The 288,358-nt window shown below is 41.2% G+C and overlaps 5 protein-coding genes and 1 pseudogene across 17 annotated transcripts; 2 read left to right on the forward strand and 4 right to left on the reverse strand.

The window, feature by feature from the left end:
• Positions 1-36,858: 36,858 nt before the first annotated feature.
• UTP18 (UTP18 small subunit processome component) lies at positions 36,859-71,630 on the reverse strand. 4 transcript variants are annotated; one of them, XM_045182119.2, is made up of 14 exons: positions 71,129-71,630; positions 69,361-69,473; positions 66,759-66,857; positions 64,250-64,317; positions 58,636-58,724; positions 56,967-57,092; positions 56,693-56,867; positions 55,696-55,773; positions 52,373-52,473; positions 51,834-51,924; positions 49,143-49,266; positions 43,298-43,472; positions 38,454-38,596; positions 36,859-37,113 (listed from the first exon to the last, which is right to left on the reverse strand). In XM_045182119.2, the coding sequence occupies exons 1-14, from the start codon at positions 71,513-71,515 to the stop codon at positions 37,089-37,091; spliced, it is 1,794 nt and encodes a 597-aa protein (XP_045038054.2). In that variant the 5' UTR covers positions 71,516-71,630; the 3' UTR covers positions 36,859-37,088. The 4 variants fall into 4 exon arrangements, with proteins under 4 accessions (XP_045038054.2, XP_045038055.2, XP_071075462.1 ...); XM_071219361.1 differs by lacking the exon at positions 36,859-37,113 and adding an exon at positions 37,190-37,588; XM_045182120.2 differs by lacking the exon at positions 55,696-55,773.
• Positions 71,631-71,694: 64 nt separating this feature from the next.
• On the forward strand, positions 71,695-138,498 carry MBTD1 (mbt domain containing 1). Of its 7 annotated transcripts, XM_045182115.2 has the most exons (19): positions 71,967-72,224; positions 72,874-72,937; positions 76,694-76,791; positions 86,753-86,856; positions 97,592-97,793; positions 102,133-102,272; positions 103,559-103,673; positions 104,698-104,780; positions 113,598-113,715; positions 118,713-118,847; positions 119,126-119,214; positions 119,407-119,641; positions 120,247-120,302; positions 120,642-120,746; positions 124,785-124,932; positions 125,813-125,895; positions 126,289-126,523; positions 127,024-127,101; positions 135,313-138,498. In XM_045182115.2, the coding sequence occupies exons 5-19, from the start codon at positions 97,640-97,642 to the stop codon at positions 135,429-135,431; spliced, it is 1,893 nt and encodes a 630-aa protein (XP_045038050.1). In that variant the 5' UTR covers positions 71,967-72,224; positions 72,874-72,937; positions 76,694-76,791; positions 86,753-86,856; positions 97,592-97,639; the 3' UTR covers positions 135,432-138,498. The 7 variants fall into 7 exon arrangements, with proteins under 7 accessions (XP_024428656.1, XP_045038052.1, XP_045038050.1 ...); XM_024572888.3 differs by lacking the exons at positions 71,967-72,224; positions 86,753-86,856 and adding an exon at positions 71,695-71,940; XM_024572887.3 differs by lacking the exon at positions 86,753-86,856.
• Positions 81,655-84,327, reverse strand: LOC112316190 (large ribosomal subunit protein uL6 pseudogene; annotated as a pseudogene).
• Positions 138,499-142,897: 4,399 nt separating the features above from the next.
• On the reverse strand, positions 142,898-147,189 carry LOC112316313 (nucleoside diphosphate kinase B). The gene is made up of 5 exons (XM_024573140.4): positions 147,032-147,189; positions 146,544-146,673; positions 145,246-145,347; positions 143,930-144,042; positions 142,898-143,155 (listed from the first exon to the last, which is right to left on the reverse strand). Exons 2-5 carry the CDS (start codon positions 146,667-146,669, stop codon positions 143,038-143,040), a joined length of 459 nt encoding a protein of 152 aa, XP_024428908.1. The 5' UTR covers positions 146,670-146,673; positions 147,032-147,189; the 3' UTR covers positions 142,898-143,037.
• Positions 147,190-149,325: 2,136 nt separating this feature from the next.
• On the reverse strand, positions 149,326-155,327 carry LOC112316314 (nucleoside diphosphate kinase A 2). The gene is made up of 5 exons (XM_024573141.3): positions 155,176-155,327; positions 153,593-153,722; positions 151,033-151,134; positions 150,364-150,476; positions 149,326-149,639 (listed from the first exon to the last, which is right to left on the reverse strand). Exons 2-5 carry the CDS (start codon positions 153,716-153,718, stop codon positions 149,522-149,524), a joined length of 459 nt encoding a protein of 152 aa, XP_024428909.2. The 5' UTR covers positions 153,719-153,722; positions 155,176-155,327; the 3' UTR covers positions 149,326-149,521.
• A 21,890-nt stretch (positions 155,328-177,217) lies between these two features.
• SPAG9 (sperm associated antigen 9) lies at positions 177,218-288,208 on the forward strand. Of its 4 annotated transcripts, XM_053930493.2 has the most exons (30): positions 177,218-177,697; positions 204,517-204,637; positions 218,623-218,693; positions 225,395-225,489; positions 230,773-230,923; positions 245,166-245,373; positions 245,941-246,040; positions 248,221-248,342; positions 255,081-255,138; positions 256,055-256,207; positions 256,709-256,760; positions 258,945-259,075; positions 260,921-260,977; positions 262,033-262,206; positions 263,238-263,367; positions 264,097-264,186; positions 264,417-264,584; positions 265,027-265,198; positions 265,487-265,705; positions 265,991-266,186; positions 267,504-267,629; positions 268,872-268,952; positions 269,631-269,698; positions 272,106-272,254; positions 273,275-273,446; positions 274,439-274,552; positions 275,828-275,866; positions 276,782-276,958; positions 279,731-279,880; positions 284,519-288,208. In XM_053930493.2, exons 1-30 carry the CDS (start codon positions 177,395-177,397, stop codon positions 284,632-284,634), a joined length of 3,963 nt encoding a protein of 1,320 aa, XP_053786468.1. In that variant the 5' UTR covers positions 177,218-177,394; the 3' UTR covers positions 284,635-288,208. The 4 variants fall into 4 exon arrangements, with proteins under 4 accessions (XP_053786468.1, XP_053786469.1, XP_053786470.1 ...); XM_053930494.2 differs by lacking the exon at positions 275,828-275,866 and having other exon boundaries at positions 177,219-177,697; XM_053930495.1 differs by lacking the exons at positions 177,218-177,697; positions 204,517-204,637; positions 218,623-218,693; positions 225,395-225,489 and adding an exon at positions 225,962-226,350.
• Positions 288,209-288,358: the final 150 nt, after the last annotated feature.

Genomic DNA, 288,358 nt, shown 5'->3' on the forward strand with positions numbered 1-288,358 from the left:
GTCGTTTTGACATCCTTTTCTCAAAGCCCCTTCCTCCCCCTGTGGTGGGGAAGCGTCTCTGCAGTTGGGAAACGACACACAAACGTTCTTTCTGGGAGGCTTCAGACAGCCCCATCATTGTGCTGTGTCTGCCATCTAGTGGCGGAAAGAGAGGAGGCCAGGACATGTCCCTGATAGGCCCCAAGAGGACCTGTAGAACAGCCTCCAAAAAGCACCAGAAGGTGATGGTCAGGATCAAAGTTCTTTCCTCCCACTGCCTCTCAAAGCCCCTTCTTTTGCCTGGCAAAACAAAAACAAAAACAAAACAACCGAAAAAAACCTGTTTCGCCTCCTGCCAGTCATGTGCTTTGGGGATTACCTGCAATTAGCTCTTTTAATTTACTTTATTATTATGAAAATGATAGGTGCACATCATTTAAAAATTAAAACACTACTGAAGACTTTAATGAAGACAGTCACAGGTGACCCCGAATTCATGACTCAGAACAGCCAGTGTTGGTAGGGAGAAAAGTCGCTGCGGCCTCGCCCCAGGCCACCCACAAGCAGAGAAGCGGTGTGGCTCCCAGCCCTGCGAGGCTCGGGCTTCAGCGCCAGGCTGCAGGGGTTCCGGCTGGCTCTGCCTCTTCCTCGGGGAAGTTACTAAACCTCTGCGTATTTACTTTGCTCGTTTAAAAACAGGGAGAACAGTGGCATCTCCCTCAGTGTCACTGTGTGGGCTCCTCTCTGAAATACTCGGCACAGTGCCCGGCACAGTGTCCGGCCCATGGAAAACCTTCACGGTCAGCCATTAGTATAATGGACGGATGAACAAGCAAATAGCAAGATGCATTTTTTAGGCGAAGGATCATTAACTATGCATATTTGTACATAAAAAAATAGAACTACCATATGATCCAGGAATTCCACTTTGGGGTATTCATCCAAAGAAAATGGAGATAGCCAAAATATGGAAACCTCCTGTGTGTCCATCCGCAGATGAACGGATAAAGAAAATGTAACATACATGCTATACAATGCAGTATTATTCAGCCATAACAAGGAGGAAGTCTTTCCTTTTGTACAACACGGATAGATCTTGAAAGGCATTATGCTAAAGTGAAATGAGTCAAACAAAGAAAAACAAATACTGTGTGGCCTCACTTAGATGTGGAATCTAAAACAAACCAAGCTCATCAACACAGAGAATACAGATGTACAGTTGTGGAGGGGTTAGAAATGGGAGAAAGGGGCTCAAAATGTATAAACTTCCAGTCATAAACTAAGTAAGTCGTGGGACTATCAGGCACAGCGTGGTGACCGTAGTTAATACTGTATTGCGTATTTGAAGGTTGCTCAGAATAGATCTTAAAGGTTCTCAACACACACACACACACACACACATGCAAAAAAGTTACTATGCTAGTGCAGATATTAACTGGACTTATTGTTGTGATCATTTCACAATGTATATAAATATCGAATCATTGTGTTGTATACCTGAAACTAATATAATGTTACATGCCAATAATACTTCAATATTTTTTTTAAAGTATGGGCCATGAAAAGAAATGGGGTCACGAATCCGTAATTGGAAAGACTAGGAACTGAGTTGCTAAATCCTCCTGGGTCCTCAGGAGATTCCACCGGTGTTCAGTCCCCTGCTGCCAGCATGCCCCCAGGGATGCTGCCCCAAACAGCCAGAGTTCCTGCTTAAGCAGTTCCCACTCAGGAGGGACAAGGAATGCTAATCACCAACCAGGGAGAAGCTGAATTAGAAGAGAAAGCCCGTCCTGCTGCCAGCACAAAGCTGTGAGTTCCCCGAGGACAGATGCTGGCTCTCCCCGACACTGCGTTATACCAGCCCCTCTTTCTGCACCTAGCTGGTCATGGATGCTCTGTATTGGAAGAATAAGTGACTGGCAGGTGGGCCTGGAAGTCCAGGCCTGAAGAGCCACTGCCAGGAGATGCCCCACCCTCAGAAGTCACTCTGGCAGAATTCCTGCTTCCCACCTACAGATGGGGTCCATGGGTGCAGAGCTCCCACCAATGATAGCAGTAGGCACCTTGCACACACCTGTCACTTCATCCTCTGGGTTAAATACTATTTGTTCCATTTTGCAGTTAGGTAAACTGAGAGTGAAGAAGACAAAGAGACTAACCTGGAGGCACACAGCGAGTCAGTAGCTGAGCCAGGACTTAAATTCACGACCCACGACATCTGACCGCAAAGCTCTTTCCATGATCCTGTTTTTATAGCAAAAGGAAAGTAATAATCAATGCATTTGCTTGTTATTGCCAAAAAACTCCAGAAAGTTTCTACATCTGGGACCACAGCCCGCATTCAGTCTAGCCAAGGAATCCCAGAGACCATTGGAAATTTGCTTTTTACTCCTCAAATCTTTGAACAAGCCTGAGTGAAACCTGGGCCACCTAGAATCAATCCGGCGAAATTGGGGTGGTGGCTTGGTTTGTTGGCTCATTTCAAAGAGGTCACTATAACTTCTTCAAAGGGTCATATGAAAAGTTATTTATCACAGATCACCCAGGAAAATGATGGGTGCAGGAGCGATCTCTCCCTCCGGTCTTTCTCTACAATCCACGGCCAACACAGCCACTGTCTCAGCCCGTTCAGGCTGCTGCAGCAGAGCACCATGGGCTGAGTGCCTTATAAACAACAGGAACTTATTTCCCACAGTTCTGGATCCTATCACTAAAGAGTGGCACATGAGGCCCCTCCTCTGAATACACTCGTCCCTTTATTCAGGCTGAACCCTCTACCCGGAAATCCTTTTCCCTTTTTCACATCAAGAATGTCTTGAGAAACACCAAAGGTCATGAAAAAAAAGAGAACAAAATCATTATCCCTAGAAACCTCTCTCTGAGACCCTCAGGTAAAATTAACCACTCCCTCCTTTGTGGCCTCATCTCCCTCAGGGGCACCTAGCGGGTGCTCATACAAGGTTTGCTGATTGTTCAGGAGAGAGAATAACCAGTGGTGTGACATGAACCTTCACTGAATAACGCTCTAGTCCAGAAGCAAGTCTCTCTGTGCCCACACATTACTCTGTCCCGGGCTTTCAAAGCCACTGAAGAGCATGAAAGAAATCCAGGGTCATCCCTGACCATGACAGGCTTCTTGGTACTGAACATCCTCAGCACCCTCAGCCACTGCCCAGTGCTTGATGCAGCTTGGGTGTCCTCCCAGCCCAAGTGGAACGTGCCCTGGCTCTGACCGCCACAGACCCCACAGTCTGTGGGCAAGGGGGACAGGCCAGGTGATGCAGGGCTGTCTGGTGGGGCCAGCATGCTTTCCAGCTCTTCAACTTCCCATCTCAAACTCGAAGGATGAACTCAGAACTTCCAAAGCAGGAAGGAAAAGCCCTGAGAACAGCCACAGGGATGGAAGAAAAGCTCCTAGGGGTCTTTTCCCTTACCTTGGGAACTGCTACCTGAGAATGAGGCAAGTAAAGCTATGTCCAATTCCCCTTGGGAGGGTCCCATCACCCTATGAAAAAGGAGGCTGATGGGTTGGACACATGCTCTCCACAATGGCCAGCCAAGGGAAGGACATTCCCTCTTGCCAGGACAGGGGCACATACCCTAGGGCAAATAATCTTCTTCCATTCCTACCTCCCCTTCTCCAGTGAGTGGAAGGCCATGCCCATGGTGAGGCACTGGGATGGGGGAGGAAGCATTCCAAGAATGTGTCCACAGATTTGGCACATTTGGGCAATCATAAGAGCAAATCTAGATCTCTTGGTGTGGTAGCTTTGCTTTGCAAACAGACATTGGATTTGGAGTCAGGAAACCTGGGTTCAAGTCCCAATCCAGCCACTTACCGGCCATGGGCCCTTATGTAAGACACTCCCCATCTGGGCCTCAGTTTGCTCGGGAGCATGAGAGGTTGAACTAAGAGCTACCTCCATGGCCTCTTCCAGCTCCAGCTCCAGAGTCCTCAATGGTCACAGCAGGGAAAAGGAGAGGAGTTATTCGTGAGGCTCCTGCTCAGCTTAGCTGGTCCCCGGATGTAGTAAATGAATGACAGACTGTCTGTGTTTCCATTTACTCTACCCAAAGTGTGCCTGCACTTCGGCTAAGGAAGGAGATTCCTGATCTTCATCTTCGTTTCCTACAAGAAAGATATGCACAAAATAGCCCACAGAAGGTCAGGGGAGACTTGGAGACCATGTGGGCAACAGGCAAGGAAGATGAAGCCGTGGGAGGCGGAGGCAGAGCTGGGAGTGCAGCCCAGGACCATGGGGGTCACTGCAGGCGTTCTGGGTCACCCTGTCCTCCGACCCAGACTTCCCAGAACCGCTGGGGCTAGAATGGAGCTAGCGGCACTCGTGTGGCAAGCACCGAGCATGAACATGGAAATTGGTCATCCTAGGATTCCAGCTACATTACAGCCTGATTATTTGCATGATCTAGGCAATGGCAGTTTTAAATATTTGGAGTTAATGAAACAATTTTTCTGTCTTATAAGAAAGTCAGCATCGTGCAATGGTTCATTTCGTGGATCTAAAGAAAGCAATGGACCTGTCCCTCAAACCGCAAACACCCAACTTTGCAACAATTCCAGAGCGTTCCCAAACCCCATGAAACCTGCAACTAATCCACTAGGTATTCTTGGACCCCAGATTAAGAACTCCTGGAGGGGGGAAAAAGCCCCCAAACTCAAATCTTGGCTCCACCTTGAGCCAGCTCCCAAATCCCTGAGCCTCCGTTTCCTCAACTATAATTGAGGTAGCACCCTCTAGCTCACAGGGTAGTTGTGGGGTTAAAGGAGATGGGCAGTCTTGTAATACAGGGCTGCCATGGGGTCTGCCATCAGTAGTAATAGCTACAGAGACTGGCCCTGTCCCGCGCACTGTATCGGCACTATCTCGACAGTCCCAGGAGACAGGTACCGTTATTATCCCTGTTTCACGGACGAGGAAGCTGAGATACAGAGAGGTTAGGAATCTGCCTAAGATGGCACAGCTTCCAAATGACAAGGCCATACAATCCGTGGTCCTAACTACTACACCATATGTTCCCATCAAATGACAGTTTAATTTACTCCAGAAGTGTGGTTTAAAAAATAAATCAAAAGCCAAGAAGGGGAAAGAAGCATAGAAAGAAACAGACCTTCTGAGGAATGAGTTGACCCAAAGACCCCTTTGCAATACCTGCCCAGTCTGCCCTTTTCCTGGGGCAGAGGCAGAAAAGCAATGTCCTGAGCCTGGGCAGCTGACGACCTAAGGTCACTCTCACCCAGGTTCCGGCAGACTCACGCCTTGAGGGTACATGTGTACATGTGCGGGCACCGTCCTAATGCTTTCCAAAAATCATCCCATCCGATTCCCATGATCCCTATGAGATCCATACTACCACTAGCCCCATTTTACAGATGAGAGAATTGAAACACAGGTCTAAAATCTCCCCTTAAATCTCCCCTAAGACTGTGAGCTAGGAAGAGGCTGAGCTGGGCAGGTTGACCTGAGGCCAAAGCTCTTTACTGCTGCTCTAAACTACTTCCCACTACCAGGATCAGCAGATGGTTTTAGCACAATACAAAGGTTAAGATCTGAGACTCTGGGGTCAAATCCAGATAAAAAGGTAGGGGTGGGGGTGTTAGAGAGAATAAATAAGCATAATCTATATAGAGCCCCCTGGAGCAGACTCTACCTACCCAGTGTGAACTGCTTGATGGGGGTGGGGGCACAGGAGGGGGACAGGCACTCGGCAGAAAAGTCATCCAAAGGTGAGAGTAGGGGAAGGGAGGTGATGAATGTGAGAGTACAGGGTTAGTGGATGAGGCAGGAGATACTGTAAAAGAGGAAATGGGGGTCTGAGCTCCAGCCAGAAAATTACATTTGGAGTTCCAGGGCCCCTGGGAAAATTCGGAGTCCTTCAGCTCAGCACCTGAAGGTCTGGTGTAAACACCTGCAGGGCATAGGAACTCTTGCCCCATCCCCTCTGGCTGGGTGACCCAGACCTTGTTCCTTGGCTGTGAATTAGGCCTAGAGATGAGCAGCAACAAGTCAGTGGTGTGAGATGAAGACTTTCCAAAGGAAGAAAGACATGCATTCTTATGCCCCTCGCCTTTCTTTAAAATGCTGGTTCTTAACATCGGCCACACATGGAATCAGCTGAGGAACTTTTACAAAGTACCAGAACTCTCTAGGGATGGGACGTGATGATTGGCTTGTCGAATTCACCAGGGGTCCGAATGTGCAGCCAGGACTGAGAATGCAAACTTGATTCATCACCCACCACGTCTCACCTAGGACGAACTCTGAGATCCCCACTACTCAAAGTGTGGCCCGTGGAACCTGGGCACAAGCATCACCTGGCAGCTTGTTAGAAATGCAGGAACACAGCTCCCATCCAGGACCTTTTGGGACTGAATCTGCATTTTAACAAGATCCCCGGATGGTATATGTTCACAGTAAAGTTTGAGAATCACCAGTTTTCGACTTCACCTTTTACTACCATTTTCATCTGGACAGCCAGCAGCTTAGCTATTCAACTTACCACTTCCCTCAGCCCAAGACAGGAACCAACAGGTAGTGCAGGAGCTCCCAAGTGTTAGCATGCTTCGGAAGCATCTGGGCAGCTCACTAGAAATACAGATTCCCTAGGTGCAGGTGTGTATAACAAGCACTTCCTGCCCCAGGTGCTTCTGATCCATGTGGTCCAGAGGCTACAAGTGGAAATGCTGTTACAGCGGAGAGCACATGGGCATTGGAACCAGATGAATTTCACCCAAAATTCTTTTCTTTTAATTTTTATTTATTGATTTCAGAGATAAGGAGGAAGGGAGAGACAGACAGAGAAACATCAACGTGTTGTTGTTCCATGTATTTATGCATTCATTGGTTGATTCTTGTATGTGCCCTGACTGGGCATCAAACCTGCAACCTTGACGTATCAGGATGATGCTCTAACCGGCTGACTACCTGGCCAGGGCTTCACCCCAAATTCTGATGCTGCCACTTACCATACATATGCATTTACAGGAATCACAAGCTTCTCTGAGCCTGTTTTCTCATCTATAAAAACCAGGCTCTCATTTATGGTAATGTTTCACATTAAATTGTGCTCCTCAAAAAATATATTGAAGTCCAAACCCCCAGTACCAGAAAATGTTGACCTTATTCAGTAATAGGGTCATTTCGGATGTAAGTAGCCAAAATGAGGTCCTGCTGGAATAGGATGGGCCCTTAATCCAGTATGACTGGTGTCCTTACAAGAAAAAACACAGGAGGGGAGAATGCCGTGTGGCCAACAAAGCAGAGATTGGAGTGATGCAGCTGTGAGCCAAGGACCGCCAAGGATTGCCCCAGGCCACTCACAGGGAGAAAGAGGCAAGGCAGGGTTCTCCCCTACAGGTTTCAGAGACTGTGGCTCTGCGACACCTTGATTTCTGTCGTTTTAAGCCCCCACCCTCCCCCACCCCACTTTGGTGCTTTGTTACAGCAGCCTGGAGAAACAAATACAAGTGAGATTCAACGATTAGGACCCTCACAAGTGAGGATTCCTACAAATAGCAGGTATCAATAAAGGTGGGGTCCCATCTCCTATACCCCGATTTCTGACCTTCTAAGTCCTTTGTCAGCAGTCAGGCACGACAGCATTACAGCTGCCCATTCCTTCAAGGAGCTCAGGGCCCACCGTGAAGGGGCAGGGACAGTTCCTCGCAGGGTGATCCATAAAGAAACTCCAAGTCTTTGTGCCAGGAGCAGCCAGACAACAGTTCTCAACCCAGAGTAATGTGATCAAAGGAGACAGCTGCGAAGGTGACAACTGTCAGCTGCCCAGAAGGAAGCCTTCACCCGGAGCGGCCGCCACCTCCTTCCCACACCCGCCAAAGCAAAACACAAAGGCTGGTGGAAGAGAGCTGGTCGCACTTGGAAAAGAATTTCTGAAAAGTCATAAAATCTTAAAAGGAAATTTGGGCAATGCCAACTGGATCGGGCAAAGAGAAAAGACTTTGGGGCAGGGCTATTTGAATATGAAAAGCAGAACATGGCTCTGAGAGTGAGTGAAGAATCCAAGGCCTTCGGGCGGAATGGGGACTCAAAACCTGGGTCCCTACCTGCACCCCTGCGTTCATTTCAGCGTTATTCACAAAAGCCAAGATATGGGGGCAACCTGAGTGCCTGTCCATGGGTGAATGGTAAGAAAAGGTGATTTTATGCACATACACACGCAATGAATTCCATTCCGCAGAAGGAAATCCTGCCATTTGCAACCACAGGGAGAGACCTCAAGGGCGTTAGGCTGAGTGGAATGAGCCAGAGAGAGAAAGACCAAAACTGACCTCATTTGTGTAAGGGCTCTGAGACCGCCCAACTCACGGAGACGAGGCTGGGATAGCGGTCACCAGCAGCCCAGGGCGAAGGCTGGGAGCTGTAGGTCAAAGGGTCTAAACTTCCGGTTTTAGGATAAGTAAGTTCTGAGGCTCCAATGTACAGCATGATGATTATATTTAATAATATTTTATTATTGGGTTGGCCAAAAACTTCGTGTGGGGTTTTTTTTTCTGTAAAATAAAAGACACATTTTTCATTTTCACCAATAACTTTATTAATGTGGATATTTTGAGTATGTCACCTGTCTCCCCCATGGTATGACATTGATTGTTCTCAATGTTTGTCTCGATTTGATCACTATCAACTTCAACTGGTCTGCCCAACCGTGGAGCATCGTCATCCAGCAAGAAATCTCCAGCACGAAACTCCGCAAACCACTTTTGACACATTCGATCACCTTCTCCATACACTGCACAAATATGATTTTGCATTTCAGGTGTGTTTTTACCCCTCTTGAAATAATAAAGCATAATATACCAAAAATGTTGCATCTTTTCTTCCATCTTCGGTATTAAAATGGCTACACAAAAATCCACCAATTTTGATAATTTTTTTAAATGCACGCTGATATGGGAGCTGTCACAATACAATCTAATGAAATTGTTCCAAATGAAGTTAAAGACAACTAAGTGCTATTAGAGCTATCTTATGGGAAAAAACAAATGAACTTTTTGGCCAACCCAATATATATACCTGAAAGTGGCTAAGAGAGTAGATCTTAACTGTTCTCACCATTTTTTTTTACAAAAAGAAAGGTCATTATGCGATGTGATGGAGGCGTTAGGCAAGGTTACAGTGCTGGTCACAGTGCAACAGAGGTGCATCAACAGCACACCTTCAACTTACAAAATGTCCTATGTCAGTTATTGTAAGGTTGTATCTCAATAATCTGGACAAAGTATTTCTTATTGACACTATTATAAGATGTCCCCATTTTTGCTCCCTTTGCCCACTTCCACCAAGCCCCTAGGGTGCTGGCGCTTGTCCTGCCCACTTCTCCCAGGGCCCTGAAGAGCATCTCAGGCCCTTCTCATTCCCAAGCTCCTATCCCAGAGTCAGGAGCGTATGAAAACCCGGGACGGGCTGATCGAGAATGAGCAATGGCTCCCATCCCCTTTCCTGGGGTTCGGGGTGCAAGACCCAGAGGCCTGTCTGGAGGGTAGTCGAGAGGGAGCCATGAGCAGCAGCATCAGAACATCTCTTGCCCTTAACCCTCTCATTTCCAGATCCTTGGGTGCCTGCCCTGCTATTTCTTCATCCTTACAAACCTGCCCTCTAGATGTGGCACCTAAAACCCCAATTAACATAAGTCTGATTTTCCTTCTTCTCCATCTCCCACACAGACGAAAAAACAACAACTGAGAGGAAGAAAAGAGGAGCTATAAATTCAGGCCAGGTTTGAGACGAACTGAATTTCCCCTCTTTCTTTGAACAGTCTTTGCTTTCTGTGACGATGGGGAAGCATGCGTGGTACACAACGGTCATCCCTCACCAAGCATCTTTATTTTCTCTAATTCAGAGCCACGGCATGTGTGGAGGGGAGGGTGGGTAGTTAGATGAACGGTTCATCAATGGGTGGATGAATCAGTAGGCAGAGAATTCTGTAAGGAGAGGGACAGAGGCAGAGAGAATCAGCTTTAACAGTCAGCCAGCAGGGCCAGCGTTGCATGGGACAATCACTGTCTCTCTCAAAATGCCAGGAAGAAGGATGTGGCATCCAGGAGCCCGCGAGGGTGTACATGGAAAATTGCCAAAAGAAACAGCAACAGCAAAAAAAAAAAAAAAGAAGAAGTCACCTAGCTACAGAAGGGAAAACAGAATCATATGAACCTCAGTAAGTAGAAAGATAAGAGGAAAGAGAAATGAAAAACCTCTATCTACCACCAAGTTCAAAGTCAAGTTCAAACCAATCAGTAAAACTCCTGAGAAGAGCCTGCTGCTGCAAGAAATCTTGCTGAAGTCACCAAGTCCTTCTTCTGCCTCACCTTCCCTGGAGCAGCGGTTCACCTCAGCCGGGATCCCATGGGCCCATCCCTGAGCCTTGCAGAAATACTCTTTAAAATTAAAGGATCACTTGGGCAAGTCCCTTCTTTTCTTGTTTACTGGTACACAACCAAAAGGGAGGCTAAGCTGCAACTGTCAGGTCCAGTGGCCCCACCCTCAGTCTAGGAGCTCCACGTGGTACCCAAATCATCAGATTTTTCCCTACAGCCGAGAGGTTCTCTGCAGCCCGGATTAGAATGCCCAGGAAGTCAGAGCCACAGCAGCTGCCATTTCTGCACAGGCAGGCAGTGGGGGAGGAACTGGCAGAGGAAGGAACGGTCTGTTTTGAGTAGGGATAGCAGGGAGGCCACATGAATGGGGTGGGTGGGACACACAAATGTCTTAGCACTGGCAACTCTGTTCTTCCCGCTGGCACCTGTGCGCCCTTATGAGCAAGTTCTCACCTCATTCTCTGACCTTCCTCTCCTCACCTACAAAAAGGGATAATGGTGCCTTTCTCCTAATGGTGTTCCAGGATTAAAGGCCTGCCCCACAATCAATGAAAGCTGTCATCATGGACATTGGGCCCTGCCCGGGTACTGCCTCTGCGCCCCTGCCCTGCACCCCAGTTTTAGCCCTGCCCAGGCTGAGGCTCTGACCCCACGTGCAGACTCTGTGCCTCCCTCACTCTCCAGGAAGGCAGCCCCAGATTGAGAAGGCAGGTTCAGCACCAAGTCTTCCTTCGGGCTATCCCACCCTCGTGGGGTGGCCCCAGCGTCAGAGGTGGACCTTGACCCTGGCGTGCACCTCCAATGCCTTGTTTTCATGAATTACTCAGCGGTCCCGCTGAATGTTTACAGAGCCCCGCTAGCTCAGGTCCCTCCTCACACAGGCATCCTGCTTGGCTCCTGCCTGCCTCTCGCAGTCCCTCTCCCAGAGTTGGGAGCCCCTGTTCAGTGGCAGATGCTCTGCAGAATCCTACCATTGGACTCCACCCCCTTCAACCCCCATCACTTCACTGCAGCCCTGTCCCTGCTTCCCGCTGCCTGCCAGCGCTTACCAGACACCTTCCTGCCAAGTCTCTGCCTCTGCAGAGTGGGGCTTACTGGAATAGACACAGACTGTAGAATCAACTGCACTGCACATCTACTGTGTGACCTTAGGCAAGTTCCTTAACCGCTCTGAACCCCTTCTATAAAATGAGGATAATAGCAGCTTCCCCAAGGCGTGGAGGAAATTCAAGGGGCGGTGTGCACCCTGGGCCTGCCGCAGTGTCTGGCACTTCAGAGTGCTCCCTAAAGGCCAGCCCCCTCCCTTCTGCCTCCTCCTGCCCCAGATGGCCTGTAACTAGTGGTGGGGAGCTACATCCAGAGATATGCCAGTGGTCATTAAAACAAATTTGTCACTTGATTCTATAGCCAGGTGGCACATGACAGCCATTAATTTTTCACATGAAAAATGGCTCTGCTAATTGAAAACCATCAAAAAGATTGAGGTATACACAAATGTTCAGCTCTGTTTATTTTTTCTAATTTACTTCTCGGCACTCAGTAAGAACTTAATGACTCTCATTTGTGGCTTCCTCCCTATTTATGGATATGAGTGGTGTTCTAGATGTATACACTGAGAGCGTTCAGCCTGGGCTGCACGGCCAGTGGGGATCAATCACAGCGCCCAAGTGAATTCCAGATTCCTCAGAAGCTTAGCTGATACACCGCTGTTCAGTAGGAAACCCCCTCAGCAGCTGGATTCTGTTTGCCTTTTCTTGGCACAGACTTTTTTGTCTTGAAATTCTTTTTATTCTTTCGTTGGGTATTAAATAAAGATAGGTAACATATATTGAGCAACTACTCGGTGCCTGGCACTTACTATGCACTTTAAGTGGGTTGTCTCATCTTGTGCCCATCATAACACCATGAGGAAGGTATCGTTATTATCCCTGTTCCAAGAGGGATGAGGGAACTGAGATGTAGGGGGAGATTAGAACTCAGACAGCCAGTCCTCTGTGGTCCAGAGCCCATTTTTTATCATTGTGTCTATATGGCTGTACTCTCTTTTCAACAACAGAGAGCTACTGGTGAGCTCTGCTTATTTGAGGAGAGAGATGTGGAGGAAGGAGCACTGAGGCAAGAGTCAGAAGACCAGAGTTCAAGTCCCACATCTGCCAAGAGCCCCCATGACCTTGCACAAGCTCCTTACCCTTTTTTTTCTAAGTTTAAGTTTATGGGATAGAGCTGAAGCCAGAACACTGATGCCAACCTTCTTCCTCCCCAGATGACCAGCCACCAACAACACACAAGAGGAATTAGAGTACCAGATTCATTAGTGGCCACCTTTGCACCCAATTGCCCCCACAAGAAGAGCCCTCTGACAAATATGCAAGGGCAAACACAAATGGACCCAGGCCAAGGTGGAGGCCCCCTGTACCCTCCCCAAATTCAGACCTAGAACCACAGGACAGGACCATGAGGCTGTCCCACCTGGTCGGGCATGGGGTGAGAACACAGCTCTTTGAGTCCTGGGGCAAAGGCAGAGGGGAGACACCCAAAACCCTGCTCACCCACAAAGCATGACTAAACCACTCCTCTGATTTGGAGGAAGAGAAGCAAATCAGAGGCCAGAGAGAGGACCCAAGCTTACAACACAGCACTTCCTTGAGCAGAGAGGTGCAATGGCAAAAGTTCCCTCCTTTACTGGCCAAGGTCGGAGCCTGGGGAAAGGTGGAAAAAGAGCCCCCTAATTGTCCCCACCTGTAAAGGAAGGGGCTGGACCACAGAGACAGGAGGTGATGTGGATGAACTCAAGTGACAGAGGCAGCCATGGGAAGTGAATGGCTTCAGGGGGTTTGATGTACCTGAGTGTAGACTGGAGCTGCAGTGGGGGAGGGGCTGAAGTTTCTGGTTTGGAGGGACAGAGGATGATGCTCTAGGGGTAAGAAGCCCACCTCACTCATTTCCGAATCTCCCACACCCAGCATGGTGGAGCCTAGCTCAGGGTCAATCTCAATGTCTGTTGAAGGAATAAGAGCGTGAATAGAAGGGCTGTGGTTTCGGCACCATCCTGAGACAAGAGGCTCCCAGGCTGCTCTGAGACTTGGTTCATAGGCCTTATGGTCTGCAGGATGTGAGCTCCTGCCATGCCCGTTCACTTTGACTCCAGTCGCATAATTAACAGCCAAGGCGGCAGCAATCTCTACCATAGTGTTTGTGGAGAGATCACAGACATGGAAATAAGTCACTCGGGATCAGCGTGTTACAGCTCAATCACTTTGTAATCATAGGCCTCAGGGCTTGAAAGGTATTGGGAATTTAGCCTGGAACTCTGGGCTCCTGACTCCTGCTCCAGGGCTCTTTCCTCCCACCAGGGGGGCAGGAGTGGGGGCTGCTGTGGGGGCAAAGCAACACACAGCACAGGGCTCCTGTGAGGACCCCGGCACAGGCGGCGGTAAGGTCTCTGCATAGGAACTGGGTTTATCGCCCACTCCTAGCCTATAAGCACCAAATCATCACCATCCTCTTTTGGAGTTCAACCGCAAATGCAAGCACACACAGAAATAGTATGCGTAAGCTATCTCTTGATCTTTCTTTATTTTTTCCAAACTTTAATGAGAAATAAATACTTGACAAATATAATTGTATGTATCTAAAATATAAATAATGATGGTTTGATAGACACATACATTGAAAAATGATTACTAAGATCAAGATCACTAACACATCTCGATCTTATGTTGACAACTGGACTGAGGAATTCATGCAGCTCAGAAGTAGCTGAGCCCCAAAAGATATGGTCCCAGATCCCCCCTGGGTGGAGGGTAGGAAAAAGCTTTTGCAAGGAGGTGATTTTAAGCTGAGTCCTGAAAAATCAGTTAGCAGGAGTTAGCTTGGAGCTTATTCTCTAGCCGGAGAAGAGAGAGCATCTCCGAGTCTTAAAGTGAGAGCCCATGGTGTTGCCATTTGCTTCGCAAAACCCCATTTACATGAATGGAAAGAGAACCTCTCATTCCAGAACAATGATCTTGGGTCACGTCCATCTAAGGGAGCTCAAGACAAGAAAGAAACTCATTACATTTCCTGGTAGTATATTCCCTCCTCCTATTGAGTGTGTGTGTGTGTGTGTGTGTGTGTGTGTCAGAGAGAGAGAGAGAAGGAGGAGTAGGAGAAGGAACAGGAAAAGGAGAGAAAAGAGGAGAGAGGGAGGGAAGGGAAAAAATAAGAGGGGAGATTTAATCCTTCCCCTTCCCAACATTCCAAAATCCTATTCTGCAGATCACTAATCATAAGAAATACTCCATAAAAAATAGAGCTCTGAGAACAAATAAATCTGAAGAACACCACATGCTATATCATATCTTAACCTTCACAATTCACACGGCTTTTTAACAATTGAAAGACCTTGAGGAGTCCCACAGTAAAAAACCTGGGTTCTCCAAACTCACTGGACTATTTTTACATTGCAATACCTATTTAATATTCCCCAGAACCTACATCAGGGAAGGACGGCCATAAATTAATTTCAACAGCCACATGGGAAGTGCCGGCTCCGACATCAGCCCGCGAGGACCGAATGCTCTTTAATAGAACAGTCTATTGCTACAAGTTCCCTATGCAGCCCCATGAGCATTGCAAAGGCCCTGGTCAAGCCCCAGGCTTAAGGCTCCCATTCCCAGGATGAGGGGCATGCAGAATGAAGCACACACTCACGGTTTGATCCCTGGGAGGAAGGCGGAGGAAGCATGACTGGGGCTGGCTTAACAGAGATTTACTTCCCCAGCATCCTTTGGAATGGATATCCTGCATGATTGAGCCGGGCTTTGTTCAATTCTCAAAGCAATTTGCCTGGAGTGAGAAAAGAGTGCTTAGTAAAGCAAGTTGGTCAGTCCTGGATGATTACTTCTTATTCCAAAACAATTACTATCAAGGTAAAATGGCTTGTGTTGCTGTACAAAAATATGACTCTCTCCAAACAGTAACACATGAATTCCCAACCAGAGCCATCAAGGCCATGGCCAAAAGCAGGCCAGCCATGGGGAAGGTGGTTTTGCCCTGTCAAACAGTACTGGTTGCAAACAATTAAAACAGAAAAGGGAGGGCTAACTGAGAGGAGGGGGTGGGGAGTGATGGGGTGCCTTGGACGAGTACCTACCTAGCAGTCTGAGCCCATCCTTAAAGAGAACACCAGGAAGATGGCGACACCCATCTAGGCACCCTCTTCTTTCACCTGGACCCCCAGTTCCACTGAACCTCCTAAAAGTATAGTGCTAACCAGCAGTCCTCAGCTTTGGCACTACTCACATCGGGGGTCAGGTAATTCTTTGTTGTGGGGCTGCCCTGTAGGATGTTCAGCAGCATCCCTGACCTCTACCCACTAGATGCAAGTCCCAAACCCTGCCCTCCCTTAAGTTGTGACAACCCAAACTATCTCCAGACATTGCAAAAAGTCCTTGGGGTGTAGGAAGTGGAGCAAAATGACTCCTGCTTGATAACCACTGGACTAAGGCAGAATGGGCATGGAGAAGAGGTTCCCCAGGCCCCTGGACCCAGTACATCTCCAAGAGAAAACTGCTCAGGACTGCCCTCTCCCAGAGAGCAAAGAGGAATGTATTCAGAAGCTGTTACTGTCTCCCTTTTCTGGGCAATGGTGGGGTGGGGGGAGGGGACCAGAAATGGCCTGAGCCTGTGCACATGCTGCCCAGTGGCGGACATCAAAGCAACGTGCCCGCTGTGCAGAGGACAGCCAACATGGGGGACAGAAGCCGGCAGACGTCAGGGAGCCTTCCTGACAAGCCAAGGAAACCATTCTAGGCTTCTAGGCAGCCTCCCCACTTCCCCTGCCGGCTCCCGATAATTCCTTTGCTGTTTGAAGGAAGGTGACTTTCGAAAGGTGCCTTATAGGACTCAGAGGCACCACCAGAAAGACCTTAAGAACTCTTCCTCATTGTTCCTCCAGTGGCAACCAACAGGTGATGTTGCTGTATTTAGGGGACCTGGGTCCATTTCCCACAATTTATGAATAACCTTCTGCTCATCTCCACCCTCGGGATGAAGGCCTTGGCCTGGAGCTGTATGCTGTGGTATAGTCTCCCACACTAACACCTGCTCAAGGCTGCTTCACTTCCCTGGGCCCCGGTTTTCCCTCCACTATAAAATGAAGACAATAGCAATACCCACCTCACTGGGTTGTTTCGAAGTTCAGGCAGGATAGTGTTTACAGAAGTACTTTGCAAATGCACAGCACTGGGCAGAGGTTGGTTGTTTTTATTAACTCAAGAAGAATCATGCAAGTTGCAAAGCGAATCAACTTTAATTCGCTAAAAGTAGTTGCCGTTGCAGACACTTGCAGAGGAGAAGATGAGGAAGACCTGCTTTGAATTAGTGATGAAGAGCAGCTAAGGTGGGAAAAAACTAGGACAGTGGTTTTAAGATTTTAAGAGTGAATATTAAAACACCTCAAACTCTCAGGGACATTGAAAAAAAATAGCATTGCTCTTCCAAGTGATCCTTTCTGTGTCTTTTTCCCCTGTTCATTAGACCTTTATTGTCTTTTCCTCCCATTCACCTCATTTCCATTGCTGCTCAGGCCCCTCAGGTACTGTTAATCGTCATGGCCAGCCTCATCCAGAGCCCCTGTGAAGCATTTAACTGCTCATGGCACCGTACCAGCCACTGTGCCGAGAAAATTGCTTATTATTGGTGTAGGAGGGAGAGAGAGAGAGAGAGACTGAGGAAGAGGAGGAGGAAGTGAACAGATGGGGAAATTCTGCCTTGACCTCTCTGGGGTTTTACATCTCAGACTGGACAAACAAACCTGGAAGTGGAAAGGGGAAGTCACGTTGATTGGGGACCTGGACATGTCCCGTGCTTCACATTGAACCTTTCCTCTAATCCTTGCAGTATTCCTGAGGAAGGCAGCCTTTCCCAAAGCGCATCCCACACTATGCAAGTCAATTTCTTGATTCATTCGTTCAAACAATGGTCACTGTGTGTTCTCTTTGCCAGACACCGGTCTTGGGAATAATAAAAGCAAATGTTTACCCAGTGCCTGCCATTTGCCAGACACTTTCTTCTCTATGTTAATTCACTTCATCACAACTTTATGTCATTCCAACCATACAGAGGGGAACATGAAGGCACGGTGTAAGCCATTGCCCAAAATCGCAACTCCTGGGCCAAGCCGACTCTCATGTGGCCCCGATGACCCCTGCCTCCCGATATTCTAGCCTTTGCGTAGTCTCTCCCCTCGAGTGTGGGCTGGCCAAGTGACTGAAGGGACTGCTTCTTACCAAGGGAATATGTCAAAAGTGACCAAAAGTGACAGGCTGACACTTCTGTGATCAGGCTATGCAAGACTGTGATTTCCGGCCTGCAAGCGGACGTGCTCCCTTGCTGGATTTGAGGATGCGGGCTGCCGCACTGGAAAGGCCCACATAGCAGGAAACTGAGGGCGGCCTTCAGCCAACAGCCCACAGGGAACTTAGTCCTGCCGACAACCTCACGGGCTTGGAAGCACATCCTTCCGCAGCAGAGACTTCAGCTGAGCGCCCGACCCTGACAGATGCTTTGACTGCAGCCTGGGGAGACACTGAAGCAGGGACCCAGCTAAGCTTTCCTGGGCTCCTGACCCACAGGAACCGTGACATAACAAATGTATGTTGTCCTCAGTTACAATAAGTCTCTGAAGTCACACACGAAGGTGCTGAGCCTGGGCAGCAGACATGAACAAGCCTGAAGAAAGCATCACTCAGCTGATTACTGTGCACTGCTTGAACCCCAGGCCGCCAGCCAACAGCAGCTCCACGCCCGGAAGCACCAGTGCCCAGGTGAGGGCACCGGCACCTCAGGAAAGAGGGAAGCCTCACTCCCGGAGGCCACCACAGCAAAGTGACTGTGGTGAGAAAGGATGGGTGAAAAGGCGTGGCCTAGTGAGCATGTGACAGGTGCGTTCTGGGACCTGTGTCTAACACAGGCAATGACAACTTTCCCACGTGCCTTGCTTTGCCTGGTCCAATGGGTCCTGAGGCCCTGTAAGAGCTGCCTAGCAGTGACTCAAAGATCTGCTGTCCTCTTAGGCTCATTGACCATCTAGAATCCTCTCCTGTTTGAGGGAGCTTAGCCTTATTCCCCCTGATTAGCTTCCCTTCCCAACAGACAGCCTGTCGTGCTGACAAACTGTGGAAGCAGACATCTCAGTTAATATTCTGCCGGGCTACGCCCAGGTTCCCATTTCCCTCCGAGTGTGTGTGTGTGTGTGTGTGTTTTAAGATTCAATCACCCCTAGATGGACAAATAACCATAAATCACTTCATCAATTCACAAAAGAATGTGGAAGAGGGAATCAGCATGTAATGAATTCACTCCCCCTAACTCTGCACCAGGTACACTCGCTTATGTAAGTAAGGCTCAGCCTGAGAGCTGGGCCCTCCCCCACCTGACTTCCCTTGTTTACAGATGAAGAAAGGGAGGCTCGGAGAGGTTAAGCCACCTGTGCAGGACCACACAGCATGTCCATGGCCGAGCCAGGATCTCACCTTTGCTGCAAAGCTTACACTCATCCTCTGCACCGCTGCTTTCTAAAGGAGGGACAAAGGAAAGGGGAAGGAAGTGAACCCTCGTGGGTCCCAAATGCAGGCACAGCGTCTGTGCTGCCTACTTTCCCCATTCGATGCTTACAGCCGCACTGCAAGGCAGATCCTATTACACTCACTTCACAGACGAGAATGAGAATGAGCGATTGCTGGGAGATCAGCGGCAGTCTGAAGCTTGCGGTGCCTGACTCCTGGGATCTTTGCACCTCACCATCAGCACTCACAGACACGCTCTGGCCCTCTTGCCCCCTACCCCCATCTCCCTGCTCTCCTCCAATTTCACCCACCTGACTCCTGACACACCGACTCCAGGGAGATAAGAACCAGGGACAGGAGCTAGACTGGTCACTGGGGCGCCAACACACAGAGGGAGGCTGGGAGGGGTGAGTGTTTGTCTCCACCGCTGGTGGTGAGAAGTGATGGATGGGTTCCCGGCTGCAGCTGAGAATGCTTTTCACTTTTGGAGCAGCACATACACACTGGATGAAAAAGGGAGTGGGGCTGAGGAAAAAGCACGTCTTTGTTACCTCCGTCTTAGTAATTGTGGTCACTTAGTTAGCTTCAGTGGTCCCACGTGTAAAGTGTGGTCAACTCAACCCACTGTCCTCGAAGGCGATTAACCCCGGGCAGAGGTGCACGTGTCGGGAGAGGGGTTATTTTGGGGGAAAGCGGCACAGTGAGACAAGTGCCTTTGGTCCAAAGCCAAAATCATCGAGCACTACGTGGCCGAAGGACATCCACTTTAGACGGTACAAGCTCATCTTACACACCTGCCTTTCCTACTCCCCTCTCCCTTCTCTCTGTTCTAAAAGGTCCACAAACGATGTTATTATAATCTCTAGCCTGTTTATTTTTGCCTAGACAGGAACCAATTTGCTTTCATTTTTGTCCGATTACATGATGTGATTCCCAGTTTCAGTTCTCTATGTCTATTTAGGGAAGCATCTTTACAATGATGAAACATGTTTCTAAGTAAGTGTTTCAAAACGAGCCTTCATTTTCCTACAGGAGGCAAGAGGTCTGAGCCTAGTGCCGCGTCCTGGTCTGTTTTCCCTTTGATACGTGCACAGCAGGCTGCCTTGAGTCATGGCTCCCTGTCACATCCGCCATCCACTTATTTGTTAATCCCCTCATTCACTAAAATGTATTCGTTATGTAGGTATTTATTAAACAATCACCAAGTCACAGACTGTGTTGGTTGCTTGGGAAACATGGTCAGGGATGAGCAAAAAATAGACCCTGTCCTTCTCCTTGTACAATTCAAAGTCTAGTGGAGAAAAAAATAAATCATATGCAAATATATATGTGTATATATAAAATTTAAAATCCTGATAAAGAACAGTACATGATACCTTAAGATCAGCTAACACAAGGGCCTCACCTGGATGAAGAAAGTGATGTTTGATACGAGATCTGAAGATGGGGTCGGTGTGGGGGCTCCAGGACAGTTAGACTTGCATTTCGAGAAGACGCCTGGATACAGTACAGAGAACAGGATGGAAGCAGTGACAGGAAGAGAAGCTACACTCTCCAGAGAATAAGAGGAGAGCAGATAGAAGGCTATCACAGAACTCCAGGAAAAAGGTGATGGTGGCCACACGGTGGAGAGCGATGAACGGATTCATGAGCTATTACAGCAACAGGACTGACCAGAGGGTGAAACAAAGAGGGGCCAGGATTCATTCTTGGCTTTGGATCTAGAGAAGTGGCTGGTTAGTGCTGCCATTCATTGAGCTCCCCACCTACCGTGTGCCCAGCACAGTGCCCAATGCCATGACAGCTCTGGTCTCCCGATTTCCTCTGTGGCCCTGCCAGACAAAGCCCAGTTCCATAATCTCTCTGACAAACCCCACCAAGCCTTCGGTCCATGTGAATGCTGAAATGACTCCTGACTGCGCTCCCGGCCTGGCCAGAGTGAATCCTCTCTGTCCCAGAAAATGCCAGGCCCCATTCTAGATTCAGCGGTAAACAAACAAACAAAGCTTATGCACTGCATGAAGGTGGGCTTTCCCTCCCACGCCAACCCACAGCCTCACTTGCAGCCTCTGTCCCTGTTTCTTATCTCCCTGCAGTCAGTGTGTCAGGAGCCCGGTGGGTGAAATCAGACTGGATTGTGACCTGGCTCTTAGCATCCCTTCCAGCCCACTTTCCAGCAGCCTCTCACGCATGGCCCACAGCCCCCATGGCAGCCGCTCATCCAGGGCCTGCATCTGGTGACTGAAGCTGGCTCTGCAGGCGCTAGTCTCGGTGCACCCTGAGGCCAGAACGCTGTTCTCCCACCAGCTCTTTCCATCATCCCTGCAAGTCGGGCTCTTTAACTACAGCTTAAGAGAGCAATTAAAATCCCAGTGACAAAGAGCATGAGTGCATCCATTTTGGGTTGTTTTGTTTTGGGGGGAGAACATTAAATGGGTGAGAAGGTGAAAATTACCTACATGATTCAAGATTACCAGAAAGCAAGAATAAAAGTGTTTAGATTTTTCTGTGAAGTTGCCACTAAAAAGATAGAGGTCAATTTTCTCATGAAGAAATATTTACCAAGTTGTGGAGAAGAAACCAAGCTTGAGTTGCCACTTAGCTGGTTTAAGTCAGTGATATCGGAGAGGTTAGTCTTTCTGAATTTGGTTTCTTTCTCCTCTAAAATAGAAAAGACCATCCATCCAACAGAACCATTATGAAGGTCCGCATGGGGTCATGGTGACTGCCGAGCACTGCACACCGGGGGTCCTAGGACTGCCGGCAGGTCTGCAGGCTCATTGCAAAGCCTTTATCCTCATGTCTACCTTCTCCAACACTCTCCCTCTGCCCTCTGTTCACAGGGCGCTGTGGTCAGCAGGTGACTCCCCAGAGGCCCGGTGGACACCGTCTCTTCTCTCTTATCCCAAGGGAGTGATGAATTCCAGTCCCAGAATGTCAGCCCAGTGGGCACTCTCCCTGGCAAGAACCCCCCTCAACCCTGACCATTCATTCATTCATTCAGTAAATATTTAATCAATATCAATTTTGTGGTGGCCACTGTTTGGGTGCTGGGGGTATAAAAGTTAAAAAAAAAAAAAAAAAGAAGACAGCATCCCCTGACAAGCTCATGGCAGGTGGCTCAGGCGGGTGGTGGGCAGGAATAGCTAAGTTAACAAAGTATCCTAGGGTAACATGTGAAGCCTGCTCAAGAGAGAATGGCAATGGGGGACCATAGGGAGCGGGTAGATTTAACCAGAAGGAGTCCAAGAGGTTCACAGAAAAAAGGAAGTTTGAGGAGGACACGGGGCAAAGGCAGTCAACCTGTGGTCTCCATGGGGATGGTGAGCAGCACAGAGATGTCAAGGACAGGAGGGCTTTCTCCAGGGAAAAGGAACCACATTGGAAAACAGAAAGAGAGCACACCCTTCCCTTTAGCTCCTCTCTGGGTTCATCTCTGTCAGGTCAGAGAATTTGTCACCACGGAGGAACCAAACATTCTCGGATTGGAGAGTGAGACAACTCACTCATGCGTGTTCTTTTACAAGCAAGGTGTGATAAAACCGGTGACCTGGTAAGAGCCTCCAATGGGTTGTGTTTTTTTCCCCTTTTTACCTGAAATAGACAAACCTGATCTACCCCACCTACGATGAGAAATTAGACAGCCACAGCCCCTGAGCTAAGCGGCTTTGGGGAAAGTAAATATTTTTTGTAATAATCACGTACCATGCAATAATCAAGAGACAAAGAAATTAGCAAACTCTTCAAGCGACATTCAAAACCCCATCCCTGACATTTACCTGAAAATATTTAATACCTTCGAGGCAAATCACCGAAGTGGCTGAACAACCTTGACTGCAATGTTTAAGGATGCCGATAAGCCCTAAAACCCATATGGGACCATTCCTGGCTGGAGATGAAACAGCGTGTTTTGTTTCTGAGGTTGTGAGTGCTTCACTATGTTTAACAATATCAGTTATCGATAAAGTACGCATCCATGTCTGAACTCAATTTCTCTCTCTCTGTCACTCTGGGTGTCTGGAAATCTGTCTGGACAGGGTCGGCGAACCTTTTCTGTAACAGTCCAGAGAGTAACTATTTTAGGCTCTGCCGGCCACACTGTCATTGTCACGACTGCTCTGTCACAGCGGCACAAAGGCAGCCGCAGACAATCCGTAAATGAATGAGCGGGTCTGTGTGGCAACAGAACCTTATTTATAGACACCAAAATTAGAATTGTATGCAATGATGTTTATGTGTCACGAAACAGTACTTTCTTCTTTGATTTTTTTAAGCCATTTAAAAATGTGAAAACCCTTCTTTGATTGCAGCCGTCCAGAAACAGGCAGCAGGGTGGAGCCAGCCCGCCCGCTATAGCTTGTCCATCTCTGCTTTTGATTGAACCAGGTTATGCTGGAGCAGCGCAAAGAACATAAACTTTTCCTTTCACCTGGGCAGCCAAGCAAGAGCCTTAACCTCCCCGGGTCTCCATTTCTTCTCTCCAAAATGAAGATAATCAGAAGGTCTTGGTGAGAATCAAAGGAGGAGATGTATACAGACAGAAGTTCCAGAAGAATCCAGAAGGGTTTAGCTCAGGAGGGATTTGACTGCTGCATACACGCTGGTTCTCATTCGTTCCCCTATTTTCTGCCTTTCTGCCTGGGTTTTTTGTTTATCGCTCTTTCTTTGTATTTAATCTTCCCACATACGACTAATTCAATAATGAAGCCTGAGGATAGATTTGCTCCTGATGAGGAGAAAACCAGCCCCCTCCCTTGACTGGAGCCCTCCCAGGCTGACCCTTGACCTCTTGATGTTGGTACCTGAGCTGGTCCCTGGAGGACCAGAAGACTGACCCAGCTACTCCTGAATATCAGGGAGAGACTAATGAAGCCACAATTGATGAGTCAAGCTGGATGCCATCTCCCTGTGAAAGCATCATATTAGAGAGGGGAGGCCTCTTTGAGAGGATTTACAGTAGGGGCGAATGTCCGTGGCAACCACATGAGTGCATCTCATCTGTCTTAGCAGGACTGCCGCCCACTCCTCCCCTCCCTCAGACTCCCCAAGGTTTGCAATGACCACAGACACCAATCACAAGAACCACACGTCAGAGCCTCCTCCGCCAAGCTCAGCACATCCCACAGGCTGGACGGGGGTGGAGAGGCATCTCTGCCCACCATGGAAAGAAAATGAATAATGAAGCCCAGGAATCACCAAAAAAAGATTCTTCCCAGCTGTGAAAATATCCAGAAGTTATTTTAAAAGAGCATCTGTTGCTTCTTGAGAAATGGGATCAGACATCCACCTGTATCAAATGCTTTATATGAGATCTTGAGAATATCCCAGGAAGTCTGCTTCCACTGGCCAGGACCCAAAAGTTGAACAGGAACCACAGGAAGAGTTGAGATGCCCCAAAGGCGATGCAGCTTTAGAGTGAGGAGTCAGTGTCGAAATCTCTGCCACTTAGTGGCTTGCGACTCTGAACTCACCTCTCAGAAAGAGCCCACAGGTGTTCACTAGAAAACACGGAGGGTCCATCTGAAACCAGCAGCTGAAACGGGGAAGAGCGTGGTCCTCTCCAGTACTGGGTGACTGTAAGGGAGCTGAGTAAACACCGAGGGCTCACTTCTAGGATCGGGCCCCGCGCCCGGGAGAAGATGCACACCAGAAAGGCAAGTCCATAGAACAACATCAACCTATGACTGCTTCAAATCAAGCTCAAACACATTTTTTTTCTTTTTTTTTTTTTTCAACTATGCTGGCATTCTGGTACAGTTAACAACAGTGTTGGCATGAACCAGGCCCAGAATGCCAACCAGCGACTGGCTGCTGTTCTCCCAGCAGTGGAACACTTGCCTGGGTACAGGGCAATCTAGGCAGTTGCCTACAGCTGGGGCACTCAAACACATTTTTAAAATTACAAGACATAAAAGAACATAATAAATCAGAATTAGGAAAACTTAGTTCTGTCATCACAGAACTCAGGAAAGAATGGAAAATAAAAGAAAAAATAATTTCAGAAATAAAGACTAGGCTAGAAGGAGCACAAGATCAAATAATGACAACATGTTTCTTGAGGGAAATAAAAGGGGAAAAACAGGGGGAAAAATAAAACTCAAAGAAATGAAGAAAGATGAGAAGTATTCAAGAGAAAATGACAAATATTGAAAATAAGCAAAAAAGATCATACATACCGATAATGGAATCCCTAAAGCAGAAAACCAAAATAACGCAAAAGAACAGATACTAAAAACTACAATTCAAGAGAATTTTCCTGAAATAGGATTTGAAATTTCATTTGAAAGAGCAGAACTTATACCTGAGAAGACTGACCCAGAATGACCAGCACCAAGAAATTCTACTAAATACTGGACATTTAAAGAAAAAGAAAAAGCCTTTAACTGTCTGGAATGAAAGCATATGACTTAATAAGGGAAAGAAATTCAAATTATCATCAGACTTTTTAACAGCAACACTTTATGCCAAAAGGAAATGGAGTAACGTATTTAAGATGCTCAAGGAAAGAAGGTATCAGCCAAAGATTTCCTATCTAGTAAAACTGACCTTCAAGTGTAAAAAGCGGTTGGCTCGAAACTTAGCAGTTTCCCAGGTGACATTTGAAACCAGCGCCTCCTACACAGAGGACAAGGAGAAAAAACTCCAGGATGCTAGGTGGCCAGTTTAATAAGCAGTGGAACTTACCAATGAGGCTTGTCTTGGGCACCATAGGATGGGTCGATCACCACATCTGCCCTCCAGAATCTTCAAAGTTTAATAGAGGCTTTACCTGGGGGTTCACATATTCATCTTCGATGTTCTCAACAACACCTGTCTCTCAAGGCTGCATCTTTGGAGCAGCTTCTAGCGCAGAGAAGGCAAGTGGAAGGCACCTTCCAAACACAGGAGAGGGACAGGGAGCCTCTGATTGCCTGGGTCCAGCTCACAGGTCAACCAGTGGTCACGTCCTCCCAATGACGTCCTCCAACAAGGCACAGACAAACATTATCAACATGCAATAGATCCCCCACACCACTTCCAGTTCTGTCTCCTGAAGAGGTCTAGAAACAATAACCAACCTCAGTAGCTATGAGCATCACTAAGTCAGAGTATGTGGTCTTGAAATATGATTTCTCACTCCAAGAATCCAGGACTCCTCAGAGAAATGGCTGGTGGCCGGTGTGGTGCCGGAAACGTGCAAGATGAGCCTGAAACATTTTGTCCTACCAATAGCGAGGAAGCTCACAAAAAAACCCACATCACTGGTGTCATATCAAAAGGACTCGGGACCCAAGCTGAAGAAGCTTCCACTGGCCAAAGATGGGACGAGTTGAGCTTCAATGATAATAATTGCAATAGATTAAAACCCATCAAGTAAATGTAAATCCATAGGTTTGTAATGATATTAAAAAAAAAAAGATTGGTCACCCTCAGAGGATGATAGGAATCCCACTTGTCATCTTGAAAACTGGTAAGTAAAGAGAAATAACCCAGCATTCATCCTGCCTTTGACTGTACCACCGGGTAGCCAAATGATAAATGAGGGTGTCTCTTTATAAGAGCATTCCGACTAATAAATGAAAAAAAATTACATTTTGCAGCCCCATAAAAAGAAAAACCACCAGACATTATGTCCCTCTTATGGTCGTATCTAAGACTTACCTATAGTCACACCTAAGATAATTTCTTGCATGAGAAATTATCCTTTGTAGAAAGTACAATAGTGTAAAAACTCATTAGTACCTTTCAGTGATATTAGATATGTGTATTGCAATACCTGTTATGAGAATTAAATGATTCTGTAATTTCCAAAGGCATAAATTTATGATAGGTCTTATTTCAAATTGGAGGGACTGAAGGTAATCCCACTCAAAAGACCACCCAGCTGAAGGCTCAGGGCACCCACCGTGTGAATGAATGTTGCAGCCACTGAGTGCCCTTCCTCTCCCTCCTGAGACAGCCCTGGGCCTGGCAGCCTCTGAGCCACAGGGAGAGCTCTGGCCTGTGGGCTTCTGGAGACTAGCACCAGGAAGAATTCTGGCAGGTGGAGGAGCAGCAGGAAGGAGAGAGAAGTCACAGACACGAAAGTCGACCAGGCAGATAGATTCCCAGGGGAAATACCACTCTTTCCAGAGGCCACGCTGAGCATGGAAGGAGCACTGGACTCAGAGTCAGGACGCTTCGGGTTCTGACTGCCATTTACTGGGTTTGTGACCTCAGATCAAGTCATTTAACATTTCTGAACTCAGCCTTCCCAGGAGTATAAAAGGGCTAATAAGACCTGCCCTGCCTACCTCCCAAGGCTGCTGCAGGGTCCGATGAGAAAATAACAACAGCTGGCATCTAGTGAACGTTTGCCATGCTCCAGGAATGGGCCATGTGCTTTACATGCTGTAGTGCCTCTTAATTCTCCATCAGCCCTCTGGAGTAGCCTCTGTCCCTCTTTTACAGGTGAAGAAACCGAGACTTGGAGAGCATAAATAACTTGTCCAAATTAGGGCTGGCATTTAAAAGCGAGCTGATCAACTCTGGGTTCTGTGCTCTTAACGACGATGCTGGACTGCCTCTTGGAGCACGACGCTAAAAGGACTTCGCGTCCTTAAAACTGTACAACAGAAGATTCACAGTAGGTACCACTTGGCACCTACAAGGCAACGTCTCCACAAGCAAAGCAGAAGGGATGCTTCAAGGACATCTCCAAGCAGAGAATGAAGGATGCAGGGAGACTCAGGGATATACACCCTCCAAACCCTCAAGATAGGACAGACTGGTAACTAGCAGGAGAGGGCACTGTATCCTCTCTCCCCTGGCCCGAGAGACGGTCAGAGATGCTCCGTGGAGAGGAAGGAGTTCCTGGGAGTTTCCAGGGTTTCAGGCGGCAGTCTGCCTCTGGCAGAGGAGCTAAGAGGAGCTGAGGGCACAGCCTCAAGGTTCTTTGTCACCCTTCTGGCGATTAGAGACGGTGAGCCACCCTGAGGGTCCCCACAGTGAGTGGAGAGCATGCAGTACTGTAGTTGAAGGAGCATTGAAGTGCAAGTCAGGACATTCGGGTTCAAGTGTCAAGGCCCGGATTTCAAGTCCAGCTCTAACATTAGCAAGTTGTGTGGCCTTGGACAAATCACTCCACTAGCGGGACCAGATGACCTACAAGTTTCCTACCAACCATGATTCCTATGGCTCTACCTCCTCCACGGGGACAGCGGAAGGGACTCAGCACTTACGAAGTGCCCACTATGTGCAATGTACTGTCAGAGGCTTTTAAAAATAATATTAGTAGTAACATAACATATATCAAGAGCTTAGTCTGTGCTGGACCCAGTGCTAACATGCCTTGTAAATATTAGGATGAGAAAAGTTACCCAAAACTTGGAAACAAGACAAAAAGCCCTTTCGAAGTCATATTAGAGGACTGCCTAAGAAGAAAAAGTCACTGCATCCTTTTCTTTCACCAGACTGAGAGGGGGCAGGGGAGGGATGGGTAGGAGCCAATGAAGAGAAGAGAGAGGCCCCCTGCAGACCCAGAGCCTCACAGAGGACCCAGGGTTCCAAATAAAGAGAAGCACCTAGAGATGCACAGGGAGTTTTCACAATAGGTTGGGGAATTCCACACAGCGGGGTGGAGGACAGGCCTTGGGGAGAACAAGGGAGAGGTGGCAGGAGGGCCTAGGATGAAATACTTCTCCTGGCTAACTCCTACTCAGTCTTCTGGACTCAACTTAACCACGGCTTCCTCAGGGAGCCTTCCAGAACACTTTGGACCAGGTCAAGTTTCCCCACTCCACGTTCCCAGAGCACTCTGCCCTTCCCCTCAGTCACACAGGTTGAGTTGTGGAATGTGCGACTTTGCCTCCCTGAGGGGAGGGACTGTATCCCTTCCTGAGCGCTGGGAATCCAGCGTGAACAGCGTAGTGTCTGACACACACGGGCACTCAGCTGATATCCTTGGGCTGGATGGGATGGAATGCGTGGGTGGACGGATGGAGGGATGGGTGGGTAGATGGGTGATTTGAAAATCCAGATGAGGGCAACAGGAGGATGATGTTACATTTAAGGAAGAAGGCAAGAGTTTTTGAGAAAACAGAATCATATAAAAATAACATATCATCTCACTGGAATTTCTGGGAATTTTATTTCATTTTACTATATAAAGGCCATATGTGCTTTCTGAAGGGAAACCAGAACCTACAACAAGGGAATTTTATCACCGCTTTAGCTGGCAATGAGAAAATGCATTTGCTGGCTGACTCAAAGTTTCACAGTTTATTTTCAACTCATCATCTATTTTAAAAACTACTAACTTGAGTTTTGCCTCTGGCTACCTACAGTTCATCTTTCCTGATGCCTCAGCATTCCTTCTTAAGCTCTTCTTCACAATTAACCTCCAAAATAGTCCCAATTCCAAATATTCTCACCTGCTGTCTGCATAAATCATCGAAATACCTCAGAAGTCTGTAATTTCTTTTTTTTAAAGATTTTATTTATTTATTTTTGGACAGAGGGGATAGGAGGGAGAAAGAGAGGGAGAGAAATAGCGATGTGAGAGAGAAACACTGATCAGTTGCCTCTTGCCCACTCCCAACCAGGGACCAAACCTGCCACCCAGGCATGTGCCCTGACTGGGAATCAAACCTGTGACCTTTCAGTTTGCAGAACCATGCTCAACCTACTGAGCCACACCAGTCAGGGCAGAAGTCTGTCATTTATACATTCATATCGTACTTCCAAGACAGTTTCTCATACTACAAAGAGTCACAAAAATCCCCAGTCAACCCATGTGTCTTGATGTGGGATTCAGAAAATGTGCTTAGTCATTGTTATGCCTTATTTACCCTTTGTTTTCTCTGTTATCAAGTCAGATGTCTTTAAGCTCATAAAATTATGTATCTCATACATGGAACAAGCATTAAACTAGATGCTGGAGATACAAAGATGAATAAAATACCAGCAAGAGAAGAATCTGTTAGCAAATACTGTCAAGAGTGGGAAGCCGGGGGTGGAGGTGGTGATGGGGAGACTGCTTTCCCCGGGGAGCGAGTACTAACTTCTCCTCTGGAAAATGGGACTCGTGTGATTTTTGTTGCCCTCTTCTCAATGGCAGGAATAAAAACCAGAGCATAACCAACTAAAAATAATAGATATCATTTTTCACTCATTAAGTTATAAACAGTAATATCTAGTGGTGAAATTTTGTCACTGCTTAGTTATCATAGCCTCTTTGGAGAACAATATTTACCAAACTTTTTCATGTGTTTGTCTGGTAATTCTCCTTCCAGGTATCTCCCCTGAGAACTACACATGTGTGCAAAGAGACCCGCGTAAGTAAGTTAATGGCGGCATTCTTTGTAATAGAGGAAACCGCCCCACTGTTCCTCAGTCAGAGAGACCATGCAGTAGTTACAGAGAACGAAATGAATCCTTACGTACTGCCATATCTGCTGGATAACTGGAACTAACTGAAAATACTGAGGTGGGGACTATTACAATTTCAATCCGTCGCTGTTAAAACATAAGACAAAAAAATTGTAGTGTGTGTATGTACCTGTAGTGAGCAAAGTTGCTTTTTTTTTTTCTCCCAACAGGCACTCCCTACTCCCCCTTCCTCCTTACAAACAGAATGGCCAGAGTTTTTTCTCAAGCAACAGCCAGGTAGCTATGTGCTTAGGGCCAGCAGGCCCCTGGGATGAAGCGTGACTGGTTTTAGGAAAAATCGGTTCTTTTTGCTAAGGAAACGTGAGGCAAAGTCTGCAGGGTGACTTCCAGGACCACTTTCTCCTTTGATCAAAAGGTAAAGCCTCACCAGGAAAGGAGCTGTTTTCTCCCCGTCCCCTTTCTTCCAGCTTGGAATGCTCTCATGTTGTGTGAAGACGTAGGGCTTGAGGTGCAGCAGCTGTTTTGTAGCCATGAGACAGTGGCAAAGTGAACCACAGACACACCGACCAGAGATGGGTATTGCTGAGCCACCAAATGGATTCTGAAGCCAGTCAACCACCTCTAGAATTCGTAAACAATAAATGTCCTTATGATTTAAGCCACTATTTTTAAGGTTCTGTTTCTTGCATCTAAACACATAATTGATTCAATAACAACAACAAAAAACCTACTAGCAAGATATACATCAAACTGTTAATAGAGGTTCCCACAGGGAGGGAGGGAAAAGACTTTCACTTTTTGAAAAAATATATTTTTCCCAAAAATATATTTGATTACTGCTGAGGCCAAAAATTGCAGGGGTGGGGGGTTGGGACAGGGAACACAGCTCAATTTCAGGAACCATGCATGGCCTATGTTTTGAGTTCTAATTTGCTCTGTACTTCCTCAGGCCCTGGTTCATGTAACTTCTTCCCACTTTACTGTGTGTTTTGGAAAGCCACTTCAAATCTTACACAGAACGACTTTATAAACAAAGAAATGCAACAAAGGGTATAAATCGGTAACAGAAGTCCTCCTCGGTCTTGCTAGATGTGCATAGTTCGAAAGGCACAAAAAGAAAAGGCAAGAAGGAAGCATCAGCAAAAACAAGGGCATGGGGGGGGAAATAGCTGGCTTATTCAGGGAAACTTCAAATAGCTCACTATTTCTGAACGTAAGGTGAGTGAGAAAGGTGCAGAGAGGGGAAGAGGCAGAAATAACGGGCCTCTCTGCCAAACGCAAGAGCGTGAATATCATCCTGTACCTGACCGGGGTCTTGATGATGATAATAACACCAGCGACTAACATTCACTGAGAGCTTGCTCTGGGCCAGGTGCTGTTCTGAACCTGATAACTAGTCCTACAAGGCACGTCTATTTTTATGCTCTTTCCATACATGGGGAAACTGAAGAGTTTGGGAGAGATGAACTGCTGGAGGATTTTAAGCAAGAATATTATGCTGAGATTTGAATTTTTAAAACACATCTCTACATACTCAAATATTTGCAGATCAAACGAGGTACATCTTGGCTTGAATTCAGAATCACCTGAGAGCTTGCAGGTAGGGATACAGATAAACCCTCCCAGGAGCTGAGTGTTGTTGAAGCTGGCGAGGCAGCCAGTTTATTATACTAGCCTCTCTTCTTTTGTGTGTTTACATTTTCCATATACATGGTTTAAGAAATCTCTGGCTGCAACAGGAAGTTTCAATGGAAAATGTGAAGTAGGAAATAATGAGACCAGTTAGGGGATTAACAGGCGAGAGGTGATGAAAACTGGGGAAATGGTAGAGCAGGGGAAAAAAAAAAGGATTTGTTGAAAGAAAAAAACAACTGCTTGGTAACTAGTCTTTGTGGTGGGGGTTAGGGGTAGAGAATAACCTCAGGTTTAAAGTCAGTCTTAGGTACCTGGGGTAGGGAACTAGGTTAACGGAGGGGCTGTTAACGTTATAGGGAATGCAGAGAACCCTTGAGTGTATACCCCCAATATAAACATATTTGTTCATAAATTACCTATATGATCTACGGTAGAAGTGCATTAGAAAACAAAAAATACTTTGGCACAGCATGCAAGCTCTGTTTCCTGTCCACAATCTGATGGGCTGTAATATGTTAAGAGTATGCACGTCCCGTGTTACCTGTAACAGCCAACATATGGAAGCAACCCAAGCGCCCATCAACAGATGAATGAGTAAAAATGCCGTGGTACATGTCTACAATGGAGTATTACGTGACTATAAAAAAGAATAAAATCTTACTATTTGCTGACAGCATGGTGGACCTAGAGGGTATTATGCTAAGTGAATTAAGTCAGTCAGAGAAAGACGAGCACCATCTGATTTCACCTATATGTGGAATCTAAAGAACTAAATGAACAAACAAAATTGAAACAGACTCACAGACAGGTTGCCAGAGGAGAGGGAAGTTGGGGGACCGAGTGAAAAAAGTACAAGTTGGTGGTGATGGAAGGACACTTGACTTGGGGTGGTGAACACAACACAATGTACACAAAACGAGTTACAGAATTGTACACCTGAAACCCATATAGCTTTATTAACCAATGCCACCCCAATAAATTCAATTTAAAAATGTCTTGTAATAAAAAATTTTAAAAGTACAAATTGGTAGTTGTAAAACAGTCACAGGGCTGTGAAGTACAGCATGAGAAATGTAGCCAATAACATTGTAGTAACTACGTATGGTGCCGGGCGGGTACCAGAAATATTGGAGGAAACACTCTGTAAAGTATATGATTATCTAACCACTATGCTGTGTATCGGGAATACAGAATAACACTGAATGTAAACTGTAACTGAAAAATAACATTTAAAAGGGTATGCACACCCTCCTTTGAAGACCACTCATCTGAGTGAGGATGACGGCTTTAAGATCAGATGTCCAACCTCTCGGAACCTTGACTTACTCCCCTATGAAAACAAAGTATTACTTTCCTTACAGAGAACAATGAGAATTTTTTGAGATGACATGTACACCCTGAAGTCAGCACAAGGAGGGCACCAGGGGCTCAGAAATGCTGCTCTGACCCCACCTCCTCCCTTCTCCCCACGCCTCTGCCAGCTCCCATCTCCTCCGGGTAACAGAACGGATCCTGCTTTTTGTCATTACACATGATTTTTGTGTCATGAATTTGGAGACAGATTTAAGTGAGATCCCAAGAAACTGAGGGGCTGACTGGAGGTATAAGCAAGCACTTCATTTTCATGGGCATCTGCCTGCCTCCACCCCATTGCTAAGCTCAAGTGTAAACACTGCCGCTGGTCGCCTGGTTCTGTGCAGGCTTAGAAAGGGTTATAGAGCCTCACCAGAAACGCACACGCCGTAAGGCAAGAGAGGGCCCACCTGTAATTTGTTCGAATGGAAGAAAGTCCCACAGACTAGTAATTCCTGTTCAATATGAGTGGGAATGGGAGGAGATGAGTGGGATACACCAGACTTCGACTTGTCGATTCATCACTCCAAATAAACCCAAGCACATCCTGTGGGCCTCTGGCTGGCAACGTGTCTCCTCGCAGCTCAAGATAACCCCTCCCTCAGAACACAGAGACGAGCTACACTCATGGTACCTTAGCCAACTGAGAATTGCGTGAACAAGCTCGCGACTGTGGCCGTCATCTCCTGGAAGAGTTAACTTGGCGCTGGTTACAGAGAGAGGCAGAAAGAACCTGACTCAGATTCCCAACTTCCCCCGAGAGTGAAAACACTGAAAGATAAGAACCAGGATTGGTAGCATCTGTAGAACAAACAGCACATTTACCTGTCTTGGGGATTAGAACCAGGAATTCTTTACTCTGCCCCTAGAAGGGTCTAAAAAATGACCCAGAGACATTAGAGTTAAAACTTAAACTCTGCTCCCATCATTTTCTCTGGAATGAAACTGCCTGTAAATCTTTCAGCCTCTGAAAACCATATGCAAAATAAGCACATATAAGGCTTGGCGTCCGTTTCTGAAACAATGGTCTAGCAGAAGCTAAAGGCAAGGTGTTAAAACAAAACAAAACAAAAAAAAACCCTACAAAAAGCTTTCTTCCCTCAATTACTCTCACGATCCAATGCTGCCCTCTAGCAACTGGAGAGAAATAACACAAGCCAACTGGAGTGGAGAACCTGAAACGTTTAGCATTAGAGCTCTTTATGTGGAAGACGTTGATACAAGAGCAGGGGACAGAGGAATGGTCTCCACCATCGTACAATAGCCCATCTAAACAGAAATGTCCTTTTAGAAAGATGCCGGGGTGTGTTAACACAACCCACCAGCACAACAGGGCTGCTCTAGGTCATTGCCGACAGACCTGGAAGGGCCGTACGAACACTGGAGACAGCCCCCACTGACCAGTTGTTTGAACACAGTTAAGTGGGATCTATTACTTCTCTGGGCAGAGCCGTTTTTTGTCACTGGAAAACTTCTTCCTCTCACCTGACTTTTCCATGTTTTAGCAAGGAGGTGGGGTGAAAGCTTAGAACAATTCGATATATCTCATAATCAATACTTCATAAATACATGGTATAGTGTCAGTTTTTCCTATGAAATGTAGGGACTAGTCCAAAGCAAGGTTATCATACAATTAAAGAATTATGGAATCAACTGTCAACACTGGAACTTAAAGGAAACATTTAAGTTGCAGTAAGGAATATTTCCAGGAAGGGGAGTGGCTAATTGATGCAGATGCCGGCCCGGGAATCTCTGTGTTGTGGCTAAGATGAGACAAATTCACACTGACTACAGAGTCCCGTGGAGGAAAAAGGAGGGCACAGCCACTCTCTCAACACCCAGACCCTTGCCTTGACAGGCTTTTATTGCTTTTTTGGGCACATTACATTGAGGATGATCATTTACTATGCACAGGTTTGCTTTAGGCGGTTACAGAAAACAAAGGAGAGGATGTTGCTGATTACATCAAAAAGGAAGGATATTTGCAAATGTAAAGGGAAAAGTGGTTGAACTGGTTACACTCATCCTTGAGAGGTTTAGCATAGATTTTAGGAAGTTACTTTAAAGATGTGCAGTAAACATTCAGGGTGGGGGAGTTTTAGCAAAAGCAAGCCTCAATAGTGGCCTAGGTATAATGCAGGCCTGATTCCCCACGGGAGAACCTATCCGTGCGTGTGGGTCCTGTGTGCTGGACCTTGCTCCCCACTGGCCTTTCTGAGTGGGAGCTGGGCCCACGCCACGCAGAACGGTCTCCTACAGCTAATAATCAGTAGGTCAAGTGTAATGGGTTTTGAGTGCCTCCTCTCCCACAATCACAACCATTTGAAGTACCGAGACCAGAACAGTCCTTGCATTTCCACAATCACTTTTCCAGGAAGTCTTGGAAGTTCAAAATTCATTCTATGAGATCTCATTGCTTTCATGTCAGGCCAGTCAGAGCCTCTGTTAGTTGTTACCCTGAAACACGGAGAGATCTAAGGGAAAGGGGGCAACATTAATCAGGGTTAACTGTGAAATATGAAAACACCTGCCTATGTTAATTCTGGCGACAGACAGGTGTTCTCAATCTCTCATGTTTGGTGTTAAATCATCCAAGTTAGTGTGTCTGAGTGTAGGTGGGGAGGGAAGAACCAGACTTTTATTTTCAAACAAAAGTTGCCATGTGTTTATTAAAACATTTCTATTAACTTAAATATGCACAGCTGGCTCAAAACTCATTATCCACATATCACACGTTCTGGAAAGTTTCTGAGAAGATCTATCAGGACGGGCTCCTCCTGTGACTCAACTGAGCCTGAGGAAAGAACAGGAGAAGTTACACTTGATTTCTGACTGCTAACCAACAAACACGCACCACAATGTAACTCTGGAAGGCAGGATGGCCAGACTGCTTCCCTCTCCTGGCTCATGTTTTGCTTAACATTCTTCTGCTTTGAAAAATTCTTTTCTCTATTTAAATCTACATGCTCTCCCAGAGTCTCCCAACATTTGTGAATCTCAAAGACCAAATCAGTCCATTGTGATGAACAGGGGCAGCTGCAAAGCTCAACCTCCGAACTATCACCAGCTCTGACTCAGTTCAAAGACCAAGCCACGGGAGAAGGAGCCATGTCCTACGCTTTACAACTAATGATCAGACATTAACTAGCTACAGGGCAAGCCACTTACAGTCTCTCAAGAAACATATACAAAATAAGAGGATCTGAGCTCATGAAAGCTTTAATTATACAGGAAGAGACTTTCCCACTGTTCACTCTATTCGCCTTTGTGGATTAAATGTCCAGTAATTCCAATACTAAGGAGTGGAACTCCGAAGAAAAGATCCAGATTGCTGTGGTTTGGAGTAAGAAATTCCCAAGGAAGCCCTGGCTGGTGTGGCTCAGTGGATTTGAGTACCGGTCTGTGAGCCCAAAGGTCGCCGATTCAATTCCCCATCAGGGCACATGCCTGGGTTGCAGGCCAGGTCTCCAGTTGGGGGTGTGTGAGAGGTAACCAATCAATATCTCTCCCCCTCTCCCTTCTTCTCTCTCTAAAAATAAATAAATAAGTCTAAAAAAGTTTTTACTAAAGTTTTTAAAATTTTTATTGTTATTCAATTACAGTTGCATGCCTTTTCTCCCCCTCCCTCCCCCACTCCACCCTCCCCCTTGATTTTGTCCATGTGTTCTTTATAGTAAAGTTTTTACTAAAAAGAAATTCCCAAGGAAGATTCAAGTCCAACCGGGCTCTTCCTGATCTACTTCCATCCCACTCCTCTAACTGAAATGGAGATCGGCTACTGCAGTCCCTCCTCTGCCACGGACAGCAACGGTGTGACCGTAAAAACGGAAGCAGCATTTAAAAGGATTTTCTTACTTCAAATAATCTCTTCAGAAGTCTGAGTAATGGTGCAACCTGAAAAAGTAAAGGACAAATAATCCAAGCAAGTTTGCGATGACCCAGAGTATTGTCGATCAGATCACAGCACGGTACTTGGAACACCGTACTTGGGGGAGGGGCGGGGGGTGGGGGATGCAATCACCATCATTCTTCCCAGGCGTGCTAGGTTAAGACTGCTCAGTCTGACATTCTGAAGGATCCTAATGCTAATGCCTCAGATTTTAGGTGAAGGCGTTAAGCTTGCCCCAAAGCATCACATTGGGGTCCATGAAACACGTGGTCAGCCATACCCACTAGAAATCAGTCCAAACTACTTGGTAGAAACTCTCACTAGAGATCAATACTCTGGTGAAGAGTCCAGTGCCCTCTGGCTTACTTAATGAAAAGAAAAATCCAGTTATAATAAACGGAGCTTTGGAAGAGACTTTCAAAGCGTAATAAGACTGCATTCTGTTATAATTTCCAAACTGAAAGAATCGCCGAAAATGATCTGAAATGAGAATGATGGAACATATCAATCTTCCAGGTATATAACCAATTTTCCTTTCCAAGTAAACAGAACCTGAAACCATATTACTGTTTGCTATACTCTCTTTTCTCAACTATATCCTCAAAATCAATTTACATGCCTCCTTTTCTTCACTCCAGATTTCATTTTATGTTGAAAGCAGGCCTTCCCTGAAGCATACAAACATAACCACAGCTTCTATGCAGCGTTCGCTACCAACACAAGGGAGCAAGGGGAGGGGGCTGTGATTTAAGCCACAGGTTTCTGGCTCCTTGGTTCTCCCTCAAGAGCCACCTGTCACCTGTATCTTCTGGCAACAATGCAATTAGATTTCACTTGTTCCTTGCTTTATAGCTAAGAATACTGAGTGCAGCAAAGAACCCAGGCAGAGCATAACTTTTGGATATCTTTGTGGTTAACAGCCTTACTTATAGCTTACAGCTGCAGGGAAAGAAACATTTTTTTTTAACCTAATGGAGTAAATAGTGAATTGCCAAATCAACAAAGGTTAATCTAAATAAAAGACACCAAGAAAGTGGCAATATTATTGAAGTGGCTACTTTTCCTCAGTTTGACATTCTTAAAATACAGCTCTAAAAAAAAAAAAATTCCCCAGGTGAATTTTCCGCTAGTGACATTTTATGGTAGAAAAATGCACATTTTGTTAGGTGAGATGTCAGGCTCTATACTCCACAATTTATTCATTAATAACTTATCATTGTAATTGATTAATGAATGAACAAATTGTACGTAACTGGAAAATCAGGAAATGTAACAACAGCACCTCTTCACGTTTTCAAAAGAAGATGACAGGTATTTCTGACTTTTAAACATAAATAATACCTACCTATACATCAGGGCCTTGCCCTTTTCATTGCCTAAAGCAAAATATCCACTTCTTGGAGAAAAATCCATGGTATGAACAAGAGAAATATTCTTCTTTTTCATGACTGGGAAGTTTGAAAATACCGTACAGGAAGGAAGGTGAACCTGCAAGAAATAATAAAAAGCTTTAAATTGCAACAACTGGGAACTCAACTTTCTTAAACTTCAATCTTCATTCTACCTTTTAGCTGGGACAGAAAGTACATTTTGATTATAGTACATGTTAATGTAGCAAAATATTCCAAAATTAACATTTGATTTTCAGCGTGCTATTAACTGAGAGGAAAGGAAGAGAAAAAAGTGTTTTCTTGATGTTTCTAATGCAGCATCTAGCATGATGCCTGGGAGATTCAAATGTTTGCTGAATGAATGAACTCAAGTGAAAAGTCAACAGCAATACCCATTAAGGCTCTGACTTAATGACCACAGTAAATACTAAAATTTGTCACAGGGAACAGATATTTTAAACATTACAAAGAGTCTGATTTTATGCAACTGGAGCCTAGGCAGAGTCGTGTGAAGTATTCCAATGGCATATAATTTCCTTTTCCCACTTTACTTGTCAACTGTGTGACACATTCTCAAGGAGGACTGAATTATGAAAACCTAGTTTTTCAAGTGAAACTGTGTTCTGATTTAGAGCCAAAAGCTCCCCTCAAGGCCAGGCCAAAGCATAGAGGGACAGTCTTCTCCTCCAAGGAAGTCCACTTCTGGGACAAATGAGTCAGAGTCCAAGCTAGGTGAGACAGGTCCTCACCCAATCTGTAGGTAAATAAGGCCAAGCACAGAAGCTGTTACCTTGACAGAGGGGGATTTTAACAACTCTTTTTCAAATGTTCTCTAGCTCTTTCACGGAATACAGCACCCTCATGTTCAAATACATAGAGTTTTCATTCAGCTCCTTAGCTTGCTAATCTGCCCTCCCCCCATTTTTAGATGAGGCTTTAAACCATCCAATCAAGATGATTTTCATAGAGAAGTACCATTAACGTATGTACCTATCTATTAAACAGGTTTCACAGGCAGTCACTTACTAGGTCCTACTCCCTGACATGTATTTATTAACCAGTGTGTCAAGAAAGTATAAAGTTTAGAGTGAGTCCCCATGCCATTTTCAGCTATTCTCAACTTCTCCAGAAGACAGGTTTCTCACGGCACAGCGTAGCATCAATGCAAAGGCATTAATGATGACGGGAAGTGGTCTTGACCCATTCACGCTAGGAAGCTGGAAGTACCCAATTTGATCTTGACTTTTAAACTTCTAAACCACCACCCTGAACAGATTCTTTGAAAAATTTAAGTAAAAAGCAGACTAGCATTTTAGGAGAGAAACCACAATAAGAATATTGCAAAGTGTATTTACACTTAGTTTGGGAATGCAGAAATCCTAAGTTTTTGACAAGTGGTTTGGCTCCTTGTTTTGCTTGAGTTATTAGAAGTTTGCATCCTCCAAGCATGCACCAACTCGGAACAGGTGATCCAAGGCATCATGGGAACGGACCATGGGAAATAACCATTTGCTGCAGGTGCCAAGAACAGAACTGTCCCATGATTACGTCTGTTCCCACCTTACCTGTAGCCTGACACTCTTAAGCCGTGCCCACAAATTTGCTCAGTAACTTTTCTGTCATGACTTGGAAGAGTGGGGAGCTGTTTTTCTGACTCTTCCAAGAACAGAATATACCAGAACCAACCTTTCGACTTGAATGACTCCTTAAAGACAGTATTATACCACCCTTTTCATTTTCTGAAATTGGAAAAAACATCCTAATTTGGATTCATGTAACTTTATACTCAAGTCAGTTGTGTATTACACCAGGGAACTCCCTACAGGGCAAGAACTGGGGCACAAGACACACAGCACTTTTTTTAAAGCCTATTTTTAACAGAAGGTAGCTGTGTTTTCTGTAGCTGAATAAACAGAAGACCAGAAAGACTGTGGTAAATACACACACTTACGAAGTTTACAATGTAAACCGTGTCCCCTCGGATGTGCTTTCATACAAAAAACACCCTCTCACACCCACACAAAGTGGCCATGCTTTCCCACTGTGTTCTTCCTAGTGGAGAATGAACACCAATTTATCGACAACTCATTTTCCTATTTTATCTCCTCTACTGACTTGGCTATTGGGGGCAAAAAAAACCCGTTTACCATGTCCTCCTACACGACCCAACTATGTCTGTGTGCCAAGTCCCCAGTGTGATCTCCGCTGCATCAGACGTCTGCCCGCAGACCAACACCACCTCGTTAGAAAGGGACTGTGCTATAACCTCTCTTTACAGCCGTTGCATTAAAAGCTGTAACTGAACAATTAAGAAAAAGGCCCATAAAAACCAAACGTCTTTACCTGAGAAAGCTCCCTTTACCTTCAACCACATTTCTGTCATTACATTTAAGGGCCCAGGTATCAAAATTCAACAAGTAAAAGCTCACTCGTCCTTAACGTAATGGGTAAGAAGTTCTACAACTTTCTAATACGTCCAACGTTACAGTTGTACTAACAGTTTAACCTTGGGGTCCCTTACTGGTGCCCTGGCTTAGATTTGTGTTTCCTGTGCCGTGCGGGGGGCAACGGCGCTGTCTGGATCACCGTGAGAGATTGCACTTAACGGGCCGACACTGTCTCGCCCAGGTGTTCCGACGCTGCCGTGCCTGGGTGCTTTCCATTAGACGTCATGGCTGTCTAAGGTTTAAAAAATGGGATGTGGCTGTTACTAATGAATTCCTTGTGTGATTTTGCCACAATAAAAAACCATTAATGCCGGCATGATTACTGAAGCAAACTAGGCAGAACTACGAGGTGTCCTGCAGAATAATTATGTCGACATGAAACAGATCCCATGGTTTTATAAAGCAATTTACTACCATGAAAATGATAAAACATTAGTATGTACTAGTCCACCACTCCCATTAGAATGGAGATTTTTTTAATTTTAATTTTATTGTTGCTCGAGAATGGAGATTTTAAACCTGACTTGAACTAGAACTTTCCTGTTTATCAAATGAGGCATTCAACAGAGAGGCAACAGAACAATGCTGTAATTTTCAAATACTTTATTCCAGCAGAACCCCCCCACCCCCCAGAGAAGATGTCCTGCAGCGTGCCAATACGCATCGGACGACAGTGAAGCTGCTCCCTGCGCTACAGGTGGGGGCTCAGCCTCCTCCTGTCACACTCGCCACCTCAAGTCCTGTACACATTCCAGGGCTTTGAGGAATTCAAGAGAAACACAACTAAAGTGCTAGAAAAAAACATGGAATCTACTAGAAGCACAGTTCTGCCCTTTATTAGCTATTGACTTTGGGTAAGTTAATTATCTGGCAACTGTTATTTGACTCAAAGGTTTTTGTTTGTAATTTCTGTAAACTATACACTATTATACAGTGCAGATGAAGTATGCAAGACTCTGCTGAGTGAAAGAAAAAACAGTAGCTCCTGTGAAGTGCTTACAACCTGGTGGCAAACACACAACAGCAGCACAATGCCATCTCTAATTCCAAGTTCTCTGCCATCTTATAAAACTGGTGCCGAGAGCAAATAACTGTTAAGTGAATGGAGAAACTGACTCTGCCTAAAGGGCAAGGAACTTCACAGAGATGCAGCGACATCTAAACTGAGCTGAGATTGGGCAGAAGAGTTAACACAGGCCTGAGGCTGCTAATCCTTAGGAGAGCCTACTGACAAGGGTGGCCCTTGGATGGTGTCTGGGAAACTGAATGGTAAACAGTCCCCTCCACCGATTTGAAACTTCCTCTAAATGACAAGGACGGCTCACTGTGCCTAAACCATGTATACAACGTGGTCTACCCTAAACACCTGCGTGTACTTCCGGGAGCCCGGATTTTTGGTGCGTGCTGGGCAGAGGGTACCTGTATGATCGACCCCTGATAACAATATTGGCACTGAGGCCCTAAATGAACTTCTTTAGCACATGTCGTCACATCTCACTGGAGGAATTACCCACGTCCTATGATTCCACTAGGAGGGGACTTTGCCCCACGCTGATTTTGCACTGTATCCTTTCCGTGAAATAATCTTTAAGCATAAATACAACCATATATGAGTCCTGAGTCCTCCTACAAAATCATCAAACTTGGGAGGGATCCTGGGGAATCCTGGCACAGAGGTATATTCACAAGTACTATTCTAGCTACTTAAATTGCAATCCTCTTACACAATTTATTTTCAAGCACAATTTATTTTCAAAATCTAGGACTTGCCTCCATTCCATTAAAACAGGCCTTAAAAAGGTCTTTTCCTCTGGGAAAAAACTGTAGAGGAACGAAGTGTTTGCCTTAAACAAATTCCTTAATAATATATCGAAAAAAGGAAACCTCTGAAATGAAGAATAGCCACTTAAGAAATGTTAATATAAGAGCACAGCTTTCCCAAAAGAACTGACATCATACAAATTTGGTGGCTATTGTGCATCTTTTATACAACCAGACCTGAAAGCTACACTACTAGTAATTTCTACTAGTCAAAAGAAGCTACCGTATTTTGGGGACTATAAAGACCCACCCTCCCCCCCATTTGGGAGAAAAATGGGCGTGTGTCTTATAGTCCAAATGTATCTTACCTGGGTTGCTGGGGGGGGTGGGGGGGGTGGGGAACGGTTTTCTTTTTTCCTGTTTTCTTCCTCTAAAACCTAGGTATTTCTTATGGTCTGGTATGTCTTATAGTCCAAAAAATATGGTACTTTTAAAAATAATCCAACACTCTTCCTTCCCTGTTATCTTTGCATGTTTCTTAACTTTTAATATGTTACCAATGATAAAAGGAAAGGGTAAAGAAATATTACCAATCTGACTGCTTCCTTCATTTTCTCTGAAGCAATTGCCAAGATTTCTGTGGTAGGATTGAAGGCCAGAGAAGAAACACCTGTAACCAAGTTCATTATAGCTTTTATCGGTTTTGGGTTTGTTTCTTGGAGACAAGAATCTTGACTGTATATGTTCACCACTCCACAATTAGAACTGCAAAGAGAAAAGGGAATACCATGGATTAAAAACAAGCCTATTTGAACATCTTGCCCCACCAGCTCCCTCCTCGTCAGCCTGTCTAAGCAGTCGTGCCCGCAGCTGCTGATCGCTCTTCCTCCAGGGACCAGGGAGGCAATGAGGCTCTGCAGGGGCCCCAGAGTCCTTGTGACTGATTCTGCCACTACCCTCGGGGAGCAGACCAGGCTCACAGTGCCTGCCGCACCCCGAGTTCCTCAGGGGAGGGCCCCCCAAGGCAGTGTTGCTGGTGACCACATGTCCAATGATCCCCGCACCCACGAGAGGCCAGCCTGTGCTGCATATGGAGAAAGGACTGGGAACCTAGGGGTGGCCTGGCCTACAGGCTTGGCTCTCCAGGCGGGCCTCCCTGCACCACTCCTCGTGGGCTTCATTTCTGAGGTACATGGCATGTCCACATGCAGCCTCAGTTTCCAATTTGGCTCCTTGCCCCTTGGAAAGGGATTTCCGAGGCCCGGGGTTCTTGGTCCGTTGTTTTCACCGACCCCTAAAGAGGCCCAGAAAGCTCTGCCCTTTTGTGGAGACAACAGCAGTTAAGGAAGTGCACAAGCGAAACTGGACAAGTGGGGTATGATGAGGAACTCGATGTTGGAATACAGTGATCTGGAGCAAAGGAAGTAAAAGTCAGGCACTGGCATTTTATAAAACATTTACAGACGCCAGCCCTGCTCAGCGAGCCGCAAGTGTCTGACTCACCACATACGACCTGCCATTCGAACGCAGCAGTTCTCCACACGGGGTCCCTCTAGGTCCACTGAGAGAACGGCTTTCCCCACTATGTTCGGCATCCACTAGATGAAACAACCCCACTTGTTCATAAACCGGAAGCCTTGGAGATCATGCTACGAATCCATGGTTCTTCCTATAACGAGGACTGTACTTTCCAACAGCTTGGAACTTCCATTCATTTTTCCGAATCCTACCCTGACCCTCAAAATGCCCAGCTCTAGTGCCAGGATCTCCAAAAACAACTTTCCCAGATGTTCCTTTGTAACAGTCTTCCCCATTCCCTAGACTCTTAAAAAGCACTGTCTGAAACAAGCTGCAGCCCATGATGCGCTGCCCTGTAAACAGAGATACAGGTGTGCACGCCCTCGCCACGGGATCGAGACCTGTAAGGTGATGATGCACTGTCCTTCCATCTCGCCACCCCTTGTTCATGCTCAGTAAGTGTTTTTGTGAGTAAGAAAACCAAAGCACAACACATCACTGAATAGAACCGGTTTTTCTTGCATTTTGAACCATACCTGCCCTGAAGATGCTGCAGATGAAGTAAAAACCCACTTTTTATGTTTGCGAGTACTAAAATTAAAGGACTATTAATTCCAGGCCCTAAATCATAATAAATTTCATGCTTTTATATAGCCCTGAATTATCCAGTATTCTTTTGAAATAAAATCAAAATATTTGGGGGGTGGGCAGTGTGGAAAGAAGACAGAACTGGGACCCAGACAACCTGTGTTCCGGATCCAGCTCTGCCAATAACCAGTTTAATGAGTAACAACCAATGAACAAAACTGAAATTGCACCCACTGACCTCAGTTTCCTTAGCAATACAATGACTAAATTAAGAAAAAGTCTGTTGTGCTGCCCAATACGGGAGCCACTAGACACAGGTAGCTGCTGAACACTTAAAATGTGACTAGTGTCAACGGTAACTGAATAAAAATTTTATATCAGTACACTGGAACAAGAATAAAATCTTGAGTAAAACTAAAAGTAAGTGACTAGCGTCACTAAGAAACTAAATTTGTTATTATAATTAATTCAAATTTAAACAGCCATACGTGGCCAGCGGACATGCACCGTAGGATTAAGCTAAAACACCATCCAGAAACTAGAAATAGATATACAAACAAATGGAGCAGTAACAGGAAAAGGACGATCGTGATGAGAATAAACTAATACTGAAAATATCCTAGAGTACAAAGATGAAAGAGAAACTTTTTGTTAGCTTTAAGTTACAGAAGACTAGCTTCCATTCTCCAAATCCAGTTATTGAAATCACAAAAATCCTGAAGCAGTCCTACGTTAAGCATTTAAAACCCAGAATTAAGTAGGAAAAACAGAAACCCTAGGTACTTCCAGAGATTTAAAAGGATAAAAAACAAAGCTACATAAAAGCTGGCGCACAGAATGATTGACGTTGACTCTCCATAGGGATTATGTGGACGGCACAAAAACGTCACACTGGAGACACGCTGGACTCTGTGCTTTCTCTGCTTCCTACAAACTTAACTTACAAAACTCCTACTAACTGCACCATTTATACATTTAAACACACAAACACCCAGAGGTGTACCTTACAAAACATAGCAGGGTGGTCAAGAGAGCAGGCTTTGGAGCCAGACTAACGGGGCTGTACTCTTGGCTTTACCACTTACTGTTTGGATGACCTCAACCAAGTCACTTAACTCACAGAGCCTCAGCTTCCCCACCTGTAGAGTGGAGATAATAATACCTATACTACGGAGGAGGACATGAGGCTGAAGTTAGTTTATATACAAAAATATATATATGCACACAGATACACATGTAGAGTTAATATACGAGGTCTGTCCAGAAGGTATCCAGCCATGTAATATGAAAAATAGAGACATGTATTGAAGAAGATACAAGATACAAGAAACATTGTATATAGGACAATGGCGCTTCAGTCCCCTTCAAAGTAGGCACCTTGGGACCTCACACAGTTCTCCCAGCCACGAGCTGTCCCTGTTGTATCTTCCTGAATCTCAATGATGGTCTGAAATCGCTTCCCTTTCAAAGGTGATTTCAGTTTTGGGAAAAGACAGAAGTCGCAGGGTGCCAGATCTGGGCTAGAGGGGGGCTGAATCACGTGAGTGATTTGATGTTTCACCAAAAAACTCTGCACAAGATGTGATGCATGAGCAGGCACATTGGTGTGATGAAGCTGCCAACCACCAGCTGCCCATAGCTGCAGCCTTCTCAATCATCCAAATAGTTTCCCCGCAGGAATGTTCAAGCTTAACGCAAAATTTGACGCAGATTTGTCACTCTACTCGCTCAGTCATTTTGAATGTGACGGCCACACAGTACACGCGCTCACTCAACAGCATCTACCACTCCCACTGACCAGTACAGTGAAGTTGTAACTGTTCACGCAGGCACATTCCAGCCCATTCTCCTTGGCTGCCAGGTTACATGGAGGCTGTAACCATTCTCGTCGTATTAACAATGGCTGGATTTTTTCCGGACAGACCACCTATATAATATGTATTTTAAATGTACACATGTACATATATGGTCATACATGAAAAAGCCCTGACCAGGGTGGATCAGTCGGCTGAGCGCCATCCCGCAAAGCAAGAGGTCACCGGTTCACCTCCCGGTCGGGGCACATGCGTGTGCTGCATGTTCAATCCCCAGTCTGGGCGCACACAAGAGACACCTGACTGATGTTTCCCTCCCTCTCCTCCTCCCTCCCTCCCCCCCGCTCTACAAATAAGTAAACAAAATCTTCAAATAATTAAAAAGAACAGTCCTTGGCACATAGTAAATGCTGGGGAAAATTTTGCTATTGATATTATAAACATTTTTACTGTAGCAATTCTTCAAAACACAATCTGAAACTACTTAGGCGGAAATCATAGTAAAAAGATTAACTTGTGTATTTTTAAGAAGCTGATGAAGGTTAACGTCAACAAATCTCTAATCACTGGAGAGAACTTTGATTTGAAATATAAAAACCTTACATAGATTTAATATCTACATTATTAACATAAAATGTGTGTATGTTAAATATACAAAATTGAAAAATAATTTGGCATTGACCTGAGGAAGTAAGACTACAGAGCTCAAGACCCCACTCCGCCAGTGTTTTCACCTGTGTGCGACAGCACTGGCAACCCTAGGTTAACTACAGCCGCGGAAGATGACAATGCAAAATGAGAAGAGTTCTCTATTGACAACATCCTCAGTCTCCCCATTTCCCTGTCGGAGCAACACTGCAAACAGAAAGCACCCACTTTATGTCACAACACTGAATGGGAAGAAGTTCTGAAATCAAAGGAGTAGTGAGTTCCCAGTAGCAGCAGACAAGACACAGGGGTTTCACACACCAGTACTAGTGGGGCGGGGGGGAGAAAGGAGGGGTGAGGGAGCCAACACCCCGCCAGCCAGGTGGGTTCAGTCAGGCCTCTGGCTCCTCCACCTCCAGTAACTGTTTCCACCTCCCTGATAACATCCGAAATTCCTTTAACAAGTGTTAAGGCCTTTCTTTACAGGTTTAACAAAAATATCTCATAATGTTCTTTAACTAAACACATCAAAATTTAATTACACTCAAGGCAATTAAAATCAAGTGAATTTAAACTACTACTATCAGAGCCTTTCCTATTTGGGCCCTTCAAAGAGGATTAATAAAAGTGATACAAAATAGAGAGGCAAGGATCAGAAAAAGACTGATTTCACAAATTTAAGTAAAGGTCATTTTGTGAAGTTATTCTTTCCCCACATAGAGGCCAAAGCAGTTCTGCTTGAAAGTAGCTATAATTAGTTTAAACACCAGTCTTCATCTGAAAGGAGCTCTCTTCCCAGGAAGTCCTCCTAATTGTGACTCACTGCCTCAGTGCACACAACTCTGGCCAACACTGGGCTCAAGCTGCCAAGTCCCTCCCTACAGTCTGGCACAGGTGTGGTGACTACAGGTAACACAGGAAAGGGCGGGGCCTTAACCAGGACACTCCCACACCAAGTTACCAGCTACCGCCCTACCGCCTGTGGCAGATCACACGATGCTGCCCTGTCCCCCAAGCCCTACAATTTTCCAATGCGTTAGGGATGTTTCCCCATTGTCCACCTCAAAGGTAGGAGCAAAGTGAAGAAAAAATGGTGAGTACGCTACGCTTCTGGAGAGCAAGACCCACTTGTCCCCCGACATAGGGATGATGTGACTGAAATCTCTTTACGGATCCATTGTGTTTAGTCTAAGATAAAGTCATAAAAATCCACTTCTGAAAGTTCTAAAATCCCAGGTGCTGATTAGCGGCTTGGTAGGTATGAATTACAGGTAAGCATCTAATGCCTCCTCCTCCCACCATGCATCTTTAGAATCAAGCAGGGGAATGAAACCATCTTTCCTCCTGAGTAACAACCATTTTTTCCCCTGTGATCCCACAATAACAAATCCTAGATAAAATTTTCAAAATTTCTACAACACTAACAAACAGTATTTACAAGGAACATGTGTTTGGTTTATACCACCCAGCCAGATGAAGGCAGCAACGCTTTTAAGTATCTTTAAGACTTAAAGTAGAATAAGCCAAAGCTTGACTTATTCTACTTCCTAATCAATGGCAAGTAGCTAAAATAGTAACAGGAAAACTTGATGTGATCAAATGGGTATTGCAAATATAAGAAAAAATAGAATGATGTATGTAAGGCACTTTGATATTTCCTCTGCTAAAGAGCTGATAAGCCACCAATAATATTAGTCATTGTATTAAGATGACAAAATGTAAAGGACGTGGGTTTACCAATTTCCTATTACTGAATAGTTTATAAGCAGAACTGTTGATACTTAAGCACCATCTAGCCTATCGATTCTTTAGTATTTTCTTATTAGTACAATGTGATTAAGAGTTACAAGAACCTCTCTTTGCTTACCCACAAGCCACATACTGCCCATTCCTAGATGTTGCAATGCTCAGTCCATACAAGCTACCTTCATCGACAAATCTGTTCAGGCACTTCCTAGAGTTCACATCCCAAACGTAAACTTCTCCATCTGCTGAATGAAAGAGACAAAAAGAGTTTGGTTAATTTTGCTTTAAACTTGAAAGTCAAGTGGACTGACCATTCTTAGTCCCTTTTGAAGAGTACAAGAGACTACGAATAAAGACCTACTATAAATACCCTAGATCTACAAAACTGGCCTAAAACTATTTCTTACTACATCCCCATTTATAGAAAACTGCATCCTCAATTAGTTATTAATAAATAGTATCTTAGAGTGAAAGTCACAAACTCTTCACCTGAGTTGAGCTTTTAGAAAAAGCTTCTACATTTCACTCAGATTACTACAGCAAATTTGGGGAGGAAAAAAAAAAACCCCACTGGCATTGGTCTTCCAACATCCGTCAATAGGTATTAGAGCACTTAATATAAACACGTAGGTGATTTAGATATCAAACTGATGATGGAGGAGAGGAAGTGAAGAATCAACTGGTCCAGACCACAAGGAATTTATAATTTAATTAAAGCACTGTGCACAATTTATCGACTAACAAATTAATTTAAATAGTACGAAATGCTAAATATGAGTAAGTGCAGTTTTGAGAAGGCAGAATTTGTACAAGAAAGAATATTAAATCTGAAGAGACCACAAATATTTTCCTAACAGCAATGGCCATCTGATCGCCAAAGCAGCCCTCGCCTGTTTTCTCGCTCCGGCAGCACTGGCTACTGCTGCTCACCCTCTTCTCCACGCCCGCCACAGATTCGTTTCCCTAACGGCCCTACACGCAGCACAAAGGAGGCTCCTCTCTCACCTGTTCGGCTCTGCCTTTCCTGCGGATATTGCTCTGAAGTTCGCTGTTCTGTGTACTCCTATCCTCCCTGTGGGAACTCAACAAGTCTTACTGCTTCAACTATTTCCTTAACAAGTGAAATTTCCCAGGCTGGCATAAGGGTTCAGGTTAGGCAGCAATGAAACGTAATTGGAAAAGTTTAACAGGGTCATTTTTCAAAAACTTTATGTTTGTCTGCAGGGTAATGGTACAATAAAGGAAGGTGTTTAAAGACTAGCTAGCAATAGACTAGCTAATAGAAAATGGGAAGAGATCAAGGGCAGGAAGGACATCTACAAGGCAAGTCCATTTAATGGTCATAAGTGGATGATGACTTAAGGCAAAAGAGGTAACGATGAATCCATGAGAAAAATGAAAAAACTGGTAAAACTGAAAAGATAAAAGGGAAATAAATTCTTTTTGCAACTCTCCTTCTATCTCAAAACATTCTTTGTATGTAACAATATGAATGATACGCCAATCACATAAACTACTTTCAGAAGAAGAAAAGGAAGACAAAAAGAGAATGGGGGAGAAAAACAAGCAAAATATAGGCAACCCTTACCTACCAGGGTTTGACTTTTGACTGCTCCTTCCTTGCTTTTAGGACCTTTCTTACAGTAAATCCGACCTTCCCCATGGGGACTGAATTTGTAAATGTTTTACATCTGCCTCTGATCCATACACCAAATTTCACTACTCCTGCTGATCCTCTACCTCTTCTCCCCAGTTCGGACTCTTCCGGGGTCCAAGGGCCATTTCATTAGGATTATTACTCCGAACCAGTATTTATTCCTTACCTCTCAGAAGACCTAGCATGTTATAGGGAGTATAGATACTGCTGACCTTCTTGTATTGGTTGGTTAAAAAACACAAATGTAAATAACTCAGCTTTATGAATGTTTGATGACAGGCCCAAACCAGAACAGAAATTAATGTTAAAGTTAATCCTTTCTTAAAAAGTTAATCACATTTAAAACTTTTTAAAAAATGTTCGTGGTGTATTATCAAAGGCTCCCTGCTGAGGTGGACTGCAAGACACCACTCACGGGCAGAACCTCTCTAACACCCCCACTACCAAACCACAGGGACTACTACACTGAGCCTGTGAGAGCCCTCAATGTCCTCTCGGAAAGGGAGCGAAAGCTGCAGACGACGCTGGGAAATCAGAAAGGCAGAAGAGCAGGAAAGCACAAGACGACAGACCGCCAGGGATCACAGAGAGCTGGCCAACACTACCACAGGTGCTTTCCCCCCGGGGGAGCCTCCCCCAGGCTCCTCACCAGTGCCTTTCTCTCCCAAATTCCACGGGCCCTTCTTTTGCCTCTGCACCTTGTCTCCTTCTTCTACAGCTCGCTGCTTCTACTTCTGTGACTTTCTAAGTAAACTTTCTCTTATAGTTAAAAAAAAAAAAGTACTGCAGAAATATCAGGGAAGATGAGATCTGAGTTGCTTTTGGTCAACAATAAAGAAAATTCCAAACAGTTTCCAAGTCAGAAGGATCTAAAAGGGGCAATGATTCTATGTAACTTTCAGAAAGAAAGGCAGTCTCAGAATAACTCATCTTTTAAACAAGCATCTACTTTCCATCTTGTCCCCAAACATCTTAGCTGAGTAATGGTAAATGAGAAGGCCAATGGCAACAAGAACAAAAAATGCACGCTAAAAATAACACTGATTTGCTTACTAAAACATCTAAAATCAAACATTTTATTAAATTTGAAATGTGAACACATTTAAAGCTTCAGAGAAGCTTCTGATCTGGTATCATGTCATTAGCTTAACTTACCGGAAGAGGCGTACACTTTCTTACTATCTGAAGAGAATGTCGATGCTGCGATCCTTCCATTGATTTTCATGCTGCTAATCAATTCTTTAGTCTAAAAGAGTAATAAATATTACCTATCAAATTGTTTTAGGAGGATAACAGAAGGATAACACTGTGTGGAATAGAAGCAACCTAGTTCTCCATTTCATAGCCCCTACTCAACACTGTTTTTTCCCTGTACTCCGAAATTTTCCCCCAAGTGCCCTACGGTTCAAGACCACCCCTACACTAATGTCTCATCCTACACAGGGGTGTCAAACTCATTTTCACTGGGGGCCACATCCGCCTCACAGCTGCCTTCAAAGAGCCAAATGTAATTTTAGGACTGTATAAATATAACTACTCCTTAACAGTTAAGTGAGAGCTTGGCACTGCCAGCCAGCAGGTAGAAATGAGGTGCCGGGCCAGATAAAGCAAGGTGGAGGGCTGGATTTGGCCCGTGGGCCTTGTGTTTGCCACGTGGGTCCTATAGGAACAAGCAACAACTAATAATGCTTCACCTTCATTGACAGCAAATGAAAATATCCAGCAACGCCATTTATGAGCAAGAAGGACCCATCTGGGGAGACTTCGAAGCTCCTTACTATCTTCTCTTTCAAACCTAGGGAAAGTGAATCAAATAAAGATTAACATGATGTTCAATAATGCTATTTTTCACTGAGTGCCTCGAATTAAACAAAACCTAGGCTAAGATACTGAGTAAATCTTACCCCATGCATTGAGTATGACCCAAGTATAAGGTCACTACAATGCTTAGCAAACTTTTCTTTTTCTGTCTTGGTTACATTCACCATTTTAAGCACAGGCCAGAGACTCAGCTTTCTAAACAGTCAACCTATCAACCAATTTTTCAAATGTAAGCCGTAATACCCATAATAAACTAAAAGGATAAATTATAGCGTTGTCACAAATTTCACTACCAGAGGGAAAATACACTGACATTAGAGAGACAGCCAAAAACGTAATTACATACAGAAACTGGTTGCTGGCCACCTACTAAACACGCCATGATGAACTGGGATGAACTCGCATGATTAGAGAGTCTAATCTTTAACTTCAGGATACAAAAAGAAAAAAAAAAAAATACAAGCTGTCCGTGTATTCAAGAGCAGCTTAGCTTCTCAAGATGGGACTCATGTAGCAAAGTCGAATGAGCTGGGTATATAAACCAGAGTCACTCTACGTATTTACAAAGGGGCATGTCCCTTTCCCATGCCTGAAAGGTTCATACTGACTATACAGGAGACTCCTGACATCAGATTGCCTAGAAAGCCAAGTTACTCATCAAAAAGTTGCCCAATAGAAAGGATACAGAAAGAAAGGGGTAACTGGCTACCTCCAGGGAAGAGAATAGGTAGCCAGAGAAACAAAGCAGAAGAGACTTCTCACTATCCACCCATTTCCAAGTATTGGATTTTTGTACCATGTGAACAGACTGCCTAGTCAAACAAAAAAAAATTTAAGTCACTAAGTTAAAACAGTGATCAGAGAGAAGGAATTAAGAATCTAGTGAAGAACCCATACGCCGCTACAGGAAAATGCCGGTTAAGCCTCCTACAGACCATCTGCCTCCTACAAACAGGCTTTGCCCCAATGGCTCCCACTGCTACCAACTGGGCCTCCCATCCCAGTCTCACCCCCCGAGATGGCAGCCTGGGTTCCTTGACTAGAATCAATCTAAGCACATTATTTGTAATCACCGGGGTAACGTTTGCTGATGACCCGTCTTCTTCATGACGATTCTATTCCTATTAAGTAATTTCCTTAAGAATTTCCCAATTCTGGGCAAACTGTACTGACTGCAGTATACCGAAACAGCTCCAAATATAAGGAGACTATCATTACGTGATGAAGCAGGGAAGGGAGGCTAGTGGTAGCACAGTGTGAGGCTACAGCTGGACCCACCTGCAGACTAATCCTGATGGCACAGTACCAGGTAGTGGGAACAGGAGAGAAGACGAAAAGTGTTCACCTTGAAGCCTACAGCTGGGCACCACTGTGGCCTTGGAGGGATACACACTACACAGGTACCAACACGGGAACAGTGAACGAAGTCCCCTCATACTGTGCAGGACCACGATGAACACAGAGCCAGTGTGGCAGCCAGCAGAGGCAAAGTGCCAGAGGGTTCCTTACCCAGGCAGCCCACTGCTCTCTCCGCCTGCAGGTGGCTGAAGACTCGTGCTTTTGGCCTGACTAACCTGTTATCTAGGGGCAGTTCAGGAGAGGGGTTGTCTTCAAGAAGGAGACAGAATTCCAACAAATAAGGACACATAGTTGTTACGTTAGCAATTAACTGGAAAAATAAGAAAGGTAAGCATATTTTCATCCAGAGCTTACAGTGTATTATAATAGTTACATGTACATATATATATATAATTTTGCTTTTAACCCCACAAAAAATAGTGATAACAAAAGCTAGCAATGGTATTATAATTGCTTTTTTACAAATGTGGGACCTTTCAAAATAAGTCAAATAAAATTTATAATGTGGCCTAGAAAGAAGATACGAAGTTTTAAAGATGTCAAGTATAAATCTTTTTATAGATATGTGAGATTTTTAGGTCAACTGCTGACAACTGGTAAAAAAAGGAATGGCAAATTTAATTAGAACCAAATTCCACAGCACAGTAAGTAGATTTGTGGTAGGCGGTTAGACAGATGGGAACAGACCAAGGACGACAGGCCAGGTACCGAAAGTCCCCACAGCACAATGCCCCAGGTGCCTAGCAATGGGCAAAATAAGAAAACAGGAACCCTGCTCCCAGGTAACCTTTGCTCCTCCCAGGTAACCTTTGCTCCTCCCGTACCATATAGCCGGTCCTGCAGTTTAGACCCCGACCTTTCATATTGCTAGTCCTGTGGCTCCCACCCTCCTCTGACCTTTCCTCTCCTGGCAGGTCACCAGTCAAGCAGTAGACCCCCTTGGAGAAGGAACAAGGGGCCGAAGAATGGCCTCATTCAACTCCCCTGTGGGCCCTTGCACAACCACACCCTTAAGCATCAACTCCCAGAGAGAACATCTAGGCTTCAGTCTCGTTTCAACTCCAGGTGCAGAAAAGCAGCAAAAACCAGACAACTGACCCCATCAGGACCAGCTTTACTGACTGTTGACTCCTGATGCTGACCAATCAGTGGAGACCATGACCCTGACAGGGCATACCTGGAAATCTGATGAATATTCTATCAAGATCCTCCCCTGAGGCCTCCAAATAAATACCCTCCCTACGGAGGACCCAGTGGGGCTCTCTCTCCCAGGAAGCTTGCCAAGCCTTTCTCACCCCAAGCACATTCGGGACCTTTCTCCTAAGCTCCAAGGGCTCTTCTTTTCCTCTGTGACTTGTTTCCTGGGCCCATTCCTTGTACAGCTTATTTCTTCTGCCTCTGTGTCTTTCTAAATAAGCTTTCTCTAGTAGTTTGAATCTTGGCTCTGAATTCTTTCTTAGCCACAACTCAAGTACCAAGTTTGCTGACCAAGGTCCGTCTGACTCCATTGGCCTAAAACCTGATACCATTCTCGCCATCAACAGATGGTGATCAATCAACACATACGCGACATGTTATTACCAACAGTGGCAACAGTTAACATTCACTGAGCATTTCCCGTGTGGCAGGTGCCAAGTTAGGGGCTTTAAAAATTCTCTTTTAATATTTTTGCCCCGTGAGTCTAAAAAGAGAGAAAAGTAAGGCTCAGAAAGTACCTTACCATGATGTCTGTAATCAAAATGGTAGCTACGCGGCCAGCTCATTTGATTCGCAAATGGTCAGATTCCAGAGTCTGCGCTCGTAACCTGGGGCTCTTAACCTCTTTTGTGCCACTCACCCTGGGGCAATTTGGTGAAGCACACGGTCCCCTTCTCAAAGTGACAGTTGTTCAAACCATTCGCAACTGAAGGAGATGCTAAATTTCAATCAGAGATTAGTGAAAATAAAGATGCAATATTTTTGCCATCCAACTCCACAGGCCCCTTCATTCTATCCAGAGAATTCTGAGAGTCCTTGGATGCCACAGTATGAACCCTGGGCTATGAAGCCCAACAATGAAGGAACAAATGTACCATTTGAATCAGTTCTGTCACCTTCATTTTTCAAATCTGTGAACATATAAGGCTTACATAATACTAACTAGTCAGCAATTTCCCCCCTTATTCTAGAGTCCTTAATTAGTGTTACTTACAGTGTTTTATAATGATGAGACTCAGAATAGTGTTCAACAGCCTAACACCACGAAAACGCATTTTTCGTTACTATTATTACTATCATCATTATTACCAAGCTATGCTTATTGAGGAAAGTAAAGGGAAAATATTGGGAGTAAAAGATAAATGACGTGTCTTAGAAGCCAGTGACTGGATACAAAACCCTCCATACCTACACTAACTATATCTTGGCCAACCCCCAGGTTGCTTTTCCCAAGAGGATACAAAGAAGAGCTAAAGCCCACCAGTTCTGATTAGTGGAATATGTAAAAATAGTAACTACTACACAGTGTTTTCTGTTTCAATATGGGGAGATGGTTTTAAGGATTTTCAACTCAAAGGAAGTTTCATGGACCCGCAGCATCAGCATCACCTGAAAGGTTGTTAGAAATGCAGAATCAGTCCCTATCCCAGACCTACTGAATCAGAGTCTGCAAGAGCATGTGAGATTGAGCTCCCTGGCATATGCTGTCAATTTGGCTCAAATAAACCCTTATAAAAATTCTCTTTAAAAAATCCTATGGGGAGGAAAATAAGTGGCTATAAACAATGTTAAGTAAGCTCAGCTGTGTGGGCTGGGGAGCGGGGACTGATCAGCTATGTGTTCAACAAAAACCTTACCTCTCACTTGATGTACAGGAATTAACTTCCCAGCCAACATGTCGTAGACATAAAGCACCTTGCTATGGGTACTTGTGGCTAAAACCTCTTCTCCATTAGCACTAAAACGAGCCTTAAAGATCGGAAACTTTTCCAAATAGATGCTCTGAATTTTAGGATTTGTTTTTCCATCGACCTATAAGGAAATACAAAACATTCCTTTGGGTTATTTCCGCAGGCGCTGAATCTTGGCAGTGAACACTTTCAGCACGAGTCTTCATGTAAAAACGCATACCTGGAAGAGTGAGACGGAGTTATCGAGCGCCGCGACCATCACCACCTGCGCGCTGGGATGGAACTGCACAGACGAGATCCGGGTGGCGCTCGGACGTTCGGCGTTAGCATGCTGGCAGTGCTTCATCTGTGGAAAAATAAAGCTGGAGTTGGATCGATTCAAAGGGGTTAACGTGATTTTCTTTAGCGCATGAAGGAAAAACATACAGTGGTTTATTTACAGAAGAAAACCCACTGACATAGTACTGCTGCCAACTAGCAAGTCATTTTACTATACAATAATCCACTTGCACCATCTCTCAAGTGAGGGAATTAAACTATTAAGGTCTTGAAGCCCCAGGATACAGTCATTTCCCCAAAAAACACCCTATTTGGGTTAGGAGACTTTGACTTCCAGGGAAATTTTACTTAAAACTCCTACTCTGGCATCTCTACATTCACGGCACAAAGTAAGAAGCACTATGTGGCTGCCCCCACGGTTCTACGATTAGTACAAATTTCTTATGTTCTCTGGGGCACACGGTTGTCAGTTCAAAGTAATGACAATCTCATGCATCATTCAAAGTATTTTCTGTTATTTGTTTTTATAGGGATTTTCCTATGCATTAAAAATTCAATTATATAAAAAACAAAGTATTATACATACACTTTCTTTACAACCACTGAAGTTGAATTTTTATGGTGACTAGATTTTAAATGAAGATAGAGTCACCCTATGAAGTGCTCAATGAATTGTCTTCTTCAAGTAGGGGGAGTCAGAATCCCTCTGTCTACTAGTAATCTATCATAACTGGGTCCCTCTCCCCATCTAAATACACGTGCCACCATTTTATAATGGGGAAACTTATCCATGTCAGAGAGAGACCTGTTCATTGGACAGATCTTTAACCGAAGCACTATGCTGGCTAGGCACCTGGTTACTGCAATGAACAAGCTAGACACAGTGATGACTGAGAAAGTAGTGCTGGCCATGTCAGATAGGATGGACAGGAGAGACCGTTCTAAGGTGTCATTTGAGCAGAAAGTTAATAATGAGTTGGCCATTAGTAGTGCTTAAAGAACAGACAGGCAGCAAGAAGAACAAGAGCAAAGGTACTGAGGCAAGAAAGGACTCAGTTCATTCAAGAAACAGAAAGGCCTACATGGCGTGGGTAGGAAATATGGAGGAAAAGGTCAAAGATGAAGTTTTAGATGTAGGCAGAAGCCAGATTATGAAGGACATCTGGACTATAAGAAATTTAGAAGTTTTCAAAATGCAATGAAAACTGACATGACCTGATGCTTTATTTTTAAAATATCCCTCTGGCTACTATATGGAGAATAGTTTAGGAGAAAGTGAAGTACAAGTGCGGAGACTAGCCACAAAGCTACTGCAGTAAACAGAGTGGCAGGTGACAGCAGTATGAACTAGGCTGGAGCCAACAGAAATAAAGAAGTGCAAAAGCAGAAATTAAATACGATTCCTAAAAGATTCCTGGGGACATAATTTAACTTAATTTTCCAGATCATTTTTGTAAAGGATGAAAAACCAGCATCATATTTACCAAGGCAAAAACGATAGCAAACACATTCAATCCCACAGATGAAAGGCATCCATACATTAGTAACTGGGAAGCATACCGAATTATGGGGGTAATTAGCTGGACAGGCCCAACTTCGCTGAGTCTCACCTTTAAAACTCCTTTCGGAAGAGAAGCTGATGTGGATATGAAATTCCCAGTCCTTTGCAACAAATCATCTTCATCCTCTTCGCTTTCATCTAAGTCAAACAAACCCACAAGGCTGAGCTTTAGAAACAATGAGATGACCGTTACCTACTTCAAAGGTCTAGAGTCGAAACTTCAACTCCCGTCCCAGCCTCCCAGCCTCAACTAATTTATTTAAGTTGCAACTGGTAAAAGTAAAGCAGCAAAATAATTTTGGAATAGAGGAAAAAGATGACACAGAGCTCAATATATATGGTTAAAATCAAAGCTTGGCTCTGCAGTGAAAGACACACTCACAGACAGTAACTAAAACAAGATGAAAAGAAGTTGAGATTAAGTCAGCATTTAATTTAAAAAGAACTCACCACTAAGTTCTTTGGTAATAGGGTGAACAGCAGATCTAGCTTAACCACTCGCGTGAAAAAGAACGAGAACTTTAGGCTGACAGAAATACCAATGTCAGCAAGCTGTGTACCTGAACTTCAAAGAGAGCTAATAGGGATGCTTTTCCCCAGGGATGACTGATTCTTCCAGGAAAGAAAGCTGAGAAGCTGAGCAGAGTTTTAAAAACATTCCCGGGGTCAAGGGGTGGGGAAGGAACCACTCTAAAAGCCTTGTAAGGTTCTCAAGGGGGGGGTCTGGTAAACCATCAGGCTTTGGGTTGGGGACACAAAAGGCAACACCTAGGATTAGGGTGAAACCAAAGAATTATAAGAAAACCTTACAGGAGCTGAAACCCTGCTTTCAGTCCCGTCACCACCTCTCACTGCAATAAGCAGCTGAGACTGCTAGTGCCCCTTGCCCAGCCACCCCGCCAAAAATACAGCAGACCCTTGAACAATGCCCATTTGAACTGCACAGGTCAACTGAAAAAAAACCCACGTATAAGTGGACCCACGCAGTTTAAACCTGCCTTTCCAGAGTCAACTGTATACAAATTCGCTGGACAAAGATATCATTGTCTTAGGCCTCTAATCAATACTTTTTTCAAAAACAATGTCCAGAACTAGGTCAAGATAAGGTAACATGACTAAAAACCTGAGGAAAAACACACAATCCTCACAGGAGATCTAGATAATGGAGTTGCCAGATGTAATATTTAATATTTTCATAATAATGAAAGACAAGATTCAGAATTGAGCCACAGAAATTAACTAACATCCCAAAGGATTTTCTTAACAGTACATCAAAATTAGTTTGAGAATTAGTGGTCTGGAAAATAGATCCGGAGAAAAATACCCAGACTAAAGTACAGAAAGCAAAAAAGATTAAAAATAAAGAGAAAAACACAGAATATGTTGAAAATAAAAACATTTAATATACATGTAATTAGTAGACTAGAACATAATCATTTGAAGAGATAATAGTTAAGAATCTCCAAAACTTAGAAAAGATATCAAGCCAGATTCAAAAGTACCATAAAGACCAAGCAGAACACAAAGCAAGCTGAAAAGATTGGGCAAGGAGGTGGGGAGGGATAAAGTGAAGCAGCAACAATAAAACAATCCATAATATTAAGGAATTACGGTTGATTTTTGAGATACATGATGGTAGCGCTGTAGTTACATTTAAAGGGGGGGGGTACTCTCATTTAAAGACACTCAGTGAAGTATTTATAGATAAAAACAAAAAGTTGGAAGTAAATGTGGAACTGGGTTCTAGTCACCACAAGAGGAAGTCAATTTTATCTTTTCTAACTATACTCTTCTCATCTGTAAAATGCAGGAATTAGACCAGTATACCCCAGAGGGTAGCAGAGTGGCTAACTGTTGACCTAACCCATTTCCTTTTTATCCTGGGCACAAAGTCAAACTACACTTCCTTGTATCCCATGCAATTAGTATGGCCTCATGATTGACTGAGCTCTGGCCAATAAAATGTAGGTGAAAGTATCACGTATTGACACCACTCCCGGGACGGGCCAATAAAAACCTCCCTCGGGCGAGCCTCTCTCCCTGCCCCCTATAAGCCACCTGGATGTATCTTGGGCAACTGTGAAAGCCACAGCCTGAAGGTGACAGAACCTCTATGAACTTGGGTCCCTGAAGTAGATAATCACCTTTTCACCACCCCAATTTTACAGAAAAAAACAACTTCTGAATTAAGCCACCAGGACCAGGGAGGCTTTCCGTGTCAACAGCTAGTGGAACTATGTCTATAATTACGTGGATCTAATATTTTGTGATTCTATGGATGCAAAATTCTAAAACTGATAACCCCAGAGGGCACACTGGTTACCAAGGGTAAAGGAATTATGTCACGTAAAAAAAAGGTTAAACGACAAGGTATATTTAACATATTAAATAAAAAAACAAATGAGATTTCTCAAATAAAAAAATTTGTATATGAAAGAGAGGTAAAATGATAAAAGGTAGGACTACTGGAGTGTAAGGAGGTAAATTTCAAAATAAAAAAATTGTAACAACTTGTTCTTAAAAAAAGAGAAGGGGAAGATGGAGGCAGAGGTAGACACGCTTCGCCTCCTTGTGCAACCAGAGAGAATAATAACTACTTCTCAAAACAAGTAACAACCAGAACCATCGAAAAATCGAGCTGTATGGAAGTCCAACAACCAAGGATTTAAAGAAGCCACATTCATCCAGACGGGTAGGAGGGGTGGAGTTGCAGAGACAGGCGGAGAGTCCCATATTCAAACGGTGGATAAAAATCGGGAGGGATATTTTGGGAGCAAGCGATCCCACCCCCAGGCCAGACTGCACAGCCCAGGGTTACAGCCCCAGGAAGATAAATCCCCATACCTCCTGACTATAAAAACCAGTGGGGTTTGGGGAGGCAGAAGAAACTGCCCAATTTTCAAGATTTTGTAAAAAGGGCCCGCACAGAGTTAGAATATACACAAACCCACCCACTCTGGGATTCACCACAAGGGCAAGAGCAGGAAGGGCTCCAGTCGCAGGCAGGAAGTGGGTAAGGTGGCAACAGGCGACCACCAGGCAAACCTCCAGAAGCCAGACAACAGCACTGTCCCCTCTCAGAGCCCACCCCCAACACAGAGACACAAAACAGTGAAGCCGATTGCCCCGCCCTGGTGATTACCTAAGGCTCCGCCCCACACAATTTACAGGTACCTTTTCTGTAATAGGCCTCGTTACCAAGACAAGGAGTCAAAGCAGCTCTAACACACAGGAGCAAACACAGGGAGGCAGCCAAATTGAGGAGACAAAGAAATATGGCCCAAATGAAAGAACAGAACAAAACCCCAGAAAAAGAACTAAATGAAAGAAAGACAACCAACCTATCAGAAGCAGAGTTCAAAACACTGGTGATCAGGATGCTCAAAGCACTCCTGGACTACAGCAACAACATAAAAAAGACCCAGGAAGAAATGAAGGTTACACTAAGTGAAATAAAGAAAAATCTATAGGGAACCATCACTGATGGGGAGGAAGCAGGATTCAAATCAACAATTTGGAACATAAGGAAGAAATAAGCATTCAACTAGAACAGCAGAAGAAAAAAAGTCAAAAAAACCCAAGGACACTATAAGGACCCTCTGGGACACCTCCAAACATACCAACATCTGAATCATAGGGGTGCCAGAAGAAGAAGAGGAAGAGCAACAAGTTGAAAACTTGTTTGAAAAAATAATGAAAGAAAACATCTCTAATTTGGAAAACGAAATAGACATACAAGTCCAGGAAGCACAGAGAGTCCCAAAGAAGCTGGGCCCAAAGAGAACCAAGACACATCATAATTAAAGTGCCCATGGTTAAAGAGAAAGAGAGAATCTTAAAAACAGCAAGAGAAAAGCAGATAGTTATCTATAAAGAAGTTCCCATAAGACTGGCAGCTGATTTCTCAAAAGAAACTTTGCAGGCAAGAAGGGACTGGCAAGAAGTATTCAAAGTGATGAAAAGTAAGAACCTACAAGCTAGATTATTAAATCTAGCAAAGCTCTCATTTAGAATGGATGGGCAGATGAAGGGCTTCCCAGACAAGGTAAAGCTAAAGGAATTCATCATCACCAAACCATTATTACATGAAATGTTAAAGGGGCTTATTTAAGAAAAAGAAGAACAAAACTATGAAGATTAAAAGGGCAACAAATTCACAACTATCAACAACTGACTAAAAAAAAACAAAGCAGACAGGCAGAACAGGAACAGAATCATAGGTATGGAGATGATTTGGAAGGTTATCAGCTGGGAGGAGGGAAGGAGAGAATGGGGGAAAAGGTGCAGGGAATCAGAAGCATAATTGATAGGTACAAAATAGACAGGGGGGTGTTAAGAATAGTATAGGAAATGGAGAAACCAAAAAAAAAAAAAACTTCTATGTACCACCCATGGTCATGAACTAAGGCAGTGGGGGGATTGCTGGAGGGAAGTGGGTACCAGATGTAGAGAGTAAAAGGGGGAAAATCTGGGACAACTATAGTAGCATAATCAATAAGATTATTTAAAAAAAAAGAAAATGGGAAGAAAGAGTACAGCAGTATATGACATAGTTAAGCAGAGGCTAAATGATCACCTAACAGATGTTGTAGAAAAAGTTCTTTTCATAAATAAAGTCAGGCTACAACACTAACATTCCTTCAAACCCTGTAAGTTACCTGGCTGGAAACCAGAAGGTAAACTTCTATTTAATAACAGGTTGAGTTTTCCAATAGCAGTACATGAAACAACTAGCTCTTATGTACGGGATCCCTATACTTGAATACCGTGAGGACGAACAAGGATGGGGGGAACAGAGGGAGAGATGGTGGTGGTAATCCAACAAACTCACCAGATATTAAGGATGCTAAGGAAGGAATTCCTGAATTGGGGGAGGACATATTCTGGACTCCCTAAAGATCAAAGGTCAACTCCAAGCCTAAAATTTGTAACTCCAAGAACATATATCAGATCTTGGCTAAACCAGTCACAGTTGTATCTAAACTCAAGGATCTAAAAAGCAGAAAATAGGGCCCTGGCCAGGCAGCTCAGTTGACTGGAGCATCGTCCCATACCCCAAAGGCTGTGGGTCTACTCCCTGCTCTGGGGGCGTACAGGAGGCGACCAATCAATATTTTTCTCTCACATCAATGTTTCTCTATCTCAAATCAATAAAACATATCCTCAAATGAGGAAAAGTAATAATAACAACAAAAAGCAGAAAATAGTTATCGTGCCAGCCAAACCTAAAACCTGGAGTTGAAAAATGAGTTTTTATAAAGTGACTAATCATCTGGGCCCGACCCGACATGTGCTCCTTAGGAAGCTAACCCACTTCCTAGGTCAGCTGCCAGTATCTGCAGGGGGGAATCTGAACCGAGAGGTAACAGTGCTACTCATTTTCCCTTAATCCCATGCCATAATGCAACAAAGTTCTGTTGAGAAAAAGAAATCATAAAACCCATCCATTATTGTCCTTGCAGTGGAGAATATGCTGCTAAGTAAGGCTTACATTATTGTAAAAAGGCTTCCCTCAGAGAAATGGTAGACTTCAAAACCAGACATTTAAAAAAAAAAAAAAAATGTGAAACACCAGGTTTAGTAAGACTCATGAGAAAGCTCAAATAACGACAGAACAGGAACAGAACTTATTTACTAACTTAAACAGAGGTATCAATACTCACCGTCTGAAGATGTCTTCCGCTTACTATTCTCTACCCAGGCAGGAACTCCCCCCATAGCATGCTGGAATCTAAGCAAAAACAGGGACAATTTGTATGGTAACCACTGTATGTCCATAGAGCTTGATACATGTAAAAGAATATAGATTCGCTCATCCTTGAGAACATGCACAGATTCTCTTCCAAAGAAGTTATTGTCTTTAAGAACAGAAGGTCCACTCACCCAAAATAGTTCCAACATGCTTACTTTGGACACTTTCATGAACCTCTAACCACCTAAATAACTCCTGGATACAGGGCACCTGGATACACAGTTGTTAATTTTTTATATTTAGTTACATGGTTGTCTTATTTGTTCATTTCAACACATCCCCGATCCTGGGACTAAGTAAACAAGTCTCTGGCTTATAAACCAATGCTACGGTACAGAGCACGTGATAGAGCACGTCTAAAAGAGAATGACCAGACTGCTAATGCAAAACCTCCATCATATATCCTTTGACTCAAATGGGAGTTCCACTTTGGAAAAAATAAGCATTAGGAGAAGCATGATAGTTATATTCTGAAAGGCTGGTATCCAAGAGTACTAAGAGTCATTTTAATTGTATTATACAGCAATACAGGCGAGCCCGCCAAAGGAAGCCCACTAGCCATAAAAACTAGAAAACTGGACAAAATACGTGAAACTGTTTTCAGGAATTGGCCAACGGCAACATAGGGCTGTGGTCCCTGAGAGAAAGGAAGTAACAAGGTGAGTCATCATCACCAGGATTTTTCCCCTGAAGGGATTTTAAAAAGCCTGTGGCAGAGAGGAGAAAAAGATCAGACTTGGAAGAGGCTGAGACAACTGGAATTGGAAGGCAGTGGACTGCAGAAGAGAAAGCATTTCAGAAATCTGCACAGATGTCCACCGAGAGACACTTCTGCTGAATCCTAAGCTGTACGCTCACCGGATGAAAACTCCATGTGGTCAAGCAAAGACTAAGGAGTTGTAAGTTGCACAATACCAAAGCTCACTCAAGTTCAACCAGTTAGAGAGAGAAGGTCCTTACCGAACACCCAGGGCATTCGGCAGAGATCCCAGAAATGGCGTACCTTAGTTAACAAAGCCAAACCAGCCTTGTGTATAATATGCTGCTCTAGAACAAAACTAAAAATGAATCTTGAAAGGATCAAACTGCTCTCCAAGCCAATTAATGGCCTGCCAACACAAAGTTTAACACTCATTAAAGCAAAAAATAAAATCGACACTGAACAACACACTCCTCAGAATCCAATCAATATTACTAGACCTGCACAGAAGCAGAAAAATATAATCCATAACCAAAAGAAAAATCGGTCAACAGGAACAGACATAGAAATGACAGACTGAATAGAATCAGCACCCAAGGACTTTGAAATAGCTAATACAAAAATATTCAAGTATTTAAAGGAAATTTAACATAACAAAAGGGAAAACAGAAACTAAACAAGATCTCAAGCTGAAAAGATCTAAAGCTGAAAGTAACACCTGAAATAATAGGTTCACTAAATGAGCTTAACAGATTCAAAAGACTACATACTTCATGTTTCATTTACAAGACACTCTGGAAAAAACAAGTCTGTAAGGACAGGAAGCATCAGTGGTTGTCAGGGGCTGGGGGGATAAGAGGTTGGGGAGAGGGTAGACTACAGAGGGGTACACCAGAATGTTTCAGGGTGATGGCTATATTCTATAATTTGACTCCTTACCTTAATTACTGTGGTGCTTACATGAATATGTGTTTAACAAAATTCATAAAGATACTTGAAAAGGAATATCTTGTCACTGATAATTATACTTGAATTTCACTGTAAATATGCTTCAATAAACCTACTTTTTAAAAAGTGATAATGCAATAAACGTCTACGAATTTTATTAAGGTCAATACAAACCAAAATAATTTTTGAAGATCTCCAAGTTTGAATTGGGAGAATCAATATGAAATCATTGTTTTAAAATGTACACATATTTCCTAGCTCTATTCAACAAAAGAGGCTAGAAGTTGTGAAAGAGAGATGGTTTACCACATACAAGCAAACAAGCAAATAAGCAACATTACCACTGATTTTATTTGGATGGTGGGATTACAAGCTTTTTCCAATTTTTTTTGTATTTGTAGTCCCTCTTCTCCCATTTCTTCCAAGAGCAATACTCATACTGTTTCATAATGGAAATCGTACTACCCAAGAAGCTATTACACCCAAAGACAGAGCAAGTCAAAACAAACGACTGGTTATAAATGCCTCCTGGTTAGCCCTGGCTGGTGTGGCCCAGCCTGCGAACCAAAGGGTCGCCTGTTTGATTCCCGGTCGGGGCACATGCCTGGGCTGTGGGCCAGGTTCCCAGTTGGGGTTGTGTGAGAGGCAACCACACACTGATGCTTCTCTCCCTCTTCCTCCCTCCCTTCCTCTCTAAAATTAATAATAAATAAAATCTTTAAAAGAAAAAAAAATACCTCCTCGTTAAAATCACATGAAAAAGGATACTTACTCTTCCTTAAGTCTCTTTTGAAGCTCATCTTTTGCAAGTTTACTCTCATTGGCGTTTTTCATCATATCTTTCCGAAAACGATTGTTTACCATGTCAACCCTATAAAACACAGAACAGCATGCTTTAACTACCTTTTAAAGACTCAACATAAATAGCTGTTGCCTCTAGTAGTTTGAGAAAACTAGTTTAACTGAAAAATACAGGTTACAATTTGTAAGCTGTGGAACATCTCGGACGTATATTCTCCATTCTTCCCAACAACACAGAAAGGAGTCTCCGGTATTTCAGATCATCCAATTTACCCTGTTAAGAACTAATAGTCCGAATTCATAATTACGTTAGACACAACTTATGCCATTCGCCTAAATAAATTCCAGGTAAAACAAAAAATCAAACATACAAAAAACAAACCTTAAAATAATACTATGAAGGAAAAATATAGGCAAACGTTTTGTCTCTCTCTGATGGCCTTTTTACTTTACAAAAAACTAAGAAAAAGATGAATAGATTTGACTATAAAAAACTTAAATATTGTCAGACAACATTAAAAACAAACTTAAAAGGCAAATAGAAAACTCAAGAGAAAAACCTACATAAATTTGACATACACAGGTTTGAAATTCTCAACATGTAAGAGCTAATATAGCGGTATCATTAAGGAACAGTCGCATCCTGCCTTTTGTGACAATAGGAATGAAGCTGGAGAACATCGTGCTAAGTGAAATAAGATAAATAGGAAAAAAATACCGAATAATCTCCTTCTACGTGGGATCTAAAAAAAAAAGGAGAACACAGAGAAGCAGAGAAGAATGGTGGCGTAAGGGAAATGGGGAGAAGTTGGCCAAAATTCGAACTCCGCAGGATGAGTGGTCCAGACAGCCAACGCACCGCATACTGACTACACTAAGTAGCACTGCACTGCACACTGGAAACCTACTGGCACGACATCTCAGGTGCCCTCACCACACACAGAAAGGAACGGAACTGTATGAGAACACAGGCATGTTAATTAGCCTGATTAGTAATCGTTTTACTATGTATATCAAAACATCATGTGGTACACCTTAAATATACACCATTTTTACTAAAAAACAAAATAAAGTCTCCAGGAGACAAGTAAACAAAAACATAATAGAGAGTATTTTTAAGAAATACTGGTGACTAATAACAAAAATGTTTCCTCAACACAAATCAAGTAGATATTTCCCACCTGTTAAACTGACAGACTATGAAAAAAGAGAAATCATTTCTTCTGAGAATGGAATGCAATGGACACTTCTCGATGGGACGGTGAGTTGGTAGGACGTCATGCTCAGTCTGGCAGTATTTATCAAGAACCGTAAAAAGGTCTGTGCTTCTTGATTAAGTAATTCTACCTCAGAGAATCTTCAAGAAATAATTAGAAAAGGAAGACAGTGTTTACGCACCGATACGTATCTCAGCATTAACTTATTAAAAGGAAAACTAAAAAAAAAAAAAACCACCCATCCAATAGAAGCTGTGGAAACTATGGTCAATTCGTACAATGGACTATATAATACGCTCCTTAAAAATGTTTATGAAGGTGTTTTTCTTTTTTTCAGTGGGGAAGACACACTTGCAATACAGTCATTCTCATCTACTGAAGCGCATATTGTGTGCTTTTTTCCAGCCTTTTCTCAGTTTCAGGCATTGTGCTAAGAGCTCTACATACGCCATTTCATTTTATCTCAAGAGCCTTCTGATATACTGGGTTGGCCGAAACCTCATTTATTTTTCCTAAGATGGCTCTAGCAACGCTTAGTTGTCTTTACCGTCATTTCAAACGATTTTGTTAGACTGTATTGTGACAGCTGTCATATCAGCGTGCATTTAAAATAAACTGAGCAAAACTGGTGAACTTTTGTGTAGCCATTTTAAAACTGAAGATGGGAGAAAATAAGTGACATTTTCGGCACATTATGCTTTATTATTTCAAGAAAACTAAAAACACAACTGAAATGCAAAAGATCTGTGCAGTGGGTGGAGAAGGTGCAATGATTGATCGAACGCATCAAAAGTGCTTGTGAAGTTTTGTGCTGGAGATTTCTCACTGGACAATGCTCCACGGTCAGGTAGACCAACTGAAGTGGATAGCAATCAAATCGAGACATTAATTGAGAACAATCAACATTATAACAATCAACACATAGGAGATAGCCGACATACTCAAAATATCCAAATCAACAAAGTTATTGGTGAAAATTAAAAATGTCTTTTATTTTACGGAAAAAAACCATATGGACTTTTTAGCCAACCCAACAGTTACGATCATTATCTCCATTTTACAAACAAGAAAAGGTAGTTCCAAACTCACCCATAGCCAGTTAGGAACTGGCCAGATTAGAAGGCAAATTCAGGACCAGACAACACAAAAGAGAAGAGAAAGGGAGAGTAGTATGGGAACATGTTAACATGGTTCTACCTCTGCACCAGGATTATGAACAACCTTTCTTTTCCTATACTCGCCAGTATTTCTCAAACCTTCTCGTAATCACGTATTTGTAAAGAGAACTTTTTTCAAACCTGCATACAACTTTTGAAGTATCCAGACGGATTCTGGAAGGAAAATCTGGCAACTTACATTTCCTCATCTTCGTCTTCTTCATCCACCCAAACTGGCTTCTTCTGAGGGGGAAAAGTATCTTTTGCCTCATTCTCCACTTCCGAGTCACCCGAGTCCTCCTGTCCTTGAACCTAGAGAAGACAAAATGCCCTCACGCACTGAGTTTTCATATTCCACGGTGGCTCTCGAACACATGAACTCAGACGGCTTGCGGAATGCTTCGCTTTTCGGGCCCTCTGATGAAATACTGGGATGGAATGCTACCACAGCAAATGCCAAAGAATAAAAAATGAGGAAATAAAGAGAATGGTACCACACGCTGGACACGTGAGGCAAGACGGAACAGTCAAGGAGAGAACATCAACGTGGTCCAAGGAAAAGACCAAGTAAGACAAGAACAACAAAAGGTAAACTGACAGATGATGAAAGGAGCAGGAAAAATCCCAGAACTACAGAAATTACGGGACCAGAGGCAGAGTAGCATCAAAGATAAAGTAAGATGACTCAATGTCGTAGTTAATTTCCAATTCTTAGACACACCTCTTCCCCATTTTTCTGTCACTCCTGACACCCTACCTTCTGAAGAAATGTTATACTGAAATGGGGACAACTGTCAATAGCACCACAATTAAAGAAAGGGAAAGAAAATGTTACACTGTACTATCAAATCTAAATCTAGACCACAAAACATCCCCTGAAGTGAGCCTGTGCTTCCACCAAACCGCACTGATAGAAATGAACAAATGATTTCTACCAGCTATTACCAGCCTGTGATCCTTCAAAGCCCAATAAATCTCACCTAATGGAGACTGTTTCTCTTCCTGACTAAGACACAGTCACCCGGGTCGGCATTTTTCCAAGTTCTCCATACACCCACTAGATTTCTGCAGCTTCTCCCGTAAGCACCCATATGAGTTTCTGGCACTTAGGTGATACTTGTTAAGTCCATGTTTCTTTATCAAATGGCAATTATCAGTGATTGTTGCTGGCCTTTCACAGGCCTTCTCTACATATACTTATCTTCCCCCACCAAATGCTTTTACTTTTTTCTCTTTAGCACTTATTGTGAATCTTACAGTAGTGCTTATCTCCTTTACCTTCCGCCTCTGCCGCTAGTACATAAGCTGCAAAAGGACAGGGGTTTTTGTCAGTTTTTTTCAATGCTGTTGCTCCTCCAGTGCCTAGAACAATGCCTGGGGCTCCCAATCTTCGGGGGGAGGGACAGGTATGTAATAAAAGGTGTGCTAAAATTATAATCATACACAGTTCCATTGCCAAGAAAAACATCTGGCACCCAACAGGCTCACAAATATTTGTTGAATAGACGAATATGTGGTCATTCTCAAAGTTGGAGTCTCACTCACTTGGAGAAATGTTAAAATGCAGATTCCCAGGCCCGTGCTCACGAATTCTGATTCCACAAACTGAGTGGAATTCCTGAATCACCATGCCGTATAGAACGACCACGAGAGAAGAACCACCGAGTCTGAGGATAGTGGGGCTGAGCCCCGCTGACCACAATCAAAGATGCTCCCGACTACAGGTCACTCAACAGGACGTGCTGAGCGCCCGCTGGACACCGGGCAGAGCCGCTCCCAACAGGGCGGGGAAAGGCGCGGTCCCCGCCCTCTCCAGACCGCCTAGCCCTCCCGGAGCCCGCGTTCTCCGGCTCCCTCCCACCTGGGTGTTCGCCGGAGCCCTGGGTCGCCCAGGCTCCGCCTCCAGATCGCCGCCTACCCCGCGCCCCGCCGAGTGCGCCCGGTCCGCGTGCCACGGCCTCCCTCACCCACGGGCCTCGCAAACGCTGCAGGAGCGCATCCTCGTTGTCCTCGACGTCCCCGAACACCAGCTCCTCCAGGCACCGCTCCACTGCCGGCTTGTCCTCCTCCAGCATCAGACGGTTCCGCTGCCTGAGCCGCCTCTCCTCCTCTGCCGTGACTGCGATCGCAGCGGCCGCTGCTCTCGGCCGGGCCGGCAGTTTCCGCTGGGATGAATAAGCAGCCTTTCGGGGCGGTCCGCCCGGCCCCGCTCGGACTGTCCTGTCCGGCTTCATTCCGGTCTTCCGGTTCGGTCTCGCTCCGGTTCTCCTGTCCGATCTCGTTCGGCTCCTCCGTTCTGGCGGCATCGTTGGCTTTAGGAATCGCAGGCGCTCACGTGGATCCTTACCGCGCATGCGCCGAGTCACGGCGTTCTCCGCAGCCACTGAGGCTCAGGGGGGAGGGGAGTGGAAGGAGTCTGCGCAGCCTACTAGCACGTGACCAACACTCCTGCCCTACGTAACGCCCACTCCCCCGCACCAACCCCTCCCCGTAGGGGAGTTCCTCTGGGAGGACCAATCTTCCGGGTGGAGGGGGAGGCGGCGTGACTGGAGTGGAAAATTTTTTCCAACACAACTTAGCAGCTGCAACTGATTGAAAGGAGTACGAGAAAGCCTCAGTATAAACTGAGATGACTGAATGAAACTTTTGCTCTTCCTCATGACTTTTTAACCACCCCACTTAACACGAGCCCCTATTGCATTTTCCACCCCTTCGTTTTGGTACGGCCCTTGGAGTACGGAGCCTGCAGAGGGTCCCACGCTGGAAGAGAGCAAGGAGGGTATGTAGGGAAGTGGGCCAATCGGGGCGCGGGTCACGGCGCAGGCGCGCTGGGAGGGAGGGCTATGCTAATGTTGTTGATATCCTGGGGCCACCCTAGTTAAAGGGGGGGAAATCCGGGGGCTGCCGCAGCCGCCACCGGTGTGGGCCCAGCCTGGGCACCCCTGTAGTCGCCGTAGCCCTGGGAGAGGCGCCTGCCCCCAGCTCGGGGAGGGGGCGCCGCGGGCCCGGGGAGCACGGACAACCCCTACCCATGAGGCCCTGATGGAAAGCACAAAGGATCTGGTGAGAGCTGAGCGCGGCAGTCGCTTTGTGTGCCAGGTGGGGGGGACGCCTGCAGCTCCCCGACCCCAGGAGCCCCTTCAGCTACTTGACCCGATTCCCAGGCCTGCTTCTCCATCCCACGCCCCCTCAACCTCCGGAGCTCCCCTCCCCCTACCGGCCGTTAAACGATTTCGGGGGTTCCCCTCCCCCCTCCCCCCCTCAGCCCCGGACTCGTCGGGGTTCTGTCTACACTCTATATACACTTTCTGAAAGAAAAAATTCAGAAGAAAGTTTTGCTCTGTCCCGCCCCCTCCCCCTTCGGCTCTGGCTGGGGGGTGCGAGGGCGAGGCTGGATTTGAGACTTTCACTTTTTCAGCAGCCCGGGGTGGGGGAGCGGAGTCCTCACTTGCCCTGGGGGGGGGGGCGCGCGCAGCTGGGGTGCTTTGCAGGGCGGGGCGCCTCTCCCCTCCGGGGCGAGTGCCGCGAGGCATTTCGCACGTGGAGGTGGAAATATTGAAAGGGGGCGGGGTGGGCACGTGTGGGAGGGCGGGGTGGGAGTGGTGTTCGGGAAGCCGCCGCCGAGGCTGCGTGAGTTTAAACGGGCTCCGAGCCGGTGGGCTTCTCTGACCTTTGCGTTCTCTCTTGTGAAGTAAGACTCCTACCGTTTCAGAGTCGGCAGAGACGTTAGAGGTCACCCAAAGCAGCCGTCCCCTCCGCAGCCTCTGTGACAAGTGGTAGGTAGTCTGGCTCTGCTTAAACCCCTACAAACTCGGAGCGCTCCCTGCTGCCCCGGAAAGCCCGGGCCGTGTTTCAGCCGTTCCGACGGGCCGACTGCCCTTAATAGACCCCGTAGTCTCATTCATGTCCTTGGGAAGTTGCTCCCTTTTTTTACTTCTCAAATTTTCTCTCACATCCTCCTCACCCACCCACCGCTCGCTGGCCTATATTTTGTGTGCCAGGAAAGAACAGCAGGGAAGTGGAGGGAGGAGGGTTTGGGGGAGAGCGAGGGCCAGCTGAGAAAACCCGGCCGGGTCCGATTCGGAAGCGCTGGTGTCTGTGCCTTGGCGTGTGTGCCCCGGGACGGTGGACGCGTTCCTTCGGGAAGCTTGGGCATTACAGTCTGGGAATTTCGTGGCTGTTTTCTCTCCCGAGGGCACCTTTTTGAAGTTAGAAGCTTTAACATCATCTCTCTCGTTCTCCTGTCTCCAAGCTTGTTGCCTAAATCACCTTCCCTAAGGATGCTTAAAATTGCCTTTTGGGGATAGTACTGAAGCTCTTAGAAGCATCTCCTGCTAGAGGGGTGACCAAAAGACCCCTTTCCTCCCCTCCTTTTGACCAGGGTGTTCCTTTCGAGCTGCTCTTCCTCCCTCCCAGGGCCCCTCCTACCCAATGTTTTCTTTTGGGGGTTGGTTTTGGTGGTTTTTTTTTTTTCAACTTTTTTATGAGATTAGAAACTTTTGCAACACTTTAATATTTGCTTAGCGTTTGCATTATTTTTAGTGCTCTTTACATTATTAGCATGCTCCAGTATTTAGCACTTCGGTAGCTAAGAGTTCAGTTTCTACTATTGTCTGTCACTTAGCGTTTTTCTGATGTTGTTCATTGGGTGAGCTCTGCTGCCACCAAAAGTAGTTGTATTGGCTTAAGAATCTTGAGGGCACATGATTTCCTTGCCCTAATATGGTAAAGTGGGAGTAAAGACATAACAGATAAAATGTAGAAGTAATAAATCTGGTCTGGAAGCCAGAGAATAAATTTCATTTTATATTCCTAGTCCCCTGTTTAAAATGTTAGAGCAGAGGCATTTTTCTTCTCTCCCCCTTTGCTCTGCTCTAGTGTGCTTAGACTGTATGGTTTTTAGTTTGTTTACCCCAATACCAAAGAGTGTTTGGAAAGAAAATAGCAGTCTTTTTGCACCACCTCCTCTGAATAACAAATTGCTTCTATTTATGTAGAACCCCATCTCAGGCCTCTGGATGCCTTGCAAATTATTGCAAAAATGACTTAAATAAGTATCAGTTTATAAGTCTCTTATTTGGGGCGTGTTTTTTTAACCATTTAATTTTTAATTTTATACAAACTTGGACATACAGAATTTCCTCTAAATTTAGTCACTGGAATTTAACATGGAAATGGATACTAGATACTAAAAAGAGTGAAGAGAGCTGTGTAATTCTGTCTTTAAAGTTTTAAATGCTGTGATCTGGAGCTCCAAGTTATTTCCTGCTTGCTTCAAACCTGAACTGCCCTGACTTGACGTGACTGACTTTGGAGCCATTTGCATTCTAAACATACTAGACAGGAACAACTGGTTTTATTTTAAAGAAGACATCGCTGTCTTTTTTGTGGTTGGCTATATGTTAACCTAATTAGTGTCTGAACCTCAGAAGATGTTCAGGTGCTTCCAGTTCCTCAGTTACATTGGAACTTAAAATCATTTAAGTTGTTTTAAAACATGGTGTAGTAGTCAAATGTAAAAGTATAGCTTAGAAGTGAAAATAATGTATTAAGGTATAAGTTCTATAAACCACGAGTGCTCAGTGGTTTGAGTTGACCACATTCTAAAATTAGACAAGTCACTGTTCATCTCGTTGCTCCTTATTTCTCAATTTTTCATCTCTAAAATGTTTGTTAAATAAGGTTTAACCGTTTCACATTCATAATTTTAAGGTAATTATAATTGATACAATTATCATTAAAATGTATCATTAGTTTCAGGATTTCAAACCTAAGAAAGATTGAAAACCACCGGGACAATAGAAGAGGAAGGACTTAAAATAGTTAAAACAAGCTAGAATATCCCCTGTAACATTAGGACATTTTAACTGTCCAAAGTTACTTTTAGTTTTACACAAAGATTGCCGTTTGGTTTACATTTATATTGATTTTTTTTTTTAATGAACTTTCTTAAGAATTACTTTTCCTCAAATTTAGAATTTCTCTTCTTGCTTTGCTGGAATCCACGAGCAAGGGTGGGAAGAAAATTATTCTATCTGAATAAACTCTGGATTAGAGGTGGGATGGAGTGCTATAATAAGTGGGGCATTGGCAGAGTAGAAGTAGGTTAGAGTCTCAGATCGGCCACGAACTAGCTTCATGGCACTTCCTGGACAAGATTCTGTGCCTCAGTTCTCTTAGCTTCCCAGTTGAAGGGTTGGTCTATCACAGTTGCTGGCTGAGCTAATCAGCATTGTCAAGTAGGACTTTCTGCAGTAATGGAAATGCCCTTTATCTATGCCACCTCGTATGGTAGTCGCTAGCCACATGCAGCTATTGAGAACTTTAAAAATAGTTACTTCGGCTAAAGAACCAAATTTTATATTTTATTGATGTCATCAATGTCCATTTAAATAGCCATACGTCTACCACGTTGGACATAGAGATAGATACACAACAGTATTTTCCGAGCTCAGCTGGTCTCTAGAATCACCTCTTAAAGAGCTCTTGTAAAAATACAAAACTCTGTCCTAGATACTATCATTCAGTAGGTCTATAGTGGGGTCTGAGAATCTGTTTTTAATGCATGTCCCAGAAAGTTTTCTATCACATTGGTTAAAGAAACACTGCAATCAAACATTTTTGAGCTCCTTTCTAGTTCTCGCTTTAGTATTGATAATGTAGCATAGTAGAAATGAGCTCTGGACAGAGTTGGCAAACTGGCTTGGCTTTAGCTCTGCCACCTCCTGACCTCCTTGTGATCTTAAGCAAGCTGCCTAATCTCTTTTGAGTATCAGCCCTTCCTCCCTGCCTCCCAAGGTTTCCATAAACCTCAAATCAGATGTGGTGGCCGCTATATAAGAAAATATAAGCTGCTATAAACTCTAATAAATGTTACCTTCCCAGGATCCCTTTTTCTTTTTCCCTTTCACTGTATCATCCAATCCCTACTTCATTCTTATAGAACTGATTGTATACATTAGTCCTTAATTAATATATAATAGTAATTTCTTGTCCTCTCCACTATTTGGCCATAGTTTATGGTCTAGTTGTAGGGTATTTTAAACCTAACACTTTTTTGTATTTCTGGTACTTAGCATAAAGACTTGTATATATTGTTCAGTAAGTATTAGATAATACCACCTATTACTTTAATTTCAGACTTCAAAACTTTATTTTATATATTAGAGAAATAGCCTCCTATGTACACAAAGGTGTTTAAGCCTATTTCAATTCTCATTGTTAATACCCCATCGTATTACTATTCATTGATTATGTATCTTTTGAGCAACTACTCCAAATATATTTTTAAATGGTAAACACTAAGAGAAATACCATCGTTTTACGTTAATATGATGCCAAATTACCTGTTTAACCCCCTTTGCTGTATTAACGTTAATTAAAGTGATGCTGTTTGATTGGTCGAACTACATTACAGCTGTAGTGTGCATTCTGTTACTTGGGTAGAATTGATGGTTAATAATGGTCTTAAAGACCCTCTAGGCTGTTGTATTTCAGGCTTAATTTTGACATGATCATCTTATTTTTGATAGCTTTTCAGGTTCGTACTTAAGGATTCATAGCTTTCTTCCGAAGAACTGAAAGCCCATTCATGTGAATTATTTATTTTATCGTACATCCTTCCTGTGTGGTAAGTGGTGTTTTCCTTATTTAGAAGAGAGGGAAATGGAGACCCAAGTAATTGTATATCCCAAGTCATATAAGTAATAGAACCAGAATCCAAAGAGGTAGAAATTCGTATTTCTTATAGATTAAAGAATAACTTCCTTTGGTTACTGTTACTTCAAATCTTAGAATATAGTTGTATAATATATTGACCTCTCTTATCATTCCCTGGGTACTTTTCAGTTTCTCTAGGTAGGTTATTCAGGATATTACTGTTTTCCTTTTCCTTATGATTGTGTCACTTACCTGAGTTTATTCTTTCTTTCACATTGAACTCGTGGGGAACAAACCCCCAGTAATCCCAAGTCTTTACCATTTATTTTCCTCCCAATAGCAAGCTTAGAAAGAATGAAGGCATGTCTGTTAGGCTAGTGAATAGTATGACTATGCTAGACTGTGCTTTCCATCCTGTGGTGGAATGAAGAAGAAACCAGTAAGAGCCAAGTAGCTCTTTGGCTCCTACTGAGTCTGTTCATCATAGTGTATCTGTTAATCACCCATACAACTTTGAAATTTAAGGATGCAGAAAACTTGTATTTCATGCCTAGATGTAAAACTTTGAAAATTATGTGTGTTACCCTATGGGTTTGGATAATGGAGAGTTGTTAACTTTTGATAAGTTTATTCATATCAAAAGTATGCTGTTATTACTTGATTGCATATTTATATGTGTTTGCATTTATTTGTTTATTTTAAAGATCTCGTTTATAGAGACAGGGTAAGGGAGGGAGAAAGAGTGAGAGAAACATCAATGTGTGGTTGCCTCCTCTGTGCCCCCTGCTGGGGACCTGACCTGCATCCCAGGCATGTGCCCTGACCAGGATTTGAACCAGCAGCACTTTGGTTCACAAGCCAGCGCTCAGTCCACTGAACCATACTATTCAGGGCATATTATCATTATTTTTAATCCTCACACAAGGATATGCTATTTCAAAAAGTGTTATCGTTTATGCTATTACAGTTGTCCAAATTTTTCCTCTTTGCCCCCTTCCACCCAGCTCTCCCCTGACTCCCACAGACACTCCCCAATTGTTTATCAATATTGGTTAAGGAAACTAATCCCTTCACCTTCTCTCAACCAGTCCCTGCCTTCCTCTTCCCCTCTTGCAGCTGTCAGTGTATTCCATGTTTCTATGTCTCTGGTTCTGTTTTGCTTGTTAGTTTATTTTGTTCATTAGATTCCACTTACAAGTAAAGTAAGATCATACAGTGTTTGTCTTTTGCCACCTGGCTTATTTCGCTTAGCATAATGGTCTCCACTTCCATCTGTGCTGTCACAAAACGTAAGAATTCTTTCTTTTTTATCGCTATGTAGTATTCCATTGTGTAGATGTACCACAGGATTTTTATCCTTTCATCTACTGACAGGAAATTAGGCTGTTTCCCGATCTTGGCTATTGTAAATAATAGTGCTGTGAACATTGGGGTGCATAAGATCTTTTGAATCGGTGTTTCAGGATTCTTAGGGCATATTCCCAGCAGTGGAATCGCTAGGTCAAAAGGCAGTTCCATTTTTAATTTTTTGAGGAGATTCCATGGTGTTTTCCACAGTGGCTGCACCAGTCTGCATTCCCACCAACAGCGCACTAGGGTTCCCTTTGCTCCGCATCCTCAGCAGTATTGGCTGTTTGTTGATTTGCTAATGATGGCCATTCTGATAGGTGTGAAGTGGTGCCTCATTGTGGTTTTAATTTGCATCTCTCTGATGGCTAGTGATGCTGAGCATTTTTTCATATGTCTATGGGCCATCTGTATGTCCTCCTTGGAGAAGTGTCTATTAAGGACACGCTTACTGATTTTAGAGAGGGGGGGGAGGGAGAAAAGCATCAATTGGTTATCTCTCGATCCTTCTAGGATCTTTCTAACTGCATATATAAACAAACATAGGTATATTAATCTGTGCGTATACTAGTATATATTATTTCTTTTAATAAAAAGTGAGTCATACTGTACACACTTTACAATTTACATTTTTTCAAAGACTTTATTTATTTTTAGAGAGGAGAAAGTGGGAGAGAAACATCAATGTGTGCTTGCCTCTTGTGTGTCCCCTACTAGGGACCTGGCCTACAACCCACACAAGTGCCCTAGACTGGGAATCAAACTGGTGACCCTTTGGTTCACAGGCAGACATTCAATCCACTGAGCCACACCAGCCACAGCACAGTTTACATTTTAACTTACTATTGTGCCTCTTGCTAATCATTCTCCTGCTGATGGTTAGATTGCCTCCAGTTTTTCATTCTTACATTATTGCTGCAAGAAATCCTTCCATGTAGATTCTCTCTCTTTTTTTTTTAAGATACTATTTATTTATTTTTAGAGAGTGGGGAGGGAGAAAGGGAGAATTATATCAGGTGGTTGCCTCTTGCACGCCCCCAACTGGGGACCCAGCCTGCAACCTAGGCATGTGACCTGACCAGGAATCAAACCAACAGCCTTTTGGTTCGCAGGCCGGCTGGCACCCAATTGACTGAGCCACACCAGTCACGGTGCCACATAGATTCTTGTGTTTTATGAGTATGTCTGAAGGACAGATTCCTAAAAGTGAAATTGCATGGGCAAAAGACATGATTTCTTTTAAGGTTTCATAAATAATGTCAAACTGTGTTCTAAAAAGATGGCATGAATTTGCCTTCCTGCATCAGTTTGCCATTGGCAGATACCATCAATCTCTTAATTTTTATCAGTTTAATGAATTTTTAAAAAATAGTTTATTCTTCATAAAAATTAACTTTTATCTTGTAAAAGGCATGCATGTGTTAGTACAGTGTTAAACAGGGATGCAAGTACTGCCAACAGAAGTATCCCTTGCAGCAGTCCTTCTCCCGCTTCCGTTCTCATGAGACAGCTATTACACTTTCGGTTCTTTTAGCTTTTTTATCTAGTGTCTATCTCCAGTATTCTAAAGGTTAGTTTTATATTACTCAGTGTGTGAATTGTGGATTGTCTCTTTTGACTTCCTCTGTGATGGATGAACAGTAACCATACATGCCCCAATATTAGGGGAGGTTCCCCCTGCCTGCAGTCATTTCATCACCTCACAGTCAAGGTCAGTCACCTAACATGATTTTTCAGTTTTATTTTGAAGAGCAAAGTGTTCCGAAAGGCATATTACCTGAAATAATTGTATTTGATGCTTGTTTTCAGAGCTTGCAGAAGTTAGCTAACAGAACCATAGTTAAGAAAAAAAGAGAAAAGCAGTTAAAATTTAACCCATATTTAAGATTATTCCTTTGATTCATATTGCTAGTGTCCGTTTTAGCTGTATGACCTTGGGCACGTTGCTTAGCCTCTTGGAGCCTCCGCTGCCTCATCTGTAAAATGGAGTAATTATATTTGTAAGGATTATTAAGTACATCACTACACATTAAGTGCTTATATTGTACATAACAGGTTATTCTAGAATTTACAGATATACTCCTATAGGGCAAACTGTGTTTCTGAACCAGATTAGATGTAAATGAAGACGACTTTCTCTGGAAAACTGTAGATGATACAAAAAGTGAATCTAATGACAGGTGAAGTGTTTCAGAAAGTGACAAAAGCAGTATTTCTAAGGTAGTATATTCTAATATACTGTTTAAATATGCATGTGTAGACTTTAGATCTGGCCTAATCCAGTTTTCCCACCCACCTTCCTATAAACCTGTAAAACCAACAAAAGGCACATACAAATCACACACTACCCATGCTTTCAGTATTATTAAGAAACAGATTATCACAACCTTCAAATTACCTCTAAGTAGAGAAATAAATCAGATTCTAAGAGCTCCTTCTGCACATTCCTGTGGGTGTGAAGGGTGGGAGAGAGAAGGCTTAACAGGTTCACTGAAAGAGTTTCAGGGCATGGAAGACTTAGATGAAGCACAAAATACCACTTCCAAAAGAGAAAATTCAACAGTAAGTTCCAAAATACTGAATACAGATTTGAAAGTTGATAGTTCTCAGCTCTCTTCTCTAACCACAGAGAAGAGCTTAAAAGTAAACTGCCAGGATTGGTAGCCTTAAATTACAAGCACTGCTTCATAGGGAAGGGGTGAAGAGATGGAGACTTGGAGAAATGGCAGTGAAGAGAAAGAAGAGGGGAAAAATTAACAACACTTCAGGAAAGGAGGGAGGAAGCAAACTTTAAGATGTATTCCTGAACTAGGAACTCTAACCATGAACTGAATTGAAAGAAAAGAGTGGACCATATCCACAGAGGACTGTAACAGTAAAGAAAACAATAGTGTGAATCATAGCATTGCAGCTGATGGAGGGGGGAAAAGGACCTTGAATCAGAAATACAAAACTAGTACGGAAAGGAACGAAAAACAGGAAGAAATAAAGTTAGAGAAAAAAGGAGGATAAGACAAAATGAAACCAGGAATGAAGAGTAAATTACAAGGTTCCCACTGAACAATCGATTAAAATATGAATAAAATAAACATTGAAGGGAAGCATGGAAACAATCCAGAAAGTGCAATTTCTAAAATTCTTCTTTTTTAAACATTTTATTATTTTTAGAGAGTGGGGAGGAGAAAGAGGGAAAGAAAAATCTGTGTGGCTGCCTCTCGTGCACCCCCAACCAGGGACCCAGCCTGCAACTCAGGCATGTGCCCTGGGAATCAGCTGGCAACCCTTTTGTTTGCAGGCCGGCGCTCAATCTACTGAGCCACACCAGCCAGGGCAAAATTTATTTTTTTAACTTGGCAGTTTAAATGGAAGATGGACCCAAAAAGTCTAACGTGTGTAATTACTGTACCTCAAGGGGGAAAAATTACAATATTTAAAACAATCATCCAAGAAAACTCTGGAAATAAAATATCTAAATCTGTACATCTAAAGTTCATGCCAGAATCTAGGATATTTCCTAATAAATATGTAAAGATACAAATTCCTGGAGATTCCAGGTGAAAAGATGAAGTAATTTACAAGGGCAATTAGACTGCTACCAGATTGCTCAAAAGCAACATACAGAGCATGGCGATAATAGACCAGCATGAGGAAAGAAAATGCTAGCCCATGATTTTATATTCAGCCAGCTGTTCTTCAGGTGTCAAGACTATGGGAAAACAATCTTGAATGTGCCAAGAACTCGGAATATTGTACTCACTGGCCCTTCTGAGGAAATAATAAGGGCTGAGCTTCATCAGGTAGAGATGTTTAGGAAATTTTCTACAAGAACACTGATGGAGAATATTTTATTTTTTTTCAAAGAAGTGTGAGGAATCATGGCATCATGCTGTTTCGGTAGCTGGACAACTTGGATCTTATCAGCTTGCTGGACTATTCCCTTTTTCAGAAATAGATACCATCCTCCAGATTTTCTGATATCCTTGTTTTTAACTGTTGTGGTTTGTTGAATCAAAGGAGCTAAATTTTATACAAGTTCAGTGTCATTTCCTTCAAGGATTAACTCATCTTTCTGGGCTTGAGATACTGAACAAGCAACACCAGACCTCATGGGAACTCTGTGAGCATATTTTTTTGCCCAAGAAATTTTGAATTTCAACAAGAGAACCATTCTCCCGAATATCCACATTGATGGGGAAGTGAGCATACATAGACCTCAGCTTGTAATTAAAGCCCACTGTAACACCCTTGATCATGTTGGGTACGTGACTGCAGTGTGTGTGGAAGGTAGCCAGTTTCCTTTTTATTTCCTACCATTCATCAACCCAGAGCCTCTTTTTTCCCCCCAGGAGACTTGAGTTCTACATCGATGTGACTGCAATCCCTCCGCAGGCCGCCTCGGGGGCCCTTCATAATAACTGTGCATCCCTTCAGAGTACTGTTGACATTTTATGGAATGGCAGCAGTCTGCCGAGAGTGGTCTTCACTCTCACAGTAGATGCAGCAAAAAAAAAGTTTCATTTATCTTTTTGAGCTAAGATTAAAATCAAGAGTAGGGACATAAGTAGAAGAATAGTACCTAAATGTTACATGTTCTTGACACAGAATGCAGCTAAAAAATTAGCTGAGGGGAAAGGGAAAGAGGAGGAAAAACTAGAATAAGACTAATGAGTATAGGTTAGCTATTAGAAATGATGCAGGAGATATCTGAAACGGAAAGACAAAAGGTTGCTACCAAAAAGATACCTGGTATACTCTAAAAGATACAGGCATACCTCATTTTATTGCACTTTGCTTTGTTGTGCTTCACAGATAATTGCATTGTTTTTACAAGTTGAAGGTTTGTAGCAACCTTATTGGCACCATTTTCCCAACAGCATTGGCTCGTTTCTTGTTTCTGTCACATTTTGGTAATTCTGTCAATATTTCAAACGTTTTCATTATCTATTGTGGTAGTCTGTGATTAGTTATCTTTGATATCACTCTTATCAAAACAATTACTATTGTTTTGGGGTACCAGGAACCATGCCCATACAAGAGAGCAAACCTAATTGAAGTCAATGCCTAACTTCAAAGGACAGGCTGACTCTCTCATTAGGGACTAATGCAGCTGGAGACTTTAGGTTGAAGCCAGTTCTCATTTACCATGGTCCCTAAGAAGTCAGGTCCCTTAGAATTAGACTAAATCTGTTCAACCTGTGTTCTAGAAATGGAACAACAAAGCATGTATGACACCACATCTGTTAACAACATGGCTTGTTAAGTATTTTAAACCTACTGTTGAGACTTACTGCTCAGGGGGGGGAAAAAAAAAAGCCTTCCAAAATTTTACTGCTTGTTGACAGTACACCTGGTTACCCAAGACCTCTGATGGAAATGTACAACAAGGTTAATGTTTTCATACCTAACACACCATCCATTCTGTAGCCCATGGATCAAGGAATCATTTTGACATTCAAGTCCTATTATTTAAAAATACATTTCATAAGGCTATAGTTGCCCTAGGTTGGGACCTGCATAGACACTTCTCCAAGGAGGACATACAGATGGCCCGTAGACATATGAAAAAATGCTCAACAATCACTAGCCATCAGAGAGATGCAAGTTAAACAACAGTGAGATATCACCTCACACCTGTCAGAATGGCCATCAATAAATCAACGAACAAGTGCTGGTGAGGATGTGGAGCAAAGGGAACCCTAGTGCACTGTTGGTGGGATTGCAGACTGGTGCAGCCACTGGGGAAAACACCATGGAATGTCCTCAAAAAATTAAAAATGGAACTATCTTTTGACCCAGTGATTCCACTGCTGGGAATATGTCCTAAGAATCCTGAAACACTGATTCAAAAGAACTTATGCACCCCAATGTTCATAGTAGTAGTATTTACAATAACCAAGATTTGGAAACAGCCTAAGTTCCCATCAGTACGTGAGTGGATCAAAAAGCTGTGGTACATTTACACAGTGAAATACTATGCAGCACAAAGAAAGAAGAAACACCTCCCTCTCGTGACAGCACAGATGGAAGTGGAGACTATTATGCTAAGTGAAATAAGCCAGTTGGTGAAAAAACAGATACCATATGGTCTTACTTATAAGAGAAATCTAATGAACAAATTAAACTAGCGAGCAAAATAGAAGCAGAGACATGGAAACATGGAACAGACTGACAGTGGTCAGAGGGGAGGGGGACAGAGGATAATGGAAAGAAGGGGAAAGGACTAGACAGAACACATATGAATGACCCATGGACATGACAACGGTGTGGGGATTGACTGGGAGCATGTGTTGGGCTGGGCGGAGGAGGGCAAAGGGGAAAAGTGGGGCAATTGTAGTGGAATAAATAGTAACTTTTATTTAATGTTGAAATGACTAAAGGATTTAAAATATTGCATAAACGTAATGAAAAGCAGTAAGGTTTGAGAGGACTGACTCCAGTTTTCAAAAAAATTCTGTGGGTAAATACTATCGAACAGCATCACACACTACAGAGAATGTTCATGAAGGTAAGGCTCAATGGATATGGCAACTTCATCGTCTTATTTTAAGAAATTGCCACCAAGACTCCAGTCAAGATGGCAGCATAGGCAGACATGACTTGCCTCTTTGCAACACCACAACAAAATTACAATTAAAATGTAGAACAACTATCACTCAGAACTGTCAGAAATAGAGTTGAATGGAAGCCCGACAACTATGGAATTAAACCACATCCATCCATCCATACTGGTACGAGGGACACAGACGAGGAATGGGCTGGTTCCACATCCATGTATGGTGGATAAAACTTCGGGAGGGATATTTCAGGAGTGAAGATTCCCAGCCCCACACCAGGCCCCACGTCCCAGGGTTCCAGTGCCAGAAAGTTAAGTGCCCACAATTTCTGACTGCACAAACCAGCAGGGATTGAGTTGGTGGAAGAAACTGCTGGAGCCCCAAGCAGCTCCTCTTAAAGAACCCACACGTGGACTCACCTACTCAGACCCACTCCCTCTGGCATCTGGAGCCAGGCAGGTGGCTTGAGGGGCACCAGTGGTGCGCAGAGGGAGGCTGAGGTGTCAGTTAAGGCAAGCAGAGCTTTTGTCCATTTTCTGGTCCTTCCTCCCATAAAGCCGGCAGACTGGTGCTGTATTTAAGATGCCGTCAACATGGCCAACAGTTTGGCCTGCCTTGGAGATCCCCAGAGACTCCGCCCCACCCAATTTACAGGCCTACCCAAGCTGCTTTTCTTTGTGAACAGACAAGCAACAGGTGGCCTCAGTGAGCCACAGCCAGCCTAGATTCACAGCTAGGCTTCACCTAGGAATCTTCAAGCCCAGCACAGGTACCAGCCATCTCAGAATGCTTTGTAACTCAGGCAGGGTGGCCTCAGGCAAAACACAGGTGGGGGCTGATCTTGGCCTGCACCACCCAGGGAAACCCCAGGGCCAGCACACACAGTGAACAGCTACAGACCACACTGGAGCACCACCACCGTGCTGCTGCACAACTGATCCTCCACGGAGGGCAGAGGTTGGCAGTCAGTGGTCACAGCCAGTCCCTGCAGCTGAATGACCTGGGTACATCCCTCCCATTGATCTGCCAAGAGCAACCAAGGCTCAACTACAAGAGCAGGGTGTACTCAGCCCACACAAAGGGTGCACCTCGAGTACCTAGCTTTGGTGATAGTGGAGGCTGTGCCATTGGACCCTATAGGACACCCACTACATTAGGCCACACTACCAAGACACAGAGTCAGAGCACCTCTCCTAATACATAGAAACAAACACAGGGAGGCTGCCAAAACGAGATAGAAACATGGCCCAAATGAAATGGAGATAAGCAATCTATCAGATGCAGAGTTCAAAACACTTTATAAGGATGCTGAAGGAACTTAGTGAGGACCTCAACAGCATAAAAAATATCCAGTGAGAAACGAAGGATACACTAATTGAAATAAAGAACATTTTACAGGGAAACAGTGAATGAAGCCAAGAATCAAATCAATGATTTGAAACATAAGGATGCAAAAAACAACCAATCAGAGCAAGAAAAGAACCCCCAAAAACAAGGATTGTGTAAGCAGGCTGTGGGACAACTTTAAACAATCCAACTTCAATTTAGCAATTTGCTTCATAGGGATGCCAGAAGAGTAGCAAGAAATTGGAAATCTATTTGCAAAAATAAAGAAAACTTACCTAATTTGGTGAAGGAAATAGACATACAAGTCCAGGAAGCACAGAGTCCCAAACAAGATGGACACAAAGAGACCCACCCCAAGACACATCATAGTACAATGCCAAAGAATAAAGATAATGAGATTGGGGGGGGGGAGTGTTGGTTGGAGAATGGGGGAAGAGGTCAGGGGACTATGAAGTACAGTGTAGGAAAGGGAGTGGCCACAGAACTTAAACACTCATGACCCGTGAATATGAACAAGGGTGGGGGGGGTTGCCTGAACTAGGGGGGTGCTGGGTGGAGGGGAGCAAAGGGGGACAAAATCAGGACACCTGTAACAGCATAATAAATAAAGTATAATTTTTTTAAAATGAAGAAATTGCCACAGCCACCACTGCCTTCAGCAACCACCCCCTGATCTCTCAACAGCCATCAATATTGAGAGAAGACCTTCCACCAGCTAAAAGATTACCACTCACTGACAGCTCAGATGATGGTTAACATTGTTTAGCAATAAAATATCTTTAATTAAGGTATGTACATTGTGTTTTAGACGTAATGCTGTTAAACACTTAATAGACTGCAGTATAGTTTAAACAAAACCTACATGTACTGGGAAACCGAAAAATCTCTGTGACTCATTTTGCAATATTTTTGTAACTTGTTGGCCTGGAACAAAATTATAACTCGGTAATATGACAGAATTGAAATCAAACATAGTGATCATATCAATGAGGATTGTCTCACCAATTAAAAGAAAAAAATTTCAAAAGGGTTCTCAAAACTCAAAACCCAACTTTATTATGTATAAAGGTCCTTAAAACTAAAAGAGATGGACAAATTTATACCAGGCAAGTAAAATAGTGAGAAAGCAGCAGTGGTAACGCTGATAACCAAAAGCATTGAACAAGACACGGGAGGACAGTTTATAATGCTAAAGCCCACACTTCACAACAAAGGTAATAGTTACAAGTATACACCAAATGAATCAGCAACAGTCCTGTGTAAAGCAGAAACTAGGAAATGCAAGAAGTAAAGGGAGACACTAAAAATAGAATACTTTAACAGCACAGCATAGGTGTAGTGGACAAAAAATGAGGGTATACGATCTAAATTTAGGAAGACAGATGTTCGAGTATACCCATCACTACGCTCTAATGATAGAGAAACTACTTTCTTTCCAACAGTATTCTCAAAAATTGTTCATATATTAGGAAAACATCAGTAGGTCCCATACAGAAAACAAGCAAAAGGGCACTTAGACCTCGAAGTTTAGAAGCCTGTAATTTAGCGACCCTTGTACAGCAGGTCCTGGAATGACACCGTTTTGTAACATTGATGAGGAAAAAAAAACTGATTCCCTGCTGAGTGTGCACATCACACCAGGTAGATTGGCATGTCTCAATCGCCACAGAGTGAGTGTGGGTGTGCCCTGCAGTGGAAGGACATCCTGTCCAGACTTGGTTCCCACCCTGAGCGCTGCAGCTGCCAGGATGGACTGCAGACACCCTCCACCCGGAACTAGAATGGTGGCTTGGAAATTAATTAATCTTGCATTAATATATGGATAGCTGACATTTATTTCAATGTTTAGTATTAAAAGTGTTTTGGGCCTTTGGAAGTTTGGTGGTGTTTTTGTGACCAGAAATAAGCCACAGGAGTTTAAATCTTGTTTATATCAGTTAGCCTGTGGTAACATTGGTTTTGTTATACATAGAAACTTAAAGCCCCAGTTTCCAAAAACCTATCAACATTAAATGAGCACACATGTACCAGAATGTTAGCAGCAACTTTCTTTATTGTAGTCAAGTCCAGGTGGAGAGTGGATAAACATATCTTGATAAAGTACAATATTACTCAGCAATAAAAACTAATAAACTGTTTATACATGCAGTAACATGGATAAATCTCAAAAACTATGCTGAGTGAAATAAATTATAAAAATGTCAATACAATTTTATCCCATATATGTAGAATCTTAAATATTAACAAAACATGTACAAAATTTAGCCCATGGTGCTAGAACTCTTCTAGGGAGAGGAGAGGGATAGACTGGGAAAGGTCATGAGGTAGCTTTTTTAAAGTGACAGAAAAGTTCTGCATCTTGACAACGTATTAAAAATTATGCCTTAATTTAAAAAAGAAAAGAAAAACTTAACTCTTGGGTTAAAGGGGGATACAAACAAATTACAGAGTTTCTCAAAAATGATAATGAAATACTGTTTCCACACCTGTGGAATACATTAAAAGCAGTGAGCAGTGGGAAATTTATAGTCCTAAACACCTGTTCAATTCTAAACACAATTTAACAGTAAATTTTAAAGATCTTACTGGCTTTATTCAGCAATTAATAAATTGCCCAGCATCCAGTTTCTCAGAAAAGAGCTCCAAAGATAGACTTTTACAGGCCAAAGTGAGCCAGGAACAAGGAAGTTAATTTGGGCGTTTGCTGATTGGTTAAAGCAGGTATTCCCTTAACAGAGCAAAGGGAAATCTTAGAGCTCGGTCAGGTAACTTGTGCTGAGCAGATAAGTACTGATAGGTTGACCTCAGCCTGCCTTTTCTGAGAGACTGGAGCGTAGAAACGTAGTTACAAAGTTGGGGTTTGCTGATGTCTGGTTTATCATCAAGATGAGCAACTTCATCTTGAACCTAATCTGGTTACTTTAACATAATAAAAAATGAAAATAAGTTCCAACTAAGAAATGAAAACACAAAGGAAATAAGATGAGTTAAAGAACAGAAAAACTATATATCAAAATGATTCAATCCTTTGGAGAACATTTCACAAACTATATCACTGGCTACTTTAATGAAGGGAGAAAAGAAAAAATATACAAAATAAGAAATGACAAGGGGAAATAACAATACAGAGGAAATTGAAAGAATCATATGCAGCTATTTTGCACACCTCTGAATAAATTTGACACATGGAGCAACTAGATCCTTTTTGGGGGTGAGGGGAGAAGGAGGAGAGGAGAAACATCAATTTGTTTTTCCATTTATTTATGCATTCATTGGTTGGTTCTTGTATGGGCCCTGACCGGGAGTCAAACCCACAACCTTGGCATATCTGCAGGATGTTTTAACCAACTGAGCTATCTAGCCAGGGCTAGATCTGTATTTCTAGTATCATTCCCCACTAAAAGAAACCGAATGTCTTGGGAGAAACAGTCGATTCCAGGCTGGAGTAGGAACAGAAGTATAAGATAAGGCTGGACCATCATGTTCTATCAGAAAGTAAGAAATTGTTTTTTAAAAAAAAAAATGACAGGAACATGTCAGACTGACACAGGAGTCAGCTTGATGGGGCTCCCACTGGCCAAATCTGGGACAGTTTGAACCCTCAAATAATTTAGGGCAGTAATGAATTATAAGCCACTGAAACATTGGAATCAATGAATTGGTATCCATACAGGAAAAAAGTATATTTGTTACACAGGGGTGCCAATTGATGAATATGGAAGGAATTCTGGGATTGGAAAATCATAAAGATTGGGCAAGAATCTTCATATGCAAAAAAACTGGGGTGGAATATTTGATCCAAATATTTGCATAGTCTTTAGATGTCTCCCCATAGATACCTTGTTAAAAGAGGGGTAATAGGAGAGCCAGACCGCACCTAGACCAAGTCTTTAAACTTAACATCACCAATAAGAGACTGATAAACATCATGTAATCTAGCTTTGCTACCTGAGAAAGGGCATCAGTTGTATAGTATTTCAACTAGGGATGTACAGCCTGAATCTAATCATGTGAAAGCCTCGAATACATAATGAAATTTTATTTTAGGAAAGGAGAGGAAATAATTTATGTGAGGTTTTAACTACAAATATGGTTTCTTTACCTATTCAGATTATTACAGTTATTAACCTATTCAGGTAATCTGTTCTTTTACGTGTGAGGTTTGGTTTTGTGTCTTCCAAGAAATTTGCTATTTTATCTAAGTTGTCAAATTTATTAGCATAAGGTTGTTACTAATATTCTTTTTACCTGTAGGACCTAGTGATGTCACCACTCATTCACAATAATGGAAAATTTGTGTCTCTTAATCTCTGATTTGAGATTTATCAATCTTTTCTTAAAGAACCATTTTTGATTTCATTTGGGGTTTTTTTTTATTTCATTGATTTTCGCTTGGAGCTTTGAATATAAATTTTCTGTTAAGATGTTTTTTCCCTTTAGAAGTTTAAAGACACTACTTTTATTAATCTTGCCATTGAGAAGCTCACTGATTTCCCAGTTCCCTTCTCTTTTTTATGTGGCATAGTGTTTTTCTTGAAACTTTTTAGTATCTTTAATGTCAGAGTTCTGTTATTTTTATTATGATGTACCTTGATGTAGATTTTAAGTCATTAAGCTGGGCTTGCATAGTCTCAATATAGAAACTCTGTCTTGATCCTGGATACTTTTTTTTGTATTTTTTTCTTCCTTTAAATAGCTTTACCACCATTTGCTTTGTCTTTCTTCAATATCTCTATTCTTTGGATTTTAGATCTTCTGAATTTAATTCTATCTTGTCTTATATAGCTTTTCATCTCATGTATACTTGCTTTTTTGAACAATTTTTCCTTGATTTTGCCATCCATTTATTGAATTTATTATTTTGCCTCCTCTATTTTTAAATTGCAAGATCTACTTTGTTCACTGATCTCTGATGCTATCCTATTCTTATATCTCTGAAGAATTAATTTCATTTTTTGAAGTTTTGCTCCCTGCAAACAGAATCCATTAGATTTCTTTTTTCATGAAGATTTATTTTGGTCTTTCACATTCTTAGAGGCCTATCTGTTCTTATTGAATGGTTAGTTACTAAGCAGCTGTATGGATTGCATGAGCCTGAGTTGGGCAAGTTGACTACTAGTGAGATTCACTGTGATGATAGGTTACTTTTTAAATCTTCTCTGGTTTATACAATTTTAGTATGGCCTATTTAGATATGGATATCTTTTTACTGTGCTTCATGTATATTGTAGTTTTATCTGTGAATTGTACTTCCATTATTTCTGCAAAATTTTCAGCCAGTATCTCATTCAACCTTACCTTTCTCCATTCTCCATGCTCTCCTTTGAGAATTCTTTTTCTAATATATTTTATTGATTATGCTATTACAATTGTCCCAATCTTTCCCCTTTTGTCCCCCTCTGCTTGATACCACCTTCCCTCCAGCAATCCTCGCCCCCTTAGTTCATGTCCATGGGTCATGCATAAAAGTTCTTTGGCCTCTCCATTTCCTATATTTTTCTTAATATCCCCCTGTCTATTTTGTACCTACCAGTTATGCTTCTTAATCCCTGCACCTTTTCCCCCATTCTTCCCCTTCCCCCTCCCAGCTGATAACCTTCCAAATAATCTCCATATCTGTGGTTCTGTTCCTGTTCTGCCTGTTTGCTTAGTTTTTTTAGATTCAGTTGTTGAGAGTTGTAAATTTGTTGCCCTTTGAAAGTTCATCGTTTTGATCTTCATTTTCTTAAATAGGTCCCTTTAACTTCATGTAATAATGGCTTGTTGATGATGAACTCCTTTAGCTTTACCTTGTCTGGGAAGCCCTTTATCTGCGCTTCCATTCTAAATGATAGCTTTGCCGGATAGAGTAATCTAGCTTGTAGGTCCTTGCTTTTCATCACTTTGAATACTTCTTGCTAGTCCCTTCTTACTTGCAAAGTTTCTTTTGCGAAATCAGCTGCCAGTCTTATGGGAACTCCTTTGTAGATAACTGTCTACTTCTGCTGTTTTTAAGATTCTCTCTTTCTCTTTAACTGTTGGCACTTTAATTATAATGTGTCTTAGTGTGGTCCTCTTTGGGTCCAACTTGTTTGGGACTATGCTTCCTGGACTTGTGTGTTTGCTTCCTTCACCAGATTAGGGAGGGTGTTTTTTTGTTCATTATGTTTTCAAATAAGTTTTCAATTTCTTGCTCTTCCTCTTCTCCTTCTGGCATCCTTATGAATCAGATGTTGGTATGTTTGGAGATGTCCCGAGGGTCCTTATAGTGTCCTCAGGTTTTTTTTTTTAGTTCTTTTTTCTTCCTGCTGTTCTGGTTGAATGCTTATTTTTTCCTTATGTTCCAAATTGTTGATTTGAATCCCAGCTTCATCCCCTCCATTGTTGGTTCCCTGTAGATTTTTCTTTATTTCACTTAGTGTAACCTTCATTTCTTCCTGGTCTTTTCATGTTGCTGTAGTCAAGAAGCGCTTTGAGCATCCTGATCACTAGTGTTTTGAACTCTGCTTCTTATAGGTTGGTTATCTGTTTCAGTTAGTTCTTTTTCTGGGGTTTTATTCTGTTTTCATTTGGGCCATATTTCTTTTGTCTTCTCAATTGGCTGCCTCCCTGTGTTTGTTTCTGTGTGTTAGAGCTGCTTTGACTCCCTGTCTTAGTAGCGAGGCCTATTACAGAAAAGGTACCTGTAAATTGTGTGGGGCGGAGCCTTAGGTAATCACCAGGGCGGGGCAATCGGCTTCACAGTTTTGTGTCTCTGTGTTGGGGGAGGGCTCTGAGAGGGGACAGTGCTGTTGCCTGGCTTCTGGAGGTTTGCCTGCTGGTCGCCCGTTTCCAGTCACTTTACCCACTTCCCGCCTGCGACTGGAGCCCTTCCAGCTGTTGCCCTTGTGGTGAATCCCAGAGTGGGTGAGTTTGCGTGTGTTCTGTGTCTGTGCGGGCCCTTTAAGCTGAGTCTCTTGAAAATCCAGTTTTTTCCACCATCCCAAGCCCCACTGGTTTTTATAGCCACTAGTTATGGGGATTTAGGGGATTTATCTGCCTTACACTGGCACTATGGGCTGTGTGGTCTGGCCTGGGTCTAGGATCACTGTTTCCAGGGTATCACTCCGGATTTTTATCCACAGGATCATGTGTTCTGCCGCTTCTCTGCCCTACAGGCATCTTCCCTCCCCTCTGCCTGTTTCCGCAAGTCCGCCTCCGTTTGACCGGAAGTTCCTCCTTTGAGAATACTTTATTAGACCTTTTTTTAAAAGATTTTATTTATTTATTTATAGACAGAGGGAAAGGGAGGGAAAGAGACACCAATGTGTGGTTGAGTCTCACACACCCCCTACTGGGGATCTGGCCTGCAACCCAGGCGTGTGCCCTGACTGGGAATTGAACCAGCAACCCTTTGGTTCGCAGGCCGGTGCTCAATCCACAGAGCCACAACAACCAGGGTCTTATTAGACATTTATTAGATCATTATATTCTATGCTCTTTTAACCTCTTGTGTTCCTTGTTTCTGTTTTTCTTTGCAGTGTGTGGGGTGTTAATGTTTACCTTCCATTTCCCAGTTCTTTTCTAGCCATGTCTAATCGCCAAAATTTCCTGTTTATCCCGTCTATTGAGGTGTTTTGGTATTTTAAAATATAATGGTTATATTTTTTTTACAGAAGTTATATTTTGTTCTTTTTAAGTCTGCCAGATTGCTTTTTATTCCTTTGCTAATTTTTCAATAATATTTTTATTACTTCTTAATCAGTTCATGTATGGTTATTTTATGTCTATGGAAGTTTCAGTGCCTAAGTTCGGAATTCCTGATCTCTCTTTGCTTGTGGTGGATCGCGTATTCTGTGTTTGGTATTTGAATGTGTATTAAATCTGCGGGGATGGTAAAAGGCCTGAGTTACAGGTGATTATTTTCTGAGGTGATTTAGGATTGCTTTTGCTGGGTGTCACGGGGCACTGGTATCCTGGAACTATTTTGATTTCTTGACTGTAGGGGATAGTAAATTATGACCTCAGACATAGTCAAGAGGGCAGGCTATGATTATTACATAATCCCAGAAAATCCACTCTACCCAGAGCTTAGGCTAAAAGGGCTCCCTTATAGGTCCCCTTTGCATGCAGTCAGATTTTTTTCCCCACCCTTTCACTAAAGTTGCAGCTCCCTTGGGAGTTTTGGTTTGATGCAGGAGTTTCCTGTTAAGTTCCCTGACAGCAAGTAAATGGTAAGTTTTATGTAGGATAAATTGATTACAGTTTATGTAGTTAACTAGTATTCTAATCTAAGAAAAATTAGTGAAGGAGCAACATTGCCCAGCTGGGATACAGCTTCGCAACTAGTGTGTCCTGGGTTTTGTGTATGTCAGGATATTCATTCCTGCAGCATTTGGGGTAATCAGAGGCCTCAGGCCAGGGGCATGCAGGGGCTTATTCTCCTTGTGTTGTATAGATAGTCATTTCCTGTGTGTGCTGGGACCTTGAAAAGGTCAGAGAGCACTTCTCCAGAACATTAGTCCTTGAAGATTCTTGGGGAAGGACTGCACACACTCTCTCTTCATCATAATGTTCATAAGCATACTAAAGGCTTAAAGAAGGCTTGGACTAAGGAAAATTTCCCAAATGTATTTAACCATGGTACTTTTTTTAATGTTAATAACCTGTAAATATTGAAACAAAATCATAATCATTGACCCCCTGAAACTTCAGGCTTATATTCTCTGAGAAATAGAGTCAAAATAGATGTGCTGGCATTTAAGGGTCATAAATATGTATTAGCTGCCAGCTGAGCGGGCTGTGAAGCGGACAAGCCTGTATGAAAACAACAGCTATAAAAGATCATCTCTGCATGCTGGTAGACTGTACGGATTTATCAGAGATTAGAATTCTAGCCAATGTTTATTAAGTGTGTATCCCAGTCACTGTGATAAATATTTCATAATGGCTTTCAAGGGCCCTCCTCATGTGGCCACTCCATTCTCCTGCCACCTCATCTCCCACACCTCTTCACACTGGGCCCCAAGCACACTAGGCTTTCCGTGTGCCAGGTGTGTTCCACTCTGAAAGCCTTTGTCTTGCTCTTTCCTTTGCTGAGAACATTCCAGCAGCAGATATTTAAATGACTGCCCTTTTTGTCCTGGTGGTCTCTTCTCACCACTACCTCTCAGTTGTCTACCCCTGCCTAGTTGACTCCGTCATCAAATGGCCTTGCTTAGATTTCTCCCACCAGTAGGCTGTGGCCTTCATGAGAACCACGGATCTTGTCTGCTGTCTGTAGCCGTCACTGTGAGCCACACAGATACCTGATGACCAGTTGTTGAATGTTGCATGAGTAAGGAGTAATCGCATAACTTGCCCAAGTTCACAGCTAGTAAATGGAAAAAATAAGTCTCAACTCTAGGTCTTTCAGAATCTGCCAGACTCTGTATCCTTAGCACCACTCTTCACCTAAACAAGGACTATCCCATTCCCTGCCATCTCGTTAGGCTTTTCTTTTGGAATGGCCTTCTTTATTCTTTTTGAAATCTCCTAGCAGTAGTAGTAGATATTGATCCTCTGAAGGTAGATATAACTTATAGAAATACTCGAAAAGTTATTCAGAACCAAATCTGCTAAGTAAGATGGGTAGTCAAGCTAGGGAAAACTGTTGGAGATGGAATTAATTCTAAAGTGACCACAAAAAATAGGATTTTTTTATTGTTTGCTTTTGTTTTAATTGGGACTAAATGAGACTTATAGAAGAAGAATACTAAAAAGAGAGAGAGAGAGAGAGAGGTTGTGGCATCATTAGAACATGTGTAGAGACTCCCAAGGAACTTCGTAAAAGATAGTGTTGACTTGGATATAAAATATTTCCATTGTGCAGATTGAGAAACTGGTTTTGTCGCTTTCATGGTTACACCTGATATAAGTGAAAATCAGTTTCCCATTCAGTGCAGATGTTTAATGCTAAATACTTGAAGGTGGCAGTTTATTCGATGAAACTGAGATGCATTTGGATGGTTTTATGTGGTCAGGGTTTGGACAACAGATTTCAGCTTTGTTATTGGTCTTGTTTACTTAAGCTAGCCAGAGAAGAAATTGTGCACAAAGTATAAGGTGCTATCAAAAATATTAATTAAAGCAAAAGAATAAAGATAGTGCCAAAACTCTAAAGATCCTTTTGTTGATAATACTTTACTTATAACTCACTACATGTTTAATGATGGTTTGATTTTATTTTTTTATTTCAATTTTTTTCTGTTATATTTTCTTTTGATTTTCTTCTTACTAAACTTAAAGTTTTAGAATTTACTTCAAGAAAGGTTGGAGTAGTAGTGTATTCATTTTGGGGGCTATTTTTGTGGCTTGAGTGAAGGAGGTTTTGGAGGAGCATGTGAGTAGCATTCACTGCAGCAGATACGGTGTCTACATGCTTTTCCTTCAAAAGGAAATATATTTTGCTTGAGATAATTGGGTTTTTATAAGCCATTGTTTATGTTTTAAAAAATGAAATAATAGGATTTCATATGTAGAAATGTTATCTTCTCTAATTTTTGAAATGGCTACTATCTAAAAATTGACCCTAATTCTTAAAAGTCTCGATTAATCCTTTCAGAACTCTTGGCCGTAATTTTTTTTAAAAGCATCTATACATGTCCTGGATGTTCTCAAGTATTACAGTCTAGACCAGCGACTTTCAACGCTGTTCATCTCATGGCACACATAAATTAATTACTAAAATTCTGCGGCACACCAAAAAGTACATTACATTTTTTGCCGATCTGACAAAACAAAATCGATATAATTTTTGTTGATTTACTCTCCACCCCCCCCCCCCGCCCGAAAAAGTAATTACCTACCGTTTTTGCTCCAAAATTACTTTTTTAAAAATCAGGTGCCTGCACTTGTATGTAAGGACTTCTGGTACCCAGAGTTAGCCAGTCAGACCTGACCTTGCTACACACCATGACCAGTAAGATGCAACTCTGTCCTGTGACCTATCCATTCATGGTTCAAGTTAGGGCATTCACACTGGATGGCCATTGTTGTGGTGGCTGTTGTCATTTTTTGTTGAACAGTCGAAGGGAAAAGAAGTCAGTGCCCCTGATGAAACAGGTATTGCATGTGTTAAAAGTTCTGTGGCACACTAGTTGAAAATTGCTGGTTAGACATTGGCAGTTTTAGAGAGGAAAGGCAAATTAAGACATCATCTGTTACGTGCATTTCAGTGCAGCTTTTTTAATCACCTGATCATTTAATCTCTTACAGAGAAGTGACACACCTGGTTTATGGCAAAACTTGAATTTCAGGATGATCTTCTGGTTCAGTCAGTGTTCTTACCATCATTATTGTTGTTCTCATTGGCTAGCATTGTAGCCAATAAATGTATGCCTCGGAAGGAGAGGGCTCCATTCTGACACACACATTTTAGCTTTCCATTATAAAGTAAAGTTACCATTCCTCAGGGCTAGGGCTTTTTCGTTTTTCAAATCTCATTTACCAAAATTTGAACTAAGGTCTTTTAGCGGGTATATACGAGGTCTGTGTCACGTGTTACAAATTTCTTCTACTTTTAAGATTGAACAGTCTTCACGATCCGAGAGGAAAAGACGAGACTCATTCGGGATGTTTGACGGTTATGATAGCTGCAGTGAGGACACAAGTAGCAGCTCCAGCTCTGAGGAGAGTGAAGAAGAAGTTGCTCCTTTACCTTCTAATCTCCCGATTATTAAAAACAATGGACAAGTCTACACGTACCCAGATGGTAAATCTGGCATGGGTGAGTATAAACAGCTCGGCCTTCGGGTGAACAGCCTTCACCTGTTCACAGCTTTCTTCAAGGGTATGTTTTGATTGCATTTCTTCTGTCATTCCCCTTCCTTAGAATTTTTATTTTTATTTATTTTTTAATCCTCAGCAGAGGACATTTTTATAGTGCAGTTTGTAAAAACTTACGGTTCTAGAGTAGATCACTGGGTTTGTGTTTGATCTCTGTTTTGTCTACCTATCACTTTCTGTTGGAAAGCAAGTAGAACAAAATGAAAACAGAGGCTGTTGAGAAACTTAATGTAGACTTAAATTTTGTAATTAGATAATAAAACCCTGTGTAATTGGCCTTGACTGGTATCATCCAGTGAGTTGGGCATTGACCTGCAAACCAAAAGGTTGCCTGTTCAATTCCCAGTCAGGGCACATGCCAGGGTTGAGGTCCAGGTTCCTAGTTGGGGGAGCGTGAGAGGCGACCAGTTGATGTTTTTCCCAGATATTGCTGTTTCTTTCCCTCCCTTCCCCTTTCTCTAATAAAAAAAGATTTTTTCTTTATTTTTAGAGAGGGTAAAAGAGGGAGAAAGAGAGGGAAACATCAATGTCTGGTTTGATTTTTCAAACTAAAACCCTTTGATTTTTTTTTACCATGTGAACTAATAAACCAATTAAACCAGCCTTGTGCTTTTGCAGTTGATTTTTTTCTTTTCTTTTCTCTTCTCTTCTCTTTTTTTTTTTTTTTTTTTTTTTTAAAGCAAGGTGTAAGGCGTTAAAGCTCTTCAGGTAACCTTTTACTTACTAAATTTGTCTGTCTTAAAAATATTCCTATTTCTGTCATATACTGTTAAGTGCTGTGTTGTATAATCTTTCAGGGTTTTTTTTAATGGACTTTTTAAACAAGATTTTATTTATTTATTTCTTAGAAGGGAAGAGAGGGAGAAAGAAAGAAAGAGAGACATCAATGTGTGGTGCCTCTTTCATGCCCCCAACTGGAGAACCTGGCCTACAACCGAGGCTGTGCCTTGACTGGGAGTCAAACCTGTGAACGTTTGGCTCCCAGGCTGATGCTCAGTCCACTGAGCCACACCAGCCAAGTCTAATCTTTCTGTTTCATGTCACTTGCAGATTTGATAATAATGCCTGATAGGTCCTGTTCTAATCTTTTGATTTAAAAGTTGAGTAGCACAGAGCCTCATACAGAGTCCTGCAGACCATATAAAAAAATTTCACTTCCTTTATCAGAACCCATTAGGCGTGGTCATCCAAGCAGTTAACACCTACCAGGGTGTCTCCCACTTCAGTTTAAGTCGCTCAGTCCTGAGTGACAGAGCTGCATGACAGATTTTATCGAATGTGCCGTGGTTTGGTTACAACACACTAGTCTGGTAGTCTTATCACGAAAGGCTATGAGGTTTATCAAAGCCTTATGTGTGCCAGACACTTGTGTTAAGTACTACGGAGATTACTTCCTACTCATGGGAATTCTGGTTTGACATGTGTAGTTCTTGGCAAGGATACACTGTCCCCTTGGGGTCACAGTTTTTTTTACCTAGATCACTAACCTTTATAATCAGTTTCACAGATTTTACAACAGAAAACCATTGTGGTTTTTTTCTCCTCTTAGACATCATTTATTCATCTCTCATCTTCTAGAACCTTATCTTTTTTCCATAATTTTCATAGACTTACAAATATCCGCTAAACTACAAGTCCCTCAAGTTTTAACTGTTTGGGTAGAGATTTGATCCTACTCAGGCAGTTGTTTGCTAAGTTACCTTTTTTCCTCGAATTTTATTTCAGTTCATCTTTTTTTCCTTCAATTTTTTTGAGGAATGATTGACAGATGTAATTGTATATATTTGAAGTGTGCACTGTGATGATTTGATATATGTATATTGTGGAGTGATTGCCAAGATCAAGCTTATTAACACATCAATTACCTCACGTAGTTGACTTTGAGTGTGTGGTGTGAACACTTAAATTCTTCTCTCATCGACTTTCGACTATATAATAGTGTAGTGTTAACAATAGTCACCCCTGTTGTAAGTTAGATCCCCACAGCTTATCCTTTTTGTAGCTGGAAATTTGAACCCTCTGACTTACATCTCTCTATTTCCCCCTCTCCCTAACCTGGCAACGACCATTCTATGAAGTAGGGTTTTTTTATTTTTGTTTTTAAGATTCCCCATATAAATGAGACCACACAGTGTTAGTCTTTCTCTGCTTAGCATAAGGCCCTGTAGCTTCTTATCCATGTTGTCAGAGCGACAGGATTTTCTTCTTTCTTTTTTAATGGCTGGATATTTCATTAAATGAATAATATTTCACTTGATATGGATGATATATATGTAGATCACATTTTCTTCACTCGTCCAAGGGCATTTAGAGTGTTTCCATATCTTGGCTATTGTGAATAGCATGGCAGTGAACATTGGAGGGCAGATACCTCTTTAAGATACTGATTTGTAGCCAACTAACTTGTGACAAGGGCACAAAGAACACACAGTGGGGGAAGGGTAGTCTCTTTAAAAATAGTGTTGGGAAAATTGGATATACACATGCAAAAGAATGAAATTGGACCCCATTCTTACACCTCTCACAAAAATTAACTTGATATTGGGGTGTCCAGCCTTTTGTCATCTCTGGGCTACAGTGGAAGACAAGTTGTCTTGGGCCACACATTAAATACACAAACAAATGAAAACTAATGAGCAAAAAAATAAAAAGAAGAAGGGTTTTGAGTAAATTTACAATTTTGTGTTGGGCCACATTCATAGCCATCCTGGGCCACACGTGGCCCTCGGGCCGTGGGTTGAACACCCCTGGAAGACTTAAATGTAAGACCTGAAATCATGAAACTCCTAGAAAAAAACGGGAAAAGCTTTTGACATTGGTCTTGGCAATGATTTTTTGGATGAGACACCAAAAGCACAGACAGACAAAAGCTAAAAAAGACAGTGGGACTACATCAAACTTAGAGATTCTGTACAGCAAAGAAACCAATAAATTAGGAAGGCAGCACGGGATGGGAGAGCAAGAGTTGGTATCCAAAATATATAAAGAATTCATGCAACTCAGCAGAAAAGCAAATGATCCAATTAAAAAATGGGCAAAGGACCTGAGTAGACACTTTTCCAAAGAAGATATAAAATGGCAGCTAGGTATATGAGAGGGTGCTTAACGTCACTAATCATCAGGGAAGTACAGCTCAAAACCACGATGAGGTAACACCTCATACCCGTTGCGGGGGGTGGGGGGGCCTGTTACTAAAAAGACCACGAGAGAGAACAGGTATTGACACAGATCTAGACGCAGAGGCATCCAACCTGTGGGCCACGTGCGGTCCAGACGGCTGTGAATGCAGCCCAGCACAAAATCATAAATTTACTTAAAACTTTAGATTTTTTTGGTTTCATTAGCATTTGTATATTTAATACGTGGCCCGAGACAACTCCTCTTCTTTCGGAGTGGCCCAGAGTTGCCAAAAAGTAACTCCCAGCTACACAGAAGAGGAAACCCTGGTGCACTGTTGGTGGGAATGTAAATTGGTACAGCCACTGTGAAAAGCAGTATAACTATTCCTCAAAAAATGAAAAATCTAAGTACCATGTAATTTAGCAGTCCCACTCCTGGGTATATTATCTGTTTGTCTTTTTTGAGCTTCAGTTCTTTGACCCTTGTTCTCTGTTCTACCGTTGAGATTACTGTCCATTACTAATTTATGGAAGAGGCTCAATGGGTTCCAGTCACTGCAGTATTTTAAAGGCTTATTCGACACTTTGTATTAATTCTCAGTTGTGTTACGCTTTTCATCTTTTGTTTATGATCCATTCATAAACAAAATGCATATGAAAACTCCCGGCACGGCACGTGGTGCGCCCTAAGGAAATGTTAGTGCAATCTGGCTTAAATATTTGTCTTTTGACCCTTCTTTAAGCCAGACAAATCTTTCAGAACTCCTAGCCAAGGCATCATAACCAGTCTTTTCTCCCACTTTCATCTAGGGTTTTCTGCCATTTGTATAACAGATAGAAATTTTCTGTTAGAAGGGAAAAAATTTTAAAGATTTTTATTTATTTATTTTTAGAGAGAGGAAGAGAAACATCAAGGTGTGGTTGCCTCTCATTCACCCCCTACTGGAGACATGGTCCACAAGCCAGGCATGTGCCCTGACTGGGAAGCGAACCAGTGACCCTTTGGTTTGCGGGCCAGCACTCAATCCACTGAGCCACACCAGCCAGGGCAAAAATTTTTAAATTAAAACCTTTATATAGTTGGAGAAGTTATTAAACTATTAGATTAAAATTGATTTTATTATATGATCGTGACACCAATATTTATATTTTGTTAATTAGCTACCTGCGAAATGTGTGGGATGGTTGGTGTGCGAGATGCTTTTTACTCTAAAACAAAGCGTTTCTGCAGCGTTTCATGTTCAAGAAGTTACTCGTCAAATTCCAAGAAGGCAAGCATTTTGGCCAGACTTCAGGTAACGGTACAGAAACCTTCTTATTCTTTATATCTATTATTTCTGTGGCTGTCACCATTTATTTGTCATTTGATTGTGATCCACTGCATTCCACCTCTGCCCCATTGGTCAGTTATCATTTTATACCCCACGTTTTTAGGATGTAGGTGAGCTCCAGTGTGTGTTCAATCTATAAAATTGACAGCTATTATAAGTAGACAAGGCATAGTATCCAGAATAAACGGAATTGTGTAAGTGAATTAAAAATACCCTTTTTCTAAATAATTACAAATACAATATCCCTTTATATTCAGTAATTGAAGCCATTTCTCCCTTTTTCTTTTGAGTTACATCAAGGTAGATCTTTCAGCATTTGTAAGGATATGATTTACCCTTTGGTTTATTTTCCCATCATCTTTGCTTTGTACTTTCGATAACAACCCATTTGATACCTTGACCAAATGTATTTGGTTAATCCAACTAACTTTTTTGAAAATGTTCATAATATAGGAGGAAAGTCATCTTTCTCTGAATGTACATCAATACCCACAGAAAGACTGGAGAATTGATCGTTTGTCTCAGTTTCTGTTGCAGCATATAAACAACTTTTTAAAGGCATTACATATCCGATTCTTATAATTAGTTTACTTTGATGATCACACCTTTTCTTACTCTCCTTTAACTTACTGTTGTGATCATTACATAGCACTGAAAGGCTTAAGTCCCCCAAATTAAGGAAATACATCACTTAGATGTATTTCTATATTTCAGAAAGACAGTGCCTAAAGATCCTGAGCATTGGTCTGTACCCAATGGATGGCAGTTTGTCACACTGAGTTTGGCCCATGATCACTTTGTCATTGACCTTTTGCGTTAGCACTAAAGGTATAAACCTCAGTCACTTGCTCTTTAAACGTTAAATTATCTTTTCTTACCACATAAAATAGCAATGCTTGGCAACCTGCATGAGTGAATAACCACTGGTTTTATCTAGTAAAAGAAAGAATCAAGTATTCATCACAGCCTATATTTTAACATGTTATGGGATGTAATTTTTTATTAACATATTAATTGCATACTGCTATTTTTGTCTATGCCAGCCCTGCTACCCATATTAGACATCTACATTGTGGCAGAACTCCAGAAAACACTTCTCTTGTTAAAATTCCTTGTATGTTCCCTCTGCTTTAATAATTTTCTAAACTCTCGGTGTTTATTTAAGCAGAATAAGTAGTAGTGTGCAATCAAGTTAGTTTTTGGTGTTGGTGGGGGTGGTGAAAAGAATCCTATTTACTTAACTCTTCTTGTTTTAGGGTAAGCCTCCAACAAAGAAAGCAAAAGTTCTTCAGAAACAACCTTTAGTTGCTAAACTAGCCGCCTATGCTCAGTATCAAGCTACCTTGCAAAATCAAGCAAAGACTAAAGCAGGTAATATGGGCCGAATGTTAATAGAAGTGAAATGTTTGATAGCGATTCATCTGATTTTAATTAATGACATTTTAATTTTGGATTCTGGTTAATGAAGCTGTTTCTGTTCCCTGATAGCACATGACACTAGGCTCCCTGACGATGGTTTTGATTTCAGTAAATTATTCTAGAAGAGGATATTTGCATTCACCAGGTTCAGTGTTTGTGACAGTCTCCTTAATATTAGGGCTTTTTTATCTGGTTTAGTATTTATTCTTTTTTTTTTTTAAGATTTTATTTATTTATTTTGAGAGAGGGGAAGGAAAGGAGAGAGGGAGGGAAACATCAATGTGTGGTTGCCTCTCACATTCCCCCCGCTGGGGACCCAGCCTGCAACCCAGGCACATGCCCCGACTGGGAATCCAACCAGTGACACTTTGGTTCACAGGCCAGCACCCAATCCACTGAGCCACACCAGCCAGGCGTATTTATTCTTTATGTACTGATTCTCTGTGCTTTGGATGGTAGGGAGCATTGTGGGGATAAATGGCAAAGAAATAGGACATTTAGCGGGCTTCAAAGGGAGTGGCGAGAAGAGAGTCTTAAGAGGAAAGGACCCTTTTGATTAGGAGATTCTGCAGAGGCAGAATCTGCAAAGGCAGGGAGGTAAGTAGGGAGGAAGGTAATGAATACCCCTAGTATTTAGGTGGTAGGCAATAGATAGACTTCTCCCTAAGGTTCGCAGTAAGTGCTGCATGGGAATAAAAACAAAAGCAGCATATCCACATTCATTATCGTGAACACACCTGTTCTCAGCTTCTCATAACTGGAGAGCTCTTTACTTTTGAGGAACTGTGTTGTATGTAAAAGATTTAAACTGCTGTTTGTGTGCAAATACAATTTATGCCAAAGTTCATGTTCATTTAGGAAGTTCTTTAGCCTTTTAAAGAAAAAAAACTTTAAATGTGATAAATTCATTTTACACCATTTTTACATTTTAAGAATTGAGAATTGTAATATATCTAAATTTATTTTATTTCAACAGTAGTCTCCATGGAAGGTTTCAGCTGGGGTAACTACATCAATAGCAATAGCTTTATAGCAGCTCCAGTTACCTGCTTTAAACATGTGAGTATGGAATTTCTTGCCTCATACTGAAGTGCTTATTCGTGGCTTAAATCTGAAGGTGCAGTAACACCTAAGCATCTTATCCTTAGATCTTTATTTTATACCTTGTAATGGAAATGTTTTTTCTATTATACTTATCAATAGCTGAAAAATAAATTCTATACATTTTTTAAGTAAAAGCTTTGTGTAAAGAAATTGCAATCCAAAATTATTTTAAACAAGGACAATACTAGTCTCGTCAGATTTTCACATTAAGTTGCTGGTTTTGTAATCAAAAATAGTTGTATATTGGCAATGTCATATAGTTCAACCTAATAGAAACCATCTATCATGTATGGAACCTAAATCTTTGTGATTTGACCTGATGATTCAGAAAGGAAAGGATCTTTGTTCCAGATTTATTTTTTTCTCCAAATGTAAAATCACAAAAGCAAAGACGGAACTATTAGTAATATAGTATTGTGGGCTGACGTATGTGATAAATATGCAAAAACCCTTTCTAAAGTTTTTGGATTTTTTTTTTTTTTTAGCAATTAGGTTGTTACAGAGCCTTGGGAAAAAATCAGAATCATGTTCAAAATATATCTGATGTGTTCTTTCCTTTTGATTCTATTCCTTTTTGATTTGATTATCTATGGAAAATTATGTGCAATACTTTTTTAACCTGACTACAAGTTTAATTTATATTTAACTGTTTTATCTGCTACTGACAATGTATAAAAGAAAAGACATTTTAGAAAATTAGTGAATGAAGTTTTGTTGAGACTTAATGTTAAGTTAGGGCTCTGCTTTTAAATAACAGCATGTAAACACAACTGAATGGAAATCCAAATGAATTTTCATTCATTTATGGCCAGTACAGGATCTGGATCGAGGCCAAGCATATAAATTTAGTGGTAGAAATATAAATTAAAGTTTGTTCATTCATTTGCTAGTTTTCTTTCTTGAAAGTACAAGCATTGAGCCCTTAGTCCTTGTGGCATGCGGACTGTCTGAACCAACTTTGTGAAATCTTAGATTCTTTATCTCAATGTAAAGTAGATGATTTATTTTACTGTAAAGTTGATAAATGGTGTCACATGTCTGAAATATATTAAATACATGGCAACAGCAGTTTTAAAAAGAACTACTAAGCAAACCTTTAACTCTCTTAAGATAGTTTTTTCTGATACTAAGAAACTCAGAATTAGATTAAATTCTCAGATATAATGTCTTTCCTTCTAGATTCCTGGAACATCCGTCTGCTGTCTCCTGAATAACCTTTATGTCTTTACTGTCTTTATTTAATACTGTTTTTTATGCTTTAATATAATAAGCCATGTCAAGCTATTTTATTTAAGTAGTCAAAATACTTTTTATAATAGCATTTCAAAGTCTCAACACCATGTTTTATTTCATGTCCATATCTTTGAATAGTAAAACTATATTAGAATTCTTTGCAAGAAAATGTCATAATAATGAAATTGATTTTGTTTTTTACTTTGCTCCTTTAAGATTATTAAAGTATTCTATCATATAGGATATAGCCTCAAGCCTTAGTCATATTACTAATAATGAATAATGTGGAACCTCCTCTTTTGCATTCAGAAGTGAGGCATCTGTCGCCCAGTGCCTTTTTGTTCCACTCATCTTTCTTTACTGCTTTGTCCTTCTCAAATAGGAAAAATCTTACGTTAGTAATTTCTTAGTATATTTTAGTACAAATGCATTTGCTTTGTTGCTTTGACCAGCAGCTTTCATGTGAAGCCATTTGGTTTAGGGCATCACACCTCATGCTACACTTGATTTTGTTTTTTAGAGTTTACTCCTCATGGTTCTCCCCCTGAGATAGTTTTTTAGGTCTCCAAAGAGATTTAGCAGCTTTGGCTTTAGGAAACCCATTGTCAGAAGCAGCTGGGAACACGATATCCTGCTTTATATCATCTGTCTTCTAGTTTTGTGAGATTTGCCGTGTGCCCTAACACTGGTTCATCTGAAGGGCCCACTTTCTCCAGACTCTACGTACGCCGTGTCTTCAGCTTAAACAGAGGTTGGGAGCCTTTCCCCGATCCTACTGGATTCTTCATTCAAACATAATTTTTTTTAAAAAACACCTAATGTGAACCTGGAAGCAGAGTTGTCCTGATTGAAACAGCAATTTATGGTGAGGGCAGTGTCAGCCTTAAGAGTAGAATTCCTCTTTCTATGGTTTATCTTCTGGCAATAAAATTTCTGCCAAGTATATTATAGGACTATATTCTCTTAGGTAATTGCTATAATTATGCATAGTGGTTTATAATCACAACAGTGTTTGATGTTTTTTATAATTTACCAATGGAAATCAAGCCCTGTTGTCATTAAATGTTTGATACGTCTTTTATTTTCTCTAGCTGGTAGTTTTTAAAATGTTTATCTTAAAGCACCAGAATTCCCCCTTTCCCTAATAAACATAGCTAGGATAAAAGGCAGCTGCGCTGAGTGGTCCAGAAGAGGTGGGATGGTATGACCAGAGCCTTGGCCCCTGGTCCTTGGCTCCCCCTTCTTGGCAGCCTCTGAGGTTGGAAACCACTGAGTTATTAACTAATACCACTTTTAATTAATCCTAAATCATGTCACAAAGCTATAAGTCATCTTAAAAAACATCTAGTTCACTTGATCCATCTCCTATTACAAATGAAGAGGTTTACTACTTTTTTTAGTAGCTAGATTGTAGTTTTCAGTTTGGGGCTTTAACCTGTATTTCAAAATTTTTTTACTTGATTTTTTTTAACATCGACTTGAATTAAGCCTATATAGGAAAAACACTCCTGCGTTTCTCCTTTATTCACATACTGGTACCACACAATAGTCCTAACACTGGATTTAGAGGTTTTTCACACATTAAGCAAGTCTCTGACATCAGCCAAGTATCCTGTAATTTAGTTCAATTCTGACACTGTCTACCTGGAGTGAGTGAGCATCAGATCCCACAAGATAAAGGCTCAGACCCACAAGACTGCCCCCACTTCAGACACCAGTCAAAAGTCCCAGGTTGTCACCTGTACTTCTGACAGACCAGCTATAAACTAGCTTCCACTACCCCTTGGGTTTGATAATTTGCTACAATGGTTCACAGAACTCGAGGAAACACACTTACTGGTTCAGTATTAAGGATATAATAAAGGGCACAAATGAAGAGATACATAGGGCATGGGATGTGAAAAGGGGCACAGAGCTTTCATGAGGTCTCCAGGCATGCCACTCTCCCAGCACATCCACTGCGTCACCAGCCCGGAAGCTCTCCAAACCCCACGGGGGATTGTCAAGGACGCTTCCTCACATAAGTATGATCTCCCTTCCCACCCCACTCACTTTCCTGGAAGATGAGGGATGGGGCTGAAAGTTCTAAGCTGACAATTACAGCTTGTTCCTGGAGACCAGCTCCCATCCTGATGCTGTCTAGAAGCCCACAAAGAGTTACACATTAGCACCAAAACACTCTTTCACCCAAGAAATTCTGAAGGATTTAGGGGCTCTGTGTCAGGAACCAGGGCCAAAGGCCAAATATTATAGCAAAAGATGCTTCTAATGGTTCTTATTACTAGGAAATTAAGAAGGGTTTAAGAGCTCTGTGCCAGGAACCAGGGAAGAGACCAATATGGTTTTTTTTTCTATTATTTCACAGCCCCAAAAAGCAGTATCCATTTTTCTATCCTAACTGCAAAAAATTTCCAAAATACTACTACAGAACCACGTGCCAGTTAGGTACAATATATAAATTAATGAAATTCCCAGGTTATTTTCTTCTAGTGGGAATTTATTCTGGGGCCCAAGAGGCCTCTAGTTAATCTGTGTATATGCAGAACATTAGCTGTAAAGCACTGTTAATTTTTTTAAAGACTGTAGTCTTAAATTGAAGCACTCCTGTTTCCCATTATTTGCCTTATAAAATCAAGTAAAACATTTCTTTCCTAGGTATTACAGCACGGGGCAAAATGTGCTAATATCAAATGTACATTAATCATACAAAAGCTAAAATCATATTCCTTCAGTTATATATTTCCAGGTTTCACATTTCTTTTGTTTGGCACCTGGACGGTATACCCTGGTGTCTTGCTGTATTGTCATTGCTAAAGCCAGCAATGTCAGCATCCTGCTTTTTTTGTCCTTGAAAATAGTTACAGTTTTGTTTTGTTTTTAAAGTCCTTTGTACATGTATGCTGGTACATGTATGCTGTACCTTTATTAAAGCTTAGTTTGCTACACATTTTCATCCCACCTCCAAATATCACCTGGTGTTTCTTACCTGATATTTTCTAACCCTCTCTTTGGTGCCTGACCTGTATACCAGCTATTCCAAGGGAATAAGGTTATCCATATTTCTTTGCCACCTGTACCACAAGCATCCTTTTAAGTTTTAAGAACAAAAGAAAAGCCGTTTTGTTTGTATATATACAGTAACAGTAGCTTATAGCAAAACTCATCTGTTTGTCAGGTATGTGCTTATCAGTAAAATAATCTCTTCCAAGTTTTAAAAAAAGGTTTTCCTTGTCCTTGACCACATACACGCACTTTCACATGACTCCATTGAAAGGTGAAAATAAATATAACTTCATCCATTTTAACTATGTTAGAATCTTCACTAGATTGTCATCCTAGATTGTAGAATTTCTTTCTAATGGAAAGAAAACTTAAATTAGTTCTGGCACTTGGTATTGCTCCATCTGAGTTAGCTATTGTGTTACCACAAAAGATTCTTTGTAGGAAAGCAGTGAACTGTGATACAACAAAAATCACCAGTGTTAAAGAAAACCTAAATAATCTAGATTACTTTCTTTTTCTTTATTATAGATTTTTAAAATTTATTTTTAGAGAGGGGAAGGGAGGGGAGAAGAGAGGGAGAGAAACCTCAATGTGTGGTTGCCTCTCACATGCCACCTACTAGGGACCTGGCCCACAACCCAGGCATGTGCCCTAACCTGGTAATCGAAAATGTGACCTTTTGGTTCACAGGCCAGCGCTCAATCCACTGAGCCACACCAGCCAGGGCTAGATTACTTCGTTAATTTTGGTCTGATTTCTAAAGTGTTTTTCTGTTGTAGTCTCCTAATTCTTAAATAATATTGGTTTAATATGTTTCTTTTTAATTATGTGCTGTTTTATGCCTTTTAAACTAGTAACCACTGCTTTCTGTCTCTTTTTATGTTGTACACATGGCATTGTCCCATTTGTAATCTTACTTCCACTCCAAGCATCCCATATTTTTTGTAGTGTCCTTGATCTCCCCATCTCCCTGCTCCCCCCACCCCAAAAAGTAGATTCTGGTATTGAAAGGTGAGTGAGCTTTCTGGAGAAAGGGAAGAATTGGTTTTTTTCCTGTTAATTCTAGCAAGTAGTATTTAGGAGTAGTTTCTAGTTCATTTCCTGTAATTTTTTCTCCCTCATTTTAGCCAAATATTTCATCTTTCTCTTTTTTTCCCAAGATTTTATTTATTTGCTTTTAGAGAGAGGGGAAGGGAGGGAGAAAGAGAGAAACATCAATGTGTGGTTGCCACTTGTGTACCTCCTACTAGGGGCCTGGCCCTCAACCCACGCATGTGCCCTTAGTGGGAATCGAACCTGCAACCCTTTGGTTCGCAGGCAGGCTCTCAATCCCCTGGGCCACACAGGCCAGGGTTCATCTTTTTCTACTTGATGCACTTTAGTAATCATATGCCTGTTAATCTTAATAGTATCTGAATGGTGGCTTTTCCTGCATTTGCCATATTATCATTGGGACTGAGTCTTTTTTGGTTACCTAGTGTAGTTTCAGGGCTAACCATCTCCCATCTTAAACTCTATTAATATTGAAGATTGTGTATGGTTATCAGGAGTTGTCGGTTGGCAGCTCTGTGGAAGGAAATCTGCATTTCTGCCATGAAGCCTCATGTGTGCAGTGTATCGGCTCTCTCAGGGTCTGAGCACCAGCCATCCGGGCTCTTGGACTATCTGGAAATGTTCTCGAAGTGCAGAAAATCAGACTTCCCACTGAATTATTTTCTTTCAGACAGTCAGGTGGAGGTTTTACATTTGTGCTGGGGAGCCCTCAGCCTTTGGATTTGGCCATGTCCTTCAGGACCTGATGATAGCTTACCTTGCAGGGAAGGAGAGTCGCTCCCAGATAGCCCTCACGAGCGGCCCTGGAGCAGGAAGTGGTGAAGCAGATCTTCCTGGTTTGGGAGGAGCCTGAGGTGGACCTCTCGTCCTGAGTCTGGAAGGTAAATTTGTTGTTACCTGTAAATTATGGTTCTGCTAGTTCATGCTATGCCAATCCAGACTTTCAGAGGTATCCCTCCTGCCAGCAAGAGAAGACAGATGACTTGGATGAAGATGGCTGTCAAGCCCTGGGTCATTGAGTCTTCTACACTTAAGAATATTCATTTAAACAAAAGGGCAGATATATCTATGTGATTACCTTATTATTTCAACACATCGAGCACCTACCATGCAATGACTGTGGTGCTCTTTTATGTTGTCGTTTCCGTTTCCTCTTTTTTCTTTCTTAGACTAAACCATATGGATTGGTTTAAGAGGGCCTAGCAGAACCACAAACTTGCAGGCAAGAACAAATGTCACTTTCTGCTACTTTCTCCTATACCAATCCAGACTGTAGGGGCCAAACCATAATCTCCCCCACCAAAGTCAACATGAACTTTATTTTTTAAGTGATCATATTGACACTTTGTTTTCTTTAATAAAATATAATAAAAGTTATTTTCTCCAAACAATTATTAAGGCTTTTTTAAAAATTCAGCATGACATTGTCATAATGTAATTCAAAAGGGAATCTTGTGTGCCAGATTCACTGAGCAGTGTGCCAACATAACCCCAACCTGTCAGCAATACCATGCCTCTTTCTTCTCACTGAAAAATAAACCCATTCCATAAGATTTGACAGCCAAATGAAGAGGGATGAATACATACCTTATTTCAATACATATATTTAACTGCATCTGTCTGCTCTGATTGGTTCTTGCTCACAGAATTGAATGCATGCTCTGTGTTAATTTATTTTAGCTTAATCTATGTTACCTGTCTTCCTTCCAGCCTCTCCTTTTCTGATCATATCTGCTGGCAATAGGGATGGCCCTAGTCTAGAGTGATATAGGGGGAGATAGCAGAACCTGAAGAGTCCAGTATTTCCATTTAGAAAAAGCAGAAAGAGGTAGTCATGGTGGATGCATTATTTTTTATACAGCTAAGGGGATAGTGATGTGTGCCCTTCCAGAATTACAGATTGTTGAGATAGGCCACTGTCTGCAAGTACTGAGGCAGACTCATTGTTGCTACTTCAAGCAATAGCTACAAAGTGATTTGGTGTTTGGTTCCAGACTTTTAACCTAGTTCAGTATTTGACATTTTCTTCCTCTCCTTCAGAAATTCCATATAAACTATTGAGAGGATAGAGGTTGAATACCGTATTAGGCTAATCCTCCTGTTGGGTTAGCATTTGCCAAAATATGGGAGTCCTTGCATGAAAAACATCTCTGAATGTTCAAAGTGGCTAGTTTGTGTAACTCCTAGATGTCTTTGTTTACTCATCTTTGAGCTCTGAATTTGTCTTTTCCTGATTTGTTCGTATTATCAGGTCTTTTACAACTTCACCTAATCCTTTTCTCTGTGGTCCAGGTGCTGACTTACACTTAATGAGGAGCCGGAATCAAGGGCCACAGAGACTGTTTTAGTTGTATCAGCATTTATATTCCTGAATTTGCTTTTCTGAGTTAATCAGCCATTGCATGCATGCCAGATACTTGTAAATGGCCTCAAGGTTTTTTTGTTTGTTTTTTAATCCTCCCCCAAGGACATGCCCTTTGATTTTAGAGAGAGAGAAAGGGAGGGAGAGAAACATCCATGGTAGGTCAACTGGTTGCCCCTCGTATGCGCCCCAATGGGGACCGAACCTGCCACCCACGCATGTGCCCTGACTGGGAATCAAACCTACAACCTTTCAGTTTACAGGACGCTCCAACTAACTGAGCCACACCAGCCAGGGCAATGGCCTCAATTTTAAGGATTAAAATGGAATGGAAATTGTAATTTGGAAATGTATGTGAGATTTTTGAAAATCCCTCCATGATATAGTCATTTGATTGGTTTTCTGAATCCCCATCTTAACCATTTGGTGGAAAGGCTAGTGATTACCAGCTCTAACATTGAACGTTTTTTCTTTGTTTATAGTAATGCCTGCCTGAAAAATTTAGAAATAGCATTATTTAGCCTTGGTATGCGTAAACTCCAACTTCGAAATACCTTTACTCAGTACTTTTGCCACATGTCTGTATTAACAGGCTATATTTCTGTTCTATGGATTTTAACTAAGTTGAAAATACAAATAACTGAGTTTTGTTTCTCCTTTATTATTGGAAACCACATTGCTGATGGGAATTATTTTTCTTTCGGCTCCTTGGCAAGATCTTTTAAAATTAGGGATTAAAGTAAAGTGCATTCATTCAGTACAAGTTAGAAATAATAAGTTTCTTAAGTCAATTTTATCCTGTGAAATCTACCAAGTTGTGATTCAGCTTTTGCAAAAATTACTGCTCAAGTCCTATATTAGGACAATATCGAGTTTTGAAGTCAACATGGATCTATTCTAATGTATGTGAATCCTTTTTATTTTGAGCTTGACGCTGTCACTGGCTTTTTCCAAGTACAATTCTGTGAAAAAAGAAATAATTACATTTTTAAAGAAAAGTGAATAAATTAAATGGCATTTTTAGTTCAGTATTTTATTATTGGTGGTAATGCTTAATGTTGGATGGACTGTTTTAGGCTTTGTGTTAATAAAATGATAATTTAATAATTTTTATATGACAGGCACCTATGGGGACCTGCTGGGGTGATATCTCAGAGAATGTGAGAGTAGAAGTTCCCAATACAGACTGCAGCCTACCTACCAAAGTCTTCTGGATTGCTGGAATTGTAAAACTAGCAGGTGAAGAGCACGCTTAATGTATTAGAAAATGCCAAATGTGTTTGTAACTTACAAGAAAGCATATTTGTAAATTTTGCAAATGTTGCCAAATAAATTAATATGGTGATAGGACAGGGATTGGCAAACTTTTTCTGTACAAAGCAAAACAATTAGTATTTTCAGTTTCTTGGACAACTCAGTCTGTCATAACTACTCAACTCAACCATTGTAGCATGAAAACAGCCATAGCAATACATAAATGAATGGGCATGGCTGTGGTTTAGTAAAACTTTATTTATAAGCACTGAAATTTTAAATTTATGTAAATGTCATGTATCATGAAATACTATTCTTCCTTTGTTTTCTAGGGGGTTTTTTAACCATTAAAAATGTAAAAACCATTCTTAGATGGCAGAGTGTAAAAAACATCAGGCCAGGTCTGTGGGCCATTAATAGTTTGCCAACTCCTGGAATAGGGAAATACTTTGAAAAGTAACACACAGTTGAGGTACTAAAAAAAGTGATAAGATTTATAATACCAAAAATAAACTAGTGTTGATAATTTTATGTATCTTGGGTTCTTCCTTTTTTCTTCATCCTGACTGCCTTTATGTACTTTGGCCCTTCTTTATTGCTCATGAAATAAACGCGTTAGGAATTTACAACATTAGACGCTGTAAGCGAATGATGTGCCCAAGTGTAAGATTTGCTTTTTTCAGCAAGCTGACGTCTGCCCGATGTTGGATACGTTAATGACAAGGTGCTCAGTGAGTGGTGGTACAGGAGGGCACTGTAGTACTTCAGAGGAGGGACAGCCACTCAACTAAGAAAAGTCCTTAGATGACTGGGAGAGGTGTCTTGTTCATCCTACTCTTTGTAGCCCTCTCCACAAATTCTCCCTCAGACACCCTGCCTGCTGGTCACTATGTTCTGCTGATAAACTTAATTTACCTAAAATGGTCTTACTTGGTTTTTCTACTCAAGTGTCTTTTTTTTTAATTATTGATTTTTAGAGAGAAACATCAGTATATTGTTCCACTTACTCATGCATTCATTGGTTGATTCTTCTGTGTGTCCTGAACGGGGATTGCGCCCAGAGCCTTTTCATACCCAGGTGATGCTCTAACCGAGCTACCTGGCCAGGGTCTGCTCAAATGTCTTTAATGTTTTCTTTGTCATTAAAGGATGAGTGTGGTCAGCATTTACAGCTGTTTGAGTTGCACCATATACCAGTGACCAAATTTTTTGTTGCTCCCCAACATAAGTGATCTTTTCTGATGAGATCAATCTTCCTCCTCCCTCATATAGCCTATTCTCTGTCATGTCTGTGCCTCTGCTCACTCCCACAGGAATGTGCCATGCTCTTCTTTTTTAAATGTAATACAAATAATTATATGTTATTGATTATGCTGTTACAGTTGTCCTGAAAGGGGGAAAGGGAAGGAGAAAGAGAGGGAGAGAAACATCAATGTGTGAGAGAAACAATGGGTTGCCTCTCACACACCCCCAGCTGGGGATCTGACCCACAACCTAGGCATGTGCCCTGCCAGGAATCGAACCAGCGACCTTTGGTTCACAGCTCTGCACTCAGTCCACTGAGCCAAACCTGCCAGGGCTGATGTTCTTTTTCTTAAATAAGTCCCTTTAACATTTCATATAATAATGGTTGGGTGATGATGAACTCCTTTAGTTTTTTTTCTTGTCTGGGAAGCTCTTTATCTACCTTTTGATTTTAAATGATAGCTTTGCTGAGTAGAGCAATCTTGGTGTAGGTCCCTGCTTTTCGTGACTTTGAATGTTTATTGCCAGTCCTTCTAGCCTGCAAAGTTTCTTTTGAGAAATCAGCTGACAGTCTTATGGGAACTCCCCTGTAGGTAACTAACTGCTTTTCTCTTGCTGCTTTTAAGATTCTTTCTTTATCTTTGACCTTGGACATTTTAATTTTGATATGTCTTGGAGTGGGCCTCTTTGCATCCATCTTGTTTAAGACTGTGCTTCCTGCACTTGCAGATCTGTTTCTTTCAACAAAATAGGGAAGTTTTCTTTCATTATTTTTTCAAATAGATTTCCAAGTTTTTGCTCTTTCTCTTCTCTTGGCATCCCTATGATGCAAATGTTGGACCTATTGAAGTTGTCACAGAGGCTACTTATACTACCCTCAATTTTTTGGATTCTTTTTTCTTCTTCTTGTTCTGATTGGTTGTTTTTTGCTTCCTTAGGTTCCAAATCATTGATCTGATTCTCAGCTTCATCCACTCTACTGTTATTTCCCTTTCAAATGTTCTTTATTTCAATTAGTGTATCCTTCGTTTCTCACTGGATATTTTTTATGCTGTTGAGGTCCTCACTAAGTTCCTTGAACAACCTTAGAAACAGTGTTTTGAACTCTGTATCTGGTGGATTGCTAATCTCCATTTCATTTAGCTCTTTTTCCAGAGTTTTTTGATCTGTTCTTTCATTTGGGCCATCCTTCTTTGTCTCCTCATTTTGGCAGCCTCCCTGTGTTTGTTTCTATGTATTAGGAGAGGTGCTCTGACTCCATGTCTTGGTAGTGTGGCCTAATGTAGTGGGTGTCCTGTAGGGTCCAGTGGCACAGCCTCCCCTATCACCCAAGCTGGGTACTCGAGGTGCACCCTTTGTGTGGGCTGAGTACACCCTCCCCTTGTAGTTGAGCCTTGGTTGCTCTTGGCAGATCAATGGGAGGGATGTACCCAGGTCATTCAGCTGCAGGGACTGGCTGTGACCACTGACTGCCAACCTCTGCCCTCCGTGGAGGATCAGTTGTGCAGCAGCACGGTGGTGGTGCTCCAGTGTGGTCTGTAGCTGTTCACTGTGTGTGCTGGCCCTGGGGTTTCCCTGGGTGGTGCAGGCCAAGATCAGCCCCCACCTGTGTTTTGCCTGAGGCCACCCTGCCTGAGCTGTAAAGCATTCTGAGATGGCTGGTACTTGCTGGGCTTGAAGATTCCTAGGTGAAGCCAAGCTGTGAATCTAGGCTGGCTGCTGCTAATGCAGAGCTAGGGGCTCACTGAGGCCACCTTTTGCTTGTTTGAGAGGATTTAGGAAGTTGTAGAGCAGGAGCCAAGACCAGGCATTTATATGGAAAAGTAGCTTGAGTGGGCCCGTAAGTTGGGTGGGACGGCATCTCTGGGAATCTCTAAGGCTGGTCAGAGCGTTAGCCATGTTGATGAGGTCTCAGCTGTGGCACTAGCTTGCAGGCTCTTTCAGGGGAGGTTTTAGAAAAGGGACGGTGGCCTCTGCTCACCTTGATGCCAGATACTTCGGTTCCTCCCTTTATGCCACTGATGCCTTTCAAGCTGGTGCCCCAGTGCTGGAGCTCAGAGGGAGTGAGTCTAAGTAGGTGAGTCGGTGTGTGGGTGCAGTAAGAGGAACTTCCTGGGACTCCAGCAGTTTGTTTCATAGACTCAATCCCCACTGGTTTTTGCAGCCAGAAGTTGTGGGGACTTATCTTCCTGGCACTGGAACCCTGGGCTGGGAAGCCTGGTGTGGGGCTGGGACTCCTCGCTCCCAAGATACCCCTCCCGAAGTTTTAGCCACCACTCACTTTCTGCACATGCACCCTTCCTACCAGTCTGGGCAGATACGGTTTCTTTAATTCTGTAGTTACCAGAATTCCATTCAACATAACTTCTGACGGTTCTGAGTGATGGTTGTTGCATATTTTAGTTACAATTTTGATGTGGTTGTGTGAAGAGGTGAGCCGTGTCTGCCTATGCCACCATCCTGACTGGAAGTCTGTCCCATTCTTTGTATGTAACCCAATTCAGTTCCCACCTTTTCCTTCAGGTATTTCCCCAGCTGCGTAAGCATTCTGAATGCTTGTATTCTCTGCACCGTAACTTAAAACAGCGATATACTGTCTCTGTCCTAGATGTTCAAGTCAGTTGCATTTAATATCTAAGAATTGTATCTACCTTCCATCTCTGATTTTACTTTTCTGTTTTATCTAATTGCCTCATATATCTTATTCTAGCCACTGTACTGATGTTTTAGAAGTGAGCCTGATGATAATTACGAACTAGAGCTTAACAGTTAACAGACTCGTGAGTTTTTCTGTGAATTATTGAATTTTAAGACTAAAGTTTTGATGCTGTAAGTTTTTATCTCAGATTTAACTCATGAAAATGCTGACTGAACTTACCTACCTCCTGGCCTGAAATACAAGTTTATTGCTCCTCTTTTATTCCATTAAAGGCCTTAAGTTAAACTTTGATCTATTTCAACATAAGATTTATTAAACTATAAACAGGTTATATTATAACCTTTCTGTTCTTTCTATGAAATACAGCTTCCTATTTGCTTAGTAGATACAGTTTTTAAATGATGTCACATATTATTGTTTGTATTTATTGACTTTCTTTATGTAGCATTTCCTAGTCTTATTTCCAAATAAATAGGTTGAAAATTTTAGACTTTGGAAATAGATAAATCCAAATTATCCAAGAATAATTGGTCACCTTATTAGCTGGATAAAGTAATTTCTCTGAAATGTATTTTAACTGGATTTCTATAAAGGTTTTATTAACCACACAATCATCTTTCTTGTATTTTCAAAACTACACATTCTAGAACTTTCCCAACCCTGTTTTCACTGCAGATTTCTTTTTCAGAATTTAAGAAACTATGAGTGATATTGAAATATATTCAAAGAAGGAAGCCACACTCTGAAAACCATTAAACTAGCTGCGTTACACAAATGGTTGTTACACAAATGGTTCTCGGTTGGAGTGCTGTCCGGTGCACCGAGTGGTTCTCAAAGTCCGATCCCCGCCCCAGTGGCGGCAGCATCACTGGGGACTAGTTAGAACTGCAAATCCTCAGACTCACCCTAGATGTAAATCAGAGTCCCTGGGGTGGGGCCCGGCCATCTGTCTGCGCACAAGTCCCGCAGGTGTTGCTGGTGCAGATGCACGCTAACGTTTTCCAGCCGGTACCAGCGCTCGATCCTGTTTTGTTTTGTTTGATTTCTCCTTATGTGGTGATTGATCTGTTGATTTCAGGTTACAGTGCCCTTTTAAGATATGAAGGATTTGAAAATGACTCTGCTCTAGACTTCTGGTGCAATGTATGTAGTTCTGATATCCATCCAGTTGGTTGGTGTGCAGCCAGCGGAAAACCTCTTGTCCCTCCTAGAAGTAAGTAGTTTGTTTATTCTTACTGTTATTTAAATATACATAGTTCAATGCAGTTTCACTCGTAACATTAAGGTGATACAGAAATTAAAATTATATTTTTTGGTTTCAAGTAACATATTTGCTGGCAAGACATACTTGTTTTCTATATTTTTGTTAACCTTCTTCAGGACCTTGATTAATATTGTATATTGTAAGGAAGTTTATTTTTCCTTAACAAATACTTTATGAAGCACTTATACTCTTCACTAAAGTGTAACTGGTCATTTCTTTTGTTCTAGCTATTCAGCATAAGTATACAAACTGGAAAGCTTTTCTAGTGAAACGACTTACTGGTGCCAAAACACTTCCTCCCGATTTCTCACAAAAGGTAAAGGCTTAGAAAGGACTGGAGTGTCAAAGGAGAGCTGTGTAAAAAGGAGTAACTTCCGAGTTTTATTAAGGAATTGTTTTAATTTAGTGAGCCAGAGCCATATTAAATATCAATAGTTTTAATAATACAAAAGTAAAGTGACTTGTAGACCTCCGTCTTGAAAGAGTTGTTGCCTGCTTTTGTTTCAAGGTTTCAGAAAGTATGCAGTATCCTTTCAAACCTTGCATGAGAGTGGAAGTGGTTGACAAGAGGCATTTGTGTCGAACACGAGTAGCAGTGGTGGAAAGTATAATCGGAGGAAGATTAAGACTAGTGTATGAAGACAGTGAAGACAGAACGGATGACTTCTGGTGCCACATGCACAGCCCATTAATCCATCATATCGGTTGGTCTCGAAGCATAGGCCATCGGTTCAAAAGATCTGGTAAGCACCTGTCACAAGAACTGTTGACAGTGTCATTGAGGCTGAAGTGTACTAGTTGGTTATTTTTCTTTCCAGAATAGCATAGGTCAAAAATAGCAGTTTGGTTGTCTGGGCTGCTTGTTCTACCTTAATTAGGGAAGCTTCACACCAGAATATTTGTGTCCTAATTCCTTTATATTCCTTCCACTTTTCTCAATTTTAAAATAATGCACTTCTGGTCACAACTACATTTTGTTTTTTCACACTGTTCTTATCCAGCCCATGTGAAAGATCTAAAGATAGCCTTTCCCATTCCATTCAATTTTAATCAAAATAGCAGGATTACATGTGGTTAGACTTAATACTAAACACATTAAAACATGTTTCTAAAGTTGTAGTTCCCTAATTAGGAAAATAACCAGCATTCTAATTGGCGGACTGTACTTAATGGCACAGGTACCCTGAGAAGAGAGACTATTAAAGGTTATTCACCGTAAATGTAGAAGGCATGTATTTTTGCCGTGTTTTAAAGTATACATACCTTGTGAGTTTGAAACCTTCAAAGAAACGTGGTTTTTGATCTTCTCACAAATGCTGACAGATTAGTATGTAACTTTTCCTTGTAGATATTACAAAGAAACAGGATGGACATTTTGATACACCACCACATTTATTTGCTAAGGTAAGAAGTTTTTATAAGAACCCTCATTTGTAAATTATGTTTGAAAGAGGGTTGTGGGTTTTTTCCTAAATTATGGAAATCACAATTACATATGTTCACTTAAAAGGATTGAGACCTTGTAATTCCTAGGTGTCACAACTATTGATTATAATTACCCTTAAATTTTGTCTGCTTACCTGAATTCTCTCTGTTCCCTAATGGAAGTGTGAGTTAAAAAATAGGTAGGTAGGAGAAGGCATTTGGTGTTTCCATGTGGTAAACCTTTTCTAATTGGTAACATTGTAATTACTAAAATTATAACACTTGTAACAGTAGATGTGCTTTCATGTAATTTTTTAGGTAAAAGAAGTAGACCAGAGTGGGGAATGGTTCAAGGAAGGAATGAAATTGGAAGCTATAGACCCATTAAATCTTTCCACAATATGTGTCGCAACCATTAGAAAGGTAAGAGAATGGGTATTAAAATACAGAAATGCAGTTATAGGAACTGTGTTTAAGGTAATAGGAGAAGGAAGCCCTAACACAATTCATTTTGACATAAAATACGTGTTTCTGGATCTTAACTGGGAAGTCAGTTACTAGTAATTTCAAAATGAATTTGAATTCTCTTATCAGAGGTTCTCTTTTTGTATAGCTTGTTCTCAAGATTGTCATCTTGAGTCTGCCACCTTTTTTTGTTGAAGTATGTCCTGAGTAGAGGAAGAATATTTAATTAAATTACTTCCTGGTCAGAGCTAATCCAACACAGAATTGTAACAAGGCCAATATTATCTTTAGTTTCCTGTGTTAACTTTTTGTGCCTTTTCCTTCCTTTTGGTAGTGCTTTCTTTTTTTTTAATTATTTTCTCTTTTTTTCTTTACTTTTACTTTTTCCTCTTTTCCAAAACTGCTTTAGGAAAAGAGCTAGAAGAGTGGCTCTCACTTTTCAGTTAGGCATCAGAATCTCCTGAGAAACTTACAAAAATAGGTAATCGGGCCTCTTGTCCCCCTCTCTGATTTAATCAGTGTGGTTTGAGGCCCTAGAATTGGCGTGTTTGTTTTTGTTTTTGTTTTCGTTTTCAAATCCCCAGGTAACCCATTATCACAGCCAGGGTTAAGAACCACTGATCCTGAGTGTACTTACATAAAGGTGTAACTTAAATTGTGGTTTGCATTTCAACCCAGTTTAAAACCTTAAGCCAAAAGGATTAAAAACAGTGATGATGGCTGTCATGTCTCAAGCACCTGTTCAAGGTCACACAGCTAGAAAAGACTGGCTCCAAACCCTGTTCTTCCTCGTTTTCCGACTAGTGATCAGAGTCACCTGCTGTGATTTAAAACATAGGTTTTCATGACCTGCTCAATCAGAATCACAAGAAATACTACCCAGAAATCTGTATTTGTTTTAAAAAGAAAGAAAGCACAGAGTTCTCTAGGTGACTCTAACTCTCTGGGTTTGGGGCTCAGTGCCGTTATCCCGTGCTCTTGTCCAAAGAAGTGTCCAGTGAGTACAATGTCAGGCTATACTCAGGAAATGCTTAGTTAATTAATGCCTTCTGTGCTGGGGGACTCTCAAAAGCTTAACCGTCTTGTGGCACAAGGTAAGATGTACAAAAATAAGCTTAATAAAAGGATGACTATGGCTTCAGAAAGGTACAAAGTACTGTTGGGATTCAGACAAAACAGAGATGACGTTGGCTCAGAGGAATCAGGGAAAGCTTTGTAGAAGGAAGGACATTTGACAACGTGATCTTGAAGGATGATAAAAGTGGGCCCAGCTGAGGTACGGAGGAAACTGCCATAGGAAGAGAATGCACACAAGGCATCCAGGAAGGAGAGTACAGGCCACGTTTAGGAAATGACGAGTGGTTCACACACAGTGCACATCAGACAAGTTGCATTGAGTACTCTGGGCAATGCTTTTTCTGTATAAGAAACAGAAACCAGCCCTGACTGGCAGGGCTCAGTGGCTTGAGTGATAGCCTTCGAACCAGAGGGTCACCAGTTCGATTTCCAGTCAGGGCACATGCCTGGGGTGCGGTCCAGGTCTGCAGTAGGGAGGCTCAGGAGGCATTCACATGTTGATGTTTCCCTCTCTTCTCCCTCCCTTCCCCTCTTTAAAAATAAATAAATAAATAATTTTTTTAAAAAAAGCCCTGGCTGGTGTAGCTCAGTGGATTTGAGTGCTGGCTGCGACCAAAGGGTCACCAGTTCCATTCACAGTCGGGGCACATGGCTGTGTTGTGGGCCAGGTCCCCAGTGGGGGGCCAAGTGAGAGGCAACCACAATGATATTTCTCTCCCTCTCTTTCTCCCTCCCTCCCTTAAAATAAGTAAATAAAAGCTTTAAAAAAAAAAGAAAAGAAAAACAGAAACCCATCCAAGTTAGTTCTAGGAAGGTTACTCCAAGGACACAGTGGACGGTCTCACAGACATGGAAGAAAAGGGATGAGAACTGGAAAGGCATGGGCCTGTTTGTTCCCCCAGCTCTGTCCTGAGTCCGTGCCGCTTCCCTGTGATTGACGTTGTGCCCACACAGTCTGCACGTGCTGCCCAGTCTTGCTCTGCATCACAGCCTTTCGGTTCCAGCTCTGACAGACAGTCTCTGTGTTCATTCTAGTTACTGAGAGAGAATCCAGCTGAACTCACCCTTCGGCTTGGTCCCCTGGAGGTTAGAGACTAGCCCCTAGTTCAGTCAGTTGTATTTAGAAAGGGGGAAAGGAATCCCATGTGATGGGGGTAGTTCTTTCCAGGGGTCTTGGACAAAGCTTGAAGAGAAAGTTATTCTATGCAGGGTGGAGCAAAAGTAAGTTTACAGTTATAAATGTAATAATAAGTAATAATACAAGAATAAACTGTGTACTCAGAACTGTAAACCTACTTTTGCCCTAGCCTGTATATACCCAATATAGAAGAAAACACCAGAAGGAAGGGACTTGGGAGCAGAGACTGAGAGATAATGTATAACCCAGTAGTGCAAACTTAGAATGCTTGGTCAGACCTTCTGAGCTTGCTTTAGTGACAGGATGGGTTGGTGAAGCATTCTGGCATAAACAGAGGTCATACCAAAGGGAAGTTTAACTGGCAAAAGGGAACCGTCCGTACGGGAAGACTGAACTCAATGCTGTCAAACAGGACAGTGGAGAAGAGAGTCAATGGCAGGGATAAAAGGACCGGGTGTTTGTAGGGAGTTGTGGGACTTGTAATTGATAACCTTTGAAGGAATAAGAGAAGGAGTTGTTAGTTTGATGCCCTATGTTAACTCTCAGGCAGTATGTTCAGCCTGCAGGTAAAATGCAAGACTGAGAAAGTAGAATGGAGACAAACTCACAATGGAACTGGAGGGATTGTTGGCATAGAAGTCTGTCATTGAAGCGTTGGGTGTGGACAAGGACACCAAAACAGGAGGAACAGGGCTAACATCAGAAACTGAAGGGTTGGAGGTGAAAGGGCAGCCACCACTAAAATGTGGAAGGAATGATCGGAGATGAGAATATTGACCAGTTGACTGCACTGTAATGAGAGTCTGGGAGAAAATGTTTCAAAAAGTTAAGAGTAGCCAATGGATATTGGATACTGCGGGGAGGCTGAAGTTTAAGGAGGATGAGTGTTGGAAAAAGGCACTGGATTTGACAAACTGAGGTCTTTAGTAAACTTAGCAGTTTCATGGGTAAAGACAGAAGTCAGACTGCAGGAAATTACTTAGAGTGTGTGTGTATACACATATATATAAAACTTGAATTGGGTCTCTAGGTGCAGACAATATAGGAGTTCATTGTGCAGTGAACTGTTTCAAAATAAAGTATTTTTACTTTTTTTTCCCCACATAAAATATTTTTAATGTAATAGAAATTGGGGGGCATTAGATTTAGAGTATAAGACGGTGTTTTGGCAAAGGTACCAATGGTAATAGGACAAGATGGGAAAGTTTGTTAGGGGTGGAAAAGGGCTATTGCAACAATTTGAGGTGCGAAAGAAGGGATGGGGAGACCCTGCATAGCTGGCCTTAGATTCTCTTGTAGAGAAGCATGGTTATCTGTGGGATGAGAGAGAGAAAGTTGGAGCTTGAAGAAGGTGTGAACAGTTGGAAAAACTCTTCTTATGTGATAAATCCAAAGAAAAGACATACAGTTATTTCGGAGTAAGATTTAGAACCTAACCATAATTAGATAGTTAAATTAATTGTGAAAGAGCATTCAGCCCAATTTCGTGATTTCATAGCACCAGGCAGTCTTAGCCTTTGGCAAAGGCACGGCTTCTCCTAGACCTCTGAAGTCAGTTCTTCGTGACCCTGCTTTTGTTTCTGGTACACACTGGAATTTGCATAGACTTTTCCATTATCATCTTAGCTATTTAACTTAAATAATGAAGCATTTTTTAACTTTTAAGAGACCTTTATGTAATAGATTTTCCTTTCTTTTAGTGTGCCACTTAAATTTTAAAAATTATTTTGGTTAAGATTGGTGTCTGATTTCAAATATTTGGAATTCTTTTAATTTAAAAGGTGCTAGCTGACGGATTCCTGATGATTGGGATCGATGGCTCAGAAGCAGCAGACGGATCTGACTGGTTCTGTTATCACGCAACCTCCCCTTCTATTTTCCCTGTTGGTTTCTGTGAAATTAACATGATTGAACTTACTCCACCTAGAGGTACTTCATGCTCATACACACACTTAGGTTTTCCTTCTTGCTTTCTTTTTACGTGGTATCTGTTTACAACATGTAACACAGCCCTAGATTCCTTGCTGTGTTGAATGCCTGATACGGGTATATGTTGCATATGTAACTGCAGGCACACGTAAAAGAACTGTGGGATGGCCTAAAAACAAAGCACGGTATTCCAGCTAGCTTTAATAAATTGTGTTAGTAGAGAATTTTTTCTCAGCATCTGTACACTTTGTAATATGAATTAGTATTCTCAGGCCCTGTTGAGATGGTGGTGTAGGCTCACTAGGTTATTGCGTACATTAGCTTTTTTAAAAAATAGATTCTTTAGGGGGGCAGGTTTTCATTTTTAGGTTCCCATGTGGCTTTTTAAAAGATACAATCTTTGAAAGATATCCCTTAAATAGCTCTTGTGGTCTAACCATCAACTTTCCTAATTTCAATATCTGAGCCTATGTTTTTCTCTTAAGAAAAGACGGAGGGAAAGCTAAAACCAAAGTTCTATAAAAATAGTATTTGTCCAGCTAGTTTTCTTTCTTTTAAAGGAAGAAAAATGCCACTGGGAATTTGTAAATGCTCGACTATTGTAAGCCTAGAATTGAAGAAGCAACAGTCTACAGTTCTTATAGTAGAGGAAGGAGAGTCACTTATTGGGATAAGTGGGTTACACCAGTGTCTGCTTAGAAAAGGAGGAATATCCTCATGACATGGAGGAACTATCAGACTCAGCAGTATTAGAGCATGCGTTAAAAGTTTGTCATATGACCTAATATCTGAGCATATACTGAGTTACTTTTTTTACCTGCTTTTTTTGTATTATGCTAATTTTAAATGAACTGCTACTTAAACCAGTTGTGTCTTCCAGGTTACACTAAACTTCCTTTTAAATGGTTTGACTACCTCAGGGAAACGGGCTCTGTTGCAGCACCAGTGAAACTGTTTAATAAGGTAAATGTGGAAGATGGCATGGTAATTATGTGGGATTTTACACACAAATGCAAACCATTATTTGATCAAAATATATTAGAATTTCTTAGTGGAGATTTATATTCTAAAAAATAGAGTGATAAAACCATGTAAATTCATTTTTTACTGAAGAAGTAAAGCTTGTTTCCAAACTTTGTTTTATTTTTTAACTTCAGTAAAATGGAAGTGAATACATTACCTAACTAATTCTTAAATGCTTTATCTTTTTATGTTTCAATAGCTAAAGAATTATCTAGGATTTTTCTTGGTTTAAATTCTGTTACTTGGTTGCGTTGCTTTCTTGTTTTCCTCTGTAGTGATAGCGGAGCCGTGCGTTCTCTTCTCCAGTGTTAACGTTCTGCTTCTCCATGCCAGGATGTTCCAAATCACGGGTTTCGTGTCGGAATGAAATTGGAAGCAGTAGATCTCATGGAGCCACGTTTAATATGTGTAGCCACAGTAACTCGCATTATTCATCGTCTCTTGAGGATACATTTTGATGGATGGGAAGAAGAGTATGATCAGTGGGTAGACTGTGAGTCCCCTGACCTCTATCCTGTAGGGTGGTGTCAGTTAACTGGATATCAACTACAGCCTCCAGCATCACAGTGTAAGTTGGTATACAGAAAAGGTGTCCTTTTGTAAAAATCAGCAATTCTTCAGAGGACTGTCTCACATAAATCATCTTGTGAGCTCGCAGGACAAGAATATACCTATGTCTGATGGGTTGCCAGGTAAGATCTTAAGACTCAGCAACAGTGTCACAGAATCAGACCATGTGCACCATGGCCGTGTGAACTCAATAGTCAGTTACAATATGACGATAGAAACACAACAGTAGGAGCACTCACCAAATTACGCTAGACTTATTTTAATGAGTTTTAAATTACAGCCATAAGATTTCCTGGTGTATTATAAATATTTACTGAATAAATAGCGGAATCTGTATGGTGTTAAGGTTCGTGGTTTTATCCGCACAAGCACCCTTATTTTCAAAGCAGTGCATACTTTTATAAGCAGAATGGTCTTGGTAAAGACAGTCCATCTAAGTTGTACCTGTAGTTACTTGTAATCAATTAGCTGGTACCAATTTTCCCTTTTATTTTTCAGCGTCAAGAGAAAGCCAATCAGGTTCCTCAAAACAGAAGAAAAAGGCTAAGTCCCAGCAATACAAAGGACATAAGAAAAGTGGGTCATCACATGGTGTTTATATACATTTCCTAAATTATTAACCAATTGGGGTCATGGTATCTTTGCACAGAAAATCATATCCCTTGTGAGAACTGATGACTATAAATTGTGTATTATGCTTAAAGGTGCAGTATGCTATAAAAGGCAAACATTTTCAATAATGAGGAACATGTACTTTAATTGACAGGAAAAATGATCACCATGATATTTGTAACATGTTAAAGAATACAGTCTACAAATGATTTTTGAAATAATATGTAAACCTACTGGAAATTAATTCTTTTTTAAAACCTTTTTATTAAAAAATTTTTAAGCAGATGTTTGATGCTTATAATAGACTGGGAGCCTAATAAACCCAAAACTCTTACAAACCAAAACAGTCTAGATCAGTACTTACAAGAAATTCAAGTTGATGGCTAACAAAGTTAGGCTTCAGAAAATTTTTCTAAGTGCAATTTCTTTTTTTTATTGATTGATTTTGGAGGGGGGGAGGAGGTTGGAGAGAGAAACATTGAGTTGTTGTTCCACTTACACATTCACTGGTTGATTTTTTAGGTTTTTTTACTGATTTTAGGGGAGAGGGAAGGGGGGGAACAGGCAGAAACATCAGTTGGTTGCCTCTCGCATGCACCCCAGCTGGGAACCGAACATGGAGCTTTTTTGTTTGTTTGCAGGATGACCCTCCAACCTACTTGGCCACACAGGCCAGGGTTCATTGGTTGATGCTTGTATGTGCCCTGACCATTGATCAAACCCACAATATTGGCGTATCGGGACAACAGTCTACCCTGAGCTAACTGGCTGAGGGCTAATATACTTTCTATATTGTATTTTACCGTAAAATGAGTGATCATTGGAAATAATAGCCAAAATAGTATAAAATATATTGATAGCTCTACCTGAGTCTTTTAAAATCTTTTTTCCCCGCCATAGAAAACCATAGATTCTCTTCATGAAGACAGTCATGGAATATTTCATTCTAAGATAAGATTATTTTCACGTAAAGCTGTTTTTTAAAGTAAAAAGTAGATTTGAGGATTAAAACTAAAAGTTCTTTTGTTCTAGCTGACTTGTCATAAGTTAAAATAAGTGTTAATCTGTCTCATTAATAACCAAGAGACTGAGAAGCATAAAAAAAATCAGTATACCCTTCCCTATCAGATTGTAGTTGTTAGTTTGTAAGTCTTTCAGTCTTTAAAAACTCGTACCAGCCAGTACAGTGGCGCTTTAGTCTCCTTGCAGCAGGAAACTGATCAGCCTCCCATCAGTGATAACTTTTAGGCCTCTTACCCTCTCTTTTGTGTTATTGGCATAGGCCTCCCATAGGCCCAGAATTATTTTGCCCACAAGTCGCTTGCCATGTTTGACCTTAAAACACTTTCGAGTGCATTGCCCGGCAGATCAAAGTGCTTTCCCATGTATCTGGAAATGATCAGGAAGAAGTCACATGGGGCTTGGCAGCGGACTGACCGCAGCATGCACAACCGCTCGTCTTTGTGTAAGGTCGATTGGAATAGCACAGGCTGCTCTGGCTGTGTTTTCCCTTTCTATTGGACAATACTTCCGGTTTCAGAATTTCCTTTCCAAGATGTTGAATTCAGAATGTCTTTTATTACTTTTCGGTTAATGAAAATACTTCTTAGAGCTAATTTCTGAGCATTGTGTACGCAATTCACATGCCTCCCTCTAGTGTGACTCTTGCAGGGTTTGTGTCTGGTTTATGGAGCTTGATGATTTTGAATTAATTGGGCTAGGAACGTGAGAAGAAATATGAAATTAACTAAATGATTATATCAGCACCCATTTAACATCAGATTTCCAGATTATCTAGAAAAAATAATTTAGCTATAAATATATGTGTTCTTTAACTGTAACATTTTAATAGCTCGTATTATGATGTCACCTGTAATGTCTTTAAATTGCCCTTTGGACATAGAAAGGAAGAGAACTATGAACTCAGAATCTCTTATTTGTATACCTTTGGGGACAGATGTGTTTTGGAGTTCAGAATTTTTTAGATTTTAGAAAAGTACAGTATGTGTGACATACATTAATGTAACACCCCTTACAGACTCTGGAGCATTTTTATGAAGCAAATATATATATATAAATATTTACATTGAATGGACCAAATAAAGATTATAAATAGTATCACCAAGTGAGGTCTGGGTTTGTTACCAAAGTTTCATTTAAAAATTTGAATTTTGGAATTGAGGATAAGGAACTGTAGTGCCATATGAATGAAGAACAATCTTCATTATAAGGAAATTGTTTGCTCCTTTTATTTAATTTTTATATTACTCAACAAATCATTTGTTAGAAATTTTTCCCACAAAACTTACCCAAATAGTAAAGAATTTGGGGTTCAGACACCTAAGTCAGTCATTGTATTCAGATTTAATCAATAGTAGATAGGCCACAAAACCTTGCATTTGTTTGAACTTTGCCTACAGATTACTGTATTCTGGCTCTGTTTTCTTCTTACAGCTCTTCGGTCTTTTGGTACCTAAATCATCCATCAGTATATTCGTTGGTAGTGCTTATTTTTTACAGAAATAGATGGTGGATTGGTTTCATTATTTTAGTTTGTTTTGTGACGAGCTGTGGTGATGCTCTAAAGGGATACCTCTTCACTAATGTTTTGGAAAAGTAAGTCATGTTCTGCCGAGAGGGTCATGTAGGCTGTGTGCATGTGATCCGTCCAATCCAAAAAGCCTTTTTTTTCCTCAGAGTTTAGTCATTCTGGGGTCAGAAAACCAGCACTGATTTCTATACCATCTTCAGGGGCCATTAGAAGTAGCAGAGAATTGGAGATTCTCTTGCATTTTTACCTCTAGGTGTGTAGTACATTAGAAAAAGTCTAATCGATTGCTGTCTGTGATTTAGGTTGGCAATGGAGTTGACTGTATACTGACTAGTACCTTAGTTTCCAGATCATTTTACATAGTTACAATGTCTGACAGATTTATTTATCTTTTAGTCCTGATTTTGTAAAGCATAATTTCTAATCGCCCTTGCCTGGGTCATTTGTATACTCTGGAAGGAAACAAATACAGTTTATAGTCACAAATATATGTAAGTATTCCTCAGCTTTCAACCTGACTAATATGGTATGCTTGGTTGTTCAATATTTGCAAAGTTGAGAATATCTTTTTTGTTAGTGAAAACATTGTATACATTTTTGAAGGCTTATGTTTAAGAAACTATAACCAAAGGGTATTTCAAAAGAAATTAGACTGCTTAAGAACTTGCAGGCAACAAGCTTTAAGTTTTAGAATTGCTCTTCAGAATAAGAATTACAAGTTTTCTAAGCTAGCGAATTATAAACCAAAAGTTAGGGAAGCACACTTTATATTGGTAAAACCCTGCCAGCCCAGACAGTACGTTAACCTGTGTGATTTCTCCCTGAAGGTCAGTGTTTGCACTTACATGGGCAGTGAATGCTGCTCCCCAAGTAGGGTCTTAAAAACTTCACGCTCTTGCACAGAAGTCTCAATTCCCCTCAAGCTAAAATTTTTGTGAAGTAAATAAGCCAGCTCTTCTCCATACCAAATGCTTTCTGTAGGTCATTTTGCTTGATTATGTTTTAAATTTACTTGAGAGTCAGGAACCAGGATTACCAGGCTCTCAGTGACAAAAAATGCCACCCCCCATCTGTGTCCAACACACACACACACACACCTTGTTTTTAGAAATACAAACCTTGCTTCATTGGTTCTCCGTTCAGAGTCTCCTGTGCAACACGATTTTTCCTAGTTATATAATGCACTTTTCTTGCCAGGCATGTAAGTAAAAGCTTACTTTAGTTTGACTTGATATTTAGAGAGGAAGATGCCAGTTGGGAAGAAGCCTGTCAGTTTGTCGAGCCTGCCCATGACAGGTGGGGTGCGGAGGAGCTTCTCTGGTGACGAAGAGTTGACTCCTCCTCCATATCGAACCCTTCCAGCACAGACAGCCCTGGAGGCCTTCCCACCTCCCAGCACTAGCCGAGAGTTCAGTCCCAGCCTCAAAACAGGTAATCAGTTACATCAGCACCTCAGGTACTACGCAGGGTCAAGTCTGGGTAGGGGGGTGGGAGACAAAGCATGGTCTGGCATGACAGGTGCTTACTCATAAGTTTTTCTTTTCGTTCAACTAAAAATTTCATTTTCACTAAGATGAATCATCAGGGAGGGAAAGTTTTTTATTTTAACAAACCATTTCTGAGCTTCAAATTAGGATAAAGCTGTAATTTCAGTTTAAGGAATGGTAAAACAACTTGGACTAGTTCATGATTTCATTAAACTAGTTGAACCATCTGTGTTGCAGAATTCTGCGCGACTTGCCTGAGGAGAGAAATACGCTGTTAGGGATCGATCTGATCAGTCACATCCCAAGGCGAGGCGTCGCTCATAGCGTTCCCCAGCATCTCGGGCGTTAGGAGGAGGGCGTGTTGTGTGTCAGTGCAGTTTGGTTCTGGTAGTGACATTCACCACAGTCTTCAGTCGGACAACATGAACTTGGAAATACAATACCCATATGGTTGTGTTCAGTTTGAGTGAAACTTATTTCCATAATTCCACGTTGATTTATGTACCTCGATTAATTAAATTATATTTGAGTTTAATTGATTAGGCCAAGCTGGTAGATTGTAAGGAAGACTATAAAAAATTTTGCCCTTTGTAATTGCCAAGAATAAACATATCATCATAGAATACCAGAAAGACTTCACTTGCGTGTGATGAACTTCAGCAGACGTGAGGACAGATCAGATTGAAAACCAAAGTTTTATCTGCATCCTAACTGTTGCTTTTAAACCATATTGTCTTGTTTAAAATGCCTTTTGTACGTTGAACACCCAGGTGGGTGTTCCAGTTTTCTTCTCATTTCTCTGTCTGCTAATTTATTTTGTTGGTTGGTTATATTTTTGCACCTCAAGTTACCAGCCTTTTTATTTTTCTTGCCATTTTAAGATGGTTTTTTAGCTTTTGCCTCCCTGACGGTGTTAATAGGTCATCATCTTGAGCCTTCCCAGTCTGTTTTCTCTAATATCCTTATACCTTCTGCATGTGTGTGTGTGTGTATACACACATATACACACACACACACATATATATAAAGTAGAGTAAGGCTGCAAATCAAGTTTATCTGCTCTTTAATGGAAAAACCTTCAAAGTCCATCTAAAGAACATTACAGTTTTCTTGTTTGTCTTTTTTAATTTTTTCTTTTTTGTACTTACTATTTATGAAGTACTCTTCTTCAACCTAAGTACTTATAGATATTGTGAGCCCTGGATATATTTGAATTTGTATTGGATTTTCGATGCATTGTCTTTAAGCATTAGACTAATTTTGAAGACAAGAGTCACACTTTGTGAGAGGTTACTGATTCATGTACAGCAGAACTTCTGGGGCTGGCACAACCCAAGAACGTAGAGCAGATGAATGGGATGGAAACACAAGGCCTCGGATGATCGTGCTTCTACCAGTGTCTGTAGTGTCTTCTGAGCTGGGGGCACCTGTGTGGCACCGGTTTGATGTCACTCTGGTGAAACTAAGGACTACGATGTCTTAACCATGTCAGAACTGCTGTTGGTTAGCTGTTGCGCTTATTATATTTATGGACTTGTTGCTAGGAAATGCGATTTCCATTTATCTCCTCAAATCTTAGTGATTAGAGTCAGCAAAGTGACTTCCTTTTGAAAAGAGAGTTAAGAAAATGCATTTGTGTGGAAAGTGAAATGTAACCACGGGATCTATTTTAGTTCTCCATCCTTCTTTGAGAGTAAGACCTGGTAAGGAGCAATGATTTAGTGTGAAGAGAGCAGACAAGTTTTATTTTAGTGTCCATTGAAACAAAAACTGCATTAAAACACCCCACATCTGAGTGAATGTTTCACCTTTATCTTCAGTTACTTTTTTTAAGTACATTGTTTCCATTTGTTAACATGAGTAAAAGCATAATCCAGAAATTTGTTGCTAACAGCAAATGCAAATAGATTCAGGATGTGCTTTAGAATCTCAACTTACCTTTCCTGCATTAAAAAAAAAAAAAAAACATCTGTTTGAATGGCACATGTTTAGTCTTGAAGCGCGGTAATTCTTTTATCATTCATTTAGCCATCTTATCATCATTTAACAAGATATTGTTTTAATCAACCTTTTATTGTGGGTACTGCACCTTTAATGAAACGTGGGTGTTTTTTTTCCTTTTTGTGTGTTTATTTTCGTGGTATTGTTTAGATGGCCTTAACAATTAATGCATGTTGGTTAGATTTGAAGGATAACTGTTACATACTTGATATTCTTCATAAAAGCATTTTTATTAAATACTTTTTTAAGAAAAGGAAGAGCCCTGTTTGCTTTACCTTCCAGCAGTCTGACTGATACTCGTTTTGCTGTTATGGGTAGAGTGTATTCACTTTCCTGTCTCTGGACTATTACATTTTCTAATGTCATTACCAAAACAAATAAAAAGTAAAATAAAATCAATTGGTATCTCTGAAAAGACAGTTCTCTTAATTATTAAATAAAATGTCAAAGACCATTATTTTTTAAAATAATCTTTTGTAACTAAAATCAAGGCATGTAACTAAAATCAAGATACTTTTCTGTGACTGCACTCTCACTTCGAAAAGTGTAGCCGTTTGAATATGGTTCTGCATGGTAACACTGTCGAGGTCCTGCTTTCTGAAAACTTAGTTGGCTTACTGCTCCTCTAAATACTGAGTCCTAATTCTCCTCGTAAACTGGCATGACTCTGTATAAGCAGTTCCCAATTTACTTTCCATGTATGTGCATCCGCTCACTCTAACTGTAATAAAAAGATCCATAGTGGAGAGCACAGAATACTTTCTCCTTGTCTTTGGAGCCCGTGCCTGCAGGAAGCAGGCAGCTTACATCAGTCACGCGCTGACATACGAGTGTGGGAGCACTGTGCTGCCACAGCTTCCTCCTAGTCGGCTGATACAGCTAGTCGGCTCCCACTGCTCATAGCCCTTCCAGAACGCTAGTCTCAAGTTGTCAGGGTTTTGTGTGCAATCTCTTTGTTTCATAGTATTCGGTCAAACGTAAAAGAACCATGGGGCACAGGTAAGGTGGGGAAAGCACAGTTTGTTACCTCTGTCGCGTAGATGTGTAAAGAAACTTAGCCCTGCTCACCATGGGATTAGATTCCAGTGAGCGTGTCAGCATACAAGGTTGCCTGTTCTTTAAATTATTTGAAACTTTACCAACTCAGTTTTGGTTAAACAGTAACTTTTTAAGAAACCTAAACACATCTCTCAGAGGTTGGTTGTTACTAAGATTTGTTTTTAACACCTAGCTGATAGCATTTTTACTCAACAATTGGGGAACTAGTTTTTTGGAAGGGAGGAATTCTACAGGAAGCAGAGGGTAGATCTCAGAGAAAGGAATTAGGGCAGTCTGAAGTTACTGGGTAGTTGTGTTGAGGGACAGTGATTTAAATTAAGAGGAATTTATAAAAACAGCAAAATCTCATTATTAAAAGGCCTAAAATTTTTGCATGAGATCAGTGCTGGGCCCGGCAAAGAAAAAAGTCTTTTTTTTGTCTTCCTCCTTGTCCATGCGTTAGAGCCCCACTAGATCACTAGAAATTCTGACTATCATGGGTTGGATTGTTACCCAGAAATCTAAACCCCACTGAAAATATTAGAAACTGAAAAATAATTGTCCATAAAAATAAAGACCAATTAGAACATGACATTTCTATAAATTGAGGACTGCCTATACTGTTCGTTCGTGTTCATTAAAAAGCAAGTCGTCAATAAGAACTCAGGTACTTTATATCTCTTTTCTTCAGGGAGTCTTTTTAATAAAGGTACTCAATGGAGTTAACAAGATTATATTATTTTTTTGTGTTGTTACTTATTAAATATATTTCAGGACCATGCAAGCTAACACATCATTGTTCATACAGACATTGACATAAAAGTGAATACTTAACCCAAAGGAAAAATTCTAATTTTTCTAGTTAAATTGCTGATCCTTATTATCTCGAATAGTTTGTTGAAGGTGTCCATTGTGCAGTGTCCAATATGCAGTATTGGTCTGTATTGGAACTTTCCTTAACTGCCAGTACACTTTGAAAATTAAAATTAGTTAAATGTTTATACCTAGATGTCAAACTGGTGGATATGAAGATTGAAAGCAGTCTGAATATTCCAGAAAGGCGTAATAACATCCTGTACATTTATCTCCTTCATGCAGTGACTACGTTGCAGCTGAAGGAGGAGTTAACAGACGGAGAGGATTATAACTTCCTCCAAGGAGCATCTGATCAGGAAAGCAACGGCTCTGCCAACTTCTACATCAAACAAGAGCCCTGAGTGGCTCAGAAACTGAGGGTGGGAGGGGAAGACTTTTACACAGGACTGATTTGTAGTCAATTCAGCTGTACAGCGGGGCTATTCTACTGGGACATTTTGCTAAACATAGAAAATTTCAGTTCCAGATTTTTCAGGTGGGTGGGGAAACTATTTTAGTCATGGGGGGAAATTTTTCAATTTATAAAGATGGACAATTTTTGTGTTGTATTTGAAGATTTTGAAAGAATTTTGTAATATTTTACACGTTTGGATTTATGTGCATTGTTAACAAGAACTGAAATTCTAACTTTTTGGTAAGATTGAAGTTTGGGTAGCAGGATTGAAGGAAATGATTTAAGAAGGATATAGTTGTAAAATGCAAGTGAACTGTCCATACAAATGAACCTTTTTGGTACCTGTTGGGAGATTTGGGGATTTCCGAAGTTAGGCCAGTCACATCTCCAGCTTCCCTTGCTGCAGAAATACGCAACCGAACCCCCCCCCCCCCCGCCCCCCGGGGGGCCTGCTCGATCACGGAAGGCTTGTTGGCATTTTATTGCAACCCATTTTAAACGTTTGTACAGAAATGCTTATCATTCTGTGAACATTTATTTGGAGTTCTATATGAAACTGGAAGAACTCTGGATACTTTTATATTTTCTTTAATTAAAAAATGATTAAAATCATCCTAACACTAAAGTGTTAACTGGAATGGTTGACAAGATATACAGGATGTCTAGTCTACATTTTGGGGGGTTGGGAGAAATGCAATATTACCCTAAGTTTCTTTCATTTTTCTTACTGAAAAGTACGCTACACAAGGGAGTTTGATTAGTTCTCTGCCGCCTCCCTCCGTTGGTGAGATAGTACTTGGAATGACCACACCCCAAAGCAGATGTTCTGTATCAGGAGAACCAGATTCTAAGCTGTTGAAAGCCAGAATAAGTTTCAGATTTCAAAATCATTCCAGCTCTGCTTTTAACTATCCTGGATTTGTTAGAAATTAATTTGAAAGAGAATTTAATTTTCTTGAAATTCCATATATATATATATCTATATAGTATGAATTGTCTTTATCTGTGTTCAGAATTAGTTTTAACAATAACTGATTTGGACCATTTTGAACATTCCCTGTTTTAAAATTCACATGGCTTCCTTTCAGAAACAGGATCTAAGGGTAAATTGGTGAAAGGTTTGCTCTCTGCGTCTTCTAACTTTCTGAGTTGTGACTGAATGAGAGCTCTAGCGTTTACCAGTGGGGTTCGTAACTAAACTCTCAGGAATTACTGCATCTGTTGTAGAAGTGCTTCTGGGTCTCTTAGCCTGGCCTCTTCAGAGTGGTAACACGACCATCTCCTCTGGAATATAGGTAGGGCTAATTAGAAATTAATCAAAGTGATTAAACTCTACAGTCCTTCAACCTATGGAATGCTTTAAAAAATGTTAATGGAAAGTCCCAGGAGACCATTTTAGGTAAGATTTTTGTTTGAATTTTAAAATTCATAGAACGTTAAAAACCAGCAATTTATTTTCTAAAATAATGCTCTACTTTTGGGAATAATAGCATTGGTAATACGCACAGGTTTACCTCATTCTATGCAAGAGGGGTTAATAACATAAGGTTTTGTAGTTGCTACTGGAAGTAAAATTTGTTACTTTATAGTGTAAGAATTTATGGAATCGCATGTCAACATTTCTTAATATTGATTCTTTAGGGGCATAAATGTAGATCATATCAATGCCAGGTTGATTCTCATGTGTCAAATATATGTGAATTCAGCTTTTAAATTACTGGATATTTATCTTAAACATTACTGAGAGGGACCTACTGTAAATGTGACATCCTCACACTTTCCAAATCTTTAACTTATAAGGATCTTCCCATCAACGTAAAGCCTAGAAGACTTCCAAAGCAAGAGTTACAACCATCTGTATTCTCAGACTCCGTGAATTAAATCCAGGACTCTTGATTTCACAACAGGGGCACGAGGCGCCAGTTGTAAGGCATTCTCTACCAGTACCTTGGGCTTATGGGCTCTATAGGGAACTGAGTAAGTCAGGAGAGATTTGATTTGGAGCCTGGTAATTAGTTCTGTGAAATGCTCATTTGTTTATAAGCTTCCAGTTCTAGAGCGAAACCAGGCTCTGGGAGTTTCCGAGTTTCCCACCTGTTCGTGGTGTTTCTTCTCTTGGTCCCATGACCAGCAGTTAAAGGTTGGTAAGGACTCCCTGCAGTCCAGACCCATCTGAAGCCCTCTTCGCTGTTCAGACTTTCACTCCTGCTGCCCACGAGCCGAAATGAGCTCATGCAGAGGAGATGTATGAATTAGCCATAACTCCAACAGTACAACTCAATAGCCCCGTTCTCTTTTCCGGTTCAAAGTGTACTGCTGACCTTGGGTTTGTTTTTGTTTTTGTTTTTTCCTGTTAGGATTACTTGGGGCTTTTGGTAGTTTAAACTCTTTAACCTTTTTTTTGCTGTGTATGAGGAAAGCTAAAGCTGTTATCAACTTCTTATTCTACGGATACTAACACGGGTTTTCAGTGTTTGTTTGTTTTTATTATTATTAATTTTGCGTGATGTGAATACCCTCTCCCATCAATATTTGTATTATGGTGCTATATATTTGGTAATGATCCTTTACTATTGGGAAGGGATTTTAAAAATACTGTGATTAAACTGGGTTTCTTCCTTTGATTTTCATATTTTAAATATAAAGCCACAGTCATTTATACAAAAGAAAAGCATCTGTCCTTGGGCAAATCTTTTGAGGACAGAGGTCAAAATAAACTGCATAAGATTTTTACATCATTTCTGTATGTATTTGATATATAGACCAATATCTGTACAAATTTAATCTTTTATTTTCTTGGTAACTTGTGATCATTGAGAAAGTATTTGAAACTTTCTCAGGAAGTGTATATAATGGCGTGAAAAATTCTTTGGAGAAATTTATGTTCCTTTCATTTTTACCAAATTGCAAATTTTCAGCATGGATGTGAAAGCATTAAAATTATAACTTTGTGTACAAGATGAAAATAATTCACTAAATTTGCCCTTTTTTACACAAAATAAAATGTTAAAGTTAAGTTGTGTTTGAGCAATTTTTTAATACACTTTGGTCTTTGAGAGGTTTCCTTTTTTTATTAAAAATATCAAATGCCTTGTATAAGCAATCAGAGGCCCCTGTGAAGGTCAGATCAGTTTCTTCCTCACAGAACCCGCAGTCTAATAAGGTAAAGCAAGGTCATGAGTGAGAATGCACTACGTGCTGACAAGGAAGGAAGAGAGTATGGGCGGACATATGGACAAGGTCGCATTTGAGCCGGGATTTCACAGACAGAGAAAGAAGGCACAAACCACAGCAGGAGCAGAGGTAAGTGTGGACCACTTAAGGGGAATTCGTTTTTATTTTTAACTTTTAACATTGTAAAACAGTGGGGGTCTGGTTCATTTCCTCTCCTTCCCTGCCAAACCCCGGGGCAGGGACTGCTTTGTTTTCCCCACCTTCACTTTGTGATGACCAAGATACAAAGGCATCTGCTGCATCAGACTTGAAACTTCACATTGTCCTTACTTTTCTAGATCGTGACAGACTTGGCATCCTCTCATGTCTGTGCACCGGAAGTCCTTGACTTCCTCAGTTTTGTGAGACGTGGCCACCAAGCGGTGAGCACACCTCAAGTTACCACTCCAGTTCCCCAGGTACTTACTACCCAGGAGGCCAAGGGGGATTTACATCACCTTAGCTAAAACGCGATGTTTCCAGGTGGCTTGCCTGCTAGGGGACTTCTTTTTTTTTTCCTCCAAGCAAAGTTCATAGGATGTAAATAGATTGTCCTAGCCAGCTGGTGCTGGTTACCTTAAGGAAGAATACAAAGACTCCTCCTCTACCAACGACTGATTCTGTGGAAAATTATTCAACTTCTGCAAAGGCAGTTTGTAGAGAATTTTATGATTGTAAGATAATAAGGAGATGAATTGGATCTCTTCAGGGGTTGATTGCATCATACTTGAGAAAAAATACATAATGCATTCCAAAAAGAGCAAGCGCAGACCCTATTTCCGGCCCTGTTGCCCACGTTGACTGGCTCAAACCGTTGCCCTGGTAAGCTAGAACTCCCAGGTTGGCTCTCATTTACTGTCCACAAGCTTGGGTGCATATTTTTTTTTCTTTAAACCATTACATGTCTCTTGTGGAATTGTTTTCCTAATGTACTTTATGCCCAGAATTTTAAGAGCAACAAGTGTTCCCCCAAACAAATAACTTTTTAGCACTCTGTTGTAAAAAGGAACAGTGAAACTATTTGCTTTTTGCAGACTGTTAGGGTAACCCTTATTGACCAGTTAGCGTCAAGCCTCTCAAGCAGGCCGACACAAGGCTTGCCTCCTGCCAACAAATAGGTGATTGTGTGAAAGAGTAATGTATTTTAAATACCGGGGTTGATGAAGGTAGGTTTCACCGTACCTACCTTCGTGGTGAATACGTGAAACAGTTTATTCTTGTATTATGTATTAATTACTGTATTATCTTCCATGCAAAAAACTGTAAACCTGCTTTTGCCGACTTACCATCCATTTACTGTGTAAAACAAAAGCTTTACTGAAAGCATGAATGGTTCTGCATGAGTTGTCCACTTCACACACCTAGCCGGTGTATAAAATGAGGTCCAAAATCCAGTCTCCCTCCAGAAGCAGTACTTGTTTATTTTACTTCTCAATTACCGTTTACTTTCGGCATTCTGTATTAGTGTCGGGTGTGCAGTATTGTGTCAGACGAGTACATACTTCGCGAAGTGGTCTGCCCAGTGTATGCAGCACCTGGCACCACACGCAGTTACCACAGTGTTGACCCCACCCCCTCAGAGGCAGTACCTCCAGTCTCACCACACTCTCCTCTCCTTCCACCTCTACCAAGTGAAGTCCTAACATCAGTCCTTGCTCTCAGCTCTCACCACTCCAAATTTGACTCTAACCCCTTGAACTCAGGGCTCCGGCGTGTCACTTGGGTAACTGTACAAAGCCAGTCAGGCATAATGGCCAAGAGCATGGAGTCAGAGACCAGCTGCTCAGATTGGAGACGGACACCTTCACTTGTTTCTCAGTTTCCTCATGTGTCGGGAACCTCCCTGCCTGGTTTCAGAAGCTGTAATCCCTATGGCTAAGGCTGAGTAAAGAGACCTTGGGACCCTGAGCCACTAAGGAGACAAAGCTTATCTTCCTAGTAGGGGCACAGCCTCTGCCCCCCTTTACTTCACCCTGCTTGGCCCCAGGCAGATGACTTGTCTAGATGACTAGACAGGCAAGATTCCTCAAGGGAGGGACGACCTAAGACAGGCATGGTTGCATAGGGGCCCTCAGGGAAGGACTTGGGGGGGCTATAGAAAAAGGTGGTGGTGGACCCTCAGCCCCCTTGGCTTTGACATAGCCTGAGTCCTCATTCTGTCTGTGAGAAGTCTCCTAATCTCTTGGCTGCCTTACTTCCCCTGCCTGACTTAAGCCTGAAACAATGCAGGAGGTGAGTACAGCCCTGTGCTGGAAAGGGCGGTTCCCCGGGGGTGATCAGGCCTAAGAAAGAATGCACAAAATCCTGTGAAACCTGCTTTGCCAATACCCTCAATTTAGATAAGGGTCCAAACATGAAATGAGTTCGTTTCCCCAAAGTTTTATGGCCCTTTAGCTATCTGACCCTGACTCAGAATTAAGCCCTCAGAGTTCTTTGAATGTTACCTGTTGTTTGATCATTTCTGCCTGGCAATGATTGATGAGCTTTACCTGTATTCCTGTGCAAATTGAACCCAATAAAAGCCCATCAAGGAACAGGCTCCTGGCCCTTCTCCTTTGAAAGATTGGCCACCTTTCCTCTCCAAGCAGATCATGTCTTGGTAGACTCATTCTCATCCTTGGCAGACAGGACAGGGTGGGGGGGACACCACAGGCAGAGCCCCCCCGCACTCAAGTTGTAAAATAGGAATATTGTGGCCTGTAGCTCAGTTATTTAGAGCATTGTCCCCATTGACACCAAGGTTATAGGTTCAATTCCCAGTCAGGGCACATCAAGAATCAACCAATGAATGCATAAATAAGTGAAACAACAAAAATAATTGTTTCTCTCTAATAAAACAGGTATACTAATACCAACCTCCCAAGATTACATGAGTTCATGTGTGCAAGCCTCTTAGAACAGCCCCAGCCCAGAGTAAGCACATACATAACTACTGCTTCTAAACAGGTACCTCTGCCAGTGTGTGTAAGGGTCACAGGGGAGCACACATTGGAATGCAGATCCCCAGGCCAGCCCCAGAATCTGGAATCTTAGTTACTAAACTGCAGTGAAAGCATATACCATTAAACATGAGGTCAAATTTTTTGTAAGGTTTTATTTTATTACAGTTGTCCCGTTTTCCCCTTGGCCTCCCTCCACTGAGCCCACCCCTCACTCCCTTAGTCAATCCCCACTGTTGTTTGTCCATGGGTCATTCGTACATGTTCTTTGACTAATCCCTTTCCCTTTTTAAGATTTTATTTTTAGAAAGGGGAAGGGAAGAAGAAAGGGAGATAAATACTGATCAATCGGTTGCCTCTCACACGCCCCCAACTGGGGACCTGGCCCACAACCCAGGTGTGTGCCCTAACCTGGAATCTATAACCTGCAACCTTTCGGTTCACAGGACAATGCCCAGCACACTGAGCCAGGCCAAGTCGGCTAAATTTTAAATTGAAAAATAATTCAGAAAGTGTTAAACCTAGTTGACTTGAGATTATACCAAGCTCAGTGTACTTGTCACGGTCCTGTGTAGCAGTGTGCATTAAAAATGTAATGCTGAAATAAAAACCAAATAAAAAAGTGTGTCTTCTATGTGGAAGTGACATTTAGTTTACACCTGTTTCCTAACAGAGAATAGGTATTCATAGACCCACCTGTTTTATAATCTCCAATTTTTAAGCCAAACTCCCAGTGATCAGTGCCAACCCAGCAAAATTAACATTAAATTAGAGAAGATAAATTTTGTAACCGCTCACAAGAGAAAGCAGTAGGCCAGGCACTGGGTTAACTCCTTCACACCCATCACTTAATCCTGCATTGCAGTGATCTCACTTTATAGGTGTCTTTAGGCTTCCATTTCCTCAGACGTAACTTGCCCCATTTGCAGTCAACAAAAATGCACATCTGGATGACAGTATGTCTCACTCTATCAAGTTTAAATATTTGTACAGAAGTACACATTTCTACATCAGCTAAAGAGGCTGGGGTATTAGGTTATTTCCTTGTTGGTTTCCTTAGATAAAAGTAGGAGCATGCCACACATAGTCCTCTCCAGCCTCACTACTTTCCCACCTAGAGTCTTGAAGTGTACGGAGGTGCTAAGGAGGATCAGATCATTCTTCCGTAATAAGCAGGGTTAATTAGTTCTCAGTAATGCTACTCTAGCCAGGGAACCAAGTCACTTCTTCCAGCGTACCAAGGAAGCACAGAAGGCTGCACCCGGTTTCCAAAGGCTTTATTGGTAAATGTACTTTAGAAAACAAAGATCGATCCTATTGCTTCCAAGTCAGTGGAATGGACAGCTGTGTCCAGGGAAACATCCAAGCGGAGCCAAAGGGGACTGATGCTTTGTCCACCCCTTATTCATAGATCCAGTCAAAAGCACAGGACTTGTAGTCAACCAGTTCTTCAGGCTTAAACCATAGGCTGATTTCTCTCTCAGCACTTTTCACTGAATCGCTGCCGTGAATGATGTTCCTGGGAAAGAACAAATACTAGTGAACACATCGCAAAGTGCAAAGGTCTGCTTCATAGAGAAAGCAAAGGACAACCACTGCAGACCTTTCAGCCAGGCTGTCACTTGAGGCATAAAACTCCCCCAAAGTATTGTCTCTTAAAAGCAACCATAAAAGTACTTAATTAAAAACATCCCTTGGTTCAACCTTATTATGCTTCCAGGTTTCCCCCCTTCGAAATATTACTTGTACCTCAAGAATGCTGTGTCACAAAACATTCCTTCTCCAATTTTGAAAACTACAGGGAGACTCAAACCAACCCAGACCAAAACCTGATCTAGACACGTATTCATTATCAAGGGCATTTTCTGCTGAATTTTCTTAACACTAATTTACAAAGCCCAACCAAGATATTCATGCTCACTGACAATCCCTTTATTCCATTGGAATCTCTTATCTGTAAAGTTTTTGTACAGATTTTTGCATAGGTGAGGGGCCGCAAGGCTAAGTGACAGACCCCCGGACGTAGTGCCACAAATGGCAAAGCCACGGCTAGCACCCTTTCCTCACACTCGTTCTGCTATCACACGCAGCTCCCTCGTGCGATGTCTTGCCTAAAATTTGAAGTAGCACAAGCAGCCTAGGGAAGTAACTATTTAAAAACACCTGCATCTGATGATGATTAACACCTACTTTAGAACTTCAAATTCTTCTAAAATCGGGATATGCCAAAAAAATATTTTATACCCCATTTAAAATGGCTCTGAGGAAGTCATAAGCGCCCCTCAGGACTTACCTGCCAACTTGAATGCAAAAGTCTCCACGAATGGTGCCTGGCTTAGAATCTGCTGGATTGGTCTCCCCGAGCATCATCCTCCCTGTCTTCACCACATTGAGCCCCTCCCAGACCTTGACAGTAGGGAAAGGGAGTTGCATCAGGTCTGCCATTCAGGACATTAGGAACCAACGTTTTCCCCTACCTAACAGCACCCATCAATTGGGCCAATCAGTGACATGAGTATCAGCTAACCCCAGCAGATAGTAGGAGGCTATGCAAATACTCCATACTCCATCCCAGATGTATTGCTAGTATAAAAAGTCTACCCAACCTGGCAACTTTCCAGTGAGGTGAAGATAAACAATACTAAAGAATCCTGCCCTGGCTGGTGTGGCTCAGTGGACTGAGTGCTAGCCTGCGAGCTGAAAGGTCACCAGTTCCATACCCAGTCAGGGAACATGCCTGGTTGCAGGCCAGGTCCCCAGTTTGGGGCGTGAGAGGCAACCGATCAATGTATCTTGCACATCAATGTTTCTCTCCCTCTCTTTCTCCTTCCCACTCTCTCTAAAAAAAAATCCTTATGCAGGCACAAACACTGAGAAGGTGATGAAAGAGTACAGAAAAGTGATTTAACTGGAATAGAATCAGTGAGGGCATCCCAGAAAATGTTAGAGGAAGAGCTGGCAAAGACTGACATGAAAGGGAAAAGAGTGCTCCAGGGAAGAACAAAGAAGAAAAGGTCATCCTCACGGAACACGAAGTAGATCTCCTTTCTCAACAGTTTACTGGCTCCCTAACATACCCTGTACTTCTAGTCTCTTCACTCCCAATTGGACATTAAGCCACAGGAAGAAGTAAGACTGCTTTGTTTCCAGTTTGGGATTACACAGGAAGTTCTCTAAGCTCTGCTTCACCTTCCTTTTTCTTCCCAAGCTCCTAGTTGCTCTATTAATTAAATTCCAGCAGTCTCCATCTGTAAAACAAGGAATTTGGAGTAGCTGGGAAAGATGTCTGAACACTGACACACAGCCCTGGCTGCTGTGGCTCAGTGGATTGAGTGCCCACCTGTGAATCAAAACATCACTGGTTGATTCCCAGTCAAGGCACATGCCTGGAGTTGCAGGCCAGGTCCCCAGTTGGGGGCAGGCGAGAGGCAACCTATAGATGTATCTCTGGCACATTTTTCTGCCTCTCTTTCTCACTCCCTTCCCCTCTCTCTGAAAGTAAATAAATAAATAATCTAAAAAAAAGAATATGACACAGTCATTGACCAAGGCCAGTTACTTTCAGCCCTCAGTTTCCTTGGCTTCCCTTCCTCACCAGTACACACTTACCATGGCCACCACAGGCCCTGAGTTCATGTACTTCACCAGCCCAGGGTAGAACGGGCGGTCTTTCAGGTCAATGTAGTGCTCCTTCAGGAGTTCATTAGAGGCCTGGCGGTGAAGAGGAGGTACCAATTAGCAACTAAACTGGAAAGGCTCGAAAATGACTCCAGCAGCTTCTCAGATTCCCAGTAACATGGTAGCATCTCTAAAAGTCCAATTTAGTGTTTTAGCCCATATTCATAAGGTGTTTAAAAAAAAAAAAAAACTCCCATCCAGCCCTTCGGTGTGGCTCAGTTGGTTGGAGCCTTGCCCCACACACCAAAAGGTTGAGGATATGATTCCTGGACAGAGCACATAAGGATGTTGTGGGTTCAAGTCTGGGTCTGGCCCATCTGGGAGGCAGCCAATCGAGGTTTCACCCTCCTACCGATGTTTCTCTCTCTCTCTCCCTCCTCTATCTAAAATCAATAAGCATTTTTTTAAAATCCCACAAACCATAAAACTGACCCTATTTTACCAAAAGATTATTCTGCTCATGACGACAGCTTCATGATATCAATGACGTTATAGATGTTATCCTTAAAGTAGATGGTCTGAGGATCTAGAGTTAGGGAACTAAGTGTTGGATGCACCTGAAGGAAATGGGCCAGAAGGAGGTCCTATTAGACTCCTCTGGCCCATCACAATGCCCGTTTAAACATTTTAGATGTTAAGTGAAAACATTCTCCTCTTCACTGATGAGCTTGGTTAAAATTTCAGTACTTAGATATTTATCCCTTAAGGTCTGAATCTCTGTGCCCCAAATTTAATGTGGAAAAGGCAATTACGACAAAGGGAGCCTGCAGAGAAAGGGCAGAGGAAGGGACACCCCACCTAAAACTTCATCTCAGGCTTGCAAGCTAAAACACAAAAGGATTCCAAGGCCCCCTTTCCTGGCGGTACAGGTAGACCCACGTGGGCCAGGGGAAGGGGCCTGGGGCACAGGCTTTCTTCACTCTCTGCTGCCCCCCAGTGACTGACGGGCAGGCGACGATCCCATGCAGCCTCAAGAAGGAAGCCAGTTCCGAGCAGGAGTCACGTTACCTACGCTTAACCTTTCCAAGGGCGTCTGTGCTCCCGGGGCCTCCGGAAAGGGTCAGTGGACAGAGGGCCAGGGCAGGGGGCAAAGGGATTCCCGCGGGGGCGGAAGTAGCAATGGGGGACTCCGATCCGAAGAGACGCAGACAAGACGCTGCTGGGACGCAAAAACCTCTGCAACCGAGCTACTGGGGGGGTGGGGGTGGGGGGTGGAGGGTGACGCGTACCCTTAGGAACTTCATGGCCACAAGGCGGAACCCCTTCTGCTCGAAGCGCTTGATGATTTCGCCCACCAGTCCGCGCTGCACGCCATCTGGCTTGATGGCGATGAAGGTACGCTCTGTGTTGGCCATAGTCCTGCGGACGAAAGGTCCAGTAAGGGTCCCGGGCCCCTGCGCCCCGCTCCGGACCCGAGCCCACGTGGGCGCTCACCCCACCCCGGCTGCCCGCGCGGCGCCCCCGCCGCCACTGCGTGACACGTGGCTGCCCAGGACGCCTCCACCCTGCCTTGGCCCGCTGCCCCTGTGCAATCCCCTGAGGCCCTCGGAGGGCCGCGCCAGGGTCCCGGGGGCCGCAGAGCCTGAGTTCCCGCTCGGAGCCAGCGCAGAGGCCTGCGGGGACAAGGGGCGCCTGAAGGCCAGGATCCGCCCTACCGGACACCAGCTGGTGAGGGGACCCAGGGGACAAGAGGCGGAAAGCGTCCCCATCGCCTTACCAAGAAGCGGGCGGGCGGTGGCTGCGCTGTGCAGCTGAGCCGGAGCGGAGACCTGTACCGACCACCGGAACCGAGAGTCGCCCGCGAAGGAGGGGCGCTTGGCGGCCACACCCCGGAGGGCCCGCCGCCCAACCCGCGCGACCGGACGCTGCCGGAGGCCTCTGTCCACGCCCCGGGTTTGCAGGTCAGGGCTCAGGGGCAGGAAGTGATTTCTTCTCCATCTAGAAGTCCTATAAGTAAAAACTAGGCACGTCTAAATCCAATCCCTCTCTTCCTCCCCCCCCCCCTTTCTCTCATACTAATACCTGCTCCTGGTCTTGAGTTCTTACCCAGGTCAACACCATCTGCTTTCGCCATCCACCCGAGCACCCAGAACTGAGATTTCTTTCCTCCTTCCCATGCACCCACCAGTCCCTACCCTTCCTCCCCGTGAATCCCAGTTCTCCCCTTCCTTCCTTCCCCTCTGCTGGGTTCCAGCCCTCCGCCTCCATCATCCAAACTGCCAGCCTCCCAGCGGGCCTCAACCTAACCTCTCCCCACACAGAGCCTCTCCAACAACCCTCTGACTCTCGGTCCTGTTTGATGCCCCCTGCCTTTACACGGTATGCCCTGCTCCCTGCTCCCTCTTCCCCCACCCCCACCCCCACCCCCGCGGGCTCCAGCCCCACGTTTCCAGCCCCAAGTAGCTGCTCTGTTTCCACCCAGCGTAACTGTGTGGTCAGGTTACCCTTCAGCCTGAGACACACCCTTGACAAGATTCTACTGTCGGAGAAATCAGGCCTACTATCTATCTATTCGCACACAGTCCCCACCCCTTGGTGGTTGGTGCCAACCTCTGCCTCTCACCTCTTCTTTCTTACTGGAACCAAGTCCCTTAGCTCATCACCAGCCCTACTTACCCACTTTAATTTTTTTTTCAGCTTTACTGAGGCACATTTGACAAAAGTTGTATGTATTTAAGATATATGGGTACAATCTGATGTTGTGATACACAAACAGGGGTGGGCAAAAGTAGGTTTACAGCTGTTCCTATGGAAAAAGACACGCAGGTCATGGTTATTACAATAGACTGCTCTGCAAACCTACTTTTGCTAACCCCTGTGGATGTTAAATGATCACACACATAAATATCACTTAACATAGTTACCATTTTCTTTAATTGGGGGGGGTGTGGTAAGAACATGTAACATCTACCCTCTTAGCAAATTTATGAGTGTTTCTGTTTATTGGTTTTAATTTTTGTTTTAGCAAAGTTCAAGTAAACACCACATTGTACAGTACTGTTAACTATAGTCAACACTGTACGCTAGCTCTCCAGCTTGGACGTTTAAATAAAATTTCCCATTTGCCTCTCTGTTAAAGCATCCAAATCAATGTCCTAACAAATCGAAGCATTTACCAGATTTATTCCGCTTCTTTTGAGGCCATCCCGGGACCCAGGCCCACAATGCACACAGCTCTTCCCTTTTGGTGTAGTTTCAACTCCCACCCCCCCATTCCCCGAGTCCCTGGGAGCTTCGCGAGAGCAGGGAGGATACCTTTTGTTCCCAGTGGATCCTCTGTGCCCAGGACAGTCTTGGCAACTGGGGGGGTTCAGACTGAGTTGCCTCAACATGTGCTTCTGTGGTATGTGGGTTTTGAGCTAAAGGCAATTTTAGCTGAGGGCTCAAGAGGAATTTTTGCCTCTCCCTTAACTACTTGGAACTGAAAAGGGCCTCGCCCATAATAAAAGATAATACAAGATAACCTCGTTTGACCTACCTATAAGGCAGGGTAAACTACTAATTCCTGAACGTGTGTTCTCCCTGCAGTGACCTTCTGAAGTCCCCGGGTGCCCTACCTTATCGCTAGCTCAGAAGGTCACACAGATCCATTTTCCCTTCTGCCTTTGCACCTCTTGTGCACGTGGCGTCTCTGACGCTGTCGTGGATACAGTGTTCACATACACGTGAAATTATATTTGGTTGTTTTCTCTTGTTCAACTGTCTCATGTCTATTTGACTACGAGAGCAGCCAGAAAGAACCTGGAGGGTGGAGGAAAGTTTCTTCCTCCCCCACACAACCTAACAGAACCTTGGGAGATGGCTGTTGACGGGCGCAGTGACAGCATGCGTGGGATGCAGGGGGAACAGGGACAGGCAAAGATTGTGTGCGTGGATGTGTGATCTCTCAGGCCATTATAAATAGTTCATTTAGTATTTATATTCTCTATTAGCTCAGGTAGCCAGAGAGTACACGAGAAGAAAAAAAGAATACAAAGCAATACAGCAACACAAAAGAGCGAACTCAATGAATCCTAGTTGGGGTGAAACATTTTAATCTAATGGTAGCATATAACACTGCACAGGGAACACTCACAGCTCCAAGAGTGTCCCTCCAAATAATAAGGAAGTTCTCAGAAACAAGTAGGTCGGCAACAGTCTGGTCCCCTGCCGTGGGAGGGAGAGGAAACGGAGTGAGCAAAGCACTGCACTGTCAGCTGCTTCCCCGTCATTCGTAGATCCAGTTCTGAGCGCAGCTCTTGTAATCCACCAGTTCCTCAGGCCGAAACCACAAGGCAATCTCCTTCTCCGCACTCTCCACGGAGTCACTGCCGTGGATAATGTTCCTGGATGGGAAATGAGGGCACATTACCAAGACCACAAGGGCTACACTTACCAGAAGCCCCCCTCACTCCCATTGCCAGAAAGCCCACAGACTACCGCAGCAGAAAAAACCCCTGCCATCAGTTCACATTAAAAGGAAAACACCGCCCTGGCTGGGGGGGCTCAGTGGATTGCATGCCGGCCTGCGAACCGAGTCACTGGTTGGATTCCCAGTCAGGGCACATGTCTGGGTTGCAGGCCAGGTCCCCAGTTGGAGGCATGTGACAGGCAACTGATCAATGTATCTCACACATTGATGTTTCTCTTTCCCCCTCCCTTCCTCTCTATAAATAATCTTTTTTTTAAAAAAAGGTAACAAATTTTTTTTAAAAAAAAGAAAAAGAAAAGGAGAAAACCCACCACTGCCTTTAATAGGATGAAGAATGCCCTCCCCACGTCCCGCCTCCCTAGCACCACCTAGCAAGCAGCGAGAGGCTTCAGGAAGGACTCTGGTCAGCAAGGTGGGCTGTAGCAGGCTCTCCCCTCCCCAAAGAGGCACAACTTCAGCAATGTTGGCAACCAAAGGCAGAGAGCATACAAAGCCAAACACCAACTTAAGAGAGAGGAAAACAAGGAACTGATTTAAAATTGATCTGCGTAAGGTAGCATGGCCATCCCTAGCTGCAGGAACCCGAATTCTTATGGCAACTCAGATTTTGGAAAAGGGTGGAAAGTGCCCACTCCCACCTGCCAACTTGGATACAGAAGTCCCCTCGGATGGTCCCAGGTTTGGAATCCGCTGGATTGGTCTCTCCAAGCATCACTCGGCCTGTCTTCACCACATTCAGCCCCTCCCACACCTCCAAGGACAAAAGAAGACATGGTCAAGGAAGAAAACCAATCTCAGCAGGAAATATGAAGACTACTAATTCAAAAAAGAAAAGTGAAAAGCCCCCGTAAGGCAACATTCGTTCATTGAACAAATATATACAGAGAGGTTTCTTCGTTATCTGCCCATCCTCCCTTTCAAGATGTGTAGGCAAGGAAAGCTATGAAAACAGGTTCCTACTTTGTTTCATTCATAGCTGCATCCCCAGTGTCTAGAAAAGAGCTTGGCAAAATGATGACTACCAGTACATATTTGGAGAATTCCTATGTTATGTCCGGCCCTCCGGAGGCTTATATTCAGGCAGACCCATCCTGATCGCTCCCAGCTATGAGTCTTCAGTTCAGCAAGCAAATGCGATCTAGTCTTTAGCAGACCAGAGAGCTGACTCATATCTTAACTGTCCACTCCTCCCAGCCCCAGTTGCCTCTGCATCAGTGAGGACCTGACACCAGAAGCATGAATCACAACACTCACTCTTCACCCTCAACTGAGCCATTCACATCAACGCCCCACACATGCACACTCACCATGGCAACCACTGGCCCTGAGTGCATGTATTTCACCAGGCCGGTAAAGAATGGACGGTCCTTCAGGTCGATGTAGTGTTGCTTGAGAAGGTCTTCAGAAGCCTATTGCACAACACAGAGAATGAGAATTGGCCCCCAAAACTAGGAACCAGTGGTTATTTCCCCCTCACCCGTCCTGCTGTTTAAAATGTGAGCTCCCAGCTCACTGATTCTGTTATAACCCAATTCACTCTCAAGACTACCATGACTGCCCCCACCGGTGTGGCTCAGTGGATTGAGTGCCGGCCTGGGAGCCAAACGGTTAGCAGTTCATGTTGGGGAGGGAAATTTTTTAAAAAAGGTTGGCAGTTCGATTCCCGGTCAGGGCACATGCCTGGGTTGCAAGCCAGGTTCCCCAGTTGGGGACGTTCAAGAGGCAACCAACTGATGCATCTCTCCCACATTGATGAAAAAAAAAGACTGCCAGGACTAAAACTGCTTCAGCTTTGTAGCAATTTTGCCCCACTGGCTCTCACTGACCAGATAAAACTACAGAATATGAGCTTCATATCCAGTCATCTCGTTTCAGACAGGAGTCTAACAATGCTATGAATTTCCATTCCCACATGAAGTCTCAGCTAAAATGTTAGAGGGCAGTGAGGAAGGTGGTTTTAATATTTGATGAGAGGCAAACTGAACCAGGGACACTTCACACTGACCCAGGGGTTAAAGGGCTGGGGTCGTGATCATTCAGTTCTCACAGGTATTTGCAAACCACCCAGAAGTTCACGACCCCAAGCAATAAATAATTCTGCTGAAGAATGAGTTAGACTCTCTTACATTATAAGGCTGATATGTGAGAAAAAATCAATTTCACTAAAGTACAAACCATCTGCTGAACAATTCCAACTCGACTCAACCGTGTTCTCTCTCTGCCACTGCATATAGACTTAAGGGGCTAACAAGTTCCCCTAGTTTTTCCAGGTTCACAGTACTGCACCGTGGGAAGCACATTTCAGTACTGCACACAAACGTGGAGACCTGCCGCCGAAAAGCACGTCCAGAACACCCTAATGTTCCGCCCCCATTGACAAGGTCACTTGCCAAAGTAACTTACACAGCCATGTGTTCATTCCATGTGAGCAGGTCATCCTCACCGTCCCTTCCAATACGAATCGAGGATTAGTGGTCATCTCACACACACTCACTCAACCTTCCCTTACTGGAACACTCTTTTACTGCTAGTAATTGGTTTTTATTATCTTTAGTCTGCAAAACAGATCAGACTTCTGGGGGGCAGGGGAGGACCTCAAGTTTTCCCTCATGTCCTCCTCAAGTTTCAAATAACCTTGTAGACTCATGGCAGCTACCCGTCCTCCCACCCTTCACCAAGCCTGCAGCTCAGAGAGACCTGAGTTAAAATCCCAGCCGCATCACTGGCTGTGTGCTTTCAGGCACGTGACTTCACCTCCAAGTCTCAGCTCCCTCGTCACTAAGAACCACGGGAACAGGAATAAGTACCTCTCAGGGTTGCCATGAAGGCTGGATGAGAAAACACACGTGCCCGGCACATGGTAAATGTCCGATCAACTGTACTTGATTTCCTTTTGCCTCCAAACCTACACAAAATGCAAACCCTCTGGAAAGCACTGCTCATCCAGCACCTGGCTCTAATCATGTCACCCTGCTCTCCCCTCGGCATTAACATCAGCTTACCCCCTTTAAAATTAAAGCAGTTTTTCTAAACACCACATAGGAAATCGGTTGTAAATCAAACTACATTTAAGATGCACTAGAAGAGTCTAAAGTTGACTCTTAACAGAAAAAAAGATGGCCTCCTAATATATTTTCTTTGAGAATGGGAATTCTCTTTTCCCAGGTTTGTTTGAAGGGTTCTTGGCCAATCAATCCTGTGCATTTTTTGAAATACTGCTTTGCAGGTGTTTTGCAAAAGCGTCTGCTCCCTGCTGTTTCAGATGGGACTCCCAAAGGGCAAAGCTACACTTTTCCCCCACATGCCTCGATGGTGCTTAATATATGCTAGACAGTAAGTGGGTGGTAAATGATGATGGAAAGATTTCCTTTAGAGGATGAAAAAATGTCTAAAATTATCTGCTCGGGAAGCTCAAGAGCAAAGCTCAACCATGACCAGAGCTTTGAGTCAGAAATCACAGTTCTGCCCTGCCTGGTGCAGCTCAGTGAACTGAGCACCAGCCTGCAAACCAAAGGGTCGCCTGTTCAATTCCCAGTCAGGGTACATGCCTAGGTTGCAGGCCAGGTCCCCAGTAGGGGGCACACAAGAAGCAACCACACAATGATGTTTCTCTTCCTCTCTTTCTCCCTTCCCCTCTCTCTCAAAATAAATACGTAAATAAATCTTAAAAAAAGAAAGAAAGAAAGAAATCACAGTCCTGCGGTAAATATGGAACTCTGCATTGCTAAGGGAAAGGGGAGGCTATTTTCTAAAGTCCCAAAGATGTTGGTTTGTTTCAAGACTCGGTCATGATGCTAGGTCACCAAAGAGTTAACCTGCAGCATTCCCTTGTCCTACAAAAGAATAGGAAGAGTAAAGTCCACTTACCTGCATGAATTTCATAGCAACAAGGCGGAATCCCTTCTGCTCAAAGCGCTTGATGATCTCTCCCACAAGCTGGCGCTGGACCCCATCAGGCTTGATGGCGATGAAGGTGCGCTCACTGTTGGCCATGGTCCTGGGGATAGACAGGAGGAACAGCACTGATCAGTGAAACAGCAGTAAATATCCCGCCTACATCATTATCCTTCCCAAGCAGATTACCCCATAAATCGGATTTAATTTTTCATGTCAACTCCAAGTCCCTCCAGTAAAAACCCATTTCCTCCTCAGTCCTCTCATGTATGAACTAATATTCCAGAATGGAGACGAGTCCAAAAGCAGGAGCTATAATTTCTATCTTAGTTTACTTATTTTTAAGATTTTATTTATTTTTTTTAAAGAGAGGGGAAGAGAGGGAGAAAGAGAGGGAAAAACCAATGTGCAAGGGAAAGATCGATCGGTTGCCCTTCACACGCCCCCACATGGGGACCTGCCCAGGCATGTGTCCTGACCAGGAATCAAACCTGCGACCTTTTGGTTCACAGGTCGATGCTCAACCCACTGAACCACACCAGTCAGAGCATACCCTATTTTACTTAATACACTTATATTAAGTATCTACTGTGTACCCAACACTGTGGTAGAACTAAAATAGGGGCTGTTAAAAAAAAAAAAAAAACTATCTCAATTATCCCGATGAGAAAAACTAGACTGATAATGAGAAAGTGACATCCGATCCAAAGCAGTATGAAACCTGGTTTCACCTACTACACATCACGGTATTAGAACTGGAAAGAGTTTCAGAGATTATTTCATTATAATCTCCTTCATTTCACAAACGAGGAAACAGATCTATGGCACCAGAATGCAGGCCAAACCCAGATTTCCCAACCCTATGCAAGTTATGCTACGTGATAAGATGTAATGAATACTCTGACTAACCAATAAACGTTGGATTGTGGGAGAACTACAGCCATTAGTAATATCTGATATAGGACACCATGCTGGAAGGAAGCCCAGAGAGCATCTATTCCAGATCATTCCTTTTACAGAGAAGACGGCTGGGCTCAAGACCTGCTCTGCCTCAAAAAAAAAAAAAAAAAAAAAAGTCTTAAGTGTTAATCACACTGTCCCTCCAAGAAGGAGACAAAGTCCAAAGGCTGGCGGAGAGCTCCCGATGGAGGTTCGAGTCAACATGGATTCACCAGAAGAAAATGTGGCTTAAAAGCCAGAAATAGTCCCTATAAATGTCCCTCCGTGCTCACCCTGCCATACACTTGTCACTCGTTCTGCAATGATTTACTGAGCGCCAACTCCGCGCCCAGGACTGCTCTCGACAAAAACAAGTAAGGCACAACCCTTGCAGTCGCGGCGTTAAGGGAAAGGCAGCCACGAGGCACGGACAAAGAGGAGTCCACGTGGACGTGTGCTGACAGGTGTGCACCTGTCCACAGGCGCTCTCCCACCCTTCCCTCCCATTCAAACCCTCTCGCCACCTCTCAGAGCGGAACGCACACGACTCCTTCACCTCCCCGCGCCCCCAACCCCACTGCTCTCCCTTTCCTCTCAGGACCCTGAACCCTTCTCACCCCTCCAGCTGCTGGAACTCCCACTCCGCCTCCTGTCGCCGGCACCGGAAACCCGCCCGGGCCCCACGTGGTTCCCGGCACCCACCCGGGCGGAACTCTTCTGCTCAAACCGGCTACCCGAAGGCCCATTTCGCAGAGCACCACCCGTTCACGCTTCCCCTTGTGAGTCGGGCATCATTCTAGGGAGCAACTTTTAGATCTTTAACTTCCGGCACTGCGCTTCCGGCAGGCTGCGGCCATCTTTTTTTTTTTTTTTTTTTTTTTTTTTTTAAAGAGTCTGTGACTCACTTCCTCGGTTCTGGAGCGAACCGGCTTCCCGGGAGGTGGCGCTCGTACTTTGCCTGAAGTCTGAACGCGCTCCTGACTCAGAGGTACGCACGTCTTCTGGCTTTACACTTACTCATTCTTTCCAGTCTGTCAAACAATAAATTCTTTATTGAGTATCTATTATGTGCCTGCCACTGTTCTAGGACCTGGTGGTACAGCAGTAAACTCTCTTGGTGCTTCTGGTGGGGTTGGGAATGGGGCCAACCATAAACAAGTGTATGTGGCATTATGTAAGTGCCGTTAAAAAAACGGGGGGGGGAGGGGAGGCAGGGGAGATCGAAGGAGTAAACTTTTTTTTTTTCCAGATTTTATTTATTTTTAGGGAGAGGGGAAGGGAGGGAGAAAAAGGGAGAGAAATATCGATGTGCGGAAGAGACACTGGATCAGTGGCCGGCCCCACCGCGCCCACCGCGCCCCCTGCGTAAGCAGGCCCCACAACCGCGGGCCTGGCGGGCACCCCAGGCATGTGCCCTGACTGCGAATGTAGCTGGCAACCTTTCTGTATGTGGGCGACGCCCAGCCCGCTGAGCCGCACCGTTCAGGACTGGAGTGAACTGTTTTAAAAGTTGGTTGAGGAAATCTCTCTCTGGGGAGGCGACGCATGAAATAAGGAGCAAGTCCGGTGATTATGTTAGAGCGGAGTATGGTAGTGGCAGAAAATGCCCTGGAGGAGTGCCCGACTATGCTATGCGGAGAAGCCATAGGAGCATTTTGATGAGGACATGACATCATTCGTACACATTTAAAAAAAATTCTGACTGCTGTAGAAGAAATGGGGGCGGGGCGGGGGGGGTGGGGAGGCGGGGCGGGTAAGGTGCAAAGTGGAATCAGGAGCCTTTTCAACAAATGGTGCTGAGCCATTGGACATCTATAGGGGGAAAAAGAAAAAAAAAAAACACTCTGCCTAAACCTCCTACCTTAAGCAAAAATTCACTTAAAATGGATCATAGATTTAGATGTCAAATGTAAAACTCTAAAGAGTTTAGGAAAAAACCATGGTAAAAAATCTTCAAGATCAAGGGCTAGGCAAACACTTTTTAGACTTATCAGCAAACAGACAACCCATAAGAGGAAAAAGTTGATAAATTGGATGTTATTGAAATTTAAAACTTTTGCTCTTCAAAAGGTTCTGAGAAGAGGATGAAAAACCAAGCTACAGGGTGGGAGAAAATATTAACAAACCACAGATCCAACATAGGCCTTGGATCTAAAATACATAAAGAATTCTCACAACTCAACAGTATAACAAATCAACTTAGAAAATGAGCACATGGTAAGAATAAACATTTCACCGAAGAGGTCATACAGATGATAAATAGGCACATTAAAAGATGTTAACATCATCACTGGCCATTAGGGAAATGCAAATTAAAACCACAATGAGATATCATAATGGCTAAAAGTAAAAAATAGTGACAATACCAAACACTGTCAAGGAGGTGGAGAAACTGGATCCACTCATACATTGCTGGTGGTAATGTAAAATGGTAGAGCCGCTCTGGAAAAGCGGGGCAGTTTCCTATAAAACTAAACATGCATTTAACGTACGACTGAGCGATTCACTCCTGATTGTTTATCCCAGAGTATTAAGATATGATCTGTTCACACAAAAACCTATACATAAATATTTATAGCAACTATATCTGTAATGACCAAAACTGAAAACAACCCAAATATCCATGAAGTAAATGCTTAAACAAACTGTGGTTCATCCTTACCGTGAAACACAATTTTAAGAAATTATTGATATACACAACTTGGATAGATCTCAAGGAAATTATGTTGAGTGAAGAAAGCCAATTGAAAAAATTACATACTACATTACTGCATTTATAAAACATTCTTGAAATAACAAAATTATAGAGATAAAGAACAGATTAGTGGTTGCTAGGAGTAGGATGGAAGAGGGGACAGGGGTGTGTTCCTAAAGGCGTAGCAGCACAAGGGAGTCTTGTGATACAAGAATTGTTCTGTCTCTAGATTGTCGTGGCAGTTACACAGTCTACACATGTGACAAAATTGCACAGAACTGTACACACACAAATGAGAAATTCTGTAGATTATACCAATGTCAATGTCCTGGTTTTAATATTATACTATAATCATGCAAGATGTTACCAATAGATGAAGGGCATGCGGGACTTTCTTGGACATATTTTTTTAAAACTTCCCATGAGTTTATAGTTCTTTCCAAAAATTTTTAAAAATGTAAACAATCAGAAAATTGGTTGAGACTACAGTAGTAGTTCAAGGAGGAGACGATGGTGGTTTACAACAGGTATGACAAAGGAGAGGGAGAAAGTGGCTTAGTAGTAGGATATATACTAGAGGTTGAGCCCTGTGGGGAGGAACAAACTGTTCTCTACCCTCAAGATTCTTCTGGCTGGTCTAATAATCAAATAGACATGAGACAGATTAGCAAAAGAAAATAAACCAGATAGTGTGTGTGTGTGTGTGTGTGTGTGTGAACCCTGCATACAAGAGAGAGTCAGAGACCCCACATGCATGAGAGGTTCAGAGATAGAAAGGGGGGTATGGAGGTGCATAAGGCATCGTGAGTTAAGGATAAGTAATGCACCTTAGGAGTTTCAAAGGGTCATTGTAAAATGATAAGAACAAAGGCTTAGTAGATTGAAGTTTGCCCTGCCCTAATAGATAGGTCAAAAAAGTTATCTCTGATAATAGCTTATTATGGGCAAGTCCCCTAATTCACATTCTAGGTAAAGGGAGGGGCAGAAATTTCTCTTGAACAAGCAGTTAAAGTTGCCTTTAGCCCAAAGTAATCGGCACATCATTGAGTCATACCTCCTTCTGAACACCCACAGCCCCTATAATCAATTATAACTCAATTTTTTAAAAAAAATGAGCCCATAGGTCTTGATGGATGTGATGAGAGAAGAAAAAAATAGATGCTGACTCCCAGTATTTTCTCGTTTTTGGAGGAAGTACATTAAACATCAGTTCAATAGAGTTACTTAACAAAGCTTCCTTTTAGTGGTTGGGGTCCACTGTACTAGCAGTTTTCATTATCATCATCATCCTCCTCCTCCTCCTCCTCCTCACCCAAGGACATTTTTCATTGCTTTTAGAGAGAGAAAAACATCCATCAGTAGCCTCCCGCATGCCCCTGGACCACGGATCTAACCAGAAACTTAGGCATGTGCCCTGACGGGGAATCAAACCTGCAACATTTTGGTTACATCCAACCAACCAAGCCACACCACCTGGTGTGGTGCATTTGGAGCCACATCCCATATAGCACAAGATTTCCGGTTAGATTCCCGGTCAGGGCATGTACCAAGATTGCAGGTTCGATCCTGGTTGGGGCACATATGGGAGGCAACAATCAATGTTTCTCACGTCAATGTTTCTCTCTCCCCCTTCCACTCTCTCTCTAAAAATCAGTAAACATATCCTTGGGCAAGGATTTTTTTTTTTAAGTTACTTAAAACTTCTATGTACAAACAAATCACATAGGGATTTGTTAAAATGCGGATTCTGATTCAGTAGGTCTGGGATGAAGCCTGACACCTTGATGACTTAAATGCTGTTGATTGATAAACTCTACAAGACCAGGTCCTAGAGCCAGATTCTTTTAAATGGCTGATGTAAGCCTTAGGTGAGGAAGGCCTTGCCCAGGCAGATGCTGGAGAAGGGGGATGGGCAATAGAAAACAGGAAGGTCTCATCTCTTCCTGGAAGCCATCCCGATACATGACTCCACCCTAACTTGCCTTTCCCAACCCTACACACAGCCCTCTAGGCTTTCACAGGCAAATGTGTCTGCAAGCTAAATTTTTAAAAAATTAGTAATTTAGAACATTAAAAAACAAAAGAAATTAGAACTAAAAGTAATTCTCAATGGGCATACAGACCAATCTCCTCTCCAGAAATCCTAGGAAGGGGTTTCCACTTCGGCTTGAAATCTCCAAGAACGGGCATTCATTCCCTCAAACATCAGATCACTGGCCTTCCACCCATCCTTTGCTAAACCAAACTGCTAATCAAATGTATGCATCCCCTAAAATAATAATGAGTAATGTTTAGTGAGCTACTCTAAGATATCAGCTGTTTTAGAGAGAGGAAGAGTGGTCACCCAGCTGCCTGGATAGAGTGGCAGGAAGATTTTGTAGAGGAGCTAGGATTTCCATATATAAAAAGAAGATGGTAAATAGGTAAGTCTGTAGTTATCGGAAGACCAGAAAAACAGCCAAGAACAAAGGATGGAAAGCAACAGGGAAAAGAGAAACTATTTACCCATGGGAGATAAAATCACCGGATTAGTGACAAGCTTTGAATACTAGTCTAAAATTTGAGACCCTGGGCTGTGATTAATGGAAATTCATTGAAGTTTGGAGGACAGGACAGTGACTTGAGAAACATCTTAAAAGTCAGTAACTCCAAAAAGTGTTGAGGCTGTTACCTAACCACTTCTGTGCCAGGAGCTGGCCCTGCCCCCTCATGGTCTGGGGTCTGGGATCTTTCCAGTGTGAGGCGACCACCAGGTCCTTGACTCACCCAGGAGAAATTCCAAGGACAAATCGGAGTGAGAACAAAGCAAGTTTTATTCAGGTAGAGAAAAAGAAACAGGCCAGGGCCCAGGCACCATTGTGAAAAAAGCAAAATGTTCACCTCCGATGGGGCTGACTTGAGAGTGAGTTGTGTGTGAGGTCAGTTAGTTCTTGGGATTTTACATGTTTCCAAGGGTAGGGAGATTGCCTCCAAGTTTTGTGTCACCAAATTCTGACTCTGCTTTCTGGTTGGGAGGGGGCTTGTTGCTGCGACTTCGGTGACCACAGCTGGAGTTTCCTGCCATTAATTGTTTTCCCTTTGATCACACCCGGAGGTGTGGACTCTTGTGAGAGGATGTGGGCTCCTGCTTCCTCATTCTGCGTGTCAGGATTTTCCCGAATTTCTGTCAATCCTGCCTCAAGGCCGTCTAATTCACTCACTTTACTGAGATACAAACAGACCAAATGAGAGGACCTAATTTATTCGACTAGACTGGTAGAGTGGGGAGAGCCTGCCTGCAGGCTGCATGCAGCCCAGGATGGCTGTGAATGTGGCCCAACACAAAATTGTGAATTTACTTTAAACATTCTGAGATTTTTTTGTGATTACATTTGGAAATGTATTTAATGTGTGACCCAATGAGGCAGGAGATAGGAAACTCCAGAGGTACCCCAGGGCTAAGATAAAGGACATCAATACACCACAGAGACCCTGTTCTAAACCCAGTTGTTCCCGCTTTCTGGAAAAGCACTGAATCATGGTGAATCATGAATGCACCTGTGAAGAAGATGCTTCACGACCCCTGCTTCATTATAATAGCATTATAATAAATTAACATCGTGGGACCCCCTTCCCTGGTGGCCAATCAAGGAAAATCAAGGGAGACCACATGCACAGTAGCTTTAAAGTCACATAACTACTTGGGCATATGCAATAAAAGCCCCCCAAAACTAGCCAGGAAATATGTGCCCTAGAAGAATAGAATCCCTCCAGCCCCTGAGGTCAATCTCTGCTCAGAGTTGCCCCACTCCCATGTTCTGTGGAGTGTACTGTCGCTTCAGAAACCTGCTCTCTCTCTTTCTGCTATAAACTTTGTGCATTCGGCTCAATTCTTTGCCCGTGATCACCAAGAAGCTGGTGACCTGTGCCCACCTGTGACACCAAGACAACTCTTCCAGTGTGGCGCAGACACACCGAAAGGTTGGACACCCCTGTTAGATGGTGAAGACACAAGTTCTAATCTGGAGGGCGGATGGCAGGGAGGAGGCTGGAAGCAGAGACCCATTAGGACACATTGTCGATAATCAAGGTAGAGGACAACAGCTCTAGTGGATTAAAGTGGTCAAAGGAGTGTTTATGATAGAATTCCTAGGATGAACTGATGAGAGTTGGGAGTTGATTAGATACAATGAACAAGGGATAGAGAGGAACTATACCGTAGCAATGGCAGTGCTCAAGAGTAATGCTCTGTTTCACAGGATGGGAGTGATTCTTGCCTCAGGCACTTATGTTATGTGGCCTTGGGCAAGTTACTCAACTTGGCTAAGCCTCAGTTTCCATATCTGCTAAATGGGAGTAATAATGGTCACTACATTAAAGGATTATATAAAGTACTCCAATAAAAATTAACACAGTGTCTGGCACATAGTAAATAATATCAGCTATTTAGGTTCTTTTTTTTATAATAGCTATTGGTGACCAAATTTTATATCTAAGAAACTGTGACAATAATAATATTAACAAAAATAAGGAAGACCAGAGGGTGCCAGCTAGAAGAAGATGAGTTTGGTATAATTTTGAATCTACTGAAGGGTGATACAAGAGAGAAAATGTGTAGTAATCAATTGAAGATATTTATCTGGGGTTCAGAAGAGATGCTAGGCCTAAGTGGGGATGTGAGGGAATTATCTGCATAAGCATGATCTGTGGATCTAAAAAGTTGTGGGAGTTTTTTAGATTTTATTTATTTATTTATTTTTAAAGAGAGGGGAAGGGAGGGTGAAGAGAGGGAGAGAAACATTGATGTGTGAGAGAAACATGACTCTCACACGCCCCCAGCGGGGGGACCTGGCCTGCAACCCAGGCATGTGCCCTGACCAGGAATCAAATAGGCACCCTTTTGGTTTGCAGAATGATGAACAATCCACTGAGCCACACCAGGCAGAGCTAAAAAGTGTTTTAAAATGAACAATAATTACCACTCATTTGTTACACAGAAATTAATAATAGCTAATGTTTATTGGTTTGTGCCAGACAAAAAGTACTTTATTATAGTAACTTATTTAATCTACACAACCACTTACTGAGGTAAATGCTACTATAATCCACATTTTAGGTGGGGAAACTGAGGCTCATTCAGGGTCAGTGACTTGCTGAAGTTCAGACACCTGGAAGAAGTAGAACCAGAATTTAAAGCCAACCCTGCAATGCCAGAGCCTGAGTTCTAAACCCCACGTGTGTGCTGCTTGACTATTCGCAAAGCTTATGCCTAGGTCCCACTTCCATGAGGGCATCACAGTGGGGTGCAAAGAAATGATAACTCGAGGCCAACATTTGCTGCCAACAAGACAGCTAGCTCTAATACTGTGCAAAGCATAGAGCTGAAGAATAGAATTGATTCAGGTCACGACTGTCCTGTTATTAATGATTTAAGGAATCAGAGCAACTAATGCAATAAACCTGCATGTGAGAAACTGAAAGGCATCTTGGGATGCAGAGCAAAGACAGAACATTCATAACAGTAATTGGTAATGAGCCCCCAAGGAATTGTCATGGCCTGTAATCAAGAATGAAGTATGAACCCTCCTACCTTTGACTCCAGGGTCAAACAGCAGGATCTTTGGGTGAAGATAATTGCCTCTGTTTCACAAAAACTACACACAGCTCATCTGTCTGCTTCTCGTTCTTGACTATACATGGGGAACTATCTCCTCAATCTTCTGAGTGAGGCTCTGATCCCTGAGGGAGGGAGGAGGGAAGGGGAGAGAGAGTTTTTTGGGAAACCTGTATTATTTGCTGACTGAGGAAGGAAGTCCTGAGACACTCCTCACATAGTCTGGTGCAACAACCATATGATGTGGGCACTGTTCTAATTCCTATTTTACAGGAGAGAAAACCTAGACACAGAAAGGTTAAGTAACTTAGCTAAGGCCACAAAACTAGTGATTAGCAGAGCCTGGCTGTGAATCCATCTGACTCTTGCTCTAAACTTACATGCGTAACTACCATACTATGCACCATATACTATGATGTCCTCAGAAATCGTAGATTCTTGGCCCAATGAAACCTTAAAAGTCACAATCCAACCCAAATTAAATCACTAATCTTTTTTCTTCCTATTCAATTAGGTTGCCTTCTTGTAATACCATTATGAACAATGACACTAATAGCATAAATCTTTTCTCCTTAAACTCCTCAGTCCCATTTATTTTTACTTTCTCTTATAAGCCTCCTCATGTTTCCACTTTCTAAGCTTAGCTATAATAAAGCCTTTAGCAAAAACATGGGCTCTTTGCCTATAACAGTCTCTTTACTTGCCTTGACCCTAGTCTAGTCTTTCAGGTGGAAACTCTCAAGGGGGAAGGATTATGTGACTGAAGAGGCTCAATATTGAGAGCAGTGATTTAGCATGAATCTCCCTCTTGCTTTCATGTAGCTTGACTCTCCAGGACCACTACTGGGAATCTTTGACAACAGCCTGGTATCTTTTGTCTTTACTGAAGATGATTATGATACTAGACTGGTTCAGCAAGTTTCTCCTTCCTCTCTTCAGCCTCTCCAAATTTGGGCTGAATGTCACATAATCTGTAATTTATATAATACTATGATTATAGTGCCTTTTCTGTTAGTTAGGATAGGCTAGGTTGTGCTGCAGAAAAAAAATTAATCCCCAAATTTCAGTGCCTTAATGTCTTAATCCATTCAGGTTGCTGTTAACAAATCTACTGTAGACTAAAAACAAACAAACAAAAAATACCCTTACATCAGCTGATGTTAAGAACATCCAGATCTAGAGAATTTTTACAGTTGTCAAGAAGCAAGGTCTCAAATGCTTTGGAGAGCAGCAGTATTGTTGTTTCTTTTATGCATTTGAAAATAAGGAGGGCTGTCTACGGCCATACCACCCTGAATGTGCCTGATCTCGTCTGAAAAGGAGGGAATTTGCCCTGGCCAGGTAACTCGGTTAGAGCATTGTTCCTGTCGCAACACTCCAAGGTTGCGGGTTCATTCCCAGGTCAGGGCACATATAAGAATCAACCAATGAATGCATATAAATAAATGGAACAACAAATCAGTGTTTCTTTCTCACTTGTTCTCTCTCTCTCTCCCTTCCTTTCTCTCTAAAATAAATTTTAAAAAGTTTATTTTATTTATTCATTTTTAGAGAGAGGGGAAGGGAAGGGGGAAGAAAGGGAGAGGAACATCAATATGTTGCCTCTAGCACAGTTGCCACACAGTTGCCTCTCGCACACCCCTAACCAGGGACCTGGCCCAAAACCCAGGCATGTACCCTGACCCTGACCAAGAATTGAACCAGCAACCTTTCGATTCTCAGGACGATACCCCATTCCAATGAGCCACACCAGTCAGAGCTAAAAAATAATTTTTAAAAAAGAAACTCAAAGAAAGAAAATGAGGAGAAAATTTAAGGGAGATTACACGAAAGTGAGAGAAAGCAAGGCAGGGATTGGATTATAGGATAGTTAAGATTATATGCTCTCTTGAGGGTGATTGTGCCTTTGCGGACTATTACTTCTGGCATTCCAAAGGTATATGAACCTAGATGCACAAGAACAATGGACAGCGTTTCCATAAAACCTTTCACTAAAGAAGCTACAGGCCTGGAGCATGACTACCCACCATGATCTGCCCCTGCCTGGTTAGTAAGTTATGATCAAGTCACCCTGGGAGGTTACTTTCCACAGAACCCCTTTTTTGTCCACTAAACGACAAACATCGAATTCTCACAGTTCTGGACACTGGGAGTCAGAGATCATGGTGCGGACAGAGTTGGTGTCTGGTGAAAATCCCCTTCCTAATTCACAGCAGTGTCCTCACCAGAACTGCCTAGGTCTTTTTTTTAGCAGGACACAAGTCCCATTCATAAGAGCTCCACCCTAGTGACCATTAATCATCTACCAAAAGCCCTACTTCCTAACACCATCACCCGGGGAGTTAAGATTTCAACATATAAATGTGGGGGTAGGGGACATAAATATTCAGTCCATTTCATTGCACTGAACCCAAAATCTGCTACAGGACCAGCATCTCTGTAGTTAGTTCCCCACCCTGCACCAGTTCTGGAAGCCTAGCTCTTTCCAGCTCCATACAATGCCTATATGTACCGCAACAGGGCAGAGAGAGCTAGAGGGTCACGCAGCTCTTAAATAGTAGGTTTGGCCTAGAGGTGTTCTTTCCAGTAAAATGGCCTTGTAACTCTGAGGTTTCTAGGAAATATGGAGGAACACGTAGCATTCTGTGAGCAGGAAATTTGTTTGCCTTCTGCTCATTAATATATGCTACCTTGTAATCTTTTTTCCCAGTCTAGTCACAGCCCATCCACTTTTACCTTGGACTTTAACCTTCTACCTCTAAATCCACAAATTATAGTTTAATCTGATTCTTGTTCTTTGGAGTGTTCTATCTCCTGTCAGATGACCCTGCCTCTGCCCTGTCACTGGGGTGCCTCACAGTTGGAATGTTCTTCCCCAGCCCCATGTTTAGTTTTGTGTCTAGTTATTTTCCAGGGACTACCCAGCTGAGAGTGGTCTGCAAAGACTCCCTGAACTTTCTGTAGTTAAAATTAGAGGCATTGCCCTGGCCAGTGTAGCTCAGTTGGTTGGAGCATCATCCCATAGACCAAGAGGTCATGGGTTCAATTCCCAGTCAGGGCATATGCCCAGGTTGCAGATTTTATCCCTGGTCAGGGCCCATATGAGAAGGCAACTAATCAATGTCTCTCTCTCTCTGAAAGCAATGAAAAAAAATGTCCTTGGGTGAGGATAAAAATAAAAATGAAAATAAATAAAGTTGGGATTAATAAAAGTGTCAATGAAAGAAACATCCAAAACTGTAAGAATTTTTATGAGTTTATTTGAGCCAAACTGACAATAATTGCCAGGAAGCAAAACCTCAATGGATTGAGAAAATGCTCCAAAAAATGGCACTTTTGCACCTTAGTTTATTTTTACTATTTATTATTTTTTAAAAGATTTTATTTATTTATTTTTAGAGAGACGAGAAGGGAGGAAGAAAGAGAGGGAGAGAAACATTGGTCGGTTGCCTCTTGTATGCATCCAAGAAGGGATGCAACCTGCAACCCAGGCATGTGCCCTGACCAGGAACCCAGCCGGTGGGTGACGTTTTGCTTTGCAGGATGAAGCCCTGCAAACTGAGCCACAAGAGTCAATGCTTGCACCTTATTTTATACATTCCAATCAAGACAGAAGACTTAAGAGGGTTACATAAAATCCATTGGTGATAGATTAGGGAGGTGGGAGAAAGCCAAGGAGGGGAACCTCTGGGATTGGATAAAAAGTAAAATGATAGACACATACTTCTTTTACATAGGTGGGGCCAGGATAGTTAACAGTCAACAATTAACATGATAACAATAACAATGAAGGGATGTATGGTCTCTCCTCTGATAGGGTGCTTGTGCTTTGAGGCACAGGGGTGGGGGGGGGGTGGGGGGGGAGAGAAATTAGACATTCAAAAGGTATGTTATCCTAGATGCAAAAAGATAATAGGCTCAATTAAGGTAAAGACTGACCTTTGTCAGGGAAGATTATAGCCTAGAATATGACTGCCCACCATTACCTGCTTTTAGTTAAAAAGTTTTAATTTAAAACCATCCCATGTGGTTATTTTAGGTCTCTGAGTTTGTAACTCTACCAAACAGGCCTCCCCTGAGCTTATCAGGTTTAGTATGTGTCCCCTTTTCATCCACAAGAGTAAGAAACACTCTTTCTCTGGAGTGAGATGAAAAAAGGGAGACAGGGGAAATACTGAAGGAATAAAAGCAGGCTGAACAAATTCCCTGGAAGCCAGTTCCAGGAGCCACCCCTGATCCACTATTGAAATGGGAAAAGTTGGCATTCATGCTGTCTGTCACTACCAGAACCGGTAAGTAGAGACAAAGACTGAATTTTTATGGGAGCTTTATTCAGAGGCTGGTGATCTGAGAAGTTGGTGGGTTATGTACCTAAAAAAGCCACCTTAACATCTCATCTCAAGCCGACCTTTTTATAAGAAGAAAAGGGTTAGTAAGGGGTTTGAAATTCAGGGAAAAGAGTTAATTATATAAAAGCTGCAGTTAGCAGTTTTCCTTGCATCCATTCTTCTGCTGACCGGTGATCCTTTAAAAAAAAAAAAAGATTTTATTTATTTATTTTTAGAGAGAGGGAAAAAGAGGAAGAGAGAGAAACATCAATGTGTGGATGCCTCTCATGCACCCCCTCCTGGGGACATGGCCCACAACCCAGGCATGTGCCCTGACTGGGAATCGAACCAGCAATCTTTTGGCTTACAGGTTGGCGCTTGATCCACTGAGCCACACCAGCCAGGGCTCAAATATCATCTTGATCACTTGCAGTCCTCCTGGGGCACAAAGACTGAATTGCTTGTAGGTCTCCTGGAGTCAGGGTAGGCCTGGTCATGTATTGGAGTTCCTGGAACAACAGCTTTCTATGTGCATTAATCATTAAATCTATTAACTGTAACTGAAGCTAAAAATTTTAACTCTTAAATTACCCAATCACTATCTCCCTAGGACAGTTTAATATAGGTCAGATATAAAGACCTCTTGGAAAGGTCCCCAAAGCCATCTGGTAGAATTGGGTATTCCTCTGCCACAGTTCATTCACATTCTGATCAGAGTGAGTATTAGTGTCATGCTTTCGTTCATACACAAGAGCAGTATTTAAGGAAACTTAAAAATAAGAAAAATTAATACTACCAACCTAAAAATTATTGTTATTTGCACACTTCTTTCCAGTTGTTGAGGATGAAAAAAAATATTTTTCTTTACCCATGTGGGTTCTGTTGCTGGGACTCTATAAATTAGACTAGCCAAAGACAGATTAACAAAAGAAAAACAAATGGAAGTTTATTAAAATCTACGTGCTGCACATACACTTGGAAGCCCCAGGGATGAGCAACCCAGAGGAGTGGCTTTAGAATTTGGGCTTATACACCATCATGGGCTAAACAAAGGAACAGGGGTTAGGAGTTTCTGGGCAGGGGGAGCAAATTGGGAGAAGGTGACTAGGAAAAATATGACAGCCCTGGCTGGTGTGGCTCTGTGGATTGAGCACCAAACTATGAACCAAAAGGTCTCTGGTTCGATTCCCGGTCAGGGCGCATGCCTGGGTTGTAGGCCAGATCCCCAGTTGGGGGCCTGTGAGAGGCAATAGATTGATGTATCTCTCACACATTGATGCCTCTCTCCCTCTCTTTCTACCTCCCTTCCCCACTCTCTAAAAGTAAGCAAATCTTTTCTTTTTTTTTTTTTTAAGATTTTATTTACTTATTTTTAGAGAGAGGGGAAGGGAAGGAGAAAGAGAAGGAGCGAAACATTACACGCCCCCCACACCAGGGAACCTGGCCCACAACCCAGGCGTGTGCCCCAACTGGGAACTGAACAGCAACCCTTTGGTTCTCAGGCCAGCGCTGTCCACTGAGCTACACCAGCTGGGGCTGAAATGTGTACTTTTATTGTCAACCTTATTGTACAGATGAGGACACTGAGGTACAGAGAGTAACTTCCTCAAGATGTCACAGCTAGTAAGTGGCAGAAGCACAGTCCAGATTCCATCAGGTAACTACAGATCCCTTGTACTGTTTTTGCTGTTATTTATTGCTTCCTGCTTGGCAGAGATTTTGAATTTTAACATTTTTACAAAACAGTAAAGAATACATCCTTTTGAATCTTGATTTCTGGTAATCTGATAGTGGATAACAGAATGTTATTCCTCTATATGCAACATTTACATTACATTAGAATGGGACATCAGCCCAGGATATGTCTTCTTCCAGACCTGTGGTCTTATGTCATACATGTTATTTGGCTTTTCACTTAGGAATTTGAAAAAAAGGGAGGCCAAATGGGATGCTGAGCTGAGAGTTCGGAGCTCTAGATACTTGTTCAAAACAGCCATAACTTTACACAAAACTGTGGGTGATTCCTCAGTTCTAAAATGTGGGAATTGGACTCCATTCACGCTGGCTAAGGAACCTGCTAATGCTGAAACCTCATGTCCAAAGGAGGAAGTCTCCAACCAGGAATCTCCAGCACCGTGGCAGAAGGAAAGCTCAAATGCATATCTGAAAGAGGCAGGCTCTCTGTTGCCGCTGGAGTCACACACATCAAACTGAAATGAAAAAATAAGTGTCTGTTCCCTGCTTCTGATGTCAATTGGCAATAGTTACTGTGCTTAAGTTTTCAACTGGCTCTGTTGCCCCTACTAAAAATAAGCCACTAGTGTTAAGGCTGAGTCATTTTCATGCTTGAATATGTGGAGGAAAGAAGTGACAAAGGTCACAGAGGCTCTGTGGATTGTTTCTCTTCTGACCAGACACCACACCTTGTTCTCAACCCGCCCCTCTTTTTCTGTTTTATTTTAGATAAGCTGTATACCTGAAACAGAGAACATAATTTTTTTTTTAAAAGAAAACATATTCAATAGTATGTTACATGTTTTAGTTTGTTTATATTCTGTTCTTTGCTGTGGATTGGACTTGTCCTTAGTGCTGGGTTTTTTGTACTTTTCTGAGGAATAGAAGTTGAGGTTTTGTGGGGGGGGAGTTGTGACAGATTCTGCCTCAGCTTTATTTGAACGAACAGCACAGGAGGACACCAGCCCCATGCAGACAGCAGTCCAGGGGTGACACCAGTCCTTCTGTCCTCACATTGGCAGACAGAGGCCTTGACTGTGGAGCCTTTGTGGGGGGGCCTGGGCACCTTTGGGAGCCTGAGACACAGCTGCAGCTGCAACTGCAGCCTAGGGCTTGGTTTGAGCCTTGGACTTTGGCTGGCAGAGCCTGAGACCCCTTGGCGATGCGCACGAGTATGCTTCCCAAGCTTGGGGTGAGCCATGTAGGCAAGTCGATTCAGCTTGCTGCCGCCTCCCTTTTGGATCTTGGGATTGACCTCCTTGGGCTTTATGAGGGCCTCGATAGCTTAGCACGTGCACTCCTGTGCTTGGCATTGTTGGCCTGCATCTCCTTCAGGCCCTTCTTGTGCTTCTTGGCAAAGCACATGCCTCTCCGGAGCTTTGGGTCTACCCCTTTACGAGATTTGTATACTCCTGTCTGTGTCTTATTGGGCTTTGATGTGCACAGGCAAACAGATCCCTTCAGTCAGGTAACATGAACTTAGCCTGGGAACTTAGGGTGGGGGTGGATGGTAGGCAGCAGGTAACTGTGAGTGAGGGCTGCAGGGAACACTGCCATCGCAGCCAGGCTTCATAGATGTCTCCTGTAACATCAGAGTCAGAGCAGGACAAGTTAGACAGGGAGAGATACCAAAAGAATGGACCTTGAGTTCCAGTAGCTCAAAATTTCGACTTTGAACACCAGCTGGATATACAGAGACTAGGCAAGCAAGGAACATCGCATAGGGACCAGAAGACAGAGAGCAAAGCTCACTGCCTGGATCCAGAGACCGCGTTCACCTTATCTACCTCCATCAAATGGCAGAGGATACTCTTCTCCCCCATACCCTGAGTACTTTTAAGGGAGGGGCAGGAGAGGGAGAATTTAGCTCAAACACTCATCGTTCTAGAGATACTGCCTGCGACCTAGAGGAGCAGTTTCAATATTCCCTTTAGTCCAAGCTTTCCTTTGATTAGGTCCTGCTCTGTGACTAAGGTCTTGGGAAGTAGGCCAGAATACGTTTAGACAAAACAAATCAAATTTCTGGTTTTCTGAATCTGTGAGTTAACCTCTAAGCCAAGTCTCTGCCTAGATTACTTTCCCCTTGACAAAATCCTCCAGGAGGCCATCACCTAAATGACCTCCAAACAGAGTTAATCATTCTTTCTTCTTTATCATCATTTCACCTTGTATGTGAAATGGTTGTATTTCCAAACAACTTAAGCTTCCCAGGTATGTCTCTCTTACTAGACTGCTTGTCTTGAGGGCAAGTATTGTCCCTGAATGTGCTAACCCGAGGTCTAGCACCTTCATCTTGGACCTAGCACAGGACCCAGCACTTAGAAGTATTGCCCTGACTGGCATGGTTGAGATGGTTGGGCATCGTTCTGCAAAGCAAAAGGTTGCTGGTTCAATTCCCGGTCAGGGCCCATGCCTGGGTTGTGGGTTTGGCCCCAGGTTGGGACACATACAAGAGGCAACTGATCAATATTTGTCTCTCACATCGATGTTTCTCTCCCCCTCTTTCTCCCTCCCTTCCCCCTCTCTAAAAATAAATAAATAAAAACCTTTTTACAAAAGATTTAAAAAGCCCTGGCTGGTGTGGGTCAGTGGATTGAGTGCTGGCCTGCAAATAGAAAGGTTGCTGGTTCAATTCCCAGTCAGGGCACTGGACTGGGATGCGGGCCAGGTCCCCAGCTGAGAGTATGCAAGAGGCAACCAGTGCAAGAGACAACTGATCAATGTAACTCTTTCACATTGATGTCTCTCTCCCTCTCTTTCTCCCTTCCTTCCCATCTCTCTAAAAGTAAATCTAAAAAAATTAAAAAGAAAAGAAGTGTTGGCTGAGTTACACTGAATTCTTAAAGATGGTGGATTTCAGAAGTGATGCTTTGGGTCATTGAGACATTCCTTCAAAATCATATACACAGACTAATTGGCATTTAGGAAAATTAGTTTAGTTTCATCTCCTTTCCTTTCCCAGCATGACTGTTTTTTTTTTTTTATTAAAGATTTTATTTATTTATTTTTGAGAGAGGGGAAGGGAGGGAGAGAAACATCAATGTGTGGTTGCCTCTTGTGCTCCCCTAAATGGGGACCTGGCCTGCAACCCAGGCATATGCCCTGACCTGGAATCAAACTGGCTACCCTTTGGTTCGCAGGCCGGCACTCAATCCACTGAGCCATACCAGCCGGGGCATACCTGTTAATAAGTGTGCCAAAATTAATTTCTAAACTGAATGGATTTCTAATGTCATCCACAATGAAATCTATTTTAAAACTTTTTTTGGAAATGGGATCCAGGTTGTCTGATGTTTCCTAAAATTCTAACCTATATCTTTTCTCATCTACTTAGGAGACCCAAGTGAGGGGGTGGGGTGGAGAGACAAAATTCAGGGCTTTTGCTGGGGAAGTCTCACTGGATGCTTACTTGCTCCAGAAAAAGCAAGCCCTCTTGCACTCAACTCCTCTCCCTTAGGGACAATGAAGACTTCCTGGATCTCCTTACAGATTGTTAAATGTTAGCCAAGTGATATCTGGGAGATGGGATTATATCGTGATTTTAATGATCTTCTCTATGTTTTTCTGTCTTTACCAAATTTCCTATAGTGAGTATGTATTTCGTGTATAATGGATGGGGGGGGACCCAACCAACAGTTTTGAAAATATATCTTTCATCCCCAGAGTGAATTTCAGCTTTATGTGTAACAAGTATACTGAGAGGTGGGTGATGGGCCTCCTCTTCTTCCAGTCAATGTAAGTCGGAAGGAGGTGGGACCTGAGGACAAGTTGGGAAGCTAAAGTTTACATGCCATCTTGAACCATCTTGAACTAAGGGGAAGGGGGAGTTGTGGTTTGGGACTATAAAGGGCAGGAAGGCGATTTACATGGAAATGGAAAAACAAATACGTGGTAAATTAATGTTTGCCGGGCCATCTTTGACAAAGGGACACAGACAGGACTTTGATCAGAAGGGCACGGCTAGGTTCCTCCCTGTGTAACGCAAACTAAAAATTAAACTACACTTATCTATAATGATAGCTCCCTTCCTGGAGTGGCAGGAAGGAGTAAGGTCAAAGATTCCAAGTCTTTTGTTACTTAAAAATAATCAGCTTAAAATAATCATTATCCCAAATAGGTATATTTGGGAGTGGCAAATTCTGCTTCTCCTTATCACCAAACACAGTCTAGTTTGAAGGGGTGATGAATCAATTGTCATTTCACCCTGCCTTAAGTGGAGGGCCTTGGGAACCTTTTTCTCTTCCTCTTCCAATGGTGAGAGACCCTTTCTTCCCATGTGGGAAAATGTAGTTTGTGAAGCCAGAAAAATTGATTCACATAGAAATACAGTAACTGTAAAAGTTCCAGAGGGCTAGACAAACAACAGGACTAGTAATTTTAGTCTTCCAGTGATTATAGTTATTGTGTTTAGAAAGAAACTCCTCCTTTCCTGCCCTCAGTAACTCCTCCCCTCCACTGCCCCATTACAGTTCTCACTATTTTTACAAGGCCAAAGACTCTTAAAATGGAACTTCCTTCCTTTTAGGAATCAAGTGTAAACATTTACTCTGAAGTCTTGTAACATGACCTTTTTTCCTGAATGACTATTAGTCTTTTTAAAAAATTATTATTTATTGATTTGATATATAAATAGATGGATAATCTATATATATGTACTCATATATATATACGTGTATGTGTACAGAGAGAGAGAGAGATTTGCTGTTCCACTTATTTATGCATTCATTGGTTGATTCTTATATGTGCCCAGCCTGGGGATCCCAACCTTAGCACCTTGGCGTATTGGGATGATGCTCCAACCAACTGAGCTACCCAGCCAGGGTTTACTGTTAGCCTTGAGCAATAATCTCAGTCCTTGGGATTATAGGTGAGTGCTGGGAATTTATCCACGCTCTTGAATACATGAGTTAATATTACCGCTTACATAATCAGGAGCTGACTAAGGGGAATGTATCTTAAGGCCCTTTCTCCTGTCTTTCACTTCCAACTACAAAGGAGAATGATAGGATTACAGAATTGCAAGAAATCTTTACAGATTCTGTAACACACCTCTTTATTATGCAGATGAAAAAGCTGAGGGTCACAGTCCCCTATTGCAGTGACTGGCACCCAGTAGGTACAATACTCAGCAACTATTCCTTTATTATTTCTGACTTAAATTGTTTAGAACGGCCAGTCTGTATTGGAATATGAGGTTCCCAATTTAAAAACTGTTTCCTTTCTACTCTATCGCACTGAGTTATGTATTTCCATTGGGTTTACTATAAAGTCATTATAGCCATAAGTTTAACAGCTTTATTGAGATATAATTTATATACCATACAGTTCACCTATTTAAGGTGCACGACTCAACGGCTTTTAGTTTATTTAGAGCCATGTATCCATCACCACAATCAATTTTAGAACGTTTTCATTACCCCCAAAACAAAGCCCATACACATTAGCAGTCTTATTTTCCCTCACTCCCCCATTTGCCCTAGGCAACCAATACTTTCATATGTGGTTCTTTGTGACTGGTTTCTGTTACTTAGCATAAAATTTTCAAGGTTCATACGTGTTGTAGCATATACTTCATTTTTTAAATAGGTTTTCATTTTTCAAAAGTTAAAAAAAATGTATTTATTGATTCCAGAGAGGGGAAGGGGGAAGAGAGGGAGAGGGAGGGAAACATGGATTGGTTGCCTCCTGCTTGAGCTCCAGCCAGGGGCCAAACCCACAATTTAGGCATGTGTCCTGACTGGGAATTAAAACCTGTGACATTTTGGTGCATGGGATGACCCTCCAACCAACTGAGCCACACTGGCTGGGCTACTTCATTTTTTTATTGCCAAATAATATTACATTATACATATACATCATATTTTATCTATTCAACAGCTGATGGATTATTGGCTGAATTTTATTTTAAACAAATATGATCTCTGATGGCCAGCATAGCTTCAACTCTAGACATAAATATTTATCTCTTATCAGTTTATGTTGAATTTATACTAAAAAAGGCATACTTAGTATGATTTTATGTCATACCTGAAAATCAACATTTTCTTTTCTCTAAGTTTTCTGATGTGTATAATATTGTGGAAAGACAAAGTAAACTCTTGCCCCAAGTTTTTCTGCTCATTTGACTCCCAGGAAAACAACGGTTATGTAGTTTGTGTGATAGCCCTCTAAGAGGAGAGAGAGAAAAAGACAACAAAACAAAGATCCGGGGGCCGCGGGGTATAAGGGACTAAATGGTAATGGAAAAAAACAATAAAGATTATAAATTTTATTTTTTTAATAGTCTCTTTTTTACATTGTATGTATGTATGTATGCATGTATTTTTAGAGAGAGGGGAAGGGAGAGAGGGAAACATCGATGTGTGGTTGACTCTCACACACCCCCTACTGGGGACCTGGCCCACAACCCAGGCATGTGCCCTGACTGGGAATGGAACCACTGACCCTTTGCTTCACAGGCCTGTGCTCAATCCACTGAGCTACACCAGCCAGGGTTAAAGGTTACGTATTTTTTAAAAAGAAATTAAAAAAAAAAAAAGATCCAGAGCAAGACTTTTTTCCTGGTTTCAAATATGAGGTTTAGAAGAAAAAGAGCATCATTTGGTGCTCACACCCAACAAGATTATTGGCCTTACTGAGATCCAGCCACACACACAAATATAAGGATGGTGTGGGGGAAGGGTGAGAAAGGGGGACAGTACAGGCCACAAATTCAGTCCCATCTGACCTCATATGGCTTAGTATTTTCTTTTTTGTCTTTCTGTTTATAGGTTGGCCCTTGCTCAACCTCCACACGGTTTCGTGGGTCTCCAGATAGGTCCAGATTGAGAGATTTAGTTCGTGCTTGGTAGGAAGACCTTGAACTTGTAAAGGCCAAGTTGAGGATATTTGTGATCCTGAGAGGTGGCTGCTTCCCCCACTAAACCCTCGTTTATCCAAGTCCTTTCCCCCGGCCAGCCTCAGAACTCCTGAGTCACCTGCTGTGGAGAGAAGGGGCTTTTGGGAGTGACTTCCGTTCCATTCGCAGAAGCTAGATGAGAATGCCAACGCCAGGAAGGGCCCCTTGACTCAGCCCGCCTAAGGCTTGGGTGCTGCGTCATTCCCCACACGTGATGCTCTCCCTGGCGGCGAAGACCTCGCTCATCACGGGGCTTTACTTCCCAGTTACCCCACCCCCCTTCTGCTCCATTCCTCAACCCCGCACTTCCCCGCTCCGCCCCCTCTTCTGAGACTTTAGGAAAGGAGAGAGGCGGGAGCCAGGAAATGCCACTCTCCCAGGTTGGCCGGGAAAAGCCCAGAAACTCGGCGTTTGAGAAAGTGCCAAGATGTGGCGTTACAATATTATCCTTCTCCAGAATGCTTTGTACTTCCTCTGTCTTAGTCTATCCTTACTCTCGTTATCTCCACATGGGATCTACTGATCTATCCTGTTCGAGACCGCCTAATCACTCAGATCTTGTCTTAGTTACAGCGGCTGTCTCTGTCCCTCTGTTTTCCACTCTTCTCCGAGCCTGGAATTCTCAATCAGAACTGGTCTGAGCCTCCGATCAGCCTCCTTCCCGTTCTAGCTGCGTGACCTTGAGGGAAACCCAACTTTCTGGGCCTACTTTGTCTCTAAAACGGCGGCCAAACGTCTAAGTCACGACGCCTGCTGTGAGGAACAAATGAGAACTCCTTTGTGAGCTGTAAAAAACAACAGAAATGTTAGCTATATTAATCCAGGACGGCTCCTTACGCTTCCAGAACCCCTCCCTTTCCTTTGGGACCCGCCCAACAAATCCCGCCTAGTGCTGACAGGCCTCCCCATCCTCCTCTCGCCGTCTGCCCCATTGGCGAACGCAAGGTCCGCGCGGCGCCGGGTGTTGACGCCTGGTTCCGCCTCCGCCAGCGCACGAGGACGCATAGGCCCCGCCCCTAGCCGCGCTGGGCCTCCCGCCGGGCCCAGCCTTTCGAGCCAACCGGGCGCGGGTCCCGCCCCACGTGTGACGCGAGGCACACGCGGCCCCACCGCCCAGGTAGTTGGTGCAGCGGCAGTTGGAATGAGTGCGCTCCCCCAACTCCTACCCTGCGTGTGCCGAGACTCCCAGTCCGCGGGACCCAGCCCCAACCCCAGCCACGCCGATCCCGTGCGGGGCCGTCCAGACCCCTCAGTCAGCGACACCTGGCCCCGCCTCCGCGGAGGCACCGAGACGAGTAGGCCCCGCCCCTGGCCGCGCCAGGCCACCCGCCGGCCCCGCCCCTCGGGCCGACGCGGTGCGGGTACCGCCCCGCGGGTGACGTGTGGCGCGCGCGGCCCCGCCACCAAGCAGTTGGTGCAGCGGCGGTTGGGTTGAGTGCGCTCACCCCACCCCTCCCCTCCTCCGGCCCGAGCCCCCACCCCATCGGGCCCAGCCCCAACCCCAGCCCCAGCCCCAGCCGGGCCGGTGTGCGGGCCCGTGCTGCCCCCTCAGTCGGAGACGCCCCGGGCCGTCCGCCCGCCCGCCACCATGGAGCTGGAGGACGGTGTGGTGTACCAGGAGGAGCCCGGCGGCTCCGGGGCCGTGATGTCGGAGCGGGTGTCTGGCCTGGCCGGATCCATCTACCGCGAGTTCGAACGGTTGATCGGGCGCTACGACGAGGAGGTGGTCAAGGAGCTGATGCCACTGGTGGTGGCCGTGCTGGAGAACCTGGACTCGGTGTTTGCACAGGACCAGGAGCACCAGGTGGAGCTGGAGCTTCTGCGGGACGACAACGAGCAGCTCATCACCCAGTACGAGAGGGAGAAGGCGCTGCGCAAGCACGCCGAGGAGGTGAGCGCCGGCCGGCCGGCCGTTGGGGAGGGCGGGGCCGGGTCCCGGGGCGGCCGGGGGTCGCGGCCGGGCCGGGAGGGTAGGCGCGCCCGCGTCCGGCCTCGTGGGGGCGGGTCTGAGGCCGAGGCTCCAGAACTCAGCACGGCGGCGTGAGGTCCCCGGGTCCCCAGGCCCTGGTGTGGGAAGCCGAGGGAGGCTTGTGAGTGTCCAGGAAAAGGGAGTGAGATTAGGAAGGCAAGGCCGGGGGAGGAAGCCGCAGCCTGGCCTGAGGACACATGGGTTTGGGTGAGGAAGGAGGTTTTAGGATGTCTGGTTGCCTGTTGTAGTTTAGGGAAGTTTCCGACCACCGTAGGACAGTCAGATGGCCGTCCAGACTTTTGCCATGGGGGGTTGTGCTTTTAAACACTTCTCTCCTGGATATGTAACTTTCTCTGGTTTCGGTACCTTTCTGGGGTTACTGCTTCGGGAAGTTAGAGACCTCCCTCTTTCGGTCAGTTTCTTCTTGACGTTTTAACCCTGTTGAGAAATAGGTTTCATTTTATATTTTACTTGCTTTGGTTGGCACTTTGTTAACACCTGGGTGTTGTATAGCAATACTCTGTAAGTATAGAGAGTGTACGATTTTATTTTATTGCTATCCCACACCAAAGCATTCCTTCTTATCAGGTGGTAACCTTGGACAGTTCCCTTTAAAAACCTGTTTGTTTATGAAGAGGACTTGCGGGGGCGGGGTTGAGGAGATGGTAGGTGACTATTGGCAACGCTTTTCCGGCTGCAATTTCCAGGTGTACTTGGCCCGCTGGTAAGACTAACACCTCAGCAGTGACCTCAGTACCCGCACCAAGGTCCGCGAACCTTTTGGAGTGCAAGTGATAAGTCTTTGACTTTGGAGACAGCCCAGGATTTTTAGCTTTCTGTCTGTCGTGGCCTGAAACTGTCTGATGCAGGCGAAGTGTCCTATTCATCTTTGTTCTCTGAGCATCTAGCAACACCTAGCTAAATACGTGGTCATTGAAGGAATGACATGTTACCTTTCAAAGATACCTGAAAAGTTTTTAGGGTATCAGATTTCTTTAGCAGCTCATTTCCTATGACTACGAAGCACCACTGTTTAAACTTTTGTCACAGCTACCCGTCTTTGTACCAGGTCAGATAGTTCTTTTTCTTTTTTAAGCTTGACTGTAGTGATGATTTTTGGTTCTGAGTTTTGTGATCCATTTGTCTCAAAGGAATGCCATTGGATTTGCCAAACAAAGTTGACTTTATTTTAGGAGCATTTCCAAGCTTATAGGGAAGGAGGAGTTGCAAAAAATCTGAGAGTGGGATAATCACTTCCACTAGTTTCTTAGCACTGTTTATAGAGCAGAGATCATGTCCACTTCTGGATGGCATGCACGTGCTCAGACAGGCCATTGCCTGTGTGTGGACGCTCTGGGAAGAGCCTGGGGAATTACCCCCCCCCCCCCCACACACACACGCAGGTGAGGAGCAGTCCCAGCATGGCCTATAACCTTGGGCGAAAGAAATACTCTCTCCACCCTTCGATTCCTGTCATTCTATGTAAATACGGGCAAAGTGCCAGGTCACACAGGCCAAGAAAACCATCTGCCACAGGTTGCAGAATCAGAAAACAAAACTAACTGCTAGACTCTGGATTGTGTGTTAGTTTTTTAAGTAAACGACTTAAAAAAATAGGTTATCCAATGACTTGTAATTTACTACTTTTCAAACACATCTATAAATTCTCTATGAAACCTTTGGGCAAAGGGCCATGACCCGAGACCAGAGAACATTGATGAAAGGCTAGATGAGCCAACTCTCAGACCACAAACATAAAAGCACCTTGTTAATCAGTTTTCACGTGAGATCATAAATCAAGTATTAAAGTATTACCGGTACCCAGAAATTTCAGTCTCTTGGGCCAATATGCAGAAGTGAATTTTGTGTTTAATTTTTGGTGAGTGTTTTGAGTGTGGCCCTAATATGGAAACTAAGAGTCGGGTTGTTACAGTGGAAGTATTTGAAAGTCTGGAAATTGCCTATCACCAGAAAGTGTTAAGTGAATTCTGAGCACCTTTGTGGAAAGTTAAGAGGGTATGTAAATGTGAGAAGGTTTTAGGAGGTATGAAGTGCCATCATAATCTCTTGCTTGCAGGAATTCTCAGCAAGGAATTAGAAGTTTACTCTTTATTATAGTGGTATTAATTGAATTGAATACCTTCTGTCTTTCTTTACTTTTATTGCCATTTTTTTGTGTGTGTGTACTTAGGTGCTGTTTTTGTTTTTTTTAAATTTAATCTTTATTGTATTTTTTCCCATTACCATGTAGTCCCCGTACACTGTTCCCCACCCCCATCCAGTGCTGCTGTTTTGTGAGTCAACCTAAAGGAGTGCTGATTTTTTTTGTGACCAGTTTCAAGTGGGAATCAAGAAACCTATCTTGCCCTGACTGGTGTGGCTCAGTAGGATGAATTTTGTCCAGCAGACCTAAGGGGTCACTGTTTGGATTCCTGGTCAGGGCATATACCTGGGTTGCTGGCCAGGTCTGTGGTTGGGGGAGTGTGGTTGTTGTGCGAGAGTCAGTCAGCTGCTGGCACATCCATGTTTCTCTCCCTCTCTTCCTCCCTTCTCCTCTCTCTAAAAATAAAAATGTTACAAATAAGTAAATGCATAGTTATGTTTTTTAAAAAAAGAAACCTGTCTTATTGATCATCACTTGTCCCCTTGGGCTCCCTGCTCTGGCCATGTGTGTTTTGGAGTTTTTTTTAAAGATTTTATTTATTTACTTTTAGAGAGGGGGGAGGGGAGGGAGGAAGAGAGGGAGAGAAATATCAACGTGTGATGCATTGATCGGTTACCTCTCACACACCCGCAACTGGGGACCTAGCTGGCAACCCAGGCACATGCCCTGGTTGGGAATCCAACGAGCAACTTTTTTGTTCTCTGCTGGCGCTCAACCCACTGAGCCACACCAGCCAGGGCAAAAGTGAGAGTTTATGTAGTGTGATTGGATAGAGGAAGATGGCACATAAAATGAAGATGCACCCACTTCACCTCCCTCCCCTCCTTCCTTGACTGGTAGAAGCATAGATGAAGAGATTGGGCCGGAGAGAGAATAACTTTGCTGGGAAGAAGGTGGTGATTTTGTGACTGTTGTTCTGTGACTTTTTGCCTAATAAAATTGGGGTGATTAAATGCAGAGGCGAAATACACTATTGAGAATTTTCTAATTAACTTTTCCCCAATGAGTCAGCACTTAAAGCACTAACAGAATTGATGCTTTGTGTGAAGACTTCAGTCAAATGGTTTTCTTTGGAAGTGTATGAACATGGGAATGATAAGTTTCGTGGGCAGAGAAGCAGGCATTGAGAGTCAGTGTTTTCTGTTGATGTTACAGTTCTCATTCATTCATGAAAATACTGTAATTAAACTTGAAGTTATTTTTTGATTTGTTTGCAAACTAATTTACAATGACTGTTAAGTTCATCTCTTTAACAAACACTTGAAAAGGAAAAATTTGAATCTTTTTTTTGTTTTGTGACTTTATCAAGTGACTGGAGTAAAGAGTCGTTTTCCATGCTTACAGCTTTAATTTGCCGATGGTTATTGAGGACTTAGGAAGTTAAAAAGCTAAAATTTCACTTTTGATTTTTAGCCTTAATTCTATCAACTCTAGTGTCCTAAGAATTGAACTTTGCTACAATAGGTTTTATTTCACTGAAGTGGAGCAGCAGGGGAAGAGGGTAGTTTAGTACGTGCAGAGATGATCTGTCAGCACCTAACAAATTGCTGGTCCGTGAGTGTTAGTTAACATTTGACATCTTACATGTTTGAGTATGCACGTTATTAAAGTTTTCAGACTCTTCTTAAAAGTGAAGTCCCTCTCTGTGGTTCCTGTTAATTAAATGTTTTTGAAACCAGTATCTTGTGGTATCTTCAGTGAACTAAAAAGATTTTTAGTTCGAGCGTTGACTCAGGTGCTTGCTTAATTTTCTCTCTTGGTTCAGTTAGTGCAAGGGTCAGCAGCTTTTCGGAATGTTGTCTTAATTTATTCATTCAAACCTAAGTTTTAGACTGTTCAGGCTACATTTTAGTGCTACACTGATCTCTGTATTAACTAAAAAACTAATAAATTTTAAAGCACACTTAAAATTTTTTTTCATATTTTAAAAATTACCATTGTTTTTTCTTGCTGAGGCATTTGAATAAGCCGCACACTGCCCCTACCCCCAGCAGCTCTGCCCTTGCCCCTAGTCAGTTTCTAATTCCAGACACTTTCTGAAATGAACAATCTGTTTGTTCTCTGAAGGAGTCTGTGTAGGTGGTGGTGGTGGTGGTGGTGCTTTTGGGAGTGGTGCTAAGTTAATCATTGTTTAGCCCTTAAGACAGATCTTACCCTTTCTTTTCCTTCAGTTTTCTGAATCCAGGGGTCTAACTGAGATACAATGATATGCCCTTGCTATACCAATATTGACCTTTTCACTTAGTTAAAATTACAAAAAAAAAAAAAAGCAAAATGGGTAAAGTATCTAGCTAGATTAGGTATCTCTCATCAGAGGATGAATTAGTGGAGTAAGGACTACTCATCAGATTACTTTCGTATGTGTCATAGGCTACACAGATCCAATTCTGTGCCTAAGTTTGGTTTCTGTTACTTGGACTTCTTAGCTTACCTTTAACTACACGCTGCATACTTTAGTCATATGGAAACTTAGGTTCCCAGGCGAGCTTGTACTAGAATCTGGCCAAGTATGTGTTCCTTTGTTCTGTTGACTAATGGCTGAGTTATTTTAAAAACACCTTTTCTGCTGTCCTCAGCACTCGTAATGAATACAGCTGTTACCTAAATAATTAGGTTGAGATTTAAAAATATATATCAATATAGGCCCAGTTTAATAATATATGTAACATGTCTATTCAGAAAGCTGATGTTTAGAAGTATGTGTGTAAATTCTATACATTTTCAAATCTTGGCCAGTGTTATTTAGTTATTAGTTTGAATGCAAGCCTGTGTTTTATTCACTTTGGAATTCTAGTGTCTAGTAATTTAGTCTAATAGGTGCCCCCCAAAAACATTTGAACTGAACCATGGGAATTTATATATTAATTAATATAACAGAGAAATTCCAAGTTTAGGATATGGAATTATTTTTAAGAACTTTAAAATATTGTTTTTTAAAAAAGATTTTTTACAATTTATTTATTTTTAGAGAGAGAGGAAGGGAGGAAGAGAGAGCAACACCAGTGTGTGGTTGCCTCTCACACCCCCCTACCGGGGACCCTGGCCTGCAACCCAGGCATATACCATGACTGGGAACTGAACCAGCAACCCTTTGGTTCTCAGACTGGCACTCAATCCACTGAGCCACAACAGCCAGGGCTGTTTTTGTTTTTTTAAGGTCAGTGAATGTTTTCAGTAAATTTTCCCCCAGCACTTTATTAGGAAAATTAGCAAACATAACAAAAAATTAAAAGTACATTGATCATCTGTATATTCATTACCTAGATTCAGTAGTTGTTTTATTTATCTACCTCTATACTGTATCTTTTGGACTATAAGACGCACCCCCCAATTTGGGAGGGAAATGGGGGTGCGTCTTATAGTCCTAATGTAGCTTACCTGGCTCTTGGGGGCACAGTGGAGTGGAATTTTTTCCCCCCTATTTTCCTCCTCTAAACCCTAGGTGCATCCTATGGTCTGGTGCATCTTATAGTCTGAAAAATACAGCATGTACTTCTTGTACATGTATGTGCATGTATGTATATACACACACAATACGTATGTACATTTTATTTTTTAAAAGATTTTATTTATTTATTTTTAGAAAGAGAGGGAGAAGGAGAGGGAGAAAAACATCAATATGTGAGAGATACATCAATCGATTGACTCTTATACACCCCCAACTGGGGACCTAGCCCACAACCCAGGCATGTGCCCTGACTGGAAGTCAATCCAACCAGGGCTTCATATACATATTTTCAAATTGCTAAACTATTTCAAAATAAATTGCAGATGTTACGACACTTTATCCTTCAGTACTTAAAGTACAGATCTTGTAAAAAATGAGAGCACTCTACCACATAATTTCAATAATTGCACTACTTTTCTATAAGAAATTTAAATCTGCCCTGGCTGGTGTGGCTCAGTGGATTGACTTCTAGCCTGCGAACCAAAGGGTCGCTGGTTTGGCTCCCAGTCAGGGCACATGCCTGGGTTGTGGGCCAGGTCCCCAGGAGGGGGCATGTAATAGACAACCACACATTGATGTGTCTCTCCCTTTCTTTCTCCCTTCCCCTCTCTCGAAACATAAATAAATAACTCATCTTTTTAAAAAAATAAATTTAAATCTGAGATCTATAAAACAATTAAAATGGGTTAAAATTTTAATTTAAAATTATGGTATAAAAATATCATGGATCATTTTCCCTTTGAAACTGATATACAGGAATTCAGAAACTGACCCTCTGTTTAATGTTTTCTTTAGTAACTTTTTTTTAGTCTTAATGTATTTTCCAGGATATCTTATTTCTGGCTGCTTACCTGCTCCACTAGGGTTATAGAGCCTGGTAATAATTTTTTACTTATAATTTAAAGTCCTATTGTTTGGATTCCCTACAAGGGATAGTTTTAGGATTTTTGTGATTCTGGATTCTGTTATTCTTTAAAATGTGTTTTTACTCACTCTTCCTGCAGTTATTTTTTTAAGGGCTGGAAAGAAACTTCATGATCTTCTAGTTCTGTCTTAACTCATTACATAGGTAGATGGAAAGACAAGTAGACACACAGATGATCAGAAAGAACAAATATTTTTTGAGCTAGGCACTGTTTTAGGCTTTGGCGGTGTAACCACAGACAAAACAGACAAGGAAGGTAGCCCATGCTTTCTTGGAATTTGTATTGTAATAAAGAATAAATGAACCAGTTAATTACAGGTGATGATAGATGCCACGCATACAAAAAAGATGACGTGACAGAGGCAGGTGCTTCGACGCAACAGACATGTTTGTAAAAGGGTAAGCTGCCCACGAAGGAAGTAATTCCTCTCATAAGAGGAATTACTTAGATTTGAGATTTTAGGAATATGTAGTTAGAGTTTGTCCTACTTGTTATTTTTGGAAAGTAACTCTGAAGAGTAAGTAGCCCTCTAATGAATGCATTTCTTCTTTTTTCTGTCTTACTCCTTCTCATACATGACTTCTCAGCAATATTTAACTCTTCTTGGTCACTGCTTCTTTAAGAAACGTTAAATTTTGGTTCTGTGACTTTGACATCTCTTAGTTTTTTTTTGACTTATCTGGCTACTCTTGTGGATTCCTCTTAATCATACTAGTTTTGGTGTTCCTTGGCACTCATTTCTAAGATCCATTTAGTTCTCACTTTGCACACTGCAAGCTGATACTATTCATTCCAATGAGTTCAGTTACCATTTTTGAACTGTTCCAAAATGTATTATCTTATTCATTCATTTAACAGATATTTATTGTCACCTGTGCTCCTGGTACTGTGTCCGTTGGGGTTATAATGGTGGGTAAAACACACAAGATTCTTTCCTCATGGAGCTGACAGCTTAAGACTTCAAGGTCAGATCGCTTTTTGGAGTTTTGGATCCATATTGTTGTTTATTGGACATGAATGTCTCCTGAATGATACCGAACTCTTCTCTCTCCTTCATTCTTACTGAGTGCCACTTACTTTTATTTCCAACTTTTAAGTATTTCTGGAATCTCTTTTCAAATCCATGTCTAGTACCCCTGTTTCAGGATACCCACATCTCTCGCATGCTGAATGCAAACCCCACAGAGTTGGAACTTCGCATCATTCTGGCTGTACACTGGTGTCCGGCACATAGGAAGTAAGCTGTGGATATTTCTCAGTAAATGAATGGACAACTAAAACCGTCTCATAACTGATCTCTCCGCTTCCAGTATTGCCACCCTATAAACTGCCCATCACACTGTACCCACGTCTCTCCAAAATGGAAATTTGATCACATCATTTCCACACTTAAAAGCCTTAGTGGTTCTGTCTATGGTTTTTTAAAAAAAAGATTTGCTTTATTTATTTTTACTTTTTTTACATCCAGGTTAAAGTCTCTCGTAATATTTTTAAATATATTTTTTATTGTAATTTTTCCATTACCATTTGTCCCCCTATTTACTTATTTTTAGAGAAAGGGATAGGGAGGGAGAAAGAGAAGGAGAGAACATTGGTATGAGAGAGAAACATCAATAGATTGCTTCTCGTATGCATCCTAACGACTGACTGAACCCACAACCCAGGCATGTGCCCTGACCTGTATTTGAACCTGCAACCTTTTCCTGAAGGACGAGGTCCAACCAACTGAGCCACACTGGTCAGGGCTCTGTGTACAGTTCTTAAAGTGACTGAGGTGCCTTACATCCAAGGCCTTGTAATCTGGGTGCTCCTTTTCTCACCAGCCTCATCTTTTCCTTTTTGAGCCATACGGAATACTTTGTGTTTGTTTTATGAAACGTATTCTTTCCAGGCCTTTTTAAAAGCTGCCTGTATGCTGGGAGCTCTCTTTCCCTTCTGTTGCCTACCTAACTATTCATCTTTCAGATTTCAATTCTAGGATGCCTTTTTAAAAAAATTTTTATTTATTTATAGAGGGGGGGAAGGGAGGGAGAAAGAAATGGAGAGAAACATCAACTTGTGGTTGCCATGATCATGTGGGCCCTACTCAGGACCTGGCCCACAACGTAGGCACGTGCCCTGGCTGGGAATCAAACCAGCGACCCTTTGGTTCTCAGGCCAGCACTCAGTCCACTGAGCCACACCAGCCAGGGCTAGGATGCCTTTTATGAACACCAGGTATGGATTGTGTTGTATGGATTGTGTTCATCTTACATCTTTCCATAGCACTTTTAAAACAATTTTTAAAACAGATTTTATTTATTTATTTATTTTTAGAGAGAGGGGAAGGGAAGGAGAAGGAGAAGGAGAGGGAGAGAAACATCAATGTGTGGTTGCCTCTCACATGCCCCCTCCTGGGGACTTGGCCTGCAACCCAGGCCTGTGCACTGGCTGGGAATCGAACTGGTGACCCTTTGGTTCGCAGGGCTATGCTCAATCCACTGAGCTACACCAACCAGGGCATCACTTCCAATGTTATATCAAACTAACCTATTGCTTTAACTCTCTTAATACATGGCTGGGATCTGGTAGCTATTTAATAGATACTATTTGTTGGTTTGTTGGATGGATGGATAAATATACTAAAGGTCAAATTGCTAACTTAACTATTTAAAGTTCTCTTTTGTTCATTCAAGGTATTATCCTTACTGTTGGTGCCTAGTTATGCAAAAACTTCCAAAAAGTTCTTCACCAAGTCCTTTGACTTTTATATATACAGAAAAACCATGACTTCTGACTACAGGTATTGCAGACACTTCACCTACATTGTCCTGTGCGTAGTAGATATTCTACAAATATTTGTACACTTAAAAAGTGAAACACTAAGGTCATTGGAACTACTGTTAGAAGTATTGTAGGGGTTACTTCTCATGTGCAAAGGTTGGGCTAGGCGATCTTAAAGTTCTGTTAGCACCATGGTTCTTGGGTTATTTGAAACTTTATAGTGGCTTTCTTTTGTATTCTTACTTATTTTAGCCAGAGATATTTGCTTCTAAGTTACTGGTTGAGAAATAAGTTGGTCTCTCTGAATAAGTTTTCCACACAAATGAAGGTTAAGTGCCAAAACTTAAATTTAACTATTTGCTTAGAATCTTTTGATAGACATTTGTAATTGGATACAGAAGTAGTACTCTACAGTAAGTAAATAAAATGGTTAAGAAAACAGCATTTATGTTTAAAGAAAAATGTAATCTGAAGAAGAACAATTTAACCATGGGCACTGAAATCTATATTGGTTAAAAGCTTCTGCTAAGCTATTATGTTTAAATAAAAATTCTAATTTTAATGATCAGATCCTCAATTTGAGTGTAATTTCAGTAACCTGTTGTCCTAGCCTCATTTTTGGGGGGGGAGGGGCATGGAGAGGGGTTTACTGCTACCTATTCAAGAACATACACCTTTTAAAAAGTTAAATAGTTTGTCAGAAGTGCAGAATCAAATAAACAGGCTTTTGTAAAACCAGAAGGGTAACTTTTAAAAAAGACTGTTGTTTCTCTATGGTTCTCTTATGAAAATAGTGAACTTACACATGTTTGATGTCACTTGGGAAGCATTTGATAGAAATTAGTCATTTGTCTCTCTGTTGAGTTCTCTTTAATGAATACTTTGTGCTGGGATAGGAATTCAGGCATTTACTCGATTTTAATCTCCAGTGTAGCTGAGGGACAAGCGGTGAGCAAAAGGTGTTTAAAGAGCTAGAATAAATGTCTCAGACTGTGCAGCGGAGTTCACGATCTTCGCCTGTTGAAGAAACACTGAAAGACAAATTACTTATTTACCCTTATTTTTATTATTACTATTATTTTAATCCTCCCCAGAGGATATGTTTATTGTTTGTGTGTTTGTTTTTAGAGAGAGAGGAAGGGAGAGAAGAAGACGGGAAAGAAACACCTATCAGGTGCCTCCTGTAACATGTGCCCTAACCAGGGATCGAACCTGAGACCTTTCTGGTGTCTGGGGAGATGCTTCACACTTGAGTAAAATAGTTTCTTAGCTGTCAGCAGTTTATAAACAGCAAATTAAAAGAGTATTTTAACTCGAGATAAATACTTATCCCATGGTAGGTATCTCTTAAGAAGGGTACTGAAAATTACAAAAACCAATAAAGTGCAGTGGCCAAGGGCAAGGGCCATTGGGTCAGATATCCTTAATTCAGATCCTGGCTCTGTTACTTCCCAGCTGAGTAATCACAGGCAGATTTCTTAGTGCCAGCCCTCAATTTTTTAATCTGTAAAGAGGAATAAGAACAGTAACAAGGATTATACAAGAAAAACGAACCTTCAAAGCTCCAGGCATTTGGTTAATACATACTGAATGTTATCTATATGTATGACTTCTACCTACCTGTTCATTCATCTCATTTATTCACTTGTAAAATAGCTGTAAATTAAATGCATGGGGCTCAGAGTGGAGGTACAAGAAAGACTAGGCCAGGGTTCTGTCCTTGAGGAGCTCCGAGTCTAGTGGTGGAGGCTGATGGAAATAGGGCAGCCCTAGGTGAGCATGCCACACAAGCACTGCATGTATAAGACGCTAAGCCTAGCTCAAGCTGAGAGACGGCTTTGCAAAGACAGCGTGGCATGATAGCTGGGTTATGTGTCACAGCCGAAACCTGCGTGATGTATACAAACAGCTACAAAAATATGACATTTATTTTTTTATACGTTTGTGTAGTAGTTATTTGTTTTCCACATACAGACATGCCTCGGTATTCATCAGCTTCAGAACTCGTCAAACCCTGTATTCATTGCATTTTGATGAGAAAAAATGTTTAAGCATTTGGTGCTTGCTTGGGCCTTGTCATACTTGCTAGAACTTGTATGAGTCAGGACAGCACCCCACAAGAGAAAATGCCTCGTTGTCCTGTGGTCGTCAGTTTCTGCACTTATCATGAATTCCAGAACAAATCAACGAGTACTGAGATAACACTGTATTATTTAAAATATATACTGGTACTTCTGCCACAAAGGAGAGTGGCAAGAATTGAGGTGGAATAGATCAGGGGTCAGAAAGTAAAGGACAGTGTGTCAAGTTAGGATTTTTATCTTGAAGGTGTCACACATGATAATGTAGTATGGTTAATTTTCTTTAAATCCTCACCTGAGGATATGTTTATTGATTTTTGGAGAGAAGGGGGAAGAGAGAGAGAGAAAGAGAGGGAGAGAAAGAGAAACATCAATGTGAGAGAGATTGACGAGTTGCCTCCCCTGAAGGCCCCAACTGGAGATCCAACCTGCAGCCTAGGTATGTGCCCTGACCAGGAATCAAATCTGATGCCTTTGGTGGATGGGATGATTCTCTAACCATTTAGACACCTGGCCAGGGCTGCAGTGTGGTTTTTAATCATGATTCACAGTGATTCAGAATGATGATTCTTACCACCAAATGGCATTTTTTTTATGTGGTCCATTTTGAGGATATAGATATATATGAAATTCTAGAAACATTTCTTATTAAAATAGATATGGTAAAAATGTTTTGGTGCTTTAGTTCTTCTTAAAAGTATGCTTATGGAAGTATGAAAAGCATGGCTGTGGTTCTTAGTGATACTGGTCAACTAACGGTGCTAATATTGTTGACTTGGAAAATTTTCATTCTCCAAAAGACCACCTTTTAAAAATATAGACTGTATTTTTTTCTTCCTGTGAAAATTTCACTTTATATAGGTGCCACCATATTTCTTCCTTAAAAAGATTTTTGTTGAGGTAAAATATACGTAAAGCTTACCATTTTAACCATTTTTAAGTGTACTAAGTACACATACTTTTTTGCAACCATCACCACCCTTAATCTCCAGAACTTTTTTATCCTCACAAACTGAAACTCCTTATCCGTGAAGCAATAACTCCACGATCTGTTTTCCTGCCGCCTTGAAACCACCGTTCTGTGTTCTGTCCCTCCGAGCTTGACTTCTTTCTTGGTGTCTCAGAAGGGGAATCATACAGTATTTGCCGGTTGTGTCTTACTTACCTCACTGAGCATGTTTTCAGGGCCAGTCCATTTTGTGGACTGCATCATAATTTCATTCCTGTTAAGGCTGAATAATATTCCATTATATATAGTATATACAAGTGTCTTATATGTATGATAGGATAATTTTTTCTCCTCTTCTGTAGGTTATCTTTTTGCTTTCTTGATGATGTCCTTTGAAGCACAAAAGTTTTTAATTTTTTAAAAGAGTTTATTTATTTATTTTTAGAGAGGGAAAGGGAGGGAGAAAGAGAGTGATAAATCAATGTGTGGTTGCCTCTCGTGCACCTGGGGACCTGGCCGGCAACCAAGACATGTGCCCTGACTGGGAATTGAACTGATAGCCTTTCGGTTCACAGGCCAGCACTCAATCCACTGAGCCACACCAGCCAGGGCAAGATTTTTAAATATACGATATTATGTCATCTGCAAGTAGAGGTAGTTTTACTTCTTTCTTTCTAATCTAAATGCCTTTATTTCATTTTCTTGGCTAATTGCACTGACGAGAACCTCCAGTACAACACTGAATAGACATGGCAAGAGTGAAAATTCTGTCTTGTTCCTGAACTTAGGGGGAAATTATTCAGTCTTTGACTATTAAGTATGATGTTAATTGCAGGGTGTTTGTAAATGCTCTTTATTTGACAAATGCTTTTTCTGTAACTATTCAGATAAGCCAGTACTGTTCAGATGCATTATTAGGTAGTTGTGTTTTTTTTAAAACATCTGGAAATACTTACTTGTGACAAGACAGAAGTGTAATTTTATAGCTCAATTTAAGTTTGAGTAGTATAAAATTAATCCTTAAAAGAGGCATACGTGTACACCAGTAGTATATAAGAGTTATTTCTCTGTATTTGCCAACACTTGACACTATCAGACATTTTGATTTCTGTTGCTAGTCTGATGTGTGTTGAAACAACCTCTTGTTTTACATTCCTTTCTCAGATCACCGGTGTGGTTGAGCATATTTTCTTGATGATTCTACTTTTCCTTTTCTGTGAATTGCCTGTTTCATTTAGTCATTACTGGCAGCAACCTGTGTCTGGCTCTATCTAAATTATACTTTTACAGTGGCTTTATAGGACTCCCTTATGGTCATCAATGGCAGCTAGGACCACTGCATGAAAAGGACTTGGGAATCTGTGGTTTATTTTTTTAAATCCTCACCTGAGGATATGTTTATTGACTTTAGAGAGAAAGGAAGGAGGAGAGGGAGAGAGAAACATAGATCAGTTGTCTCCTGTACACGCCCCGCCTGGGAACCCAACCAGGGATTGATGCTGCAACGTTTTGATGTACGGGAAAATGCTCCAACCAGCTGAGCCACCCGGCCAGGGCAGGAATCGGAATCTGTAGTTTCTTTTTATTTTAAAAAATATATTTTTAAAGTTTATTTTTAGAGAGAGAGAGGAAGGGAGGGAGAAAGAGAAGGAGAGGAACATCGATGTGTGGTTGCCTCTTGCACGTCCCCTACTGGGGGCCTGGCCCTCGACCCAGGCATGTACCCTTACTCAGAATCAAACCAGTGACCTTTCAGTTTGCAGGTAGGCGGTCAGTCCACTGAGCCACACCAGCCAGGGCAGGAATCTGTAGTTTAAAAGAGGCCTGAGGCCCTGGTAGGGTGGGTAGGTAGAGCATCATCCTGATATGCCAAGGTTGCTGGTTCAATCCCTGGTCAGGCACATTACAAGAACTACCACTGAATGCATAAATAAGTGGAACAACAAATTGATGTTTCTCTCTCTCTCTAAAATCAACAAATAGAAAATTTTTTAAAATAAAATAAAAGAGATCTGAGACATGTAATATCCAAACGCAATTTACGGACTTTGGAACCTGCCCATATAAGCATTTATGAGACAACCAGGAAAATCTGAACAGAGACTGGATATTCCCTATTATTTCATTAAGGAGTGGAGAATGGCGCTATTCTAACTCAGTCCTTCAGCGTTTATTAGCTAAATTTTCTTATAAAGCAGAACTTTTCCCTCATCAGCTGTTTGGTTTACCCCAAAGTATAGTTTGTACAAGAAAAACAGACTAAGTGCTAGATTCTTCAATTTTTGTACTTTTATAAGTTCCAAGAGCTCTTCCTTGTTCTTACTTTCCCCTCAGACCCCCTGTTTTTAAAGATAGCATGGATACAATCACTTTTCTTTGGTCTCTGACTATATTAATTATAGTTTTCATTTTTTTCCTGCTTTGCCTGTTTCCTCAGAGTCCCCTCCCCCCCTTTTTTTATAGTTTTGGTCTCTCTCTTCAGGTTGGAGTTTCAATTGCTTGATAACCCTTAATTACCCCTTCATGTTTTAAGAGTGAGGCACTAAAAAAGGAGAGCCAGAAGCTTTGTGTGGCTGGATGCAGTTTATTGCCTTTGGGAACCCAGATTTCAGTACCCCATGGTCTTTTCTCAGAGACATTTGAGTTTTTCCAGAAAAAATAATCGCTTTGGAGTGAGGGGCAGTGGAGTGGTAGATAAGCCTAGTTATCACGGGAATCTGGGTACGGGCAGGAAGAGAAAGGGGGCTTTCAGTATTACTGTTTGATATATAGATTTTTCACTTCATTCCTCTCTTTTTCTTTTGGCTGTGCCTGATCTCCACTAGTATAGAGACGCTCTTACTGAGTTTCTTCAGGAAACAAACTTCCTCTCTTCTGTAAAGGTAGGCAAGGAGGGCCACCTTGCTGCTCTGGGATGGCTCTGGGGACCTACTAGGGATATTATTAACTAGTTCTTTTAGACTTTTATTCTTCCCCCATTTTCATTCCCACCCTCACCCCAATTCCCTAATTACATAGTTTTCATTATATGGATCTATCATATTTACTTATCCACTATTTAAAAAAAAATTTTTAAAGATTTTATTTATTTTTTTAGAGAGAGGGGAAGGGAGGGAGAAGGAGAGAGAAATATCAACGTGTGGTTGCCTCTCATGTGGCCCCCACTGGAGACCTGGCCTGCGACCCAGGCATGTGCCCTGACTGGGAATTGAACCAGCAACCCTTTGGTTTGCAGCCTGCGCTCAATCCACTGAGCTACGCCAGCCAGGGCTACTTAACCACTATTTTTAAAAATATTTTTAAAAATTAATCTTGGGAAGAGAGGGAGAGAGAAATATCAATTTATTGTTTCACTTATTTTTTCTACTCATTGGTGGTTTCTTGTCCGTGCCCTGACTGGGGATTGAACCCACAACCTTGGTGGATTGGAATAATGCTCTCACCAACTGAGCTATTTGGCCAGGGCCTTATCCACTATCTGTTGATGGACATTTAGGTTATCTTCCAGTTCAAAACTATTATAAATCGTCCTTCAACGAATATCCTTATACATGTTCCTTTGTGCATGTACAGTTGATTTTTAACGATAGGAAACTCTTATTATAAAATGTCATATTTTAAATACCACTAATAATTTTATTTCAACTAATTTGTTAGCTTTTAATTATGGAAATATCCAAGCATTAAAGTAGAATAGTATAATGAACTCCTACGTACCCATTGCTCAACTTTTAAGAGTTAACAACATCAAGCCAATATCTTTTAAAAGATTTTATTTATTTAGAGAGAGGGGAGGGGAGGAAGAGAGAGAGGAGGAGAAACATCGATGTATGAGAGAGACATCCATCAGTTGCCTCTTGTATGTGACCCAAACAGGGACCGAACCTGCTCACCAGGCATGTCCCCGATCCGGAATCAAACCCGTGACCCTTTGGTTTGCGGAACAATGTGCAACCCACTGAACTATATCAGTCAGGGTCAAGCCAATATTACTTTATCTGTCCTTACTTCTCCTCAGCATTTGCACCATAATCTTAAAAAATATATCTTATTGATTATGCTATTACAGTTGTCCCAGTTTTTCTTCCTTTGCCCCCCTCCACCCACTACCCCTCTTCCCTCTAGCAATCCTCTCCCCCTTAGTTCATGTCCATGGGTCGTGCATATAAATTCTGTGGCTTCTCCAATTCCTATACTATTCTTGACATCCCCCTGTCTATTTTGTATCTACCAATTATGCTTCTTAATCCCTGCACTATTTCCCCCTTACTCCCCCTTTCCCCTCCCAGCTGATATACTCCAAATGATCTCCATATCTATGATTCTGTTCCTGTTCTGGATGCTTGCTTAGTTTGTTTTTTTAGATTCAGTTGTTGATAGTTGTGAATTTGTTGCCATTTTAATATTCATAGTTTTGAAATTCTTCTTTTTCTTAATAAGTCCCTTTAACATTTCATGTAATAATGGCTTGGTGATGATGAACTCCTTTAGCTTTACCTTGTCTGGGAAGCACTTTATCTGCCCTTCATTTAAATGATAGCTTTGCTGGCTAGAGTAATCTGACTTGTATGTAGGTCCTTTCTTTTCATCACTTGAATACTTCTTGCCAGTCACTTCTTGCCTGCAAAGTTTTTTTGAGAAATCGGTTGATTGTCTTGTGGGAACTCCTTTGTAGGTAACTTTCTATTTTCTTGCTGTTTTTAAGATTCTCTCTTTATCTTTTACTTTTGACATTTTAATTATGATGTGCCTTGGTGTGATCCTCTTGGGGTCCAACTTGTTTGGGACTCTCTCTGCTTCCTGGACAGGCCTATTTCGTTCACCAGATTAGGGAGGGTTTTTTTCATTATTTTTTCAAATAAGTTTTCAATTTCTTGCTCTTCCTCTTCTCCTGGCATCCTTATAATTTGGATGTTGGTACTTTTGGAGATGTCCCAAAGGGTCCTTATATTGTCCTTGCTTGTTTTGAGTTCTTTTTTCTTCTTGCTGTTCTGGTTGAATGCTTATTTCTTCCTTATGTTCCAAACTGTTGATTTGAATCCCGGCTTCATCCCCTCCACTGTTGGTTCCCTGTAGATTTTTCTTTATTTCACGTAGTGTAACCTTCATTTCTTCCTGGGTCTTTTTCATGTTGTTGCTGTAGTCAAGAAGCGCTTTGAGCATCCTGATCACCAGTGTTTCGAATTCTGCATCTGATAGGTTGGTTATCTGTTTCGGTTAGTTCTTTTTCTGGGGTTTTGTTCTGGGGTTTTTTTTTTTGTTTTTTTTGGGGGGGGCCATATTTGTCTCTTTAATTTGTCAACTTGCTTCCCTGTGTTTGTTTCTGTGTATTATTAGGTAGAGCTGCTTTGACTCCCTGTCTTAGTAATGTGGCCTGTTGTAGAAAAGGCATCTGTAAATTGTGTGGGGCAGAGCCTTAGGTGCCAGGGTGGGGCAACCCGCTTTGTGGCATTATGTGAGGGGTGGGCTCTGAGAGGGGACAGTGCTGCTGCCTGGTTTCTGGAGGTTTGCCTGGCACTTGTCCTGTGCGACTGGTGGCCTTCCAGCTTTTACCCTGGTGGTGAAACCCAGAGGGAGTGGGTCTGAGTAAGAATTAGGTCCAGTGGGCCCTTTAAGCAGAGTCTCCTGAAAATCTGGCAGTTTCTTCCACCGCCACAACCCCCACTGGGTTTTACAGCCAGAAGTTTTGAGGACTTATCTTTCCTGTACTGGAATCCCGGGCTGTGCAGTGTGACCTGGATCTGGGATAGTTCACTCCCAAGGTATCCCTCCTGATTTTTATCCACCACACTGGAATGTGGTACTGCCCCTTCTACCTCCACCACCTCTCCACCCATCTCTGCTCCTCCTACCTGTCTGATTTCTTTAAATCCTTGGTTGTCAGACTGCCATGCAGCTCTGTTTTCTGATGGTTCTGGATAGTTTTTGTTTTGAGGTCTAGTTGTAATTCTTTCTGTGGCTGTGAGAGGAGGTGAAGCATGTTCACCTACGCCTCCATCTTGACCAGAAGTTGCACCATAATTTTAAAGCAAATCAAAAAGCTACATATTAGTATATCTCTAAAAGATAGTTTTAAAAATCACATATAAAATTTATAAATGATTATTCCTTAATAACATTTAATCAGTATTCATTTTCCCAATTGTCTCATTAATGTAGTTTTGTAGTTGTTTTAATCAGGATTGAACCAAGATAGTCCACATACTTACACTTGGTCTAATATGTCTGTTAAGTTTCTCTTACTCTGTAATAGTACTCCTCCCCTTTCTAAAATTTTTTAGAAAATATTCCACATTTTGGATTTACTGGGGCTGGGGGAACCACATCTCTCTGGCATTATTATTATGGTCTGTCCTCTTAATTTCTTAAAAAGTGCCGGACTGAAAAACAATTACAGTTAACTGAACTTAACTAAATAGAACAATAATTATTTAATATAATGGCAATATTTTCCTTCCCCAACTCTTCAGAGTAAATGAAGAGGATAATATCTTGGTGGATACTTCGCAATAAAATCAGCTCTTTATTTGGTAGTATTATTTTTTAGACAACTACTGTATTTAAAGTTATTACTTTAAAAGGCTTTTCCCCTTTTTTTGTCTGTTGCATCTTTACTCCAATAAGCAACAACCTCTAGGGATTTTCTTTTAAACCTCGGGAGCTCGCCTTTTCAAAGTATTCATTTGTTTTTCTCCAGAACAGTGGGGCAGAACAGCCCCTATACGCCATCTGGACTTGAAGCCGTTTTGCTCCATCACAAAGCTTATTCTTTTTAGATCCTGACATAAGTCTGTATTGTCTGCTGCCTTCTTTTAAACAGTGTCTGGTTGCTCCCAGGAGAGTTCTATCTGAAGTTACGTCAGTGTTGTTGCTGGCCGATTAGTGGGGAGGGAAAAGGGTATCTAGTTAAGATGTGCTTATCATACATGCTAAAAAGCCCGCTGATGGGCTCTTACCCCCTGTCCAGTACTTTTTTAAAGGTATGTGTGTGAGGGAGAGACTAAAGACAGGGATGGGGGCAGATGTGTGCCCTATACCAACATACCTGAGGAATCTGACAAACTCTTGTGTTGGAGGCGAGTAACCAGAAGTTTCCAGGGGAAGGATGGTTTTACGATCTGAAAAACTGCCACTTTCCCGCATGCCGGGTGTAATTTCAGGGTGTCCAACTTTATAAAGTTAAGCCACTGGCAAGAAATTAAATCACATTAAATCAATTTTGAATACCCATAGGCTTCTTACAAACATTAATTTACTTTTTCCTTCTTTAAAATGTCTCTGGCTAGGGCAGAGCCTCCAAAATCCTATTCACTTTGCCTAAAAATACTGTGTTATATGCAAGTTATAGTAACAAAAGGAAACCACATTGTTTGGGAACTCTGTTGTAAATACATACCTTTAAAACATAGGAAAAAATGAAGTCATAAAATGAATCTATCTGTACAATCTTCCTATATAGGCTTTTTGTATAGACCCACACTTCTGTATCGTAGTCCTGAAATACGCAACTCTTGTATTGTAGCTTTCAACTTAAATGGGTCTGATGTCATGGTGTTCAGCATGAATTGTATGTAATTAAAATGGGGTTATCCCGGCCCTGACCAGGTATTTCAGTTGGTTAGGGTGTCATCCAATAGGCCAAGGTTGCAGGTTCAATCTCCATTCAGGGCACAGACAAGAAGCAATCATTAAGTGTATAAATAAGTGGAATGACAAATTGATGTTTCTCTCACTCTCCCCTTTCTCTCTCTCTAAAATCAATACATTAAAAAACTTTTTTAAAGGAATTATTCCTTCACATGATTTTCTTTTCCCTCAATATCCCATTTCTGAGTTTGAATTTGATTAACTACGTTTAGAAAAATACTTTTCTAAAAAGTATTTATACTTTTTAGTGTGGATTATAATCTGCCCAGTGAAGAATAAGTACTGTTTGGACCTGGCTAGGTAGCTCAGTTGGTTACAGCATTGTCTGGATATACCAAGGTTGTGGGTTTGATCCCGGGTCAGGACACATACAGGAAACAATCAAGGAATACAAATGGGTGGAACAACAGATGGATGTTTCTCTCTTCCTCCTCCCCCTCCCACACCTCTCTCTTTGTGGCTCTGTGTCTCTCCTCCGTTCCTCTCTCTCTCTCTGTCTAAAATCTGTACATTAAAAAAAAAAAGAGCCCTGGCTGGTGTGGCTCAGTGGATGAGCACCAACCTGCAAACCAAAGGGTTGCTGGTTCAATTCCCGGTCCCGGCACATGCCTGGGTTGTAGGCCAGGTCCACAATAAGGAGCATGTGAAAGGCTACCACACATTAATGTTTCTCTCCTTCCCTTTTTCTTCCCTTCCCTTGTCTCTAAAAATAAATAAATAAAATCTTAAAAAAAAAAAACAAGAATAAACACTGTGCTTCATAATAAAAAAAATACTCATCAGTTTTGGTGTAATGATAATGGTCATTTTAATGCTTGATATGTCAAGCTTTTCTAAGGTAAAAAGCAAGTGATTAAGGTTCATGTGTAGCTCTCAGGCCACTAGTAAAGAGGTATAAGCATATAGATTGTATACCCTCCCTTTCCTTTATTACTATTATTTTTAAGATTTTATTTATTTATTTTTAGAGAGAGCAGAAGGGAGAGAGAAAGAGAGGGAGAGAAACATCAATGTGTGGTTGCCTCTCACACGCCCCTACTGGGGGCCCTGGCCTGCAACCCAGGCATGTGCCCTGACTGGGAACTGAACCAGCAACCCTTTGGTTTGCAGGCCAGCACTCAATCCACTGAGCCACACCAGCCAGGGATCCTTTATTATTTTAGAATAGATAAATAATCAATGTTTATTGTTTTTAATAAATAGCAGTTTTAGATTACTTAAGGGTAAGGCTATTGAAACAAAGGTAAAATGACCTTAAATCCCACGACTGCTGAACAGCCATTACCAGCATTTTAATATAGTCATCCAAAACTTTTATTTTGCCTATTATTCTTCCAGTTTATGAAAGAGAATATTTTAAAAACATTTTTTAAAAATTAACTTTCACAGTTTTTCTAAGTGGGGGAAATCATTCTTGATTTCCTATAGAACTTGAAGATGCATTGAAATTGAGTCCATTGTGTTTTTTTAAGCTTTTATTTTATATTTTCAGAGAGAGAGGGAGAGAAACATTAATGATGTGAGTGAAATAGATTGGTTGCCTCTCTCTTGCCCGGAACCGGGGCCCTAGCCTGCAACCCAGGCATGTGCCGGGACTGGGAATTGAACTGGCAACCTTTTGGTTCCCAAACCTGCACTCAGTCTTCTGAGCCACACCAGACAGAACAGAGTGCATTGTTTTGTGTTTCCTATATTTACCTTCATGGGGAAGGAAATGTATTTTTCTAAGATTCCCAAAGGAATTCATGATGCCAGAAAGTTTAAAATTCACCATTTAGAATAAAAAAAGAAAACAACCCCATACCATTACAAGAAATGGCAATTCATTTTGTAGTCTCTCTGTTTTAATTTGCTAGAAGGAAAGGCCTGGGATTATGTATTCGTTAAGGACTATTTTCATTATTGCCAGTCCTTTCCTGTGAAGGGAGATAACATAAACAAAAGATTTCCATTTGGCCATAAATAGCTTGGCCCGTCCAACAACTGTCATACAACTTCGGGGGGGGGGAAAGATCTCTTCCTTTTGTCATATTTACTTTAGATTATTGACATAGATACAAAGTCTTAGTAGTTACAATAAAATGTGAAGCATTTTGAAGATCGAATCATCTATGTGGGTCTAAGTGATGCTTGTAGAGTAAGCGTTTGGTAGTGACTGCTGAAGAGTTGTGGGTTATTTATGCCCTTCTGTAGCCAGACTGGGTCGCCAAGAAACAAAGTAGACACAAAGCCTTGCGTCCATGTGATGTTTCTTCTCTCCATCAGAAAAGTGTTCTGAATAGGCAGAATAGTACTCACACAATACAATTGTTTTTTTGCCCCCAGCTTTATTGAGAAATGATTGACATATAGCATTGTGTGAATTTAAGGTATACAGTGTACAATGTTAATGATTTTATATATGTATACATATATATGTAAATGATTGCCACAGTAAGGTTGGTTGACACATTCATCACTTCCCTTAGTTACAAATATTCTTTTGTGGTGAGAACTTTTATATGTATTTTCGTAGCAACTTTCACATATGCAGTAAGAGTAGTACGGGTGACCACAGTCTTTGTGCTGCTCTACATCTGGTCCCCAGACTCTCTCATCTTCTAGCTGGAAATGTGTACCCTTCGACGTTCCCCCACTTCTCCCGCCCCTTCTCCCGACCCTTAGGGGTAACATTTTTGTTAGGAGTTAGTAGCACAGTGTTTTAAGTGTTACTTATAAACATCTGCTCTGTATTCTTCAATACAACATTTTATTCATAGCACAAAAGACTAAAATAAGAATTGCTAGTTACTTACCCAGATAAACAGCAGTTAGCCAAGGGAGCATCATTTTCAAAGCAGGCCAAAAAAATAATTACATTTTCTTATTAATACTAAGTCTTTGCTTATATCCCCACGTAAAAATGTTGAAATACTTACTCGAACTTCACCAGCAACACGTAGTTGCTTCTTTTCTGTTCACTGTAACCTCTATATTACCTGCCTGCATTCACTTTGTAGCCAGTGAACAACACCCTTGGAAGGCAGGGATGGTGTGGTACTCACAGTCATGTTCCACTTGCCTGGCCCATCGGAAGTAGACGTTTCTTGAATGATTGAATGACTTGTTTGAGAGCTTTGTCAAGTTTGTGTCTTTTCTCATATTCACTATAACCACTGCTCCTTCTACATATAGTCATCTTTAGATTCATATTCTGGAGAAATAAACAATGATTGTTTGAGGCTTATAAAAAGCTTCACAAATATGGAATATTTTAATAGTAAAGTGTAGGGCAGGGCTACTAAATCAGATGTTTGTGGAAGGACTTGAGGGGTCCCTGAGCCCCTGAGAAAAATAGGCATAATTTGGGGTGGGTGAGGTCATTTTTTCCAGGGGAAACATGGTTCATGGATGTATCAAATTCCCAAATGTGTCTGGACCCCCAAACAACTGAGAACCAGTGTTTCAACTCAAATATCCTTCAGTGGATAGTTGAGTGAAGAAGATGTGGTATATACACGTACACACTCACAGTGGAACACTGCTTAGCCACGGAACATGACGTACTGCCATTTGCAACATGGATGGATCTTGACAGTATTGTTCTGAGTGAAATAAGTCAGATGGAGAAGGACAAGAACTATATGACTTCATTCATATGTGGGATATAAAACAAAAGCAGTACATGAACAAATAAAACAACCCCCCCCCCCAAACTCATAGATACAGACAGTAGAATGGTGGTCACCAGAGGGAAGAGGCATGGGGGGAAGGTGAAGAGGGTAGAGGTCAAATATATGGTGGCAGAAGGAGACCAGACTTTGGGTGGTGAGTACACGATAGAATACACAGACATATTATAAAGTTGTGTATCTGAAATCTATATAATGTTACTAACCAGTGTTACCCCAATAAATTTAATTTAAAAAAAGAACCAATGTTTCAGAGGTGGTAGGTTTCAAGCTTCAAAGATAAGGAAAACATTGGTTAGTGGTATGTTGGGAACCATCCTTCCTGGGTTCAGAAACTATAACCCCTATGGCAAAAGCTGAGTAAAAAGACCCTCTCTCTTTCACTGAGAGAGCAGCCGTGTCGTCCCTTTTCCTCCACAGGATTTCTGTAGTCTGTGAATTTGTCTCATCTCATCCATAATGCTGCGGACACTGCGGGCTGGTGTCCACATCAGTGGTATGAGGAAGTCGTATGGCTCTTGAGAAAAAGTAGATAACTATATTAGAATGCTTTCAGTTTCTTGAAACCTACTCAAACAAGCTTAAATAAAATAGGAACTGATTGGTTTATGTAATTAGGGGGGGAAAAAACCCAAAACAAAAAAGGACTGGAAATGCTGGGTCCAGGAACTGCTGAGTCTAAGACTCAAATGGTATCTTTATATAAGGTTTTATTCCCTCTTGCTCTTTGTTTTCCTTTATATTGGGTTTATTCTCAGACATGCTCTTTCCATATGTTGGAAAAGATGGCTGTCTACAGCTTAAGCCTGCTAGGTTCTTAGAGTTTGTGATTCCAGAGGAAGAGGGGGTATGCAGTATTTTCCAAAATAACAGACAGATGGCCCAGGGAGGAAGAGTCCTGCGTTCAAGGACTGTGCCCACCCACAGGAAGATGGAGCCTCACCAATCCAGTTGCATGAACTGAGTAGAATTAGGGTGGAACAGAAGTTCCTCCAAGGAGTCATGGTGTACAGACAAAAAAACAACTTCTACTACAGTGATTGAAAAGTTTTAGGACAGATGGATAAAAATTTTCATAATAAAACTAAGGTATATTTAGTGGTATGTAAGTTTTTTTGTGAACACTGCATTTTTCTATGTGGGTTTCAGTGTTTTACTCTGAGTTTTTTGTTGTTTAACAAATATTTGAGCACCTACATGTGCCTCCATCATTCTTTGTACTGGGTCTGCAGCAGCAAGCAAAAACAAAATCCCTGCCCTTATGGAGCCTATGTTTTAGTGAGGCCAGGTCAATAATAAATATGGTAGGTTACTAAAATATGCAGTGTTTCAGATAGGGATAAGTGCTGTAGATGAAAAAAAAAAACAGGGAGGGAAGTAGGGAGTGGTCCTGCTGTTTAAAATGCCATGGGCAAGCCAAGTCTCTGTAAAAGGGTGGGATTTGAACAGAGATGTTGAGGGGAGAGGGAGTGAGCCATTTAGATACCTGGAGGAAGAGAATTCCAGGCAGTAGGAGGCAAGTGCAAAGGCTTGGAGTGTCTTGAGGAACCGCAGGTAGGGTTGTGTCAGCATGTGAAGGAGTGGGGAAGAGGAGGAAGAGTACTAGAGGATGATGTCAGAGAGGTGAGAGGATGGTAGATTGTGTTGGCCCTTCCTTGAAGGCTATGATAAGGACTTTGGGAGAATCATCTGATTTTGAGCAGGGGCGTAAACTGATCTGCCATACTTTTTTTTGTTCATTTGATCTGCGTTACTTCTTAAAGGGTCACTCTAATTATTGTATTGAGAGTGCATTGTAGAGGGGCAAGGGTGGAAGGAAACCAGTTAGGAGGCTATTGCTGTTGAATTAATCCAGGAAGTAAATAGTGAGTGGGCACAGATCAGGATAGGGGTGGAGGTGAGGAAAAGTGGTTGGATCTGAAGGTAGATTTGCTGATGGATTGGACATGAGATGTTAGAGAAAGAGAAAAATCAAAGCTGACTCTAAAGTTTTGGACCTGAGCAACTGACCACAGTAATTTAATGAGCTAGGTAAGACCAGGAGAAATGAGCGTTGACATGTCATGTTTAAGACGCTTATTAGATATTCAAATGAAGCTGTTCAGTAGGCAGTTGCACATACTGATCTGGAGTTCATTACTGGGCCAGAGATTGGCCTAGAAATTTGGAGGTTGTCAGCATGTAGTTAGTATTTAAAGCCATGAACCTAGATGAGGTCACAAGGAAATAAGAGTAAACAATGAAGAGGAAAAGTTGTCCAAGAACTGAGCTTGCCAGTGTTAAGAAGTTTGGAGAGAAGAGGGAGAACCAATGAAGAAAACCAAGAATGACCAGCGGTAAAATAGAGGAAAAGAAGGAAATATCCTGGAAGCCAAATTAAAAAAAAAAATTTTAAGAGAAAGGTGTTTGTTTAAAATTTTATTTATTTACTTTTAGAGAGAGGGGAAGGGAGGGAGAAAGAGAAGGAGAGAAACATCAATGCATGGTTGCCTCTCACACACCCCTACTGGGGACCTGGCCTGCAACCCAGGCAGGTGCCCTGACTGGGGATCAAACCAGTGACCCTTTGGTTCACAGGCCAGCATTCAATCCACTGAGCCACACCAGCCAGGGCTCTTTCTTAGGAATTTAAATTCCATGGTTCAGGTACTCTAGAAGACTGTCCATTAATCAAATAATCATTTAACAAGTATTTATTGCTATTTCATCATCCTTTGGTTCTCTATTTGTTGTACATGTTAAGTATAAATTATGTAAAAATTTGTGTCTTGAATTCAGATGAATATGCAAGTGTACTAGTAAATGGATTTTTATTTTGAGGGTAGGATATACAAATATGTATTTTCTTTTGAATGCCTATTATATGAAGTGAAAACACTTTGATAAACAGATTATTTTGTCAGCTTTTCCTTCTATATTTGGAGGGTTTAAAACTTAATTTTTATAGAGAAACAAAAAATCAACCTAAATTCATGATTTTGAGGTCTTTTTGCGTAGTTAATGCTGGATTATGATTCCAAGAAACACAGGAGTTGATAATGTTAAAAAATTGTCATTTTGCTAATGAAAATAATAAATATTTCTTTTATTAGAAATTCATTGAATTTGAAGACTCTCAAGAACAGGAAAAAAAGGATTTACAGACCCGAGTGGAATCTTTAGAATCTCAAACAAGACAACTTGAACTGAAAGCAAAAAACTATGCTGACCAGAGTAAGTAAAAATACCTCTCCTCATCAGTGCACATTAAAGAGCGGGCTGTAATAGTGCAGTGACTCAGCCTGACCTTTGACTAGGGTTCCAAATATATGCTTGGAATTGTCATCACAGACTCAAGAGTGAGACCTGGGAGCTGGGTTCAGTTCTTTTTGTTCCCGTTTTCATGTGGCACCCTGGTCTACAGAAATGACTAAATCAAAAATACCTATCAAGACTTTCTTCTTCAATTTTGCTCTCAGCCTTTGACTGTAGTTAGCATTATGTTGTATCCACTATACAGGATTCTGGGGTGTGTGTATGCAGATCTTTTTATTTTCTTTTTAATTGATTTTAGAGAGAGAGAGAGAGAATGAGAAACATTGTTGTTCCACTTACTGATGCGTTTATTGGTTGATGCTTGTATGTGCCCTGACTGGGGATCAAACCCACCACCCTGGTGCATTGGGATGACACTAACCAACTGAGCTGCCCAGCCAGGCCCATTTCTTCTCATTTTGATCAACTACACAAAGTTTCATTGGTTTCTGTATTGTTTTGGGATTTATGAATGTAAGAGAAACTCTAGCTTTGAAGTATGTATAAAAAATGACTGAATTCTCTTTTTTGTTCCTTTATAGTGGAAAGCTGAGGGCATTTAGACTATCATTTTTCAGAATCATTTTATTTTAATATAATTGTATATATTATTCTTGGTTTAAAAACAATTACTGGCCCGGCCTGTGTGGCTTAGTGGATTGAGTGCCAGTCTGTGAACCGAGAGGTTCTTGGTTCGATTCCTGGTCAGGGCACATGCCTGGGTGGCCGGCTGGGAGAGGCGGTCTATTGATGTTTCTCTCGCCCATTGGTTACTCTCTTTCTCCCTCCCTTCTCTTTCCAAAGAATAAATAAAATCTTTAAAAAATTAAAAACAAAAATAAAAAATTACTCTTTCAAAACCCAATAATGGTTTTCCCTTTTGGACTAATGAAAGTGGTCCTAATTAAGTCAAAATTAGAAAAAAGAAATGGGGGAGAGATTTTTTTTTTTAAATTGTTGACACAATTACAGATGTTCCCCATACCTCCCTCCCCCTGAACCCACACCTTGGGGGAGAAGCTTTGGGGCCTATTTTCAGGTTTGGTGCAGGTAGGCAGAGTGCTGTCCAGTTTTTCACCTCAGCACTGTACACCTTCAGAATCTTAGGGAGCTACAGATGGCCAGCAGGTAGCCTTCCCCACGTCACCCATCAAGGAAGGGTACATATTGGCCTGCTGTTGAGGGACTGGCATTCAGGGTGGATAACCCTCCCTACCAGACTTGCAGTGTGTGTGATAACCGACTGCTCCCTCTAGGACAATGGAAGCGCCTGGAATCACTGTGAATCTGGAGTTCAGGTATTCCAGAATTCAAAGAGAATTCAGACGGCTGGCTGTTAAGCAGATGTCATAGAAGGGAGCTAATGGATGTTTGGTAACAGAAGCCAACTAGAGTGATACAGAATATGCCATGTGTCATATCTTTGTAGTTTTAAGCTTATAGATACCTAGACTGCTATACCCTTTCTTTGTTAACACAGAATACACCAAATGACTTCGGTCATTGTGCTGTAGAAACGTGAGGTCTTAGAGAGCTGCATACACTGACAAATACATTCCTGTCACATTACTGTGGCCAACACTCATCTAGTGGCAGTTAAGCTTTTGGTATGTTTTAAGAGTTGAGTATTTTCTATTTAAAGAAGAAAAATTAGCTATTGGAGATATTATAATCCTAACTTGACTGTGTTTTCATATCAGGTATTAATATTTTAGAACCAAATACTAATGGCACAGTTAGGAGAACCAGCCTCTCATTATTTTATCTATTAAATTTTCCTCTTGATTTCTGAAAAGAGTACCAAGTTTGTGATAACAAACTTTTTTAAATTACCCAATATAAAGGCACTCCTTTTCTAGAATTCTTTTATACATTAATTAACCTGATTCTATGATAAGGGATTTATTAAAGAAAGAATTACCTTGTACTTTAAATTGCATTATTGATATTAAAGTCTGTTAAAACATCTCTTTTAAATTCAAAGGAGATGCTGCTGCTTTTTTCATAAAGCTAATCAAACGGAATGAATTACTAATTTTTTTGCATACACTGTATCTTTCATAACTATAAATTTTAAAACCTACTTCCTGTTCCTTTCTAGTTAATGTAAATAAAATATAGTTGTCTCTTAAGATTTGTTATCCAGTCCAGTGAATCATATCTACTTTTTTTGGAATTGTCTTGTTCTGTGGTATCCAGTCTCTCTGAAAAGTACCGATTACTGTTTCCTATTTTAATTCAAAGTAAGTTTTCAAAATAAGGTATTTTTTTTTAAGGTATCTTTTTAAAATAATTGATAATTCTCTAGGGAAGGGATGAGGAAATTCTTCTCCAAGTAACCAAGTGTTAGATATGATCTTGAACTACATTTGTTCTGAAAACATTATTTTTGTTATGAATATCTGGGAGTCTCATATCTCATTTTGAGATAAATTTTGGTATCTAAATTATAATTAAAGAAGTTACAGCTGTGGTTAATCAGAATGGACCATTCAATCCTGACTGGGGTGGCTCAGTTGGTTGGGCATCTTGCTGCAAACCAACAATGTTCCCATTTGATTCCCAGTGAGGGCACATGCCCGGGTTGTTTGTTCGGTCCCTGGTTGTGGGGTGTGTACGAGGGGCAGCGGATCAATGTTTCTCTCTCACATCAATGTTTCTTTCCCTCTCTCCCTATCAGCCCGTCCCTCTAAAAGTAAATAAATAAATAACCCTGACTGATGTGGCTCATTGGGTTGGGCATCGTCCCGCAAACCAACAATGTTCCCATTTGATTCCCAGTGAGGGCACATGCCCGGGTTGCAGGTCAGGTCCCTGGATGGGAGTGTGGGAGAGGCAACCAATGTTTCTCTCCCTTTCTCCCTCCCTTCCCATTTCTCTAAAAATAAATAAATAAAATCTTACCGGGGTGGGGGGTGGGGAAATACCCTGCCCCCAGACCATTCAAATGCCCAAACCCAATTAACACTGAATCTTCGGTCCATGAGCTGAAGCTGTAAGGAGCCTTCTTTTATGAATGCTTTGGGCCTTACTCCCTCCTCCTGTGATACTTTGGAGTTTTACTTTCTTTTCCATCTGATTGTTTTCCTCTTCTGTTTTTCTCTCAGCCTTCACTGGATATGATGTGAAATCTCATTATATCTTAATTTTTTCTTTCTAGTCTTTATCACATTTAAACATCTGAGAAATATTTTAGAGGGAAATTAGTTTACATATTTTTCCATTATACTTCTTTAGCTTTCTTCCCCCAAATCTCCAATTATGTATCAAAGACCCTTATTTTTCAAAAAGGTGGTGATTGGAGGTAATCTTTAAGTATCATCAGTCCCCTCTCCTATTGGAAAACCGGGACAGGGAATATGTTTTCTTTAAAGGATGAAAACATTTAAATGGGTGTATGTCATAGTATGTTGATTCTTTTTTGTGTAATAGGAAACAATATCTGGACTATTTAAGATTCTATTAATTTTGTTTTTTGAAGCATATATAGTGCTTTTTGTTAAAATTACTGTAACCCAACCTATTTCTTAACTTTTTTAATGTTTTAAATGTATTTTTAAGTGTTCCTAACATGTGGTTTTAAATAAGAAGGCCACAGAAATTACTGATGAGGATACCTATAGTAGAGGAGGAATGGATTTTCTGGTTAGTGCCATTTTTTGAGTACCATATGATAATAGTATCTTGTCTGATTTCTGTGCTTATACGTATTCTAGCAGTATAACAGTCTTTGATTTTAAAAGACTGTCAGTTCTGACTTATAAATGTTTTAGGGCACATATCCCCTTTAAAAAGTAGCCACAGTAGAAGTCCGAGTTCTGCTTTGAAGACTGCTTGCTATGTTAAAAGGGGAAATTTTGGTTGTAGTTACTTGCTATTTGCGAAGCAAGAAAATATCAAGAAATAGGAACTGAATTGAAGGACACAGTTTACAGCCTACGACAGTGTAGAATCTGTCAGGTTGTCCTACGATTTCACAGTGTTGAGAAGTTGAGCCCATAACATTTTGTGGTCATGTTTGGTTTTGGAGATTTCTGGTTGCTCTTTTTTCAAAATTTGAACTCCATAAATATATTTTTGTTTTTTTCAAAAATGTTATGTATAATTATTTGGGAGTAACAATAATACTTCTTGGTAGTCAACATCTTGTGAGCCTTGAGGAAGAATCTGAAATTTATTTGGAGGGGAATAAGGAAGTAGTGGATTGAGAAAGACCTTTTGGTGCTTTTCAACTGTTTAAGCCGTCTGCAGTTACCAGCCCTGCTATTCTTAGTGTGGCAGCAATGGGTTCTTCATCAGAAAATACTTTCTATTCATTAGTTCTGTTGTATATTGAGTATTTCTCTCTTGTAAGCCAAATACCTTAAATGAAACAAGTAAATACAGACATTTTAATACAGTTAAAAATATTAAACTGCTATTGTATGCCTGATGTTTAGTCTAGGTCTCTGGCTGTGGCACAGAAGAACATGATATGATCATTGCAGCCAAAGGAGTCAGAGTCGTTTTGCATGTTGGGCAAAGGTTATATGTATGACCTTCTAGTCTTTTTTCCATATGTAGTTTTTATGTGACTGCAGTTGGAGTGTATATATAATTTTGTATCTTTTCCTTCACATTATATCATATTTTCTTTGTTGTATAATCTTTATTATTTTTAATTTTTTAATTTAAATTATTTTATCATTGTTCAACTACAGTTGTCTGCATTTTCTCCCCATCCCTCTCCCGCAAATATTTATTATTTTTTAAAATTTACTTTTCAATTAGTTGGCAAACAATATTTATATTAGTTACAGATGTACAACATAGTGAGTAGACTTTTATATAACTTATGAAGTGATCACCTGATAAGTCTAATACCTGTCTGACACCATACACGGTTATTACAATATTATTGGCTATATGTAGTCAGTAATTAATTTTTAAAAATTCTGCCTGCACCCATCATCCAGAAGCTATGCCATCTGTTAACCATTCTTTTTTCCCTGAGGAACTGTGTTCTGTTCTTTCCTCTAATGAGAATTCTTTAATGGTCACTTTGTTTTGTTTTATGTTGTCTACTCATAAATTCAGAATAAACTTAGAAGTGCAGCCATAATAACTGGTTTGGATCTTACCTGGTTAGCCTATTTAAGTTGTTTTTTCTTTCATCCACATTTTATACGTATGTAATGAATTATTATGTGTTCCTGTAAGCTATCAAGTTTTGTGTGGAATGAAGGAATGAGTCAGAGTAAAAATAAATACTGGTAAATTTTTTAAAAACACAAAAAACCTCTGTTGGTGGTTGGACACTTTTTCCAATGTAGTGAATCATATTGCAGTGAATATTTTTAACACCTATAGGTTTTCCTCTCTTTACATTTTTCTTAGAATATATTTAAGGAAGTAGGTCAAAGAATTATGAATAGGTTAGTGGTTCTTGATATATAATAGTGTTTGGTCATTTTTAATGTGAACAGAATTGGAGAAGTAAGGTTTAGTTGCATATTTTATTTTGTTTATAATAACTCATGAATTTGAATCATTTTATATAACATATTAGCACCCAGAGCTGATATAAAACCATTTACTATTCATTCTTTTAGGAAAAATTTGTTTCCCTCAAGCTTCTTGAGTTTATATTAGATGTCTTTGCTCTTGAGTTGTGGGAGGAGGAGGCAAGATTCAGACGGCAGCTATTAGCGATTTTAAGCTATTTGAAGATTCTTTTCTTATCCTGCCCATTTTTCCTTGGAATGGAAATCCCATTTTTAAATATTAAATGGAAAAATGTTTTTGACAACTGAAGACATTTGGGGTAGAGTCTTGTACTCTGACCTTTCTTCCCTTTATGTTCCCTTATAACATTCAGTTCCCATTTAAATTTGGTATTAGATCTTAGTCTGATAAGAAAACTTCAGCCCTGGCTGGTGTGGCTCAGTGGATTGAGTGCCAGCCTGCAAACCAAAGGGTCTCCTGTTTGATTCCCAGTCAGGGCACATGCCTGTGTTGTGGGCCAGGTCCCCAGTAGGGGGGCATATGAGAGGCAACCACACACTGATGTTCCTCTCTCTTTCTCCCTCTCTCTCCTCTTTCTAAAAATAAATAAATAAAATCTTAAAAGGAAAAAAGAAAACTTCAAGCTTTTACTGTGAAACACTTCTTATTGTACAGAAGAGACTTCTTATTTCTTGGTCATAAGAATTTACACACTACTAACCCTGGCTGGTGTGGCTCAGTGGTTTGAGCATTAGCCTGTGAACCAAAGGAGCGCTGGTTCTATTCCTGATGCCCAGTTAGGGCACATGCCTGGGTTATGCGCCAGGTCCTGCTTGGGGGCATGTGAGAGGCAACTGATCGGTGTTTCTCTCCTTCTCTTTCTCCCTCCCTTTCCTTCTCTCTCAAAATAAACAGTCTTAAAAAAAAAGAATTTACACACCCCTAGATGGAAAGTATAGGGAAGTTGTATAATCATTAACATAATTTTTGTTTTAAAGGAATAAATGGCTTAAAACAGACCACATTCGAGCATTATTTACAAGCAAGGTCTGTCTATTAATGATATGACTGATATATTGAGAATTTCCACAGCACAGAAGAAAATTCATTTTTAGGTATAGTTTATACCAAAGTTAATAGTTGAAAATGCCTAAATATTTTCTGTCAGTATTTTTCAAATCACTAAAAAAAAGAAAAAAACCTTTCAGGCCAATAAAAGGCTTTATCAGCCTCTTTATTGTGCTTTGCAATTGACAATGAATGTTAATATTCTCAGAATTTGAATAATACTATAATTGGTCACTTTCCCCACTTTGAATTTTATCTTGTGAATAGGCAATTCTGTCTACATTATTTTTGATGATTAAAGTAGAATACCAGTGACATTTTCATTGAGAGGCAGCTTTAAATAAGGCAGCTTTAGGAGTTTATATCTTCTGATTTTAAAAAATTACAAAAATAAAATTCATTGTATAGAAAGTAACTTTTAGTTTATTTAACTTAAATCTAGTTCTCTGAAATATTAAGAATATACATTTAGTATACTTTGTTTAAGGGTGTTTCTTTTTTTTAGAGCCTGTCTATGAGAAGGAAAGCAGAAAATTAGGCACAAGATAATTTATGCAAAACACTTAACATGTCATTAGTTCTGCTTCAGTAGGTAGTATCTCATGTAATCTTCAGATGTGTTTTATGTTTTATTATTTGTATTTGGACTCTTCATTTCTATAGTCTAGAGCTAGCTATTGAGAACCTTAAGGTTGTAATTTATAATTAATATCTAGAACTAAAGCTTTCATAGAAAATTAATTTTATGAGTAGAGGTTAAAGGATTTATGGTGATTTACCTTAGAAAACAGAATAAAAATGGCTGACTGCTCCTTCAGACACGTAAAGATATGGCTAAGGAAGATAATCAAGTTGTTCTGTTGTCTGGGCAGATTGAACTAGAGAAAATTGTTGGTTTTGGTTGATCATAAGGAAGTGTTTCTCCACCACGGAGGGGAACACAGGAATGTGTGCTGAGGGAAGCATGGACTCTCTCTGCCCAGAGGCTTTTGGTGGGATAGTAGTCACCTGTTTGTCACATATGGCAAGGTAGCACCCTCAAGTCAGGGACTAGATCAGATCGCTAACCTCCCTGCCACTGGGAGTCTTTGAAGTTATCCTGCTCTCTTTTAAGGATGTGATCATCAGTTCATGAGAATACTTTAGAATTTCCTAATGTGTCATTGATTAATACCATAATATCTGTCTGAAAATCTTTTGAAATTTAGAGATATAGTGAAGGCTTAGTTGGTAGAGGAGAGGTTTTTATTATTGTTTTGATGTGGTTGTCTGGGATTTGTTTGCTGTTAAGTAGCATTGGATTCCTACCTACCTGTTGAGACTCTTGATGGTAAATTCTTGAAGGAAAAGCTTCTGAAAGACCAATGGCAGTCTGCTGAGGCCAGTAACAATTGGATTGTCTGCCTTCCATGAATAGTAAGAACCGAAAATTCCTTTTGAGAAGGCAAATGATGAGTTGGATATGGCGATCTAGCAGGTCTGTTTCTCTTTCTTCCCCCCGTAGGCCTATCAGCAGTCTGATGGGGCAGAAGACAACAGAGATGGAAGGTGTTCCAAACTTGGCAAAGGCCATCATTCTAAGGAGGTAAGCTCTGATTTTGAGCAGGTAGAGCAGGTGGCTCTTCCTGTCTTAATCATATCCCCTTGCTCATTGGAAAGAGGGATAGAGAGAAAGAGAATTTAAAACAAGCTGAAGTATCTCCATTGGCTATCGAAAGGGGGGAATTTTGGATTAGTATTTGGATTCTTCTTTTTTCTTTGCCCCTCCCCCTTCTAAGGCTCCTTGTTTTGTTTTGTTTTCTCTCCAGAATATTTGCAGTTTTAAAAAATGGCCGAGTAGTTATCTGTTGTTTTGGAATAGGAAGGATAAAGAGAATCTTATTTCCAGTTAATCTCATGTTGTAGCTATTGTGATGAGTAAAATGATAAGGTTTTAGGATTTTTCCTGAGATCATTTTGAGGTTTGGGTTCACATGGGAACTATTATTAAACAAGAAACAATCCTTTAGTGCACTTCAGATGTAAAGGAACAATTTAAGCACAGGTTAATTTTACAGTACTTAGGGTTTTCAGGGCTGTGTACCATTCTTGCCCAGATGGGCATGTCTTTCCCTCTTTCCCTTTCCTTCTTCCCTTTGCTTTTCCCCGTACGAATAATTACTTGGTGGCATTCAGGGCTTTGAAGAGGGGCTCTTCCCAGCATTTAAAAGTACTTCTCAGTTAAATACTATATCTCATGGGAGTTAGGCCTTGAGAAAACGGAGTCCTTTGACTACATGGTCGTACTGAATATTGTAAGTATTTTCAGAGAAGAGTGAGAGATTATCAGTTTGTATTATATGATCTGTGGTTAACTCATATACTTAAAAAGGTAATACTAGTCTTTAGAATCACAGCACAGGTAAAGAAAACGTGAAATATGTTAGTCATAGACAGTTTTTTGACAGGGTACTTGCTGGAGGTGTTTGGTCCGCATGAATAATCGCCAGAATAACATTCAGAAAATCATCCAGAATAACGAAGACACAAACTGTGCCACAAAATGCCTATGTATTGACTCAAATGTTACATGTTATTCCTTGTTCATGTGAAGTTTAAAGTGGATGTTTCCCATGGATGGGTGGCTCCTTTGGCAACACAGGCTCTTTTCAGCTTTCAGCTACGGGTCAATCAGTTGTGTACGTTAAGTTGGAGGAGAGGGGAAAGGAAATGGAGCGTTATGTGTGGGAGGTTTTTATTGGGCCAGGCCCAGGGGTGGCACATGTAGTTTCAGTGTACGTACGAGTGTGTGCATGTATATCACATTGTCAGGATTTAAAAAAACACGTGACCGGGTTTTGCTCAGTCGGTCACTGTCTGACTTAACCCGGGCTACTATTTTGAGAGTACAAGGGAGCAGAGGCCGGAGCAGAGACACTGGTCGGGAGGTGATTGTGGTAATCCAGGCGAGAGGTGATGTCTTAGATCAAGGTGAGTGTGATGCAGATGGTAAAAAGTGGCCAGAGTTTGGGTTTATTTTGAAGGTAAAACAGTTTGCTGATAGATTGGATATGGGACGTGAGGGAAAGAGAAGAAGTAAAGAATAACTGAAGAAGAAGTAAAGAATAACTGAAGATTTTTGCCAAAGTAAAAAGATTATGGGAAAGAACAAACAGATTTGGGAGAGACAGTCAGTTCGGTTTTGGCTTTGTTGACATGGTAGTGACATATTGTGAATTGTTTTGTATTTTTTATTTTCAGATATAGCAATATTCAGCATCCTTCCCCTCAGTTCTGGGCACCATCCATGTCAGTACCCATAGATACACTGCACTTCTTTTAACAGTTCCTGTTGTTGTTGGGTTTGAAAAATGCGTGCAGGCTGTACTTTGTACCCTTTACAAATATTAACTCACTCAATGCTGACCTCATCTCTGATATGCTGTCATTATTCGTCAGTTACAAATAAGTAAACTGAGGCCCAGAGAGGTTAATATACCTAAGATAATATAACTTGGAGCAAGCAAAGTCACTGCATTGTAGTCCATTGTACGACTGTCACAATTCACTTCACCAGCCAGCTAATGACAGATCTGGGGGTAGTTGCACTTCGGGAGTTATTATATGTTGCATAGAACATCCATTTTCATATCTTTGGATATTGGTGTGTTTTAAATAAGAACGGTAACACTAGGTCAAAAGATGCACACATTGCTTATTTTAACAGATATCACCAACATGACCTTCAAAAGAATAGTTCCAATTTATCTTCCCCGGATGCCCATCTTTTTTCTTTTTATAATTCTCTAATCTGGTAACATTTTTGCTCATCTACCTATATGGTTTTTAAAAAGATTTTATTTACTTATTTTCAGAGAGGGGATGAGAGAGACATGGATGTGCGAGGGAAACATCAAGCGGTTGCCTCTTTCGTGCCCCCAACTGGGGACCCGAGGCGTGGGACCCAAGGCATGTGCCGCAACCCAGGCATGTGCCCTGGCAGGGAATCAAACTGGCAACCTTTTCGCTTGCAGGCTGGCACTCAGTCCACTGAGCACACCAACCAGGACTGCCTATACATTTTAATGATGAATCAGCACACCTTGTTTGTAATGGTTCTGAAGAGTCTGATTAAATCCTGTTGAATTTATAGCAGTTTCTGGAGAACATAAACAATAACAAGTATTCAAGCCAAGGGGAGTTTCTATGTGAATGGAAATACATTGTGTTTGGATTGGGGTGGAGTGAGGTTGTATTTGTCAGATTTCTAACTCCCCCCCAAAAGTAACCAGTGTCCTGACTTGTAACACATTAGATTAGTTCTGTATGTGCTTACCCTTTTTTTTAACCCACACCTGAGGATATTTTTTTTTAAGATATTTTAAATTTTTTGAGAAAGAGGAAGGGAAGGAGAAAAAGAGGGAGAAAAACATTAATGTGTGGTTGCCTCGCACACACCATCTATGGGGGGACCTGGCCTGCAAGCTACGCATGTGCTCTGACTGGGACTCGAACCAGTGACCCTTAGATTCACAGGCCAGCACTCAATCCAGTGAGCCACACCAGCCGGGGCTTTTTTTTTTTTTTTTTTCATTTCTTTTAGAGAGAGAGAAACATCAATTGGTGGCCTTCTCGGTTACGCTCTAACCGGGAATCTAGCCCACAACTTGGGTATATGCCCTGGCCGGGAATGGAACCTGCAACCTTTCCGTCTACAGGAGGACCCTCTAACCAGCTGAGCCTCACCAGACAGAATGAACTTTGTATTTTTTTGCTCCTGCTGCTTTCCCTCAATATCCTGTTTGTGAGATTGGTCCATGATATATCTAGCAATAATTTGTTCATCTCATTGTTGTATAGTATTCTACTACATGAATTTTTATCCATACTGCTGTTGACAGTTTGTTTCCAGGTTTGGACTATTACAGTAGTACTAGTTTGATCATTGTTTTAACTGCCCTTTAATGGACGCATTTATACACTTCTTAGCAGTGAACTTGTTTTGTCATAGGGTTGTCAGATACTCAACTTTATTAAATCTTGCCAGTTTTCAAATTGGACATACCGGTTTATACTCCCACAAGCAGTATACGCTATGCGAGTTCCAGTTGCTCCACCAGCACTGGATGCACTGTGTTTTTCATTTGAGCTATTCTGACAGATATGCAATGGTTTGCATTGGGTTTTAAACTGCATTTCCATGATTAATAAAGTTGGACATGTATTTTACTTGGCATTTTTTTTATACCTTTGAGTTGAAGTACCTGTCTGTGACTAGGTTCTTTTCATAAGTACTCTACTTTTTTTTTATAAGTAAAATTTTAAAGTAGGCCCCCATATATAAAACAGAGTATTATGTAAAGAGTATTTCTTGAGAGGCAGCATTATAGCATGGTAATTCAAAACAGATTCTGAACCCAGATTCCTCCACTTGGAATCCTGGCTTTTCCATTTATTAGCTCTGTGACTTTGGGCAAGTTACTTGGCTCCTTTTTGCTTCATTTACCTCATTTCTAAAATGAATGTAATAACACTTCCATCGTAAGATTAGTGTCTGGCTCAAGGTGAGTTAGTTTAGGTAACATATGTAGGACAGTGCATGGTACATATTAAGTACTAACAATGTTAGCTGTTAGTAGTGATAGTGATGGTAATGTAAGTTTATTTTACAGATTCATATCAAATTAGCTGACACGAATAATAAGGGTTTAGTGTGGGACACAAATTTGAAATTGAAGGTTATAGATAATAGTTGTGGTTTTATTGTAGCCTTAGCCTCCAGTTTATTTTTTTCTTGGTTGCACAATACCAAGAAAATCTTGAACATGTGCAATTAAAAATAGATAAGGTTTACCCAGTAGTTTTAGGATTAAGCTTTTAGACCAGATTGACAAGTAGTAGAAATTGTTACTAAATGTCTCAGTTTGCTTAGATTTACTCTTTTTATATATAAAGCAGAGAAGCAGCACTAAAAATTACGGTTTTGATATCTATTGTGTTATCACAACACATCTGCATTGCAAGTTTGCTTTTTATTGTTCTCAGCACGGAATGAGTAGCACCTGTACTAAACCCTTGCCTGGCACAATAATGTGTGCATCATGGCGACTGTAATGTGTTACTCACTGGTGTAAATTTAATGAGCCAAATTAGAGGCTTGATTAGAAACAAATCGAAAGTCAGAGCTACAGTTTTCCTAATTAGTAACATATTTTCAAGATACTCAAACAAAGGTGGCAAGAAAAGCTACACAAACCAACATGAGTTTAGCAAGCCGCACACACTAAGTGCTGTTTCGTATCTGTTGTGTTCACATTAGGCACATGAAAACATTTGTGTGTGTACTGTGATAGTTGGTAGTAGTTCCTTCTACAGCCCTCTGACACAGTCGCAGATTATCGCTTACAAACTGCCTTGTAGCTGACCCTTACACCAGGAGAGTTGCTAACTAATGTCAGGCGTTCACAGACTTAAATGAGTATCTGGACAGGCTCCTCTAACACCAGCTGTATTTCTCCCCAGCAGACTGCCTCCTACTACTTCTCAGCCAGTGTGGGCTCCTCCAGGCTGGCCAGTCTCCCCTCTCTGCCTTACCACCAGCCTGGATTTGTGTTCCCATCTCTGGTGACAGTGCCTGGGACACTCTCATCATCATCTATTTTGAGTGCTGTGGTTTCTTTGTGGTCCTGCTTGAACTCTACCTTCTCTCAGAATCAGTCCTCTCTGTTATCATTCTTTCCTGTGAAATCCTGTCTGAGCATTCTAAAACTTTTTAGATTTTTTAAAGACTTTCTTTCTAGTCTAAAACTTTTTTTTTGATATAAAGTAGTGCTCTGTGAGCACTTCCCCAAATCAGTGCCCCTCACAAACTCCATCAGCAGAGGGAGCTAAATAAAAGAAGACAAGTCCCTGAAATTAAGACTCAAAGCAGAAAAAGTATCCCAGTGCTTAAAAACAATGGCATTTCCACATATGGCTCTGTAGGGAAACAAGAGCTCGAATAATGTTAGAAATCAACGATTTGGGCCCTAATCCCAGGTTAAAACTTCTATGAGGTGATTTGCAAAGTGTTTTTGAAAGAGTTAATTTTATACCATTTAAAAAACCAATTTAGGGGGATGACCTGATAAACCTATGCGTGTTAGGAGAAGCATTCTGCTAATTTTTTACAATCCAGTTTATCTCCCCTCTGAAAGTTTTATTTATTAGGGATGATAAAATGAGGTTACTAGCTTTGTGAAGAATTTCGTATGCAGCACCGAGTCCTAAAGTCGCTAAGGATTATGGCTAACCCATTCCAAGATTTTAAGATGGAATTTTCAAGTAAATTTTTAATACTTTGTTTTGATTAAGTGTATGTATCTTAATTTCAGTTAGCAGACTTGAAGAAAGAGAAGCAGAACTGAAGAAGGAATATAATGCATTACATCAAAGACACACTGAGGTGGGTTTTTGGGTCATTCTTACCATGCTGATATTGAATACAAAAAACCTTAGGAATTATGTCTTCGTTTTCTGTGAAAATCAACTAGTATGATTCTTGGGGATTTAAATTTTCACGTAGCATTTGCCTAATTACCAAATGTTGGCTTTAATGTTTTTTATTTGGAATTAACTTTTCATTGGATGAATGAGTGTGCCTCCAGTAGTTGTTTCTTTGGCTGGTCAAGTAAAAACTTAGGTGTGCCTAATCAAAAGTATACACGATGCTAACATGAGAGAATTGATTTAGTTTATTTTGTTAACAGTTGATAGATGATAGATTGGTAAATTATGTGTAGGACTCTCTACATTTATAATTCAGATAAAGGACTTATTTGCCTTAAGCTTACAACAAATAATAATAAACAAACTATAATGTGTTAAATCAAAATGACTCTAAAACAGGTTTTCTGCATGAAGTTTCAGTATTTTAATAGGATAGCTGCTCCTACCATATTATAGCACTTACATATGTAAAGTCACAAAGCCAAAATTTTGATATTTTTCAGTATTTTAAATTAATAATCCCAGCACATAATCTATCCAAAGTAAATTAGAAAATGTACTTGAGGGTTTCTTTTTTTAACCTATTCATGATTCTCTGTCAGCCTTTCATTTGTTGCTTTTATTTATATCTCCTTAATGTGAAAATTGTTTCTGCTGTATCATGATCAGCTTGGGAGTCACATATTTAAATATATAGAATTTCCATAGGTGCATGCACTATTTGGTACAAGAAAAAAGTAAGAACTCCTCTCTTTTTCCCTTTCCAGTCCAACCTTTCCCATGATACAGACGGTTCCAGTCTTCATCTCCCATTTTTTCTTTCACTGGTTTGTGTGATCTCTTATCCTGCTTCTAGTGGAAACCTATGTATTGTTGCTTTTCAGGGAGATAAAACCCACTGCACTCAGTTTTACTGGCTTTGGAATAATGTGCTTAAAACATTCTCAGAGAGGGGTTTGAGTTTCTTTCCGACGTAAAGGTTTGATATCACTAGTGTAGCTTACACAGCCACACACAAAGCATGAAGTGTCGCAGAACTGAAATTCAGGGGTAGACGGAAAAGGTTGGCCACAGAGGGCTGGAACCATGGAGCTCTGGGAAGACAGGAGCAGCCTCACAGAAGCCTTGCAGTGTATAAAAAATGCCTGCATTTTAACGAGATGGCACCTGGTGGAGATCAAGACTGTTAAAAAAATGATTAGTAAAGGCTTATTGTTGGCTCTTTTTACAGCCTTCATTTCAGCGGCTGAACAATGCCTGGTACATAGTGTTTACTCGTAGTGCTTAGCAATGCTATACTTATGTTTGGGGGGATATGTGTATGTACCAGAAATAATTGATAGTGATGACTAATCCTTTTTTAAATTGAAATCCTAACCTTTGTAATAATTGAGGATTATTAAATTATGACGTGTTAAAGTATGCATAAAATCACGCATTCTTGAAAAATCACCATAAAGTGAAATTTCATAGTTTTTCTTACATGTTTATTTTATTTTACTTTTTATTTTATTTATTTATTTTTAGAGAAATGGGAAGAGAGAGAGAAACCTCTGTGTGCAAGAGATTCTTCAGTGGGTTGCCTCTCATGCCCCCAGCCGGGGACCTAGCCTGCAACCCAGGCATGTGCCTTGACTGGGAATCGAACCAGTGACCTTTCAGTTCTCAAGCCTGCACTCAATTCACTGAGTCACACCAGCCAGGGTCACGTATTTATTTAATAAAAGTGATGTTGCTACAGAAAAACAACCTGACACCTTGAAATAAAAAGATACGATAATTTTTCTGTCCTATTCCTTCATAGAAGGATAGTTCCAGGAAGAAAAAAGATCCCAGGAGAACTCTTAAATAGCAGTTCCAGAGCTAGGCCTGTGCGGTAACCAAGGCTGATTGGGCACATAGCAGGGCACCTCTTTCCTCAGGTCCTCCCCCTCTGTCCCAGCAGCTTCTGCCCTCTACCCTGATGGGCTCCCTTTATTTTGCCCTGCCTCAAGGAAGGTTTATGTAACACTGATATAGCCACTTTGATATGTGGGTTTGTTCCACTGGAGACCACATTTTTCTTTGTTCATACATCTGTCCAAGAAATGTCATTCAATTAGCAATTATAAATAGCTATTCAGTGCTAATGAACCAGGTGTCCTTGAAAGGTAAATTCTGGAAACCTTCAGGGAAAGGAAGTCTGAAGGATTTAACCTTCATTTTTTCATGATTATTACAAACTAAAGTAAGCTTTTAAAACAGGCACAAAAATGTTTCAGTAGCACTTACATCTAACCCATTGTTTGCTGCTTAGGGAAAATTTATGGCTATTTTTGTAACATGAATAACTGTTCTCTAATCAAACCCAAAATTTAATACACATCACTGAAATTGCTTAAAAGAAAATATGCTTAAAGAAGAGGGAAGTTGAGGAAATAATAAACACAATTACTTGTAATTGTGAGGCACTCGGCCACATGTGTGCATACTCTTAATGTTAATTCCCGAAAACTTGAACCCTGGTCTTACATCAGGGAGTATTTAAATGCATTCTTACTTTATCCTCTGATCAAACCCACTTTACATATTGAAGTTTCAAAACAATATGAGGTGATTTGTCCCAAATCCCATGCTAGTATGGGCCTGGATTTGAATCTAGGTTCTGTCTGAATTTTCTGTAACACTTTTAGGTTGTGGAACACATGGGTGTTAAATGTACTGGAAAATTTTCTGTACTTTTTCACTTTATGGCATCTCAGCAGCTTTAAGAAGAGTGACTCTGTGGCTGCAGGTATTTGATTGTCGGGCTGCATATGGAAAGATTTAAGTTCTACACAATTAAAGGAATCCATGCTACTGTCTTCACAACCTCACTGTTGCCTTTCTTGCTAGTTTTAGTCAAAGCTGACAGTCAACCTCTAAGGAGAGCATTTCTCCAAGAGGGAGGGGAGTTGGAGTTTTCCAGACAGTGTGCTTGGAATCCTTTTTTATGACTCTAGCTGTTGGTTGCTGACTTGACGCCTGACTACGTATGAATAGATGTGCATACCTGAGACATTAAGAACTGCAGTTCTGAGATCAGGAGGGAGGAGCCTGGTGGACGCAGCAGTAGATTCTCTAAAGCATATTCCATTTTACTCTTCTCTTTCTCTTCTATCTGGCAGTACTGATCCTGCCCTCCCACTCGTGATTTTCAAAGACCAGAGCTACATTGTGAAGCGCTGTAATTAAAATTTATTTTTGGTATAATTTATATTTTCTACTCTTTTGTGCATTTGTAGAATTAGTGCATATTTTATTTCACACGTCAGGAAATGCTTAAGGGTGTGGGGTTTTCTTGTGGGTGTGAGGAAGAAAAGACAATGAGCTTATTGTCTGCCTAGAAAACTGACTAAAAGGTCAGATACACCACGGAGTCCTATAAGGCTTACCTGCTCAGTTGACTGAGTCAGAGGGACCTGAGTTCTGGCCCCAGAGCCAACCAGCTAATGACAGAACATAGTTGATTATTAACTAGTTGGTCAAATAGGACAAGTTATTTTAACCTTTTTAAACTGGAGTCCCCTAAAATTCTAATATTGTTGTGAGGTTTAAATGAAGCAATGGCTGTAAATGCACTGGTTGACTTGTAGCTGGTGCTCAGTAAATGTAAGCTGCTACTTTGTTACTATTCTCTCCTATTAACTTCTAGTGTAGTTGGTTGGAACCAATTTCATTACCTAGACCATTTTGGAGTGATAGAATACTGTATCTGAATCGGGATCAGTCATTTGAAGGTTTAGAATTCAACATTTTCTAAATTAAAGATATGTTTTATAAGACAAGAATCAGACCATGTAGATAGACCCTTTTGAGGTAAAACTGATTCTCTCTTTGTATTCTATTTATAATTCTTTTTATTCTATATTAAATAAATAGATTACTACAAAGGCAGTCTAGGGGAGGTTTCTGTTCATCTGAATTGCTTAATGAAATTTAGATTCTTCCATTGGAACTATACCAACTTTATATGATTACCATCCAGTATAAAAGAATTCAACTTAGGTTTTCTAAAACCTTTTGAAGATGTAAATTGATATTTGGCCAAAACACCGTTTTGTTATATTAGTCTCATTTAAATATTTTTCCTCATCCCTGGCAGGTGTGGTTCAGTGGATTGAGCGCCAGCCTGGGAACCAAAGGATTGCTGGTTATATTCCCAATTCCCAGTCAGGACACATGCCTGGGTTGTGGGCTGGGTTCCCAGTAGGGGGCGGCAAGGCAACCACACATTGATGTTTCCCTCCCTCTCTCTCTTCCCCTCTCTAAAAATAAATTAATTTTAAAAAAGTAAATATTTTTCCTTAGAGTTCTTCCGGATACAAGAAAACAGCTTATTATTTCTGGCTTGCTGACACAAAGACAAACTGTATTTTTCAAAACTGTTGTTAAAGAGAAAATCTGTAAATTTAAAATAAGTGTATATATAAATTTAAAGGTTGAAAAATATTTTCACATACCATATTCATGTAATTCTGTATTCATTTTTGTTTGCCTTGTACATTTTTTGTTTGGACTAGTCTTAAGTGGGGAACAAACCTGGTTAATTATTTATTTAAAAATGTTTGAGCCCTGGCTGGTATGGCTTAGTGGAATGAGTGTTGGCCTGTGAACTGAGGAGTCGCTAGTTTGACTCTGGGGGTGGTGCATGCCTGGCCTATGGGCCAAGTTCCTTCTCCCTCCCTTTCCCTCTCTCTAAAAAAATAAAAATAGTTTTAAGAAAATGTTTGATTTGATAGAATTACTCATCTTAATTCATGCATCAGAATTCAGCATTATGTTTATTTGTTAATAACTTTCAAATTGATTTAGATATTTCATGATTGTACCTGAATGCCAAGTAAAATATTCACAACAAAAGCGTACTTTAAAAAAAAATTTTAATTTTGTTTAAATTTTTTTCTTTCAACAGTTATCTTTTTAACATGCTACAATGAATATTTAAATTACTAATATTGAAACCCACCTTCATATAGCTAAAGTTTAGAAACTTCCAAAGATATGCTGCAGTTTTAAGAATTCAGGGAATATTCCCCAAAAAGATACTGACTTTGTTGTTTGCCTACTCTTAATATTTACATTTCATATATTGATAACTTACCTTTTGTTATTTTTAAAAAATTGTCATTATATTACAGTTGTCCCAGTTTTCCCCCATTGCTCCTCCCCCCACAGTCAGTCCCCCACCCTGTTGTCCATGCCCATGGGTCATTATGCCTGTTCATTGATTAGACCCTTTCCCTTCCTCTCCCCCTTGTCCCTCTTCTCCTCCCTACTTTTGTTGTTTTTTAAATTTTGTTTTTTATTATTCATATCATGTAAATATCTAGCAAAGGCCTTTTTATTTTATAATTGAAACTTACTGCATTTTACATATTTTAGTGTCAGATTTAAGTTTCTTAAAAGTGGAACTACAGATTATTGAGAATCTCAACAGGACTATAGAATTTCTTGGCAGTTTATATACTTAATATTCTTGAATTTTTCACTTCCATATTCACCTTGTCTGTCTAAGGTACAAAATCACAGTGCTCTGATTTTTAATTTGTTTTAATGTGCTGCTATATAGATAATTAGATTAAGTAATGATACCAATGACTAAGCAGACAAAGGAGAAAATATATTAGCATTCTTTCAACAAAATATATAGATATAATAAGTAAACATATTGGCATTAAATTAATTAAATTGAAAGTGATCTTTACTGTCTGAATCCTTCATAAAATAGAAAAGATCACCACATAAAGGTATGGTTTTGTTAAACAGAAAACTTTCACAGCTGAAAGCTCTTCTGAGGACATCTTAGATTTTTCTCCTTGTCATTTTCTTCTCAAGTTTCATGTTAATTTCTTTGTTGTTTCCCATTTCACTGAATGAACTTCTCAAATGCCCTTTATTATTTATTTTAATCAATTCTCTGATCACTTCCCAAGTGTCTGTGTCCTAATTTGTGTTATGTCAAAATTATATCATTTTATAGTATCACAATGTAAAAAAGGTTTTTTGCAATGCTAAGCAGCATGTTGCCTACTTTTATGGACACCAGCATCCTTAAATGTGAGCGTTTGCACATTTCTTTGCCACTAAAATTATTTTTAACTGAGCGAATTGGGGTGACATTGTTAATAACATCATACAGATTTCAAGTGTACAGTTCAGCAGAACATCTATATACTGCATTGTGCACCCATCAGCCAAAGTAAAGTCTTTCTGTCCCCATTTATCCCTCCTTTGCCCTCCTCTACCTCCCCCAACCCTCCCCTCCAAAATTTTTTCATTCTGATACTCTTAAAAAAATTTTTTTTAATTTGATTTATTGTTTTTTAGAGCAAGAGGAGAGTGGGAGGGAAGGAGAGAGAGAGAGACAGACACTGATTTGTTGTTCCACTTGTGCATTCATTGGTCGATTCTTGTATGTGCCCTGACTGAGGATTGAACCTGCAACCTTGGTTTATTAGGACGATACTCTTAACCAACTGAACTACCCAGCCAGGGCCTAATAATCCTTTAAATGGAGCTATGGGTAATCTGATAAATAAGAAATTTATACAAAAATGTTTTCCTTGTTAAAACTCCATGTTTTTTATTCCAGGTATTAGTCTTAAATTTTTGTGTATTTTTTTTTCTTCGAAACAGATGATCCATAATTATATGGAACACTTAGAAAGGACAAAACTTCATCAGCTCTCAGGGAGTGATCAACTAGAGTCTACTGCACATAGTAGAATTAGGTAAGCTGTGTTATATGTTCTGCCTTGAGAAAAAAGGGAAATGAGTAATCTGTCTATTTCTGTTTCTCTCTGTTCTTTAATCCTGGAACAATAGCTAGGCTGATTCAAAAGCTCCCTACTGTGGTTGGAATGCTATAGGAAAGAATAGCATAGAAAAATAGAAACAACCTTCACCATTTCAAAGGTAAATTGTGAGCCATGTCATATAAGCAGCATATTGATGTATTTTGATTGTTTTCTAGTAATGGAGATTACAGTAGATTTAAATTTTTCTGATTTGTAGGAATGCTGAACATTTTCAGTTCTCCTGGTTTAAAGTCCTTTTCGTTACTGAGAGGCACGGTTGAAAGGGTTAGCGAGACTTCTGTTTGATGTAGGAGTGTGAATAAATTATGTAGATCTCCAAGCATTGTAGCCAATGAGCTAAGCCAGGACTCTTAGTGGAGAGGAACACAGTTAATAGGCTGCCTGTCGCTCAGGATTGCTGCATAAATGCTAGGGGCAGCAGCTCTGGTTATGAGGTGGGCAGAGCGGGGTGACGTCATCGCTTCGGAGCTGCTGCAGGACCGAGTGGAAAGCTGCTGCTGATGGCATTGTTTTCGTGGCAGCAGCTGAATGACAGATCCTTACTACAAAGATACCCCTTTGGCCCCCGTGTAGGCCTCCTCGTTCGGGCGGTTCACCATGCCAGCACAGCGCCATGAGTCCTGGATGCATGCTGCTGTTTGTGTTTGGCTTTGTTGGCGGGGCGGTGGTCATTAATTCCGCGATCTTAGTATCTCTCTCTGTACTGCTGCTTGTGCACTTCTCTATCTCTACCGGTGTGCCAGCTCTGACGCAGAACCTACCAAGGATACTCAGGTACTCCAGTCTCTCCTAGCAGCCCCTTCAGTTGGTTTTTCTCAAGCTTCAGGCATCTGCTTTGTAACCATTTCTGTTGCAGATTGAAACAATGGAAAATGGCCTGAAGCTAGGGTTTCTATTTTTATTTGTATTCATTTGTAGACCAGCATTTAGGGATGCTGCTTTATGTTTGGAAACCGTGGACTTCCGAAAAGGGTTTTCGTATTGTACTTACCTACAAGTACAAGGTCAGTGTGGTCTTGTTTTAAGCAGAGTGTTGAAAGAGTGAGGGGCCAGCAGAAGTAGAGTGCCAGGTCCAAGTTCGTACAACCTCTGGTTTAGCATAGGAGCTTTTAGGGACAAATATCTTTTATGCTGGGGCGTAGTTGATTAGACAAAGGCTGGAGGTGTTTATTTTGTTCCAATTATCCTTTGACTGTTAGAGGTTCAGTCATTATTTTTGCAATTTTTGGTAGCAGCTCATGGGAACTAATTTTTCTCTTAAATTATATTTTAAAGTGAAAGAATTTAAACCTTTTAGGGCAAGGAATGCATTTTCCTCCATTATTTACACATCAAAGTTGTGAAAGCTTTACAAAGCCTATTCACTATTGTTTAGTCAGATGTTGCCCTTTCTTTGTAGACTTGGGTGACAAATATCCATGCCTGCTTGTGGGGGTGGTCATTAATCTCTGGTTTTTCTGCTGTTCACTCCACTTGTGCCCTGTAGGAACCATCTTCTACATTTTAGAGGTTTACGGTTTGGGTTTCTTTTGTTTCTAACTCATCAAACCAAACTCTCTTGATTTGTTCGGCTTTCTGTTTTGCACATGGTTTTAAATAAAGGTTCATAGTGTATAGCTTTTATTATTTAAATGTTTACTTAAAATTCTTCTAATTGTGGGTTTAGATAAATTAGGAGGAATTAAAGTAGTAAATTTCTTTAATCTGTTCTTTTTAATTCACAGGTCAGTTCATGTTCAACGTTAGTTTAAGGCCCAGGAATTAAACTTTATGGTCTAGAACTAGTTACCTTGGTCATTTCCTTTCGGGTTTTTATAAAAATGAGGAGCGATCTTATTACTTGTATATATTTCAGTACATAAAAGATTTGTGTGTGTGTGTATGTGTATATAAGCTGTTAGGAAATTAAATATACCTTAACTCAAGCATGTATAGAATATTCAAATAAGACTGATTTGAAGGTCTGTTGTAGGCTTCCGTTCTGTTTGACGAGTCTGTGCTGCGCGGTTTGCGAGAGCCTCTGCAGCTGGGCTGCCTGGGTGCACGTGCTCTACCACAGGCGTGTTAGCTGTGGGGCCTGTAGCAGATTGCTTACTCCTCTGTGTCTAAGTTTCCTCCTCTGAGGTTCTTACCCCGCTGGGTGGTCTTAAAAATCAAGTGACATGATCACTTTGTACTTAATCAGTTACAAGATATATAGTAAACTAAACAAGTAAATAGTTTTCATAGTTACTTATGTATACCCCCTTTTTAGCAGAACTGTTTTAGGTCCAGCTATTTTACTGATCAAACAGCTTATGATTAAATTCAGTAAGTTCCTTGACACAAAAGTTGCTGTTAACCTGAATAAAGATATCCAAGTCTTCAAAATTGAAATTAAACCGTCAAGAAGTAGGTAGTTCCAAGGACAGTACGTGGGCCTTGGAGTCAAACAGGTCTGACTTTGAACCCTGTCTGCCGATTACCCGTGTCTAAAGTCTGTGAGAGTTGCTTTTCCTATTCTGAAGACTGAGAGAATAATCCCTATTTCCTTATGGAGATGAATGAGAACATATATGTAAATCATTCGTTTCAGTACTTGCCACACGGTATTGAACAAATGTAATTTTTTTACTGCTATATATATGATTCTTTTCTTTAAATGTTAATAAAGCCAAAATATATTTGTGAAATTATTTATGCATGTAAGATAACATTTCAATAGACAACTAAAAAATGGAGGTATGGAACTAAGGCCATTTTAAAAAGAATACAACAAGGATTCTCGTAGTTGATGATAATCTTGTCTCTAGACAGTAACAGCACTGAAACATCTGAGGTTTAAATCTGCCACTAATATTTTTCCATTTATCCCATTCTTTGGTTTCTTCTGTGAATTTTACTGAAGCATTTAATACATAGAGTATTAAACATGCATGCCAACATATTGTAAAACTAATGTTCACATTTTGGGGTTTCTTTTCAAAAGTAGGATTCTGACTGGCTTGTATAATTACATGTCCTTCTCCCGCCCCCTAACTCTTATATAATTTATCAGTAAGAGGAGGAGAGAAGGGATGTATGTAGTAAGATTATTTTTTAAGAGTTGGAACAATGTAACCCTGAGTGTCATTGACAGATAGCTGCCAGTGGCTGAAGAAAATTCCCTCTGTAGAGCAGTATCTGAGTGATTAATAAAAGCAAGATAAAGAGGTGTGAATTAATTAACTGTAGTAGGAAAGTAAAACTGGGATCCACAGCAGACTCCTTCCCCCATTAGCTTTACACTTTTTCGGTGTTTGACATGTGTGAAAATGAATGGTTATCATTCATATAAGAAGATAATTCTCATGACTGGCCTGTATTTTGATTTTGTTAGCAGTGTGATGGATTCATGTGAAGTCTGTGATATCTTCCTGGTTGTCTTTGTATTTTGGGTTAGAGAGCTTTCCATTAAACTCCATCTATTAAATTCCCAGTCACTCTTTTGCTTACGTCATTAAGACTTTCAGTTTCCACAGTATGTTCCCCCAAACTTAACGGATAAACATCAGGTTAACAACTTTTTATTTTGCCAAGTATGGAAAGCAAAACAAAACACTTTCCAACTGCTGTCATTATAATTTGATGAAAGAAAGCATTTTAGAGTCAAAGAAGCAGAGAAGATGTAGAAAAGGGTCATTCTCAGGAAAGAACTGGTTCCATGACATATGGAAATGTGTATGTGTAAAACATATACTATGTTTTCCAATGATGATACAATACATAATACCCCTCTTTGCCATGAAACTATGAAAAGTTTATTGCTGAACCAGCATTTGGGAATAACTAGTATAAACAGGATAGCTGATGAGTTAATTTACTTTAATTTTTGTCATTTGGATTTTTGGCATCTCATTGTCACAAACTTGGATCTGGTATTAAGATCTAGCCTTTTATTGTGCTGCCTACCTGCATTCGAATTTTCCTCCCAAATCAAGTAGGAAACGTAACCCAAGTGTGAAGAAATGATGAATAATTAACTCTAACTGATCAAGTCCTGTTTCATTTTCTTGTGGATACACCCTTAATAAAATGCAGTCTCTTGACCCTTTGCCTCACCTAATGTTAAGAAAGTGTTCTGGCTGTTTTACAATCCTTTCCGATTGTCATCAGTAACGGAGGGGCAAGCCCTTTGTGTTGAATGAGGGCACATTTCAAAAGTGGCTTAATTTTCTTAATATAAAAATGAGTTTACAAAATAAAATACTTATTTAGCAAAACTGAATACTTTGCCACTTTCATTTATAACCTCAGTGTTTTTATTCTAACTTAAATTACTACCAGTAAGGGTCGAGTTTACTGCCCTAATAAACCTTTAGTGTCCCCTGCCTTGCCAGTTTCCACACTTTGGAGTTAATGACCTAGGATGACCTTGTGGTAGGCTTGCTTCCATACTCCTAGATCCCTTAGATTTTGGAATCTTCTATGCATCAGCAAAGATCAAGTTTCTTGTTGCAATTCTATTATTATTAAAATTGTAACTCTTGTTCATTGAAATTTCCCACAAAGCAATGGAAAGTACAGTCTTTCATAGAATTTTTGACCTCCTTGTTTGGAAAAACTGACAATGGTTTTCTCATATGTACTGTGATTAAAAGGAACTCATACATGGGTTCTGTAGAAAAATACAGCTTTCTTGCTTTAGTGGATAATAGTCTTTTGAGCACTTTTTACTATTTAATCAGTTACCCTGATTTAGATCATATGTTCATTTTCCTTTAGGCAGAAAAGGCATACCCTGAAGAAGGTTGGGCAAACATCTAAGACTCAGTGTGAGGACTTGGGAAATCTAGAAGCAGGGGTTAGGGTCGCTTCCACGGGAGGAGGTTGCAAGTTACCCTAGGGCTGACTGAAGCCTGAATGAAAATTTAGCAGTTATTCTCTCTCTAAAAGCAGACCACAGACCGCTTTCTGGGCAAGGAACTCATCGGTAACTTGTAAAATTTCTTAATCATTTCTTGCTACTTTTCTTAGTTGATTTCTTGTGGCTAATTTAAACTTCTAAGAACCTCTACTTTCTCTTTGGTAAGTTTACTTGTTCAAATAGGCAGACAGTATTATTTAAAAGTAATGATTCTAAAGTCTCAATAGCCCAGGGTTATTACTTATAGTCATAATGAATAAAGAATTAAAAATGAACAAGTACTTAATTTTTTCTCTCCCCTCTCCACACAGAAAAGAACGCCCTATATCATTAGGGCTTTTCCCATTACCTGTCGGAGACGGATTGCTGACCCCTGACACAAAGAGAGGTGGAGAGACCCCTGGGTCAGAGCAATGGAAATTTCAGGAGCTAAGTCAGCCACGGTCTCACACCAGCCTGAAGGTAAACTTTAGTTTGCTGAAATACTCAATTTATGTTTTGTAAGTCTTTTTAATCCAAATTGAAGTACTAGACAACCAAAACATAATAAAAATGAAATGGTTTGGGTACATTTTAGTTGGTGAAACTGTCTTTTCTTTTTAATGAGCTCGTCCTGAAGAGTTTCAGTTTTTACTATTCTTTTTCAAGTTAATGATACTAATGACCAGAATTTCTATGTGATTTAGGCTACATACATGAATGTAGGGTGGGGTGACTAGTGAACCTAATTATGTTTTTTAGAATTGAAAATTACTGCCACCTGAAACCCCTGGTTCTCTCTTGGAAGCTTCACAATTCAGTAGAGCTTCACTTTTAAATTATTGGTTCCTTCCTCAAAACCTTTCATAAAGCAACATCCAAAATTTCATTGTTTCACTAAAAAGTCCTGGTGTTAATTCATCATAGATTATAATCTTGACCAAGAGCTTGTCATCGAATAAGTTATAAATATGATATATATGTGTACTATATATCATATAGTATATACTCTAGGAATGGAGACATACTAATAATTAGGGTTTTTAAGTATTAAAGTTGTATTTTATATCTTAGAGTGGAATACTTATATACTTAGAAAAGGAATGCTAATGTGACCTTGTTACATTATAAAATCTACTCTGTCATAAAACAAACAGGCCGCTACAGTGAATACAGATGAGTTATTTACATCTCGGTTCCTTCCCTGCTCTTTTTTTCTCCAAAGTACTTATCATAGTCTAACTATTTGAAGATAGCTTTTAGGATACTTCTAGAATACTAAGTTATTTACTTACTGACTTTGTTTCTCTCCTCTAAGAACATGAAATCCATGCAGGTTGTTTACTGCTGTATTAGCCCACAGTGGCCACTCAGAATATGTTTGTCAAATGAATGATTTGTTTTAGATGCTAAGAAGACTCTTTCAGGATGATATAAATGGCCCGTCTCCCAGCTCTCGAAGGTGGAGGTACTCAGAGTCATTCTGTTGGCCTCTGAAATGGGCGCGGAGCACTAAGCAGTCAGTCAGTACCTGGTAGCTTTCCTTCTCCTGAGGACTATTTTTGACAGTAGGACTGACCTCGCCTTTTCTCTCTTCTCTTTTGCTGTCGCTCATTTTATTAGAAGTCAGTCATGCAGCTGCTCAGTATCAGTCCACAGCGAAGCCACCAGGAAACTCTCTTTCTGTACTGCTACAGCCACACGGGCTTTTTTAGCTTGTCTGTAGGTTTAACAGATCTAAAACACCTGTCCCTCGGTCACCTACTTGCTGTGTCCCTTTCCCTAAGCAAAATTAAGTAGGAGGGATACTTTTAGTACATCAAAAATGTATACCATATGGTAACAGTATTTTATTTTATTTTTACTTATATATTTTTAAAAAGATTTTATTCATTTCCAAAGGGAGGGAGAAAGAGAGGGAGAGAAACATCAATGTGTGGCAGCCTCTCACGTGTCCCCCTACCGGGGACCAGGCCCACCACCCAGGCATGTGCCCTGACTGGGAATCAACCAGCGACCCTTTGGTTCGCAGGCCAGTGCTTAATCCACTGAGCCACAGCAGTCAAGGCTAACAATATTTTAATTACTATACAAAAGGCACCTTAAGAGAAGAGTATTATAATTCTTTTGTTATTTAATCCAGTGACAGGTTGTGACAGAACTTTACTGGCAATTTATAAACTGATTAACAGACTATTAATATGGACTTAATCATGGGTGTTTTTTTGTGTGTCCTCCCAGAGCTACTAAGGCAGGTCCTCCCTGGAGAGTTTTTAAAATAAAATCTTGTCTCACTCTACTCTGAATATGGAGCCACTAAATGAGATAATGATAAAGGCTCAACAGATAGGATTTCCAGGAACAGAGTTTGACATTATAAAATGTCAAAAGTCTAGTTTGTAAAGTAGGTCTAATCATTAGGCCATGTTATATTGTTTACCCAAGGCCTTGCTATTAACCAGATGTCTTTGCTAACTTTATGAAAGGCTGGACGTCTGTTGGAGTTACTTGGGGGCTGCATCACATGTACCCCCTGGTCTCGGTTTCTGTGCGTGACAGGAACTGGACCAGACTATAATAGTTTACAACTTCCATTTGAGAACTTTAGGGATGACTGGCTATATTTAGAGCATGCTTTGCCTTCGTTATGAAAAAAATTGAAGGTGAGCATTATAATTAACATTAATTTTACTAGCACAGTTTTTTCTGTGAACTCAGGTTAAGATGAAAATGTTCTGTGAGAAAACCGCGCGATGGGTTATAACCAAGGAAAGTAGGACACTCTGTGGTGGGAGAGTGGCAGTCAGGGCATTGGCTAGTGGCGGGCAAGTCACGGGCCTTCTCTGTTGCCGTATGGCAGATTTCTCATCGCCAGAGATTGGTAGTCAGTAAGGTTGTATCTTCAGGTGTTGGAAAATCTGCCAGGAATAACGTACCTAGGAAAATGTCCACATTGTCCTTAAAAAGAAGCATTTCTGCATCCTATTCCTTCATTTATCATATTTTTGTGGGGGAGATTAACAAACAAGTAAATAATTGAAATAACAATTTCAGGTATTATTATGGACTATTAAAAGAAAGCGAGATAAGGGGATAGAGAGTAATTAGTAGGGAGGGGCGCGTATTTTAGGTTTGTGAGGGGTGTGTACATCCATGGAAAGGTCTGGAGGAATGAGTGTTTCAGGGTGATCAAATAGTACCTGTAACGGCTCTGAGGTGGGGACAGACTGGCATGTTTGAGGAACGTTTTTTTTATATCTTTACCCCACTCCTGAGACTTTCAGTCCTACCTGTTGTACCGCCATCCATTTTTTCAGGGTTCCCCAGAATATCCATCTTGACGAATCTAATGGAAAACTGTCAGTCCTTACCCTACACTGTAGCAGCGTTTGACACATTTGAGTACTCTGAAGTGCTTTTTCTTTTTCTTTTTTTTTTTTGAAGGTTTTATTTATTTATTTTTACAGAGAGAGGAAGGGAAGGAGAAAAGGAGAGAAACATTAGTGTATGGTTGCCTCTTGCACATTCCATACTGGGGACCTGGCCCACAACACAGGCATGTGCCCTGACTGAGAATTGAACCCGTGACCCTTTGGTTCACAGTCTGGTGCTCAATCCACTGAGCCACACCAGCCAGGGTGAAATGCTTTTTTTTTGCTCCTGGGACACAACTGTTTCTTACTTATTTGCTTCGCAGCTCCTTCTCCACTGCTGCTTTTAGACCTCTTAATGTTGCAGTTCACAGGCCTTAAAGCTCAACCTTCCTCTCTACTTAATCTGGGTCACTCAAGTTCCATGTCTGCAGATGCCACCTATCGATCCGATGTTTACAAATTTGAATCTCCGGCCATGGCCCCTTCCCCTGAACTCCAGACCTCGGAATCCAATTGCTTTTCTTTATAGCTTTCCCACGTACATACTTGTATCCTGCTTAGGTTACCACCAGTAAAGAAATAACCCTCTTTCAGGGCCATTCTGAATGCCTCTCCTGATACCCTGTTGATGGTCTTCAAGTCTAGGTTAGAGGTCAGCTCAAGGGAGAAAGCAGAGGAGGTTTTTATTGCATCATTAACAGAAATTTTTTGCTGGGGGCTTCTAGTGAAATTGGTAAAAAGCAGCTTCTTAATGCTAAATGACCAAAACTGTACTGTAAAAAATGTATTATAAAAGTTAAGGCTAGGGATGGGCAAAAATGTTAAGGTAGGGTTGTTCATTCAATTGAACAAGCTAAAAATATAAAAGGAATGGGAGAACAAAAGGCCAAGAATAACCCATGACAGTCCTGAAGAAGAGTAAGAGCTTGGCCCCCTAGACATCATGACGTACTATAAAACTGTAATTACTAAGATGGTGTAGTATTGCATTAGCTGCCCTTCCTCTGTTACTTCTGCACATTTCAGTCCTAAAGCTACTAGGAAGGGCAAAGCAAGTTACGTGTTCACAGGGTGCGGTGGGGGTAAGTGTTGAAACCCAAGCAAGGTTAGGAAGGAGGGTACCTATGTGGGCATAGCCTGCTGTAGAGTCAGGGCCCCAGTGGTAGGAGGGACATCCCTGCAGAGGGACAGCCTGGCTTGGAGGAGTGTCAGACGATCCTGAACACAGTGATGAGGATCTCCCCAAGGAAAGGCCCTAGGCATAGGGTGTCAGTCTGAGGAGGTGAGGAAGCCTGATGCTTCCTTACGCAGCATCCTGGGGTGTGGGCGGGGGTGGCGTAGAATGGAGAGGAGGCAGAAGATGTATAGGGAGAGAGAAGGGCATTGGCAGGGTTGGGGGTTTTGTAGTGGCAGCGAGGCAAAGCCACAAGGGGCAGCACCCCTGAAAGCCAGGGGACGATGGAATTTTAGAACGGAAGGGGTGGTTAGCAGAGTCAGCTGTGTGAAGTCAAGTAGGATGAGGACTGAATTTGTAGGTGTGGCTTTGGCTTGCAGGGTCAGTAACAAGATTGGATGTGAATTATGAAAGAAGGAAATAGAAAGGGTCGATTACTGAAGAAAGGTGCTAGTGGCGGGAGAGAAAAAGGATAACTTAAGTTGGCAGGGTGGAGGGAAAAGTACTCTGAGAATGGGAGAGACTGGGTAGTGTGTAGCCTTAGAAGAAGAATCCAGCAGAGAAATTTAAAACAAGGGCGTGAGGGAAAGTGATACGTCAGAATAAATAGTAGAGGAAGGGCAGGGGGAGGGGATCACATATCCCAGCTGTATTGAAATCTGCTGTATTGATGGAACACCTCAGCTTTTCCTAGTCTTTTGCTGTAGCCCACAATGCTGCAGTAGATAACTGTGTGTGTAAGTTCATACCTGCATTTATAATTCCCATAGGTGAGATGACTGGGTAAAAGCGTGCATTTAAGATTTTGATAGATATTGCCAGATCACCTGCCAGAGGGATCGTACTTTCACTGGCAATGCTGTATAAATTCTTTATTGCTTTATAACTTTAGAGTTCACATATCCCTCCTTTACGCCCAACTATGGAAAGAGAGAGAAAATATTTTGACATATATCTTACATATAAAATGTTTCTGCTTTCTCTAGACTTTTGTTGGTATCAATTTGGCAATGATTTCACGGGCTTCATCCAGTTTTACATACACACACGTGCGTCTATATACCTCTACATACATATGTTCCCACACATGCCTGAAGACAAGTGTGTGAGTGTATGCATGTGTGTATGTGCTCCAGAAGAGTCTCCCGGGGTTGTTAGTAGAATGTGACTTTTAGAACTGAAAAAGAACAATTGTAACTAAAAAAACATGTATTGGTACCTACTCATGAAAATTTTTCAAGAGTTCTTTTAAAACTCTGTGACTTGACATACTTTAATAGAACTATTGTGAGAAACTCTGGGGTCTAGTGTATAAAGCCAGGAGTCACTGGGTGCTGCGTTCTTCAGGGGATGTGCTTTGCATGCAGAACAGGAACTGCCTGAACAGAGCCAGGGCAGCATTCTTGTTCAGAAGAATTTCTCCTCCTCCTCCATTTGTGGTTCAGTTCTTAAATTGTTCCTGTTTTTTAGTTATCCCAAACTTGAATCTCTACAGTAGTTGAACATTATTCCTTTATCTTTTGTGATTAAAGATTTCTCTTATAAAATGCATGTGTCATTTTAAGTTCTCAAACAGTGAAAGCTCCGAGTTTTTTAAAAAAAATTTGTTTTGAATATTTTAGACTTAGAGAAAAATTGTAGAAATAGTGCAGTTCCCATCTATCCATCACCCAGCATCCACCAATGTTAACTAACCATTGTACACTTATCCAAGCTAAGAAATTACCATTGGTGCAGTGCCGTTAGCTAAACCACACACTTGATTTGGCTTTTGTGAGTTTTCCCACTGCTGTCCTTGTATGTCCCAGGATCTGACATTTGTTGCTTAAATTATTCTGGCTTTGGACATTGGGAGCTCTTTTCAGGGTGACTCCTGAACCCTTTTGACATGCCTCATCCTTTTTTTTTTTTTAGTCCATCTGTCCATCCTTTAAAATAAAATTTTAAGAAAACTGCTTTGCATTGTTTCCTCTTTCTCTTCTAATGTGTGACATTCCTTCAGCCTTTCATGACCTTCAGGCTTGCGGGGCACTGTAAGTTATATTGCAGAATCTCTCAATGTGGGCTTCTCTGATTTCTTATGATGAAATTGGGTTTATAGATTTTTGGCAAGAATACTGCAAAATGCAGTAAGCCTTAGGGGTGATGTTCACCTCGATCACTTAGTTTAGCTGGAGCATGTTGGATCCTCCATTGTAAAGTTACTATTTTTCCCTTTATAATTAATATATACTCATGGTGGATATACTTTAGGACTGTGCAAATACCTGTTTTCAAACTTTCATCCACTGATGTTAGTACCCATCAGCGGATCTTGTCTACAGTTATACTGTGGTATGGCAGTGTTTATTTTCTGTTTTCATAATCCTCTACATTTATTAACTCAAGTTCTTCTGTAAGGCAGATTTGTCCTTTCTCTTTCCTTCCTTCCCTCCCTCACATTTTTTGCTCACATTTATCTTTATTTGATAACCTCAGAAACCAAACACACCTCCCTTCCTTCCTGCTTGTACTCATGGACATTTATTTTACTATGTAGGTTGTCTAATTCTGTCATTTATTTTGTTGCTGAAATTGTTCCAGCTTTGGACACTGGGAGCCCTTTCAGGTTGACTCCTGTACCCTTTTGACATGCCCCATCCTTTAGTATTGAGAACTCCCTCCCCACCCCAGCCTCCCCTTCTTTCCTTTGTTCCTTCCTTCCTTCCTGAGATGCTCCACGCTGTTGTGTGTTTTCCCTGCCCCAGCCCCACAATCAACTACTTCTCAAAACAGCCCTTGTTCTTTTTAGTGGAGGATGATATGTGGGAAAAATGATCTAGGCACCAAGTGTGCTTGTTGTTTGGAATGTGATTACTTCTAGGCCCTTTCTTTGATGCTTTAGTTGTGTTTTCTCATTTGTTAATACTATACAGTACCTCCTTTTGCATTTTGTTATCAGTGTCTACAGTAGGGTAAAATAGAAATCAAATTTTAAGGAAAATGAATTATGTATTGTAATATTTCATGTTGCTTTTGCTTTTGACAGGGTAAGGAATTTCTTCTGTAACATCAATTTTTATTTATAAACTTTTTTGCTCACATTTATCTTTATTTGATAACTTCAGAAACCAAACACAGCTGACTGTTGGAGTTTGAAGGGAAAAAGGGGTGAAGATTTGCTCCTTTAATCTTTTTGTAATTTTTCCCTATTCATTCATTTCATTTTGTTGAGGTATAATGACAAATAAAATTACAAATATGTACTTTCTCCCCCTTTAAGATCTTGCTTGGAGAAGAGGAGATGGAATTAGTTCTTTCTTAGTGGGTGTTTATAAATGAGTTGTTCTCTTTGGCATATTTATTAGGTTGTATGTTGACAAAGATGCTATTGTATGTTGAGAATGAAAATTGGTAAACCTAAACAACACTATTTGCATATGATGGTGTTTAAAACTTATATGTTGATGTGACTTCTTTTGAAGTAATTGGCATATAAGCTTATTGACATTGAATGTTTAAACAAGCTTTTAAATAGGAAAAATAACTTTGAATATTTCCTGTTGAAGAAAAATGACCTTGCTTTTTGCATTAAAAAAATATTTGTTGATACCCATTGTGTCAGGCACAGTGCCAGATACTAGAAATGCTGTTAAGGTCATCATAGTCCAGATATTTTATAAACAGGCTTAAGAATTTTTTAAAAGTTATATTAACATAGTTTCACAATTTTAAATAGTACGAAAGGATCTAAAGTAAAACTGTTAAGTTTCCCCAGCCCTAAATTACACTCTCCCCAATCACTGGTGCATCTTTGAGACCTTTCTCTTTATGTATGTACCAAGACGATACATATTAATAATGTCTTTGGAAGACAAATGGGTTTATTCTTAATGCATTTTTCTGTAGCTTGCTTTTTGTTTTTCATGTAAAAACGTAGGTTCATAATGTTTTCATTTTTATAGAGAGCCACCCATTTTTTTTAACCTAACTTTTGATTAAATGAATAGCTGAGAATGGTTAAACATGATGAGAATCCAAAATTAAAGGTCATGTAAAGACACAGTAAGGGAGAGGCAGTCCAGTCTCTGTAAAGTAAGTAATGTCTTGCTAATCTCTATATATATTTTCAGAGAATTATCAGAGAGCTAGCAGATGTATTTTAGGCTTTCAACAAGACTTTGATAAATTTCCAGACCAGGAATATTTAAAACTTGAAGGGCTTTGGTGTCATAAAGGGTACGTATACAAATAGAAATAAAGAATATGCATAAATAGATGTTTTGTAAAAAAGAATTTGAATCTTGGTCACCCTTTGATTATTTGTGTTTGTCTAAGAGTTTCAGAAATGATGTGAGGGGGGAAAGGACGGTGCAATAAAACATTTCCATGTATAAAGTGGAATATTTATTATATGCTATTATTTATATATTATGTGCTGCTGAAGTGAACACTAAACTAGAATACTTAGTATGTTAAATAATCAAGATGATTAGAATAAATTTCAGGAAGATGTCATAGAGTTGTCTGAATAGTAAAAAGGGTTAGGTGATGCGCTGCTTACTGATAAAATGTAAGGTAAGACATGATTGACGTGGTGACTTCTGAACCATGATACTGCTTAAACTAGAGGCTTAAAGAAAGTGATTTTAAGTAAAGATAAAAAGAAAAAAACCAACCCAACCCCTCATTTTAACATAGTAGTAGATAATAGATGGATCTTGTCATCTTAACATAGTATAAGGCAAAGATACTTCGAAATATACTAACATTTAGAAAATACATGATATTTTTCTCTTATAATCTTTACCTCTTACCAGATCAGGAGTAGTCTTGAATCTCTGAAGGCTGGAGAACAGGAAGTGAGAATGATGTTTCAAAGCATTTTGCAAAAAGTAAATGAAAGTGATTGACCATTGGCTATTCATCAACTGGTATCTCAAGACATCAAGTGTTCAGTCTGGAATAACATCATTGCAGTGGTTGCCAGGGCTCTCCTGTAATCTGTAATTTACTCCTCTGAAGTCAGCTTTTTCAAATAGGGGAGAGAAAATAGAGTAAGTCATGTGGAAGGGCAGCCTATTTACGTTTATACCGGTCCAGGTAAGAAAACTGGTATACTTTGCACAAGTATCTTCCTCAGGACAGCATGTACATTCTTTGTGTGTGTCCTGGAGACAGCCCAGTGTCATTTTACCACGGCTGCCTTCCTGCTTGGCCAGGTTTCTTTGGCCTCAGTCAGGGCACCTTCAGCTTCATACTGCAAACACCTGTGGAGAGCCTGCTTCATCACAGGCTTGGCGTGCTGGGTGCTTGGGAGAGAAAGACAAAAAGGTAGCTCCAGGTCCACTAAAGCCTGTCAGCAGGCAGGTCTGTGACAGTGACAATACTGGGAATTAAGATCTCAGATGCTCCCCAGATTTTTCTCCTTTTTAAGGCTGAATAATATTCCACTGTATGTATATAAAACATTTTGTTTATTCATTCATCTGTCACTGGATACTTGGCTTGCTTCTACCTTTTAGCTATTGTGAATAGTGCTGCTCTGAACATGGGTGTGGTGATATCTCATTGTGGTTTTGATTTACGTTTTTCTGATGATTAGTCACATTGAGCATCTTTTCATACACGTGTAGCCTTTTTGTATGTAACCTATTTTTTTATTTTAAATATTTTCTTTTTCTTTGAGAGGGGAAGGGAGGGATAAAGAAAGGGAGAGAAACATCAGTGTGTGGTTGCCTCTCATGCACCCTGCACTGGGGACCTGGCCTGCAACCCAGGCATATGCCCTGACTGGGAATGGAACGGGCCACCCTTTGGTTCTCAGGCTGGCATTCAATCTACTGAACCACAGCCACCTGGGCCCACGCCTATTTTTTTAATGTACAAGTTAAACATGCGTAGGATTGCCATTCCTTTGTAGTTAAGCACTGGAATTCCAAATCCGGTCCCTGCTTCTTTCGGACATTCTCCAGTGACATGCACAGCCTACAATTACTTTAAAGACTGCAGAGGGGGATGTGGTTATAAAATAAGTACATTTATCAGAGATCTGACAACCTTGTAAATATACATGTTTGACACCCACATGTGCCATTGAAGAGGATATCTTAATGACATCAGGCAGTAGGAGTGGATAGGCCAGTGGCCTTCAGAAAAGTTAAATGGCATTTCTGGTTAAGACTATTATCCAAAACAATACAACCTGGCATATGACCGGCATAAAATAAGAATTGGAGGTTTCCAATTCCAGAAGTCACTGAATAAATGTAAAATAATAGCATGTAACTCCCCTATAACTTTATATTGAAAAGTTCATATAAATGCTTCTAGTTTCCACTTAGGTCCTAGTAAGAATTTTCCCTCATTTTGCACATGGGCTTACTGTTGACTAAAAGTGACACATATATATATTTAATCTTTTAACAGGTTAATATTTAGGCTTGTCTTTGTCCATTCTGTCTTTAGTTGGAGACTGAATTTCATAATTCCTTCCACAGGAGATACAATATAAGAATATCGCACCCCTGGCCAGGCACTGTAGCACAGACTTCCCATTTTAGTGCTGTCCTTCTAATTTTAGAAGCTGCCTGGCTGACCAAGGAGAAATAGATCTTTTGAAAACTGTCCCCTAAAGCGCCAAGTTTTTCCCTCTTTAGCTATTATGCTTTGTCCCTGGGATCCACTTGTCAGAAGTAGAGCCCACGCAGTGAGCTATTTTAATGAGTGAAAATATTTTTATGTGAAAGAAGTATAAAAGGGAAGTAAGCTTCAGAAAAATAAATTTCATGTTATTTGGATAGTGCAGAATAAATATAAAACATTATATTCTCCTAAACATATCCTAATTTACCGCTTCCTTGTAACCTTAAACCTTGGGATTTTTTTCCTGTTCTAGATTCATAGTCACAATCTTTTTCCTGTTTTAGGTTCAGCTCAGTCCTGGTTAAATTCATACTTGCAGATCCTCAAAAAGACCTGGGGAGGAGGGCTTTGCCACACTGTTTATATTGTGAAGTCTAATTGCTAAGTGGTTTTTTTTTAAAAGATTTTATTTATTTAATTTTAGAGAGAGGGGAAGAAAGGGAGGCAGGGAGAGAATCATCAATGCTTGGTTGCTTCTCACGTGCCCCCTACTGGGGACCTGGCCCACAACCCAGGCATGTGCCCTGAATGGGAATCGAACCAATGACCCCTTGCTTCACAGGCCTGCACTCAGCCCACTGAGCCACACCAGCCAAGGTGCTCAATCATTTTTCTAAATGGTAAAAATAACTAGACCTTGGCGTGAAAGTGATGAGGAACTAATTTTCTTAAATTAATTATTTTTCAAATAGCTTTAAACCCATATTATTTTCTCAGTGTAGACGAACTTCATGTTCTCTAGGACTTTCTGAATCCACAGTCTAGATGGGTTTAATTGTTGTTCATTAACACTCTTCATCAAGAAGGTGGACTGTTTATTTTGTATTAACTTTCAAATGTTATATATATGTATATATATTTCTAATCTTCACCTGAGGACATGCTTATTGATTTTGGAGAAAAAGAGGGAGAAAAAAATCTGTGTGAAAGAGAAATATCAATCAGTTTTCCTCTAGTACGTGCCCTGATCAGGGACTGAAACCACAAACCCAGGCATGTGCCCTGACCAGGATTCGAACCCCCGACCTTTTTGTTTACAGGACGATGCTCCAACTGAGCCACACCAGTCAGGGCTGTATTTTATATTTTAAGCTGTCAAAGAGTGGGAATCGTGTGTATGGTAACATGGATATGAATGAACCACGCTGTTAGATTAGCCAAAATAATACCACTTTTATTTTTTTAATAGAATACACATTCAAGCAAAGACCAAGAGAGTGATACTCAGGGTGGCTTCTAGTTGTCTTCACTGTAAATAAGCCTCTTTGGCTCCAGAAATATTACTGTCATGTTTTTCTGACACAACTCCAAGCAAGCTGATTTGCTTGATCAGTAAATTTTTATCAGATGCTACATTAGGTACTAGTCACCAGGTCAAGGAAATAGCAATTTTCTCTTGTAATTTTAAGGGGGGGGGGGGGTGATAGAGAATTGAACTACTTATTTCTTTGGTTTGTCTTCTCTTCCTATTGGAAATCAGCTCAGTATTGTACATACACAGAAGAAAATAGTTGGCTGTACGATTTGGCTAACATTAGCATATGGTTAGTATTGCACTTTAGACACATAAATGAAGTTATCTTGAACACGGGCAATAATGAGTGGATAGCTTTTCATTCATATATAGTATGCATTGTTTTCTTTTTCTAAAAACTTTCAAGGCAAAAGGTAATTTCATCTAGTTACACTAATTCAAGTTTATTTAGAACCTATTTACTATTTCCTTATAAAAGTAACACATGTGTATTAAAAAGTTTGGAAACAGAAAAGTATTATAAGCAGTAAAGAATTTTTACTGTCTAATCACTTTATATACTTAAAATTTTTTGAGACCTTATTATATAAAGATTTATATTCCAATTTTGATAATTTTTTCTATTTGAAAAATACATAAATGCTAACAAGGGCAAAGGAAATGCAAAAATCACTTATCCCACTACCCAGTGGTTCTATTAAAATTGTCGGGTATGTCCTAACAGAATTTTTTCTAGCATCTATTTTTTTAATTGATCATACTGTACAAACCTTTTAATCCCCCATCTCTTTGTAAAATATTTTGAGTATTTCCCACCTCAGTAATATTCTTCTGCAACATAGGGCTTTTTTTTTTTTTTTTTCGTTTTAAGAAATTACTTATTTTTAGAGAAAGGGGAAGGAAGGGAGAAAGAGAGGGAAAGAAATATCCATTGGTTATTGCCTCTTATGCATGCCTGAGCGGGGACCGAACCAGCAATCCAGGCGTGTGCCCTGATCAGAAATCAAACACACGACCTTTTGCTTTGCACAACGATGCCCAACCAGCTGTGCCACAGTTTTTAATTGCTGCACTATATTTCTGTTGTGTGGATGTACTGTAATTTCCTTAACTCCCTATTTTGGAGCATTTAAGTGGTTTCCCCCTTTTTTTGTTTGTTTGTTTTTGCTGTTACAAATGACAATGTGCATGCATCCTGGTTATTTTTTAAAATACGCATTTCTTCCAGTTTAACATACAAGCATTTTTCCTGTGTCACTGAAAATTCATTTTAAGTATGTATTATATGCTAATGTGGATAAATCAGTTTATTTTTCTTTTGATGGATTCAGACTCACATTTGTTTTTGGTAAATTGATCAATATCTGTCATGGATATCAGGTTCTTAAAATGATCATGAGCAACAACAAAATAATCATTAGCCAACCAACTACTGTTCAAGTCCAAGAACAATAGAAACTGTCAAATACTGAGAATAGCAAGGACTTATAGTAGGATGAAGGTCTGAAATACTTGAATATGGTTTTACCCATGTGTAAAAGCTCAAGCCCACCAGGAAAGCTAAAGTATTCAAGACTTAATGATAACTCCATGCTGGGAGCAGCATTCACATTCTGTGACTGTCTACATTTCTCATTGTTTAAATACAAAAACAACCCCCCCACCCCCAAAACCTGGGAGTGGAATTGTGGCCCTGAGACTTTGAAGGGAAGGGATAGAGAGCTCTCTATTAGCACAGTAAATATAATTCCTTTTGCATAACCTATGTTCTAATCTGGCAATTGATTTTATATTTGTCCAGCCCATCTTGGTGGTGGAATCTGTGCTACATCAAAATGAATGATAGTAAATTAATATCGAGAGAAGATAATAGAGATGAAAACATTCTAATGTTTATAAAACTGAGTTTGGGTGATGAAGTTAAGTCCTCCAAGTGTGGTTGTGTTCCTGTGTTTGCTATCCATCATAGCACATAACAGCTATGTCCACTACAGCATGTCTTTTTCTGAGACGTTTTATCAGTGACTCTTTTTTTTAAATTTTATATTAAATTTATTGTCATTTACATTTTTATGATACAAAATCTATATATGGCACTGTGTGCCCACCACCCTAAAGTTAAACCATCTTCTGTCACCATATATTAGGCTCCCTCCACCCCATCCCTCACACAGTTACCCTTTATTACTGTATTTAATAGAATTTTCTCTCAGCAGGTTTATTTCTTTAGCCATTTTAAAAATGGTTTAGGATAAATTACTTATTTAAACATTTTTCTGTAATTATTTTTACTTGTAGGATGAGCTTTCTGATGTTAGCCAAGGAGGATCTAAAGCTACCACTCCAGCATCAACAGCTGCTTCAGATGTGGCAGCACTTCCTACTGATACTCCCTTAAAGGAAGATACTGAAGGATTTGTGAAGGCTGCAGACACACCAAATAAGTCGGAGATAAGCAAGCATATTGAAGTACAGGTAGCCCAGGAAACTAGAAATGTATCAACAGGTACGTAATCCTAGTTCTTTATTTATTAACAAAGTATTCGATAAATCCAGATGATATGGGTATGAGAAAATTCATCATTGGGTTGTCGGTGCTTTGGATCTATAAAATAAATAAATAATTCATTGTGCTCAATTATAAATAAGCTTAAAGAGGTGATGATTGAATAAAGTTTTGGAGAGAAAAATCTTGGGGGCTGGAAGGTTGGAGAGCCTGAAAGGTAGGAGGGTACTGTTTTTCTGCCCCCGCCTCAGATCGTTAGTCTTTGTCTTCAGTTTCTCTGTATTCCACCCCTTAAATAGGAATGAAAACAGAGTTCTAGCCTGGGATACACTACACTCTGTCCCAAGAAATACAATGAAGAATTCTGATTATTTATTAGTTTCTGATATTAACTGTTAATTGACTATATAACATATTGTTTTACACTGTGTTCCCTAGAATCCACTCTTCAAAAAAATTTTTTTTATGATCAAATGATGTGTTTGCAACCATAGAAGCAACAGAATTTTCATGTTAGGGATAGTATGAAATGTACTCGTTATTTATGTCATCTTGTCCTTTCATAAGGCTCTGTGGAAAATGAAGAGAAGTCAGAAGTTCAAGCGATCATTGAATCCACTCCCGAGCTGGACATGGACAGAGATCTCAGTGGATATAAAGGCTCAAGGTGCTGCAAATGTCAGATTAAGACATTTTATTCTTCTTTTTCCTCTCACAGAAGTATACTATTGTTCTCTGGTCTCTGACCGGACACAGTGCATTTAAATAAATGTCTTGTGGAAGAATGTTGGTATTTCTACTTTTGAAACTGGACTTGCACATGGTTTAAATGTTTTATGAGATGTTGCCTTTGCAGACTCAGGTATTAGGAGCATGCGGAAGAACAGGGAAAAACAACAGCCAAAGGATACCCCATACATTCCGGAACGTCAGGAAACGTAGAAGCAGCAGGGGGGGGGATTAACGGTTTGAGCAATGTACTCCCTTCGGAAGTGTGATGGTCTTACTATTGGGAGAAATGCACCTCAGATTACGTGGGGAGGATGTCTTGTGGTGGGAAGAAAATGGGTATACGTCATCTTAATCAAGGTCATCTGAAATAGACTGATGTTCAAGGATGTCAAATAGGGGCTACTGCCTTTTAATTTATTCTATAAATTTTATCCTTTAATTAATAATGACCATTAAAAATGCATGTTCTTTATTGATCACTGCTAAATATTGTGCAGTATGCAGTTGTGGTTGAAAGCATGAGCCTAGGGTAAGACTGTGTGGGTTGAAATCCTGCATTGGATTTGGATCTGATTTGTAAGTTTTCTCATTCATAAAAGGAGTTTATAATAATACCTCAGATAGTTGTGAGAAGTGAATGAATCAATATATGTTCAATCACTGGCAAAGTGCCCAGTTCAATAAATGTTAGCTAATATTATCATCATTTTACATAATTCATTGTCTGATGCTCTGTGTCTGTTTTGTTCCCGCTTAATGACTTATTCTCCATTTCCTGTCTGGAATATTTAAGCCTGGCTTCCGTTAGTCAGGGAGCTGTGCTGCGAGGAGGGAGGTCTGAGTCTTCTAGCGAATTGGACCGAGGCCTCATACTGCTTCCTCTGTCGTTTTCTCCCCATCCTTCTGTGTTGTGTTCCCCCTTGCACGCTCCTCTCTGCAGATTGCTGGTTCCCTCGTTCCTGGGCCTTGCAGAGATTTTGGCGGTTTACTGACATCCTCCCTAAACCCTACTGGCTTGGGTGTCAGTTTTCTCTTGTCTGTTAAATCAGGTTCTACTCTTTGCCCCTCTGTTTTCCATCTTACAGAATTTTGTTCACATTTCATCTGCTCTAGTTTCTTTTTCTATTCCCTATGTCCTGTGGGGCCTTTTTAATTCCTTTACTGTGACTTCAGTTCAATTCTGAATTACTAGGTGATAATGACTATATTTGGTTCACCATGTTTAATTGGAAATTTTGCATAGATTCTTTTCCATTACTGTAACATTAATGTACAAACATGCACACATCTTCCCGTTTCCCTCCTACAAACTCCTACAAAAAATGGGTTACATTATACATACTGTTTTCCTATTTAAAAAAAAAATAGCTTTATATAGTGGATTTCTTTAGTTTGTAAAGCTCTATTTTAATGGTTTTAACTTTATATATGTCCATAACTTATATCATCTGTGCCCTGGTAACTTGGGTTGCTATAATAGGTGTTGCAGTTATAAAAATGCTGCTGTGACCACCCGTCTTGTGACAGTGTTTTTATAGGATATTTTCTTGATGTGGAATTCTTGGCTCAGTGGGTGTGGGTATTTGCATTTAAAAGAAAACTAAAACAGCCATGCCGAATTATCACCAGGCAACATAGAACATAGTGGTTAAGATCATGGATTCTGAAGCCACACTGCCTGTGTTTGAATCCTGCCTCTTTCAGTCATTTGCTGGATGATTTTGGCAAATTTCTTAACCTCTTTAGTTTCCTCTCCTGTAAAACTGGTGTAATAGCAGTACCTATTTTGTAGAATAGGTGTGAGACTCACCAAGGTCATATATGTAAAGCAGTTGGAGATTGCCTGGGTCAGAACAGAGTAGTGCTGTTAGCAGCCATCCTGTTTGCTGGGATCTCACTGCAAAAGCATTGTTTTCTTCACTAGTTAGTTATCTCTGTGGAATTTAATGGGAATTTCTTAGGAAACCTTTGAGAAATCTTTTAAAGTCACATTTTGTATTACTTGTAAGTTATAGGTAAAAAAATTTCTATGTAACTTAGCCCATTGTATATTCATTAGCACTTAAAAGTCTTTGTAGTATTTATTGATTTGGTTTTGTTATTTTTGTTGCACAGCACTCCCACCAAAGGCATAGAGAACAAAGCTTTTGATCGCAACACGGAATCTCTGTTTGAAGAACTGTCTTCAGCTGGCTCAGGCCTAATCGGAGATGTGGATGAAGGAGCAGACTTATTAGGTATGATAGCTTATCTGAAAAAGTACCATACTGTTTTAAAAATAGATTTTTTTAATGATTTAATTGGAAATTCCTTTACAATGTCTGTAACTGCCAGTGGTGCAGTTATTGTACCTTTAGGTCATTAATAGGAATATATTCTTTGAGAACATGAAGGTTTTAAATGAAAGCATCTTTGCATATGGATATGCCTAAAATTGAATTGCACTTAAGTTCGCATTTCGAATTCATAGAACACAATTTATAGAATGCTTGCTGATTTTTGAGACAGTATTACACATAGGGAACGTGGTGTATGTGTGTGTAGATGTATAGACTTATGGATAGTTAGTTCCTGGCTCAAATAGGTTTCATTAAGTTTTGTTGACCTTGCCCTGGCCAGTGTGGCTCGGTTGTTTGGAATGTTGTCCCATAAACCGAAGGGTTGTGGTTTTGATTCCCAGTCAGGGCACATGCCTAGGTTGTGGGGTCGGCACTTGCAGGAGGCGACTAATACATGTCTGTCTCTTTGTCTCTGTCTCTCTTCCCACCCCACTGAATCCCCGCATCTCTTTCCCCTTGCCCCCCACCCTTTCCTTTCTCTCTGAAATAAAAAAAAGAAATTACGTTGACCTTAATTAAATGTGAAATTAGATACTTGGTTTTTCTCAGATTTCACTGAGTATTCCGTTTTAGCCTTATGGGAAATGTAAGAATTTTAGAATGTGTGGTGTTGAAGAACACGTTTGAAAAGAACAGTGTAGTGGCTCTTCTATTTATCTGGTGACCTTTGCCAGATAACTTAACCTCTCTGGGCCGTGGTTTCTTTGTGTATGAAAGGAAGAGATTGGGCTCTGTTTCAGGGGTTGGGCAAACTGTAGCTCAGAGGCCAAATCCAGTTTACCTCCCCTGTGTGTGAATAAAGTTTTATTGGAACAATGTCACACTCATTTGTTTATTGTCTATAGTTGCTTTTGCATTACAACAGAAGACTTAAGTAATCTGCAGCAGAGATCATATGGCTTAAAAAGGCTAAAATGTTCGCCATCTGACCTTGTGCAGAAAAAGTTTGCTAACTCGTATTCTAGATCATCTCTATAAAGGCCCTTTTCGACAGTAATTACTTGATTCTGACTCCTGTCAAATAGCTTTGGTGTGCCTGTTCTTATAACTTAAGACCTTACGGAAATTTAAAACCTTATAGTATTTTAAAAAGTCTATGCCTCTATGTTAATTACTGATAACCAGTTATGTCCTTGACAGTTTGAAGTATTCTTCTGAAGGAGACATAAGTTCTATATAAATAGAGCTTCTAGTCTACCTAGTAAGAGATTGAAAGTGTATAAATAAATGTGTTTTGTGTTAGACATGGACTCCCGTTGTGGAAGTCTAAGAGAGGTAAGACATTGGAATTGGGTGAGTTTGCATTTCTCAAGAAGGGCCAAAGGGTTAATTCATAAAGAATACTCACTTTTTACATTTAAATTTATGCTTTAACTTTATTTAATATTAAATTATGCATAAACAGTTCCTTTAAGATTTGATTGGTTTAAGAAACTGACTCCCTGGCAAAATTGAAGGGCAGATGTAAAAAATGCAGGAAGGGAGAATTTTTAAATGTTTAAATTTAGATTCAAATTTATACCTACTAAAATTCACTCTTTGGTGAGTATTTTGAGTTTGACAGTGCACAGAGTTGTATAACCACCACCAGAATCATATACATCACCCCAGAAATGTCCTTCATGCTGCCCCATTGAATTTCACCGGAATGAAGTACTTGTTAATGCAGTTTGTACACTCTGCTGCCTCACTGTCCAATATTGAGTAATCTAAATTTTTAATATGTTAGCCCAAACTTTTTTTTTTTGTAAAGAGTTAAGAAGTCACATAGTACTTAGAAATAATTGTGGTCTTTCAAATCAAGTATTTTCTGAAAGCTTTCATCTTTGCTTTCATCTTTAAGACAAAAGTTTAAACATAGTAAATAGGATAAAAGCAAAATTATGATACTGTGGTTTCCTTTCCACTCTGAAAATAAGGAATACACCATAAACTACTATCTTTTTTCTTTTGCAGATATTGATATATTTATTTCTAGAATGTTTCAAATTAGAAGATTTTAAAATATACCATAAGTGTAGCAACTTATGCCTACATGAATACTTTTGGTCAAAGCTAATAAATGGCATTTCCCAGGCACTTATTTGTTCATGGTTTCCCTTCTGTGCAGTTCAGTGACAGCCACTGAGTCTAATTCTCAGAAAGTGGAATGTAGCTGAACTAACAAAGTCGTGTCCCAAGTTGCAGTAATTGGCCTTGGGTTGATAAATAAGTACGTGACCCATTTCCATAACTCATTATTCGTTTCTCTATATTATTATAAAACTATTGTTTAAGGATATAAAATTTTTGTGATCCTTATTCATGTACTCAGTGCTTATATTTCTTTTTTCTGATTTTAATAATTTAAAAGAGGTGACCCCTCACAGTTTGACCTTTATCTTGATTGGTGTCTCACCCCTGACTTTCTTATTTCTGTTTATCCCTTTTTCCATTCACTTTAGTCACTTATTCCCCACGGCCACATTCTGGAACTTAGAAACCATACTTTCATGCATCCTCATGTTGGAATTTTCTTTCTCTTGATTATATTCTATGTTTTCTACTCCTCTGTCTTTCCTAACTTTTGTTATCATTTAAACATGTTCAGGTCTTTCTCATTTAAAAATAAAAATACTGCCCTGGTGTAGCTGACTGGTGTAGCTTAGTGGGTTGGGCATCATCCTGCAAACTGAAAGGTCACCAGTTGATTCCCAGTCAGGGCACATGTCTGGGTTGTGGGCCAGGTCCCCATTTGGGAGCATGTGACAGGCAACCGATTGATGTTTGTCTCTTATATTGATGTCTCTTTCCCTCTCTCTCTCCCTCCCTTCCTCTCTCTCAAAAATAAATAAATTAATTAATTAAGTTTAAAAAAAAACAAACTGCTCCCCTCTAGCTTCAGTAGTTACACACTCTATCACTCACTCTTCTCCCGTTTCTTGTCACACTTTTATGCAGCAATGCCAGTGAGGTGTCTGTTATGTGCTTGGTACAGCTCTAGATGCTGTGATACATCAGTGAGCAAAACAGGCCCTGGCTGGTATGGCTGAGTGGACTGAGCACCGGCCTACAAACCGAGGTCGCTGGTTCGATTCCCAGTCAGGGCACATGCCTGGGTTGTGGGCCAGGTCCCTGGTTGGGGGCACGTGAGAGGCAACCAATCGATGTATCTCTCACACATTGATGTTTCTCTACCTCTCTTTCTCCCTCCCTTCCCCCTCTATAAAAGTAAATATGTAAAATCTCTTTAAAAAGCAGTATTGACAGTTTCTTTAAAAAAAGAAAAGGCTTCTTAGGCGTGGCTGCTTTTAAATGGCAGGGTTTCGAAGCCCCACTTGCATCTTGGCCACGCGCAGTCTGAGCGAGCCTTCTACCCTACACTAGCCGTGCCTGAGACAGCCTTCTTGTGTGCTCTGTCCAACAGTTCCTTCTCGGTTATTTCACATGGCTTCTCAAACAGCATTTGCCCTTCAAACTGTCTTTGCCAGTTTTTGTGATACCAGACTTCCCTGCATTCTTTTCTGCCTCTGACTACTCCTTTCTAGAGGGTTTTGCAGGCTCCTCTCCTCTGCCCATCTTTCAGATACCGATGTTCCTGTCCCACGGCTGCTGCTTTGGGAGATCTTATTTGCTCTTGTTGTTTCTTGGCTTTCATGTCTAGTTGTTCCAAAGTTTTAATCTCCATCCAAGGTCTTTTTCTAGAGCCCCAGACCATCACTTTCAAACAGCCCATAGGCAGCTCTTAAGAAGGTTTCTAGAGCTTTATACTTGATATGTCTAAAATTCAGTTCACCATCATCTTTATTGTTCTGTCCCCTAAGGTTCTTCCTGTACCAACTTGTAGTAACTCCGTGAATGAATAACCTCACCATCCACTGTTTTTCATTCTGAATCTCTCCATTTTTCCTCACAACCAATCACAAAGAATTGTTTGCCCCCTTTCTTAAAAAAAAAAAAAAAAATACACACACACATATATCTGCCTCCATCTTGCCTCTGCTTAAGTACCCCATCCTCCTCTGGCGATCCTGTCTCCATCCGGAGTGAAGGCTTAGTTGTCCCTGAAATGTGTTTCCATAGCACTGCATTTTGTTCTTTATGCCACTCTTCATACTTTACTGTAACTTTTTATGTGTCCGGCTCCTTGAATAGACTGTAACTCGATGTGTGACCAAGACAACTGTGTCTTTTGCTCACTGTTGAGTCTTCAGTACACTGCCCAGCAGCTAAGTGAATGGATTCCTATGTGGTTCTACCAGTTGTGTTTCACCTCTAAGTCTGTGATTTTTCACCTTTTGGAGTTAAAACTCCTTTAACTCCAATTTTTTGTGAGTTAAAGAGAATTTGTGAGAGATCAATATACTTTTGGAAAAATGCCCATACAGAACTAGATAAAATTCTGCATACTTTCTCAAGAGATTAACAGATAATTCAGAAGCCCACCTATGGACCTAACTTGAGACTCAAAGCTAAAATCCAAATGAGGTATCTATGATTTTGAAAACTGTCGGGCAATTTTTTTACTTGTTTTAATAGTAAAGTTTCCAGGTATGTTAGACCTAAGTTTATGCTTCTTTGAAGTCTTGAATAGAAATGGGGCCACTTCAAGTTATGTTTTTCTTTTGGTTTTACAAGTTAGTGTTTATTGAATATTTTAAAGTGAAAACTTTGGACAATTCTTTTGATAGATTAAATTTATGAACTAGATTTTTAAGAGAATTTTCATTGGGAGCGTGTAAACTTTAGAAACTACATTATAGGATATGATTCCCATATACCTCAATTTTTCATATTTAAAATATTTATACTTTATTGTGTTTAGTTAATGGTTTCTGCACATCTTTTCAATTTTATTGTCTCCTCTCTCTCATTTTGAAATAAATGAGTGTAGATCTTGCTTTCTGAAAACGATCTAATTGAGATTCTCTTTCATTTTTCTCTTGGGCTGCTTACCCAGGAGAATATTCTGGTGTGTATGCTTTTAAATGCTTTAATATGCTGCTTTCTCAGCTAGGTGTTCTTGGCTGCTGTTCTCGTTTAATGCTTTCTCATCATTTTTTTTCTGCTTAGCTATTTTTTTGTGCCTTGCGTATATTCTCAGCTTTTATGCTTATCTCCCTGTATGCTTGAGAGTTTATAGCAAACATAGTCATTATTTAAACTTTTTAAAACAAATTTAAACTTTATTTCTTCTGAACCTATAGCTTTATCGAAAAGTTAACATTAGTGTTTAAAGCAAATATTTCAGCATATCTTGCCAAATTTTATTTTGGGATTGGAATATGGAAACTTTTTTAGTTTTTCTTTATTTTTGGTTTTGGAGAATACCTACAGAGATAATTAAATAAGCACTATTTCTAATATTTAATTCTTTATGGTAGAAGTATCCTGATCTTTGAGAATATTTTAGATAGTTATAATAAGGACAAAATATGAGTCCATATGTGAGAATTGAATTTTTAGCATTCCTATTTGAAATATTTGAAACATTTCAAATATTACCTTTATTAAAATAAGGGGATATGTTAACTCCTTTACATAGTCTTCTTTAGAAATATTTTCTTCCTGTTTAGCTGGTTATGAATACTACTTATTCCATTTATGTGATTTTCTAACATTAGCTAAGTGAGCTAAACTTATTATGGGTCTTAGTTTTGTTTTTCTGTGATTTCTTTGTTTTTGAGACTTTTTGAGATATATTTCCTAATGTGTTCTTTTATTTATTCTATTTCTTATGAGTAATAAGTTAAATAGCTTTCTTCTCCCTAAACATCACTACACTGGATCTTGCATTGAATGCTCTACCTGCCTACCTTAAGCGCTCATTAAATTGTTAAACACAATTCTATAAAGTGACAACTGAACATTATCATTTCAGATGTGACACTTTGAAGGAAACTTATTGATCTGGGGTTTTCAATCTCATTATATTCAATTTTATTATGCAAAAGAATTGGTAAAGCATGTTTTTAGGTGTAAGCTATCAGACCATCCTTATGAATGAAGGAAATTATTGTAGTATCTGTCTTATGCACATCATTATGCATTAAGTCATAGCATTGTGATTCCAGATGTTTTTCATATCATGCATAAAACGTTACAGATTAATGATCTATTTTCATGCTGTTTCTTACATAAAACATTTCTTGTTCTTTGTTTTTGCTTTACATGGAATGCATGGGCTTTAAGACCATAATTTCTTTGGTAAGGTTTCATCTGCATTGGGGTTTCGTCTTTCTCTGGTCCTGTTTCTGCCAGTTCTTTATGAATAAGGCCTACTTTTTAGGGAAAATCCTAAAATACCAGCCTGTGATTTGGAAATGATTTCTGATCCATATTAATGCTGTTCCTTCCCCCCCCCACAAATGCTGTTACATTTTAGAATATTTGGCAGAAAAGTCTTGATCCTTTTGAAATATTCTGAGAAAAGAGAGACTAACGGTTATAAGGCATTGGCTAACAAAATCTTTAGCTTTGTTTTGTGATGAAAACTATAATTTTATAATCTCAAGTAGTTACATCAAATGGAATTATAGACGAAATGAGATTACTAAAGGAGATACAATATAAAATAAAATTTACAACTATAGCTTATAAACTTCTAAAATTTTGATAAATTTATTTTCAAAGTTTTTATCCTTTTTCTTTTGCTAGGCATGGGTCGTGAAGTTGAGAATCTTATATTAGAAAATACACAACTGTTGGAAACCAAGTAAGTATATATAACATTTTAATAATGAAGAAAACATACTGAATTTTTTTCTTGTCCAAGTCACTGACACTTCTTCAATTCAACACAGCGCTAATGCAGTCTTACTACCCCACCTTTCTCCCTTTCTCTGTGTGTGGGCTCATGCACATCCACACACACACACATACAGACAGAGACAAGCAAATAGGTCACAGGACCTAATTTCGCAGGTGAGTAGTTTTCGTTGCTCAGGTGTGCACAGATATTCTTTCCACTTTTAAGTATTAATGTTCTGGATGTGTCCTATACGTGCTTTGCTCTTTCCTGAGGATGTCTGTCTTCTCACCTCTTTTCCTGGAGTTTCTTTTATTGCTGCAAAAATGTTTTGCTCTATACCCAGCCCACCTCTTCAGAGTTCCCAGCATCGTTGTAGGTTCCCAGGTACAGTTAGTGTGGTCTTAGGCTCTTAAACACGGTGGAGTCTTGCTCAGTGGAGCAGGTTCTAAGTCATCTGGAAAACGTCAGGGTGCGCTATGAACTTGTTGTGTCAGAGCAACTTTGGAACATTTGTGTACATCCAAAACAGAATGTGTCTGTAATGAGGTTGTATGCCCACTGTACCCAAAAGAAATTAGATCTTAGATTTTTTCCTAGTTCAGACATTTTTCTCAATTATTAAAGTTAAATATAAGGATTAATTTTACTTTATAGATTAGGGAATATCTTCAGAACTTATTAACAGTAGAACTCTTATGGAGGCTATCAGACAGTTGATTTGTTTCTTTTTCACTTTATCTACAAGTAACATCAGGTAGAATGCCTTTGAAGTATTCAGTTATTCAGCTTTATGATTGTATATTTAGTCTACAAGAGAATAAGCTGAAAGATGGAAAGAATATCTATTTGTAATGACGCACTTCAAATATGTGTTTCTTAGAAATGCTTTGAATGTAGTGAAGAATGATTTGATAGCAAAAGTGGATGAACTGACCTGTGAGAAAGATGTGCTGCAAGGGGAGCTGGAGGCTGTGAAGCAAGCCAAACTGAAGTTAGAGGAAAAGAACAAAGAACTGGAGGAAGAGCTGAGGAAGTAAGTTCTCACTGTGCTACTCTAACTAAAGCTGTCTTCGCCCGTGAGCCTCCAAGGGTGTAAGGAAAACCCCGAGACTGCTGCTGTCAGCCCTCCCCAACCACAGAGGGCCAAGAGCTGCCTGCAGTGGGCTAAAGTGCACATCCGATTGCCTCTGCTGTGAGCACGCTCCTCCGTTTACTGAACATCAGCACTTTTTGTGTTGGTCGTGATGCGGAAAAAGTTAGAGGAACTGTTCACATATTGCTAATAAGGAAATTAGAAGCATTCAGTATTGTCTATCACCCAGCCATCCTTAATACCTGTTTTGTTTTGTTTTTTCCTAGTACAGTGGTGTGATTTTCCTAGTACATTCCCCTAAATGAAGGCAGCTAAATAAAGGCTCTATTTGGAAACAGGAAAATAATTATTTAGTGGTGGTTAAATTTTTTTGCCTACTCTTTCATTCTTTGAAAAGATGAACTCAACTCATATAACATGCTTTGTTTTTCTCCCTGCTAGAGCTCGTGCAGAAGCTGAAGATGCAAGGCAAAAAGCAAAAGATGATGATGATGTAGGTTTACCGTTTTGGACTCATTTTCTTGCCTTATGATATTTTGATTTGGGGGTGGAAGTCTTGCTAATTAAGCTTTGGATAAAGTATTATAAAGATTTTTTTCAAAAGTCAGAAGACACATTTGTGGGCAGGAATAGGATAGCTTATGCCCCCACGTGGTGTTTAAATGCAGACACGCTCTCAGGGCGTCTCCTGTGGTGTGCTTGTTTTCCCCTGGGGCTCTGCACTGAGCACGTTCAAGCCCTTGGACCAACTGGCACATATTTCCGGGTTTTTTAAAAATTTTTGTTTGGCGTCATATTTTGACTTAGAAATATGAAAACTAAATAACACGAATTGTTTAACAGCATTAAACGTAAAAAGATGAAGTCTAGCATGTAATACTAGGCCACTAGCACATAATGTTGTCAACATATTTCAATATGAACGAATAAATACAGTGTCACCTCAGAACTTACCATTAATTCATCCCGAATTCGTGACGAGTACCGAACGATGAAGCATTTTCTCTTGTGGGGCGGCGTTGTGGCTCATGGAACTCACAGCAAGTGCCGTGAGTCCCAGCAAGCGCCGAGTGCTGAAACTTTCTTTCCCATCAAAATGCATTGAGTACCGGGTTTGGTGAGCTGTGAGGCCGATGATTACCAGAGTATGACTGTATGAGCTAATTGCCAATATTATTAGCATGCTAGCTCTTCTTTTGGTAGCTAGGTTATCTTTCCTATAACGGGTGTTTGCTACTTAAGTATCAGTCTTGAGGGATATGGGTGTACTGAACAAAATGATTAATTGGTACCATTTCAATCTCTTATTTGTTTTTTAATATAATTTTGATATATAAAAATAAATATGTAATATAAATAAGTTATGAATAGTAACATTATAATAAATTAACATTATAAATCTACTACCAACCTGAGAAATAGAACATTTTCAAACATTGAAGCTACCTTGTGCTTCTCCCCACCAGAAGAATCTGCTGTCCTGTATTTATCATTTTCTCACCTTAAATAAAAATAGTTTTGTCATACCACATATATGTATGCATACAAAGATGATTTAATTTTCATCGTTTTTGCTTTTTATACTGTATTTAGTCTGGAAGACTTGCATCTTTTACTCAGTATTATGTTTTTGATATTCACCTGTGTTGTAGTTACTACAGGTCATTCACGTTCTCTGCTTTATAATATATCCCATTACATGAACATACTACAGTGTATGTATCTTTTCCTGTTCGTGGACGTTTCGGTTGTTTTCAGCTTTTTGCTTCCACACACAGTGCTGTCTGTATGAACACTGTGGTACAAGTCTCCTGTGTTGTCCAGGGTATTACCTAGTACTGGGATTTCTGTATGGCAGACGCCTTTAGTCATTTGTTGTTTGACTGTTATTTAAAGGAAAGGCCAAGTTCTGTGGCAGGACAAAGGACGAGGCTGCTCTGAGCCTCTTTCTTACTGTCCCAAGCCTTTCAGCTTTGATCCAAAATGTGCAGACTCCACTTGGCAAAACAAAAAAGCTTTCTAGTTAATCTGACCGTCCTCCTTTAGAAATCAGCAGTGAAAGGACGTTTATCGGAGCATGCCTTTTTGGGGTTTTACCACACTCTCATCACTTACTCTTCCTAACAAGAATTCTTTACTGCCGTCGTCTGCACCTTGTATTTCTGTTGGTGTTTTAGGGACTCTTAGGGTTGGGCACCTTGGTAACTGGCCAGTAAGTCTACACTTTCCTCTGGCCTTGGGGCAAGTGGATTGATGGTTTGAGATAAATGAAACCCTTTTAAAAGTAACTCCTAACTAATTTCTGAATGACTAGCAGTTGTTATAGAACATGAATTTAAATTGATATTGTTAGAACAACATTTCCAGGTGAGCATATTAAATGTATATAAAAAACAATTAACTTTTGGTTTTAGTTCAGAATCTGCACTGCTCTTTGTATTTCTCTTTATGTTCAAATATCTGTATTTATATTCAGAAATTAAATTGTCTACCTTCTTTTGGTCATAAGTAATTATTTAAATCTCAATCGATTTTATTTTTATAAGGTCATTTTAAAGTGACCCAATAGATTAAAACTTAAAGGACGTTTAAAACCTTAAAGATTTTGCTTAAGTCTGAGATAACACCAAAACAGATACGGACTCCCAGAGTGATCTGTAGTCTTCTTTTCATTTAGAGCGATATTCCCACAGCCCAGAGGAAGCGGTTCACTAGAGTGGAAATGGCCCGCGTTCTCATGGAGAGAAACCAGTACAAAGAGAGATTGATGGAGCTTCAGGAAGCTGTTCGATGGACAGAGATGATTCGGTTTGTATGAGGAGGACCTCTGGTGTTTTTCTATTATCGTTTCCTGGTTTTCGATACTTCTTCATTCAGAATTAGAGTCCTGCCTTTGGGGATCCAAGCCCCTTGCTCAGTTTCCTGGGAGAGACTTTCTGAAGTAACACTTGGAACTGGTAACAGAACTGCGATCAAAGCGGGTGCCTGCGGGGCCAGTAAAGGGCTCTTGGAGGGTGCTCCCACAACCTCCAAACACACTTGTAATAACTTAGGAATGGTGTTCATTTTTCAGAAGAAAATTGACACTACTTTTGCAGTAATATCAGGAAGATATAAGAATTTCATATGCCACATAGGAAACAGTCATTTTTACTCAGTGTCTTCCTGTAAAATGCTCTTGCTGGACTTCCTGTCCCTTTCTGACTAATTCATGCAGAACCCCACTTCCATTGAGATCTTTGTCAGTAAGATCTTAAGTCTCACCTCCAGTGCTGCCATCTAAGGGTCAGAGTCTCGGTAACAGTATGCCTTTAATTTAGGAAGAGCTCATGAGAAATTTGGACATTAGTTAACCCTTAACTTGTCCGTGTTTTTGAGTTTGGACTGTCACTTCAGGTTTACCAGTAATAGTACACACATACAAATTCTTTTACAGTTTGTGAACATGTTGTCTAAACCTCCAACAATTACTTCCTTGTGATTACATCAATTTAGCAGTGTATATATCCTTTACCAATGTTATACTAGAACTCTATAAAATATGTACAGTTTGCTAAAATTATAGTTGTGTATAGCTACCAAGAAGGAAGGAGATTAGTATCCTAATCTTTATTTATTGTGCAAAAAAAAAAACTAATGTCCTAAGAAATGTGTTCTTAACTCCAGCATTTAACGGATAGTAAATAAATAATGAATAAATAGTTTAAAAACTGAGGCTTATAGGTAGGCTCCACTTTTTATTGCTATTTTTAATTCTAGCAGCCAAGTGGTAGTCAATAAATGAAAATAAATGGTAGCTTACTTTTAACCTTTTCCATTGAATTAAAAGATGATGTAATTCAGTCTCTTTAAAAAAAGTGAAAGGGGAGCTCTCATAGTGGTGGCAGAACCCTTATGGTCTTACTGAATCAGTTTGGAATGCCTTATTATCTGGAATTCTGTTGAATTACCTATCAATCTAGTTTATCCCTTCTCTGGTCATCTTTTCAGTGATGGAAAAGTTTTAGTCCCATGAAAAATGACCTGAACAGTAAAATTACAAGCTACGTTGTGAGAGCTGGGAATACAGGCGATACAGGACTTTGTGCAAAAATAGGGATTTACAAGGCAATATGTTGATGAAAGGGAGAGAGGTAGAGCTTGCTCTTCAATAAAATATTTTAAATACTAACATTCAGCCCTGGCTAGTGTGGCTCAGTGCAGGCCTGCGAACTGAAAGGTCCCTGGTTCGATTCCCAGTCAGGGCACATGCCTGGGTCGCAGGCCAGGTCCTCAGTTGGAGGTGAGTGAAAGGCAACCAATTAATGTATCTCTTACACATCGATGTTTCTCTCCCTCTCTTTCTCCTTCCCTTCCCTCTCTCTAAACATAAATAAATAAAATCTTTAAAAAGAAAATTAACATTCAGGCACATGGGCTATCTCCCCAGCACAGGTAACCATCTTATCTCTATCAGATGGAGCTCTTTGAGGGAGAGATGGTGTTTTAGTTGTAGCCTTAGCAGACTGACTGACACGATAGGTCAGAGTAACAACTTAGTGAATTTAATTGTTGACGCTCCTTGCATCCCGTGAACTTCTTTGGCCTTGCTTCTTAGAAAGCTAGAACGCCTCACTGATAAGACAGTTTTTTCTTTTTCTTTTTTTAATGTAGAGCATCAAGAGAAAATCCAGCCATGCAGGAAAAAAAAAGGTCAAGCATCTGGCAGTTGTGAGTATCTTGAAGCACACGAAGACATTAGATGGCTCTTTGAGCCTTGATTATAGTCAAAATTTATTTTCAAGGATGATTTGATGCCTCCTCTCTTCCTCAGTTCCCTTCCTGCCTCCCTCCCTTTCTTAAATTTGGGATATAGAGCTAAACCGAACCTTTTCTTTTTTGATATGTAGTGTGCCGGCTCGGTAAGGCTGTTTTTGAGGACAAAAATGATGCTGTCGTAAGCTGCATCCTTTTAGTTATGCATTTGATGGAATGCTCTGATAAGTTAAATAGAATAACGGGGAATTACTCACAGAGTTGATAATTACTTGGATCCCTGTTAGTTACTAAGGACTTGCTCACTGGTTGTGTGATTGTAAGGAACTTTACAAAGCAAAGATTAGAGGTGCAGTGGTTGTGGGGTCTGAGTAGTATGTGTATGTCAGTTTTGGACTTGAACTGTGTTCATGCCAGAAGTATGTGTGTTTAGTGTGAATACTTACCGCCCCTTTTTGGTGAATCTACTATTTAATGAAAGTATTGATTTTTTTTTTTTTGAGTGAGCGTGAAAATACTTAAATTTATTTTAATAAGAAAATGTGTAAGATGTGTGTTAAAATGGTAATGTGTGTTCTTGTACTTTATTGTAGCTATTTTTAGAACTGGCGTACTAGGCTTCTGTTCAAACCATGCAGCCAAAACCTTGCTGTTTAACACTGCTCTTAACGTGACACCAAGTAGGACCTGGCTCAGAGGCCAGGCTTCATTTATTTCTTCATTGCAAGATGTTCCCGGTACTTCAGAGTTTCTTCCTTTCATTATGGGAATTGCTCATTAAAGAGCAGAGATCCTATGCTAAGAAACGGTTTCTCTTTCCTGAATGTCTGCTTTTGGCTGCATTTGGCTGTGAGTTACTGCTAAGGCTGCACTGTGTGGCTACAGAAAAACTTGTTTTGCCAGTTTCTAACTCAGTTGCCTTGTAAAAAGCACTCTGGAATTTGTGGGAAATTAGGGATTGTTCTTTACAGCATGCACAGACATATACACACTCACTTTTTTCATTTTAGTTTTAGCCGACTTTTCAGCTCCTCAAGTAACACTACTAAGAAACCTGAACCTCCTGTTAATCTGAAGTATAATGCACCCACCTCTCATGTTACTCCTTCTGTCAAGAAAAGAAGCAGCACCTTATCTCAGCTCCCTGGGGATAAGTCCAAAGCCTTTGACTTCCTTAGCGAAGAGTAAGTATTTTCCAGACTAGTGGTTATGCACTCAGTGAGTTAACGGTTCAGAGTATTCTTGTCACTTACCAGATCAGCTATAAGTGTTACTCTGTACATAAACTATTTCTATAACTTGGCTATCTTAAGTAAATTATTTGTAGTCAGTACCTTTTAGGAAAATTGTATTTCAGTTTTCATGAAGAGAAGGAATTTTTTTTAATGTGTCCTTTTTGCTGTTGTGACAACATTGATAAATATTAATAGATATATGGAAGGCTTATATAAACCTTTATCGTAAATCTTAGAACATTTCCTTTGGTGACAGAAGGACTTGATTTTTTATCCTGACTCTGTTTCTCATCAGGTACATGAACTTGGTACTTGAACCTCTCAGAAAAACTTGCAGTTTTTCTGCAAATGGAATGAGTGTAATAACCTACCTCAGAGGTGTTAGGATTAAATTACAGAGTATCTGTAAAGTGTCAGACACAGGTAGATTGTTAACTATCAGAAACATAGCAAGTCACATCACAAAAACGGTAATGGTCCAGAGAAAGATAAATTATTTTCACAGTATTTTACTTCACAGCTCTATAGCGTATTTGTCTTCTGAAACAAGTTAATGGGATCCAAGAGTTAACCTGTATTACCTTCCTAAGAAGTTACTGGTCTTATTTAGTGGTCTTTTCTACTTCTAGCACATTTCCTGGCATTAGAAAATTCTAAATATGTATTTTTTGAATGACCAAAAAAAGAAAATAAAAAGGAAGAAGCAATTTTTCCCTTTCATATAGCCAGAATCTGAAACCTGAGAGAAATTTGATGGCTGATTCGATATAGTAGGCTGCTTACTAACCTGTTAAAAGTTGGACACTGTATCTACTGCATAACTTAAGACCAGCTTTGGTATAACACTTTAAGGGAGAATCTTAGTCTGAAGTCAACTAATCTGAAATCATGTAATTTTTATGTTGTTATTTTTGGTGTTTTAAGGGGAGAGCTGCTGTTATATTTACTTAATTTAAAAAGGAAATTTCTTTTCCTTTTAGAACTGAAGCTAGTTTAGCCTCACGCAGAGAACAGAAGAGAGAACAGTACCGTCAGGTAAAGGCGCATGTTCAGAAGGAGGATGGTAGAGTGCAGGCTTTTGGCTGGAGCCTGCCTCAGAAGTACAAACAGGTAACGTGCGGACATGGTCAGAGCGTCTAGTGGGAAACGCAGGGGGACGGGAGTATGGCTGGGCATGAAGGAGTCAAAAGTCACACCCCAAACCCACTCATTTCAGGCTAGACAGAATTGGCGTCCATTTGGAGACGTGTTGATGGAAGTGGGTTTCGGGCTACCTCCCACAGCTCTAGAGCCCGAAAGAAACTCCTAAGTCCGGAGGGGTCAACAGGAGGTGGTCAAGTGCGTGGAACATGAAGTATCCACCTCTGTTTTAGTATTTGAAGATTTCATTTTTTTTTTTAATAAAAAGCATCTGTTTAAAAGTTTTATTAAGAGGCCATTGGCATGGAACCTTAAAAACTGTTGACTTAATACTCAGTTTAGGTCTTCAGGAACTTTACCTGTGTATTCCACATTCTCTATTACCGAGACTCGGCAGCACATCCATTAATTCTGTTTCTCTCTCTCCCCCTCTCTCCCCCTCTCCTCACACGCATACACCCTCCCACTCCCACTCCCACACATGTGAATGTCTTCTGAGACCCCATAGCATGTTGTTTAGTTTCTCTGATTGCTTCTTGGTTTTCTCATTTTTCAAGTAAGAATGACAGAATTAACTTGAACTTGACTTCGAAGAGAAAATATGCAGCAGCAGTGCTTGCCCGTATCTCAGCGGTTCTGTTCAGTTCACTTTGGATGAGGCCAACCCATGTGTCTTTCTCTCCCCTCTCCCATTATTAGGTAACCAATGGTCAAGGGGAAAATAAAATGAAAAATTTACCTGTGCCTGTCTATCTCAGACCTCTAGATGAAAAAGATACTTCAATGAAGGTAAATTTATTTTGAAGTTAAAGAAGTTACTCCCTAAAATCTGGGTGGACTTTTTTGTAAGCCAAAAATGTTAAATTCTACTTTTGTGGGTCAGATTATTTATTTTGTAGTTAAATATTACGTTAAATATTAAAGACCTGCACTTATAATCATTAGACTATTAAAGAAAATGTGAAGAATTCTAAACATTTTTAGAAAGTAACTTAACACTCTTTTTCTTACCCTAAAAGCTGTGGTGTGCTGTTGGAGTCAATTTATCTGGTGGGAAGACCAGAGACGGCGGTTCTGTTGTAGGAGCAAGTGTGTTTTACAAGGATGTTGCTGGGTTGGATACAGAAGGCAGCAAACAGCGCAGTGCATCTCAGAGTAGTCTAGACAAACTAGATCAGGAGCTGAAGGTAAGTGTGCGCGAGAACGCTTGCCCTCCTGGGGCCTGAGACTGTTGGTTTAGTTCTTTGGTCCAAAGCTGATTTCTGGGTTCAACTTCTAATTGGGATTACTGTGCCCTTGCTTACTCCTCACCCTTTCTCTCTTTTAAAAATCAGTTGCATTGAGGTATATTTTATATAAAATAAATTTTATACCTGAAATGTGTACAATTAAGAGTTTTGACTCATATATGTACCTGTGTAACAACTGTCACAGTCAATATACAGAACATTTTTGTCACTGATACGCTTTAAGTGCTAGTTTTTAGACTGCTAATTAATGTTGTATTTTTGGCCTTCCCAATAATCTGGAAATAAACTTAGTATTGCCCTTGGCTGTAATAGCACAGCTTTATGACTCTTGGCACATGGTTCGTTTTAAACATTCATTTTCTTTACTCTGCCTATGCAGGAACAGCAGAAGGAGTTAAAAAATCAAGAAGAATTATCTAGTCTAGTCTGGATCTGCACGAGCACTCACTCAGCTACAAAAGTTATCATTATTGATGCTGTCCAACCAGGCAACATCCTAGACAGTTTCACTGTTTGCAACTCTCACGTTCTGTGTATTGCGAGTGTGCCAGGTGAGAGTGAGCCGTGCCCCTCTCTCCCCACCGTCAGCACCTCCTTTGCGGGACCTAATCTGGTGACTGGAGATAGTTATACACTCCTGCATGGAGAGTGTGTTCTCTCTTAGGAGTTTATGTTCTAGTTGAGGAAGACCTGGGATGTCGTCCCGCAAAGCGAAAGGTTGCTGCTTGAAATAAGAGTCTTTATTTCAAACCTATAGTTGCTTTTATGGAGAAAATGCTATTATATGAGTTTAGCATTAAAAGAAAGGTTTGTTTACTTACTTACTTACTTATTTTTAGGAGCACGAGAAACAGACTACCCTGCAGGAGAAGAGCTTTCAGAACCTGGACAGGTAGACAAAGCATCTCTGTGTGGAAGCATGACGAGCAATAGCTCCACAGAGACAGACAGCCTGTTGGGAGGCATTACAGTGGTTGGTTGTTCCACGGAAGGTGTGACAGCAGCTGCCACTTCCCCTAGTACCAACGGTGCTTCTCCAGTGACGGAAAAACCACCAGGTACAGCTGTCCTCCCTACCTACCACTTTTACAGAGTCCGAGACTATTCCAGATGCCTCTTTATGGACTTAATTTAGGTGTCAAAGTAACAAGAATGAAATAACCTACGGAAGATGCTGTAATGACTGTTAAATGAAGTCATGAATTCTCAATTCCATGTTATACTGCAGAGGAGGGAGGGGGTAGGTGTAGTGGAATTCTGTAGTGAGGATTCGTGTGAGGAAGTTATTGGGAGAAAAGTTCAAACTCAAAATGGTAAGCATGTTTTATTTATTTATTTTTTAGAAAAGGAAGCAGACAGTAGTGAGATTGATGAAAATGTTCCAACAGCAGAAGAAGCAACTGAAGCCACAGAAGGCAACGCGGGGTCAGCTGAAGACAGCGTGGACACCTCCCAGAGCGGCGTGTACACAGAGCACGTCTTCACAGATCCTTTGGGAGTTCAGATCCCAGAAGACCTCTCGCCAGTGTATCAGTCCAGGTACACAAGTGGGCCAGCAACTTAGGAGCCCAGATAAGGGCGCACACAAAAGGAACCAAAATAGCCTCAAACAGTGAAAATATTCCCACTAATTGGCATTGTTGTGGCAGACATAGATGCTATTACTTATTCCTGCTATGTCTTCATTTATTCTTCCTTCTTCATCCTCTCTCTGGCTCTCTTTTCCTTCCAACTTAAGAAAAAGTCTTCTCTATAAAGTATATTGGTCAAAATCTTCCCGGTCATTTTCTCCTCTAGTATGACTTTTTTTCCCGATTATTGTACTCACTGACTTCCATTCTATGAGCAACCCTTGATATTTTCATCTCCACCCCTACTCTCACTCCTGCTCTAGTTGTCAGTGAAATGGGCCATTGTTTCAGTTTCCCACGCGGGCTTGAATGACCTTTCTGAATTTAGTTTTCTAGCAAATGCTTTATTAGAAAACTGTTTCAGGCTCTTGCTTTAAAAGGTTGTCTAATCTAGGCCCATTTATTGAATTCTTTAATTTTCTTTGCCTACTCTCGGTCTTAATTAAAAGCTGATAGGGGTATGTCTAAACTGGATTTTTTTTCTTAAGGTTTTATTTATTTTTAGAGAGGGGGAGGGAGGGAGGAAGAGAGGGAGAGAAACATGGATCAGTGGCCTCTCGTGCCCACCCTGACCAGGGACTGCGCCCACAGCTCTGGCACGTGCCCTGCCCCCACGTCCACGCGGCAGCCTTCAGGGTGAAACTGGGTTCTTCTTAAAATTTATTATTTTTCCTCTTATTGTATAGAACAACAAAGTGTCTTCATATTTAATTATGAATATAAGAGTGAAATCATCTTTTTAGAATTGGTACATTTACTTGTCTGTGTTGAATGTGATAACGCAGTTATATTTCTTTATTATATGGACCAATCTAAAAGAAAAGGTGAATTCATTAATTTATTTTAGTAAATTTTTTATATTTTGCCCTCCTTTGTGTATGTGTGTAGTTTTAAAACAGACCATCCCTTCATCTTTTCTCCTTTAGGAAGAAGCTCATAAAATTCCAAAGGACTGTGTGAGAGAGCCATAATTTAGTCTAGATATGTTACCTGCTGTGTTTCGTTTCTGTTTCTTAACTCCCTTAGCTGCAGCTTGGTCCTCCTAGTGTGTTAATGTCCCTCTGGTACAATTGTTGAAATATTTAATGTAAGCATTTAACTTTGGCTTTTCTGGAATTTTAGTGTTTGCTCTTTTTTCTAAATTGTAAACCAAAATATAGAAATGACCAATTCCTGAAAAATGAGCATACTGTAATTTTTTTCCCTATCATCCTACCTTCTCCAGTAATGACTCAGACGTGTATAAAGACCAAATATCAGTATTGCCGAACGAACAGGACCTGGTGAGGGAAGAAGCCCAGAAAATGAGTAGCCTTTTACCCACTATGTGGCTTGGGGCTCAGAATGGCTGGTAGGTGGCAACTCTTTTCATATTAGAGTATCATTAGTCTTTTTTACCTTTGCTTTTGAAATCAGAAGATAAGTAGAGTGTGGTATAAATATAAACAAAAAGTTTACATTAAAGCAAAGAATTTTATATACACACAAGTTTAAGGTTATATTGCAATTACCTTATAAACTAGACTTGCTTTGGTTCTGAATGGTAAGCCATATGTTTCTCTGTCACAGTGTTCCTTTTATATACTAGTGTTGGAAGAAGAGGTTAATAAAATTTTAAAATCTGGGTGATCCAGAAATAGAAGATCGCATAGAGACAGAGAATTATTGATGCAAACATAGAAGGCTTATACAGGCTAGAGCATGTTCAGGAAATACCAAGGGTTATGCATTTGGCTCCAGGAAGACCCAAATCCAAACATTAACTTTTCAGTAGAGTTACTAGGAAAATCAGAACAGATCAATGTGAAAGCTTAGGAGGTGACGACAAACATTATTACATGGTTTGTTCACTTTCTAGCAGTGTGGGAGCCTTATAAAATTGTACACTTCCAAACGGTAAGCAAGGTCACTAGGGTATCTTTTCCATAGGGGTCTAATGCTATAAAGCGAAGAAGGGAGGGCAGGCTTTTCCACGAAGGAGCAGATAGGAAGTGCCATACAATCTCCAGCAACTTCTCAGCTGCGCTGTTGTGGTGCAGTAGCCGCCACTGCATTGGCAGGATGTAGCGGGTTAGTGGGGCTGTGCTCCAGCAAAACGTCATTTATGGGCGCCGCCAGGGCTCTGTGTCCTTACAGGTCTCATGTGTCATGAAATACTCTGGTTTTTTCCAACCATGTAAAAACCATCATTTTTAGCTTGCAGATAGTACTAAGACGGGAGAAGGGCTGAAGGTGTCCTGTAGGCCACAGTTTCCCTCTGCCTGATGTAAGCCATTTGTGGTCACAAAGGTGTAATTCAGTCTGGTAGAAAAGTAAGATAATTTTTGAAGAAGGATTTTAGCCAAGGATTCTGAAGTGTGGGTAACCTGAAACCAACTGACCCTGCATTATTCTAGTCTGGCTTTTTGTTCTTCATATGTTTCTGTTTGCTTAAGCAGCTTATTTCTCTGCCTTAGACCTACCTGCACTCTCATTGTTTTCTTTTCCTAAAACACTTGTTACTTTCCTTGCAAAGGAACTTTGCGGTCGTTATTAGATACAAGCAGTGACTTGACGTTCTCTATGCCTCACCAGTCTGATTTTGTTCTTGCAGTTTGTATGTCCATTCGTCTGTAGCCCAGTGGAGGAAATGTCTCCATTGTATTAAACTGAAAGATTCAATTCTCAGTATTGTGTAAGTTTTACTTTAGAAATTCTTCCTTTAAACAATGTATTTTGGTATAAACTAGATTTTAAGGCTATTAAAGCTGACATGTACTTCATGGCTAAATAAGTTTCCAGGGTTTTGTTTTGTTTGTTTACCTTCACAGAATTAGAGAAGTTGAGTAAGATTGGCACTCTGACTAGAAAGTTAGAAGAAAAACCTGCCAGGTCGATAGCTCACCATACTGTGAGTTCTTCAGCATTCTGGGGAGAAAACCAATTAATACCTGTTAATATATATCTGTTTTGGAGTATCCTTTGTACTCTGTGAATATGACGATTAAGGCATTTACTAGTCCTTTTTCTCTATCAAAAATCAGGTTGTGTCTTAAGTCACAGAGCTGCCTCTGTTAGTTCCTGGAGGTGTGCGTGTCTGGTCTGTGGACCCTGTGCCAACAGCCTGTGATGAGGGGGGTGTGTGCCAGAGAGCGAGCACCTGGGTTACCACACGTGCTGTCTATTAGTTCAGCTGGCGTTTTTATAGCGTGACCTGCTCAGTGAAAAAAAGAGTGTGTTCCTTTAGGTTCTGACTTAAGCTCCTCATCTGTCATGTCCGGCCCTCTTGAGAGCCCCTAAACTAGTTCAGTATCACATGGTCCCTCCTGTATTCCCGAACGGAGAGCTCTGACACCCTCTCTCCTGTCTGCAGACATGTGAAAGGAATTGTGTTAGTGGCCCTGGCTGATGGCACCCTCGCAATCTTTCACAGAGGAGTCGGTGAGTTGTGATGAGTACATAACCTGCCCTGGTTTGTTGCTTCACGAAAGCACTTTCAAGCAGATTGGTTTCTTATGTCTTATTTTTATTTTTAAATAGCAGATTAAAAAAATTTATGTACTTTTGGGTTGGGGGGAAGAGAAAGAATGGGAGACAAACATCAGTGTGAGAGAGATGCATGATCTGTTGCCTCTCACAAACCTCCAACTGGGGACCTGGCCTGCAACCCAGGCTTGTGCCTTGGCTGGAATCGAACCGGCCCTTTCCATTTGCAGACTAGCGTTCAGTCCACTGAGCCACACAGCCAGGGCTGGTTTCTTACGTTTTAAAGAAATGATGCTTAGGGGAGAGAGAATAAAGGTTTAAACTGAGCGCTGACAATGTGCAACAGCAGGAAACGAGTGAGTGCCTGCCGGGAGGTGTAGACGTCAGTAGTAGACGCAGTGGGGATAAGCTTACTGTGACAGGCAAGCAGTTGGTCATTTCACGGTCCTCTTCTACAATGTGACATAGAGGTGCTGGCTTTTCACTCATATACCTACTCAGTTGGAAGAAATTTAGTGAGGGGACATGTTTTCTTTTTTCCAGTATTTAAAAAACAGTTGCATCCACTTGCATTTGGTTGAATATTTAAAAATAACTTTTAATTGGGTTTAGGTTTAATCATTTTTATATCATGTTGTTTATATTCTTCTCTGCCCTGGATTTTTTTTTTTTTAAGATTTTATATATTTATTTTTGGAGAGAGTGGGGAAGGAAGGGAGAAAGAAAGGGAGAGAAATATCAGTGTAAGAGAAACATCAACTGGTTGCCTCTCACACATGCCCCAGTGGTGGGGCTGAACCTGCAACCTAATAAGCATGTGCTTTGCCCTGGAATGGAACTGGCGACCCTTCGTTTTGTGGAAGGATGCCCAACCAACTGAACCACATCGGTCAGGGCTGTTATTTCCCTTTAGAACCAGTGTGTCTACATCTACAGACGGAGGGGTGGTGGTGTCAGAAAACCTGCCTTGAGTGAATTGAATTAAGGGAATTGAGCATGTAGCACTTCATACCTCTCTGGTACATGTATCAACCCCAGATGATACTTCATTTCCTACCTACTAGATGACTAGGTCAGGGAAATATTATAAAACTGTAGATATACTAAATTCGGCTTTTAGCAAGGCTTTTTCCCAAGTCTCATGTCCTTTTGGGCTTGGAAAATGTGAGGTAGGTGAGAGTGCTTCAGTAGCTTTATAACTAACTGACTGGTAGCTAGAGGATTCTGGTTAGTGACTGCATGAAGAAAGAGTGGACGGCCTCTGTTCAAGCCCTTCACAGACTTGGGTTTTAACCCTCACAGAATTTAGGAGGGGACTCTGTTCTCATCCTCATTTTATAGATGAGGGAACTGAGGCAGAGTGTTTTAGTCACTCGGCTAGTAAATGGAAGAGCCTAGAAAAAAGGGAATAGTAAATAGTAAATGTTTTGGTAAACTAAATCCAAAATTCTATTGATAGCAAGACCAAGTAAAGTACATTTAATTTTTAAAAATGTTAAGTTCAGAATGCATGTGGGTTCAGAAGAGTAAGATGGAGGAGACCTGTCTGAAGAGTGAGACTTCTTAAGGGCCGACTACGAACTCAGTGTGCCGTGGTTAACATCTAAGTCTCATAGAAATGAGTGTCCAGAGTAGGGCTCCGCTCTGCTGGTGACTACATTAGATGGGCCTGGGCAAAGGAGAGTTAGGATAAAGGGTCCGTTAACGTGTGCCAAGAATGCTTGGTAGAAAGGAGAAGATGGGGCAGTCATAAAGGAGTTGGACTGCACTTATTCTGTTTCCACTGGGCAAAACCTTAGACGCATAAATCAGTGATTACATACAAGGAGGCGGGCTTTAGCTAGGCGTGGGGGTATTTTTCTGACAGTTACAGCTGCTTTGTGAGGCGGCATGTTTTCTTTCCCTGGAACTGTTCAAGCAAAGCAAGCTTCCAGTGGCTGCTTCTCATTTGTCCTCTGTCATCACCAAAATCATAGTACACACGGTTCCTGAAGTTGCCCTTGACTTCTACCCAAGAAAAAATATCAAAATGCAAGTGAGTAAGACAGATTATCCCCCAAATAATTTAATCCCTTCTAATTCTTAAATGTTATTATAAATAACTTACAACTGATTTATCATGTCACTGCTGTTGAGACTGTGTGGGTCCAGGTCCTGGATGGCAGGTTAGAGGTCTCCTCCAACTTCGCAGTTTATAGGATGAGAGAACTTAATTTCTACAAATAAAAGATTAACTGAGTACGTAGTGTTTGGGGGTGCTTCATGAATCAATTTAATTGCACACCCTGATAGAATCTTGCCTGTGTTAAAGTTCAGTAAAAGGTGGTATACATTAACTAATAATTTATTTCTTGTTTGAAAGACGGGCAGTGGGATTTGTCAAACTATCACCTGCTGGACCTCGGACGGCCTCACCACTCCATCCGATGCATGACCGTGGTGCATGACAAAGTCTGGTGTGGCTACCGGAACAAAATCTACGTGGTTCAGCCGAAGGCCATGAAAATAGAGGCAAGTTACCCACGTTTTCTCTGCTTAATGAATTTGTTGTTCCTGAAGATCCTAAGACTAACTATTTTCAGCTTCTTTCGAAACTGTTTTCTGAATCTGTCTGTGTATTTTAGGGTACTTCAGTGATATATTGATGACATCTTGCTACTGTTGACTTTGAGGGTGGGAAGCATTTTTTTTCCTTTTTTTTTTTTTTTTTTTAAGGAAGAGGATTAACACACAAATGTTTAAGTATCCATAATGTCTCAATATCCATAGATGCATACATGCATTGTTTGAGTATGTGGTTCTTGACTTGTTTAATTTTATGTATGGGTTATGGCGAAAGAGAATTCCCGTCTCTGCCATCCCACATATATTCATGCAAACCCACATGTGTGTCAAAGACTGAGAAATAAGATTGCAGTAGTATTCATCATGAAAACAAAAACCTCTTAGTATTGCTTTCTTTTAAAAAAGCTTTGCAACAATTCTCTTTTTTTTTTTTTTTTTTAAATAAAACTTAAAGCAGGAAAATTTTAAGGGGAAAGGTCTCCTTTCATCCCAAATCTCACTCCTTTTCCTAAAAGTCCCAAAGTTAACCATTTGGTGTTTATTTTTCCGATCTGTTTCTTGCATCCAACACATACATACACACATATGCGCAATGCAGGTTTCTTTTTGTTCAATTACAAACAGGATCTTACTTCATGTATTACTCTGCATCTCAAAAAAAACTTGAGATCAAATACAGTCTTTTTGTTGAATGCTGACACATAGCATGGATGTGCCAGGATTGCTTCCGTAAGTCGATGACCTGTACAGTTAAAAATGAGCATCCTTTAGTTCTTTGTTCTTCATTTTGTTTTGCAATCTGGGATAGAAGCTATTGTGTACAGAGGGATGATCATATTTAGAGAACACTAGTTAAACTCCTCTTTTAATACACATTCTGCCAAATTTGGGTGCAGATTAGCACTGTTTTTAAACACAAACTCCTACATAATAAAAGTAACATTGTGGTTGAACAATCTTCTCCAGAAATCATTTGATGCACATCCCAGGAAGGAGAGCCAGGTGCGGCAGCTTGCGTGGGTAGGTGATGGTGTGTGGGTCTCCATTCGTCTGGACTCCACGCTCCGTCTCTATCATGCACACACTTACCAACATCTGCAGGATGTGGACATTGAGCCTTATGTAAGCAAAATGTTAGGTAAGCTTCCAGATCACTTTATTTTTGTCAATTAAAGGAAATGTTTTATTTTTAAATGTTCTCAAATGCTGGGCAGAGCCAATGAATCAGTTGCCCGAGGAATGGTGAGCTCTTATCACTAGAAGTGTCAGACAGATACTTCATCTACCCTGTGGGGCACTGTCAACTCTGCCTCCAAAGATATCTCACATCAGTTACTTCTTTATCTCTACCGTCCCCAGTACCAGGCCACCATCCTTTCCTGCCTGGATAACCATGAGTCTCCCTGTTTCCACTCCCGTCTCTTCTCTGCATAGTAACCCATGTGCAAGCGTCACCACTCACTACTTCCACTTACGTAAATCCAGCCACTTTTGGAACATTACTGTCTTTAGGTGAGGGGACATTTTGTGACATGACTAAAGGAATTTAAGTGGCCTGGACCACTCTCCTCACTCTGTTCTACCCATACAGACCCACACTCTCACTGATCCAAACTCAGCAAGTTCCTTCCTATTTCAGGGCCCTCACACGTACTGTATCCTCTGCCCAAGAAGTTCTTGGTCCCTGTTTACTTGGCTTTCAGACCATAGCTTACATGTCACAGCCAGAGGGGACCTTTTCTTACCTCCCAGTTTGATTTAGGCAAGACAAAACTCTTTCAGCTTATAAATTGAAAGGACATTTGACTTCCTGTTTTAGTAAACTCTGCTTTTACTGAGGGTTTTTGGTTTTTGCAGCTCTGTAATTAAATCCTGTGTCATATTACCTGAGCCACCATATCTTCCTTCTAAATGATCGTGTAATGCCAGCCACGTTTAGAATTTTCTTTTCCCGTTACCCATAGGTGATAAAGCCAAGTGAGAGTTTGCTTTGATATGTCCCTTCAGGGAACGGTCAAGTGGTTCTGGTCACATTTTCCCTGTTTTATTAACCTGCTGCTCTGAGGGGCCGGTGATCTAAAACATCACCTGCTCTAGTTTCTCAATGAAATGTCTCCCCCTGCTGTACAGGTACTGGAAAACTGGGCTTCTCTTTTGTGAGGATCACAGCTCTCATGGTGTCTTGCAATCGCTTGTGGGTGGGGACAGGAAATGGTGTCATTATCTCCATCCCACTGACAGAAAGTAAGTATGTTTTCTCCTGGCTGTCGCAGTGCAGGTGGGCGAGTGGAGGGAACGCTCCGGTCCGGGATTCGGGCGGAAGGGGTTGTCGTAGTATTGGCAGCTCTGGTAGCTCAGAGCACGAAGCTGGTGGCAAAGGCCTAACCACTGTCCCTCACTCTTCCTGTGAAACTTGTGAACTGTAGCAAATACCATTCCCCTTGTATCGGGACCAGTATTTATAACGAAAAGCTCTTCTTTCTGAGAAGCTGTTTTTCAGTTCAGGAGTAGCAGCCCTGTTTCCTCGGCGCTGTACTACAGCAGCATTCAGCAGCCCCAGCCAGCAGCCCCCCTGGTTTTCACATTCTCCCTGGCAGTTTAGGGTATCCCATTTGGCTTACTCAAGGTTTATAAAAAGGCACGGGAGAAGTTTCTCAGGAGGTCAGCAAGCCCTCCTTATGCAGGAGACAAGTCATCCAGCCTGTATTTGAAAAGAATATGAACAAAATGTACATTGTATATTTTTTATATTATGTTCCATTATTATTTTTGTGAACAAAATATGCATTGTATGTTTCTTACATTATGTTCCATTACATTGACCATTCATTAAATAAGTGTTTTTGTGTTGCAAGATTCACGGGCAGGCAGTGGTTTGAAAACAGGTGCCCTGAGTCCATAGAATGAGTTAGTAGACACCTCAGAATCGTCTTACCCTTTTTCAGGGGAAAGGAAGGAGGAGTGGCAGGTGGTGTGTCTGGAGCCTTTAAGGAACCTAACTTCTTAATCACTATAAGTCTGCGTGTTTAGACCACTTGCACCCTGAGAGACCCTAGGATATCCCCAGAGTTCGTGCCAACTCTCTAATAGAGAGTTCCGTTTCAGCATCGCTGTTTTGAACAGGGTTTCTTTCCGTGTGTGCCCTGACAAAGCAAGCGCTTGAGCTAAAGCCGACCCTGCACAGGGTTTCTTCCATGTAAGAGGGAGGGGAATGTTAGCATTTAGGAAATGCTCTCCATTAATTAAGTTCTTATTACACCATGAAGCACTGAAATTGCTTTTTGATTAAGCAGAACAAAATCACGTTAATCAAAAATTGTGCTTTTCGAGCAGTGAAATTCTAGAGAGAGACTTTGGTAAGAACCTTGAGTATTACTTGGTATTATACCAGGTGGAATTTGGTTAGGAGCTTTGGGCGCCAGGCTGCCAGCTGGAAGACGCCGCGGGCACTGGCTCATAGTAACCCTTCTCCCCTGTCGCGCACCTCTCCATGCCCCCTTTCCTCCTCTCTCACTTCAGCGGTAATCCTCCACCAGGGACGTTTACTGGGGCTGAGGGGTAAGTGCGGATCCTGAACCAGCTCTTCCTCCTGGCTTCTGACAGCCACTGTGAGGCTGTTCTCACGTCTCTAGATCCCTCTGAATGTTCCTAAATGTCATCCACTCGCAGCCACTGCATCGCAGCAGGTGTTTTTTGTTTCGTTTTTGATGTCTGTTACATGGCCACCAACCCACTGCGGCAGCTTAGTCTGCTTATCATCTTTCGTTGCAGCTGACCTTTCTTTCAGACTTTTTTCCCTGCCAATAAAAACACGAAACATCTCTTTAAAACTGTCATTAATCTACATTGTTTACTCTTGTTACCAATCACGTTTCTTTCATTCACTTACTGGCCCATGGAATGGGGATGTTTTGTGAGTCTGGTCATTCTAAAATAATCCAGCCAATCATTGGTCTGGTGTAAATAAAAGTTACCCTATGATAGTGGCTGGATCCTTTTAAGCAGTTTTTTTTACCACTCCCCTCAAGGGAGATGTTCTTACCACAGGGGAGACAAATCAGAAGATAAAGTATAAAAATTTTATTTAAAAATATGCCCATTTCCTTTATACTATGTAACTGGTTAGTTTTCTAAAATGAGGATTAAAAAACAAAACAAAACAGACATACCTAAGATTCAAATGTTTTCTTTTGTTAACTAAAATGATTTTTTAAAATTAACAGATGTGTTTAAAAAATAAGCTTAGTTATTGCTAGACTGGCAAAATCCCCTACTCCATTTACTGAGGTACTTAAAAATAACTAGCATGCTGTGTATCTTTTTTTCCAGCTTTGTCTTGATTTGGCATTGCCGCCTTCGTTTTACCTCGACTGGCTGTAGCTTTTAGATAATATCATAAGGATTAACCAGTAACCTCTTGCATCATCACTAATTTCTAGAGAAAATATTTGGTATTTAATTTTTCTGTTGTAGCAAATAAAACCTCAGGAGCACCAGGAAATCGTCCTGGAAGTGTGATTCGGGTATATGGTGATGAAAACAGCGATAAAGTGACCCCAGGGACATTTATACCCTATTGTTCGATGGCACACGCACAGCTTTGCTTCCATGGGCATCGGGATGCTGTGAAATTCTTTGTGGCAGTCCCAGGTAGGTTAGATTCAGAAGTTGTATGCCATTGTCTGTCTTTTGTCCCTTGGTTCCACTCAAATGCTAAGTACTGGAATTACAGATGATTTCACTATAATATGTGGAGAATTCTGTAATAGAGGTGGGAATAAATTGCCATAGGGTTATCTGAATGAAATTGTTTTGGAATCTCTCCTCCACCTCCCAAAACAAACTTCTTGATTTTTATTTAAGAAACCTGCCTACGTTTGAAAGGCAATGGTATTATTTTGTCACCACAGAATACCAAAAATTGTCTTGGCTTAATAAGGGAGAAGGAAGCCCCTGTCACCTGGGCTTTGTGCAGGAAGACTCGAAGAACGTGCTCCGGCACCTTTACCAGTGCCGCAGGGAGGGCCTGGGCGTCGGGGCCTCTGCGTCACTGCCTGCCTGTTACTTTGAACCAGTCGCCTAACCTCTGAGACTCACTTCCTCGTTTCCTTAAGTGGACATGGTATCTGCTCTCTGCCGACCTCATTTGTCATGAAAATTAATGAAAGTGCTTTGGGGGCTATTAAGTACCATCTAGAGATGAAAGGTGGTTGTAGTGATGTCCATGAAAAAGATTGGTCGGTTGAGAATACTAAAATGATGTTACTGACCATCTGTAATCAGGACCCGTTTTGAAATTTCCCCCATAAGAGGCAAGTTAGTTGCCACACCAACCAACTGTGTAATATTGGACATAGTAGTTTCTCAGTGTATTAGTTAGGGTTCTTCAAAGAAACAGAACTACTGGGGCTGGGTGGGAGGGAGGGGATAAAGAGGAGGGAGGGGGGAAGAGGTGGGGGAGGAGCAAGGGGAGACTTATTTATTTGTTTGTTTGTTTGTTTTAAGGAATTGGCTCATGTGATGGTGAAGGCTGGCTTATCAGAAATCTGCAGGGCAGGCTGGCAGACTGGGGACCCAGGAAAGAGTCAATATTGCAGCTTGAATGCAAAAGCTGTCTAGAGGCAGAGTTCCCTCTTCCTCCTGGGGCTATTTTTTTCTCTTAAGATCAACAACTGATTGGATGAGGCCTACTCACTGTATGGAGAGTAATCCAGTTTACTCCAAGTCCACTGATTTACATGTTAACCATACTTTCACAGCAATATCTCGACTGGAATTTGACCAAATACCTTGGCACCATAGCATAGCCGAGTTGACACAATAATCGCACTTATCTTCCCGAGGGTGTCCCAAAGATTAGGTGATCGGTGTATGTAGTGCAGGGCTGGCGCGTGGTGCCTGGCTGCTCCGTGTTCCCAGCAGCAGGGTAATGACCTTCCTGAAGCACACGTCTTGCACATCTGTGTAGTTATTCCTTTAGGATAAGTTCCCAAATACGGAACTGCTGGTAACAGTGTGTTCTTGCTTTCTTAAAGAAAAAATATGTCATGGAGTCCCCTCCGAGTCTCCTTTATATCCCCCCGGTTTCATTGCCTTGCCTTCTCCATCTGTAACCGTTATCCTGCCCATGTGTTTATACTTCTACTACATGAGACATAGTCTGTATAAACAATATATAGTATTTTTGTGCTTTTGAATTTAATTTAAATGTTACAGTACGTGTGTATTCTTTTGCAAGTTCCTTCTCATTTTTGAGATTTGTTAAGTTTATACATAAAAATCTAGTACATTCAATGAACTGTGTTCTAATATCTGAATAAACGTGTTCCATTCTTCTATTGATGGACCTCTAGGATCCCCCTGTCCCCATATTAAAAATAATACTGCAGGAGACCTTGTAGACATGGGAAGGACTTTCCTATTGGGTATGAATCTAGAAGGAGAGTTGGCAACATTGTTTGTTGACCAGTTGGCCCTAAGCGTAAACCATTCAGGTTGGCATTACTATCATACTTCTGTGTTCTTGCTTCTGTGGCCAAACCAGCTGGTCTGCTAACAGTTTTCTCTAGCAGGCCTGATTTCCTCCAGAGTGTAATTGAGTAATGCATGAATGGGACACTGTGGGAATAAATCCAACTGTCCTACCCACTTTCAACATAAATTAATTTTTAAAAGTGTGTCACGTCATAGGACTATGTCCTGCTGTGTCCTAGAAGCATGGTCTGTGCAGTTTGACCAAAGGACAGTAGATTCTGGCAAGAAAAAACAAGTACCCCACCGCCAAAGGTTTCTAAAAGGGATGTCTTAGAGATTATAGTGTGATTGATATTCGAAGGTTTCTCTCCTTACCGTTCCATGCTCAAGGGTTGTACCTTAGAACTTAAACTTCAGAGCAAATGACACAGTAAATTTACCAGTAATTTTATTTGTATAATCTAAATTAAAAATAAGACATACTTTTCTTCAATATGAGAGGAAAACCGTGGATTTGAAACATAAATATCAATTAGGAATACCCAAACTCATAAGGCTCGAGGTGAAGACTTTCCTTAGTCTTTTACACAAATGCACATGTAGCCTCTCAGGGGAGGGGCCTTTCCGTTGTCCCTCAGAGCCAACGGTGCAGGTTGTACCAGTCTGAAGCAGGCAGCTGAGGCCAGCCTGGCCAAACACAGATGTCGTGCTGGATTTGGGGCCTGTGTCTGCTTTGGTATAAAACAGCTTCATTTAGATTTTCAGATTGCACTCTTATGACCTTCATAGATGTTTTCTGATCATGCAGAGGCATCTAGCATCCCCAGTACTTTGGTTGTATTAGGATACGCTTACTTTTTTGTTCAACTTTGTGAAAATATTCAGAAAAAAACAAGTCTCCCCACCCCAATCAGTGATAAGTAATATGACTTGTTCCTGTATGAATAGGTCAAGTTGTCAGCCCACAAAGTGGCCCTAGTGGCACAGATCTGACGGGTGACAAGGCAGGGCCGTCTGCACAGGAGCCTGGCAGCCAAACGCCCTTGAAGTCTATGCTGGTCATCAGTGGAGGCGAGGGCTACATTGACTTCCGAATGGGTAAGTCGGGGGTTCCGGGAGCTCGGTCTCCGCCGCGCTCTGTGACTTGGGTTTTCACCTAGAGGAAACAAGAAACCACTTTAATAAGTGATTTCTAAGAGGTTTTCTTTAAATTCCTTACTTGGAAAAGGACTTGATATATTTTTTCCTTCTTTTCTTCTTTATTCCTTCCTTTCTTTGTTTTGTTTATTATTTAGTATCTGTATACTGAAATGTATGCGTTTTGTCTGAAGGAGCTTTAGAAAATGGCAGGTTTTGGTCATATATTGAGTTATATGTGAAGAGCACATGATGAGGTCAGAAGATCTTGGGCATTCACCCTCCCAGAACCTCAGTTTTCTCACCTGCAGAATAGAGAAATAAAAATACTTTATAAAGTGTTGTTTTCATTTGTTCATTTTCTCACCTTAATCAGCATTAACCACGTGCCTGCCAGCCTTAATCTTGAGACCGAAAGTGTCCCTCCCGCAGTCAGAGAGCAGTGCAGAGAGAGTGTTAACAAATGGCGGGTTGGAGGCGCTCTGATGGAGGAGGACAGGGAAGGGAGTCCGAAGTGGTGCTTGAGGTGACTCAACACGGAATAATGTTAGTCTAAAGAATTGGGTTAACGCCCTGGTCAGTGTGGCTCAATTGTTTGGAACACCCTCCCGTGGCAAAGAGGTTGTAGGTTCAATTCCCTAGGTTGTGGGAACATGCCTAGGTTGTGGGTTCAATCCTCGGTGTGGGTGCATACAGGAGGCAACCAGTTGATGCTTTTCTATTGCATCGATGTTTCTCCCTCACTCTGTCTCTAAAAAGCAGTGAAAAAAATGTCCTTGGGTGAGTATTTTTTTAAAAAAAAGAAGAAGAAGAAGAATTGGGTTAGGGAATGGAATGGGCGTCCTGGGGAGATTGGCATTCCTTGACCAAAGATTTGGAAATGTGAAGCCACCTTAATTAAAGAAAAACTTTTAAAATGACTACAGCGTGGAGCAGAAGCAAGTACAAATTTGACCAGAGATAAATCCAGAAAGGGCGGGGAGGGGGGGCTGGATTATGGAAGGCCTTTGTATACCTAATTGAGTAGTTTGTATTTTTATCTTTAAAGCAAAGGAGAACTGGTGGAGGCCTTAACAGAAGAGCGGTGTGATGAGACGTGTGTGACTAAAGCAGGATGTGGGCAAAGAGGGAGTGACCCATTTATGGAGAGGTGACTGTCAGAAGAAGCAGATCTGGAGGGAAGGAAAGAGGGGTTTGGTGTTGGACGGGGTGACCTTGAAGAGCGCGGGAGTTGGGAGTTGTCTAGGTAGAAGGTGTGCACCGGGCTTTTGGGTGTAAGAGTTCTAGATCTCAGGAAGGAGGCGTGGGGGACTGTCGGCCTGCAGTGGTACTGAAAGCCACAGGAGTTGGTGAGTTCACCAAAGGAGACTATGTCAGGGCTAAAAGAAGAGGTTCTGGGGTAGAACCCTGCCTTCATAATTTAAAGAATCATTAGCGCTTATGAAGGGATCTTCCCAAGAAGGAATGGCCAAAGAGGTATGAAGAAAACACAGAACAGGTGTTGGTGAAAGTCTAGTGCTTTGTAAACTGTAAAGCACTGTGATATAAATTTATTTATTTACATAAGTGAAGGAATCCTTTGGACTGGCCTAAAATTTACAGTGATTCAGAAAGTTCATAAACATAAAGCTTTAAGGATATAATGTTGTAGATCAGTGATAGGTGCTTTTTAGTTATGAATACTATAAAAAGTATAAAATTTAGGGTCGCGTAAATGATGGTGTGCTGTATGTTACTAGTATAAACTAGAATATCCCATTCAGAAAGGCTTATTGACACATTTTTAAGGTGGGTGTTAAGTTTAGGAATTGCATCTGGTGACATTAGCAAGAGTGGAGTCACTTGGAGGTGTTTTAAATAATCGACGATTGGTGCAGAATTCCTTTTAAAGAGGGACTTCACTCGGCTGGGGTGGCTACTGGAGCTTTCTCTGGACTGCGATGTGGCAGTTGGAACCATACAAAATATCTTATGTTAATAAAATCTCTATGTGGTTCTTCCATTTCCATTAAAATCTTCTAACACTATGGATTCTGGAAATAGCATAAAAATTGCTGTATCAGGTTTGGCAGTATCTCTATGTAATCCAGCCTGAAAAACAGACTTGTCTTAAAGCTTAAGTAAATTTCAATAGTAAATTTTTTAAATTTCAATTTGATCTTTTTTGTTCTTCTCCTTTTTCATTTCCCATAATATATTAACAATGAGAAACGGATCCCAACAATCCAATATTTTTTAAAAGATATCTTCAATTCTTTTTTTTTTTTTTTGAAGATTTTTATTCATTTTCAGGTAGAGGAGTAGGGAGGGAGAAAGAGAGCGAGAGAAACATCAGTGTGAGAGAAACATCAATCTGTTGCCTCTCATGTGCCCCAACTGGGGACCGAACCCACAAATCAGGCATATGCGCTGACTGGGAATCGATCTGGCGACCTTTTGCTCTGTGGAGTGACGCGCAACCAACTGAGCCACACTGGTCAGGGCAACAGTTCCATGTTTTTAATGAATTAATTAAGTAGGATGTAGAGGCCTTAGGAAACAGGGTAATTTTATTTCTTTTTATTTTTTTAATTACATGTTATTGATTGTGCTATTGCATTTGCCCTGATTTTTCCCCCTTTGTCCCCCTCCACCCAGCACCCCCCACTCCCTCAGGCATTCCCCCCACCATTGTTCAGGTCCATGGGTCCTGCGTGTAAGTCCTTTGGCTACTCCATTCCCATACTGTACTTTACATCCCCATGGCTCTTGTGTGACTACCTATTGGTACTTAATCCCCTCGCCTCTTCACCCGTTCTCCGCCTCCCCCTTCCCCTCCCATCCGGCAACCTTCTGGTAACTAATTTCTTTTCTTTTGCTTTTAAGAGTCTCTCTTTAACATTTGCCTTTTTAATAATGATGTGTCTTAGACTGGGCCTCTTTGCATCCATCATAATTGGGACTCTCTGCGCTTGAAACAGGGTAATTTCAAAAACAGAACCTTCAAACTAACAACTCAAAATCAAATGCCAAAAATCTTTTCTATCAGCCGATTAATGTCATTATCATTGTAATTTTTAAAAATTGAAAAACCAAACTTAATTTTTTACATTCTAATTACCTGATTATATTTCAGTTCAGAAATCAGATTTTTTCTTAAGCCTTTTAAAGCATGATCCTCTCCACAGTTTGGCGTTGCTCCGAAAAGGCCACTAGGGGTTGGGTAAAGGAGGGTTTGGCCTGAAGAAAGAAATGCTAATCGTTTCTAGTTTATGGTATCAGTGTTTTCCTTTGCCCAGCTGAAATTCAGGTGAGACACATGACAGAATTCTTCTAGATCAGTGTTATAGCTTTGCCCTTTGTTACATAAGTTGGTAGAACTCTGCTGAAGAATCTGTCCCACTAGATGAGTTGTCACTGGGTTGCATCAGAATAACCTAGCTCTCCAGCAACGAAACCGATTGATGCACACTGGTAGCGAGGAGTCTGGCATGCTGGCACTGGGCCCTGCCACGCCGTGCCTTTGACCAGGGCCTCATACGCCAAGTTCATTCAGCTGCTCCCGGAAGGAACCCTAGTCTGTACCTTGGCCTCATCTCTTCGTCTCCACCATACGCTGTTAGTTCGTTGCCCGCCCTGAACTTGAAAACCATGGGCAGGAAAAGCAGTATGTTGTGTGGTGAATCCGCCATCTCCTAGTGCTGCGGGAGATGCTGAGTTTCCGTGCGCTTGTGTCGTTATCTTGGACTGGAGAACTTCAGCGTCACTGACAGTAAGCGTGAACTGTTCAGGTTCAGCTAGCGTGTGGGGTCTGTCCCCACGCTTTCACATTTATAATGCTGTCTGGTCTCGGTTCTTAGTTTGAAATAGACAACAGTAGACTGTCCATTTTGGATAAACACAGAATTGGACAGCTTTGCCTTCTTAGCTCCCACTTCCTTTCTTTTCTTTTTTTAAGATTTTATTTATCTATTTTTAGAGAGGGGAAGGGAGGAAGAGAAACATCAGTGTGTGGTTGCTTCCCATGCGCCCCCTACTGGGGACTTGGCCCACAACCCAGGCCAGACTGGGAATCGAACAGGGGACAGTTTGGTTAGGGTGCTCAATCCACTGAGTCACTCCAGCCAGGGCAACTCCCATTTCTTTGATCTTCAGTATGCAGGCATTTGGGATGGGTCTTCAACATACCGTATTTTTTGGACTATGAGACACACTCCCCCCACCCCCCCAATTTGGGGGGGAAATGGGGTGCGTCTTATAGTCCTAATGTAGTTTACCTGGCTTGCTGAGGGCGGGGGTGGCTGTGGAGCGGGGGGTTTTCCCCCTATTTTCCTCCTCTGAAACCTAGATATGTCTTACGGTCTGTTGCGCCTTATAGTCCAAAAAATACGGTAGCATAGTGAACTCACTGTTACAGGTGTCGCCTGAAAAGTGAATTAACCTTTTCAGAAGTCAGGCAGTGCAGGTGTGGGTTCACTGCACCTCTCTTCATGGGCTGTCTGCACGGAGAGTCAGGGGAGCGTGCTGCCCGTGCACTGACCGAGCATCACTCACATCTGACGCACGTCGGCCTGCAAGTTGCCTGCGCACTCTGACTTCAGTCTCCTTCTCTTCCCCCAGGTGACGAAGGCGGAGAGTCAGAACTTCTTGGAGAGGATCTTCCACTAGAACCTTCTGTTGCCAGAGCGGAAAGGAGTCACTTGATAGTGTGGCAAGTGATGTATGGCAGTGAGTGAGCCCACGGACCCAGGTGGAGATGGGGAAGCCGTCTCTTATGCATGGTTTCTTTTCCTTGTCCTTTTTATTTAATGCTCTCTCTGTGAAATAAGTTTCACCACATAATATGAGCATTTTTTCCCTGTTAACTTCACAAAATCTGTCTTACTGTAACAATACAAGAACTAGCTGTTCTACTGCACCAGTGTTACTGGCAATTTCAGTATATTATGAACAAATCAAAGAATGTTTACTGTCCGCAAACTGGTGACTTACATGTAGCAATCCAGACGTGGTTTATTCTGCCACAACTAATGTCACTCGCTTCATTTGATGGGGTCACTTTTTAGCTGTCGATAATAACGGAATTAATGGAAATAATTGGTAAATAAAACTGTACCATTAAGTACAATAGTCAAGTTCCCCCCAATGTATTATAAAATTGACACAAACTAATACTGGGTGGATTATCGGGATTTATCTAAGTATCCCGAGAGGGCTAAATGCTAACTGTAAATTGCTTTAACTTTCACTTTCAAACCTGACAAATCTTGTTTATATGGTATATAAAAACTTTGTTTTCATCAGATTTGGGGGGTTTTATATTAAAGAAATGAAGACTACACTATTTAAATAAATGTTTCCTATTTCTGACTTAATAGAGCTCTAAAATTTATGAGGCCTGCTTCTCTGAATATTCTGATTTTTTTTTGAGACTAGTTTCACTCATTTTCATACTAATATGTCTGAAAGGTTTACACTTACAAGGCTCAGAAGATAGGTATCAGCAGTGGGAGGATTTTTAAAAAGGAAATTGTGTTTTGGATTCGGTGTGCCAGCAGATGGTAGTGGTTGGATGAGTTTTCTCATGTAAAACATTTGCCTGTTTGCTAATTGTTCTCGGACTGCCGTTACCAGTTCATAAGAGTACAGCTGTAGTGGTGATGGAACGTGGCCTAGTGACCTGAACGAGGGATTTGATTGGAGACGGTATTTTCTCGTTCTGTGTAAAACCACAGGACAGCTTGCACTTGATATTTTGTATATAAATGACACATTTGAGCTTTTATGCCCTTGCAAGATTAAAATGTCATTTTTGAAGAGGAAAACTGTGAAGGGCAAGATGACAAAGCCAAGATACCACGCAGTGAAAGTCAACACGACCTCCTTTTACTCTTAGCGCCCATTTAGAACTGGAGCCTGGGTCTAGCGCTTCCTTGTGTAATACGTTTTTAAGAAACCATTATGCTGAAGTTTTTCTCTTTCACACTTCTTGAAATGTGTGATTTACCGCGTTTTTCCATTACTTTAAGCAAAGCTAAATATAAATTTAAGTGCTATTTTAAAATGTAAACCTATTGGATAAAGACCCTTCATCAGATGGACTATTTCAAAGAAAAGAAAGCAGGCACAGGTCTCAGTTGTCTAAGCGTCCTTACATACTAGGGGTTTTGTTTCTGAACTGCCATGTAAAGATACTTGTGAAAGTACACCAGTGTCTTTTAAGCATACACATGATTCGGCTAGATCGTAAAATACATGAGATCTCGTGAACCGGAGGAGGCCTTTGGGTCCGGTGGGCACGTGTGTCTGCCAGCATGTCGTGTCCGCGGTAAAACTGCGGCCAGGTGGAGAGCTAGAAGAAAACCGCGTGGTAAAAGCTGCATCAGGAGGGTAATTTTTTTGCTTGAGCTACGTACTTTTCTTCAGGGCACCAAAACTTAGGCCGCTTTTCCATCACATATAGGCTATGTTTGTATTTCAGCTTAAGTCTGTTATTTTAGCAATACCTTTAAAAACCCACATCCTTAAGCATGTTTGGGCAGTGTTGTAGAAACTCATAAAAAAGAGAGAGCAAAGTGTTTGGGAACTTGGACCCCAGAGGCACACCCCACTTGCTGTTGAGTCTTTTACAGTTTGTATGACCGAATTTAAGTCAGGAAATCAGGATTTAAAGATGAGAAATGCAAACAAACGTGTTACAATGATTATAATTGTTCTCTTAAACTTAGCGGCTTCAATTCAAGGAATATGAGTGTGTAGATATTTTATCTATGAAGCTGTCAGATTATCTGTGGCCCTGTCAATTAACTCTAGGGACTAGAGAGAGTACAAAAACGCTTGTACAGTGTGTTTTAAGGGCTTGTCCTCATGTTTGTAATTTCAGTTAAATATTTTCAATGGATTGCTTTATTTCCCCCTTTTCCCCAATAATAGGTTTAAATTCTTGTAACGTTCCCTTTGTTCAAGGGGGTAACCTGTGGAATAAAATGCCAAAATGTAAGCGTCTTGCAAGCAGAACAGTGGTTGTGTAAACTGCCTGGAGCTTGCACATCAAGGGCAGAAAAGAAAGAGAATGTGCCCCTATTGGAAGAAACCAGGGCTGCCCGAGTTTTCTCCTTTAATCGCACTTGGGCTCTGTCTGAGGTTGGGCTGCGGGAACTGCCCACGGTCGACCCTCACCAAACGGCAGTGTCCCCCACGTCGGCCTGACAGGTTAAATGCAAGTTAAACTGCCTGTGAAGCAAAGGGAGAACATTCTCTAGAAACCCAGTTTTAAGTGTTTTTCTCTAATTCTTGTGGATCTAAATTTTTTAAATAGGAATTAATACCTTAATAGCTGCAGTTAGGTGAGCGTGTAAAAGGTTTTGAGCACAAAATATGCAGCACATAACTTTTCCAAATTGTGTGTTTGCATAGAAAAGGTTAAAGTACATTCGGTTGCTGTAGTGTTCATTTCTTGTAAAGATCTTCCTATATTAGAGAATAGACCCTTTAACAATGGCTGCCTTAGAAACAAAACAAAGCGAACAATTGTCTTATAATATTAACTGTCCTAAAGAACGTGTGTCTTGCAAATGCTGTGGAACTGAATATTTATTTCCTTGTGAGTATTATGACCGTTACCAAAGGACTCAGCCAGGTTTAGGGCTCTTCTGAATCGATCATGTTGAGAGGGATTCATTGATCCCAGTTTGTAACATGGGAAGAGTAGAGAGAATTAAAGGTGGAAATCATAAATGCTTTTCTAACAGGGTTATGCTATTTTTTTTAAATCCTCTCACCCAAGGACATTTTTCATTGCTTTTAGAGAGAGAGGAACAGAGAGAGAGAAACATCGATGCGAGAGAGAAGCATCGATTGGTTGCCTCCTGTATAGGCCCCAACCAGGGGTTGAACCCAAAACCTTTCGGCTACGGGATGATGCTCGAACCAGCTGAGCCACACCGGCCAGGGCAGGGTTATGCTGTTTGAGAACACAAAGCGTCTTTTTATTTCTTTCTCTTTAAAAAATTAAGTTTTTATTATTAATGTCATACATTTCTCAATATTTGACTATATTTTAACCATTTTATGTTCTGAATTTGTTTTTGTTGTCATAGATATTTTATCCAGAATTTTACTTGCCTCTATAATCTGAAAAATGGGTTCGAGTGTCCTACTTGCTGTCTTTTAGAGGCTGAGGCTTCATTTCTATGAGCAAAAAGCTCGTTTAGCAATGTAGTTATTTCAGTATTTATTTCTATTATGGAATCCCTGGGGTTCGGAATGTAACTTTGTACATGAAATATATATAAATATGTATATGAAACATGTATGAGGTCTGGCGTATTTTGTTTGTTTTTGCCTTTCCTAAGAGTCTGAACCTGGTTTTTATTTGAAAGTCCAATCATCTTCGATCACGCATGTCATTTCTGAGGGGCTGCCACCATTTGGTACTAGCTCAGGGTGAGCCAGTGAGAA

The sequence above is a fragment of the Desmodus rotundus genome, chromosome 9 (genome assembly GCF_022682495.2).
Source record: "Desmodus rotundus isolate HL8 chromosome 9, HLdesRot8A.1, whole genome shotgun sequence".
NCBI lineage: Eukaryota > Metazoa > Chordata > Mammalia > Chiroptera > Phyllostomidae > Desmodus > Desmodus rotundus.

Bases quoted from the DNA above. Each gene is read 5' to 3' on its own strand.
- UTP18 (XM_071219361.1), bottom strand. From the start codon at position 71,515: ATGCGCGGTAAGGATCCACGTGAGCGCCTGCGATTCCTAAAGCCAACG. The intron at 69,474-71,128 runs GTGAGGGAGGCC...TGTCTTCTCTAG, and splicing joins AGCGTTTGCGAGGCCCGTGG to GTTCAAGGACAGGAGGACTC. The intron at 38,597-43,297 runs GTAATATTTCTT...TATTTCTTGCAG, and splicing joins TGAAGGAAGCAGTCAGATTG to GTTCACCTTCCTTCCTGTAC.
- MBTD1 (XM_024572888.3), top strand. From the start codon at position 97,640: ATGTTTGACGGTTATGATAGCTGCAGTGAGGACACAAGTAGCAGCTCC. The intron at 119,215-119,406 runs GTAAAGGCTTAG...TTTTGTTTCAAG, and splicing joins CTCCCGATTTCTCACAAAAG to GTTTCAGAAAGTATGCAGTA. The intron at 125,896-126,288 runs GTAAATGTGGAA...TCTCCATGCCAG, and splicing joins CAGTGAAACTGTTTAATAAG to GATGTTCCAAATCACGGGTT.
- LOC112316313 (XM_024573140.4), bottom strand. From the start codon at position 146,669: ATGGCCAACACAGAGCGTACCTTCATCGCCATCAAGCCAGATGGCGTG. The intron at 144,043-145,245 runs GTAAGTGTGTAC...CCTACTGTCAAG, and splicing joins CAGGGCCTGTGGTGGCCATG to GTCTGGGAGGGGCTCAATGT. The intron at 143,156-143,929 runs GTAAGTCCTGAG...GTTCTTTCCCAG, and splicing joins TTTTGCATTCAAGTTGGCAG to GAACATCATTCACGGCAGCG.
- LOC112316314 (XM_024573141.3), bottom strand. From the start codon at position 153,718: ATGGCCAACAGTGAGCGCACCTTCATCGCCATCAAGCCTGATGGGGTC. The intron at 150,477-151,032 runs GTGAGTGTGCAT...TTGTCCTTGGAG, and splicing joins CAGGGCCAGTGGTTGCCATG to GTGTGGGAGGGGCTGAATGT. The intron at 149,640-150,363 runs GTGGGAGTGGGC...TTTCCCATCCAG, and splicing joins TTCTGTATCCAAGTTGGCAG to GAACATTATCCACGGCAGTG.
- SPAG9 (XM_053930493.2), top strand. From the start codon at position 177,395: ATGGAGCTGGAGGACGGTGTGGTGTACCAGGAGGAGCCCGGCGGCTCC. The intron at 260,978-262,032 runs GTGAGTATCTTG...TTTTCATTTTAG, and splicing joins AGGTCAAGCATCTGGCAGTT to TTTTAGCCGACTTTTCAGCT. The intron at 273,447-274,438 runs GTAAGCTTCCAG...CCTGCTGTACAG, and splicing joins TTATGTAAGCAAAATGTTAG to GTACTGGAAAACTGGGCTTC.